Source organism: Salmo salar, chromosome ssa09 (assembly GCF_905237065.1).
Source record: "Salmo salar chromosome ssa09, Ssal_v3.1, whole genome shotgun sequence".
NCBI classification, from domain to species: Eukaryota; Metazoa; Chordata; class Actinopteri; order Salmoniformes; family Salmonidae; genus Salmo; species Salmo salar.
In genome coordinates this window covers 17509404-17797761 of record NC_059450.1, presented here as the reverse complement: position 1 = coordinate 17797761, position 288358 = coordinate 17509404, and the positions used below count along the sequence as shown (strand labels likewise).

Here is a 288358-nt window from a genome sequence, read left to right as displayed (position 1 = left end):
GGGCGCACACCGAACAGGAAGTGACATAGTGTGTTACATCCTCTACCAAGGTGGGCCACCAGTACTTCCCCCTCAGACCTCGCACTGTGCGTTCCACCCCATGGTGACCCGAGGAGGGTAGAGTGTGGGCCCATCGGATCAAGCGATCGCGAACACCCAGCGGAACGAACTTCCGACCCGCGGGACATTGAGGTGGAGTGGGTTCGAACCGACCCGCCCGCTCGATGTCCGCATCCACCTCCCACACCACCGGTGCCACCAGACAGGAAGCAGGGAGTATGGGAGTGGGATCGATGGACCGCTCCTCGGTGTCGTAGAGACGTGACAGTGCGTCGGCCTTCCGGTTCCGAGAACCCGGAATGTACGAAAGGGTGAACTGAAACCTCATAAAGAACATGGCCCACCTGGCTTGACGAGGATTAAGTCTCCTCGCTGCCCGGATGTACTCCAGGTTACGGTGGTCGGTCCAGATGAGAAAAGGATGACGTGCCCCCTCAAGCCAATGTCTCCACACTGTCAAAGCCTTGACCACGGCTAACAACTCCCTGTCCCCCACATCATAGTTGCGCTCCGCCGGGCTCAGCTTCTTAGAAAAGAATGCGCAGGGGCGGAGCTTCGGAGGAGCGCCCGAACGCTGCGAAAGCACAGGTCCACCCCAGCATCGGACGCGTCCACCTCCGCTATGAATGGCAAAGAGGGATCCGGATGCGCCAGCACCGGAGCGTTGGTAAACAGAACCTTCAGACGACGGAAGGCTCTGTCCGCCTCTGCCGACCACCGCAATTGCACCGGACCCCCCTTCATCAGTGAGGTAATGGGAGCTGCCACCTGGCCAAAACCCCGGATAAACCTCCGGTAATAATTGGCGAACCCCAAGAACCGCTGCACCTCCTTCACAGTGGTAGGGGTCGGCCAATTACGCACAGCCGTAACGCGGTCATCTTCCATCACCACCCCTGTGGTGGAAATGCGATATCCCAGAAAAGAAACGGCTTGTTGGAAGAACTCACATTTCTCAGCTTTGACGTATAGGTCATGCTCCAGCAGCCGCCCAAGCACTTTACGCACCAGAGCCACATGCGCGGCACGAGTGGCGGAGTAGATCAAGATGTCATCGATGTACACCACCACCCCCTGCCCGAGCATGTCCCTGAGAACCTCGTCCACAAAGGATTGGAAGACGGCGGGAGCATTCTTTAACCCATATGGCATGACGAGGTACTCATAATGGCCCGATGTGGTACTAAATGCGGTCTTCCACTCGTCTCCATCTCGGATACGCACCAGGTTATACACGCTGCTGAGATCTAGTTTGGTGAAAAAGCGCGCCCCGTGAAATGACTCCACGGCCGTAGCAATGAGAGGTAGTGGGTAACTGAACCCCACTGTGATAGAATTTAGACCTCTATAGTTAATGCACGGGCGCAGGCCTCCCCCCTTCTTCTTCACAAAAAAGAAACTCGAGGAGACGGGTGATTTAGATGACCGAATGTATCCCTGTCTCAAGGATTCAGTGACGTATGTCTCCATAGCCATTGTCTCCTCCTGCGACAGAGGGTACACGTGACTTTTAGGAAGGGCTGCGCCAGCCTGGAGGTTTATCACACAATCCCCCTCTCGATGGGGTGGTAATTGAGTCACCTTCGTTTTACTGAAGGCGATAGCCAAATCGGCATATTCAGAGGGGATGTGTACAGCGGAGACTTGGTCTGGACTCTCCACCGTGGTTGCACCGATGGAAACTCCTATACACCTACCTGAGCACTCCCTCGACCACCCCTTAAGAGCGCTCTGCCCCCATGAAATCTGAGGATTGTGAGAGGCTAGCCAGGGAAGTCCCAGCACCACCGGAAATGCCAGGGAATCAATAAGGAACAGGCTGATACGTTCCTCATGACCCCCCTGCGTTACCATGACCAGTGGCACTGTTTCCTCCCTCACTTGGCCAGACCCTAGTGGTCGACTATCTAACGCGTGCACGGGGAAGGGTTTGTCCAGTTTAACCAGGGGAATCCCTAACTTATCAGCAACACTTCGGTCCATGAAACTCCCAGCTGCGCCTGAATCGACTAGTGCCTTATACTGGGAGTGAGGGGAAAACTCAGGGAAGAAAACAGAGACATACATGTGGTCGACAGGGGGCTCTGGGTGAGGCTGGTGCTGACTCACCTGGGGGGTCGATGGAGTGCTCTGCCTGCCATCTGAGTTCCCGGGAGAACCTCTCCAGCACCGGTCCGCAGTGTGTCCTCTACGGCCACAGTGGGTGCAGGAGAGGCCCCCCCCTCCGGTCCTCCTAGCAGCAGTCCCTCCAAGCTCCATGGGCGTTGGAGCAGGAGGGATGGGAGGTGGAATGAATAGGCCCCGATCGGAACGTCCCCGGGCAGCTAGCAGGTTGTCCAGCCTGATGGACAAATCAATCAACTGGTCCAGCGTGGTGGTATGGTCCCGGCAAGCCAGCTCCCGGCGGACGTCCTCACGTAGACTACACCTGTTGTGGTCAATCAGGGCCCGCTCATTCCACCCCGATCCGGCGGCTAGAGTCCGGAACTCCAGAGCAAAGTCCTGAGCGCTCCTCGTCTCCTGCCTCAGATGAAATAATCGCTCGCCCGCCGCCTTGCCCTCCGGGGGATGATCGAATACCGCCCGGAAGCGGCGAGCGAACTCTGGGTAGTTGTCCTTCGCTGAGTCTGGGCCCTCCCAGACGGCGTTGGCCCATTCCAGGGCTCTACCCGTGAGGCACGAGACGAGGACGCTCACCCTCTCTTCATCGGAGGGAGAGGGCCGGACGGTCGCCAGGTACAGGTCCAACTGGAGCAAAAACCCCTTGCACCCAGCGGCCGTCCCATCGAACTCCCTGGGAGCCATTATCCGTATCCCGCTTGTACTGGGTTCGGTTGGATTCGGTAGGGGCGCAGGGTGATGAATTGGTCCTGGTGGGGGTGATGGAGCGACTCGCTCCCAGCTCTCCAGTCGGGTCAGCACTTGGTCCATGGCCGTGCCCAGTCGCTGGAGGAGGCTGGCATGTTGGGAGACTTGTTCCTCCATTGACAATGTTCCTGTCCCTGCTGACTCCATAATGGGTGTGGGATTCTGTCACGAGCGGAATGAACAGTTTAAGGAGTGAGTCAAGCGCAGGAGACTGAGGTCCGTGAGAACAAACTTGATTTAATAAATCCACGGGCAAGATTCATATACAGCTGGGAGCATAACAGTCAGAAAAAATGACTAAAAGAAGCTCCGCTCAAAAGGCAAACGGGCGCAGCCCGGCAACCCTAATGCCTATATAATAGAAGTAACACCACACGTAACAACGAACAATCCCGCACAAATCCTAGCTAAACACAGACAGACTAAATACCCCCCCACTAATGACAAACACAAAACAGGTGCAATCAAAAAACAGACATAACTAATAGACACTGAAACACAGATCAGTGGCAGCTAGTAGGCCGGCGACGACGACCGCCGAGCGCCGCTCGACCGAGGAGAGGCGCCACCTTCTGTGGATGTTGTGACAGTACAACACATCAGCTGTCTGTGACCAGGCAAAAAAAACTTTACAAACCAAACCTATCATATCCGCCAACCGCTACACATGGCCTACTTTGTTGTCACCATAATAACGTCATAGTCAACATAGCTACTAAAACTAACGCGTTTGTAAACCTGCTACAATCATGCAGTTCAGTGAGCAGCAAGAAGTTTAGCAGTTACACCGGCACTCTCTCTCTTTCTCTCTCTCTCTCTCTTAATTTGTTCAAAACTGTTCAACTATTGTCTTTCTCTTTGAGTCAACTACTCACAATAATGTATGCAGTGCAGTGCTAGCTAGCTGTAGTTTATGCTTTTAGTACTAGATTCATTCTCTGTTCCTTGGATTGGATGGGCAACATATCAGTTCATGCTGCAAGAGCTCTGATAGGTTGGAGGACATCGTCTGGAAATTGCCATAATTACTGTGTAAGTCTATGGAAGGGGGTAAGAACCATGAGCCTTCTAGGTTTTGTACTGAAGTCAATGTGCCCAGAGGAGGACGGAAACTAACGGTCCTCCGTCTACACCACGGTGCTACCCCACAGAGTGCTGTTGAGGCTACTGTAGATCATTATTGCAAAACAGTGTGTTTCAATCAATTATTTGACGTGAATATATTTAGTATCGTTTTATCTAAAAGGATAACATTTTTTACATTTCACTATATTTATTTTTATGAAATTCACTGAGGAGGATGGTCCTCCCCTTCCTCCTCTGAGCAGCCTCCACTAATACCCATTGATTCTTGAAGAATATATCTTATAAGCTTAGTTCCACTGTCGTACCCCATCAGAACCCGAAATACAGTATAAGCTTGTTTTACACAAATGTTTGTAAAATAGTAAATGTAAATAAACACTATATACAGTGGGGGGAGAAAGTATTTGATCCCCTGCTGATTTTGTATGTTTGCCCACTGACAAAGAAAAGATCAGTCTATAATTTTAATGTTAGGTTTATTTGAACAGTGAGAGACAGAATAACAACAAAAATATCCAGAAAAACGTATGTCAAAAATGTTATAAATTGATTTGCATTTTAATGAGGGAAATAAGTATTTGACCCCCTCTCAATCAGAAAGTTTTCTGGCTCCCAGGTGTCTTTTATACAGGTAACGAACGAGCTGAGATTAGGAGCACACTCTTAAAGGGAGTCCTAACCACAGCTTGTTACCTGTAAAAAAGACACCTGTCCACAGAAGCAAGCAATCAATCAATCAGATTCCAAACTCTCCACCATGGCCAAGACCAAAGAGCTCTCCAAGGATGTCAGGGAGAAGATTGTAGACCTACACAAGGCTGGAATGGGCTACAAGACCATCGCCAAGCTGCTTGGTGAGAAGGTGACAACATTTGGTGCAATTATTTGCAAATGGAAGAAACACAAAAGAACTGTCAATATCCCTCGGCCTGGGGCTCCATGCAAGATCTCACCTCGTGGAGTTGCAATGATCATGAGAACGGTAAGGAATCAGCCCAGAACTACACGGGAGGATTTTGCCAATGATCTCAAGGCAGCTGGGATCATAGTCACCAAGAACACAATTGGTAACACACTACGCCGTGAAGGACTGAAATCCTGCAGCGCCCGCAAGGTCCCCCTGCTCAAGAATACATATACAGGCCCGTCTGAAGTCTGCCAATGAACATCTGAATGACTCAGAGGACAACTGGTGAAAGTGTTGTGGTCAGATGAGACCAAAATGGAGCTCTTTGACATCAACTCAACTTGCCGTGTTTGGAGGAGGAGGAATGCTGCCTATGACCCCAACAACGCCATCTCCACCGTCAAACATGGAGGTGGAAACATTATGCTTTGGGGGTGTTTTTCTGCTAAGGGGACAGGACAACTTCACCGCATCAAAGGGACGATGGACAAGGCCATGTACCCTCAAATCTTGGGTGAAAACCTCCTTCCCTCAGCCAGGGCATTGAAAATGGGACGTGGATGGGTATTCCAGCATGACAATGACCCAAAACACACGGCCAAGGCAACAAAGGAGTGGCTCAAGAAGAAGCACATTAAGGTCCTGGAGTGGCCTAGCCAGTCTCCAGATCTTAATCCCATAGAAAATCTGTGGAGGGAGCTGAAGGTTCGAGTTGCCAAACGTCAGCCTCGAAACCTTAATGACTTGGAGAAGATCTGCAAAGAGGAGTGGGACAAAATCCCTCCTGAGATGTGTACAAACCTGGTGGCCAACTACAAGAAACATCTGACCTCTGTGATTGCCAACAAGGGTTTTGCCACCAAGTACTAAGTCATGTTTTGAGGAGGGGTCAAATACTTATTTCCCTCATTAAAATGCAAATCATTTTATAACATTTTTGACATGCGTTTTTCTGGATTTTTTTGTTGTTATTCTGTCTCTCACTGTTCAAATAAACCTACTATTAAAATTATAGACTGATCATTTCTTTGTAAGTTGGCAAACGTACAAAATAAGCAGGGGATCAAATACTTTTTCCCCCCACTGTAGCCTCAAAACATGGTTAAAACTATCATTTTGATATCATGGATGGTCAGTCCTTGCATTAATAGTTCTATCTATGATTTTGAGAGTGGTTACATTTCTCCTGCCCCATCCCTCACCTTTTTACAGAAACAGGGGCGGGGAGTGGGCTTTGTTATTGTTCTACTGCTGATTGCCGCTTTAAATCTAGACAAGAACGTTGTTAATGGCAGACTAGGTACAATTCAACCGCGGACAAAGACAATGGGGCCAGATTCAATATGAATAAGCCCCCAAACAGTCTGCGAAATCACATCTCTATCACTGGAAGGGGGCCCTGCAGAGGGGAGGAGGTAGTTAAACAGATACTAAAGAGTGGGCGATGCATTGTCTTGCCCTTCTTCAGTACCGTAAAGCCCTTTAGATTGGGCCGGTTAATTCTAAGATCCTGCGTAGCGTGGCTATTCCTCCATGGCTCTGCATTGGCCATAGAGGCTTCATTAACATAACTATAACACACACAGTGTGTGTGTGTGTGTGTGTGTGTGTGTGTGTGTGTGTTGTTTGTGTGTCTGTGCGTGCTGGTTCACACTGACTCTGATTACTCACACACTACAGATTATAACACTTTCTTATAATGACACTTGCCACAGAGTTCATGTACAAGTTATATGTCACAGATATATAAAAGACGGAAAATATTCTAAATATTTATGTACAGTTGAAGTCGGAAGTTTACATACACTTAGGTTAGAGTCATTAAAACTAGTTTTTCAACCACTCCACAAATTTCTTGTTAACAAACTGTAGTTTTGGCAAGTCGGTTAGGACATCTACTTTATGCATGACACAAGTAATGTTTCCAAAAATTGTTTACAGACAGATTATTTCACTTATAATTCACTGTATCGCAATTCCAGTGGGTCAGAAGTTTACATACACTAAGTTGACTGTGCCTTAAAACAGCTTGGAAAATTCCAGAAAATGTCATGGCTTTAGAAGCTTCTGATAGGCTAATTGACATCATTTGAGTCAATTGGAGTTGTACCTGTGGATGTATTTCAAGGCCTACCTTCAAACTCAGTGCCTCTTTGCTTGACATCATGGGAAAAATCAAAGAAATCAACCAAGACCTCAGAAAAAAAACTGTAGACCTCCACAAGTCTGGATCATCCTTGGGAGCAATTTCCAAACACCAGAAGGTACCATGTTCATCTGTACAAACAATAGTACGCAAGTATAAACATCATGGAACCACGCAGCCGTCATACCGCTCAGGAAGGAGCTCGGGAAGGAGACGAGTTCTGTCTCCTAGAGATTAACGTAATTTGGTGCGAAAAGTGCAAATCAATCCCAGAACAACAGCAAAGGACCTTCTGAAGATGCAGGAGGAAACAGGTACAAAAGTATCTATATCCACAGTAAAACAAGTCCTATATCGACATAACCTGAAAGTCCACTCAGCAAGGAAGAAACCACTGCTCCAAAACCACCATAAAAAAGCCAGACTACGGTTTGCAACTGCACATGGGGACAAAGATCGTACTTTTTGGAGAAATGTCCTCTGGTCTGATGAAATAAAAATAGAACTGTTCGGAGGAAAAAGGGGGAGGCTTGCAAGCGAAATAACACCATCCCAACCGTGAAGCACGGGGTGGCAGCATCATGTTGTGGGGGTGCTTTGCTGCAGGAGGGACTGGTGCACTTCACAAAATACATGGCATCATGAGGGAGGAAAATGATGTGGATATATTGAAGCAACATCTCAAGACATCAGTCAGGAAGTTAAAGCTTGGTCGCAAATGGGTCTTCCAAATGGACATTGACCCCAAGCATACTTACAAAGTTGTGGCAAAATGGCTTAAGGACAACAAAGTCAAGGTGTTGGAGAGGCCATCACAAAGCCCTGACCTCAATCCTGTTACATATCAGTGTGCAAAACAATGTAAAAAAAAAGAAGATAGATAAAACGTGTCTGTGCTCATCGGCCATTGGACATAAACATTACACAACAAGTTGGAAATCGCACATTCTACAATGAGTGTTTTGGAAGAAATCAGTGGCTAATTGCAAGCATTGCAAAGCAATCACTAGCCTGTGTGGTCCCAAGTCTGGGTTTAAGGGTCTCTTTTCCAAGCTTAAAAGCATAAACATTCAACATTGGTCAGTCCAGCATGACTTCTGCCGTGCTCAAAACAACAGGAAAGCCAGAACTGGAAAATCTCAGACTTTCAAGACAACTGGGAACTCGAAAAAAAAACAAGCTCCGACTGGGGAAAATACGTTTTGAATGATGTAATATGCCAGGGAGATATGTATACTGTAGTTTAAAAAAATAATATTAAGTGTATGTTGTGTAGTAAGCTGTTAGTAGCCATTGTGCCTCACCCTAATAATTTGGTCCCTTTTCCCCTCATCATTTCGCCTACTGTTCTGACTTGGTGGTGCACATTTAGCCTATAGCCTGTTTTAGAAAAATGTAATCATTGAATATTGTAAGAGCTTTCATTGTCTGCTTATATACCCCCTTTATTTTTCCTATGGTTCTGACTTGGTGTACAGGGAGAATACTGTAAGAACCGCCCATGTTCTGAATTGTGTCGCTGTACATTCCAAAGTTCTGAACAAATCATTATATTGACTATGTCCGTCCTAACTCGCTCATTAATTTAGGGCTCCCGAGTGGCGCAGCAGTCTAAGGCACTGTATCTCAGTGCTTAAGGCGTCACTACAGACACCCTGGTTTGAATCCAGGCTGGATCACAACTGGACGTGATTGGGTGTCCCATAGGGCGGTGCACAATTGGACCAGCGTCGTCTGGGTTTGGCCAGTGTAGGCTGTCATTGTAAATAAGAATTTGCCTAGTTAAGTAAAATAAATGTCTTAATTGAAATTACGGATTGCCTCTTATCCACTCGTCATCCCCTTATCCCATAGTTTGTACATCTCAATTGTCCGTAGAAACCACATTTGTTTAATTGTTTAAGCAAGTCAGCCATATCAGCTATGCTTTTTTAAAGGCAGTAAATGAGGCTGAATGAACTGTTTCGCTGCCAGACAAGTCTCCGCTGAAAGCCAGGCGTAGCAGTGGTAAGGTGTTGGGACTGCTGTTGGGACTCTGCTGTTGGGACAGCTTTATGTAGGCACTAACAGTTTGTGGGCACCGTTTATCACCATTATAGTGCAATTCATGTATTGTTTAGTGTTGTGTTGTGTAGTGGCTTTGCTGGCATGCATCCCCCCAAAAATTGGGGGAGTTTGCCCCACCAAGATTTACATGCTAAAATCGCCACTCGTAAGATGTGATCTATGAGCTAAGAGAGCTTCATAAGCTGTTTATTTGATTGTGTGGTTTGAATAGTGTGAGAAGATAACAACATATTTGGTGAAAATCACAACATAGGATACAAAATCAACACTAGCTCTTAAAGGGGAAGTAGCCTATTGTGTATAATTTTCAATTCCAGCATGATTTAATCTGCAGTTATTCTTCTGCTATTTATTCTGTTACCAATAATATTTACATGTTAATAGCAGCTTCTAATTACAATGATTGTGTCTCTGTCACGTTTACTCCCTCTCCGGCGCTCGAGGTCACCAGTCTGCTTATTATTACACACACCTGTCACCATCGTTACGCGCACCAGCGCCTCATCAGACTCACCTGGACTCCATCACCTTCCTGATTACCTTCCTTATATCTGTCACTCCCTTCGGTTCTTTCCTGAGGCATTATTGTTTCTGTTTATATGTTTCATGTCGCTACTCGTGTTTCTTGTTTTGTTCTATGTTCATTTATTTATTAAATTCACTCCCTGTACTTGCTTCCCGATTATTAACGTACACATTACAGTCTCATCTTTTAACTAAATGCAATCTATTAGCTAACAAAATGGCAGCGCCTCTTCCCCGTCAGGAGACTGAAATGATTTGGCATGGGCCCTACAGCTGCACCATCGAGAGCATTTTGATTGGCTGCATCACCGCTTGGTGTGGCAAATGCACCGCCCTAGACTGCAAAGAGCTACAAGGGGTGTTGCGGACAGCCCAGTACATCACTAGGGCCGAGCTCCCGCCATCCACACACACATAACCCACACACGCATACCAACACAACACAACACAGATACATACACATTACACAGACATGCACACTCATACTTTTACACTCATCATTTGCTGCTGCTACTCTGTTCTTTATTTTACTCTTATTATTATCTATCCTGATGCCTGGTTACTTTACCCTGCCTTCGTGTACATACTGTATCTACCTCAAATACCTCATACCTCTATATATACTGCTCAAAAAAATAAAGGGAACACTTAAACAACACATCCTAGATCTGAATGAAAGAAATAATCTTATTAAATACTTTTTTCTTTACATAGTTGAATGTGCTGACAACAAAATCACACAAAAATAATCAATGGAAATCCAATTTATCAACCCATGGAGGTCTGGATTTGGAGTCACACTCAAAATTAAAGTGGAAAACCACACTACAGGCTGATCCAACTTTGATGTAATGTCCTTAAAACAAGTCAAAATGAGGCTCAGTAGTGTGTGTGGCCTCCACGTGCCTGTATGATCTCCCTACAACGCCTGGGCATGCTCCTGATGAGGTGGCGGATGGTCTCCTGAGGGATCTCCTCCCAGACCTGGACTAAAGCATCCACCAACTCCTGGACAGTCGGTGGTGCAACGTGGCGTTGGTGGATGGAGCGAGACATGATGTCCCAGATGTGCTCAATTGGATTCAGGTCTGGGCAATGGGCGGGCCAGTCCATAGCATCAATGCCTTCCTCTTGCAGGAACTGCTGACACACTCCAGCCACATGAGGTCTAGCATTGTCTTGCATTAGGAGGAACCCAGGGCCAAACGCACCAGCATATGGTCTCACAAGGGGTCTGAGGATCTCATCTCGGTACCTAATGGCAGTCAGGCTACCTCTGGCGAGCACATGGAGGGCTGTGTTGCCCCCCAAAGAAATGCCACCCCACACCATGACTGACCCACTGCCAAACCGGTCATGCTGGAGGATGTTGCAGGCAGCAGAACGTTCTCCATGGCGTCTCCAGACTCTGTCACGTCTGTTATGTGCTCAGTGTGAACCTGCTTTCATCTGGGGAGAGCACAGGGCGCCAGTGGCGAATTTGCCAATCTTGGTGTTCTCTGGCAAATGCCAAACGTCCTGCACGGTGTTGGGCTGTAACCACAACCCCCACCTGTGGACGTCGGGCCCTCATACCACCCTCATGGAGTCTGTTTCTGACCGTTTGAGCAGACACATGCACATTTGTGGCCTGCTGGAGGTCATTTTGCAGGGCTCTGGCAGTGCTTCTTCTGCTCCTCCTTGCACAAAGGCGGAGGTAGCGGTCCTGTTGCTGGGTTGTTGCCCTCCTACGGCCTCCTCCACGTCTCCTGATGTACTGGCCTGTCTCCTGGTTGCGCCTCCATGCTCTGTACACTACGCTGACAGACACAGCAAACCTTTTTGCCACAGCTCGCATTGATGTGCCATCCTGGATGAGCTGCACTATCTGAGCCACTTGTGTGGGTTGTAGACTCCGTCTCATGCTACCACTAGAGTGAAAGCACCGCCAGCATTCAAAAGTGACCAAAACATCAGCCAGGAAGCATAGGAACTGAGAAGTGGTCTGTGGTCCCCACCTGCAGAACCACTCCTTTATTGGGGGTGTCTTGCTAATTGCCTATAATTTCCACCTGTTGTCTATGCCATTTGCACAACAACATGTGACATTTATTGTCAATCAGTGTTGCTTCCTAAGTGGACAGTTTGATTTCACAGAAGTGTGATTGACTTGGAGTTACATTGTGTTGTTTAAGTGTTCCCTTTATTTTGTTTGAGCAGTGTATATAGCTCCGTTCTTGCGTATTTTATTTTATTCCTCTTGTGTTACTATTTTAAAATGCTATTTTATTATTTTTAAACTCTGCATTTTGGGAAGGGCACATAAGCAAGCATTTCACGGTAAAGTCTACACCAGTTGTATTCGGTACATGTGACAAATAAAATTGTATTTGATTTTAAATGTAAGTAGGTATATCTAGCTGCCCAATAAGGCATTCTGATGGAATGAAATCTATTAGCTTCAAAAACAGAACCAAGATCTTTTCCCAACATTCACTCAATGTACTTTGGGTTTTTACAAAGTCCAGGACAAGCCATTCCATCATAAAGGTTTATCGGACAGCTAGATATACCTACTTACATTTTGGAAGCTAATAGATGGCATTTAGTTAAAATATTAGACATAATAATTAGAAGATACTATTAACATGTAAATATTATTGATAACAGAATAAATAGCATAAGAATAACTGCATAATAAATAATGCTGGAATTGAACATTCTCCACCCAATGTAGGCTACTTCCCCTTTAAGAGCTAGTATTGCTTTTGTAACCTAAGTATGTTGTCTTCTCAAACTATTCAAACCCCACAATTGAATAAACAGCTTATGAAGCTCTCTTAGCCTATAGATCACATATTTCAAAAAAATTATCTGAAGTAAAAACTCAGAATTTCTGTGCATTAATGACAATCGCTAATTCATATCCAAAAACAGCACACATTCTTTTTCCTCAAACCCAGACCACCTCTCCCGATGGTCTCAGTTCAGTTTGCTTCAGGGCTCTTTTGAGGGGTCTGAGTTCTTTTGGCGTGTTCACACTGCACAAAAAATTAAGCAAACTGCACTGAGTTCACAAAAATTGTCTGAAAGGGACCAAGTTTGAAAGCACCTTAATTAGGTGCATTCAGTGCATTCAGTGCATTTGGAAAGTATTCAGAACCCTTCGCTTTTTCCACATTTTGTTACGTTACAGCCTTATTCTAAAATGGATTAAAAACTTTTTTTCATCACTCTACACACAATACCCCATAATGACAAAACAAACAAAAAAAAAAATAATATATATATATATATATATATATATATATATTTTAGCAAATTTATTTTAAAAAAACAACAACTGAAATATCTGATAAGTATTCAGACCCTTAGCTATGCGACTCGAAATTGAGCTCAGGTGCATCCTGTTTCCACTGATCACCCTTGATATGTTTCTACAACTTGATTTGAGTTCACCTGTGGTAAATTCAATTGATTGGACATTATTTGGAAAGGTCCCACAGTTTACAGTGCATGTCAGAGCAAAAACTCTGACATTAGTTTTTTCCCACTCCTCTTTCTACCTTGAAGGCCAGCATCCCGAAGTCGCCTCTTCACTGTTGACGTTGAGACTGCTGTTTTGCTGGTACTATTTAATGAAGCTGCCAGTTGAAGACTTGTGAGGCGTCTGTTTCTCAAACTAGACATGATGCTCGAGATACTCAACTAGTCTAAAGAAGGCCAGTTTTATTGCTTCTTTAATAAGAACAACAGTTTTCAGCTGTGCTAACATAATTGCAAAAGGATTTTCTAATGATCAATTAGCCTTTAAAATGATAAACTTGGATTAGCTAACACAACGTGCCATTGGAACACAGGAGTGATGGTTGCTGATAATGGGCTATTCCATAAAATATTCCATTCAAAATCAGCCGTTTCCAGCTACAATAGTCATTAACAACATTAACAATGTCTACACTGTATTTCTCATCAATTTGATGTTATTTTAATGGACACAAATTGTGCTTTTCTTTCAAAAACAAGGACATTTCTAAGTGACTCCAAACTTTTGAACGGTAGTGTACATTTTCTCTGTGTGAGTCATGTGTGTGTTTCGGTGTGCTCCTCAAACACACATGCACAAACTTTATTCAGAAGAGAATCAAGTGGGTCAACAGGACCCCCTACCTTTGTTACAAGAGGGGGGCTCTGCAGGTTTCCTAGGCTTGGCCCATTCTCAAGGATCTTATAATTGGAGAAACCTTGAGAGACAACATAGGCGATTTATTCAGAACATATGGATTTTCCCATCGTTAGGCTGCCTGCCAAAATGGCTGTTGGAGACTTAGACTCCTAATTGGGTTCGGTCCTAATTAATGCCAGACACAATGGCTCTTATTTCACTCTCTATTAGTCACATACACTTTCTAATGGATGATTTGACTTTCAAACACAGACTATGTTCCACACTTATCAGGGAAGTCACTATTCAATGTACTGGTCATCCATCTGTGTCTATTCTAGTCTAGATATTGTACAGTATTTGGTGCAATACTTTCCTTTGCTTGTTTCGGATCACAATAAGAGCTCAAAGGCGACGACATCTCCCCTTCTGATGACAACGAGGTTCTTGCTCAGTCTGCATGTCTAAATGTGAGAGCCTGACTAAACCCTCTCCTTCATTCGTATTCATGTGTTTACAGAAGCGATGGGCCACACAGAGAGACAGAAGGGACTCAGAGCCACGGCTGTAACGGATGAAAGAGTAGCCACCCTCCATGTTTTTCAATAATCCCACTCTCTTTAACCCTGAATGAAAGTGTTTTACTTTCCTCACTGGCCCACGCCTTTAAAGACCTCTCCCTCCATTCAGGGTCTCTGTGAGCCTCCATTTTAGGGTTTAGAGACCCCTTCTGCCACCTCTTGGGGATCACGTCCCATGAAAGTGCTCCGGTGACCAGAAAATGAAGGCATTATCACAGGCATATGCTTGTAGCGACAGAGGATCAGGCCAGATTAGGCCCATCATGGCTCAATAAAGCACTAAGCTGAGGAGCAAACGCTGTCCTGTGTACCTTACAGCTCCACCACTCTCTCTCTGTCATTGTTAAACAGAATCAGTAGAGATGCTCTGTACACATCAGGGCTTTATCTGGACCTGTGGGTGATGGGGCACTGCAGAGGACACAGCATCAAAACCACAGAGAACAACAACAGAGATAGACTGGCAAGAGACTATTCATCTCCATCTCAAAACCCACTTTGTTTTGGAAGCTAGCTGTGGGATGGGTTCCCCAGTAGCCAACCAGCAATGTTATCAGAAAAAGACACTCCGTGTTTGATTCATTTGCTCACTTCAACTGTCTGCTAAAGAGTTTACAAGTTGTTTCACAGAGTTTCGATGAACAGCCAGGGTGGTGTTCTGTTAACAGGGAGTGCATCCTTTGTTATCACCGAGCATCAGCACAAACAGCACTGGGATTTATTCATTTACACAGCCTGAAACAATTGCATTATCTGAATGACAAAAACAAGACAAGGGCGCTATGGAAATCCCCTGGGTTGTTTATGAGTCACTAACTTTCCCTGCACGCTGTTCTTAAGGTTCCTTAATCTTTATGCGGCTGTGGCTGGGGAACATGTTGAAGGGACTGGAAGGAGAGCGTCCTCACCGCTCCCCGGGCCAGGGAGGGAGGCTGATTATGGGGGGATGAAAGGACCTGAATAGAGCTCAGTCAGCAGGCTGTCCCATACACAGCTCTGCTCCATGCTGCTAGGGCTTCATAAATTACACCACAACTACCACGGGGAGTGCAGGGGGGCTCGACGGGGGAGAAGGAGATAAAGGGAGAAAGGGAGAGAAAAGAGAGAGGGAAAGAGTGTTGTCAGAGACAGTAAGGGGACAAGCCCAGGTCCAGGAGAGGAGCAGACCCTTGTCAGGGGTGAGAAGGCCCAGTCCAGCAGCTCTCCATCAGGTGTCAGAGACCCCAATCACGGCCCCCTCCCTAGGCTGCTCACACACATAGCCTGGTTGACTATGTCTCAAAATGCCACAAGAAGGGATGGGTAGACTACATCTCCTAAATATACCTACTACAATGGTTTACTTTCTCTTAGGCATACATACACTGTCTGTGGTTGGTTATGCTACAAGGCCATTGGCAGAAGGGCATATAGTGCACATACAGTAGTCCTCCCTGCGACACAGTGCAATCTTCTCAACAGTCCATCCTGTGACTTCCTCTTCTTTGCCATGTGAATGATGTGACAATACCATCCCCAACACTTTATCCTGGGCATTCTAGTCTGTGAGTAGATTAGGGAAAAGATGAAGTCAGTGGCAGTATCGATCTAGAATCATCAGACAAGTCCAGGTACCTATCTCTCTATTCTAACAGGACATTTCTTCTGTCAGATAGGATCAAATGATCTCTCCATCTTTGTATTGGGTAAGCCATTTCTATCTATCAATCTATCCCCCTAACATACCCAAACACAACCTAACACAATCTCCTTCTTCACAAACACTTGTTTTCGGCTCTGATGAGCCCAGTGTGTCAGACTGCCATTGTGCCGGTCACACTTTTGAACAGTTGGCTGCTCACTGGTGCGTGGAGATGGCTTTGTGTCCCCAATCTGTACACTTCTGCCACAGTGCAGCCCTTCTGCCCCATCCCCCTCAGTGTTGTCCTGACTGATAACAAGGAGACCTGCCACCCAATAATCTCTCCCCCCAACGCCCAGGCATGACTCCTAGCTTTCATCAGCACCATTGTTTCAGCTCGTTACCTTCGCTTGTGCTCCCTCACCACGGCAACGCGTCCCCCACCCATCCTTTCCCATCTGTGGATAGGGGCTGCCATGTGTCCATTGAGACGCCACTGTATGTGGAGTACATGATGCGCTCCTATTGTCTGTGGTCAACACAGAGCTACTTACTGCAGACCCCGAGGTCACAGCACACAAAACACAAGTGTTGGTGGCCACTGTGCCTCCTCATTCACCAATGATTGACGGGATGTGGAGGGTGTGCCCGTGTGCGTGTGTGTGTCGTCCTCCTCAAGAGATGTGCAGGCCCATTCAAATCAAGTATGCTCCTTCTGTCTATCAACTCTTTGATGGCATCAGACAGGTTTGTGAAACACAATTGGATTTATTGGCTGATGGTTTGATGAACTTAAATGAATAAGTGCAATTTACTTCAATGGTCACATGCCTTGTCAGGACATTAAAGGACTGCAAGGTTTATTGTGCTGATTTGTTTGATCCAAGATACCCAAAGTGCTTGTGGTCTTGCGGTGAAATAAAACTAAAGAAAGTTATGGCCATGTGAGATATTCAGGCTTGTAATTGTAGTTACAGTTTCATTTTACAGAAAAGTTTGAACTCTATTTTATGATGATGTGTGTTTGTAATAACTGCTCCCAAATCACACACACACACCCACACCCACATCCACACCCACACCCACACCCAATCTAACACAGATGGGGCTCAGGTGGGAGATTAAGAATATCCATGAAATGCTCATTTGCATTCAGGCAGATCTGAATTATAATCATGAGATCAGCTCTGCCTGGGCATGTCACAGCCCTAGGAAATACCACAGATGTAACAGTTAAGGATTTACAGATAGTCAGGATATCCAACCTGGTCTCAGAGCATTTCGTATTGTTCTGTACATAAATCCGAGACATGCCATTTAATATGATATGTTCATTTTTGTTTGGTATGTATTCATTTGTGGAAGTCCATCACCCATTTTGTATGATATGTTACAAATTACAATGTTTTTACGAATTTGCAAAATGTACAACATGTTAAGAGTTTTCAAAATGTATGATATGTTATTAAATCTAGCTATGTGACTAACGTTAGCTAACTGGCTAAAGTTAGCTAGGGGTTAGGGTTAAGGTTAGGTTTAAGTTTAAAAGTTAGGTTAAAGGGTAAGGGGAAGGGTTAGCTAAAAGGGTTAAGGTTAAGGTTATGTGAAGGGTTAGCTGAAAGGGTTAAGGTTAGGGTTAGCTAACATGCTAAGTAGTTGCAAAGTAGCTAAAAAGTAGTAAGTAGTTGAAAAGTTGCTAATTAGCTAAAATGCTAAAGTTGTCTGTGATGAGATTTGAACTCGCAACCTTTGGGTTGCTAAATGTTAGCGTTATACGCCCGACCAACCATCCTACTTTAGTTTTTGCCTTAATTAACCATCCGTCTTATGTAACCATACCAAATGTACCAAATCATACTAATTTGAGTGTCCCGGATTTATATTTACTATGTTACGTCTATCAGGCTGACATATCCCCACGAAATCACACACCAATAACTGTATATGAACAAAGCCATGATCACGTGACACCATTCATTCCTATGTGAAGACTCATTTGAAGCCAAGGAAGTCAGTTAAGATGGTGTGACATAGCTCAGTGCTGCCCCCTCTCATTGAGTATCTCAAGTTGAAGGCCCACCGGGGTACTGCAGGCTGCCATTAGAAACTAAATTATCCTTATGACTTTTGTGTGCGATTTTAAAAATAATCGGTTCAAGGACATACATCTGGTGTAATAGAAACAATTATTGGTACCATGATTGTCTTCGATTTTTGTATTTATTTTACACAAAGATTGATCAGGAAGATTTACATTTTCCCATTCACAATAACGAGGGATCCTTTTTTCTGAAAACAATACCTGCTGTACCGTGGTAGGCCTTGAACTTCGTGGCTTCAATGAGAGGAGGGGGTAGTTGTTCTCCCCTGACACACATGCATGGGCATACATGCACCCACCCACTCACACTCCCACAGAAACCCAAACTCTCACTGGCCTCTCCACCTAAATAGGTCCTGTTCCACTCTGATAGCATAACAATGGAGAGGCCACGACCCTGTGGTTCATCAGCCTCCTGTTGTTTAACTAGTGGAACTGGAGTTATTGAACAGGGCCGAGGGGGATGGTGTTCCAGACCTCCCCTCTCTATAGGGCTGGATGGAACAAAGACAAGTCATTCCGTCTGTCACTGTTTCACTACCACGGAAATGCCAATAACATCATTGTCATGGCCCTTGGTGATAATGTCAGATCTGATTTATAGGATGGAGCTAACTTGCAGCTCTTTTTTCTGACTGTTGTGTTGTCTCATTAGGCCAAACAGGCACCTGCTCCTCATAGGATCCTACAGGCCGATGCCATATGGATGTGTGGCATTGCCGTGGCATGCAGGTTGTAGACTTAAAGCACTTTTGTCATTCATACTATTCTTTGTCTTTTCTTTTCCCGATGGAGAGACAGAGGCCCCTGAGTTTGGACTTACAGAACCTGCCCTGCTGAGTGTGGCATCAAATATCAATACACGTTTATGAGAGTCATAAACGCAGGGCTCAGAGAGTGAGGGAACAATGAAAAGAGAGACGCATAGACCTCACCTCCCAACTGTATTAGGAGGAAGGGAGGGTGGCGTAGAAGAGAGAGTTGTGGATTAAGGGATAAAGAGATTGAGAGAGGGAAGGAAACATCATAACGGCAGCAGACGGTAACAGATGTGCATCCACCTGTTGCCTGTGGGGCTGTAATACTGATATTCCTTCATCAGCAATGAATGATGCTGTCGATTGCTGATTTGCAATCTATATTTCATCATCCTCTTCAAGCCGACTTATAGCGTTCACTAATATGATCTTTACATTGATGAAGGCTGATTGATTTGTAAACCTTTTACTCAGCATAATATCAAACGTTTATATCCTAAGCAGAGTAAAAACTATTGTGCAACAACCTTTAGGGATCCACAGGGCAATGATGTGCTGTAGATTTTAATGCAGAACACACAGTACATAATAAAAGGCCTAAAAAGTAATTCTCTATTGACTGCACTTCAGTATATTTGGGGGACAGTAGGTTGAACGGGGACAGGCTCCGCTCCGGCCTTTAAAACATTAACCCTGTCCCCACAAAGACCCTGGGGGCTACGGGGTCGGGACGGGGTTCGGATGGGGAGCAAGTGGGCTGGGCACTGGTTAACCATTGCAGAGTCAGGGCTGGTAGGGCCCATGCCTTATTGTTTAGTTAGCAGCCTTGCCCAGACCCCTGTTAGCAGTGTAGAGACAGGTCCTGGCAGCTGGAGTGAGCCGATACAAAAGCCGTCAGTCCCAAAAGACTCTGATGGAGATGTATGGGTCTGGGGTGGGATAGGCTACATGTAGGATCCCAGGTTGTAAAGCCCAATGCGGGACAGATTGGACAGGGTGAGACTCCTTCTAGTCCTCCTCTTATGTTTCTCTGGTCTGTGACGGTGATGGACAGGACATGAGGCCTTCCAGAACAACAAACAGACATGGCCTCATTTCCACAATGTGGGCAAGGGCAGGCATAAAGGAGGTGCCAGCCCATTACGACCTGTGCTCTGCTATTTAGGCTAGGCTGGATGGAGGGGTCCTATCACTGCTGCACAGGGGCCACAGGGCCACTCTGGCAGGGGCCCCCAACCAGGACTGGGGGAACTCTGCTGTTTTGTTTTACAAAAAAGTGTCATAAAAAACTCTCCTTCATTGGTGCTCAATAAACTTAGCATCTGCAAACATTAGATTTCCTCTCTCCTGTTCTGCCATTGTTTCCATCAGTGACCCCATTCCAGCCATTCACTTTCAGTCTTTATCCCAGTTTTATTGGGCATCAGAGAAAGAGGAAACTCTTGTAAGATTGAACCATTCCCCCTCTACATGTCTTCTGCCTCCCACCATTTTAGTTGATCAAGTCTATGATCTCTTAAACAATCGCCTTCTGCTGAGCAGCTGGAAGGTTTTGAGGAGACTGCTAATAATAACAGAGCCTAAATGTAATTTTGTTATGGTAAACTGAGCAGATGGGATGGATTCACTAGCAAATCTGACTAGGGGTCACAGTGTATCTGTATAGAGAGTAAAAAGCAATGTTTTAGATAATGACTTTCATTGAAAATCAACAGTAAAATGAATTTGCATGTTTAAATGCACACACACTTAAATATACACATATTTTGTGCTATTATAAGAACTGACATACCATTAGATACACTTGGATTTGATATGGTGTCACAGTAAATTCACTACAGTTTTGTCAGTTCACATTCCTAAATTCACTAAACAGCCAACAGCAACAAACATCTCCCACAATCTTTTTCAGGAAAGTTGTCAGCATAATGCTGTGTATAAACATGTCAATCGAGAGACTGAAATATAATCCCATTAACTTTGAATGGCAAGTCTATTATAGTCTTGCATAATGTGTCTCGCCACGGAAAATCATCATCCCAGTGGAAACGGAGGAGATAAAAGGATTGGAGATGCCATGACATCTTTATGAATGTAATATGGCTGATGGGGCCATCAACTGATGAAAAAGTTTGAATCATCAACATTTCAACTTTATCCAATGAAAAATTACATTTAGCATAGCGTGACTGGTGCTTCAGAATGCACAATGTAATAATAATATGGATACTAATCTCTAAGGACAGGTCACATTACAGCATATTCAACTGTCAACCTCAACACCAAACATATAGTTCTCAAATCAAGACTAAAGTGGCAAAAACAGTGTTCCACTTCCACCCAGGGACATCCTGAGGACACGGTATAAGAGGATGAGAGAGAAGTTGCTGTGCAGTTGTCTCTCTGAGGCCTGTCAACCTAAAAAGTCTATTTTCAGAGTTACCTAAGAGGAAGGTTTTGGTTGGCGAATAGCCAAAGGGTGATTGTCGTTTCTGGTGGGATAGATGGATGAAATAAGTATCTCCAGTGCACAACTTGTTACAGTCAATAAAATGATGTACATATTTTCCACTGTGTATCCCCGAACAACAAAACGTTTTAACATTTTTATCGTTAGCTAGGTCATGTGTATTTTCTAAATTTCCAATGACTGACTCATTACTGTAGGCATGTTATAGCCAAAGATAGTCATCTATAAAGTTACATGGAATGAATATCATTGAGACCATTCTTTCAATCAAGGTCAACATTCCTTCTGAATAGGTGAGCTGTAGGATCTAACAAACTATACAGAGAGACCCTAGTTTCACCGTGAGGTCCCAGTTGTTGTGCTCTGTATGCAGCAGTGGGAGGGTGAACAACAGGTCTTTGAGGGGATCATTGATATACACATATTTTGTGAAAGTGAGTGTTAAAGAGTGGGAACGTACCATGTCTTTGTAATGCAAAGAGCACAGGGGGGCTAACCCTAGTTCTGCTCGACCCCTGACCCAGGGGCCTCTTTGATACTACAGGCTTCAGGACATGATCCCCTGAGGGGCCCCAGCGTGACGCGGCCCTGGGACTGGAGGGGAGCAGCGGAGCCTCGCCACCTCCACCAAAGGACCAGCGGGACCAAGGGCCACGCTTTTGTCTCCTAAGAAAATGAACATGGCTTTGGGCGGGGCCAGGGTAGGGTCACATACAGGGAGAACAGGGAGGACTCACTGAGATCAAAACAAATACAAAGAGAGCCAAAATGGATCAGATCACATTCACAATACCTCAGGATTTGGTTAGATACAGGCCAATAGTATAAAACATGATCCTCAATTGGGTAGGGTTTAGATATTAAAGAATATCCTGTAAATTATTGAATTTGTTCATTTCCTTTCAGACTGGATTCTCCTCTGCTCACATGCTGTCATCCACACTGTGGAATGTGGTGAGGTGGATGAGAAAGGTCACATTTACCTCAAGGGTTTCAGGACAATGAGGCACTGCAAACATTGGAAAGATTTCAGAGAGATTTGTGATAATTGCTTTCAGCTAGTATTTTATTATCAATTTCTCTCTGGTTATTTGGCTGTTCTCCGGTGCTGTCTTGTCTGTAATGAAAGTGATGTCTTCTATGCTTGCCATCAGATGACATGGATCTAGAGACTAACTTTATAAGAGCTGGTGTGCCCCCTAGTGGTGTCAATCAAACATGTAATCTGGTTATTTGAACTATTTCTATAATATTGCAATGTGCTGTGCAGTCCATCAACGTGGTCTCAGGGCAATTAGTATTATTCTGTACGTAAATATGTATCATACGTCTTACCTGATCGTACAATAGCATAAGAATTGGATGCTGTACCTTTGCTTAAGTCTTGGAGGACGTATAGTATTATGCGTGATTCTCTGAGACCAGGTTTCTTGTTGCATAAAACAACAAATTCTCCCCATAATTCTCATTGGCGGTTAGGGGTACTAATGGCAAAGGTTAAGATAATTTATTTAAAATGTTAGGAGAACTAAAACGACAAAGGTTAGGAGAATTTACGTAGCAGGTTAGGTGAAATGGGTTAAGTTTAGAATAAGATTAGCGGAAAGTTTAGCTAAAACGCTACAGTTGTCCCCGATGCGACTCGAATGCACAACCTTTGGATTGCTAGACGGTCGCAGATTACACTTTATTACTGTATTTCCAATATATAACTTTTGAAATGACCTTCATTTTAAAAACCACTATAACATACTGTGTGGGTCAGCTCAGTCATATGTTCGATTTCAAGGGAAGACGTCATGTTACCACAGCCAACCCCAACACTGCACACCATATTAGGGCACAGAGGGCCCTCTTAATATTAAGACTTAAAACAATCATTCCGGATGTGTTTTCTGAGAATCACTCATTTCAGCTCGCAGGATAATGCAGTGAGACACATTTGCCTACAGATTGGAGAGGAAGAGCGTTATGCAAGAGAGAGAGAGAGAGAGAGAGAGAGAGAGAGAGAGAGAGAGAGAGAGAGAGAGAGAGAGAGAGAGAGAGAGAGAGAGAGAGAGAGAGAGAGAGAGCTGAGGCTAGCTGGTCTAGTCTTTTGAAGTGGCAGCCACCTCACCACCGCCACCTCCCTATGGGATTCATATTACTATTCCCTGGGGCTTCTACCCATCCAGATGTTTGTTCAGTCTGCCCTCAGTTAACTTAGAAAAAGACTCTCAGTATGAATGAGGTCATGATTTTGTTTTGAAAGTAGGAAGATATTTATTAATAGATGTAACTAACAGATGTAACACTGGGTCCGAGAAGTGAGTTCCCTCAGGATGGCAAAATCTGAAGGATGTGAAGTCTAGTTAGTCCATATAAATAATGACAAGGTTTGTATGGTAGATTAGGGATTGATTGTCATAGGATATTTATGACTGACATATAGTAGTTATGACCGTTAAGGTAATTAATGCATCACTCATTCTTTGTTTGGGTTGCATTATTCATGAGTTTTTGTGTTATGTCTAAAGATACTATGCAAAAAGCCACCCAGGGGAGGAGATACATGTTTACATGACTCCGTAGGTAAACCTCGGAAACCCTCTACATTTCTTAATCTCTCCATCTCTCTCGTTTTCTCCATCTTTCGTCTCCATCTCTCCCCTATCTGCGAGTTTTTTAAATTTATTTATTTTATTTCACCATTATTTAACCAGGTAGGCTAGTTGAGAACAAGTTCTCATTTACAACTGCGACCTGGCCAAGATAAAGCAAAGCAGTGCAACAAAAACAACAACACAGAGTTACACATGGGAAGGTGAAGGTGTGCTCTCCATATATAATGGCGTCAGGGCGGCTAGAGGAGGGGGCCGAAGAGCCTGGAAGACAGGTGCGTTGTCAGACATTCATGAGTTTAAATGCACAAAGCGAGGCCAAGGAGAAAACCTCCTCCCCCACGGGAGCTAAGGCCACCACAAAACTACAAATCAGGACTAACTCAAAGATGTCAACAGAACAGTAAGCTAGAGCAGGTGGTAGATATTGCGCCTCAATTATATTTTTTTTCATCCCCCTAATAGTTTGGAGGGGAAGTATAAGGTAATCTGATCCTAGATCTGTGGTTAAGGGGTGACTACTGCCGGGAGCGTGATGGCAAAGCGGCAGGGATTCAGAGATAGTGTGCTTGTTACTGTGTTGCTAGACCTGTAGTGGTTCTAGATCTGTGTTTATCAACCTCCCCTCCATGGACCGGCACAGGCCCGGGTCTGTATTGGAGACATGATAGGAGGCAAAGGATGCTCGGCCGTAAAGCAGAGGATCACATTTCACATGTCCTTCTTCTAAAGGACACAAAGTCCATCAGCTCAACTTTTTTTCTATTCCAATTTTCTCCTCGAAATGTAATTTGCCTGAATTTCAACCCATGCCCTTAAAATGACCATTACTAATAGAACATCCAGACAAAACAAATTATATTATTTTCTGACTGCTGGTGTGGAGTAGAAGCAGATTACAGAATCCCACTCACTCTGCAGATAAATTGCCACATTATCGCCTTTCTTTCCAAATCTGCAGCTCTAAAGCTCATCAGCTTTGGAAGAGGAAGCAGATATGTCCCGGGGCACTGGAAGCCTGTTCTCTTTTCCTTCTTTTCCCCTCCCTCCTCAGTCGCTCTGAAACGTAATTTAAATCCGCCTGCCATTTATCCGTTGTGAGAAAGAGAGGAGGAGAGGAAGAGCTGGAAGGGCTCACGGCTGTATTAACTTTGTCCCTCCATTGTTAGCCTCCTGCATGGTGGGACAGATGTGCCAGACCTCCTTACTTTGGTTTTCTAGTAGGGAATATAACCAACATAGAGAGTCATCTCTGGGCCTGGCCAACTCTCTCATCACTGTGGCTCTGAGGAATATTTTTAAGTCAAGGACATCCGTTTTATGGGCTTTTTACAGGGATAACGAACAACACAGGCCATTTCAAGGCCCTCCTTAAAAAGGGAGAGCGTGTGAGCTGCCGCTTACATAAAAATAATATATTGACATATATTTTAACATTATGTACATGTATTTACGTATATATGTAAATAACCGATATCTAAATATATGTTTAAGCCTTATATGTATGTGGAAATACATTTTGACAGTATGCTGTGATATATTTTTCATAAATATATGTTGCCATGTACTGTATTTTAAGGAATGGAAAATTTTACTTTTTTACCTTAGCTTTTTGCCCTTAGCTAGGTTACATTAAAATGCATAAAATTACAAAGTTCTATTGCTAATTCAGCACTGAATTCTGTGGTAGACTTTGAGAAGTTTGAATGAATGAATCATGACTGACAACTGAAACAGTGCTTTCAATAATTGTTATTTTTTTTGCTCATATAACTTAGTCCATTGTTGAATTGTGGCATGGAAGTCCCTGGAAGGTCGCATCTGAAAAACAAAAGATAGTATACAAATGACCTTGGTGTTTAATATCTCTATTGGAAAAGAATGTCTTTGAACGTCAAATTGATACTTACCATGCAGATTCCTTCTCCTCCAGTGTCCATTTTCAGACTGACAAGTTGACAGTTACCCTGTGGATGATACAGAGACAGAGAGTCAGTGAAAACATTCCACACGAGACAAAGAATTAGGGGTTAATGTTCATGAACACGTTTTAATTTAATTGGGAACTAGCCATCTAAATGTTACAAAAGACTACATCCATTGGCTGGGGTCTGCCAATGGCAGCTGAGGCTCCAGACCAGAATAAAAAATAATCTATCTTGCTAGCTAGCCAGTTCTATCAGAGACACCCAGCCGTCACTAAAGCTAGCTAAGTTAGCTAGCTAGCGAGCAATACATTGCTTGGTAAGCCAACAACATTTAACAATAGTTTTTGAAATTAAATGATATGCAATAGATACATGACATTTAACTCTACTGAACTCTACCCTACTTACATTTTCAAAACAATGCTTACCTTAGTCACACTTCACCTTGGTGGCAAGCTAAAGAAGGAGCTAGCTTGCTTGCGGTGTTAGCGAGCTCTATAAAAACTTGCTTGCAGTTGAAGAAATGATCTTCTTCCTCTGTCAAACACCAGGTTAAAAACATATTTTAATTCATATTTTAGTTAATTTGCATTTCATTTTTTGGGGGGGTAAATACAGGTGAATATATTGATAAAAGTCACCTTGACCTAGAGAGATGTCAAGGGTGTGTCCGGAGGCAGGTGCTGGGCAGGAGATCAGAATGTCGTAAATAGGCGCACTTTAATTCCGGTCAAAAAATGACAGCACATAACAACATAAACGTGCCAAAAAACACAGAACTTAACAAAAGTATAGCGCCTGACAATACCCACATAACAAGAAACAATTACACACAAAGACATGGAGGGGAACAGAGGACTAAATACATGCAGTGTGATTATGGAATGAAAACCAGGTGTGTATGGAACAAGACAAAACAAATGGACATATGAGAAATGGAGCGGCGATGGCTAGAAAGCTGGTGACGTCGATCGCCGAACGCCGCCCGAACAAGGAGAGGAGCCGACTTCGGTGGAAGTCGTGACAAGAGATTTACACGGTTATCAAAACGTTGCGCCGGGGTAAGCCTACACAAAACACAGCCCTTATTTTAAGTGTTTCTAAAATCCCCTATTGGGAAAAACGAATGGTGGAAAAATTACTGAAACCATTTCCCTGTTTGACTGCTAGGTTTTATGGGCACTATGATGCATGCTTGTGGTACTCTACTCTAAATTGTAATGCTGCTCAGTCAGACATCTCAGAAAAATATATTTACATTTATTTAAAATTATATGTTGAGATACAGTGCATTCGAAAAGTATTCAGACCCCTTGACTTTTTCCACAATTTGTTACCTTACAGCCTTATTCTGAAATTGATTAAATAAAAATGTTCCTCATCAATCTACACATAATGACAAAGCGAAAACAGGTTTTTAGAAATGTTTGCGAATTTATTAAAAATAAAAACAGAAATACGTTATTTACAGAAGTATTCAGACCCATTGCTATGAGAATCGAAATTGAGCTCAGGTGCATCCTGTTTCCATTGATCATCCTTGAGATGTTTCTACAACTTGATTGGAGTTCATCTGTGGTAAATTCAATTGATTGGACATGATTTGGAAAGAAGCCCACCTGTCTATATAAGGTCCCACAGTTGACAGTGCATGTCAGAGCAAAAACCAAGCCATGAGGTCGAAGGAATTGTTCATAGAGCTCAGAGACAAGATTGTGTTGAGGCACAGATCTGGGTAAGGGTACCAAAACATTTCTGCAGCATTGAAGGTCCCCAAGATCACAGTGGCCTCCATCATTCTTAAATGGAAGACATTTGGAACCACCAAGACTCTTCCTAGAGCTGGATGCCCAGCCAAACTGAGCAATAGTGGGAGAAGGGCCTTAGTCAGGGAGGTGACCAAGAACAAACAAGATTCCCTGGTCTGATGAAACCAAGATTTAACTCTTTGGCCTGAATGCCAAACGTTACATCTGGAGGAAACCTGGCACCATCCCTATGGTGAAGCATGATGGTGGCAGCATCATGCTGTGGGGATGTATTGTAGTGGCAGGGACAGGGAGACTATTCAGGATTGATAGAAAGATGAACGGGAGCAAAGATCAGATAGATCCTTCATGAAAACCTGCTCCAGAGCGCTCAGGACCTCAGAATGGGGCAAAGGTTAATCTTCCAACAGGACAACGACCCTAAGGACACAGCCAAGACAACACAGGAGTGGCTTCGGGACAAGTCTCTGAATGTCCTTGAGTGGCCCAGTCAGAGCCCAGACTTGAACTCGATCGAACATCTCTGGAGAAACTTGAAAAAGCTGTGCAGCGATGCTCCCCATCCAACCTGACAGAGCTTGAGAGGATCTGCAGAGAAGAATGGGAGAAATTCCCCAAATGCAGGTGGGCCAAGCTTGTAGCGTCATACCCAAGAAGACTCGAGGCTGTAATCGCTGCCAAAGGTGCTTCAACAAAGTACTGAGTAAAGGGTCTGAATACTTATGTAAATGTGATATCTAAATTTGATATGTAATTATATATATATATATTAGCAAAAATGCAGTTATTTTTTTTTGCTTCGTCATTATGGGGTATTGTGTGTAGATTGATGAGGGGGAAAAAAACACTTTAATCCATTTTAAAATAAGACCGTAACGTAACAAAATGTTGAAAAGGTCAAGGGGTCTGAATACTTTCTGAATGCACTGTATGTTCTACTAGTTTTACTATGTTTCATAAGTGGAAGGTAGGCTATTCCTCAATAGCTCCAGAAATGATTTTCAACTACAACCCAATGATTCAACTTTTGCATGCAAAACGGATCTTTAGGAATCCAATGCTAAGATACCTGAGGTCAATAGAGACTCAACCTTTTCGGGGTAGAGAAGGTTGTGGCTGTGTATTTTATCCATATATTGTACAAACATATGTACATACAGTTACAGTACCAGTCAAAAGTTTGGACACACTTACAGTTACTCATTCAAGGGGTTTTTCTTAATTTTTTACTATTTTCTACATTGTAGAATAATAATGAAGACACCAAGAACCGTTGAAGATACATATGGTGCATATGACGTAACGATAGAAAAGTCTACGTGGTCTGAGAACCACTGATAATAGCACAAGGTGTTATTGTAGGCATTTAAAAGAATTGTAAATGCACATGGAGTGGTGTGGATGTGAATACCTAAGAATAGCTATTTAAGGAAAATAATGAATACCCCAACCAGTTCTGTGTGAGCTGAGTTTTCAGATCTATAACGTTATATCTAGGGGTTCTGTCCACCACCGCCCATCCATCTACAGGTAGTGAGCACTGACAGGAGAAGCCATTGAAATATTTGAGAGGGTAACAGCCCACGGACACTGATTTCCTCAATAGGAAACATATGTGTACCTCTCGGGCTGCTGCGCTGTGATCGTTTCTGCGGTGTGGACATGAATAACTAAAGATTTATAACGTTATATGGGGATTCTGTATGGAGATATGAAAGAAGAGAGTATTATTCCTGAATATGCTGTTAAATAGAACCCTAGTGAATATTTAAATCCCTGTATGAATAGAACACTGGTGTGCAGGAGGAATTTGTGATGTAACACAAATGTATAATGGGTTACTAGAGATAAAGTAACATAATATTGACTATAACTTGCACAGCCACATGTAGCCGTACGTAAGTGGTGTAAAAAGTATTCTGAGAAATGTTCAGAGTGGTCCCTTTATGGATCATTTGAGAAAGATAAGGTTAAAGCATCGTACTGGACTTGACTTACCCCTGACCAATAAAACTATAAACGCTTATGAGATGTCTTCCACCTTGGTAATACATTTTGAAATCAATCCCATACCCTGTTAAATAGACCCAATTATTTTCTGTATTCACCTACTCAACCGTTTAACATGCTAGGTAGAGACTGATTATGGACAGAGCATTCTACACAGGGACACTCAATGTCAGAGCATGACTTCGAGTGTCCCTGTGTAGAATTTCCACGACACTCCAACCTGTCCATCAACCTATAAACTTTCATTTGTAGGTGAGACTGTAGCAACATCATGATGGGTATAAGGCAAATTTGAGTATCAGGTAGCCTAACCTATTGATGTTACATTGAGCTGGGTGAATGGAATATGAATGATTATATGCTGTAATAGAAATAAAGGCATGCTCATAAAAAAAGATCCCACCCAGAGCTCTGGTCTGGTTCTGATGACTCATTCCTACACCATGGACACAGGAAACAGCAGAGGCTGAGATAAACAGGCTCCCTGTGACGTGTGTGTGTGTGTGTGTGTGTGTGTGTGTGTGTGTGTTAGTGTGAGTGCATGTGCGTTTTGTGTCTCTGTTTGTCTGCTTATCAGTCATATTTACTGTGCTCCCTGGTGGCCCTACTGCCTGCTCTGCAACACTCCCACTGTGCAGATTGTCAGTGTGACTCAGCTGCAGATCTGACTGTATGGAGAGAGATCAGAGCACGGAGGAGAGGATAGAGCCAAGCACAGAGATCAGAGCCGTACTAACTCTTCCACTGGGAAGGGGGCGCTGTGGAGCTCTGCCCACACCACCAATCCTAGCATTAAAGGGGAACTGCACCCGCTGATTTGGCCTCATTTTTTGGCTTGCTCCTCAAGCAATGCTGGCGGCCATGACAGAAGCCATAGTCAGTTGGCTTGGGGGTGTGGTTTGATGTGGGTGTTTCCTGGGTGTGTCCTTGCCACCACCAATACACATCAATCTGTCAGAACCTTGCCCACAGCTGTTCGCCCCCACTCAATCACAGCAGGGGGAAACAGGTTGAGTTCAATAACTCCTGCAGGTTGAGTTCAATAACTACAGGCAGATGGTGAGATGCCGGAGAAAGCTTTGAATAGGTCAGTAGCCGATAGCGTAATATGAGAAGAATGCAATTGTTGAATTAATGTAGATCATTCTAAAGTGTTTTGATACCTTTCAAATGCAGTAACAGGTCCATGTAGAATAAACAACCCTTTACATAACACCATCGAAGCAGTGTTCTGCTAATATAACAATGTTCACCTTTCATTTTTCATTGTCATTCCTAGCCAATACAGATACTGTGCCTATGAGTATTTTGTCTGGTGGTAATGCGGCGACCATGGTAACATGTCAGAGTGGCCATCCCTTCCTGTGAGGTGTCCCGTATACAACAGGAGTTGCCTGATCCTGGTGCAGAATACACAGTGTTTCCCCCTCCCCATATTGACTGATACCATTCAATTTAATAATAAAAAGAGACAATACACGTAAAAGTTTTCAAAATATATATTTTTACCCTTTTTTCATCATATCCACTTGGTAGTTACAGTCTTGTCCCATCGCTGCAACTCCCGTAAAGACTCTGGAGAGGCGAAGGTCGAGAGCCATGCGTCCTCCGAAACACAACCCCGCCAAGCCTCACTGCTTCTTGACACAATGCACACTTAACCCAGAAGCCAGCCTCACCAATGTGCTGGAGGAAACACTGTACAGCTGGCGACTGTGTCAGCATGCATGCACCTGGCTTGCCACAGGAGCCGCTAGTGCGCAATGGGGCAAGGACATCCCGGCCGGCCAAACCCTCCCCTAATCCAGACGACGCTCGGCCAATTTTGCGTCGCCTCATGGGTCTCCCGGTCACGGCCAGCTGTGACACAGCCCGGTATCGAACCAGGATCTGTAGTAACGCAGCTAGCACTGCGATGCAGTGGTTAAGACCACTCTGGAGGCCCCTGTCTAGCAACATTTTAATGCCGTAAGCCAGGTCTCTCACCATTCAGAGACATCAGTATCAAGCCCGTCTGTCAGTCTGGACTTTATCACATCATCTTGCAAGTCTACATGTGCTGGCTCCATACATGTTTCTATGAACACATACACACATAGCCCCTGTCGTATTACCAGTGGCAGTTATGATAGGTGATACTGACACACAAAAAGAGACCATGTTTAAGTTTGAACACGTCAGATAAAACCAGTGGTGCAAAAAGTACCTAACTGTCACTGGAATAAAATTAAAAAGTAAAGGTATAAATCATTTCAAATTCCTTATATTAAGCAAACCATTTTCTGTTTTTTTTTATTTATGGAAAGCCAGGGGCACACTCCAACACGTAATTCAGTCCCTCCAGGATTCTGTAATTCTGCGATCACATAATTCAATGCAAAATCAACCAATCAGCGCATATTATGCGAGAGCTAGCAATTTTCACCAATCCCCACACTTTTAGCGCATAAAAGGGTCCAATCAAAAGCGGGTTCATAATTTTGACCAATTACTACACTTTTACAGTGGAAAATGGCCCAATCAAATCAAATGTTATTAACAGTGAAATGCTTACTTACAAGCCCTTAAGCCCTTAACCAACAATGCAGTTTTAAGAAAATATCCCCCAAAAAGTGAGATAAGAATAACAAATAATTAAAGACCAGCTGTAAATAAGAAGATAGAAGGGCTATATATAGGGGGTATCGGTACAGAGTCAAGGTATCAATGTGCGGGGGCACCGGTGTCGAGGTAATTGAGGTAATATGTACATGTAGGTAGAGTTATTAAAGTGACTATGCATAGATAATAACAGAGAGTAGCAGCGGGGGGGCATTTCAAATAGTCTGGGTAGCCATTTGATTAGCTGTTCAGGAGTCTTATGGCTTGGGGGTAGAAGCTGTTTAGAAGCCTCTTGGACCTAGACTTGGCGCTCCGGTACCGCTTACCATGCGGTAGCAGAGAAAACAGTCTATGACTGGGGTGGCTGGAGTCTTTGACAATTTTTAGGGCCTTCATCTGACACCTCCTGGTGTAGAGGACCTGAATGGCAGGAAGTTTGTCCCCGGTGATGTACTGGGCAATACGCACTACTCTCTGTAGTGCCTTGCGGTCGGAGGCCGAGCAGTTGCCATACCAGGCAGTTATGCAACCAGTCATGATGCTCTCGATGGTGCAGCTGTAAAACCTTTTGAGGATCACATGTCAAAGTTTTTTCCCCTGGCCTGTCAGCGTATTCACGTGCGAAGATGATGGCTGATTGTTGGTGGCTGACAGGCAGTACAATGAACATAAATCAATCTCATTTGCCAACAAAAAGAACAGCTAAAGACCATGCGAAACAATTTCCAAATATTTTACATGAAAGTGGGGGGGAATTGTTTTGCACTCCGTGCAACTTTGTGCTTGAACACAAGAGAAAGTCGACAATCAACAGTCACTTCGAATCAGCAAAGTATATGAGAATGTCAGAACAGTTCACCATGACTGAAGTGGTAGCAAGGAAGACTGTGGCATGCGCTGAAAGAATCAACGTGAGTGGCGTTTTCCTCAAACTTTTACTCCGCTAACCTTGGCTTTAGTAGGGTGGTCGGCACTCTGCTCTCCCAGTCTGTCTTTGGAGAGCGCTACTCAAAGCACTGAGTACAATTTGTCAGTTTTTACGTTTTTTTGAAATGGTAATACTGTTTTAAAAGTACATATCAACCACAATACTCTATTTTTACATTTTCTGTTCTTTATCTCCCTTACGACCCTTTCATAAAAAATCACAATCTCAAGTATTTTGAAGACAACTTATGCGAAATAAATATCGATCCTCAAATTGAAAGCGATTGATCAGCTTAGAATCTCTTTTTTTTAAATGAGAGATAGTGTGAGTGGGAATGGGAGGTGGATCTCATGTTGATAGCAAGCCCCAAGCCTGATGGAGAGGAGAGGTGTGTGTGAGTGAATATGAGTGGATTATGACACAGGGTATATATTTTATCTAATTAATTGGTGCAATTGTTATTTTACCTCTCATTATGTTCAGAAAAAGAGCTGTGTTTGTTCAAAAAAAAGACACTGCCCAAAAGATCACTGTCTGTAATTGTTTTCATGGAAGATGAACTTGAGATATAATATGTCTTAATTGCAGCTTGGACCCCAGGAGTTTCTTTTGTCCTGGTTTAATCTTTTTTAGTACCAACAAAATATGCATTTTCTTTATGTTGGAACTTTTTATAGATTCCACCCCTTTTTTGTTCAGAAAAAGAGTTGTTTGTTCAGGAAAATAAACAAAATTGAGCACAAAATTGAGCATGTTTCTAATTGTTTTTTGTATTATGTATTCTGCTTTAAACCGTCCTAAAACGGAGCACATGTGACTTCTTATCGCTTTATATGAAATGAACGTGAAAAAAAACATCGCAAAATGTATCGCAGAATTTCAGAAATACTGCCGCAAAATCAAGCATTTTTGGCTGCAGAAATCACAAAAAAAGTCGCAAAGTCCTGGAGGGACTGATAATTTACAAACAAAGCATGTGTGTTTAGTTAGTCCTCGAGATCAGAGGCAGTAGGGATGACCAGGGATGTTCTCTGTTTAGTTAGTCCTCGAGATCAGAGGCAGGGGATGACCAGGGATGTTCTCTGTTTAGTTAGTCCTCGAGATCAGAGGCAGTAGGGATGACCAGGGATGTTCTCTGTTTAGTTAGTCCTCGAGATCAGAGGCAGGGGATGACCAGGGATGTTCTCTGTTTAGTTAGTCCTCGAGATCAGAGGCAGTAGGGATGACCAGGGATGTTCTCTGTTTAGTTAGTCCTCGAGATCAGAGGCAGTAGGGATGACCAGGGATGTTCTCTGTTTAGTTAGTCCTCGAGATCAGAGGCAGGGGATGACCAGGGATGTTCTCTGTTTAGTTAGTCCTCGAGATCAGAGGCAGTAGGGATGACCAGGGATGTTCTCTGTTTAGTTAGTCCTCGAGATCAGAGGCAGTAGGGATGACCAGGGATGTTCTCTGTTTAGTTAGTCCTCGAGATCAGAGGCAGGGGATGACCAGGGATGTTCTCTGTTTAGTTAGTCCTCGAGATCAGAGGCAGTAGGGATGACCAGGGATGTTCTCTTTTTAGTTAGTCCTCGAGATCAGAGGCAGTAGGGATGACCAGGGATGTTCTCTGTTTAGTTAGTCCTCGAGATCAGAGGCAGTAGGGATGACCAGGGATGTTCTCTGTTTAGTTAGTCCTCGAGATCAGAGGCAGGGGATGACCAGGGATGTTCTCTGTTTAGTTAGTCCTCGAGATCAGAGGCAGTAGGGATGACCAGGGATGTTCTCTGTTTAGTTAGTCCTCGAGATCAGAGGCAGGGGATGACCAGGGATGTTCTCTGTTTAGTTAGTCCTCGAGATCAGAGGCAGTAGGGATGACCAGGGATGTTCGGTTGATAAGTGCGTGAATTGGAGTAAAAAGTACAATATTTTCTTAAGGAATGTAGTGAAGTAAAAGTAAAAGTAGTCTAAAATATAAATAGTAAAGTAAAGTACAGATACCCCAAAAAACAACTTAAGTAGTTTTTCAAGTATTTTTACATATTAAGTACTTTACACCACTGGATAAAACCTACCCAATTATAGTCTCCCCATCAAACGACTGAGGCTGGCATCTGGCCCCCCCCAAAAAAACAGTTTTCTCAATCTGTAGAAATAAAGAGAGTTGAGGCAGAATTCACCAGTGACACATGGAATGAAAAAGGTGTTGCTAATACTGGACATTTCTGATGTACTGTATTATTAATAATCACATTCAGTCCCACTTTGTGGATGTGTTGAGCGCCAGATCTCTCTCCATTCAGAGATGTCAATATCAAGCCTGTCTGTCAGTCAGGACTCCATCACATCATCTTGCAAGTTTCCAAGTGCTGGCTCCATAGATGAACACATATACAGTCACTGTTCTATCACCAATGGCAGTTATGATAGGTGATATCTGACAAACCAGCATATACTATGTTGAAGTTAGAACAGGTCAGACTAAATCTACCTAATTCTGGTTTCCCCATCGATGACCGTTGGTGAGCAGACAAACAGTGAGGTCGGAGGTGAGGTCTTTGCCAGCAACCCAATGATGGGCACGGTAGCGTAGATCAGCTTCTGGCCCCTCATCAAAGATGCTGGTCGGTTACAAACGCACACACGCACACACACACACACACACACACACACACACACACACACACACACACACACACACACACACACACACACACACACACACACAGAGAGAGACAGAGAGCACTGAATACATTTTTAATGGTGGTTATGATTAGCCTAATGGAACCAACCTGTTCATTGCTTTCACCTTTCATAAAATGTGAAGTGAAGTAGAATGGCGAACACAGCGAACAGGCTGGTTACACCAGATTAGGTTATGCCCTGGACATTATATGCATCTAAGAAGTAGAAAATAATAAACAAATAATATCAGTTTACATAAATGATGTTTCACAATTGTGTTATCAAATGTATCATAGTAATGAAGTGGGTAAACTTATGTATTTGTACAAATGATGAGCCTGTGAAAGCTGTTGCCGCTGACCGGTGAAGATTGCTGGCCGGATACTTGCTGACTGTTCCATTCAGACTGCTCACAGCTAGGGCACGTCTGAATGATGCTGATGAGGGCCCCATGTTGGTCTTCAGCTGCAAACTCTCCAAAAACTGTAACAGCCATTCTTATGAGGAGGTGTTGACTGGGAGGGCTTGTGACACAGTGACATAATAGACAGACAAGTGGTAAATTGCCATTTGTTCTGAAGAAAGGACAAAGATATTTGCTAATGCACTTCACAACCAAAATGATGCTGCTTGGCTAGGGAATTAGCCTACTCATTTATCAAGACAGCTATTTTTTAATACGACTTTTCACATTTCAGATTACACACATTACGTGTCATTGTTGAAGAAGCAGTTTGTGTCATCAGGGCAGTAACTTGGTTCCCTATCAGAGGCCTCATGAGGGAGTGTCCTTTTGATAGACTCTGGCAACAACGGCGGTGTTATATGGGTACTTACTTTTATTCGGAATGAAGTGAATTTTGGAGGTCGCTAAAAAAATGATGCCCACCTTTGCTCCTTCTGGTAGGTCCCGGCATCCCTTCATGACCATTGGATCAGTCTGGCAAGCAACTGTGCACTTTGTCCAACAGAAAACAGGGGCAACGATTGTCATCATCCCTCAATTATAAACATACTGTAGCTCGAGAAATAATGTAATCTCGTTTGGAAGCTAATTATATGCTTTACAGGTGCAGACTGACTGGCTCCAGACTGGATTCAGGCCGGTCACTCCGTTACACTATGCAACCAACTGTAACATGTTTTGCTTTGGCCTTAGGTTGGTTTGAGTTTGTTGCTGCTAGTTTGTACACAATTGTAGTCAGACATGAGTTGGCCGGTACCACCATAGCTGCATCCAGGGGTGAATGTCGATTTCATTTCTTACCTATACGAGAAACCCAGGTGCGCGCACACATTTTTTGTTAATACTACAACAATTATAGAGTAGCCTACTCTGCTGACACTGACAAACAGATCAATAAATACGTTGTTGTCTGATCCATGTAATCGGACTACGAAAAGGGGAGACACAAATACAATATGACGTCCATCTAACCTGGAGGAGGAAATGATTGTCCAAAAACAAACATAAGTGGCACTGACCCAATGATAAAGACAGTGATTATGCACCTCACTGGGGATATGGCCGATGTTCTCTGCTGGTGCCAATAAGATATTTGGCTACAGTTTGCTCAATTAAGTTGAGAGTTTTGATAACTAAAAGACAGACTGGAGTCTTTTCATTGTCATCTCTTCACAGCAATAGCCATTTGCTTTCCAAACAGTTTTTCCGCAATTGTATTTTAAAATATTGCGATATGCCTGGCTGGGTCTCTTTTCACTGGCAGTCACATCTATTTGGTATTTCCTGTATGATCTGCCCAACTTGTGGGCCCTTCCGACTGTATGCTATGTGATTTAAAACAATCCACAGCCTCTTTCTTTAACAAGCTAATGATCCTCTGTGGCCAAGTTATGCTTTCTGGTGTAGTAGACTATTTTTAATAACTGTATTTGTTTCTGTATAGACAGGAGTAAGTTAATTAGGCTATATCATTTTTGCTAATTAAATTAAATTTACTTTAGGGAAAGCATTGCTTCACCTAGCCTTATGGACATGCCGCCTATGCCTTTTGATGTGGCATAAACATAACCAGTCATGATGCTTTCATCTGATTGTCAAGCAATCACTTAACAAAGGCGCTCCTGTAGGCTACCCGTGCACATTCGTCCACTCACAAAATAATTTCAGCATCCAAACCCCAACACTGTGCACCCGCAATTCGATGAATGGAAAGAGACATCTGTTACAAAACACCTGCATGTATTGTAACATTCTGCATTAGGCATTAGGCATTCTGCATTAGGCATTCTGCATTAGGCATTAGGCATTCTGCATTAGGCATTAGGCATTAGGCATTAGGCATTCTGCATTCTGCATTAGGCATTAGGCATTAGGCATTAGGCATTAGGCATTCTGCATTAGGCATTAGGCATTCTGCATTAGGCATTAGCCATTCTGCATTAGGCATTAGCCATTCTGCATTAGGCATTAGCCATTCTGCATTAGGCATTAGGCATTAGCCATTCTGCATTAGGCATTAGCCATTCTGCATTAGGCATTAGCCATTCTGCATTAGGCATTAGGCATTAGGCATTCTGCATTAGCCATTCTGCATTAGGCATTAGCCATTCTGCATTAGGCATTAGCCATTCTGCATTAGGCATTAGGCATTCTGCATTAGGCATTAGGCATTAGGCATTCTGCATTAGGCATTAGGCATTCTGTTTAGTTAGTCCTCGAGATCAGAGGCAGTAGGGATGACCAGGGATGTTCTCTGTTTAGTTAGTCCTCGAGATCAGAGGCAGTAGGGATGACCAGGGATGTTCTCTGTTTAGTTAGTCCTCGAGATCAGAGGCAGGGGATGACCAGGGATGTTCTCTGTTTAGTTAGTCCTCGAGATCAGAGGCAGTAGGGATGACCAGGGATGTTCTCTTTTTAGTTAGTCCTCGAGATCAGAGGCAGTAGGGATGACCAGGGATGTTCTCTGTTTAGTTAGTCCTCGAGATCAGAGGCAGTAGGGATGACCAGGGATGTTCTCTGTTTAGTTAGTCCTCGAGATCAGAGGCAGGGGATGACCAGGGATGTTCTCTGTTTAGTTAGTCCTCGAGATCAGAGGCAGTAGGGATGACCAGGGATGTTCTCTGTTTAGTTAGTCCTCGAGATCAGAGGCAGGGGATGACCAGGGATGTTCTCTGTTTAGTTAGTCCTCGAGATCAGAGGCAGTAGGGATGACCAGGGATGTTCGGTTGATAAGTGCGTGAATTGGAGTAAAAAGTACAATATTTTCTTAAGGAATGTAGTGAAGTAAAAGTAAAAGTAGTCTAAAATATAAATAGTAAAGTAAAGTACAGATACCCCAAAAAACAACTTAAGTAGTTTTTCAAGTATTTTTACATATTAAGTACTTTACACCACTGGATAAAACCTACCCAATTATAGTCTCCCCATCAAACGACTGAGGCTGGCATCTGGCCCCCCCCAAAAAAACAGTTTTCTCAATCTGTAGAAATAAAGAGAGTTGAGGCAGAATTCACCAGTGACACATGGAATGAAAAAGGTGTTGCTAATACTGGACATTTCTGATGTACTGTATTATTAATAATCACATTCAGTCCCACTTTGTGGATGTGTTGAGCGCCAGATCTCTCTCCATTCAGAGATGTCAATATCAAGCCTGTCTGTCAGTCAGGACTCCATCACATCATCTTGCAAGTTTCCAAGTGCTGGCTCCATAGATGAACACATATACAGTCACTGTTCTATCACCAATGGCAGTTATGATAGGTGATATCTGACAAACCAGCATATACTATGTTGAAGTTAGAACAGGTCAGACTAAATCTACCTAATTCTGGTTTCCCCATCGATGACCGTTGGTGAGCAGACAAACAGTGAGGTCGGAGGTGAGGTCTTTGCCAGCAACCCAATGATGGGCACGGTAGCGTAGATCAGCTTCTGGCCCCTCATCAAAGATGCTGGTCGGTTACAAACGCACACACGCACACACACACACACACACACACACACACACACACACACACACACACACACACACACACACACACACACACACACACACAAGAGAGAGACAGAGAGCACTGAATACATTTTTAATGGTGGTTATGATTAGCCTAATGGAACCAACCTGTTCATTGCTTTCACCTTTCATAAAATGTGAAGTGAAGTAGAATGGCGAACACAGCGAACAGGCTGGTTACACCAGATTAGGTTATGCCCTGGACATTATATGCATCTAAGAAGTAGAAAATAATAAACAAATAATATCAGTTTACATAAATGATGTTTCACAATTGTGTTATCAAATGTATCATAGTAATGAAGTGGGTAAACTTATGTATTTGTACAAATGATGAGCCTGTGAAAGCTGTTGCCGCTGACCGGTGAAGATTGCTGGCCGGATACTTGCTGACTGTTCCATTCAGACTGCTCACAGCTAGGGCACGTCTGAATGATGCTGATGAGGGCCCCATGTTGGTCTTCAGCTGCAAACTCTCCAAAAACTGTAACAGCCATTCTTATGAGGAGGTGTTGACTGGGAGGGCTTGTGACACAGTGACATAATAGACAGACAAGTGGTAAATTGCCATTTGTTCTGAAGAAAGGACAAAGATATTTGCTAATGCACTTCACAACCAAAATGATGCTGCTTGGCTAGGGAATTAGCCTACTCATTTATCAAGACAGCTATTTTTTAATACGACTTTTCACATTTCAGATTACACACATTACGTGTCATTGTTGAAGAAGCAGTTTGTGTCATCAGGGCAGTAACTTGGTTCCCTATCAGAGGCCTCATGAGGGAGTGTCCTTTTGATAGACTCTGGCAACAACGGCGGTGTTATATGGGTACTTACTTTTATTCGGAATGAAGTGAATTTTGGAGGTCGCTAAAAAAATGATGCCCACCTTTGCTCCTTCTGGTAGGTCCCGGCATCCCTTCATGACCATTGGATCAGTCTGGCAAGCAACTGTGCACTTTGTCCAACAGAAAACAGGGGCAACGATTGTCATCATCCCTCAATTATAAACATACTGTAGCTCGAGAAATAATGTAATCTCGTTTGGAAGCTAATTATATGCTTTACAGGTGCAGACTGACTGGCTCCAGACTGGATTCAGGCCGGTCACTCCGTTACACTATGCAACCAACTGTAACATGTTTTGCTTTGGCCTTAGGTTGGTTTGAGTTTGTTGCTGCTAGTTTGTACACAATTGTAGTCAGACATGAGTTGGCCGGTACCACCATAGCTGCATCCAGGGGTGAATGTCGATTTCATTTCTTACCTATACGAGAAACCCAGGTGCGCGCACACATTTTTTGTTAATACTACAACAATTATAGAGTAGCCTACTCTGCTGACACTGACAAACAGATCAATAAATACGTTGTTGTCTGATCCATGTAATCGGACTACGAAAAGGGGAGACACAAATACAATATGACGTCCATCTAACCTGGAGGAGGAAATGATTGTCCAAAAACAAACATAAGTGGCACTGACCCAATGATAAAGACAGTGATTATGCACCTCACTGGGGATATGGCCGATGTTCTCTGCTGGTGCCAATAAGATATTTGGCTACAGTTTGCTCAATTAAGTTGAGAGTTTTGATAACTAAAAGACAGACTGGAGTCTTTTCATTGTCATCTCTTCACAGCAATAGCCATTTGCTTTCCAAACAGTTTTTCCGCAATTGTATTTTAAAATATTGCGATATGCCTGGCTGGGTCTCTTTTCACTGGCAGTCACATCTATTTGGTATTTCCTGTATGATCTGCCCAACTTGTGGGCCCTTCCGACTGTATGCTATGTGATTTAAAACAATCCACAGCCTCTTTCTTTAACAAGCTAATGATCCTCTGTGGCCAAGTTATGCTTTCTGGTGTAGTAGACTATTTTTAATAACTGTATTTGTTTCTGTATAGACAGGAGTAAGTTAATTAGGCTATATCATTTTTGCTAATTAAATTAAATTTACTTTAGGGAAAGCATTGCTTCACCTAGCCTTATGGACATGCCGCCTATGCCTTTTGATGTGGCATAAACATAACCAGTCATGATGCTTTCATCTGATTGTCAAGCAATCACTTAACAAAGGCGCTCCTGTAGGCTACCCGTGCACATTCGTCCACTCACAAAATAATTTCAGCATCCAAACCCCAACACTGTGCACCCGCAATTCGATGAATGGAAAGAGACATCTGTTACAAAACACCTGCATGTATTGTAACATTCTGCATTAGGCATTAGGCATTCTGCATTAGGCATTCTGCATTAGGCATTAGGCATTCTGCATTAGGCATTAGGCATTAGGCATTAGGCATTCTGCATTCTGCATTAGGCATTAGGCATTAGGCATTAGGCATTAGGCATTCTGCATTAGGCATTAGGCATTCTGCATTAGGCATTAGCCATTCTGCATTAGGCATTAGCCATTCTGCATTAGGCATTAGCCATTCTGCATTAGGCATTAGGCATTAGCCATTCTGCATTAGGCATTAGCCATTCTGCATTAGGCATTAGCCATTCTGCATTAGGCATTAGGCATTAGGCATTCTGCATTAGCCATTCTGCATTAGGCATTAGCCATTCTGCATTAGGCATTAGCCATTCTGCATTAGGCATTAGGCATTCTGCATTAGGCATTAGGCATTAGGCATTCTGCATTAGGCATTAGGCATTCTGCATTAGGCATTAGGCATTCTGCATTAGGCATTAGGCATTCTGCATTAGGCATTCTGCATTAGGCATTAGGCATTCTGCATTAGGCATTAGGCATTCTGCATTAGGCATTAGCCATTCTGCATTAGGCATTAGCCATTCTGCATTAGGCATTAGCCATTCTGCATTAGGCATTAGGCATTAGCCATTCTGCATTAGGCATTAGCCATTCTGCATTAGGCATTAGCCATTCTGCATTAGGCATTAGGCATTAGGCATTCTGCATTAGGCATTAGCCATTCTGCATTAGGCATTAGGCATTAGCCATTCTGCATTAGGCATTAGCCATTCTGCATTAGGCATTAGCCATTCTGCATTAGGCATTAGGCATTAGGCATTAGGCATTCTGCATTAGCCATTCTGCATTAGGCATTAGCCATTCTGCATTAGGCATTAGGCATTAGGCATTCTGCATTAGGCATTAGGCATTCTGCATTAGGCATTAGGCATTAGGCATTCTGCATTAGGCATTAGGCATTAGGCATTCTGCATTAGGCATTAGGCATTCTGCATTAGGCATTAGGCATTCTGCATTAGGCATTCTGCATTAGGCATTAGGCATTCTGCATTAGGCATTAGGCATTCTGCATTAGGCATTAGCCATTCTGCATTAGGCATTAGCCATTCTGCATTAGCCATTCTGCATTAGGCATTAGGCATTAGCCATTCTGCATTAGGCATTAGCCATTCTGCATTAGGCATTAGCCATTCTGCATTAGGCATTAGGCATTAGGCATTCTGCATTAGGCATTAGCCATTCTGCATTAGGCATTAGGCATTAGCCATTCTGCATTAGGCATTAGCCATTCTGCATTAGGCATTAGCCATTCTGCATTAGGCATTAGGCATTAGGCATTCTGCATTAGGCATTAGCCATTCTGCATTAGGCATTAGCCATTCTGCATTAGGCATTAGCCATTCTGCATTAGGCATTAGGCATTAGGCATTCTGCATTAGGCATTAGGCATTAGGCATTAGGCATTAGGCATTCTGCATTAGGCATTAGGCATTAGGCATTCTGCATTAGGCATTAGGCATTCTGCATTAGGCATTAGGCATTAGGCATTAGGCATTCTGCATTAGGCATTAGGCATTAGCCATTCTGCATTAGGCATTAGGCATTAGGCATTCTGCATTCTGTATTAGGCATTCTGCATTCTGCATTAGGCATTAGCCATTCTGCATTAGGCATTAGGCATTCTGCATTAGGCATTAGGCATTAGGCATTAGGCATTAGCCATTCTGCATTAGGCATTAGGCATTCTGCTTTCGGCATTCTGCATTCTGCATTAGGCATTAGGCATTAGGCATTCTGCTTTCGGCATTCTGCATTAGGCATTAGGCATTCTGCTTTCGGCATTAGGCATTAGGCATTAGGCATTAGGCATTAGGCATTCTGCATTAGGCATTCTGCATTAGGCATTAGGCATTAGGCATTAGGCATTCTGCATTAGGCATTAGGCATTAGGCATTAGGCATTAAGGCATTAGGCATTAGCCATTCTGCATTAGGCATTAGGCATTAGCCATTCTGCATTAGGCATTCTGCTTTCGGCATTCTGCATTCTGCATTAGGCATTCTGCTTTCGGCATTCTGCATTAGGCATTAGGCATTAGGCATTCTGCTTTCGGCATTCTGCATTAGGCATTAGGCATTAGGCATTAGGCATTAGGCATTCTGCATTCTGCATTAGGCATTAGGCCTAGACTTGTACCCTGAATTGATGCATCTACTGTTGTCCATGCACGCCTCAGTCTCAGCCACTCATCTCTGCCTTGTCTGGAGCATCTCGGCCACTCATCTCCGCCTTGACAAAATGTGTGTTCTCATAAAACCACAGTGCAATTTGGAGCGTATAACACCCGGTTTCCAGTAAATTCACTAATGTTTCATGCGGCTGACATGGTAATGTAAAATAATGGTCTAATAGCCTTTCGTTTTTTGGGCATGTTGTGTTAATTATGATAGGCTGACATTTTACCGGTACAGTGTACCCCACTATTTCCTTTGCCAGGACGCCATACCGGACCAGGAGGTGAGGGCCCTGAGAGTGGTGGCAGAAAAATAACCACTCACTCAACGTCAACAAAACAAAGGAGCTGATCGTGGACTTCAGGAAACAACAGAGGGGCAAACTACCTGCCCTCCAGGATGCCTACAGCACCCGATGTCACAGGAAGGCCAAAAAGATAATCAAGGACATCAACCACCGAGCCACGGCCTGTTCACCCCGCTATCATCCAGAAGGCGAGGTCAGTACAGGTGCATCAAAGCTGGGACCAAGAGAAAGAAAAACAGTTTCTATCTCAAGGCCATCAGACTGTTAAATAGCCATCACCAGCCGGATTCCACCCGGTTACACAACCCTGCACCTGAGAGGCTGCTGCCATATATACATAGACATGGAATCACTGGCCACTTTAGTAATGGAACACTAGTCACTTTAATAATGTTTACATACTGCTTTACTCATCTCATATGTATATACTGTATTCTATTCTACTGTATTTTAGTCAATGCCACTCTGACATTTCTCTATATAATATTTATATATTTCTTCATTCCATTATTTTCCTTTTAAATTTGTGTGTATTGTTGTGAATTATTAGATACTACTGAGATGTTGGAGCTAGGAACACAAGCATTTCAATGCACCCGCAATAACATCTGCTAAATATGTGTGTGACCAATACAATTTGATTTGATTGATGTTTGGATGTGTGTCCTGATGTGAGGAAATGTTTAACTGTATGTGTGGATCTGCTGGCTCAATATGCTATGATGGTATGAGGTTAGCTGGTGTGTTGATATACTGGTGTGTTGATATACTGGTGTGTCAGCCTGGTCTCAGAGCACTTCCTTTTTTTTCTTCCATCCCGTCCCTAGGAGAGGTACGTCACTTGAGTCACTGAGTCACTGACGTGATCTTCCTGTGTGGGTTTGGCGCCCCCCTCTGGTTCGTGCCGTGGGGGAGATCTTCGTGGGCTATACTCGGCCTTGTCTCAGTGTAGTAAGTTGGTGGTTTGAAGATATCCCTCTAGTGGTGTGAGTGCTGTGCTTTGGCAAAGTGGGTGAGGTTACATCCTGCCTGGTTGGCCCTGTCCATGGGTATCGTTGGACGGGGCCACAGTGTCTCCCAAGCCCTCCTGTCTCAGCCTCCAGTATTTATGCTGCAACAGTTTATGTGTCGGGCGGCTAGGGTCAGTCTGTTATATCTGGAGTATTTCTCCTTTCTTATCCGGTGTCCTCTGTGGATTTAAGTATGCTCTCTCTAATTCTCTCTCTCCCTCTCCTTCCCCTCCCAGAGGACCTGAGCCCTGGGACCATGTCTCAGGACTACCTGGCCTGATGACTCCTTGCTGTCCCCAGTTCACCTGGTCATGCTGCTGCTCCAGTTTCAACTGTTCTGCCTGCAGCTATGGAACCCTGACCTGTTCACCGGACATGCTACTTTGTCGCAGACCTGCTGTTTTCGACTGTCTCTCTCTACCGCACTGTAATGCCCTGGCCATAGGGAGGGGTTTTTGTTCTTTATTTTTGGTTAGGCCACAGTGTTACATTGGGTGGGCGTTCTATGTTCATTTTTCTATGTTTTGGTATTTCTTTGTTTTGGGCCGTGTGTGGCTCCCAATCAGGCACACCTGAAGTTCGTTGTTGCTGATTGGGAGTCACACATAAGTAGCCTATTTTTCCTTTGGGTTTTGTGGGTGATTGTTTTCTGTTGTGTTCATTTGGGGACCAGACAGGACTGTTTGCAGTCGTTTCTTTTCGTGTGTTGTATAGAGTGTTTATGTTCATTAAAATCTTTAATGATGAATACACATCCTCCGCTGCACCTTGGTCTAATTCTAACGACAGGCGTTACACGCACCTGCTGTCTCTAACTCAATGCTCGGCTATGAAAAGCCAACTGACATTTACTCCTGAGGTGCTGACCTGTTGCACCCTCTACCACCACTGTGATTATTATTATTATTTGACCCTGCTGGTCATCTATGAACATTTGAACATCTTGGCCATGTGCTGTTATAATCTCAACCCGGCACAGCCAGAAGAGGACTGGCCACCCCTCATAGCCTGGTTCCTCTCTAAGTTTTTTCCTAGGTTCCTGCCTTTCTAGGGAGTTTTTCCTAGCCACTGTGCTTTTACAACAGCATTGCTTGCTGTTTGGGGTTTTAGGCTGGGTTTCTGTATAGCACTTTGTGACATTGGCTGATGTAAAAGGGCTTTATAAATACATTTGATTCATTGATTGATAGTTGCCTGTGCAGCCTGCTTGAAGCATGAATTGTAAAACCAGGAGCCGGAGGCATGGTCAATCTTCAGTCCCAAATGGCTGTGATCCTTTAAACGTGTTGGAGGCGTTGAAACAATGGCGCCCCATTCAATGAAGGGAAGCGAAGTGGGTGGAGGGGCGATTTTCACGTGGAGCTTGGAAAAAGAGGTGCATGAATTGTTGACATAATTCTAATCCAAAATCAACCTTAATTTACTTGTTGTGACTCCGGTCAATGGATTCATTGGGCTGAGTGTAAAGGTGGGGAGGTGAAGGAACATCCACACCAGGAGAACATATTCTCCTGGCCAGACTAGACGGTTACAGAACTCATAAAGGGATCAGCTAAACGTTGACAAGGCTGAAATTATTTGGAATTATTACCTGTTTAATAATTCAACATTTCAAACCAAGGGCACCAACCGGCTTAAAAAGAGTCGTAAAATGTAGAACCACTCTCTGAGAGGAAGGTTTGGAAAGTTCATGAGATGTGCTCAGCCAGGCATGTACAGTACTCCGCAAGGGGTAACCCAGGGTAACTTCTTTAATGGCTTATCTGATGTTAATGGTTCACTGTACATGTGTGTGTGGAGAGCGAGAGAGAGATTTTTAAAAGAGTATGTGAGTTTCCAGGCGTCTTACATCTCCCACAAGGCACTGCAGCAGAACAGCCGAGCCTTGGGGCGTCTCCAAGACACAGCTTGACTCCTCTGATGCACCCATACACAACAGACAGACACACACACCACTGTCACAGACAGGAAACACATGCCTGTGTTAAACACACACCACTGTCACATACAGGAAACACATGCCTGTGTTAAACAAACACCACTGTCACATACAGGAAACACATGCCTGTGTTAAACAAACACCACTGTCACATACAGGAAAGACATGCCTGTGTTAAACACACACCACTGTCACAGACAGAGAGCACATCCTTGAGTCGTATACCTAGGATTGAGACATGGAAACCACACGTGTGTCTCATCAGGGAGAGGGAGGGACAGTGAGGAGGGTGGCTGGGTCTTTGAAGACCCACCATGGCATCTGACAAGACATACACGCAGAGACACTGCTATATAAATATGTTCTTTCATGTTACTCTGTCAAATTACTTTGAAATGTACTCTAAAATCCTTCAGTCACACACGGCATATAGCTTAGCAAGGTGTTGTTCCAGCTCAGTAGCCTTGGGTCAAGGGTTTGTAAGAACTAATGTACTGCTGATACAGAGTAAACCTCAAAGTCCAGAGGCCCAAAAAACACCTTTATCATAAGGAGCAGTAAGGAAGGCCAGGGCGATGTGGAGCTAAAGGAGTTGTGTGGTTGGTTCCCCTGGTCTGATAGACTTACGAGGCCCATGATGCCTCCTGGCACAGATCACGTTCTCCTGCTCAACGGAGAATGAGTCCGTACCTCGTAAAAAAACACCCAGCGCTCCGCTTCCATAAACACCCCACACACTGTAAACGTGACGACTTCTGTCTTTTTTTACGACCTTGTAAAACACCAAGGTTTTATTCTCCTGGAGGACCTAATGTTTCCCAGGATCAAGAGCGGGCCCCACCATCTATACAGAGCCGTGGCGCAAAAGCAAGGAGGAACGGTATTTGGAGGGAATTTCTGTTTGGATGGAACTACAGGGTAGGTCTGGCGAGCACCGCTCAGTTTGAAAGTCTTTTTTTCAGCAGCGGCCTGTTGAGTGGAGCATAGGCCTTCGTGATGTTAGATGTCAGGTTGAATTAAGATTGCTTTGTGCAGCTTCCCATGGGCTGCACCACCCAGGCAGACAGGCAGATACTGCATTGTCCTCCACAGATAAAACATATCCTCCAATCCGTTGTTGTTTACTGTTAAAGGAATTTTCTATCCTAATGATAATAATTAACAATCAATAAGCCTTGACTAATTCCCAAGGTTTGTAAGACAATGGGTTAAGAATAATTAGGCAAGGACTCAGCTTTCTGCAAAAGGTCTTGTACAGTTTATTCAGAGAACGTTCTGAGGTCCAAATAACAAAGACATTTATTTTATAGTTCCCTCCCTGCTTACGCACACACCTCCACACCAACAGTAGAGAACTCCACCCCGCTTTAGGCGGCTGTATTTTTCCACAGTACACATACATTCCTTATCAACCTTGCCACCTGTCCTCTAATCTCCTGCCAACTAAGCCGTTCCCAGGCCGTTGTTTCTCTCCCTCACTTAGGGAGGCATCTTCTCCTGTTCCTTTCCCAAGGTCGTCTTATCAACTCTGCCTTGCTCATTTTGAAGTGGTAACAGTGTCTTACTCACACACAGTATTGGAATATAGTTTTTAACCCATTATTATAGCCTTATTTCGAATATATTTCAACAGGTTATAGGGTTTCTGAATGAAATCATTTAGTCAAACCTTTAATCATATAATTTCCATTACATTTACTCACTGTGAAAAGTGTTTTTTTCTCTCTCTCTGTAAACCATGCACATCCCATAACCATTCTGCTGACTTCTTGGTGACATAATACAGACCTGCAGGCTAGATAAACCTTATACTCACACATCTATCCACTTTTCCTTTATACATAGACGTTATTAAGTTACGTCAGTGTCTGGACTCTGTTACTCCTACTGACCCTGCTATGAGTTCCTGAGGTCAGAGGTTAGGGGGTAAGGGGTCAGTCTTATCAAACACAACGGGATCAACCTGTCCTTTATTACAGTGGTCTGTCACCAATCATGATGTTCAAAGTATCCAAGTGTTTCATGATCTGATGTTAGTTTCTCCACATGCACAGAGAAAGATGTGCACAGACACAGACATGCAGATGAACAAAGCCTTTAAGCATGAACGTGAAGAAACACACAAACATACAGCGCATGCGTATGAATGACATGAATCTACCGGCACACAGTGGTATTTTGTATCTGCAGTAAAGAGGACAGAGTTGAATTAAAGAAAGAAAGGGAGCAGGAGGATGAATCGGAGGCATGGCTAAAGTCTGGATCTGAGCTCATTCATCAAGGTGGAGCAGGCACCCAGAGGAAATTGGGTTAAGGGGAGAAAACAAATCAGAATTTCCTTCGAAGACCTGCCTGTCTAACTGCCGGGAGGGAGCTGCTCTGCTGAAACTTTGAAGAATTGTTTTTTTGTCTGTCTAGCAGGTAGTGTAGCAGCTCAACCCCAAGCCTATGAGAACAGAGTAGTAATCTTTCTAGACAGGGATTTCCACTGTGTTTTGTTCTCTGGACGCCTCACCAGAAGCTATACAGATGAAAGTGAGGAAATATTAGACAAAACGGTGGAATTACTTTGAGGCATATTTTACATCTGTCTGCATGCTGTTGTTGCTTTGTTGTGTCAGAGGTACAGATGATACGTCAGCGGAACAAAGCCAACAAGTGGCTCAACATTCCTCTTAAGGCTTTTCTGTAGGATCCTGAGTTTTTCCTTATCATACCCGAGGAGAAAAACTCCTGCCAATATTTTCCTGGTCAGACCATGTGATCAGCGAAAACTCCTGGCCCTGGCAGGTAGACATGATGATAATCTGTGATTGGCCGAATTGTGTTGATTACAGCAGCTTCCTGTGAGCCGATGGCTCACTGGATCTCCACAGAGATGGAGGAACATAAACATTGGAGATGGTGGATGTGTTTTGCTACCTTGAGAGAGCTGTGGAGGAAGAGGCTAAAGAGGAAGAGGCTAAACTGCTCCTCCATTACTTCACAACAAGACAGGAGATATATTCTACTCACAATCCAATCCAAGGGGTAAAGAGAATGTGGAGGAGAACGTACGTGCTACTGCATACTTCATACACAGTACCTCACACATCCTTGGCATTTGCACATCAGTGTGTACACACACACACCGAGAGAGAGAGAGAGAGAGAGAGAGAGAGAGAGGAGAGGTAGAGAGAGAGAGAGAGCGAGAGAGAGAGAGAGAGAGAGAGAGAGAGAGAGAGAGAGAGAGAGACAATAACCCTTCTCAACTCACTTTCATCATTGTCTGTACCTCTGATCCTGTGGAATCTTTGCATCTGTGATCCTGGGTTGAGGAGCAGCTCTAATTGGTGCAGGCTGGGGATGGATATGTTCTCTGGGGCTGAGGGGTCGACTGGGTCACCCTTTATTAGTGAGGGAGCGGGACCGTTTCTCGTCTTCCTGTTGTGCATCTCCCATCTCCATCGGATGGGGTTTCATCAGATGGGGCCACAGTGTCTCCTGACCCCTCCTGTCTCAGCCTCCAGACTTTATGCTGCAGTAGTTTATGTGTTGGGGGGCTAGGGTCAGTCTGTCACATCTGGAGTATTTCTCTTGTCTTTTCCGGTGTCCTGTGTGAATTGAAATATGCTCTCTCTAATTCTCTCTCTCTTTCTCTTTCTTTCTTTCTCTCTCTCGGAGGACCTGAGCCCTAGGACCATGCCTCAGGACTACCTGGCTTGATGACTCCTTGCTGTCCCCAGTTCACCTGGCCGTGCTGCTGCTCCAGTTCCAACTGTTCTGCCTGCAGCTATGGAACCATGACCTGTTCACCGGACGTGCTACCTGTCCCAGACCTGTTGTCCCAGACCTGCTGGAACCCTGACCTATTCACCGGACGTGCTACCTGTCCCAGACCTGCTGTTTTCAACTCTCTAGAGACAGCAGGAGTGGTAGAGATACTCTCAAAGATCGGCTATGAAAAAGCCAACTGACACTTACTCTTGTGTTGCTGACTTGTTGCACCCTCGACAACTACTATGATTATTATTATTTGACAATGCTGGTCATTTATGAACATTTGAACATCTAGGCCATGTGCTGTTATAATCTCCACCCGGCACAGCCAGAAGAGGACTGGCCACCCCTCATAGCCTGCTTCCTCTCTAGGTTTCTTCCTAGGTTTTGGCCTTTCTAGGGAGTTTTTCCTAGCCACCGTGCTTCTACACCTGCATTGCTTGCTGTTTGGTGTTTTAGGCTGGGTTTCTGTACAGCACTTTGAGATATCAGCTGATGTAAGAAGGGCTATATAAATAAATATGATTTGATTTGATTTGATCCACACAATCTCTTATCATCTACCATGACTGACAGCAGGGATCCAATGCATGTACATGCACATACATGTCTGCTTCATGTACTTGTAGTTAGTTACCAGGGCAGGAGCCATGCTTCGAAAGCTGCATTTCATGCAGAGTGACAATGAAAAGAGGCAGTTGAGGAAGCTGCACTGTATATGATTTTAAATGCATTGAGATCGGCTGCATAGTGCAGAGGCAATTACACCACATCCTACAGCAACCTGGTCTCAGAGCATTTCATATGAATCTGTACGTAAATATGATACACTCCATTTAGTATGATATGTTACATTTCATATGATATGTATTAATTTGTGGATGTCCATCATCCATTTCATATGATATGTTACAAATTACAATTCGTATGATATGTTGCAAATTTGCAGTATGTTATGAATTCCAATTTGTTGTGGCTAATGTTAGCTAGGTGGCTAACGGTAGCATTAGCTAGGCTAGGGGTTAGGGTTAAGGTTAGGGTTAGGAGTTAGGTTAAAGGGTTAAGGTTAGGGGAAGGGATGGCTTATTAAGGTTAGGTTTAGGAGAAGGGTAAGCTAACATGCTAAGTAGTTGAAAAGTAGCTAAAAGGTAGTAAGTACTAGTTGAAAAGTTGCTAATTAGCTAAAATGCTAAAGTTGTACGTGATGAGATTCGAACACGCAGCCAGGCTGCCCACAGAACAAAATTGTGTTATATCAGTATTTGTATCAGTAGGACAAGTACATTTAATTAGTCAATACCATCTTCTTGGGAACAACCAGAGCACTAGAGAAGTAGAAACACAGACCAAACCGACAGGGATCAAAGCTCTTTAAATTAAAGCAGACATATCTTCGGGATTTTTCATCAATATTTCAAGAATGCTTATTAGCTGTGTCACAGCCTCACTGAGCTGAGGAGCCAGAGTGATTCTTTAACATGGATTCTCTTTCTGCTCCTTACAATACTCTATTCTGAATATTTCATCAAACAGACAACAATTAAAGAGGTGCAATATTCATTTTCTCTAGAGCGAAAATTAATCTCTCCACTTTCCTTCCCTCTCCTCTACCCTCTTTTTCTCCCCTCTCCCTTCCCCTCTCTCCTCTTCCCTCTCTCCTCTTCTCTTCTTTTCTCTTCTCTCCTCTCAGAGATTTCAAAGAGCCACATAGGCTTGGAAGAGATAAGTTCTCCCTACCACTTACTGGACCTAATTATAAAGTGTTCCCAAACGCTCCTTTCACCTTGAACTGAAAGTGTACTTAGAGACAGGGCGACAGACTTGTACTTATTTGTGCAGTCAGAGAACTTTCAGCAAAGCCCATATGAGGGAATTTATTACATTTCCTCCACAAAATGTTAAGCAGCACTCACGACTCAAATTGTTGTCGGAAGAGGAAGAAAGAGGAGCCATGTGTGTCTGGCACAGAGTTCAAAAAACAGCCTAGGATTCAGGTGTTGGGTAGACAGTGACTGAAATGTAAGAATGAATTCCCCGGAACCTGTTTACAACATTCCTGCACGCTAAGGGAATAAGAGACATAGCTGAGCTGAACCCAGTGGATAACGTCACTAACAATGTTAGATATTTACCTATTCATGTTAAATTAAAACATCCCCCCCACCTCTCAGTCTGTCCTTTTTGAGGTGTGCTATTGTATGTTTTCCCCCAGGCGTCTTTAAGTGATGTTGGACAAGTTGTTTCCATCGGTCAATATTCATCACCTAAAAAGACCTTTCATGTCTCAACCTTCTGCTGCTACAGTATGATTATTTTACATGAAAGATAAGTGGCTAAAATAGTGCTTCCAACGCCAGTACATTTTCAGTTAACCTGTAGAAACGGCAAACATAACTGTCATGCTTCTAGCACAAGCAGCATCAGGCAGTCTCCCTTCACTGACTTGCCTGCCTGGAATAGATTGGAGCCTTACTGGCAAAAGTGCAGAGGTGGCTGAAAGTGACTAGTTCAATGATTCCATATAAAAGCTAAGCTCTGGAGTGCTGTGTGTTATTGGGGTGCAGTGCTAATGGTCTGTTGCTGTGCTGTGGAGTGGAGGGGCTGGAGAGTTGGAGATGTGTCCCAGCTAGCATATTCGGTTCCTTGGAAGTTGTGGGAACATACGTTTTTGGTTTCCGATTGGTTCTGGGAACAAAGCCATATGTTTCCTGACCAGTAAAATTGAACGTTTTTTTATGTTCTGAGAACAGAAGTGAAAATTTGTCCTGTCCTGGAAACTTACATTTGTAGGTTGCAGGGAGGTTCTGAGAACATTTTACTATTGTCCCCTGAATGTCTTCACACTGTTTTGCAATGAAGGTCTACAGTAGTCTCAACAACGCACTCTAGGCTAGCACCATTAGCTCTTTTGTCTAACTGTGTAGTGTGTTGTGTTATTTATTTTGTCTTCCCAGTCAAATCCTGCCCTGCCCCCAGTGGAAACATTGAGCTCCTCTCCAACACCATCCATCCATCCTGTTTTTTTGTGTGTTTTTTGGTACTTTTCACCCCTTTTTCTCCCTAATTTCGTGATATTCAATTGGTAGTTACAGTCTTGTCCCATCGCGGCAACTTCCGTACAGACTCAGGAGAGGCGAAAGTCGAGAGCCATGCGTCCTCCGAAACACGACTCTGCCTAGCCGTACTGCTTCTTGATACACTGCTCGCTTAACCCGGAAGCCAGCCACACCAATGTGTCGGAGGAAACACTATTCAACTGGCGACTGAGATCAGCGTGCGTGTGCCCTCGTGCCATAAGGAGTTGATAGAGCACGATGGGACAAGGACATCCTGGCCGGCCAAACCCTCCCCTAACCCGGACGACGCTGGGCCAATTGTGCGCCACCTCATGGGTCTATCGGTCGCAGCTGATGACACAGCCTGGGATTGAACACGGGTCTGTAGTGACGCCTCTAGCACTGCGATGCTCGGGAGGCGATGAGCCTGTGAACACCTCAACCCCTGTCCTGCACTGACGTCAAGCTTCTGAACACCTTAACTCATGCCTCATACAATCACTGATTCAATCACTGCTGTGATCCCTTCCCAACACTGTGTGGAGGCTACTGAGGGGAGGACGGCTCATAGTAATGTCTGGAACGGAGCTGAACACACTTAACAAGATAGAGGATAGAGACAGTTTTGTTGACGCTGAGAACAGAATTTTATATTTTTAAATAACATTCTTAGAATGTTCTTTGAATGTTACTAATGTTTTCTTGTGGTTTTGTTTTTATGCTTTTTTTGTTTTACTTTAAATAGAACCATGAGGAAACCTGTAAGAAACATTATGCTGAAGTACTGAAATTCCCACAGAAAAACATTGTTTCTTAACGTTCTATGAACGCTCTGAGAAAATGACTTTAAATAGAACCATGACGAAACATGTAGGAAACTTTATGCTGAAGTATTGAAATCCCCACAGATGAACGTTGTTAACGTTGTCTGAACCGTTTGAGAACATTGCCAATGTCAAATCAGGTGGAGAACGTTCCTAGAACAGTACCAAACATGAAATTAAATGTAACCATGTTTGAAGTAATGATATAGCAAGAAAATTATTTTGTCAAGTTCATTAAATTTGTTGAGAATGATTCCAAAGCCAGTAAAGAACAAGGCCTGCACACTGCTAAAGCTCCAAATTCACCTCTTTATTGACAATGTTTCGATCCAAAACGAATCTTCGTCAGGTCAAACAAATGTTCCAAAGCCAAGCAACTATCCTGCACCATTCCCAGAACGTTGTGGGAAGGTTGTATGCAAAATAACCATAGGACAACCACGCTCTCACCAAGCTCTAAGAAACATATGATTCTCAGAACGTTATGTGCTAGCTGGGGTCTCGGTGGTGGGTAAAATTGTCTAATAAAAGGCTCATTCTCTTTCCCCCTCTTTTTCAGTCCAACTCATCTATCAATGGAGACAATCACAAAGACAATGTCAGGCCGTTGTAGAGGGACCCAAGAGCCTCCACGGTCTTGGCTAGGAAAACAAATATTATGCCATAGCTGGAAAGAACATTATGTATACATTTATTATTGTTTTAACAAAAGATTGATTGTGTCGTGACCCTGCTTTCACATTAGGTCCAGTTAGGTGTTGTATTTGGACAAGGAGCAGCTTGGTACGGTGTGTGGATCACATGAATTTACTGTGTGCAGTGTGTAGAGTAGATCAGAGGCCAGGGCTCTATTCTGTCATTAAGATCTCAAGGGTCTGAATCCTATATAGAAAACATTCTGTGTGATAATTCAAGAACTGTATGTAGAAATGAGAGATGAGATTGTGTGTCTGGTACAATATGGTGGGGTGAAGGACTCTTAAATCAGGCTGGTTATTACTGTGGCGATGAGGAGCTATGGCCCTCTGATGGCTGTTTATGGGTCTGGGCCATGCATCTCAAACAGCCTTGACCATTTCATCAGCCCACACACTCCAGAAAAGGACTCTCACAGTCACTGGAGGGCTGTGGAACCTAATGACATGATGAGATAATGTGCAGCCGCTGTAATAGAATTATATAAAACATTTCATCCACACTCATAACTTACTTGAACTCTATACTGGACAACAGGCATACGCCCACATAATGGGACTGTATGAAATGACGGTCACACTTTATGTGGATAGTCCAGATTTTCCATCTGTAGACGCTCTACAGATGATCATACTATCAACAAACTATCTGTTGATAAAAACTGCTTCCTAAGGTTACTGGTAGGGTTATGTTTAGAATGAGGATTAAGGTAAGCGTTAACGTTAGGGTTAGGGCTAGGGTTAGGTTTCAAATCAAATCAAATGTTATTTGTCACATGCTTCATAAACAACAGGTGTAGGCACAACAGTGAAATGCTTAATTACAGGCCCTTCACAACAATTCAAAGAGAAATAAGACAAGGAATACACAATGTGTAATGATAACTTGGCTATATACACGGGGTAGCAGTACTGAGTCAATGTGCAGGGGTACGAGATAATTGAGGTAGATATGTACATATACAGTGCATTCGAAAAGTATTCAGGCCCAATTACTTTTTTTACATTTTGTTACGTTACAGCCTTATTCTAAAATAGATTTAATTGTTTTTTTACTCGTCAAACTACACACAATACCCCATAATGACAAAGAAAAAACTTTTTTTTTTACATTTTTGTGCATTTATAATAAAAAAACACAGAAACGTTACATTAACATAAGTATTCAGATCCTTTACTCAGTAGTTTGTTGAAGGTCCTTTGGCAGCAATTACAGCCTCGAGGTTTCTTGGGTATGACGCTACAAGCTTGAAACACCTGTTCTCCCATTCTTCTCTGCAGATTCTCTCAAGCTCTGTCAGGTTGGATGGGGAGCGTTGCTACACAGCTATTTTCAGGTCTCTCCAGAGATGTTAGATCAGGTTTAAGTCCAGGCTCTGGCTGGGCCACTCAAGGACATTCAGAGACTTGTCCCGAAGCCACTCCTGCGTTGTCTTGGCTCTGTGCTTAGGGTCGTTGTCCTGTTGGAAGGTGAACCTTTGCCCCAGTCTGAGGTCTTGAGCGCTCTGGAGCAGGTTTTCGTCAAGGATCTCTCTGTACTTTGCGCCGTTCATCTTTCCCTCGATCCTGACTAGTCTCCGAGTCTCTGCCGCTGAAAAACATCCCCACAGCATAATGCTGCCTCCACCATGCTTCACCATAGGGATGGTCCCAGGTTTCCTCCAGACGTGATGCTTGGCATTCAGGCCAAAGAGTTCAATCTTGATTTCATCAGATCAGGGAATCTTGTTTTTCATGGTCTGAGAGTCTTTAGGAGCCTTTTGCCAAACTCCAAGCAGGCTGTCGTGTGCCTTTTTCTGAGGAGTGGCTTCCGCCTGGCCACTCTACCATAATGGCCTGATTGCTGCACATCTCCACAAAGGAACTCTGGAGCTCTGTCAGAGTGACCATCACGTTTTTGGTCAACTCCCTGACTAAGGCCCTTCTCCCCCGATTGCTCAGTTTGGCCAGCTCTAGAAAAAGTCTTGGTGGTTCCAAAGTTCTTCCATTTAAGAATGATGGAGGCCATTGTGTTCTTGGGGACCTTTAATGCTGCAGAAATGTTTTGCTACCCTTCCCCAGATCTGTGCCTTGACACAATCCTGTCTCGGAGCAATTCCTTCAACCTCATGGCTTGGTTGTTGCTCCTACATGCACTGTCAACTGTGGGACATTATATAGACAGGTGTGTGCCTTCCAAATCATGTCCAATCATTTGAATTTACCACAGATGGACTCCAAGTTGTAGAAACATCTCAAGGATGATACATGGAAACAGAATGCACCTGAGCTCAATTTCGATACTCATAGCAAAGGGTCTGAATACCTATGTAAATAAATTTGCAAACATTTCTAAAAACCTGTTTTCACTTTGACATTATGGGGTATTGTGTGCAGGTTGCCGAGGATTTTTTATTTTATTTAATCCATTTTAGAATAATGCTGTAACTTAACAAAATGTGGAAACAGTCAAGGGTTCTGAATACTTTCCGAAGGCACTGTACGTGTGTTTTCTATCCCAGTTTGCTCCTCTCCCTGTAGGCTTTACATACACTCCCCACCCCTTGGCTGCAACCCTTCTAATTTAGTGTACCCTGCGTGCACAACCCATGTGGAATTCTGGGTCTCTGGCAGCGTTTGGAACTGCCGATCTGCGGTCAAGAACGCTGAGTTCATCTCAGCCTATGCTGCCCTTCAGTCCCTTGACTTTTTGGCCCTGACGGAGACATGGATCATGCCAGAGAACACTGCTACTCCAGCTGCCCTCTCTTCATCTAACTACGTTTTCTCTCATAGTCCGAGAGCGTCTGGCAGTCGTGGTGGTGGCACAAGGCTACTCATTTCTCCTAACTGGAGATTTTCTCTTTTCTCTCTCTCACCTGTCCATCTCCTCATTTGAATTCCGTATGCACTTGTCCACTCAAGCTTAACATTATTGTCATCTAACGCCTAACAGGTGCCCTTAGGTAGTTACTCAATGAGCTTGACACCTTGATAAGCTAATATCCTGACGATGGCTCACCACTCTTCATACTTGGCGACTTCAACCTTCCATTGTCGGACTTCGATTAATTTCTTTCCAACTCTTTCTTTCCCCTCCTTGCCTCTTTTGACCTCACTCTTTCCCAGTCCCCTCCCACTCACATGGCAGGCAATACTCTTGACCTCACCTTTATTAGAGGCTATTCGCCTACTAATCTCACTGCAACCCCCCTCCAAGTATCTGATCACTACTTTATTTCCTTTTCTGTCTCCATTTCCTCCAATCCTAGCCACCCAGCCCCTACCCAGATGTTCATGCGCCATCGCAATCTTTGCTCTCTCTCTCTCCCACTACTCTGTCCTCTTCTATGGGCAAAAATGGAGGAAACTAAACTTCCAGATGGACCTATCATACTTCCACTCCCTCCTCTCTCCCTTCTCTTTCCTCTGTATCTGCTGCTAAAGCCACTTTCTATCACTGTAAATTTCTAACCCTTCTGCTCCCTTTTTAATCCTCCACCCCCTCCCTCCTCTCTCTCTCTCTGTGAATGATGCTGTCAACCACTTCACTCAGCTTATTGAGTCCACTGATTCCACTCACACAGAACTAGCCTACACCTTGACCTCTATCTTCCCTCTCTCTCCCGATGAAATCCTGCGACTATGAGGTCGGGCCGCCCAACAACCTGCCTGCTCGACCCCAAGCTCCTCCCTTCTACAGACCATCTCTGGAGACATTCTCCCATTCCTCACTTCCCTTATCAACTCATCCCTGACCACTGGCTGCGTCCCCTCTGACTTCAAAATGTCACTACCCTCCTCATGAAACCAACACTCGACTCCTCTGACATCAAAAACTACAGACTGGTATCCCTTCTTTCTTTTCTTTCCAAAACACTTGAGCGTCTCTGACCAACTCTCTCGTTATCTCTCTCAGGACAATCTTCTTGACCCTAACCAGTCAGGCTTCAAGACGAGTCACTCAACCAAGACTGCACTGCCCTGTATCAAGCTCAACCTTGACAAGATGGAGCTGCTCTTCCCAGCAGGGAATGCCTGCCCGCTCAAAGACCTCTCCATCACGGTTGACAACTCCACAGTGTCCCCCTCCCAGAGTGTAAAGAACCTGCTCTGACTTTGCTGATAGCTACTTTACTGAGTAAAAATGTACTTACTGTGACTGCGATAGGTGGTTGTCCCACCTAACTATCTGAAGATGAAAGGACTGACTGCTAAATGACTAAAATGTAATGCAAAATGCTTGGAAAACAACAAGTGTAGACTAACAGTGAAATGCTTACTTTCGGACCCTTCCCAACAATGCAAAGAGAAAACATGTACTTATGCACACACACACACACACACACACACACACACACACACACACACACACACACACACACACACACACACACACACACACACACACACACACACACACACACACACACACACACACACACACGATGTCTCTGAACTCCTCTGGCTCTTAGATGTGGTTTTGCTGAGCAGCTGTTATAGTTTTATAGTGATGAAAGAGGGATGACAGTGGGATGGATGGATTGAAGATTGAAGAGGAGGAGTGGTGAGGGAGAGCAGACATTGGCCTAATGAGCCATCTGTAGTGGCCCTGTGTGTACACCATCATCAAACATCAAGCCAGCACGGATCACTTCACACCATCATCAAACATCAAGCCAGCACATCCACACACCAGTATAGCTCCACACACCAGTATAGCTCCACACACCAGTATAGCTCCACACACCAGTATAGCTCCACACACCAGTATAGCTACACCAGTATAGCTCCACACACCAGTATAGCTCCACACACCAGTATAGCTCCACACACCAGTATAGCTACACCAGTATAGCTCCACACACCAGTATAGCTCCACACACCAGTATAGCTCCACACACCAGTATAGCTCCACACATCAGTATAGCTCCACACACCAGTATAGCTCCACACACCAGTATAGCTCCACACACCAGTATAGCTCCACACACCAGTATAGCTCCACACATCAGTATACCTCCACACACCAGTATACCTCCACACACCAGTATAGCTCCACACACCAGTATACCTCCACACACCAGTATAGCTCCACACACCAGTATAGCTCCACACACCAGTACAGCTCCACACACCAGTATAGCTCCACACACCAGTATAGCTCCACACACCAGTATAGCTCCACACACCAGTATAGCACCACACACCAGTATAGCTCCACACACCAGTATAGCACCACACACCAGTATAGCTCCACACACCAGTATAGCTCCACACACCAGTATAGCTCCACACACCAGTACAGCTCCACACACCAGTATAGCTCCACACACCAGTATAGCTCCACATACCAGTATAGCTCCACACACCAGTATAGCTCCACACACCAGTATAGCTCCACATACCAGTATAGCTCCACATTCCAGTATAGCTACACACACCAGTATAGCTCCACACACCAGTATAGCTCCACACATCAGTATAGCTACACACATCAGTATAGCTCCACACACCAGTATAGCTCCACACACCAGTATAGCTACACACACCAGTATAGCTCCACATACCAGTATAGCTCCACACACCAGTATAGCTCCACATTCCAGTATAGCTCCACACACCAGTATAGCTCCACACACCAGTATAGCTCCACACACCAGTATAGCTCCACATACCAGTATAGCTCCACATTCCAGTATAGCTACACACACCAGTATAGCTCCACACACCAGTATAGCTCCACACATCAGTATAGCTACACACACCAGTATAGCTCCACACACCAGTATAGCTCCACACACCAGTATAGCTACACACATCAGTATAGCTCCACACACACCCAACCTGGTCTCATAGACTAGACGAAACAATTCACATGTAAATCCGGTACACTCAAATTAGTATAATATGTTACATTTGGTAAGGTTAGATAAGATAGATGGTTACTTAAGGCAAAAAACAAAGTAGGGTGGATGGTTGGTCAGGGTGGATGGGTAGGTGTATAACGCCAACTTCTAACAACCCAAAGGTTGTGTGTTTGAATTTCATCACGGACAACTTTAGCATTTTAGCTAATTAGCAACTTTTCAACTACTTCTAGCTACTTTGCAACTACTTAGCATACTAGCTAACCCTTCCCCTAACCCTTTAACCTAACTCCTAAACTTAACCCTAACCTTAACCCTAACCCCTAACCTAGCTAACGTTAGCCACCTAGCCAGAATTTGTAACATATCATACGTTTTGTAAATTCGTAACATATAGTATTTTTGCAAATTCATAACATATTGTGCGTTTGGAAAATTTGTAACATACAATACGACTTGAATTCATAACATATCATATGAAATGGGTGATGCATCCACAAATGACTACATACCATACAAAATGCAGCATATTATATGAATTGGAATGTCTCGGATTTAAGTACAGAATAATAGGAATCAATCAATCAATCAAATGTATTTACAAAGTCCTTTTACATCAGCCAATGTCACAAAGTGCTATACAGAAACCCAGCCTAAAACCCCAAACAGCAAGCAATGCAGATGTAGAAGCACAGTGGTTAGGAAAAACTCCCTAGAAAGGCAGGAACCTAGGAAGAAACCTAGAAAGGAACCAGCCTCTGAGGGGTGGCCAGTCCTCTTCTGGCTGTGCCAGGTTGAGATTACAACAGTACATGGCCAAGATGTTCAAACGTTCATAGATGACCAGCAGGGTCAAATAATGATAATCACAGTGGTTGTAGAGGGTGCAACAGGTCAGCACCTCAGGAGTAAATGTCAGTTGGCATTTCATAGCCGAGCATTGAGTTAGAGACAGCAGGTGCGGTAGAGAGAGACAGTTGAAAACAGCAGGTCTGCGACAAAGTAGCACATCCGGTGAACAGGTCAGTGTTCCGTAGCCGCAGGCAGAACAGTTGAAACTGGAGCAGCAGCATGACCGGATAAGACAGGAGAAATACTCCAGATATAACAGACTGACCCTAGCCCCCCGACACATAAACTGTAAATACTGGAGGTTGAGACAGGAGGGCTTGGGAGACACTGTGGCCCCGTCCAACGATACCCATGGACAGGGCCAACCAGGCAGGATGTAACCTCACCCCCTTTGCCAAAGCACAGCCCCCACACCACTAGAGGGATATCTTCAAACCACCAACTTACTACCCTGAGACAAGGCCGAGTATAGCCCACGAAGATCTCCCCCACGGCACGAATCCGAGGGGGGCGCCAAACCCACACAGGAAGATCACGTCAGTGACTCAGTGACTCAAGTGACGTACCTCTCCTAGGGACGGGATGGAAGAAAAAAAAGGAAGTGCTCTGAGACCAGGCTGACACACCAGTATATCAACACACCAGTATATCAACACACCAGCTAACCTCATACCATCATAGCACATTGAGCCAGCAGATCCACACATACAGTTAAAACTTCTTCAGGCTAGGGTCTATTTTTCTCCACTTCCTGTCTGACTGACGTGCCCAAAGTAAACTGCCTGTTACTCAGGCCCAGAAGCCAGGATATGCATATAATAATTGGTACCATTGGATAGAAAACACTTTGAAGTTTTAAGAAATGTTAAAATAATGTATGAGAATAATGTATGAGACTATAACACAATTGATATGGTAGGAGAAAATCCAAAGAAAAACCAACCAGAATTCTTTTGAGAGAGCACATGGAACGTATAGAGTCATATCGAATGGAACGTATAGAGTCATATCCAAATCCAGCTCCCAGATTACAATTCCTGTGGCTTCCACTAGATGTTAACAGTCTTGGTTCAAGGTTTCAGGCTTGTTTCTTCCCAAACGAGGAGGAATTTAGAGTTTTAGTACTGGGAGTCAGAGTTGGAAATCAGTCTGTGCGTGCTCGACGAAGAGGACGCGCACCTGCTAAATTTGCTTTTCTATTGAACATACTTCTTTCCGTATGAAATATTATAGTTTAATTACATTTTAGGGTACCTGAGGATTAAATAGAAACTTATTTTCTAAACTTAAGTTTAGCGGTAGCTTTTTGGATTCCTTTCTCTGCATGTTGAACGAGTGGATTACTCAAATCGATGGCACAAACTAAACTGACTTTTTGGGATATAAAGAAGGATTTTATCTAACAAAACGACCATGCATGTTGTAGCTGGGACCCTTTGGATTGCAAATCAGAGGAAGATTTTCAAAAAGTAAGGGAATATTTAATCGCTATTTGTGATTTTATGAAGCCTGTGATAGTTGAATAATATTTTGATGTGGGGCGCCGTCCTCAAATAATCACATGGCATGCTTTCGCTGTAAAGCCTATTGTAAATCGAACAATGCAGTTAGATGAACAAGACTTTAAGCTTTTAACCGATATAAGACACTTGTATGTACCTAAATGTTAAATATCCATAATTTGTATGATTATTTATTTGAACTGAACGCCCTCCAATTTCACTGGAAGTTGTCGACAGGTGTTTCGCTGGCTTAAACATTTTAAACATCAGGACACACATCCAAACATCAAATCACATTTTATTGGTCACACACATATTTAGCAGATGTTATTGCAGGTGCATTGAAATGCTTGTGTTCCTAGCTCCAACATCTCAGTAGTATCTAACAATTCACAACAATACACACAAATCTAAAAGTAAAATAATGGAATTAAGAACTATATAAATATTATATAGAGAAATGTCAGAGTAGCATTGACTAAAATACAGTAGAATAGAATACAGTATATACATATGAGATGAGTAAAGCAGTATGTCATCATTATTAAAGTAACTAGTGTTCCATTACTAAAGTGGCCAGTGATTCCATATCTATGTATATAGGGCAGCAGCCTCTCAGGTGTAGGGTTGTGTAACCGGGTGGAAGCCGGCTGTTTAACAGTCTGATGGCCTTGAGATAGAAGCTGTTTTTCAGTCTCTCGGTCCCAGCTTTGATGCACCTGTACTGACCTCGCCTTCTGGATGATAGCGGGGTGAACAGGCCGTGGCTCGGGTGGTTGATGTCCTTGATTATCTTTTTGGCCTTCCTGTGACATCGGGTGCTGTAGGCGTCCTGGAGGGCAGGTAGTTTGCCCCTCTGTTGTTTCCTGAAGTCCACGATCATTTCCTTATTTTGTTGACGTTGAGTGAGCGGTTATTTTTCTGCCACCACTCTCAGGGCCCTCACCTCCTCCCTGTAGGCTGTCTCGGCATTGTTGGTAATTATGCCTACTACTGTTGTGTCATCTGCAAACTTGATGATTGAGTTGGAGGCGTGCGTGGCCACGCAGTCATGTGTGAACAGACAGTACAGGAGGGGGCTGAGCACGCACACTTGTGGGGCCCCAGTGTTGAGGATCAGCGAAGTGGAGGTGTTGTTTCCTACCTCCACCACCTGGGGGGCGGCCCGTCAGGAAGTCCAGGACCCAGTTGCACAGGGCGGGGTTCAGACCTAGGGCCCCGAGCATAATGATGAGTGGTGTTGAATGCTGAGCTATTGTCAATGAACAACATTCTTACATAGGTATTCCTCTTGTCTAGATGGGATAGGGCAGTGTGCAGTGCGATGGCGATTGCATCGTCTGTGGATCTATTGGGGCGGTAAGCAAATTGAAGTGGGTCTAGGGTGTCAGGTAAGGTAGAAGTGATATGATCCTTAACTAGCCTCTCAAAGCACTTCATGGTGACAGAAGTGAGTGCTACGGGGCGAAAGTCATTTAGTTCAGTTACCTTTACTTTCTTGGGTACAGGAACAACGGTGGACATCTTGAAACAAGTGGGGACAGCAGATTGGGATAGGAAGAGATTGAATATGTCCGTAAACACTCCGTCTACATGCCTGCTTGTACATATTTACTCAACACATGCATACCCTCAGATTGTGCTCATTGTTCTCATTGGGTTCACAGTTGGAGAGGAAGCTTAAAAGGAAGATAATGAGAGGATATAATAGAATGACTGACAGAGATGATCATATGCAGAGAGAGATAGAGAGAGAGAGAGAGAGAGAGAGAGAGAGAGAGAGAGAGAGAGAGAGAGGAGAAAGAGAGAGCATAATGGAGAGAGTAGAGACATAATTGAACTTCGTGCTGTCAGTGAATTAGTAGAGCCATGAGTGTTAGAGCAGTGGAGATCATTCCTACATTGCAGTGTTTAACACACTCCAGAGGCCAGGGGTATACGACGGTCAATGGACTCTGACCATACATTAGTGTCTGAGGGTATATCATGGTGGTCAATCTATCTGTGTAAGAACACCACAGGGACAATGACATTGCATGCTGGTCAATTCAATCTATCACTTGTGGGTACACTCCTGTCAGTGGAGTCTGGGCTGTGGGGTGACTGGTTAGTGCAGAGTTTCTCTGTTCATTTGCTATACCACAATAGCTTATCATAGGTCAAATTTGTAGCAATAGTCGTTGTGCAGTTGGCAGTAATACCTATAACTACGTGGTATCTGTGATGAAAGGTGTTAAAACAACACACAGTCAGTTCTGCAAGAAATATGTGGATGCTGTCTATCAGCTCTCAATTCACAGGTGGAGAGAGAATTTAGTAGCTTCTTGGAGTAGCCGTCTGTGAATAGAACAGACATCATTTGCTGGAGCAAACCTCTGTCTCCCTGCACAGTCTAATCCCAATGCTTAATGGCATTGTTTTCAAAGTCCTCCTAGTAGTGCCAATAGCCATGCAGAATTGTCCATGGTGTATACAGAGATTCCAGAGCCCAACGCACAAAAGCTCCATAAACACTGGTATGTAATTCCAGACAATGTCTCAGAAAATAATTCTACAGTCGCTTTTCCTTCAGCTCTGGCCAGTAGGAGAACAAGTGGAGAGAAGTAGGAGGCAGGAAGCTGAGAAAGTTGATTTGTCAATGCTGGCTGTGAATGGAGACTCCATTGATTGAGGGATTATAATGATTATCAATCAGCGACCTGTTGTAATGCTATAGGCACCACCAGCACCATGTGATGCTATAGGCACCACCAGAACCATGTAATGCTATAGGCACCACCAGCACCATGTAATGCTATAGGCACCACCAGCACCATGTAATGCTATAGGCACCACCAGCACCATGTGATGCTATAGGCACCACCAGAACCATGTGATGCTATAGGCACCACCAGAACCATGTAAGGCTATAGGCACCACCAGCACGATGTAATGCTATAGGCACCACCAGCACCATGTAATGCTATAGACGCGACCAGAACCATGTAATGCTATAGGCACCACCAGAACCATGTAATGCTATAGGCACCACCAGAACCATGTGATGCTATAGGCACCACCAGAACCATGTAATGCTATAGGCACCACCAGAACCATGTGATGCTATAGGCACTACCAGCACCGTGTGATGCACAGGGCAAACCTGTTTTGGTGATTTCTGGTACAGTATATCATCAAAACAAATTAATCGCAGCACTCTTTTACCTGAACAGGTTTTACCTGAACTCTTTTCCCCTAATCATGAGTTTTTACTCACCAATGTAACAACACAGTGTGGTCAAAGACGTAGTAATTTAGCTGTAGTCACAATCTGATTACCTATAAGTGCAGACATTGTTATGTTTTTGGGTTATTACATATTTTGTTACATATTTCTGGATATCTTCTAAACTACCCACAATGCACTATTTCTCAACGTCTTATGAAGGATCTACTCTGTGCTACCGAGTTCGTATGCTAACTCAGTAGCTAGCTCAAGCTGGCTAACGTTAGCCACACCTCATGCTCTTCATGGACTATTGATACACCATCCAAAGTGGAAATAATAACTTCACCATGCTCAAAGGGATATTCAATGCCTGCTTTTTTTACCCATCTACCAATAGGTGCCCCTTGGCGAGGCATTGGAAAACCTCCCTGGTCTTTGTGGTTGAATCTGACTCAAGACATTTCAGCTTTTTAGGTTGAATTAATTTGTAAAAAATTCTAAAAACATAATTCCACTTTTACATTATGGGGTATTGTGTGTAGGCCAATGACCACATTTTTGTAATCAATTTTAATCCCACTTTGTAACACAACAAAATGTGGAAATAGTCAAGGGGTGTGAATACTTTCTCAAGGCACTGTATGTTGACCACTCACAAACTATTTCAACAACTACATCTATTTCTCACTCATTTAACCATTTAGAGAGTTTAAAAATGCTCTCAAACACAATTTAACCGGGCACGCTAGACTAGAGCCTCCATGGTGTCTGTGCAGCAGCCTGAACATTTGACGTCACTATAGTGAGTTATGGGTGATACGACAGAATGAGGGTAATTTACTGTCTGGCAAATGTGATTGTGTATGTTTTTAATCAGGCCATAACTGGCCATCACAGACAGACAGTAGAACCCAGTGTTTGTGGAAGTGGAGATGTAACTCGTTTGGCCATGTATCTAACTTAGGCTTTATGATTAAACACACATCCTAATTTAACGGCTCTTCCTCAAATTAACCGCTCGGCCGTGAAACAGCGTAAGGGCTCCTTAAAGAGGATGACATATTCAACGCATTGCTATTCATGGTTTTGTCCCATGCATTAAATTACGTTCCAAAGCCCTTCCAAAGCTGCTCCTGTGAAGAGTGGCTCCTCCACTGAAAAAATGTGTCCTACCCAGGATAAAAGCCTACCACACCACCGTCCACAAAGTAATTAAGGCTCAGGCATTAATAACTCTGGAGAGAGGGAGAAATTAAATGAAACATGGGCAGGATTTATGCCACACATTTCCACAGCTTTAGCAAGTCTGCTCAAACCCTCACACAGTCTACGTCTATTTTCAAATTGTTGCTCTTTTTTTTCTCCAGAAGTGCCCAGCTGGCTGGTTATTACTTGGAGGAAGGGCCCCAAACTTCCCTGATCAATAAAGTGCTAGGGGAGGAAAATAATTCATTCTTTCTTTATTTTCCAGGCTTTTTTTTAGGTTCCCTTCGGCCAGATCGATGCATTTCAATTTCACCTCTACGGCATCTCTGTCCAGAGCTATAAGGGCATTTCTGAGGTGGAGTCGAACCGGAGTGGAATACACTAATATTCCTGGAGTTAATCGATCAGGAATGGCATCCAACTCAGCATTAGCACAACAACACAGAGTACTGATGAGGGTTGGGAATTGGCTGGTGAATTGGTAGTCCAAAGCACCAAACCCAATGCTACACTGCATTTTTCCCTGGTCTTTGATCATGAAGCGGGAGGCTGGTCTGTACTCTAGTAGCTCATCAGGCCAGGGCCAGGAACCGCACGCCCAATCACAAACAACACAATTCTCCATCTTCACACTACACTGCAATATAAAGGACTCTATTGATTCCCCTAACTACCATTATACTGCCCTATTGCAACCCGCAATACTGTCATTACTGACAGTCTAATGACTGGAGTTGGCTAGTGTGACTTGAGTAGGACCTCCACACATATACACACACATATACACATACATACACACACACACACACACACACACACACACACACACACACACACACACACACACACACACACACACACACACACACACACACACACACACACTCTCTCTACAGTTAGGTTGTGTATTGGTCTTCAGGCTCTGTGGTCCGTCAGTAGAATAGAGTCCTCTCAATCTTGTCCTAGGGCACCATTAGCATTCTGTTGGCAGGCCGGGGGTATGGTGGGGGTGGGGTGGGGGGGTACACCAGAACTAATGGGTGCTGACATGCTGACAATGATGAGGGGGCAATGGCATTATGTGATAGGAGGTCTGGGCCTGCAGCCAGACTGATCTGCAGCGCGGCTCGCAGGTATACACACACTCACACGCACACACTCACACACTCTAACTGTACACACACACTCACACGCACGCACACTCTCACATACTCATACTGTACACACACACACACTCACCTTGTCTGTAACACATGCAGGGCATACAAAGTATGAAAAATTACAGATAAGCACATACATGGCATACTTGTCTGTCACACCCTCTTTGTCACACAGTGAACACACTATCATTCATTAAAGTACATTGGTGCAGAGCAACATACACCCCATTGCTCACAGATACTGTATGGGATAATTACAGTAAATCACATACCAGGCAGTTCATATCATCTCAGGCAGGGGTTAGCAGAACAGCCAGGGAGCTCACAATATCACGATATTTATGTGCCAATAGGATATGTATTATGATTCTAAATGTATTGCAATTCGATACACTTGGAGGTAAAAGTGTTCACAACATGTTAGCTCACCATTTAAAATGTTTAAAAAGAAGAATGAGAACTAGCTCTAGGTGACTCGTTTCACGGAACTAGGCGTATGTCGCGGGTCACTACTTCACACGAGAGCCATTTGAATGTAATCTTATTTATTTTTATCAAAATGCGTTTTTTTTTGTAGAAATGCCTTCTGAAACATGTGAACTTTCATGTGTTTTAATAACAAACATGCATGCCATCTGTAAATGTGAATAAAATTGTTAAATTACGAGCCTAGTTGGTTTAGCCACAGAAATAGTCAGCAACCTTTCCTATAGCCATGATTGGGATAATGAGATAATGAGACAATGAGTGGGCTGGACATGCCGAGAGATGAGTTTGGATTGGTTTGCCATGTAGCAAGCTTCTGTCTATTTGAGCTGGTCAGTATGTCGCAGCTTTAAAAAATATATATATTGCTCAGAATTTGTTCTTAACTAACTTGCCTAGTTAAATAAAGGTTAAATAAAATAAAATAAAAATAGTAAACTGTTGCTCTCCACTTTCTGGAGGACAGAGTTTTTAAATCAGTGGAATTAGAGTATGATAGCTAAGGAGACGGATAAAACACCTATCTCCAGATTACATCTTCAAACTAAGGGCAATCATGGCATCTGTGACAAGGAGAAGCGTCCAACCATGATGTATAAGGGTAAGATAGTCTACCTAGCTACATTTTCAGATATTACACATTTCAAATTTTGACAAAGTCGTTTTCATTTCAAGTTAAAGTGTACTCTTCGTATCTAGCTAGCTACATTTCTTAACAAAAGACTCCACTATGCAAGTAACCAAGTGACCGTGCGTTCGTAAATTCAATCTGGCCATCTACTCCGATTTCAGAGCACTCTCGTCTGAGTGTGCCAGAGAGCATATTAACTGATGAATTTACGAACGCTCAGCACCTGTTGAATATTACCGGTGTCAGTAAACGTTGGCAGAAAAGCGTAATTAAATTGTTGCCAGCAGCACAGATACAGTTACCAACTCTCTGGATAACATGAGAACAGCCTAACCAGCTCTGCTAGGGCGAGTAAAATGGTCAGAGTGGGGTGTTCTCTCATTTGTGTCTGGAAGTAGCTAGCAAGCTAGTCAACGTTAGCCAGTCAGCTTGGGTGCTTGACTACCGTTGTGAGGTCAGAACACTCGGATCAACCCTACTCATCGGCCAGAGCGTCCAGTGTGCGCTCTGAACGCTCCGAGAGCGAAACGCTCTGAATTTACGAACAGACAATCTGACAGCACAGCTGCAGTCACCAACGCTCTGGATAACATAACAGCCTAACCAGCTCTGCTAGGGAGAATAATGTTCAGTGAGCTGTTCTCTCATTTGTGTCTCGAAGTAGCTAGCAAGTTAGCCAGTTAGCTTGGGTGCTTGACTGTTGTTGTTAGTACAGAACGCTCGGCTCAACCCTTAAAGAGATGGATTGGGCTAAAGCTTAAGAGGGTGTGAACGTTGCTGAATGGGTGTAGACAAAGAAGAGCTCTCCAGTAGGTACCAAAACATTCAAAGGACATTTTCTCAAAAGTGAGGTTACAAATCTATCAACTTTCAAAGCAGAATTACTTTCCCATTGTTTCCTCAAATGCAGTGTATGATATACCATTTTGTAGCTATGTGTCTCCGCTTTTATCCAACATAAATTTCCAATTTTGCTACATAAGACTGAATCAAGGTGGTCGGTCACATTAGGATGATAACACCTGAATTTTGAAGCAGGTACAGCCAACTAGCACTAGCTAACGTGAACAACCAAGAAAAAAAACATACAAGTAAAGCCACAGTATCAATATAAAATTGGCAAAAATAATATTGTGATACTCTACTGTATCACCTTTTGCCCCCATCCATATTAGTAGGGTGTCTGGAAAAGCCACGTTGCCTGCCTATTATTTGCAGATACTCATCAAATTTGAACTGCATCAGAATCTCAAGTTTGAGCCAAAGAGCCCGTCTAAAAACGTCCATCAATTTGAGAAGACAGACAAAATAAGGAAGCAGATTCATCTATTTAATTAGAGAGCATCTGAGAGGCCTGCCGCTTGTCCATTCATTCATCTGGTGTCGCACTTAACAACAAGCAAAGCTATTTAATCCTGGTTAAAACACAAGGCCTTCACATCATCAGCAACATTTCCGTCCTCCCAGCAGTCTATTGGCGTTGTGTCACCACTCTAGAACTTTTCTCTGGACTGCAATTAAACAAAGCAGGGGGCCATACCACATTACTGATGAAATCATCAAACATGCTCTTCTCTAATTACCAATATGTCATTTTGTTCTGCCAGTTTAATGTTGGGGGGACATTAGTATCAGTGTGTGGACTGATGAGAGCACGGGCAGTGTGTGTGTGTGTGTGTGTGTGTGTGTGTGTGTGTGTGTGTGTGTGTGTGTGTGTGTGTGTGTGTGTGTGTGTGTGTGTGTATAGTATAGTATAATATTTATAATGTAATATCAAATTCATTCTGGTCGTCCTCCTAGCTGATATTTATTCTGCTAATGCATGAGGTTAAGAGCTGATCCTTTTCACATCCTTTACAAGCGGCTGCCATTCGATTATGAGGCCTTGCCAAGCCCACTTTTTGAAATTCACTGGCGGGTCATTTTTCTTCTTTATCGATCCATTGCTTCTGGTAGGGGGAACACATCAATATTAAGCCACCCATCAGCTCTCCATCTGGTCAATGGCCATGTGGGGGGAAAGTGACTTATCGGTAAGCTTCACCCTCTCTGTGACACCTGCCACTCTGACACCTCAGGTGGGGGTGTGGGGTGTGTGGACGGGACAACATGGAGGAGGGACACTTTCGCTAACTCAGGACAAAAATTGGACACCCGCGCATAGGGCTGTATCCTGATTTGAGATATGTGTCATGTGCGTAATCAAATATTCTGTGTAGATATTCAACAGGAAGAAACAGATGTGGATATACCACATGAATGTTGCAGCCAGTTGAATGTCACCTGGCAAATTCTTGTGTGTTCTTTGACTGCCGTGGCCTGTCCTCTGTTTTCTCCAATTCAACTGTTCCTTTCTCTGTCATGCCATTTCAGAGGCACACTCCCGTGTCCTCAGTTCTCCCTCCCATCTCCTGTTCCCTGCTCTCTATTCCCATTCCATAAATCATTTTAAGTGTGAGAGAATATCTCATCCGCGCCGCAGACAGAGATAGACTGCTCCACCCCTACGATGTAAGCAAAGCCCATGTTAGATTTGCATATGGAATCGTCCACGCTGTCAGATGTCGAGCCGTGCGTTCCAGTGTCTCAGTCAGGATCAGCAAGGAAGGGACTGTATCCTGTCTATTACATTACATAAAGCTACTAGACACAGATAGGACAAATAAGACCTTTAACAGTTCACAGGTTTACAGGTCATTGTGGAGAATTACAGAGCTCACCTGTAAAAATGGGTCCTGTTATCTGTAAAAAATGTGTCCTGTTATCTATCTCTATCAGGTACTGAAGACTAGTGCTGAATACCTACAGTGCTGAATACCATGCAGAACCAAACCAAACCCTTTCAAAACCCCCATTACAATCCCTAGTTGACGAGAACATGTGAACATCCAAACACAAAGCATCCCTGAGGTAGTCGTCCTGTAATCCACCCACCTAGCGGACTCCCTGAATGCTGCCTTATCATCCTGGCTAACTATGAAAGAGACTGTGTCATATCTGGGACAGGCATGTTCAGTAGAAGATTCCAAATGGCCCCCATTTATTAAATTATTTGAGACAGAATTAAGGGCTTTGTGCAGGTAACTGTGTGGGTTCTCTAACTCTGTGTTGTGTGTGTGTGTGTGTGTGTGTGTGTGTGTGTGTGTGTGTGTGTGTGTGTGTGTGTGTGTGTGTGTGTGTGTGTGTGTGTGTGTGTGTGTGTGTGTGTGTGTGTGGTGGTGGTGGTGGGGGGTCGTATATGTTGTATTGTATAGGCTACATGTAGAGACAGAGAGGGTAGGCCTATTTAGTATTGGGCCAGTGTGTACTTGTCACGCCCTGACCTGAGAGAGCCTTTTATCTCTGTTTAGTTAGGTCAATGTGTGATATGGGGTGGGCATTCTATGTATTTTATTTCTATGTTTTGGCCGGGTATGGTTTCCAATCAGAGGCAGCTGTCTATCATTGTCTCTGATTGGGAGCCATATTTAGGCAGCCTTTTCCCACCTGGTTTTTGTGGGTAGTTGTTTTCTGTTTTGTATTATGTGACCTGACAGAACTGTTGGCTTTCGTTTTGTTTCTTTTGTTAAAGTGTTTCGTATTATTAAATAATTATCATGAACACTCACCACGCTGCGCTTTGGTCCCCTCCTTTCGACAGCCGTAACAGAACTGTGTTACAGACAGGGAAAATAAGTAGTATTGGGCTAGTGCAGGACTCTCCAACCCTGTTCCTGGAGAGGTACCGTCCTGTAGGTTTTCACTCCAACTCTAATCTAGCGCACATGATTCTAATAATTAGCTGGTTGATAAGATTAATCAGGTTAGTTACAACTGGGGTTGGAGCGAAAACCTACACGAGGGTAGCTCTCCAGGAACAGGGTTGGAGAGCCCTTGGCCAATGTGTGCTGTGTTACAGACTGGGATAGTATTTAGTTGCTACAGTTGAAGTCGGAAGTTTACATACACTTAGGTTGGAGTCATTAAAAATTGTTTTTCAACCACTCCACAAATTTCTTGTTCACAAACTATAGTTTTGGCAAGTCAGTTAGGACATCTACTTTATGCATGACACAAGTCATTTTCCAACAATTGTTGACAGATTATTTCACTGAGAATTCACTGTATCACAATTCCAGTGGGTCAGAAGTTTACACACACTAAGTTGACTGTGCCTTTAAACAGCTTGGAAAATTCCAGAAAATTATGTAATGGCTTTAGAAACTTCTGATAGGCTAATCAACATCATTTGAGTCAATTGGAGGTGTACCTGTGGATGTATTTCTTACAATACAGTGGGGATCCTAACTGACCTAAAACAGGGAGTATATGTAAACTTCTGACCCACTGGGAATGTGATGAAAGAAATAAAAGCTGAAATAAATTATTCTCTCTACTATTATTCTGACATTTCACATTCTTACAATAAAGTGGTGATCCTAACTGACCTAAAACAGGGATTTTTTACTGGGATTAAATGTCAGGAATTGTGAAAAACTGAGTTTAAATGTATTTGGCTAAGGTGTATGTAAACTTCCGACTTCAACTGTATATGTTGAATTTTGTCCCAACTTTGTCCCATGTGCAGTTCCCACGGGGGACCAGTACGGAGAAAAAATGTATGAAATGTATGCATTCACTACTGTAAGTCGCTCTGAATAAGAGCGTCCGCTAAATGACTAAAATGTAAAAATGATGTTCACAGACAGAGCTGGTAGGCCTATTTAGTATTGGGCCAGTGTGAGTGTACTGAAAGTTGTGAGCAGCAGCAGGAGCAGCAGCTCGAGGCTAACAGATGGAATGCGTCCCATACCAGTCTGCTGGCTAATGAGTGGAGAGCAGCCAGAGAGCAGCCAGACAACGGCAGATGCTGAGCCTCCGGGACACTTCCTAAAAGCCTTTTTTGGAGCGCTACATTTTAATTCCAGCACATGGACACACTGTGAAAGAGGGATGGCTGATGTGGGATGAGGTGTTGGAGGTTCAATGAGAACAAATTGCATGTTTCCATGTTGCCATGTTTTTAACAAGGCTGACAAATATGCAGGCGCTTATCTATACAGGCTGGCTGTGCTGAACTGGGAAATTACATGCATTCCTTGAACAAAGTGGAACATTTTATCTGCTCAAAATACTCCCTAGAATGCTTTAAGTTGTGATTTATCACACTATTTAAGGCCAGGCACCAGAGGCTTATATTATATTGGCTGGATGTCGTTTGAGTGGTGGACCATTCTTGATACACACGGGAAACTGTTGAGCATGAAAAAACCCAGTAGCGCTGCAGTTCTTGACACACAAACCAGTGCGCCTGGCACCTACTACCATACCCCATTCAAAGGCACTTCAATCTTTTGTCTTGCCCATTCACCCTCTGAATGACACACATACACAATCCATGTCTCAATTGTTTCAAGCCTTAAAAACCCTTCTTTAACCTGTCTCCTCCCCTTCATCTACACTGATTGAAGTGGATATAACAAGTGACATCAATAAGGGATCATAGCTTTCACCTGGATTCACCTGGTCAGTCTATGTCATGGAAAAAGCAGTTGTTCTTAATGTTTTGTACACTCAGTGTACATTTGTTCTTTATTTATTATACTTGCGCATTCAACATTTCATGAATTTTAACCATGTTAAAATGGTCATACATCAGTCATTTCAAAGCTCATGATTTTGAATTACATGTAATTTAAAAGCGCATTTCATAGATCATTTAACAAACTGGACTATATGTAGTAACTTACTTTGAAGAGATGGTGATTGAGTCTAAATAGGTGTTTGGCGTTTGACAGTCTAAATTCAGTGTACTTGTCTTTTACTGCCATTTATCGAAAGTTACTCTTCCCACACGTCAACCCATTTTCCTCAGCTTCAAAAGCATTTGCCTTCAGCAAATTATGTGTGGTTATCCTTAGATATATTCTCGAGACTTGTCCAGAAGTATTGTTGATATGTTGTAGATTTATTTTCTAGATATCATTTTCTTTAAAAAAAAATGTGCCAAAAATGCATTTTACGAACATGGTTTTAGTATTTTACAGTCACCATCTGCTCTAAGTAAGTCCTGTCCTAGAGTGTCTTAACAAAATGAAACCAAAATATTTAGGGTGACTTAATCCAGTGTCCAGAAAAATGTGTTTGTGTGATATGCAAATATGTGCACATGCCATGAGATATCCCCTCATTTGCATATTTGAATACATATTTAAGATTTTTTATATACAAAAAAGTATTATATTTGTTTCTACATTCAACTGGTAATAGTTGATTGAGATATAATTAAGAGGGAAAAAATCCCTATTAGAGTGTGGTGTCTGGCCTTACATTTTAGTATTCAGGGAGAAACATCTTCATCTCCAAACATAATCTAAAATCACCATCGCAGATGCAATCTGCAATTTCCCCAACTGGCCTCTTCCCCTCTCTGAATAGAACCGGTGGGCACTCTCCTTCCATAAGATGAAGTTTGGCGTAGCATGCTGTTTCTGGGCATAAATCATACGCTTTATCCTTCCCCCAGCCTCAATAAAACTCCTCTAAATGTAAATGGGTTCACGCGCGGATGCCATTGCAGGCTTACTTTAAGAGAATAACCATATAAATCATGTTTGTTTAAGGGATACCGCGTAAAGAGCTTTCTCACTATTGTGATGATCAAACACACCACAGAGACGAGTGATCCTCATAACCTGCCCAGAAAAACACATACAGTTGAAGTTGGAAATTTACATACACTTAGGTTGGAGTCATTAAAAATTGTTTTTCAACCACTCCACAAATTTCTTGTTAACAAACTATAGTTTTGTCAAGTCGGTTAGGACATCTACTTTGTGCATGACACAAGTCATTTTTCCAACAATTGTTTACAGACAGATTATTTCACTTAGAATTCACTGTATCACAATTCCAGTGGGTCAGAAGTTAACATACACTAAGATGACTGTGCCTTTAAACAGCTTGGAAAATTGCAGAAAATTATGTCATGGCTTTAGAAGCTTCTGATAGGCTAATTGACATCCTTTGAGTCAATTGGAGGTGTACCTGTGGATGTATTTCAAGGCCTACCTTCAAACGCAGTGCCTCTTTGCTTGACATCATGGGAAAATCAAAAGAAATCAGCCAAGACCTCAGAAAAAATCATGTTGTGGGGGTGCTTTGCTGCAGGAGGGACTGGTGCACTTCACAAAATAGATGGCATCATGAGGGGGGGAAATTATGTGGATATATTGAGGCAACATCTCAAGACATCAGTCAGGAAGTTAAAGCTTGGTCGTAAATGGGTCTTCCAAATGGACAATGACCCAGAGCATACTTCCAAAGTTGTGGCAACATGGCTTAAGAACACCAAAGTCAAGGTATTGGAGTGGCCCTCACAAAGCCCTGACCTCAATCCCATAGAAAATGTGTGGGCAGAACTGAAAAGGTGTGTGTGAGCAAGGAGGCCTACAAACCTGACTCAGTTACACCAGCTCTGTCAGGAGGAATGGGCCAAAATTCACCCAACTTATTGTGGGAAGCTTGTGGAAGGCTACCTGAAACATTTGACCCAAGTTAAACAATTTAAAGGCAATGTTACCAAATACTAATTGAGTATATGTAAACTTCTGACCCACTGGGAATGTGATGAAAGAAATAAAATCTGAAATAAATCATTCTCTCTACTATTATTCTGACATTTCATATTCTTAAAATAAAGTGGTGATCCTAACTGACCTAAGACAGGGAATTTTTACTAGGATTAAATGTCAGGAATTGTGAAACTGAGTTTAAATGTATTTGGCTAAGGTGTATGTAAACTTTCGACTTCAACTGTAATTAGCAAGTGGATATTCTATCAGATACACAGAAACAAACACTGGCTGGGGAAACGTCTTTCAACTTGGTGGAATGAGAAGTGTTGGATCATAATGTTTTCAAGGGAGAGAGGGAGAGAGAGAAAGAGAGAGAGAAAGAGAGAGATATGATGCTAGCTGGTCTAGTCTTTTGAAGTGGCAGAAAGATGCCCAATATAGAATCAGACTCTGTGTGTGAGGGCTGGGGCAGAGGGGAAGTTGAATGATTAATACCATCTATTATAATGTTGAAATTGTGTTATAAGTAATGTTCTCTAAAACCATTTCTCACTAACCATTTCTCAGTAAAAGTAAGTGATTTTTCCCTCCAGTAAATGGGGGTACTTCTTAACAGATTTCTATTTCTGATTGATTTATCTATTTGATGATGTAACTCTGATCAGGAGTGGAGAAATAAAAACACTTAGCATTTTGCAAAGAGGCCTCAGCCTCCCCAGTTAGGTAACTGGTTCTCTGCTCAAAAAGTGGTTTGGCCTTTGTCTTTTTTAGGACAGAGGTACAGTACATTTCAAGCAGCTTTGTCTTGAGCTACAATGCTGCATGTTAATGTTGTGGGATTACAAAACAGTATAGTCGGATAAGGGGAATCACTGTTGGATACTCTTAAGGATACGCCCCTTTTTTTCTATTTTCGCCTAAAATGACATACCCAAATCTAACTGCCTGTAGCTCAGGCCCTGAAGTAAGGATATGCATATTCTTGGTACCATTTGAAAGGAAACACTTTGAACTTTGTGGAAATGTGAAAGGAATGTAGGAGAATATAACAAAATAGATCTGGTAAAAGATAATACAAAGAAAAAACCAACCGTACTTTTGTATTTTTTTTTGTACCATCATCTTTGAAATGCAAGAGAAAGGCCATAATGTATTATCCCAGCCCAGGTGCAATTTATATTTTGTCCACTAGATGGCAGCAGTGTATGTGCAAAGTGTTATACTGATCCAATGAACCATTGTATTTCTGTTAAAAATGTTGTATCAAGACTGCCCAAATGTGCCTAATATGTTTATTAATAACTTTGTTAAAAATTATGCACTCTCCTCAAACAATAGCATGGTATTCTTTCACTGTAATAGCTACTGTAAATTGGACAGTGCAGTTAGATGAACAAGAATTTAACATGGACAACATGCCAACATCGTCAGGATAGGCTAACAGCTCTCTGTATCCCAATAAACCATCCAGCAAACATGACTGCCCCATGTGGGTATTCGGTGGGCAATGTGGGCACAGGTTAGCCCATACCAAGACAACAACAGTCCGACACAGGCTAGACCACAACAATCCAACATCAACCAAACACAGGCTAGCCTAGCATGAGCTAGCCCACAACAGCCCAAGACTGGCTAGCTTACACTAGCCCAACACAAGCTAGCCCACACCAAGCCCACATCAGCCCAACACAGGCCTGCCCACACCAGCCCAATACATGGGGTGGAAGGTCACAAAGCTCAAATAATGAAATCACTTAAAATGAGACAGCAGTGAAGAGCTGGCAGAATTAAACATCCCGAAAAGGAGAAATAATATAGTGCTTGAATATTCGTCAAACCTCTGAATGTTAGCTAAAGTGGTCCGCTTGTCCACTCCTCAGAGAAAGCAGAATGTGAACAAAAGGGTATTTTTCATTAGGGAGAAAGTGTCTTCATTATCACAAAGGACCCTGGCTCTTTGTTTTCCTTTGTTCCCCTGCTTCCTCATCAGCTCTGCACTCCTCTACCTAATTAAGCTTGTTGCTGATGAAATGGCCTATCTGGGAGTGCTGATTAAGCCATCATAGAGGTGCTGCCTCGCCTCAGTGTCTGGGGAACGACGTGCTTCATTAACACGATTGGACCAGATGGTGGAGACTGCATGGGCAGGTCCAGTTCGGGTGCTGGGCAGGTCAGGTGCTTAGAGGTGATTGTCTGCTGCCTAGACCACACAGAAACACAACTTTTACCTCAAACTAGTTAAAGATGTGACTTGTTTTTTACTCCTTTTCTGATATTGTTCCCTGTCATCCTTTACCTTCTACTATGCTCTTTAAGGGGCATAGATCAAAACCTGCAAACCAAATGCAAACCACGGAGCTAATTTAAAACCCTGAGGCAACTTTCACATATTTTCTGAGAGAAGAAGCCCATCAAACATCCAAGGAATCTCATTATGAATGTCAGTCATTCAGCTAGATAACTCAGCAACCGACTACCATCTGGCCATAATGTCACCAGTTCACCATCAAGACTAACTTCAGAACACTCCTCCAAGTATCAAAGAAACACATTCATCAATCTGAAGTGGTAAACATGTGATGACAGGATCATGTCCTGTTAACGACCAGCTATCCTCAGTATCATCCTATCACAATGAAGTGCGAGCGCTCCTGCAATGAGGCGGTAGTCCCATCCAAGTGGTTGTGTTGGAGTAGTTGGCCAGGGTCAACAACCTGGTCTCTCAGCCAATAACCATTACAGTTGAAAAAAACAGTGAATCTGTGAAAGGTGTCCCCAACAGGGTCAGCCTGAAATGCTCTTAGTACCTCCCTAAATGTTTTAGGCCCCACATGTGGGTAAGTGAATGAGAGTTAAGTGGGTAGGTGATGAATGTTGCCTTTATGGTGCGGTTAGACTGTTTATGAGAGATATTAAAGTGAGCTGCACTTATAACGGTTAAGAACACTCAGTGTAATCCATCAATGTGTATTGAACACTTTATGGAGTCCGGACACTTTTAATATACTGTACTTCCTCTTTGCGACAATGAATCTTCAATACTTCAAAACTTTAGAGAGCACCACTCTTCCTACTTCCTTAATTGTTTTATTGCTTCTTTAATTTATTTGCAGATTTATGGAGTACAGTATTGATTTCCTACATTGTAATAGTTAAGGCATGTTGAGGAATTCTTCCTTTCAATGCTGCTTCACTACATGTGGATTGATAAAATCAAATAAAAGTTTATTAGGCGTGTACACATATTTGTAGATGTTATCGCAGGTGCAGCGAAATGCTTGTGTTTTTAGCTCCAACAGTGCAGTAATACCTAGCAATAAAACAAAACAATATACACATAATACAGAAAAATTAAGAAATTAAGAAATATCAGAACGAGCAATGTCAATGACCGGAAAATAAATATATACATATAATGGTGTGTAAAGAGAGTATGGACAGTATATGAATAGAAAAGGTGTGTACAGCAGTAGTTATATAGGATGAGCCTTGACTAGAATACAGTACAGTATATACAGTTGTAGTGGGAAGTTTACTTACACTTAGGTTTGAGTCATTAAAACTCATTTTTCAACCCCTCCACAAATTTCTTGTTAACAAACTATAGTTTTGGCAAGTCAGTTAGGACATCTACTTTGTGCATGACAAGTCATTTTTCCAACAATTGTTAACAGACAGATTATTTCACTTATAATTCACTGTATCACAATTCCAGTGGGACAGAAGTTAACATACACTAAGGTGACTGTGCCTTTAAACAGCTTGGAAAATTCCAGAAAATGATGTAATGGCTTTAGAAGCTTCTGATAGGCTAATCGACATAATTTGAGTCAATTGGAGGTGTACCTGCGGATGTATTTCAAGGCCTACCTTCAAACTCATACCTGTTGTATTCGGCACATGTGACAAATAACGTTTGATTTGATCTTCTCATCAACAGTCTACTGTAGGCAGGAGAAGGTGTTAGTTGGCTGCTCATGCCATCTCTGTCCCGTTATCTCCCATTTTCTCTGACCCGCTCTCTTTCTTTCTCTCTGCAACCCTTTTGACTTTCCACTCTCTCCTCATTTCTCAATGTGTATTTTTCTCCCTCTTTCTTTATCATACATTTCTCATCCTCTTTCCTGTCATGCTATTCATCATCTATACAGTAACTATGTGATTCTACATCTTTCTTCCTCCCGCTCTTCCTCTTTCGTTGGAGATAGATGAGTCTGACTATGTAGCCGTCCTCCACTCCTGCTGTCTGTTCTATTAGTGCTGAGAGAGACACAGAAACCCCTGTAAGCCAGGAAGGTTAAGCCCTGTCAAAGAGACTCCCAGACACAACACAGACTGGACACAACACAGAACACAGAATAGACTGACAGGCCATGTGAGGCGTACAAAACACACTGCAGCTGACCGTGCTAAAGTCAGGTTCACCTCGCTGCTTTTCTATTCTTCCATTCATCCCCTGCTCCCTAGCCATCCCCTTCAGTATGTGTCACCCCAAGAACAATTCACTTCCTCTCATTTTTCAAAGTCATCCCTCCCTCCTGTACATCCATCACTGTCCGCTCCCCTTCCTCTGAATAGATGCAATCTCTTTTTGCCCATAGTCAATCTGTTCGATTGTTCTTCAGTTCACTGCAACTCTGTCCCTACTTCATTCCAGAGCCTTATATCAACACGCCCCATCCTCTTTCTATCGCTCCATCTCTCTGCATCCATACTGTTCTTCTCTCCTTCCTTCTCTTACTCTCTTTCTAAATTTACCAGCAGCATTGATGGACTGTGTGTGCAAGCAAGTGTTTTTTGCATGAAAAAGTGTGTGTGTGTGTGTGTGTGTGTGTGTGTGTGTGTGTGTGTGTGTGTGTGTGTGTGTGTGTGTGTGTGTGTGTGTGTGTGTGTGTGTGTGTGTGTGTGTGTGTGTGTGTGTGTGTGTGTGTGTGCATGCTTCAGTGCATTTGTGAGTGTGTGTGCATGAGTTGTATTAGAGTACTGTGGCTAAGGCTGGTCCTATGAACATTGCTCTCTACCTGTATCAGCATTAAGCAGGCAGACCTGTGTCGGCCCCATGCTGAATGATGGTTAATAGGAATGACCCGCGCCCAAGGAGGAGAGAGGGATAAAGAAGGAGAGAGAAAGTGAGTGAGATGATGTGCAGGTGTTTTCCTCATTCCAAACCTTTTAGGCTGTCTTGGACAAAGCCATGTTTACAGAGTGACACTAAGTTTGGTATGAACGGTCATTTATAACCATAGTTGTACACTATACTGTTCAGGCTTGGGGAAGGTAATCTAATCATGAAAACACAATTGTGTTGTTTTCTAATAAATTCTTCTCCACACAGAGATACATCAATAGTGAGAAATAGACTAAGAGGACAGACCTCAGTGATTTACTGACAGATTACAGAGAATACAGATGGCTTGCAAATGTTACCTATTAATTCACATGCATAAATAATGAAGTCGGAAAGTACAAGTGTTATAATGAATATCAGGGACTATTCACCATGAGGGATTCTTACTAGTCACAGAGATTAATGACTCTACCTCTGGGTAGCCATAAAACTTCCTGACACATATTATCATGGCCAGGGGTCTAATTCTATTTTACTTTGCATTATTGTTGAGATCACTTCCCATAATTTGATAAGCACACACACTTTTCTAAGGGAAAACATTTTCAATCCATACCTTAAAAGCTGAGTTTTAAGCGCCCTTGGCGTCTTCCCTATTTTGTTGCATTACAACCTGTAATTTAAATAGATTTTTATTTGGATTTCAAGTAATGGACATACACAAAATTGTCCAAATTGGTGAAGTGAAATGAAAAAAATAACTTGTTTAAAGAAATTCAAAAAAATACAAAACTGAAACGTGGTGCGTGCATGTGTATTCACCCCCTTTGCTGTGAAGCCCCTAAATACGACCTGGTGCAACCAATTACCTTCAGAAGTCACATAATTAGTTAAATAAAGTCCACCTGTGTGCAATCTGTGTCACATGATCTGTCACATGATCTCAGTATATATACACACCTGTTCTGTAAGGCCCCAGAGTCTGCAACACCACTAAGCAAGGGGCACCACCAAGCAAGCGGCACCATGAAGACCAAGAAGCTCTCCAAACAGGTCAGGGACAAAGTTGTGGAGAAGTACAGATCAGGGTTGGGTTATAAAAAATATCCGAAACTTTGAACATCCCACGGAGCACCATTAAATCCATTATTAAAAAATGGAAAGAATATGGCACCACAACAAACCTGCCAAGAGAGGGCCACCAACCAAAACTCACGGAACAGGCAAGGAGGGCATTAAATCAGAGAGGCAACAAAAAGATATCCCTGAAGGAGCTGCAAAGCTCCACAGTGGAGATTGGAGTATCTGTCCATAGGACCACTTTAAGCCGTACACTCCACACAGCTTGGCTTTACGGAAGAGTGGCCAGAAAAAAGCCATTGCTTAAAGAAAAAAATAAGCAATCACGTTTGGTGTTCGCCAAAAGGCATGTGGGAGACCCTCCAAATATATGGAAGAAGGTACTCGGGGTGATGAGAGCTTTTTGGCCATCAAGGAAAACGCTATGTCTGGCGCAAACCCAACACCTCTCATTACCCCGAGAACCCTATCCCCACAGTGAAGCATGGTGGTGGCAGCATCATGCTGTGGGGATGTTTTTCATAGGCATGGACTGAGAAACTGGTCAGAATTGAAGGAATGATGGATGGCACTAAATACAGGGAAGTTCTTGAGGGAAACCTGTTTCAGTCTTCCAGAGATTTGAAACTGGGACGGAAGTTTACCTTCCAGCAGGACAATGACCCTAAGCATAGTGCTGAAGCAACACTCGAGTGGTTTAAGGGGAAACATTTAAAGAGAAACTGGTTAGAATTGAAGGAATGATGGATGGCGCTAAATACAGATAAATTCTTGAGGGAAACCTGTTTCAGTCTTCCAGAGACTTGAAACTGGGATGGAGGTTCACCTTCCAGCAGGACAATGACCCTAAGCATAGTGCTAAAGCAACAGTCGAGTGGTTTAAGGGGAAACATTTAAATGTCTTGGAATGGCCTAGTCAAAGCCCAGACCTCAATCCAATTGAGAATCTGTGGTATGACTTAAAGATTGCTGTACACCAGCGGAACCCATCCAACTTGAAGGAGCTGGAGCAGTTTTGCCTTTAAGAATGGGCAAAAATCCCAGTGGCTAAATGTGCCAAGCTTATAGAGACATACCCTAAGAGACATGCAGCTGTAATTGCTGCAAAAGGTGGCTCTACAAAGTATTGACTTTGGGGGGTGAATAGTTACGCACACTCAAGTTTTCTTATTTCTTGTTTGTTTCACAATAAAAAATATTTTGCATCTTCAAGTGGTAGGCATGTTGTGTAAATCAAATGATAAAACCTCCCAAAAATCTATTTTAATTCTAGGTTGTAAGGCAACAAAATAGGAAAAATGCCAAGGGGGGTGAATACTTTCGCAAGCCACTGTACTGTATACATTATGCCAGTAAGATGAAAGTGTGAAAGGGTGTGTGTGTGTGAAAGTAGCCATTACATCCATGTGAAGGAAAGACACGTTGGTAAGTAGAAAGACAGCCTTATGACCAAAGGGCAGAGCAAACCTCACACTTTTAAATATGCATTATTGCTTTGCCCACAGACCCTTCCTGCTGGATTGGTTCCTGGAATATTAGGCTGCTTTCTTCTCGCACTCAGATCATGCAAAAATATTACTTGAAGCAGTGCCAAGCCTATTGCAAGAGTGTGCATAGAGAACTTAAAGTGTGAGTAAATGTTGTTTCGGCATCAAATACACAGCCAATTCTAAAGGAACATTCATGACAAGACATAACATATATTTGTATGTCCTGTTGACAAAAAACACACTGTTTCCGCCTGTGCCAACCAGCCAGCCAGCCAGGCAGCCAGAGCTGCACATATGGGCCAGCTCAGCAGTCGGCAGTAGCTGGTAACAGAAACACAAAGCTTTCAGAGCCCTGTCGTCCTTTTCCATCTCCCCCAGAAATAGAGTTTATTACAGCCCGGGGCGAAGTTTCTCAGTTGGGCCTTCAGCCCAATGGCCGCCGGCAGGAAATCTCTCCTTGGATATTAATAGTTGTGGTTAGTGGGCCATTTAATTGAGAGAGGTAGTGAGTGGTAGGTGAAAAGGATGATGGAGAGGCTCCTGCCAAGCCACAGTGGATATGTGGGACTGCTGTACTGCATAAACGCACTCAATTTACTGGTCTGTCACTAGACTTGGGCAGTATACAGTATATACCGTATACAGGGGTATTTGGAAATTGCCACAGGATCATTTTTCAATAGCGTCAATACAGTTTTAATATGGTTGAAAATTTGTAGCTACTTTTTAAGTAAATACCTGAAGTGAACTTGAGCAATACTTTAGGAGATAAAGAAGATTGCATTCTTCATTTCACCTGTCACATAATTTTTCATTATGAAGCTTACCGGTAGTTCCCAGTCATGTGGTGTTTGTTTACAAGAGACCGGAGCCTTGTGAGTCACTCACTGTTGTTCAGCATGTGCCAGGTGATCTAATTAGAGTATGGAATTCACAACTAAATGTTTTCCAGCTAGATATCTTAGAACTATTAAGTTAACAGTCTAAAATGTGCTAAATGCGCTGCAGTTGTGCATTTGGTTTTCTAATTTAATAGTGACAGGTAGCTAGTGGTTAGAGATGCGAGCCAGCAACCGAAGGGTTGCCAGTTTGAATCCTAGGTCTGACTGGAGAAATCTGTCGGGAAATGAGCTGGCAACTGGAGGGTTGCTGGTATCAAATCCTAGATGCATTGCCTGCAGTTGTGCCCTTGAGCAAGGCACTTAACCACCCACAACAGCAGCTCTGCACACCTCTCCAAAAACCTGTATATGTATGTGTGTCTTTTGGAGGGGTTGGGTTAAAAGCGGAAGTAACATTTTGGTTGGACCTTGTGTGCAATTGACCAATAAAGTGATCTTCATCTCTTAATCTAGCTAAGTGGCTAGCTTCTTCCAAAATCAAGCTTCGCTTGGTAACAGCAGAGAATCCGCTCCTGGATCAATAGCCTTGCTGTCTAATATTTGTTTTGTGCGTGCAGCAAACTGTGAGTAGCATGTTTGAGTTACTTGTATAACGTTATGAGCTGGGATGTCAGTCCTGAAAAAAGTTTAGGTCAGAGACTGTATAAAATGTTCGCAATGTGCTTGTTAGCATTTAGTTAGCATTCTCTATGGGATTTTACATGTACATGGTAGCATTGGTAACCTTCGGATTAGAGTGGCGTTTTGAATTAGCGCCCCTTGTGTTCAGTGCCGGTATTACCGTATTTACAAGGTCGGTATGAAGGTACAGTATGACAATCTGAATACGGCCCAAGCCTGTCCTTGGGCTTACCATAAAACAGCTATTTTTATCAGACAGCAACACACGTTACTGCTCTATCAGTGGTGCCGGTCACTTTTGATTGGGAAGAGGCAGAGTATCATTTAAGGAAAACTCACACATCCTGTCTACAAAACGTTTAACTTTTTTAAAGCTACAGTATGAGACAGGCCAATGAGCGCAGATGTATGCAAATACAAAATTAATCAGCAATCAGTCCTCCCACATAACAACTGTGTGTCCTCTCCCCTGCAAGGCTACGTCAGTCCGTACTCCTTCTGCCACAGCGATTTTGACAGCCCTCTCTGTGCCAAGGAGGTGACCTCTGTCACTGTGCCAATGTGTGTACAACTTGTGAAATCTCCCCTAGCACATCTCCTTTCTCCCCTCTACCCTCTCCTCCCCATCCCCTTCCTCCCCTGATCTCCTGGTCTCTCTCTCTCTCTCTCTCTCTCTCTAAAGGCACAAGGAGAAAAAGGTCATCCCACTGCAGAGAGGACATGCATGACCGCCCATCTCCCAGACACCATGTCCAACAACGAGGTCACCAGCACCATGCAGCATCACAACCGCATCATGAATATTCATGGTTCTTGGGAAAGGTGGTGTCAGCTGTTTTCCCTGCAGTGGTTTTCCACAGTGGTTTTCCACAGTGGTTTTCCACAGTGGTTTCCTGGAGCGATGCATGGAACTTCAATGACATTGCAGGCCTGAACATCAATGACATTGCAGCCCTGAGATTTCTCTCTAAATCAATCGCTCTTATTCATCTGAACTGATCTATACACATCTTGCAATGAGGTCTTAGAGGAGATGGATTTAGAGCTTTCTGCTTTGATGACTGATGCAGAAAAATATAGGAAACTTGTCAAAATAAGGCGCGCATGCGGTATAGTGGATGAGATCCACCAAGGCTGGGCAAAAGAAAAAACTGGCTTGATAAACTTACTGAGCAAGTTTGACAGTAAATAATCGAGGAATCGCACCACTCACCACATTCAACCCCCTAGATCAGATTCCTTTGCTCTTTTATGGATTTGCGTTATTTCAGGGATTTCAGTGAGGTATTCTAATACAATGCATTCCTGTGCCAGCTTCCAATGTCCTTAAGGAATTGCTCCATCTTGGATCTAAAAGGAGGTATTTATGCTTGAAAAAATTAAAATGGAATAGCACTCACATACTGTGATTGATTGAGATAAACTGGGCATTTCATGCAAAGCAGCACTAAGCTTTTCAGATGTCCCTTGACCATCTGCTACAAAGCACTGCCTTTCATTCGGTACGAAAAGGGCATCCTTTGAATTTATGCACAACCAATGCATTCCCCTTCTTTCATAACTAACAGTCACACTTCGTTGTGATTTTTCCTCTACTCTGATGCGTTGTGAGCAGATCATTGTTCCTCCTGCATCATTTCATAATTGTTTCATAAAATTAACATTACTTCTACACAATTAGGTTGGATATTAAACTGTAGATACATTGTGGTACCGTATTCCTACGAGGTCGGCAAAACTCTCTCATAAACGACGGAATAAAGCCACGCTCTGTTATGCGGAAACATTCTGATTAAATGTACTTTTCCACTCAAGTGGCAAATGTCCCGTCACACTATAACCATGGAATTGAATGTAGAAAATAAGGTGCTTTAAATGTTGATTGAAAATGTTCTCTATTACCCCTGAAAATAACCTATTTGATCATACATTAGAAAACAGGGCCCACACTATGATTGACATTTAATAAAACAGCATAGACTACAACTAGAAGCTCTGTCCGTGGTCCTGAATGTAGACAACAACTAGGAACACTATCCATGGTCCTGAATGTAGACAACAACTAGGAACACTATCCATGGTCCTGAATGTAGACAACAACTAGGAACACTATCCATGGTCCTGAATGTAGACAACAACTAGGAACACTATCCATGGTCCTGAATGTAGACAACAACTAGGAACATTATCCATGGTCCTGAATCTCTTCCTTCAAGTTCAAGTTTCAACTTTATTGTCCCACACAGTGGTTTTGCAGCAAAGGAGCATAAAGAACAACATTGAACATATAAAATACACATGGATCACAATGACACAGAGTTAATGACACAGACCTTCTACAGTACATCTGCATTGCTTGCAGTTTGGGCTTTTAGGCTGGGTTTCTGTATAAGCACTTTGTGACATCTGTTGATGTAAAAAGGGATTTATAAATGCATTTCATTGATTGAGTTATAGTGAATACAATGAGCATAGGGCTAACAGCCATCAATACTAATATATACAGTAGGCCCACTAGTGATCGACATTAGCAGCAGCACAAAAGTATAGCAAAGTTGTCTAATAAGTAAAGTGCTCTCTGCACTCTTAGATTATCTCATCAACAACATATTTGTATTTATTTTACCAGGTAAGTTGACTGAGAACACATTCTCATTTACAGCAACGACCTGGGGAATAGTGACAGGGGAGAGGAGGGGGATGAATGAGACAATTGTAAGCTGGGGATGATTAGGTAGCCGTGATGGTATGAGGGCCAGATTGGGAATTTAGCCAGGACACCGGGGTTAACACCCCTACTCTTACGATAAGTGCAACGGGATCTTTAATGAGCTCAGAGTCAGGACACCCGTTTAACATCCCATCCGAAAGATGGCACCCTACACAGGGCAGTGTCCCCAATCACTGCCCTGGGGCATTGGGATATTTTTTAGACCAGAGGAAAGAGTGCCTCCCACTGGCCCTCCAACACCACTTCCAGCAGCATCTGGTCTCCCGTCCAGGGACTGACCAGGACCAACCCTGCTTAGCTTCAGAAGCAAGCCTGCAGTGGGATGAAGGGTGGTATGCTGCTGGCGTCATCAGTGTGCTGACAAAACTAAAATGACCTTCATCATCATCAACATATTACCATCATAATCCGCAACATCATCATCATCCCTAGCCTACCTCCTTCTCTTCCCTGTAATCAAAAGGGCAATGGACATAGGGGTGAAGGAGTGCTTGTACCTGTTAGTCTTGACAGTGGGGAATCTAAACTGGGAGCCAGAGGGTAGGACCTGGAACTCATGGTGTAGGGGGTGGGTACAGTCAGACAGGATGGATTCTGCCTTCCTCACCACTTGTCTGTTGTACTGGTCAGGCAGACTACTCCAGTGATCTTACTGACCACATCACTATTCTAGCTAGTGCATTGTTTGCTTTTACACCAAGGTTGCCGTACCAGCAAATCAAAGACAATGTTAAGACAGACTCTATGTACGACTTATAAAAGAGAGTAATCAAGGTCCTGTCTACCTGGAACTTTGCCAGTTTCCAGAGACAAAAAAAGTGTTGCTGGCCCTTCTTCCACAACATGTCACTGTTACACTCAAATTTCAATGTATTATCAATCATTGTGCCAAGATACTTGTAGTTGTCTACCGTGTCTACCACCTGGCCCTTGATGATAGTGTTCTGTGGGGTAGGGGGTTGATGCCTGAAATTAACAGGCATCAAATTCCCTGTGGCTCAGTTGGTAGAGCATGATATTTGCTACGCCAGCATGGTGTGTGCAACGCGAGGGTTGTGGGTTCAATTCCCACGGGGGGCCAGTATGAAAAAAATTAAAAATTACAAAAATGCATGAAATGAAATGTTTGAAATGTATGCATTCACTACTGTAAGTCGCTCTGGATAAGAGTGTCTGCTAAATGACTAAAATGTAACAGACATCTTTGGGTTTTGTCACATTCAGTTGTAAGAATGCACGGTCACACCAAAGTGGCTCAATCATTACCTGATTCATGGGTGCAATTATTCGGGTGGACTGTCTCCTTGCCTGGCTGAATTAGCTCTGACTGAGGGATAGTTCTAAATTCTACTGCATTGAGACCCTTCCTATTGTGGGACCAAGTATGGACATCCAGAAAGACTACTGAGATTGTGCCTGACACTCTATAGTAGGTAGTATATACACTGGATATACACAAACAGAGAGAGAGAGAGATTAGTCCTAGAATGCCCTGCAAATGGTCAAGTAGAGAATTAAAAAAAACATTGAAATTCATTAATTTACCAGTAATTTCTCAGTGTGAAAAATCAATTGCTCTGGATGTAGGCCTAGTGGTGGGGGAGACATAGGGTGGGAGAGTGAGGGTGGCTGGGAGCTGAGGTGGGCTACCCATCACAGAGCAGATAACTCTGGTTCTATTCATGGCCAGGCTCCATCTGTCCCATGGGATGCAGTCTCCTCCATAAAAGAAGGGTCATATCTGCTGCCTGCCTCCACAGATTTAGGGTCCACCAGCCTTAACCCTCATCCAGAGCATCTGGTGTCGGCACACACTCACACACTGGCACAACCACACGCAGGCACAAATGCACACAACCACGCACACACAGAGTGGAGTGGATCCACTGTATTCAATCATGCTCACACTAAACTGATGCACTTGAGTGACCCTGCGCTAAAAGGACATTATGTTCGCCCTTACACAGTCAATTTCAAGAACAAGACCGTGACCTTATGCAAGGGAAGTGTGCTGCTGGCTTGCTTGGCTCTTATGTTGTATTCCCAAGCACGTGATTTAATTTCTGCTATCAATGACATCCAGGGGTGAAAGTAGATATCATTTCTTACCCGTATGAGACACCCAAGTGTTTTTTTTATAGCCTAGGTGTAATCATAGAATTCCATATAGACTCCCTATTCATTTAAGATCTGATGTCTGTGGGCCTAGTAGCCTGGGCCTAGTAAAGATTTGTCATATCACTTTAACATACAAAACCTTTTAACATAGGCTGTGCGTGGGTTTCATGTTCAGGAAGCGCATTTTCACCGTAAAAATGCACCTTTATAATAAAGCATTTCATCCATCCTCGCATTTGCAGACGTATGTACGATAGCCTATTATTAGTAATGTGATGATTAGATAGTCATCATTTAGGCTACTAATATAACTCAATCACTGTTCGCAAAAAAAGACTGTTCAATGCAGCGCACAGCGGCGTAGGGAAGGCCTAGGCTATAGGCTTATCAGATACATTTCTTGTTGGCCTTTAATAAACACATTTCATGCAATTCTACTACACTTTATATGAATGGAGACATTAGCAGAATCTTTTTTAATGCAAAAAAATACTACTCTGCTGACACTGACAAACAGATCAATAAATACGTTGTTGTCTGATCCATGTAATCGGACTACGAAAAGGGGAGACACAAATACAATATGACGTCCATCTAACCTGGAGGAGGAAATGATTGTCCAAAAACAAACATAAACATTTATCACTGACCCAATGATAAAGACAGTGATTATGCACCTCACAGGGGATATGGCCGATGTTCTCTGCTGGTGCCAATAAGATATTTGACTACAGTTTGCTCAATTAAGTTGAGAGTTTTGATAACTAAAAGACAGACTGGAGTCTTTTCATTGTCATCTCTTCACAGCAATAGCCATTTGCTTTCCAAACAGTTTTTTCCGCAATTGTATTTTAAAATATTGCGATATGCCTGGCTGGGTCTCTTTTCACTGGCAGTCACATCAATTTGGTATTTCCTGTATGATCTGCCCAACTTGTGGGCCCTTCCGACTGTATGCTATGTGATTTAAAACAATCCACAGCCTCTTTTTCTTTAACAAGCTAATGATCCTCTGTGGCCAAGTTATGCTTTCTGGTGTAGTAGACTATTTTTAATAACTGTATTTGTTTCTGTATAGACAGGAGTAAGTTAATTAAACTACATAATTTTGGCAATTTAATTCAATTTACTTTAGGGAAGCTTATACAATCTAAAAATGTGTGTTTCAACAAGGGTTCTTCTAAGATCCTCAAAGTCCTTTGAAGAACCTTAGGGTTCTTGGCACTGAAAATTGCCCCCAAAATGTTCTTCCAAGAACCTCATAGGAGGTGGGGTTCATCGAGGAACCTCAATTGGTGAGGGTTCTTGCAGGAACCTAACTGCCCAACTGAAACATTTGGATTTGAATTTGAAAGGACAGCAGGTGCAGGCACAAAGATCTCCTCAATGTCAATGTCCAATATATGATCTAAAATGATATTGTTTTGTGACGATACCATCTATCTTTTCATATTTGTGCAAATCTTTCTAAAACAAAAAATTGACATAATTCAGTGGATATCAATCAACAGAGGTAAGAATATGTAGGCTATAAGAATATGTTGAAGGCTAGCTGTATTGGGAGCAGATGACTGAACTGCTCACTTTTATGTCTGTCTGCAGGTAAACAGACGAGGAGGCATACGAAGGTACATTTGAAGTCTGAAGTTTACATACACCTTAGCCAAATACATTTAAAACTATACATTTTTGTGCATGTTATACATTTTTGGGCATGTTGTATTAATTGTGATAGGCTCACGTTTTACCGGTACAGCGTTCCCCCACTATTTATTTCGTCCGGTTGCTGTCTCGGATCGTACCGCCTTACTTTCACCCCTGATGACATCAGACATCATAATAATTGACTAAAATGAGTTTCCCTCAAGAAGCTATCTATCCCAAAGCAGTGATCACTACAAGGAGATTTGATGGGGCCAAAAATTGCTTTGCTTTTGGATCATGAATTAGATTGCTAACAGTGTTATCAATCTATAAAACAGCCTCATCTCTCGTGTTCTGCCATCCGAGGCTTTGAGTCGGTGTGCGACTGCCAGTTCAGATTTTCCACTATTCAGACGGGAGCGTGTGTCAGCACAAAGCGGCAAATGAACTCTGAATTCAACGGCGTCGTAATAAGATTAGGACCGGGAAGTCAATCATTCAGAGGACCACTTTACATGTGAGCAGAGGCGAGCTCATCCATTTGTGCAAAAACATTGTCCGGGCCAAGAAAACACAAGGCACAGGAGCGCTGAATGAGAACATGAGAGCGCTGCGTAAACATTATTTCAGCTCTTATCATACATTTGCAGGTGTTATTTTGAAACTGTTCAGAAATGTTCCTAGAGAGATAAAACCAAAATTCTAAATCTAAAATCCATTGATTTATATTTTTATGACTTGGTTCAAAGTGTGACATTGATTTGAGGTAATTTAGGCTACCTTCCTGTGAACTCCTTTCTTTGTTTGAGTCATTGTCGTCAACATCATCATCATCATTATCATCATCACCACCACACCAAACCCATACATCTGTTTTAGTGACCCAGAAGCTAGCAATCTTCTAGCCTTTTCCCTTCCTAGTTTTTTCCTTCACTATCCCCCTTCTCGTCCTACCCTCTTCCCTCTCCTCTCCTTTCATCTCCTGTCATGGCCTTATCTCCCAGACCATTTTATCCTGGTGCTCTGGCCAGCTAGCCTCACATCGCCTGGGCCAGCATCCCAATCCTGTCAGCCTGGGATAGGAACAAAGGCCTCCTGTCCTGCCGCTGCCTCCGCTGGACCTCCAACCACAGTAGCCCTGCCACCCTGTCTTCCCTCCACCACCCCACCACCAGCCCTCCAATCCCCCCCAGGACTACTGGCTCAACCCTCACCTCCCCATGACCTCCAGGAGATGACATTTTACAGCTCATCCAAAACTCATTCTGAACTGCAGGATAGTCCCAGGTAAGTCAAACCGTAATATCAGGAGATACTTGTGTGTTAAATATTCATGCTCAGGTTACTTGTTTGCTTTCCCCATCCTTGTAAAATGCTGATTCAGGTTATGAATTTCAACATAAAGTTTGGGAGTGAAGTGTGCTGGGGGATTTATAATCCATCCCTTACATCACATGGTCATCATGACACATGTTCATTCAGAACAGATAGATACGTATACTGTAAATATAACTTTTTGGTCCTCAGAATATGAGTTCTGCCTCAACAACTGAAAATGTCTGCAGGTTTTTACCAGGGTAAATGCAGTGATCTATATCCACCTACTAATGATAATCAAAATCAACCTCTCTGATCCACCCAGAGAAACGCACCATGTCACCAAATCAATAGTCCCTCAGCTGTTATTTTCAATGTCCCTACCATGTTGCTATCTGTCATGAATGATTGAGCCAATTCATTCTGTATGCAAACACAGAGCCATTGGCTTCAACAGCCTCCACAGCCACATGGACTGGGGCAGCTTGGGTCCCGGCAGATTGGAAAACTTCAAAGAGTGGGGAAATCCACACTGTATCTTCAGTAACTCCATGTCTAATGGTCCACTCTATGGCACTCTTCTCACTGTGAGATGATTACAGCGACCACATCAATCCTCTCACACACACACACACACACACACACACACACACACACACACACACACACACACACACACACACACACACACACACACACACACACACACACACACACACACACACACACACACACACACGCGCACACACACACACACACACACACACCCAGACAGTGTGAAAGTTTAGCATCTTCTGTCAAAGTGGAACCTCGGAGAGGATGGATACACCACAACTTCCATAAAAACAGCTCTGATTTATTAGTGATTTTCTGCTTGATCTGTGTTTAATGTGGTGGACTGTGAGGTATCAGTGAAGCCCTTTCCAAAAGCAAATTACGCGCTTGGGCTGAGTCCTTTATGTGTTTGCAGAGTGGTGAATTTAAAACCCATTAATATTCTATTGGCCGTAGACTTGAGAGATATCTTTGCAATTCCTCTGTTTGGGTCCGGTCAACAATCCACTGTGCTGTCTTTGTGCTGCCCACGCTTCTATTGAATGAAATACATCTCAGTCAACTGTGGCTGTGGAGCAGAGTGTTTTGCTAATGGGATTGTTAGAATGCAACACACCTGACCAGTGCTGGATTGAGTATCAGACAGTATATACACGAGTAGGGTTGCAAAGCTACCGGTAATTTACTAAAGTTACCAGAATCTTCAGTCATTTGGTAATTAACAGGTATTCTATGGCAATCTATGGTAACTTTGGTAGTTTATAAAAATGTTGCTCAGTTAAAAAAAAAAGTATTTATATATAGTATCAAAAATAAATATCTGTGTCCATATTGTCCATGACTTCCTAGTGGATAGACCATATGGATCAAGAGAAAATAGCCTAATTAATAAAAAAAAAAGGCTCTTATCAACAATGGCATTATTTTCAATTAACTCTAAAACTCTTCCAACTATTGACTTTTTCACAAATGCCACCAGTTTGGCACCAAAACATTTACAACAAAAAAACATATTGACATAATAAAAAAACAAGTGTGTAAATAAAAATCTATAGGATATGTCATGCTGAAACATTCATATTAAACATCAATGGTATTCAATAAATGGATGGTTTATATGTAGGATACATTTTGTCATCATTTTTATTTTATTTTTTAAATCGTTTAATTTGATTAGTTTATATATTTAACGTGTGATAAGGCCACACAGAGGGCCAGAGATAATTACAGACACCTGTGATAATCTGACGTACCCAAAATGGCCACTAGATTAAACTGGAAAGTGATCTAAATTCTGGTAGTTTACTGGTCAACTTCGAAAGTTTTGCATCCCTTTGCAACCCTACACACAGGTGACACACTGAGGCCTTTGCGCCAGAGCAATGTTTGCACTGGTGTACATTGTACATCTTAAAATCTTGGCAACAAGTGACAAAGTTTTACATTTCAATGTTGCAACTCATAAAAATTCAGCTAATTTCTTAGGAAATCTTCCTCCTTGCCTTAAATGTGTGAGGTAAAAACCTATACGGAATTGGCTAGGAAACACCTGCTTTCATGACTGCAGAGCTGCAAAGGACAATGACTCACACACACACACACACACACACACACACACACACACACACACACACACACACACACACACACACACACACACACACACACACACACACACACACACACACACACACACCTTCATTCATTCTCTCTCACAAACACGCCATCACCAAGCCAGATGCTGTGAAGCTGAAGTAGGAGTGTAGTGTGTAGTGTGAGAGTCGTTGCGGTGCGGAAAACAGTTATTGGGGACACAGGGGGCATTCGCTAACGTTGCTTCTCAGTTGGGACGGTAGCCCGACTCCGGACGGGCGCGCTCTAAACTCGTGACGAAGCTTTCTTAAAGTGAACCATCCCGGCCAAGACCGCACACATCTTGCAGCGCCGACTGATATAGGTAGGCTACATACAGGCAGCTCAGGTAAGAGAGACTATCTTGTAATATTTATGTATAAAATAATTATCTGCAGTTTTCTTTTGATGCAGTAAACGATCTATTCAAACATTCAGAGGGTGTGGTGATGTGGTTGTTTAAACTATAGTGTATGGCCGGATGTTTGCGGTTCTAAGTGGTGTTCGAGGACAAAATCATTTATAACGCGTATCTATGCACAGGCGGACGTTTTTTTGCATGGAATTGTACATGAATATTTGATAGTGGTGTGGGCGAAAATCATTCTGAGAACTGTCTTACCAAGTATGGTAAATGGATGCGACCGGGTGTCGGTGACAGAGTGCACTCAAACAAATGACGGAGGAGTGACATGCAGGCCCAGGACCTTGAACTTGACCAATGGTCAGAGACAAATGGGAAGTCGGATAGATAGATTCAGCCCATGTGTAACTATACAAATGCAAATTATAAAATCAAAACTTTACACTTCATTGGAATGCATTTTTCATTATATTCCACTGGCCTGGTCTTTTGTCCTAGCCTTTAATGTACCATGACAATTGTCTATAGAGCAATAAGTAGGCTACTGTTGGTGCTCTTATGCAAACTTGACATATGCCACATAGCTTACCCCACCCACTGCTGTATAGCAAAATGCAAGTCTGAAATGTCTGAATATTCAAGCTTCAACAACTGTACTCAAGATCAAACTTTATAAATCATTTCATAGCCGAATATACCAGAGACACTTTGTCTATAGATGAGATACATGCACTTTGAGCAAAAGTCAAAGTTATCCGGTTTAGTGTAGCCAATAGCAGTCTGTGAGATGCTTTCATACCTCATTTAATCATAATTAATAAACTCTCCATGTGGACATTATGTGTGCATAGAGGTATAATTGCAGCGCATATGAATAATAATTGGAGCCTAGAGTGTATGCCTGTGTGTGTGTGCATCTCTCCCATGACTATACGCACGCGAGTGTCAATTGCAGTGTGGCACGGGCAGTGAGAGCAGCGACATCACGTTTCTGTTGAGTGCCCCTAAGCACCACCCGACTTCAGGGGCACATATGTACACGGTGCGAAAGTCGGCCACAGCCACAGACACTGACCAACACTCCTCTCCAGGACTTCATTTATGTCTGGTCGTCGAGTTTAATGTCTATAAATATCTCTCGTAGCTGAGGTGGAGCAATGAAGAGCGTTCGTGGGCGACACACACGAACAAGGTCCGCCGCATGTTAAGCTACTGTTGCATGTAGGTGGGGGAGCGCTGTCGCTGTCCCAGGTGCTGAAAGCGCTCGTCAGTCGATCTGCGGCAAGCCAACGAGACAGTGATGTGAATGATGAACAATAGCAAGGCAGTTAACATAGCTCTAGTCAGAGTAAATGGGATCTCACGTCCTCTAATGTTTAAAGGATGAAGAGATTTTTCCTGTCAACCGTGCCACTGCTAATTCTCTGCTGCATAGGTGTCTCTCACGTCTTTGCGGGTAAGTTAATGTTTATGTACTTAAAATATTAATTTTTCAGCAATTACTCAACCATGCATTCACGTATTTGCCTTGTAGTGGGAACTCTTAAGGTTAATGTGTGAGGGACTGCATTGGTATCCGTGCAAATAAAACAATGGGAAAAAGTGAATGTTTGTGCTAATTTGTTTGTAATTGGCATTTAGGCTATATTCTGTGCGATGAATGAGGAATCGTGTGTGTGTGTAAGAATCTGTATTGATACAATGCTCCAGACATTATACTGGTACTGATCTATACTGGTAAAGAAACACTCTAAATAGGCCATGGAACATGAGCAGTTATGTTTCCGGGTTTAAAGGCTAAACAAATGCTTTTGCAATAATTCAGCACCAGTTTTATTGCCTACGTTACGTTTCAGTACGTTTTATTACTGTAACCTAGTTATATTTACTACCATATCAGCAAGAATAACACTAGCCTTTGATCCAAGCAGTTGTCAAGTGCTTACATTCATAAGATTTAGCCTGATATGACGTTAAACTTGACTTAACCAAAACAGGTTTATAGATAACCAACAGTGTGTGTGTGTGTATGTTCCAAGTAAAGCTGACCTTTGCATTTAATTAAGTAGTACATGGTACAGGTACAACCCCAATGTCTCTGAAAATGAAATAGCATTAATAAGGCTTTTTGTAAAACTTAAAAATCTGTAATCACAAAATAATGGAGTAGGATAACAAATATATATTTCTTCTACACACATTTTCAAAGTAATATGTGATATCTATACAGCAGGGACCAAACTAACATCCATTAGGATCATGGCATTACAGTGAATGTACTATTGGCACAACTTGCTATAACATTTGTGGAGGAAAACAACCATTTCAAATTGTTCCTCAGAAGGCTGCTGAATGATCTATGCGTGAGGTGAGAGTGAACCCTGGGAATAGACTGAAGAGAACGCCAGTGGAATCTACACCCCGTAATGCACGTTCCCTAAACACTTGAGGGTTGTAGCTTTCACCGCTCATCGTGATGGAGCGCTACAAATCACACTGACACACTACCGCAATCAGAATTCACCGCCTCTACAGCGTTTACATTTCAGCTGGATTGCATCTCTCTCTCTCCCTCTCTCTCTCTCATAAATAAATACACACGGACACTTAGGACGTGTCTACACTTGACACCTACATGCGACATCTGCTATCAGAATACAAAAAACTCTTTGTGGTCTCACTGTGTTCAGATCTGGCTGACCGGGGGCAACGTCATCAACAGTCCTCCCACATGTCTCCAGAAAACGTGTGTTTTGAGACCGAGAGGCAACTTTTCATTATAACGTTGGAGGAAATACGCTCCTAGCATGTGGAGAACGTGTTTGCTGGCCTCATAAATGGTAGCCAGCTAGCTAATATTTAGAAAAATATTTTGGGTTTTTCTAGAGTTATGCTAACCTGTTTGCAATCCCTTTAGCATTGAGTGCTAGCTACAGAGATTAGCTGGCCAGTTAGCTACAGCCATCAGTTGTTGTGGTGTTATCATATTTTGCCTATTCCACTATTTGTAAAATGTTTACTGGCATTTGAATATAGCGTGGGAATAGGGAATCTGGACACTGTGGACACGGTGGACACATTTCTGTAGGTGTAGATGCATGACACGTTCGGAATTCCATGAACAGAACGCTATGATCAGAATACTAAAGCTGCATGAACTGTCACGTCTAGACACAGCCTTAGACATAGCCTAGACACAGACACACATGCACGCTTGCACGTAGGCAACACACACCCTTACCGTGTCAGCAAATCACGTTTCGCCAAAAGTGGGGTGCACATATGGGTTCTGTGGGCTCATAATTGTTTCACACATTCTGATTGTGCAGGGGTGATTGAATAAAACATTGATTAATGAGCCAGTCCTGCAGGCAGTGCAGAGAGAATGTTCTTCTAATCCCTCCTCCATCTACATCAACCTCCTTATAGCCACAGCAACATACACCTAGTGTATGATGTCATCTCACTAGACAGCACTGTCCTAGAGAGCTAACACACATACTGTAGCAATGCAGCCAGATCGTGGATCTAATGGTGTTCTTCAATCCACTGGACCTAGGGATATACAGTGTGTGCAGGCTTTTGTTCCAGCCCAGTACTAACACCCTGTGGTTGTCCAGGACGAGGTTGAAGAAGACTCAGACAATCAGAGAGACCATTAAACCTCTTCCATCTCCTTAGTGGAAGTGTTGACTGGAGAGAGTCAAGGGCACTTGTGGATGGATATTTGATTGAAGTAGACATTGCACTTATCTAAGGTACTCTTAAGAATGTGTTACTTCTGAAAAATCTTCAGAAAGCCAACAGAGGACACAGAAACGAAGGAAAGCATGACAAGTAATCAGAGGAGCGAAGCTAGGTCCTGAGTAGGATGGATAGATTGACAGAAGCATGTGGTGTGTGTTAACACGCTGTAAACTTTACATTTGTGATGTCCTTTAATGCGTTTCTGTTTATGGTGAGTCATGAAGTATCTGTCACCCTGGACGAGGAATGTAAAGCTAATGTTTCCATTTAAAATGTAAATGAACTTCAACACCATCTTAACGAGGTGGTAAATTCCACCAGCCAGTCCCTGCTCCTCGACAGACTCGCCATGAAACACAATAAATCCGTCAGTCAACCCATCAAATCTAACCAATCAATCAAGTAGTTAAACAGTAACCAATAGAAAAGCCCAGCGTATCCTTAGAGACCCTTTCAAGTTCTGATGAAAATGAGTAGCTGTTCTAAAAAAGCCTCGTTTTGTTTTTACTGTAAAACGCAGCATGACTATTACACTCCCACTATGAGGGTTCTAACGCTGGCCAACCAGAGGAGTCCACCCACTCCCCAACCCTGCCACAGATTCTCAGTAGCAGCAGTATATTAACTGTCAAGTCATCACACCATTCCACCCGTAGGAGTTACAGCACCCAGACAGAGGAGCCAAATGTCGTTAAATAGAGACTCATCAACTCCAGTCTACTGCCAAATCACTAGCTGGCTCAAAAGCTCTTTGTGGAATATTTACTGGGAGGTGGTGTCATCAGAAAAACACCTCATTACACAGTATGTTAAACAAACTAGAGGGAAATACACTGTGTTTCCTGGAGGTCTGTATTCATGGAACAACAGTGTTTCCTTGATGCCACCTTTTCTTTCTTCACTTTACTCTTCCGTTGTTCTCCTTTATGCCAAATAGACATTTTTCATCTGTTAGATTCTGTGGATCTTTTGAAATAATATGTGCTAACAAAAACAGCCCATAGCTACCTGTTTTGGATGTCATCTGGCTTAAGTGCTTTCTCTAAAGGCCTGGTTGTTATGTAGGCCAGCCACTTGTTGTTGGATGAATCATCCCAATTTCAAAAGAACAGTCTGTTTTGGATTTAGAGAGTTTACCCTGCAGACAGACACAACCAATGGAGCAGGAAACAGAACATGCATGGGGTTACACAGCAGGGTTACACATCTTCCACTTACCACATGTATGAGGTCTGCTCCGACCAGAACGGCAAAGAGAAATGAGTGTTTGGAAGCAGAACATTATGATTATAAGTACTGGAGTGTGTGCTTGTGTATGTTCATATGGGTTTGTATTACGTGCATGTGTGTGTGTGTGTGTGTGTGTGTGTGTTTGTGTGTCAGTGTGGTTTTGTGTGAGTGGAAACAGTTAAATAGTATTCATTCATTGGCTGGCTGTATTATTGAAGTGTTCAATGAGTTATTTGGCAGTAGATCTGTAGACAAAAGGAGAGAACAGACGAAGGCACAGAATTCTCTCAAAATGGCACATGCAGCTCAGCACACACATACATTACAGCCATTACCAGCACTAACACGCACTAATAAAGCCATGTTCCCCCTGTTAATCAAAAGAACAGCCTTAATGACAGGCTGATGGTATTTTCAAACACAGTAGAGACAAGGCAAAATGTCAGCGAGCATGAGCAGTGCTGCAGCACCAGCCAACAGCAGCTAAAGAGACAAGTGTAACCTTCCTCAGAATGAGTGTGGTTGGTTTCGCCTGAACTCAGACACTGTAGACAGAGGAGGGGCCTTAGACCAGATACACACAGGGCTCCTGATGCCCTGTTGCCTGCTCCTGCACATGACTCACAGCCCTAGAATGCACAGACTAAGACAAAGGACTAAGCCTTGTTTGCGTTCCAAACAGCATCTGTTCAACAACTTTTCACAGTGGAACTCATCTTAGCAGCTTATTTTCCAACCAGACCATGTGTGATTGATATAGTCAGTTGCTCACTTTTTGTCATACTCCATATCTACTCCACTTGTGATCTCTCAGAGAGCTGAGATCCATGGAAATGAATGTATGTGCTTGTCTGAGGGGCCTTGTTGCTGTCATTGAGAACACACATTAATCAAATCAAATCGTATGTATCACATGCCTCGGGAAACAACAGGTGTAGACTAACACTGAAATGCTTACTTACCAACAACGCAGAGAGAAAAAAAAAGAAAAACAGTCTGAAAAATAATAACAGAAGTAATAAATACACAATGAGAGACTAGATCCTGGCCATCAGGCCTGTGAGGTGGCACTGCCAACAGACTGACGTGTCCTTGCCATGTCTCTGACGCAGTCTGGAGTCTGCTCTGACACCATGAGTGGCAGGTGGGGAGGAGGATGGCAGGTGGTATTGGTGGGGGGCCAAGCTGTTGGGCGGTGGGGGTCCAATCTGCCATTTAGAGCCCATGAGTACAATATGATAATGGTGGGGTGGTTGCGCCAGAGACTGTTATGGTGCTGTATATGTTCCTGGCCCTAACACACACACACACACACACACACACACACACACACACACACACACACACACACACACACACACACACACACACACACACACACACACACACACACACACACACTGCCCTTGGCAGCTCAACAGAGCGTAAAAATACTGTTTTTATTTTCTCCTCTCTGTTAACATCCTAGGGGATAACTCAAATGGTGTGAGTTATGCTACAACTGGCTGTGGAGACACAGGTGTGCCTCCAGTAGTTTACCTGTAGCCCAGTCTCCCTCTCTCTCTCTCTCTCTCTCTCTCTCTCTCTCTCTCTCTCTCTCTCTCTCTCCCTCTCTCCCCCTCTCTCTCTCTCTCTCTCTCTCTCTCTCTCTCTCTCTCTCTCTCTCTCTCTCTGCCAGAGCTTTGCTTCACTAGTCCCAGTGCTAACCCGCTCTGCTGCTGCACAATCTAAAACTCTCATTCTCCCTAGTCCTCCTGACGTGGCGAGTGTGTGCATGAGACACACTGTCTCCTGGAGCTGTGGCCAAATCCAGTGTAAGAGCTGCAGGCCTGGTGATATTCAGGAGGGATAGAAGCTTGCCTCTCGCCACCACAGGCGCCTCTCAGAGAGGAACCGTCACGCTCACCAGGAGAGAGAGGGAAGGAAGGAAGAGGCACAGAGCAAGAGAAAACACCAACTGGGCACAGACGTCAATTCAACGTCTATTCCACATTGGCTCAACGTGGAATAGATGTGGAATAGACGTGGAAACAACATTGATTCAACCAGTGTGTGCCCAGTAGGCAAGAGAGGGAGTAAGGAGACCAAGAGTGTGAAAGTGAAAAAAGTGAGCGAAAAATGCAGAAAGAGTGAGAGAAGGAAAGTGAGAGAGAGAGAGAGAAAGCACCATAGAGAGCCATTGCCGACCTCTCTTTCTCTCTCCACCATCTCCCTCCCAGTGCCATCCTTCCAAGGAGGCAGCTAGGCATTACCGCACCAGCTGCTTCACTTCTCAACAGACTGGCTAACACTTTACAGGAAGAGAGGGATGAGAAAAAGAGAGAATGAAACAGGGATGGAGAGAAAGATGAGAGAAACAGAGCGAGAGAGTGGAGTAGGTAACAGGGAGAGAAAGGGATGAGTAGGATATAGGAGAAGGGGAGAATAGTGAAAAACCCCATCATATTTATGTGCTGTGTGTATAATGTGCCCAGCTCTGCTGGCATATTGATTGTGTAGATATTACCGTGGTTTCCTGGCCCGAGGAACTTGGATGGGAACTAGATTTCATTTGTAGTTAAGAGATGAGCAGTACGGCGGCTTGTCAAATAATCAACACTGCCACCCGTGCTCCTTTGCTTTTGAATTAGCTGCATTCTCAGATGCGATACTACACAACACAGCATTGATTTTCATACTCTGGCTTTTGACATTTAATTACACAAGTGAGGGGGAGAGTGAGTGGGTGAGAGAGGGAGAGTGAGAGGCTATTTCGGCGCTTGCGTCTTTGCCACTCTTTAGGCCAGCGGGTTGGAGAATTATTTTGGCAAAAGTAAATAACTAATGTCTCCTCAAAAGAGGAGAGCCCTGGAGGTATGTTTATCATGGAGCATGGAGAGGGAAAAGCCAGGGAAAAGACGCACACGCACACGCACACACACACACACACACTGTTCTCTGGGGCTTTGGCTTTGGGCAAGGGGCTGGAAACCACACTCCAGTGGTTCGCTTTCTGGGTTGTACATTTCCACAGTAAACTATAGACAGTACCATTTTCTATGTTAAACCAGGCCCTAATGAGCTCCTGGTTGGGTTGTACATTTCCACAGTAAACTATAGACAGTACCATTTTCTATGTTAAACCAGGCCCTAATGAGCTCCTGGTTGGGTTGTACATTTCCACAGTAAACTATAGACAGTACCATTTTCTATGTTAAACCAGGCCCTAATGAGCTCCTGGTTGTTTTGTACATTTCCACAGTAAACTATAGACAGTCCCATTTTCTATGTTAAACCAGGCCCTAATGAGCTCCTGGTTGGGTTGTACATTTCCACAGTAAACTATAGACAGTACCAGTTTCTATGTTAAACCAGGCCCTAATGAGCTCCTGGTTGGGTTGTACATTTCCACAGTAAACTATAGACAGTACCAGTTTCTATGTTAAACCAGGCCCTAATGAGCTCCTGGTTGGGATGAGTGGCAACCCTGATTAGAAGCACCTGCTGCTCACCGGTTGTTCTCTACAAATTCTGTTTTGAATTGAAATAAAACTGTACCTACACACCGAGGAGGGCGGTAAAGCTGAAACATCTGTGTACGCTATTCCTGATGCAGTAGAAAAAAAAATACAAGTGAATGGAATAATGAAGTAAGCTTTATGCAACATCTTTTTGAGTGCGAAACCAGTACACTTTGTTGTTTATGGATGTCAAAACTCTAAATGTAAGGTAAACCTGGACTGGATCTCTACCCATACAGTACTTGTTCTGCCAATCAAAACCAGAGAGTGCATAGTACAAACCGTGCTAACAGTAGGAAGTGAGTCATAGCGTGCTGTAGTGCAGAGGCTGTGGATTGATATGGAGGTGTTGGAGGGAGATGATGCAGAGATGATGAGGGGGTAGGGGTAGGGGGTGCCAAGCCTGAACTCTTTCCTTCTAGTGTCTGAAGTGGAGGAGGCAGTGAGCAGCTCCCACGGAAGTGTCAGTCAGCCGGAGCAGCGTTTACACTCAGGAGGACTAGGAGACTGTCTGCAGCCCACCTGTCAGGAGAGGCTCCACTGGAGAACATCCACACGACCAGATAGATCGGAGACAGGTAGAGATGACGAGCGAGAGCGTTTCAGAGATTTGAACGAGTCAGCTAGAGAATGAAAGAGAGAATGGCTGAACGAAAGCAGAGGGAAAGAGAGAGAGAGAGAGAGAGACTATAAGAAAGATGGAAAGAGGAAGAGAAAGCGTGAGCAAGAGAACAGGAAAATGTATTGTTTCTCTGCTTCCATCCAGGGACAATAAGCCGTGAAAAATAGAGTGAGGCTCGATAAAGGCTGTAATGAAACAGGTGATAGTGCATTCATAATTGAACATGGCATCGTGTTATGGCTCCCGGTCTCTCCCTGTACGCCTATCGCAGACATTAATTTTTCAACAGCTGCTTAAGATGCCAAATGAAACACATTAACTCTATTGTTCCAACTCTCCTTTAGGCTTTACTGCTGTTTCTTTAACTGTTGTGGGTGTGAGAATGACAACATGAATATATGCCTGCAAATCAGTGTGTGTGTCTGCATGAATATGTATATATTTATGTGTGTGTGTGTGTGTGTGTGTGTGTGTGTGTGTGTGTGTGTGTGTGTGTGTGTGTGTGTGTGTGTGTGTGTGTGTGTGTATTGCACAGTACAGTAAACCTGAGGAAGAGCAGGAATGACCTGAGAGCACAAAGGGAGAAGTGGTTGCCCTTGCAATCTCAATGACACGTTGGAGGGGTATTGAAAAGCTACTTGTGATTCCCCCAGCATGCTCGTTAGCGTCAGGCCAGGACGTGTTAATGAACATGTGCTAATTTATTGTCCAGCAGGGTCGGCTATCGCTTAGAGACAGCAACCCAAGGTTCACTTCATTTGTCTATTTATGGTCTCTCATTGCTAATGCCAGAGAGAAGCATCACATCACAGTATTGGCCCACTTTGATATTCTACTCCCCTCAGCCATTACTGCCAGCATGCAGACTATATGTCTGTCTGTCTGTCTGTGGGATATTTACCCATGAGATGAGAAGGGTGTCTTTGATTGCTGAGCAGTAAGTGCTCTATGAGCACAGAGGCATGAAAGGATGAAATGCTGCAGGACCAGACCGGGGTCTTAGATCAGGCAGAGGCAAAGCAACTCAGTAAGAAATCAGCCTGTGTTCAACACATAGAGCAGCTATACAGATATACAGTTCACAGGTTGAGGGAGGAGTGCTACTGTCTTTCCCAGGTCAGAGGGTCTGGTGGTGGGGGGGGGGACAAAAAGAGAGTAAGTGAAATAGAGAGAGAGGGGAAGAGCGAGAGACAGAGAGAGAACAGCTGGTCTGAGCTGAGAGAGAAGGGCCTGTGGAGGCCAGAGAAGAACGTTCATTAAATATTGATAGGCTTTATTGATCAAGGGCAGCTGGAGTACTGTGACAATGAGACTAAGCAGGAGACAGGGTTTGTGTGTGCGTGCTTGCAAGTTAGTAAAGGCTCTTAAAATGGCGAGGGGAAATAGTACGTGCAAACTGCAAGCCAACAGTTTGAGTGTTTTATTTGTTTGTTGTCTGTAGGCTGGACAAAATCTCATTTAATGTGCACTGTACAATTAGTTTACTAGCAAACACACAGAGACACCCATGCAAACATACTGCCTCACTCTTTATATACCCCCTCTCTCCTTGAAAGACTGCCGAGCTGTCACCCACTGAACACTGTCATGGTCATGACACGGCCCAGCACGCCACACACTACCTCCTGTCCCTCTGATGACTCCGCTAACAAAGATATGCTGGTGTCTGCTCCCTCTCTCTCACACACACACACACACACACACACACACACACACACACACACACACACACACACACACACACACACACACACACACACACACACACACACACACACACACACACACACACACACACACACACACACCAGGGACAGAGTCCTGACTCAAAGTCATCCCCATCTCTCATCGTGTGTGTGTGTGTGTGTGTGTGTGTGTGTGTGTGTGTGTGTGTGTGTGTGTGTGTGTGTGTGTGTGTGTGTGTGTGTGTGTGTGTGTGTGTGTGTGTGTGTGTGTGTGTGTGTGTGTGTATGTGTGTGACAGAGTTTATGGAGACATCTGTCTGCTGTTTCATTAGTCCTGACTCACACTTCACGTCATGGGGATATATGGGAGCTTCCCGTCATGGGGATATATGAGAGCTTCCCGTCATGGGGATATATGAGAGCTTCCCGTCATGGGGATATATGAGAGCTTCCCGTCATGGGGATATATGAGAGCTTCCCGTCATGGGGATATATGAGAGCTTCCCGTCATGGGGATATATGAGAGCTTCCCGTCATGGGGATATATGAGAGCTTCCCGTCATGGGGATATATGAGAGCTTCCCGTCATGGGGATATATGAGAGCTTCCCGTCATGGGGATATATGAGAGCTTCCCGTCATGGGGATATATGAGAGCTTCCCATCATGGGGATATATGAGAGCTTCCCGTCATGGCCACCGTCCGCCAAGGAGTACATCCCCAACAAAGCAACTGGGTGTGTGTCTCTGTCTCAGGCCTTTAATCAGCAAAACAATTACTAGGCCATGATTTACAATGGTTAGCTGAAGACAAGAGTGAGCGCTAACACGCTCAATAACTCATCTGAATACATCTGCAGCACTAAATAGATGTCGGAATAACGTAACATGATTATGAGTGTCCACTCTCGTTTATCTGTTCCCGTCCCTCCTGTGTCTCATCACACAAACCCATCAATCCTCAATGTCTCAGACTGTTTACCATACTGAAGTGTAGGTGTGGCACGGAGGGGCTAAGAGACAGGGCGCCCTGCCTCTGACAGTGAAGGAACATGGAAGATTGCATGTTCATTTACTCTGCAGACACTCCCCCATCGCATGAGTCATCACCACCAAAGCCCTCTGATCATTCAGGTAAGCCCTGATAATGATTCTCCCATTCACTATCTGGAATGTATGAATTTAAAGTGTCATTGAAGAACAGTTAGCATGTCCCTGCTCCAGCAGAGTTTGGATCTCTCATTCATCTGTGATCACAGCGTCATATGCTCACTTATTCGATTAAGTATGCCGCCAGGTGTAAACATCTGAATACAGTACACACACACACAACTAGCATGCACGCACACAAAACTGTAAATGTATTGCACAGCAACAAATCATTACTTGGAAGTGATGTAGCACAAGCCCTAATTAAACTGTCAGTGGTTTGCAGCACGCACAACATATAATTACAATGAATAATAAAAAGTAATCCAACTTTTTATACACTGGAGTGTACAAAACATTAAGAACACCTGCTCTTTCCATGTCATAGACTGACCAGGTGAATCCAGGTGAAAGCTATGATCCCCTAGATGAAGGGGAGGAGACTGGTTAAAACCTCTTGCATCTAGATGTTCCGCTAGCGGAACGCCTCGCCAAATATCCAATGGAAGAACGTGGCGCGAAATACAAATACCTCAAAAATGCTATAATTTACATTTTTCAACCATATGACTATTTTACACCATTTTAAAGACAAGACTCTCGTTAATCTAACCACATTGTCCGATTTCAAAAAGGCTTTACAGCGAAAGCAAAACATTCGATTATGTTAGGAGAGTACATAGCCAAAAACAATCACACAGCCATTTTCCATGCAAGCATATATGTCACATAAACCCAAAACACAGCTAAATTAAGCACTAACCTTTGATGATCTTCATCAGATGACACTCCTAGGACATTATGTTATACAATACATGCATGTTTTGTTCAATCAAGTTCATATTTATATCAAAAAACAGCTTTTTACAATAGCATGTGATGTTCAGAACTAGCATTCCCACCCAAAACTTCCGGTGAATTTACTAAATTACTCATCATAAACGTTGACAAAATACATAACAATTATTTTTAAGGATTATAGATACAGAACTCCTTTATGCAATCGCTATGTCAGATTTGAAAATAGCTTTTCGGCAAAAGCACATTTTGCAATATTCTGAGTACATAGCTCAGCCATCACGGCTAGCTATTCAGACACCCGCCAACTTCGGGGATCACTAAACTCAGAATTACTATTAGAAAAATTGTATTACCTTTGCTGATCTTCGTCAGAATGCACTCCCAGGACTGCTACTTCCAGAAGAAATGTTCTTTTTGTTCCAAATAATCCATAGTTATGTCCAAATACCTGCGTTTTGTTTGTGTGTTCAGGTCACTATCCAAAGGGTAACGCGCGAGCGCATTTCGAGACAAACAATTTCAAAATGTTCCATTACCGTACTTAGAAGCATGTCAAACGCTGTTTAAAATCAATTTTTATGGTATTTTTCTCGTAAAATAGCGATAATATTCTAACCGGACAATAGTGTATTCATTCAAAGGACAAAAGAAAAAATGGCGAGGTCTCGTGAATGCGCATTTCCAATCTCTTAGTCACCAGGCAGTCCACTGACAAACTGTGCTCCTGTACTCTGCTCAGAGACAGGAGATGCCTCAATCCGCATTCTGAAGGCTTTAGAGAGCCAATGGAAGCCTTAGAAAGTGCTACATAACCCCACAGGCACTGTAGTTTCGATAGAGAAGCAAAAGGAGAACTACAAATTCGCAGACAGGCCACTTCCTGCTTGGAATTTTCTCAGGTTTTTGCCTGCCATATGAGTTCTGTTATACTCACAGACACTATTCAAACAGTTTTAGAAACTTCAGAGTGTTTTCTATCCAAATATACTAATAATCTGCATATTCTCATTTCTGGGCAAGAGTAGTAACCAGTTTAAATCGGGTACGTTTTTTTATCCGGCTGTGAAAATACTCCCCCCTATCCCAGACAGGTTAAAGAAGGATTTTTAAGCCTTGAGGCATGAGATTGTGTATGTGTGCCATTCAGAGGATGAATGGGCAAGACAAAAGATTTCAGTGCCTTTGAACGGCGTATGGTAGTAGGTGCCAGGCGCATCAGTTTGAGTGTGTCAAGAACTGCAAAGCTGCTGGGTTTTTCATTCTCAACAGTTTCCCGTGTGTATCAAGAATGGTCCACCACCCAAAGGACATCCAGCCAACTTGACACAACTGTGGGAAGCACTGGAGTCAGCATGGACCAGCATCCTTGTGGAACGCTTTCAACATCTTTTAGAGTCCATGCCCCGACGAATTGAGGCTGTTCTAAGGACAAAAAGGGGTGCAACTCAATGTTAGGAAGGCATTCCTAATGTTTTGTACACTCAGTGTAAATGTACATTATTTTGAGTTGAGTGTAATTTCACTGAATATTCAACTGACTCTAAATGTGAACCTATTCAAAATTCAAAACTTAATTGCGGGGCCATTTAAAATTCAACCCCTACAAACCACTCCACTCTAAATTTGATTGCAGTTGTATTTCTTATGAGTCCTAATTATGCTGAATGGATGTGAATACTGAATCAGGCCACAGCTCTCCCTGGGTGTGTAATAGTGAACAGTGAAACCAGCAGTGGGGGGCTGCAGTGATCAGAGGCCTCCGTTTGTAGTAAGCATCAGGCTCCACAGTCTGATGGCCAATCTGTAGATCATACTGTCTAGAATAGTCAAGCTCTCCTGTGGAGTAGCTTATTAACCACTCTGTGATTGTACGGACTGTTTGAAGTACTATATTGAGTCCATGTAAATAATATATGTACCCATTACCATACCTACTGTATCCTACCCAGTACCCACTAGACAGCAAGATAGTAAACTTCATTTGCTTCATGTGTATCTTTTCTCTCTCCCTGTCTGTGTTTGCAGACAGCTTGGCGGCTCCTGTCAATGTGACCATCAAGGCTCTGAAGTCCAACTCTGCCGTGGTGACATGGGACATCCCCGAGGGGGACCTTGTCATTGGCTTTGCCATCACACAGCAGGTGAGAGCGAGGAGGAGCGCAGTGCGGGGGGGAGGAGACCAAGGCGCACACAAACACTCACACTCTCGCCAATAGGAGATCAAATAGAATCTGTCACCAATCGCTACTCACCGTCTCTCCATTGCGTCCCTGCATTGCTGGCCAGCGGCTTGTTTTGCGGAACCGTTGTGTCACGGGACGTTGTGTTGCCAGGACGATCCCGTCTGAGCGCCTGTCTCCTCGACAACAGCAGTGGAAGATGGCAGCTGTGTAAAGAGGGAAAGCAATAACATTTCCCACTTGCACACAGTCACTCTACCCTGCACAATGGTTAGGCTCCATTCTAGCCCATGAGCAGATGATTTCCTGGTCCCAGAAGCCCAGCTAAGAGCCCCGGTTCTGCCCATCTCCTGACTGCTGCTCCCTCTCTCCACTCCTCCACATAGTCTATTTCTGTCTACTATTACTGTACAGTATGTGATAACTGGGATTGAAGTTCACCAGGGCTCAATGTTGTGTGTGAGACTTCTACTCAACCTCAGTGGATAGTTTTGTGTTACACTGCTCACTAAACGCACCTCTGTGATGATGTGCCAACAGAAGAAGGACGTGCGCATGCTGCGCTTCATCCAGGAAGTGAACACCACCACCCGCTCCTGTGCATTATGGGACTTGGAGGAGGAGACCGACTACATTGTGCACGTGCAGTCCATCAGCATGAGTGGGCCCATGAGTCAGCACAGCGAACCCCTGCGCTTCCGCACGCCCAAGGAGTCTGAGACACAGGCCTCGAAGAGTAAAGGTAAAAAACTCTATAATCTCACACACAACTTTAGGATAAGACTGAAGCTAATACATACAGTATCTATGGAGGAAACAAAGTCCAAAGCACTTCTCCAGGTTCCCGTACCTTGCTGTAATACAGGTGCAGTGCCAAAAAAGGAAGAGGAAACCCTGTGCACAGCAGTATGTACACATACAGTGCCGAGAGTAAAGCTTGCAGTTGGACTGTTGACAACTTTTGACTGATTCCATAAAGGCCAATACAAATCAATGGGACACAAAGCGTGAAATTAAGTTTCACAACAGAATGCTCTTAAACATCAAGCGCTCTTAGAACAATTTATGAATATAACACCTTCAGGGTATAGTTTGTGGTATATTGATGTGCCTCTATGCATTCACCCCCAACTGCCCCTGCCCTGTGCTCTATCTACAGTAAGGGTAATGCATTTGTCAAAGTGGTGATGAGATATTCAGGGCAGCGTGATGCAAATCGATGTGCTTTTGGCTCGCACCCTTCCCTCACCCCCTCGCTCCTTTACTCCTCACAGACACTCACAGCCTGACTCCTTCACTCACAGCCTGACTCCTTCACTCACAGACACTCACAGCCTGACTCCTTCACTGACAGACACTCACACCCTGGCTCCTTCACTCACAGACTCCTCACAGACACTCACAGCCTGACTCCTTCACTCACAGACACTCACACCCTGGCTCCTTCACTCACTGACTCCTCACAGACACTCACACCCTGGCTCCTTCACTCACTGACTCCTCACAGACACTCACAGCCTTGCTCCTTCACTCACTGACTCCTCACAGACACTCACAGGAAGCAGAGGCAGGGAGCTTGTGGTTCTGGGAACATTTCACAGTCACAGTAGCAAAGGCTCTTTGGGCACACACACTAATCCCAGGTAATTTAGTTGGGATATTCTCAGGATTCTCGGCTAGGAGAAACTAGCACAAAGGGATACAGAATGCTACAAACAGCCTCAGACACATACAGACCTACAGTCCCTAGGCACAGACCAACCCAGAGCTAGATCCATATAGGTGGATGAGATGAGACGAGAACCTGTACAGCAGCGAAAGTGGTGTTAGTGTGTGAGTGATGGCTGGGCTGAGGTGAGATAAATGTGCGCGTCTCAGAGAAGTGTTTGTTTCCTTGTGTACAGCCAGGCAGCCACTGTGATAAATGGCTACAGTATTAAGGCATGACTCAGCGCCGGTCGCATAATGATGCAGCCTCCATATCCCTCTACATCAGTGGTATTCAAACTTTTTCATTGGGCATCCCATTTTTTTTCACAAGAATTTCACACAACCCCACCCTAAATATAATGACAGAACCTTAAAATCGGTACATTTCGATTTTTACAGCTACAAATAACCTTCAATTCATTACATGTATCTCTTATCAAAATGAAGAAACAAATAAATATATTTACTGAATAAAATTATATTTTTTGTAATTATCTTTTTCAAAAGTGTATTCACACCCCTTGACTTAGTTGTGTTACAACCTGAATTCAAAATGGATGAAATAGCAATTTTGTTTATCACCCATCTACACACAATACCCCATAATGATGAAGTGAAAACACGTTTTTAGACATTTTTGCTAATTTATTCAAAATTAAATATAGAAATAACTCTTTGACATAAGTATTCACACCACAATACTTTGTAGAAGCACCTTTGGCAGAGATTATAGCTGTGAGTCTTTCTGGGTAAATCTCTAAGAGCTTTCCACACCTGGATTGTGCAACATTTGCCCATTATTCTTTTCAAAATTCTTCAATCTCTGCCAAATTGGATGTTGATCATTGCTAGACAACCATTTTCAAGTCTTGCCATAGATTTTCAAGTAGATTTATGTCAAAACCGTAACTCAGCTACTCAGAAGCATTCACTGTCTTCTTGGTAAGCAACTCCAGTTAAGATTTGGCCTTGTGTTTTAGGTTATTGTCCTGCTGAAAGGTGAATTCGAATCCCAGTGTCTGGTGGAAAGCAGACTGAACTAGGTTATCCTGTAGGATTTTCCTGTGTTTAGCTCCATTCTGTACATTTTTTATCTAGAAAATCTCCCTAATCCTTAACGATTACAAGCATACCCATAACATGATGCAGCCACCGCTATGCATGAAAATATGGACAGTGGTACTCAGTAATGTGATGTATTGGATTTGTCCCAAACATAACACTTTGAATTCAGGACAAAAAGTGAAATCCTTTGCCACATTTTTTTCAGTATTAGTTTAGTGCCTTGTTGCAAACAGTTTTGGAATATTTTCACTCTGTCAATTAGGTTAGTATTGTGGAGTAGCTACAATGTTGTTGATCCATCCTCAGTTTTCTCCTATCACAGCCATTAAACTTTCTAACTGTTTTAAAGTCTCCATTGGCCTCAAGGTGAAATCCCTGAGCGGTTTCCCTCTCTGGCAACTGAGTTAGGAAGGTCGCCTGTATCTGTAGTGACTGGGTTTATTGATACCCATCCAAAGTGTAATTAATAACTTCACCATGCTCAAAGGGATATTCAATGTCTCCTTTTTTAACATTTGTATCTACCTTCCAATAGGTGCCCTTCTTTGTGAGGCATCGGAAAACCTCCCTGGTCTTTGTGGTTGAATCTGTGTTTGAAATTCACTGCTTGACTGTGGGACCTTACAGATTGTGTGGGGTGTAGAGATGAGGAAGTCATTCAAAAATCATGTTAAACACTATTATTGCACACATGCAACTTATTATGTGACTTTTTAAGCACATTATTTCTCTTTAATATATTTTGGCTTGCCATAAAAGGGTTAAATACTTATTGACTCAAGACATTTCTGCCTTTCATAATCAATTAATTTGTCCAAATTTTCACAAACATAATTCCACTTTAACAATATGTGTTACTGTGTGTAGGCCAGTGACAGAAAATCTCAATTTAATCCATTTAAAACCACAAACTGTGGAAAAAGTCAAGGGGTGTGAATTCATTCTGAAGGCACTGTATGTCCGCTGCAGAGTGACATGAGAGGATGAGAAAATGAGTTTTGATCAGTCAGGGAAATAAAAGTGCTGAAAACATGTTGGCTCACTATTTAAAAAGAAGATGGCGAACAAGCTACAGTATGAAAAATCCCAGAGTTTTGGCGGAGGCAGTGGCAAACCGTCATTCAGGGCAGAGCCCGACCTGTTTATCTAAACAGGACAAAACAAAAAGTGGACATTCATTTACTTATTTTCGCCTGTTTTGCATGTTATTTTGGCATTAATACGTGTCAGATATCAGTTTGCAAACAATGTAAAAAAATATATATAATAATTGAGTTAATAAAGCCACACAAATATGGCATGTTTTTTGCTTTCTTGAGTAAGGCAGCTCCAAAATGCAGGTGTTTCAGCCTGGCTCAGTGCTTTCTGTGGTGGAGGGGTGGAAAATACAGAGCGGTTGTTAATGTTCTCTAGTTGCGCCATGATTGGCTCAGTGTTCTGTCACTCATGGGGACACTACGTCACCGCAAAATCTACGTGGGGGAGACACTCTAGACCCAAAATGTTACAGACCTATATCTATCCTACCCTGCCTTTCTAAGGTCTTCGAAAGCCAAGTTAACAAACAGATCACCGACCATTTCGAATCCCACCGTACCTTCTCCGCTATGCAATTTGGTTTCCGAGCTGGTCATGGGTGCACCTCAGCCACACTCAAGGTCCTAAACGATATCATAACCGCCATCGATAAAAGACATTACTGTGCAGCCGTATTCATCGAACTGGCCAAGGCTTTCGACTCTGTCAATCACCACATTCTTATCGGCAGACTCAACAGCCTTGGTTTCTCTAATGACTGCCTCATCTGGTTCACCAACTACTTCTCAGATAGAGTTCAGTGTGTCAAATCGGAAGGCCTGTTGTCCGGACCTCTGGCAGTCTCTATGGGGGTGCCACCGGGTTCAATTCTCGGGCCGACTCTTTTCTCCGTATACATCAATGATGTCGCTCTTGTTGCTGGTGATTCTCTGATCCACCTCTACACAAACGACACCATTCTGTATACTTCTGGCCCTTCTTTGGACACTGTGTTAACTAACCTTCAGACGAGCTTCATTGCCATACAACTCTCCTTCCGTGGCCTCCAACTGCTCTTAAATGCAAGTAAAACTAAATGCATGCTCTTCAACCGATCGCTGCCCGCACCTGCCTGCCCGTCCAGCATCACTACTCTGGACGGTTCTGACTTAGAATATGTGGACAATTACAAATACCTAGGTGTCTGGTTAGACTGTAAACTCTCCTTCCAGACTCACATTAAGCATCTTCAATCCAAAATTAAATCTAGAATTGGCTTCCTATTTCGTAACAAAGCATCCTTCACTCATGCTGCCAAACATACCCTCGTAAAACTGACTATCCTACCGATCCTTGACTTCGGCGATGTCATTTACAAAATAGTCTCCAACACTCTACTCAGCAAATTGGATGCAGTCTATCACAGTGCCATCTGTTTTGTCATCAAAGCCCCATATACTACCCACCACTGCGACCTGTATGCTCTCGTTGGCTGGCCCTCGCTTCATATTCGTCGCCAAACCCACTGGCTCCAGGTCATCTATAAGTCTTTGCTAGTTAAAGCCCTGCCTTATCTCAGCTCACTGGTCACCATAGCAGCACCCACCCATAGCACGCGCTCCAGCAGGTATATTTCAAAAGTGCTGAACAAATAGTTATACTGACTACGTCCATCCTAGCTCGCTCATCAGTGACTTAATCGAAATTACAGATTGCTCGTCATTCCCTTGTGCCATAGTTTGTACATCTCAATTGTCAGTAGAAACCACATTTGTTTAAGAAAGTCAGCCATATCAGCTATGTTTTTTTAAAGGCAGTAAATTAAGCTGAATGAACTGTTTCGCTGCCAGACAAGGCTCCGCTGATAACTAGGTATATTAGTGGTAAGGATTCACTCCATGGTGCTGAAAAGAAAGCTCTGCTGTCGGGACAGCATTATGTAGGCCCTAACAGTTTGTGGGCACCGTTTGTCACCGTTATAGTGCAATTAATGTATTGTTTAGTGTTGTGTTGTGTAGTGGCTTTGCTGGCATGCATCTAAAACATTTTTTTTTATCACTAGGGGAAACCAGGAGATAAAGAGAGGAAACAAAGAAAGCCGTGATCAGACAAAATTTGAGATCCTGTCAGTTCAAAACAAAACACAATTATTCTGTATAACAGACAGACTGCTCTGACGTTCTCACACACACACACAATATTTCCCCTCATCAATCTACACACAATACCACATATAATGACAAAGCAAAAAACGTTTTTTAGATTTAAATATATATATATTTTATACTGAAATATCAAGTATTTAGACCCTTTACTCAGTACTTTGTTGAAGCGCCCTTGGCAGCAATGACAGACTCAAGTCTTCTTTGGTATGACGCTACAAGCTTGGCACACCTGTATTTGGGGAGTTTCTCACATTCTTCTCTGTAGATCCTCTCAAGCTCGGTCAGGTTGGATGGGGGGCGTCGCTACACAGGTCTCTCCAGAGATGTTTGATCTAGTTCAAGTCCGGGCTCTGGCTGGGCCACTCAAGGACATTGAGACTTGTCCCGAAGCCATTCCTGCGTTATCTTGGCTGTGTGCTTAGGGTCATTGTCCTGTCGGAAGGTGAACCTTCGCCCCTGTCTGAGGTCCCAAACACTCTGGAGCAGGTTTTCATCAAGGATCTCTGTACTTTGCGCCGTTCACCTTTCCCTTGATCCTGATCCCAGTCCCTGCCGCTGAAAAACATCCCCACAGCATGATGCTGCCACCACCATGCTTCACCATAGGGATGGTGCCAGGTTTCCTCCAGACGTGACGCTTGGCATTTAAGCCAAAGAGTTCAATTTTGGTTTCATCAAACCAGAGAATCTTGTTTCTCATGGTCAGAGTCCTTTAGGTGCCTTTTGGCAAACTCCAAGTGGGCTGTTATGTACCTTTTACTGAAGGGTGGTTTCTATCTGGCCACTCTACAATAAAGGTCTGATTGGTGGAGTGCTGCAGAGGTGGTTGTCCTTCTGGAAGGTTCTCCCATCTCCCCAGAGGAACTCTGGAGCTCTGTCAGAGTGACCATCGGGTTCTTGGCCACCTCCCTGATCAAGGCCAAGAACCCAATGGTCACTGATCGCCCGGCTCAGTTTGGAAGAGTCTTTGGTGGTTCCAAACTTCTTCCATTTAAGAATGATGGAGGCCAGCCTTCAATGCTGCAGACATTTTTTGGTACCCTTCCCAAGATCTGTGCCTCAACACAATCCTGTCTCGGAGCTCTACGGACAATTCCTTTGACCTCATGACTTGGTTTTTGCTCTGACATGCACTGTCAACTGAGGGACCTTATCAATGGAAACAGAATGCACCTGAGCTCAATTTCGAGTTTCACAGGAAAGGGTCTGAATACTTATGTAAATAAGGTATCTCTTTTTTTATTTTTCGATATGTCATTATGGGGTATTGTGTGTAGATTGATGAGGTAAAACATTTATTTAATCAATTTTAGAATTAGTCTGTAATGTAACAAAATGTGGAAAAAGTGAAAAGGTCTAAATACTTTTCAAATGCACTGTATGTGTTTGTCTCCCAAGACCATGGCTATAGAACCAGCATGTGGTCTGTGACCAAGACTCTAGATGATGGAGGTTTTATAGCTAGACCAGCGGGACAACTCCCTCCTGGATGTCTGCAAAACAGTGTTGCAGTAAAACAGGTGTATAACACTCCAAGACTATGTCTTTACTCACATAATCCTGCAGCTATACAGCATACAGTTTACCATGTCCCTGAATGCTCCCACCTGCAAACTTCCTCCTCTACAAACAGTACAGCCCCACCTCTCCCTGCAGAGGACTCAACCTGTCTCTAGGATTGGAGACTGTCTTTGACATTAGAACTGACCAATATTAGCCATATGGAGGACATCTGGCAGCGATGTCAGGAGCCTCTGGCTTTCCAGCTTGGATTGGTTAATGTCAAGGTACATAGACTCATCGATTGGCTGAATCAGTCATTGGGAGAACCTGCTGGAGCGTGGTGAAGCTACCCAGGTACATTAGAATTTCAGTGCCAATGCCTACTTCTGTTTGGTCTTTAAATGGGGGGCACTGGTGTGCTGAACTTTAGCCAGCTCCTCTACTGAATTCAGAAACATGTTGCTTTGTTTGAGTGGACCTTGAACACACACAAACATAAGCTGCACACACACACACACTTCTCTGATCTTTTTTGGCCCGTAGGACATTAATAATGATTATTGAGTTCTATTTAGGCCCAACTCAATCGATCGTGGCTGCTGTGATTAACTCTCTCTCTCCAACCCCTTCAGAGTGGGGATCCCCACTGACCCTATCTCAGGCTTATGTATTCTCTTCATGCCCAGCTTCTACTGAATCCTAAGACACCATCAGCCTCTCTCAGAAATAGTGGGCAAATTGAGGCATGTGCTGTGCGGTTCCCAGATAGCAGCGCTCTTCAATGACGAGATAATTGTGGAGGCTGTGCACAAGTTGTTAGGGTTGAGTCAGAATCACCTGGAATCATGAAAAACGTGGCCTGTTTAAAGCAGTGCTAGCTGACAGAAAGCCAGTGGTGAGTGGTGCCATCCTGGGACTGAAGAAGAATAGAGAGATCAGTCTACACAATAGGGGGTGTCAGGAGCAAATGGTTCTATCCAGCTGACACAGAGCAGACCTACTCCTGAGTATGTATAATTACAGTAGAGACCAGTGGAGGCTGCTGAGGGGAGAACGGCTCATATTAATGGCCGGAACGGAGCAAATAGAATGGCACCAAACACAAACGCATGCATTTGGTGTATTTGATACCATTCCACTGATTCCAGTCATTAACACGAGCCCGTTCTCCCCAATTAAGGTGCCACCAACCTCCTGTGGTAGAGACAAGGTCTACTGGACTGAAGTTCAGCCCGGCATATTCACTTAGCAGATGATGGCTTTCACCCCAACACTCCCCCATCATTAGACTGACCTGTCAGGAGAACCTGGGTTTAATAATCTGCCAGTTACCAATAATAACTCTGATGATAATGTTGCCATGGTGATGAACTGATTGTGCTGGTGTATTTGACACTCCAGACGAGGTGACCATGGAGGAAGTGGGAGCTCAGCTGAGGGCAGGGGAGTTCATCATTATCGTGGTGGTGCTGATCATGTGGGCAGGTGAGGGGTGGAATGTTTCAAAAGGTCAGAGTGCTACCCACACACTAGGGTTGCAAAATTCCAGTAAGTTTCCCCAAATTCCCAGGTTTTCCAGAAATCCTGGTTGCAGGAATCTGGATTTCCTGCTTATTCCCTTCTGATTCCGGGAACTTCTAACCAGGATTTCTTGAAAACATGGTAATTTGGGAAAAGTTACTGGAATTTTGCAACCCTACCACACACACACGCACACGCACACACACACACACACACACACACACACACACACACACACACACACACACACACACACACACACACACACACACACACACACACACACACACACCCTCATGAATGTAGAAAAAAAGGTATATTTAAACAAATATGGTCCACAATTTGTTGTAATTTGTCCATGCTAAATGATTTCCGTCGGCTTTTCACTGCGGTAATGTGGTTGTTATTTACGATCTTTCTGTGTATGCCCCTTTCTCCTCTCTCTGTCAGGTGTGATCGCTCTCTTCTGCCGTCAGTATGACATCATCAAAGACAACGAGCCCAACACCAACAAGGACAAAGCCAAGACCTCATCAGAGTGCAGTACTCCGGAGCACCCGACGGGGGGGCTGTTGCGCAGTAAGGTATAACCCCTTCTCCCCACTGAGTCCCCACCGTCAACGGGCAGGTGAATCGTCCCAGCGACTTAAAAACGTCCACTTTCACCAGCAGTTAACACTCCCATAACACCATTAGAGCTACGCCCACCACATAATAGAATATGCATTGATTTACTAGCATTTATGACAGCACTTCATCCCCCCCAAAAAACAATTAAAATGATAAACATGCATCTCAGGCAATAAGTTACAAGAATGCTATAAATCCAAAGCCTTTCAAATCAATGCATAGACAGCCCATACGCTGGCATGATTGTCCCATGTCCATTCACTCCTCTCCATCTCCCTCAACAACTGGCTGATGCCCTCTGCCAACTAAACCAATTGACACTAAAATGATCAAAATACCCCATCTCCCTTCCAGAGAAAAAGCATCATAACTCTCCCATTCTGTCCAGGCGCTCCATGCTCATACACTAGCAGAATTATACTTTATTCCAGGTTTAGAGACTGGCCTTCATCTTTTTCATCACTGCTGTTTCCCTTCTTCCCCTCCAGTTCCCCAAGAACAACAACAACAACAACCGGGCGCCATCTGTGAACATCATCGAGGTGTGACGGCCAGAACACTCTCTAATCCAAAGGATTGAGTGTATTCTAAACAGAGCAACCAAAGGGCCCTTTATGCCCATCTGCTTGTTAGGATGAGGCTGGGACTGTGGGTCATGGCCGGCCCTTTGGCATGGGGCCTGGGTGTGAACTGGGCCCTCAGGACTCCAGGGTCCAGGTCTCAGAGGAGAGGCTCTAGATGTGGTGGCAGGACTGTGGCTGTCACTGCTCTAATTATTGCCAGAAGGTCAAGGAGATAAGGGCCAAATGGGTTCAGCTATGAGTTGAGAGAGAGGAGATATGAACATGGCCAGGGGACTGCATATAACCAGGGCCAGAGACCCTCTCTCTCAGCTTGTTGTTAATGAACTGAAACACACTGTCCCGGCCCCTGTTCCCCATACTGCAACCAAGGCTTGAGCACTGTGCACCGTGTGAAAATTAACTCCCCCTACTGCATCTCCTCTCTGACAGTGTTTATTTATTTGCCTCCTATTATGCTCATTTGCTGTAAGGCACCTACTGTACTTTCCTTACTATTGTTTACCTCCTTTGACATATTATACCTCTTATTCAAACTATATATCACTGTATCAAAATCGGTTTCATTTTTTATCAATCTATTCACGACAACCTCTTATTGCTAAAGTACCAGTTTTATAGATCTCCTTCTGGCTAAACTCCCTGAAACCTCCTCTGAGATGTGTTTTCATTCGATCAGAGAGCTAGTTAGTTCCCCTCTCAGGGAATCCAGACAATACAAGGCTAATTTTGGAGGCCTTTCTGAAGCAAGCTGGTGGCTATGACGTCAGAGCAAGATCAAAAGGAGCACTCAAGTCGCCCGTACGGCAGAATTCTCCATTTATCTGGAGAATTAAAGCTTGTTAGCTCTGACAGCAGAAAAGAACGTTGTCATTTATAAACAAATATGGTCTCTACATTTATCATTGATTTACCTTAAATATAACATTTTCTTTTAAAGGTCCAATGCAGCCATTTTTTAAATCTCAATATCAAATCATCTCTGGGCAACAATTAAGTATGTTACTGTGTTTGTTTTCGATTAAAATGATCAAAAAGAAGAAAAAAATTGCTTCTTAGCAAAGAGCAATTTCTCAAGCAAGAATTATGCTAGGACCGTCTGGGAGTGGTCTGAGTGGGGAGGGGAAAACTGAAAACTAGCTGTTATTGGCAGAGAGGTTTGGAACTATCTTTCTTATTGGACTATTAATTTATCGCATGGTGATGTCACCATGGAAAGCCCAAAGCTCCATTCCACCAAAACGGCTGAAATTTCAGGCAGTCTTTTCAAACTGCTTTTACAATAAAAGGGCTTTATCCAAATTTTCACAATTACACAGTATTATTCCAATCTCAGTGTGCAAATATATATAAAACACATTGACTGCACAGGGCCTTTAAAGGGATAATCCACACCAAACGGCTAATTCATACAATTAACAGTGTTAAATAACACTAATATGTGAATATATTTGTTAACAAATGTTTTATTTTGTTGTTATAACAAGGTTGCTAGAAATATGTTAAAAGCATTGTGGAAATCTCTTGCAACAAAAACCACAATGCAATGCTCTTTCTGAACTGGCTGGCTAGCTAGCTAGAAAACATAGCTATACACAATAATACCAAAGTCAATATCAGCATGTGAAGTAGCTAGCTAGCTGTATAATCGCCTAAACAAACTACACTATCAATTTAGGAGTCTCTCACCGAGTTAAAATTGCAGTTCATCAACTTGCAATGAGTGAGTGCAGAAAGGGTACATTGCTATGGCAACAACAGCATTTTCCCACAGACACACAGGGAGCATAGAGATACATAGTAACAGCGTCTTTTTGAGGGCACTAAATCCACCATGGTTCGTTGGCCAAAGCATATGGGAAAATGAATGGCCTTTTTGTAGGGGTTCTGGAAAACATGGGCTTAGGAGATTTAGTTCTATGAGAATTTTGAAGCATTTATGTAATAAAAAAAAAAGCACATAATACACATAAAAGGCTTCATATTTCAAAAAGGTAATGTTAATTGACTAATACAATCGCATAGAACAAAACATAAGATCTCCTAAGCCTGTGTTAACCTCAGACCTTATTTTTGGCGTTTATCCCAAAACCCCATTCTTTCCCCATTCCTTTTCCCCATAGATAGGTTAGCTGAGAACGTCACAAAAACGATGTGCTTGCCTCCATGGGGCAGAAGTCACCATGTTGTTGTGATTCTGGATGGCCAGATTGCTAGCAAGAATGACAAGAAACTGCCATGTGGGGAATGGTAACTGGCTTGTTTCATCTTGTTCTTGATACCATGTCTTGTTTTGAGGTGTTTTGACTGATTTAATGTCAATGCTGATATGGCTAGCTAGCTAACCAACAACTGTAATGACGTATTTGAGGGACAAGTGCTCATTGTGAAAATGTATTTGTTTTCAATAAAACATTGGAGAGGAAATATAGCATACATGTTATCAACAATCCAAGTCAACCCGGTCTGTTTTGTCCCATAGTTGCAAAGCGTCCGTTTTGTTGCTAAACAACCAACCCGTCTATAGGAATGGCTAAATGAACCAGAGGTAACTAATTTCCTGTTTTTAGGACTAAAAGCTGGCGAGCTCTATGGAGATGGTACTTGAAGGAGAAACTGAGTTTAATCATTTGGTACACTGTTTAGATTGAGCACATCTAAGCGAAATATATACTTTTTCATGACGATATAAACAGATGAATGTGTTCCAGACAAGTATGCCATACCATCTATTGGCTGACTTGGCGATCTGGAGTGCAGGTAATTGTTTAAAAAGTGTCATAAAATGTGATAAGTGCGTTATCCCCCATCTCCGGTGACGAGAACCAAATAGCTATGCCGCATTCCTACATCTTTTCCTGATTTCACAGACAGACCACTTACAAGTTAAATCATGGGGAATTATTTTATTTTACCCACTGATAGAACATAGGCTTTCACCAAATTGACAGGAGTTTCATGAATTTGATTTCTGGTGGTGGATTATCCCTTTAAGTAAAAATAATATTTGACTTATTAGTAGATTTACTAAAATGCTACTGTTCAAATATTTTAAGCGTATAATTTCTCTTATCACCTACTTTTATTTGTGAACGTTCAAGAGAGTTTATAGACTCACCTTTAAGAGAGGCCTGACTCATGTGCATGGACTGGATGTGTCTCTGAGGAAGGGCTATACAGGCCTCCCCCATGACAGCAATAACAGCCCTGAGTGGAGCAGTGGAGCATCTCACACACCGGCAGGCCATGAAGCACCTGTCCACCTACACTCAACCTCCCAGCCACACTTAATGCAGGGGGACTTTAAAAGGTGATTAAATAAGTTTAAAGTCCTATTTTATGAGTATCCTTGTTTATGAAAAGACCTTTCTATGAAACACCTGCCACCCCCAACTTTCCCAGGTCTAATCAACGATGTGATCACAAGCTGTAGGGCTGGGAAGTGCCAGGGACCTCACAATACGATATTATCACGATACTTTGGTGCCGATACGATATGTATTGCCATTCTCACGATTCTATATGTATTCCAATTCGACTGTGATTTTATTACGATTCGATGTTCCGAACTTATTGCTCACCATATGTATGCCGCGGAGGAACAAAAGACAGCCATGAGAAAACAAGTTTTGATCAGTTATGGAAATAAAAGTGCTGAAAACAATTTGTCTCCCTATTTAAAAAGATGATGGAAAACAAGTTTTGCTGCAGGTACAGCCAACTAGCGCAAATATAATATTGCGATAGTCAAAACGATGCATCAAAAATAATATCCCGATATGTAACTGTATCGATTTTCCCCCCATCACTAATGAGCTCCATATGTTGGTTCTAAACTTTGACCCCTTTGATTCAGTCCCATCTGACATCATCATTAGTAGTCATCTTCACAGAAGGGCTTCCACTGAATCATCTTCAGTGTGAGAGTCCATCCTCCCCACCCCATGTACTGTATCACAGGCAGGTGTTGACATGCTGTATGAAGAGACTATGCTGTGGAGATTATCAAATGGGCCAGACAACCTCCTCCACATCCCCATGAAGGGGACATTTCTGTGGTAATGTGTTTTAGGTCTGATTAAAAAAAGCACTGCGTTAAACACCTAAATCTTCCATTTTGTTTGATAGCATGGGATGGTAAGGGTCAAATTTGTTCCACCTTTTCCATTTAGTATTTCCCTGCCACTTGGCCCATGGAGGCTGCAGTATGTTATGTTAAACATCTGTGGTCTGTCTGTATCCATTATGAGATGGTATAGGAGGAAAACTAGAATTTGATTTATTTTCTAAGGGACGGGCGAATGTAATGCTAAATAAAGAGCATGACAGATAAATGTGTACATACGTTTTCTCATCAGTTATGTGGTTTCTAGAAATGCTACATACAAGTATTATTATTTGAGAAATGTGTCAACCTTTTCACATTCTGTAAAGAGTGGTATTGGTCACAGAAATGTGTCTTCAGGCAAAGATTTGGAAGTCTCATGGGCAATGTAAATGTCACGTTATTGGAGAGACTGAACATTTGTTCATGACACTTTGCTTTCAATGTATTTCTAACATTCTATGGCTGTCCTATTTAACCTATATCCAACGTACAACAATCTTGTTAAAATGTGCATGTAGAGGAATAGAGAAAGGTAAATACACAGCCAAGGGAGGAGGCAGGAAGGTAGACTATTCTGTATTTTACTCTCATTGATTACTCCAGTTCTGTTATGACGCATCACATTGTGTCAGACTAGCCATTAATGAACTGTCACTGTCAAACACATCAAACAACCTTCTGTTACTCTCCACTTTCCCACTGCACGCAAGCACACACACACCGAAATAACACACCCAGTAATTCCGCCTGTACCTGTCGCGGTAACAGACCTCTCTGCAGGTGATTAACCTTGGCTGTGGGGGAGTGGCAGACTAATGACAGGCAGAGCACAGCGATGTATAAATAGGGGGGAGGGGGTTGACTGATGACTAATAAAATATAAGGTTTTTATCTTTCTCCTTACTTCGACCGTTAATGAGAAAGAAGGGAGCAGAACTCGGCTTCCATTTCTCCAATAAGCAGTGATTCGTGTCAGGGACAAGAGCAGGCTTTAAGCAGAGATGGAGGAAAGAGAGAGAAAAAAAGGAGGGAGACGGAGAAAGGAGGAGGCCCATCTGATGGATTAATACAGACATATGGTTGTTCGGAGGACATACTTGCTGGCGAGGTCTCCAAACGTTGTGCTGCTGCATTACCCCATCAGCACTTCTCACAAAAGTTTCTATGCTGAAGGTTGAAACCATCTGTCCTTAAGACTGTTGGAACTGGTAGCGCATTGCAATCGATAGATATCTGTTGACTCAGTAATGGATAACGATGATCATCTCCCTGGATGATTTCTTTGAACTGGGGCCTTGTCTGTTTGCAGTGTGCCAGCACTACATTTCTCAAAGGCACCCAAGCATTGCTTATTTCTCATTCACCTACCTCCTTGCAGTTTTTAAAATTGGCATTTTACTGTCTGCATTAGATTGGGCAACTCTAAACTTTCTGTTACGCTGAGATTAATAGTCAGGGCCAAACATAATAAATACAGTGCTCAAGTCTTATTAAAAATGGAATAAAGTTTTTCAATTAAGCGTACCATAACTTTTCATTATGGCACACCATTTACCCAATGTTGCCAATGTAAATACATTTTTTTATTATTCCGGTTTCAATAATATTAATGCATTTTAGGGCTAATGTACTGTAAAGCAAGTTGTTATGTTGCCAAGTTGTGGTCCAACCATGCTTTGAAGAGTCTATCGTTGCAGCTCTGCATTGATGCATTATCATCTGCTTGACTGGCTCTGGGAGCGGCTCCCTGCAGACGGAGGCTGGCTGTAAAAATGACTGTTGCTGCGTTATTTGAATAAACATCAGAGGCGGCTGGGACCAAGACACATCAAAAACTAACAGCCTTTTACTGTCACAGACAGGAGGGGGGCTTTGTGGAGGAGCTTAGCCTGACACTTGGCTCCCTGTCTCCAGTCTCAACATGCCCTCGTGTCATAGGAAGGATACAGTGGGATTGATCAGTCACCGCGCAAGGCCAACAGCAAAGCATAGAAATAATTATATTTCTATGGCCAACAGTTCTCTGTAACCTTTTGGTTTCTTTGGATCTTAGTCCCTTGGGAGATAGGGGCTCTTTAAAGTTGTAAAATAACTACTGTCAGATTTCCATATACAGGCAATTCTGATATTTTTTTTCTCACTAATTGGTCTTTTGACCAATCAGATCAGCTCTGAAAAAGATCTGATGTGAAAAGATCTGATATCATTGGTCAGAAGACCAATTAGTGGAAATACAAAAGAAAAAGAAAAAGTACAGTATTCAGATGGGCCTAATAGAGCGCAGCTGGAACTGACAGGGGAATTAGCTTTTTCTTTATACTTACTGTAAGAACAACATTCTACTTAGGTCTTGTGGGAACCCACACTTTTTAGAATGCTGAAAAATGATGTTTGCTTGCTTGGAAGGGTTAATTTGCTCTCTTCATAGGATGAAAAGTAGGGGATAGAACTTGAGGTTTAATCTAATGATAATATCAGGCAAGGAAAAAGACATACTAAATTGTCGTTTTTTTCAGTCCATTTAGTTTTACTTTGGTTCATTGTAATACAGCAAAGGGATGTACAAAGAGGCATGGTTAAGAAAATATGAAATTCTTTATCAATGCCATCATATTTATATTCCATGTATAAATGATACATGTCATTGCTTAAAGAGCAACTGCCCCTAAAAAAAAATTCTCATTTAAAAAACAGCCTATGATGCATCGATAAAAAACATTTATCTAATGTCAAAATTGACAAAAGTGTAAATAGGAACATTGCATCAGGAAGTCAGTCTCGTCCAAAACAGAGTTGTGTGAGACTTGAGGTTGTGACTGCATCACAACGTAAATAAAGGTTGGGTTTGTTTCAAGCCTGCCCACATGCCCACAGCACGCAGGTAATCATGAATTCGGAGTACAGCTGCACGCGACCCAATCGTATTGTCCGTGGCAAATTTGGGTTATAGCTATGGGGCTAGTTAGGGACCATCAGTAAATTACACAATACACAGTGCATTCGTATTCAGACCCCTTGACTTTTTCCACATCTTATGTTACAGCCATATTCTAAAATGTATTAAATTGTTAATTTCTTCCCCCTCAAACTACACACAATAATGACAAAGCAAAAACTGTTGTTTAGAAATGTTTGCAAAAGTATACAAAAATCGCTCCCCTCAAAATATCACATTTACATAAGTATTCAGACCCTTCACTCAGTACTTTGTTGAAGCACCTTTGGCAGTGATTACAGCCTCGAGTCTTCTTGGGTATTACGCTACAAGCTTGGCACACCTGTATTTGGGGAGATTCTCCCATTCTTCTCTGCAGAGCCTCTCAAGCTCTGTCAGGTTGGATGGGGAGCGTTGCTGCACAGCAATTTTCAGGTCTCTCCAGAGATGTTCAATTAGGTTCAAGTCCGGGCTCTGGCTGGACCACTCAAGGACATTCAGAGACTTGTCCCGAAGCCACTCCTGCATTGTCTTGGCTGTGTGCTTAGGGTCATTGTCCTGTTGGAAGGTGAACCTTCGCCCTAGTCTGAGCGCTTTGGAGCAGGTTTTCGTCAAGGATCTCTCTGTACTTTGCGCCGCACATCTTTGCCTCGATCCTAACTAGTCTCCTAGTCCCTGCTGCTGAAAAACATTCCCACAGCATGATGCTGCCACCACCATGCTTCACCGTAGGGATGGCGCCAGGTTTCCTCCAAATGTGACACTTGACATTCAGGCCAAAAGTTCCATCTTGGTTTCATCAGAGTCTTAGGTGTCTTTTGGCAAACTCCAAACAGACTGTCATGTCTTTTACCGAGGAGTGGCTTCCGTCTGGCCACTTTATCAAAATGGCCTGATTAGTGGACTGCTGCAGAGATGGTTGTCCTTCTGGAAGGTTCTCCCATCTCCACAGAGGAACTCTAGAGCTCTGTCAGAGTGACCATTGGGTTCTTGGTCACCTCCCTGACCAAGGCCCTTCTCCCCCGATTGTAGTCAGCTCTAGGAAGAGTCTTGGTGGTTCCAAACTTCGTCCATTTAAGAATGATGGAGCACACTGGGTTCATGGGGACCTTCAATGCTGCAGACATTTCTTAGTACCATTCCCCAGATCTGTGCCTCGACACAATCCTGTCTCGAAGCTCTACAGACAATTCCTTCAACCTCATGGCTTGGTTTTTGCTCTGACATGCACTGTTAACTATGGGACCTTATATAGACAGGTGTGTGCCTTTCCAAATCATGTCCAATCAATTGAATTTATCATCCGGTGGACTCCCATCAAGTTGTAGAAACATCTCAAGGATGTATATAAATTAGCGAACATTTCTAAAAATCTGTTTTCTCTTTGTCGTTATGGGGTATTGTGTGTAGATTTCTGAATATTTGTATTTATTTAATCCATTTTAGAATAATGCTGTAACGTAACAAATACGTGGAAAAAGTCAAGGGGTCTGAATACTTTCCCGAAGGCACAATGTTAAAATACAGTACCAGTCAAAAGTGTGGACATACCTACTCATTCAAGGGTTTTTCTTTATTTTACTATTTTCTACATTGTAGAATAATGGTGAAGACATCAAAACTATGAATTAACACATGGAATCATGTCGTAACCAAAAAGTGTTCAACAAATCAAAATATATTTTATATTCTTCAAAGTAGCCACCCTTTGCCTTGAGGACAGCTTTGCACACTCTTGGCATTCTCTCAACCAGCTTCACCTGGAATGCTTTTCCAACAGTTTTGAAGGAGTTCCCACATATGCTTGGCATTTTCTTGCTGCTATTCCTTCACTCTGTTGTCCAACTCATCCCAAACCATCTCAATTGGGTTGAGGTCGGGCGATTGTGGAGGCCAGGTCATCTGATGCAGCACTCCATCACTCTCCTTCTTGGTCAAATTGCCCTTTGGGTCATTGTCCTGTTGAAAAACAAATGATAGTCTCACTAAGCGCAAACCATATGGGATGGCGTATCGCTGCAGAATGGTGTGGTAGCCATGCTGGTTAATTGTGCCTTGAATTCTAAATAAATCAGTGTCACAAGCAAAGCACCCACACACCTCCTCCTCCATGCTTTACAGTGGGAACCACACATTCGGAGATCATCTGTTCACCTACTCTGCGTCTCACAAAGACACAGCGGTTGGAACCAACAATCACAAATTTGAAATAATCAGACCAAAAGGAAAGATTTCCACCAGTCTAATGTCCATTGCTCGTGTTTCTTGGCCAAAGCAAGTCTCTTCTTATTGGTGTCCTTTATTAGTGGTTTCTTTACAGCAATTTGACCATGAAGGCCTGATTCACACAACATCCTCTGAACAGTTGATGTTGAGATGTGTCTGTTACTTGAACTCTGTGAAGCATTTATTTGGGCTGCAATCTGAGGTGTAGTTAACTCTAATGAACTTATCCTCTGCAACAGAGGTAACTCTGGGTCTTCCTTTCCTGTGGCAGTCCTCATGAGAGCCAGTTTCATCATAGCGCTTGCTGGTTTTTGCAACTGCACTTGAAGAAACTTTCAAAACTTGAAATGTTCTGTATTGACTGACCTTCATGCCTTAGTAATGATGGACTGTCATTTCTCTCTTTGCTTATTTGAGCTGTTCTTGCCATAATATGGACTTGGTCTTTTACCAAATAGGGTTATCTTTGTATACCACCCCTACCTTGTCACAACACAATGGATTGGCTCAAACGCATTAAGGAAAGAAATCCAACAAATTAACAAGGCACACCTATTAATTGAAATGCATTCCAGGTGACTACCTCATTAAGCTGAGATGGCGCCGGAGCAGAAGGCAGACGTTCTACGTGCCCCCAACCGATTGTGTTTTTTTGTTCGTTTATCTGCGTTGTTTGTGACTTATTTTTGTACATAATGTTGCCGCTACCGTCTCTTATGACTGAAAATTCCTTCTAGACATCAAGACTGCAATTACTCACCATGGACTAGCAGAATAATTTTACTTCTTTCACGAGCCCGAGGTGGAGGATATACAGCTCCCTCGGGAACAGACCCCGACCCCATTGATCTGCGTGAAGAGGAGGCGGAGAAAGAGGCCGGAGGGCGGGCTGCCTTCTGAGGAGTCGGAGGCGATCAAATAAACCCCCATTCCCCTCAACTCTGCTAGCAAACATGCAATCTTTGGACAATAATATGGAGGAGTTATTGGGAAGATTAAACTACCAACGGGACATTAAAAACTAACATCTTATGCTTCACAGAGTCGTGGCTGAACGACGACAATATCAACATAGAGCTGGCTGGTTATACGATGTACCGGCAGGATAGAACAGTGGCGTCTGCTAAGACAAGGGGTGGCGGTCTATGTATTTTTGTAAAAAACAGCTGGAGCACGATACCTAAGGAAGTCTTGAGCTATTGCTCACCTGAGGTAGAGTTTCTCATGATAAGCTGCAGACCACATTACCTACCGAGAGAGTTTATCTATATTCTTTGTAGCTGTTTTACATACCACCACAGTCAGAGGCTTGCACCAAGATAGCATTAAATGAGCTGTATTCCGCCATAAGCAAACAAGAAAACGCTCACCCCGAGGCGGCGCTCCTAGTAGCTTGGGACTTTAATGCAGGGAAACTTAAATCTGTTTGACCAAATTTCTATCAGTATGTTAAATGTGCAACCAGAGGGAAAAGAACTCTGGACCATCTATACTCCACACACAGATATGCATACAAAGCTCTCCCTCACCCTCCATTTGGCAAATCTGACCATAATTCCATCCTCCTGATTCCTGCTTACAAGCTAAAATTAAAGCAGGAAGCACCAGTGACTAGATCAATAAAAAAAGTGGTCAGATGAAGCAGATGCTAAACTACAAGACTGTTTTGCTAGCACAGACTGGAATATGTTCCTGGATTCCTCCAATGTCATTGAGGAGTACACCACATCTGTCATTGGCTTCATGACGTCGTCCCCACAGTGACGGTACGTACATACCCCATCCCTAAGCCATGGATTACAGGCAGCATCCGCACTGAGACAAAGGCTAGAGCTGCCGCTTTCAAGGAGCGGGACTCTAACCCGGAAGCTAATTTAAAGAATCAGACGAACCATCAAACAGGCAAAGCGTCAATACAGGATTAAGATCGAGTCGTACTACACCAGCTCTGACGCTCGGATGTGGCAGGGCCTGCAAGCCATTACAGACTACAAAGGGAAGCACAGCCGAGATCTGCCCAGTGACACGAGCCACGAGGCAAATAATACTGAAACATACAAATAACACTGAAACATGCATGAGAGCACCAGCTGTACCGGAAGACTGTGTGATCACGCTCTCCGCAGCCGATGTGAGTAAGATCTTTAGATGGGTCAACATTCAGATGGATTACCAGGATGTGTACTGCGAGCATGCGCTGACCAACTAGCAAGTTTCTTCACTGACAGTTTCAACCGCTCCCTGTCCGAGTCTGTAATACCAACATGTTTTAAGCAGACCACCATAGTGCCTGTGCCCAAGAACACTAAGGTAACCTGCCTAAATGACTACCGGCCCGTAGCACTCACGTCTGTAGCCATGAAGTGCTTTGAAAGGCTGGCCATGGCTCACATCAACACCATCATCCCAGAAACCCTAGACCCGCTCCAATTTGCATACCGCCCCAACAGATCTACAGATGATGCAGTCTCTATTGCACTCCACACTGTCCTTTCCCACTTGGACAAAAGGAACACCTATGTGAAAATGCTATTCATTGACTACAGCTCAGCGTTCAACACCATAGTGCCCTCAAAGCTCATCAATAAGCTAAGGAACCTGGGACTAAACACCTCCCTCTGCAACTGGATCCTGGACTTCCTGACGGGCCGCCCCCAGGTGGTAAGGGTAGGTAACAACACATCCGCCACGCTGATCCTCAACACAGGGGCCCCTCAGGGTATGTGCTAAGCCTCCTCCTGTACTCCCTGTTCACTCATGACTCCTCGGCCAGGCACGACTCCAACACCATCATTAAATTAACAGTGGTAGGCCTGATCACCGACAACGAGACAGCATATAGGGAGGAGGTTAGAGACCTGGCCGTGTGGTGCCAGGACTACCACCTCTCCCTCAACGTGATCAAGACAAAAGGAGATGATTGTGGACTACAGGAAAAATAGGGCCGAGCACGCCCCCATTCTCATCGACGGGGCTGCAGTGGAGCAGGTTGAGAGCTTCAAGTTCCTTGGTGTCCACATCACCAACAAACTAACAAGGTCCAAGCACACCATGACAGTTGTGAAGCGGGCACGACAAAACCCATTCCCCCTCAGGAGACTGAAAAGATTTGGCATGGGTCCTCAGATCCTCAGAAAGGTTCTACAGCTGCACCATCGAGAACATCCTGACTGGTTGCATCACTGCCTGGTATGGCAACTGCTCGGCCTTTGACTGCAAGGCACTAGAGGATAGTGCGAACGGCCCAGTAAATCACTGGGGCCAAGCTTCCTGCCATCCAGGACCTCTATTCCAGGCGGTGTCAGAGGAAGGCCCTAAAAATTGTCAAAGACTCCAGCCACCCTAGTCATAGACTGTTCTCTCGGCTACCACATGGCAAGCTGTACCGGAGCGTCAAGTCTAGGTCCAAGAGGCTTCTAAACAGCTTCTACCCCCAAGCCATAAGACTCCTGAACATCTTGTCAAATGGCTACTCGCATTGCCCCCCCCCCCCCCCACCACACCACTGTCTGTTGTCATCTATGCATAGTCACTTTAATTAACTCTAACTACATGTACATACTACCTCAACTAACTGGCACCCCCCTGTATATATTGTTATTTTTTACTGCTGCTCTTTAATTACTTGTTACTTTTATCTCTTATTCTTATTTTTTGAAACTGCACTGTCGGTTAGGGGCTCGTAAGTAAGCATTTCACTGTTGTATTCGGCGCATGTGATTAATAAAATGTGATTTGATTGAGAGAATGCCAAGTGTGCAAAGCTGTCATCAAGGCAAAGGGTGGCTACTTTGAAGAATCTCAAATGTATTTTTATTTGTTTCACACTTTTTTGGTTACTACATGATTCCATGTGTTACTTCATAGTTATGTCGTCACTATTATTCTACAAATGTAGAAAATAGTAAAAATAAAGAAAAATCCTGGAATGAGTAGGTGTCAAAACTTTTGACTGGTACTGTAGCTCCAAATTTAAGACTCAAACCAAACTATAAATTGTATAAATGTATATACAAATATTGAAAGCATTTAATGAAAACTAAGAATGATCTCATTTTCATTGTGTAATTAATTGACGGTCCCTAACTAGCCCTGGAGATAGGCTATCCAAAGTCCAACCAATTTTGCCAGTTGCACACCAGCCAGCTGAAGCTAATTGGCTAACTAATTTGGCTAACTCTTCCCACCTCCGAACACACAAGACACCCACATCAAACCGCACCCAGAAACCAACTCACATTTGAATTCAGTCACAGCATCTAGCATTTCTTTATGAACCGAATCTAAAACAAGGCCAAATCAGAAAGTGCATGTTGCTCTTTAATGAGGGATTGCATGGTTCTACGATTATGCACAAGGTTACACAATTTCTATAATGTGGATTATGGTGTATGCTTACTTGTGTACGGTTAATAAAATAAAAGTGATTTAACATTTTTAAATAAAGTTAGTTTGCTCCTTTTCTCACAGCTGGATTCAAAATACTACAGTACCAATGGACCATGTCAAATATTTTTCTTCCAGGATTCCAACAATGGTAATTGAAAGGGATGAACTTGGGCTTAGTGTTCATATTTTAATGCATTTTTTATTTAACTAGGCAAGTCAGTTCAGAACAAATTCTTATTTACAATGACGACCTACCATATCCACATATGCCATTTAGCCGTTAGCAATAAGCTTAAATCAGAGGTTGAATTAGCGTATTATATGATTATGACAATCTAAAAGATAATAATTTACTTTAAGCAAGCTTAGATGGGGTAGTTCATATTGAAATGGTCATAGGTAGGCTGCCCTGCAATTCCGTCGTCTTTATTGTAAACTGCCTAAGTGCTCCATTTATTTTTTCTTATAAATGAAACCTCTATTTTATTAGCATCAGTGAGCCACATGCAATATCTCCTCAGTCATCGAGTGCACTCATATGGTATTCTGACTGGGCTTGACATTCATCCTTGTAAAAGTTCACTCAACAGGGTTTCAGGCAACTGCTTTTAATGTGAAATCAGAAACCTGTGCAAGAAATGTGCCAAGATTCACAATGTCAAAGAAAATAGGCCACACACACAACAGATCCCTACAAATCGGGTTTCTCACCAAATTCCCACACTAGATTATGTTTACAGATGTCTCTTCAACACAAGCATCAATACAAGGCCAATCCATATTGCTTCGCTGCACAGAATATAGATGATAAAGTAGAGAATTTTAAGAGTTGACCTAATCCATCTGACAAACTAACTCCCTTACTTCAGTTTGTTAGACAAGAAATCTAAGATGGAACAAAAACGTCAAGCAACCATAACATGACCTCAAATACTCAGGCATATGCTAACAAACAAATGACAGGCCATCAGAGGCAGTAAGTGAAGGGCATCTGGAACAATACCTATGGCACCACACCTTGGAAATGGTGTAGATCAGTAATGATTTGATTATCCCTTCAAATTGTTCCAACTGAACCAAGGATTATTTGTTTGTACTTCAACAGCAAGAATGCAACATGTATGGGGGAAGAAATTCAACTGTACAAATAAGAGTTTAGGCAGGGAAATGTGCACAGCATTCAAAAAACAGTTATTTAAAACACACACACATAAAAAAGAAGCCTGTGCAAACAAGGTGCCTAGCACAAACTAGGAGTGACAGTACAAAAAGGGAATAAGTGCAGCAATAGAGCAATTCAATTAGGAAATGGTGATCAGAGACAGGCAGGCAAAACGATTGGCTGTTACGTTATTTTTGTTCCCTTTTCTGTCATCAATGTTATGATTATACTGGAAGGTAAGCTGAAAGGAACATAATTGAAATTAAAGTATAACAAGAAAAGAGATTAATCACACGCAAATCCACAATATTACTGTCTCAGAGATCAAATTGAAAAAAATGAAAAGAAAAAAAAATCTCTGGGCTTCAAGACACTAACAATAAACACACAATCTTGAGCGAGGATAAATTAATTAATTTCACAAACAAAAAACAATAAGTGAAAGACATTCTTAAAAGATGAGAGCAGAAGTAGAGGATTAATTCAAGTTTTAACCGTGGTTCTAGGCTTATAATATAAGAGCTCAAATCTCACAGACACCTAATGACCTGAGTGATGTCATTTGCCAAATTTAAAAGTGTACTGCCCTATATGTTCCTCTGGAAGATGCTTTGTTGCTTGGGTTTACAGAACTGGACTTCTCTCAAAGATCTGTGGGAGATTGGCAAAGCGCTGGTGGTTCCTGTAGTTCTGGTTCTGCCATTCGTCCAGAGTGTAATTTGTTCTGTCATTTCCAAATCGTCTTTGGTAATTTCTGATGAAAAAAATTGAGAAAAAATAAATACAAATACATTAAAAAAAAAAAAAGTTTTAAAGTGAAATCAATACTCAGAAATGAGTATGTGACTGCATTAGAAAAGATGCAATCCATTCTCCAATTAAGACTGAAATGTCCTCTACAGAGGGCAGCAGTAGATAAACACACATGTAGATGCCTGTACCTGCGGGTGAGATCCGAGGGGTGCTGCCACTGCCTGCCGTTGGTGCCTGGTCCCTGTTCGGCCACATGGTTCATCAGGTTCAGCAGCTCAGTCATCACCCCTGGAGACAAACCCATACAGGTAGCACACACACACAACAAGCTGAACAAGTACTATGAAGAAGAAGAGGATACAGGACAGCAAGAATATACAGCATCAATGGCACAGAAAACCTGGGAATTATAATGCCATTTGAGGATCATTACAAGCATTATTCAGAAATCTAGAACAAGTGGCTTCAGATAAGTGTCTGCTAAATTACCATTATTATTTTTTAAATTAATAATATTAGATTAAGCTGGTGTTCATAACAAAAACGATGCAAAAGACAATTAAGAAAAAAAACCTAGCCAGTCAGTGAGCATGTCCTAATAACTGTATTTCTGCAAAAAAAGTCAAACTATCAATGAAAAATGGAAATCCAAGACAACTTCCTAGTGAAGGTGATTATCCTAGCCCAAGCAGCTCTTAAGATTTGTTACATGTGTGGTGTGGTACAGTACATGGCGACGGCTTAAGCGCCTACACCAGCAAAAAAATTAAAAAAATTAAAATAAAAAAGAGATGCCCAGAGCTTACCCATGATGTTGCACAATTGAAGTCAATAGGTCAATTTTAGTCAAAGTATGGTATATTTGGGCTTGAAGTGGGAAATCCAAAGTGGGAACTTTGTGGAAATCCGTGTCAATGACTTGCAAGTGCTTTCTGACTTGCGTGTCAGTTCCAGGGCTGGCTTTAGTTAATTTGGAACCACCTACAGTACCAGTCAAAAGTTTGGACACACCTACTCAGTCAAGGGTTTTTCTTTAAAATTGTACTATTTTCTACATTGTAGAATAATAGTGAAGCCATCAAAATGATGAAATAACACACATGGAATGATGTAGTAAACAAAAATGTTAATCTAAATATATTTTATATTCTTCAAAGTAGCCACCCAAATCAATCAAATAAATGCGTCAGAGTTCAAGTAACAGACATCAACTGTTCATAGGAGACTGTGTGATCAAATCAAATGTTATTAGTCACATGCGCCGAATACAACATGTGTAGACCTTAGTGAAATGCTTACTTACGAGCCCCTAACTGAAAGTGCAGTTTCAAAAAATACAGATAAGAATAAGAGATAAAAGTAACAAGTAATTAAAGAGCAGCAAGCAGTAAAAAAATAACAATATATAAAGGGGGGTGCCGGTACAGAGTCAATGTGCCGGGGCACCGGTTAGTTGAGGAAGTATGTACATGTAGGTAGAGTTAATTAAAGTGACTATACATAGATGACAACAGGCAGTGGTGTGGAGAGAGGGGCAATGCTAATAGTCTGGGTAGCCATTTGACTAGATGTTCAGGAGTCTTATGGCTTGAGGGTAGAAGCTGTTTAAAGGCCTCTTGGACATAGAGTCAGGCCTTCATGGTAGAATTGCTGCAAAGAAGCCACTACCAAAGGACACCAATAAGAAGAAGAGACTTGCTTGGGCCAAAAAACACAAGCAATGGACATTAGACTGGTGGAAACTTGTCCTTTGGTCTAGAGTCCAAATTGGAGATTTTTGGTTCCAACCGCCATGTCTTTGTGAGACGCGGTGTGGGTGAACGGATGATCTCCACATGTGTATTTCCCACCGTAAAGCATGGAGGAGGTGGTGTTATGGTGTGCGTGTGCTTTGCTGGTGGCACTGTTTGATTTATTTAGAATTCAAGGCACACTTAATCAGCATGGTTATCACAGCATTCTGCAGCGATACACCATCCCATCTGGTTTGGGCTTAACGGGACTATCAGTTGTTTTTCAACAGGACAATGACATCTCCAGGTTGTGTAAGGGCTATTTCACCAAGGAGAGTGATGGAGTGCTGCGTCCCACAATCCCCTGACCTCAACCAAATTGAGATGGTTTGGGATGAGTCAGACTGCAGAGTGAAGGAAAAGCAGCCAACAAGTGCTCAGCATATGTGGGAACTCATTCAAGACTGTTGGAAAAGGATTCCAGGTGAAGCTGGTTGAGAGAATGCCAAGAGCGTGCAAAGCTGTCAAGGAAAAGGGTGGCTATTTGAAGAATCTCAAATAGAAAATAAATTTTGATTTGTTTTTGGTTACTACATGATTCCATATGTGTTGTTTCATAGTCTTGATGTCTTCACTATTATTCTAGAGAAAAGAAAAACCCTTGCATGAGTAGGTGTTCTAAAACATTTGACCGGTAGTGTACATGTACCAATTGTTAAGTTCATGTTTTAAGTATCCCTATATTTCTGTTATTACGGGGCTATCACTCAGTCAAGAGTGCGCCTGCACAGGAAGTCTGTTCGTTGATGAACTTAGCCTAGAGTGCAATGGCTACCTTGTAGTGTGTTCATACGGTATTGTAAATTTTGTTAAACTGGAACCTTGTTGTTGTGTCATTTCGAGTTAACACAAATCACCTCGACTAACCTGTACCCCCGCACATTTACTCGGTACCGGGCCCCTGTACATAGCCTCGTTATTGTTATGTAATTCTTCTGTTAATATTTTCTTAACTAAATAAAATAAAAGTAACTATTTCTTGAACTAGGGGGCTGAGTCACTGGCATCTGGTGTACTTCCATGCCGTCCCTGGGAGGGGTGCGTCACTTGAGTGGGTTGAGTCACTGACGTGGTCTTCCTGTCTGGGTTGGCGCCCCCCCTTGGGCTGTGCCGTGGCGGAGATCTTTGTGGGCTATACTCGGCCTTGTCCCGGGATGGTATGTTGGTGGTTGGAGATATCCCTCCAGTGGTGTGGAGGCTGTGCTTTGGCAAAGTGGGTGGGGTTATATACTACCTGTTTGGCCCTGTCCGGGGGTTTCATCGGATGGGGCCACAGTGTCTCCTGACCCCTCCTGTCTCAGCCTCCAGTATTTATGCTGCAGTAGTTTATGTGTCGGGGGGCTAGGGTCAGTCTGTCACATCTGGAGTATTTCTCTTGTCTTTTCCGGTGTCCTGTGTGAATTTAAATATGCTCCCTCTAATTCTCTCTCTCTTTCTCGGGAGCCCTAGGACCATGCCTCAGGACTACCTGGCTTGATGACTCCTTGCTGTCCCCAGTTCACCTGGCCGTGCTGCTGCTCCAGTTCCAACTGCTCTGCCTGCAGCTATGGAACCCTGACCTGTTCACCGGACGTGCTACCTGTCCCAGACCTGCTGGAACCCTGACCTATTCACCGGATGTGCTACCTGTCCTAGACCTGCTGTTTTCAACTCTCTAGAGAAAGCAGGAGCGGTAGAGATACTCTCAAAGATCGGCTATGAAAAAGCCAACTGACACTTACTCTTGTGTTACTGACTTGTTGCACCCTCGACAACTACTATGATTATTATTATTATTTGACCATGCTGGTCATTTATGAACATTTGAACATCTAGGCCATGTGCTGTTATAATCTCCACCCGGCACAGCCAGAAGAGGACTGGCCACCCCTCATAGCCTGGTTCCTCTCTAGGTTTCTTCCTAGGTTATGGCCTTTCTAGGGAGTTTTTCCTAGCCACCGTGCTTCTACACCTGCATTGCTTGCTGTTTGGGGTTTTAGGCTGGGTTTCTGTACAGCACTTTGAGATATCAGCTGATGTAAGAAGGGCTATATAAATACATTTGATTTGAACTGCACTGTTGGTTAAGGGCTTGTAAGTAAGCATTGTGCATTCGGCGCATGTGACAAATCAAATTTGATAAGTCTTTGAATGTCCTTGAGTGGCCCAGCCAGAGCCCGGACTTGAACCCGATCAAACATTTCTGGAGAGACCTGAAAACAGCTGTGCAGCGACGCTCCCCATCCAACCTGACAGAACTTGAGAGGATCTGCAGAGACGAATGGGAGAAACTCCCCAAATACAAGTGTGCCAAGCTTGTAGCGTCATACCCAAGAATACTAGAGGTTGTAATTGCTGCCAAAGGAGCTTCAACAAAGTACTGAGTAAAGGGTCTGAATACTTACATAAATGTGCAATTTCCATATACACATACATATATACATACACATTATATATATATATATATATATATATATATATATCCTAATATTTCTAAATGACTGGACTTTCCCTTTATGCGCTGCACAGCAAAAATCATAGGTAGGTTAGGATTCAAGGTTATTAGGACTGGCATGAATTAAGTCCGACTTAGAACGGGATTTCACACAAAGCCTTACACATTATTACAGCCAACCACAGAGGATTCACGACAACATAAGATAAGGACTTGGTGTGGAAATGGGGTAAGGTTTTGGGGCGATACATAGACTTCAAGAGAACGAGAAATTAGTCTAAATAACTTATTTGTTGGGAAAACAAGAACATTTCACTAAATTCACCAATTGAAGCACCCGGTTAGCACCAGGCCCCCAACATCCCAAATAATGAGATACACCTCTTACCTTCTCCTGCACCAATGTTCTCCCTTATGTGTCTGGTGACTGAGTCCACATAGAGCCACTTCTCACGCTGCCAGTCCTCCTCCCTGTCATAGACCACCGGCCTGGAAAAGACATCCACCCAATTCAAACACTCAAGAAATCTATTCTGCTTCCTTCCACTCTCACAAGACCTGAGATCTGACAGAATTGAATAAGTAATGCTTTGACCATTCAAGTCATGCAAAAGCATTGATTAAATAAAGATGCATTTGTGAAGTGGTTGAGTGGGAGAATAACCAGACTGTCTGTCTACATTCAGAGAAGAAAAATAAACCAGTCTCTCTGGAAATAATACCAGTCAGCAGGGCCTGAAGCTCACTTTTTGGTCCAACAGCCACTATGGCGTAGATTTTAAAATGTACCCACCACTCAGATTTAGAATTACACCAACAAAAAGAAGGGATGAGCATCCTTTGTCATGTTTCTAAACCAATAATTGTATTACTAGTAAGATGTAAATGAGGTATAGTGTTTAATTTCATTTTTTGTGACCAAGTCTTTAAACCAAAATATCAGATGAGACAAATGTTCACCTGCCCCTTTCAGGGCGGGAGGTTACTGTGGTAATGCCAGTTGAGTCATGTTTGTGCCTGTGAGATTGAGTCTGACTAGTAGCCACGCCTTCTCTTCCCTAGCAGTTGAAACTCAAACATTGAAAAACAACCTAGCTTGTGAACAAAACAAAGTAAATAGCCATGAAACACAAGGACAGTCTCACTTCAGTCAACTATCGTTATGCCTATGCGTAGCGCTTCTAAAAATTCAACTTTCACTCAGCACTTCACATCAGCACAGCCCCCAACCAGGCAATGTTGCTGCGCGAGGTGGGATAGGCTATAGGATTAATAGTTCTTTGACTTTGTGCGATTCATTTACCAACTACGAAACAAAAAATGGCAGAAATATTACTGATGCATTTATTTTGCTATAAATCATACTATTTTAAGTCATAAATGCAAGTGAAATGCTAGCACTGTGGAGCCCTGACTACCCGCCAACAAGGCTGGTGAAATAGACATCTTACAGCCAATGCAAAAATCTGCCCGCATTTGGCAGGTGCTAATTTTAGGCCCTGCCAGTTAGGGAGGAAAATCATCAAATTGCTCCCTGTAAGAGATTTAGAAAACATCAAGGACTCTGAAATGTACCTTGGTGCAGTTTTCTGGACAGGTCTTGTATTGACCACTTTCTGGTCAGATGAAGTTGAAGCTGCCTGGACAGGTTTAATCTTCTTCACTTTCTGCCCAGGCGAAGGTTTATGGACAATTGTGTTCTTGATAATGTTCTGTCCAGGTGAAGGTTTCTGGACAGGTCTTGTTGTTGTCTTGACAACATTCTTCTCCGGAAAAGGTTTCTGCACAGATCTGATCTCAGACACTTTCTGCTCAGGCGGCATTGCGGGTTTTCTGCTGCTGCTCTGCTGCACGCTGGGAACCACCACCACTGACCTCACCTGGATACAGCAGAAAGGTCTTACAGCAATATGACCAGAGATATCCACACTAGCACTATACAGTCACAACCAAATCTAAGCTATCCTAACAGTTGATGCAGGCAAAACAAATACATTTCTAAATATGGCTATATGGACACAAAATACAGTAAAAATGTGTTAATGATGAAATATGATTAGTTAACTTGTTATGGATAGGGGGCAGTATTTTCACGGCCGGATAAAAAAACGTACCCGATTTAATCTGGTTATTACTCCTGCCCAGAAACTAGAATATGCATATAATTAGTAGCTTTGGATAGAAAATACTCCAAAGTTTCTAAAACTGTTTGAATGGTGTCTGTGAGTATAACAGAACTCAAATGGCAGGCCAAAACCTGAGAAGATTCTGTACAGGAAGTACCCTGTCTGACCATTTCTTGGCCTTCTTTGTCATCTCTATCCAAAACAGACGATCTCTGCTGTAACGTGACACGTTCTAAGGCTCCCATAGGCTCTCAGAAGGCGCCAGAACGTTGAATGATGACTCTGCAGTCTCTGGCTAAAAAACAGCGCATTTGGATAGTGGTCGATCTGAGTACAATGAGATGGGTGCGCGCGTGCACGTGAAGAGGCCATTTTACATTTTCAGTCTTTGAACGAAAACAACGACTCCCGGTCGGAATATTATCGCTATTTTACGAGAAAAATCGCATAAAAATAGATTTTAAACAGCGTTTGACATGCTTCGAAGTACGGTAATGGAATATTTTGAAATTGTTTGTCACGAAACGCGCCGGCGCGTCACCCTTATTTACCCTTCGGATAGTGTCTTGAACGCACGAACAAAACGCCGCTATTTGGATATAACTATGGATTATTTGGAACCAAACCAACATTTGTTGTTGAAGTAGAAGTCCTGGGAGTGCATTCTGACGAAGAACAGCAAAGGTAATCCAATTTTTCTTATAGTAAATCTGAGTTTGGTGAGTACCAAACTTGGTGGGTGTCAAAATAGCTAGCCTGTGATGGCCGGGCTATCTACTCAGAATATTGCAAAATGTGCTTTCACCAAAAAGCTATTTTAAAATCGGACACCGCGATTGCATAAAGGAGTTCTGTATCTATAATTCTTAAAATAATTGTTATGTTTTTTGTGAACGTTTATCGTGAGTAATTTAGTAAATTCACTGGAAGTGTTAGGTGGGAATGCTAGTTCTGAACGTCACATGCTAATGTAAAAAGCTGTTTTTTTATATAAATATGAACTTGATTGAACAAAACATGCATGTATTGTATAACATAATGTCCTAGGAGTGTCATCTGATGAAGATCATCAAAGGTTAGTGCTGCATTTAGCTGTGGTTTTGGTGACATATGCTAGCTTGAAAAATGGGTGTCTGATTATTTCTGGCTGGGTACTCTCCTGACATAATCTAATGTTTTGCTTTCGTTGTAAAGCCTTTTTGAAATCGGACAGTGCGGTTAGATAAAGAAGAGTGTTGTCTTTAAAATGGTGTAAAATAGTCATATGTTTGAAAAATGGAAGTTTTCGGATTTTCGAGGAGTTTGTATTTCGCGCCACGCCCTATCATTGGATATTGGAGCGGTGTTCCGCTAGCGGAACGTCTAGATGTAAGAGGTTAAATCACACAGCTACATTAAGAAAACAAAAAGTAGTAAGTGTTTGGACCGCTTACCTGGACTTGGAGAGGTAAGGTGTTCTCGTAGCTGGTGTCCACGGTTACCTCGTCGGCCAGGAGTGTGACCTGGCACTCCTGAACTGAATCAAGCCCACCTCCCCCCCCCTCCACCACATTTCCCTCACAACCAGCATTGAACTCCACTGGGGCAATGTGACACAATGAGGACTCCAGTATGGGGGCGCCGATACTCCAATCGCCCTCTGCCGTACCCTCCAAGCCCTCATCTGCACCCTCCACTGGGACCAGAGGTGCCCCATATAACCCATAAGCTAGATCCTCCGAAGTGAAAGAGTAGTGCAGCTGGCAAACAACAGCCTGGCCCCCATTGGGATCAGGGAACCCTGGAGGACATGGAGGCTCTCCCTCATCTGACACAGCCATCTGCAGCCTCTGCATCACCTCCCTCCCCCTAAACAAAAGGCTGGACGAGATGCGGGGCTGCAGGGGTGTCACAGCCTGAGACACGTCCTTTCCTGCTTTAAGTGCCTCAAGGTAGGACCTGGAGAAAAAACCCTCAATGCTCACAACCTCCTCTTCCTCCTGATGTTTTATCTCCTCATTGCCCTCTTTTTCCCTTTCTCCCACCATCTCCTCTCCTTTCCCCTCCTCCCTCTCTCCGACGTCATATCTCTCCCCTGAAACCTGGTCCTGTGTTGGACTATGAGTTAAGAAAGGTTTAGTTTGCTGGGTGTCGCTGTCACTGGGGTTACGGGTGCGGTCGTCGTAAAAACTGTTACAGCTATCGACAAAGGCTTCAATGCCCTCATCGCTCCCCTTGTCACTGGGGCTCAGGCACATGATGTCATCAACGTCAAAGTTAAAAACAGGACCAAGGTCCATCAAGACTTTCTCAGGCTCATGGCCTATGGTCTCAGACCAGGCCTCAGACTCGTTTGATACTGGGCCGCCTGGAGCTGCAGCACCACCGTGTCTACTTCCAGCCTCTACTGCTTGGCCACACTGGATATGATCAGAGTTTGGCACACATATCACAGCTTCTGATGTACCTTCATCTTTGACTGTATTTTCAACACTAGATGGCACTTTTTGGAGGTCAGTGGTAGGGGAGACAGTGGCTACATTTGGAAGGGTGTTAGATGAAACTACAACACAAGCCAGGTCTGGGGAGATTGCCTTAGGACTACTGCAGGGCTTTTTGTATGTAGTTTCATATGTGTCATCAAGGCAGGAGTCATCCAATCGCCTCTTGTGTCTTGTAGGGGCATTGTTGTTCACAATCTCTATTTTCAAGTTGCAGAATGGATTGGACGAATTCCATGACTGGTTAGTGCCGCTAGGACTAACCCTACCGTTTTCACAAGTTATCATTCTAGAATAAACAGAGAGTGGTCTCAAGTGCCCAAAACTCTTATCTCCTCTTGGTTTTGCACTACTTAGCCTATTAAATATTGTCTTCAGAGGCTGGTTAGGCCTCTCCATTGCCCCTGATAGTGGTCAACCAGCTGGGGCTAAACAGATACCAGGATCAGCAACTCTTCTAGAACGTTTCCTAAGGGTAGAAAAAAAAGATATCTACAACTATTTCACTTCAATTCCAATTCAGACCCTCCCTGAGCTACAGTTGTGAAGCAGGAAAGAATAACTAAGCACTTCTGGATCACAGATTTTTGGAATCCTTCAGAATAAGACTCACGTCCTGTACACTTGGTAAAAACAACAAAAACATAAAACGCAACATGTAAAGTGTTAGTCCCATGTTTCTGGAGCTGAAATTAAAGATCCCAGAAATGTTCCATCCGCACAAGAAGCTTTTTTCTCTCAAATTCTAAGCACAAATGTATTTACATCCCTGTTAGTGATTATTTCTCCTTTGTCAAGATAATCCATCAACCTGACAGGTGAGGCATATCAAGAAGCTGATTAAAATGCATGATCATTACACAGGTGCACCTTGTCCTGGGGACAATAAAAGGCCACTCTAAAATGTTTAGTTGTGTCACGCAACACATTGTCAGATGTTTCAAGTTGAGGGAGTGTGCAATTGGCATGCTGACTGCAGGAATATCCACCATAGCCAAAGAATTAGGGCTGACCCCAGCTAGTCGACTGGTCGATTGTTTGGTTGTTAGGCTATTGGTTGACCGAGATTGTTTTAGTCGAGTAGTAACATATATACACACACACATATATATACACATATATATTATATATATACACATACATATATATGTATATACATACATACATACATACATACATACATACATACATACATATATACACAGTGCCTTCGGAAAGTATTCCGACTCCTTGACTTTTCCCACATTGTTACGTTACAGCCTTAATCCAAAAAATAATAATTTTTAAACTTTGTCACCAATCTACACACAATACACCATAATGACAAAGCGAAAACAGGTTTAGAAATTTTGCAATTGCATTAAAAATAAAAACAGAAATACCTTATTTACATACCCTTTGCTATAAGACTCGAAATTGAGCTCAGGTATATCCGGTTTCCATTGATCATCCTTGAGATGTTTCCAATAGAAGTCGACCGATTAATCGGAATAGCCCATTCATTTGGGCCGATTTCAAGTTTTCATAACAATTGGAAATCGGTATTTTTGGACGCCGATTTGGCCGATTTTTAAAAATTTTATTATTATTATTTTTTATTATTATTATTTATTTTTTAGACCTTTACTTAACTAGGCAAGTCAGTTAAGAACACATTCTTATTTTCAATGACGGCTTAGGAGCGGTGGGTTAACTGCCTTGTTCAGGGGCAGAACGACAGATTTTTACCTTGTCAGCTCAGGGATTCAATCTTGCAACCTTACGGTTAACTAGTCCAACGCTCTAACCACCTGCTTTACGTTGCACTCCACGAGGAGCCTGCCTGTTACGCGAATGCAGTAAGAAGCCAAGGTAAGTTGCTAGCTAGCATTAAACTTATCTTATAAAAAACAATCAATCATAATCACTAGTTAACTACACATGGTTGATGATATTACTAGTTTATCTAGCCTGTCCTGCGTTGCATATAATCGCTTAGGTACACTTTGCTCCAACCATAAACATCAATGCCATTCTTAAAATCAATACACTGAAGTATATATTTTTAAACCTGCATATTTAGCTAAAAGAAATCCAGGTTAGCAGGCAATATTAACCAGATGAAATTGTGTCATTTTGCGTTCATTGCACGCAGTCAGGGTATATGCAACAGTTTGGGCTGCCTGGCTCGTTGCGAACTAATTTGCCAGAATTTTACATAATTATGACATAACACTGAAGGTTGTGCAATGTAACAGGTATAACGTTTTGTTTGAGATGATAGTTTCCGGATTCGACCATATTAATGACCTAAGGCTCGTATTTCTGTGTGTTATTATGTTATAATTAAGTCTATGATTTGATAGAGCAGTCTGACTGAGCGATGGTAGGCAGCAGCAGGCTCGTAAGCATTCATTCAAAATAGCACTTTACTGCGTTTTGCCAGCAGCCCTTCGCAATGCATTGCACTGTTTATGACTTCAAGCCTGTCAACTCCCAAGATTAGGCTGGTGTAACCGATGTGAAATGGCTAGCTAGTTAACCCGGGTGCGCGCTAATAGTGTTTCAAACGTCACTCGCTCTGAGAGTTGGAGTAGTTGTTCCCCTTCCTCTACATGGGTAACGCTGCTTTCGAGGGTGGCTGCTGTCGATGTGTTCCTGGTTCGAGCCCAGGTAGGAGCGAGGAGAGGGACAGAAGCTATACTGTTACACTGGCAATACTAAAGTGCCTATAAGAACATCCAATAGTCAAAGGTATATGAAATACAAATCGTATAGAGAGAAATAGTCCTATAGAGAGAAATAGTCCTATTCCTATAATAACTACAACCTAAAACATCTTACCTGGGAATATTGAAGACTCCTGTTAAAAGGAACCACCAGCTTTCATATGTTCTCATGTTCTGAGCAAGGAACTTAAACGTTAGCTTTTTTACATGGAGAAGAAAGTAAATGTGCAATATGTGCCAACACTTTGTTTTTGCATTATTTAAACCAAATTGAAAATTTTTCATTATTTATGAGGCTAAATTGATTTTATTTATATATTATATTAAGTTAAAATAAGTGTTCCTTCAGTATTGTTGTAATTGTCATTATTAAAAAAAAAAACGTTAAAAAAAAATAAAATAAAAAAATGGCTGATTAATCGGTATCGGCTTCTTTGGTCCTCCAATAATCGGTATCGGCATTGAAAAATCATAACCGGTCGACCTCTAGTTTCTAAAACTTGGAGTCCACCTTTGAGGTTGAAGGAATTGTCCATAGAGCTCCGAGACAGAATTGTGTCAAGGCACAGATCTGGGAAAGGGTACCAAAAAATGTCTGCAGCATTGAATGCCAAGCGTCACGTCTGGAGGAAACCTGGCACCATCCCTACGGTGAAGCATGGTGGTGGTAGCATCATGCTGTGGGGATGTTTTTCAGCGGCAGGGTCTGGGAGACTAGTCAGGATCGAGGCAAAGATGAACAGAGCAAAGTAGAGAAATCCTTGATGAAAACCTGCTCCAGATCACTCAGGACCTCAGACTGGGGCGAAGGTTCACCTTCCAACAGGACAACGACCCAAAGCACACAGCCAAGACAATGCAGGAGTGGCCCAGCCAGAGCCCGGACTTGAACCAGATCGAACATCTCTGGAGAGACCTGAAAATAGCTGAGCTTGAGAGGATCTGCAGAGAGGAATGGGAGAAACTCCCCAAATACAGGTGTGCCAAGCTTGTAGCGTAATACCCAAGAAGACTCGAGGCTGTAATCGCTGCCAAAGGTGCTTCAAGAAAGTACTGAATACTTATGTAAATGTGATATTTCCGTTTTTGTTAAAAAAAAATTAAAATGCACACAATTCTAAAAACCTGTGTTTTTTTCCCCTCCCCAATTTCGTGGTATCCAACTGTCTTGTCTCATCGCTGCAACACCCATACGGACTCGGGAGAGGCGAAGGTCGAAACACAAACCAACCAAGCCGCACTGCTTCTTTAGACAATGCACATCCAACCCGGAAGCCAGCCACACCAATGTGTCGGAGGAAACACCGTACACCTAGCGACCTGGTCAGCGTGCACTGCGCCCGGCCCGCCACAGGAGTTGCTAGTGCGCGATGAGACAAGGATATCACTGCCGGCCAAACCCTCCCTAACCCGGACGACGCTGGGCCAATTGTGCGCCGCCCTCTGGGCCTCCCGGTCGCAGCCGGATGCGACAGAGCCTGGGCTTGAACCCAGAATCTCTGGTGGCACAGCTAGCTGCGATGCAGTGCCTTAGACCACTGCGCCACCCGGGAGTCCCTAAAAACCAGTTTTTGCTTTGTCATTATGGGGTAGTGTGTAGACTGCTGAGGGGGGGGGTAGGTGTCCAAACTTTTGACTGGTACTGTATGTCACGGGTAGTAAATGTAGCGTTAATGCCCATCATTTGGTAAAAAAAATGTATGTTAATGCATGTATTAATTACAGTAATTGACCATTCTTACTCAGAGTTCAACATGCTACACTTGTGAGAAAGAAGTTCTGCTTTATTTCATAACCATCATTTACGAGATTAGTATATTTTTTCATTGTCTTTTGTTTGGAGTGCTCCATGTGAGGATGTGTTTGGTTTCTCTGTCCTGATAATGTTGAGGGAGCGCACATATAGAAGTACCGGTCCTGATGCGCGGAAATGTACGAAAGTGGATTTTTTTAACAGCCATTGCGAATGATATATTAAATCTATAGTTCCTCAAAGTAAGCTATTTGAAAGATCTTTCCATCGATATTCACCAATCCTCAGCGTGAAAGAGCAACGGAAGTTATAGGGCTACTGCTGCATTGGCCTATAGGCTACTTTGTTTTTTTAAATAACCTTACTTCAATTATTTAACTAGGCATGTCAGTTATTTTACAATGACTGCCTACCCCGGCCAAACCTTCCCCTAACCCGAACGACGCTGGGCCAATTGTGCGCCGCCCTACGGGACTCCCGATAACAGCCGGTTGTAATTCAGCCTGTGATCGAACCAGGATCTGTAGTGACGCCTCTAGCACTGAGATGCAGTGCCTTAGACCGCTGCGCCACTCGGGACATGCCTCATAAGATTAAATAAAACTTTCAGGTTTCAAACAATGAATGTTTTCAAAATGCATACTGCCTCCAGCAAACATTGTAAAGTAGTGGGTGATGCACTGATAGCCTGTGACCTACATTTGAATGGGAGGCGCTTCAATTATCAGTTGAGAAATAAAAATAGTTATTTTTAATCACGCACCAAAACTTATGCTCGGTTGGATTTAGTCTGAACAAAAATATAAATGTACAATTTCAAAGACTTTACTGAGTTACAGTTCATATAGGAAATCAGTCAATTTGAATAAATTCATTAGGCCATAATCTATGAATTTCACATGACTGGGAATAAAGATATGCATCTGTTAGTCACAAACACGAGTTTGGCCAGTCTGTGGCTTCAGGCTCATGCGATGGTGCCTGGAGAGCAGGCCAGCAGTGGAGAATACCCTCTCCGTACTTGCAATGGCACTGCGGATGCTAAACACCCTTCGGGCCACTCTTGCCAGGAATGCTGAGTTTTTTTGTATTTTTTATTATTCTATTGGTAGGCCTAAAAAAGGTTTTTAGGCAAAATAACCCCATCAAAACAATAAGCACCTTGGAAGAGTAATATCAGTAATATCAGGCCTATTGGACCAAAATCAATGATAGTCTATTGTATAGATAATAGAACGAAAATTAACTGAACTTTTAAGCGATCTGATTTTTTGTTTCTAAATAATTTGCAACAATGATACACTTAGCTAGCTACCCACCTCGTTCCTTTCTGTTAGCATGTAGTACACCATCATGTTTCGGGAGGCGTGTCTTTTCAGATTCCACAATGACTCTTTAGTTGTGGACACTACATCACCGCACTCCCTCTCTTGATCTTGTAAGTCACCTTGATTTTGCACCTGTGTGTTTTGTCAGTTTCTTTATGAAAATATTATGAAAAAAGCCTTTGGGTAACTCGCTCCACGCTTCAGTCAAATTGGTCACGCGCAATTCCTCGTTCCGCTCTCATACTCTGGGCCCAGTCTGATGACCTGGAGCATGCCGCACCACCCTAGGAAGCTTCTCCAGTTATAGATGCACTTCAGACCCTGTCCTAGCCCAAGATGTACTCTTAAGGAGCCGAACGTTACAGTTAGCCTAAGGACCTTGTGTTATTTTCAGAGGTAGACTGGCTCTGACAGCCAGAACACCATCTAAACGTGAATAGATTATCGATATGATACGGTTCTAGAAACACAAATGCACACTTACTGAATACTGTTAAACATGCAGTTGGCTAACCTCAAAAAATGACCATTATATTGATTTTACTACTAACGTTAGCTAGCCAACTTACTGTAGCTCGCTAGGAAATGCGATTCATCACGACACATCACACAAAAACATTTTAGAGCCAGACTAGCTAGCTCAAGTTGGAATATTTCGTCTCCTTCACTGTTATTTGAAGGTGCCATGCTTCAATAATGATCTTATTGTTTTACGTAAGTTAAAGTTGTAAAAGCATGTTAAACGTTGACAAAGACACTGACAGCTAGCTAACGACGTTAGCACGTCGCTTCCCCCTCATCAGAAAAATGTTTATCGGTCCAACAAAAGTTTGATAGTTGGTTGTGTGGTTTGATAGTTAGTTGTATAACTAGCTAACTGAACAGTAGCTAATGTTCATAAACTCACCACTTGTACTGTTGTCAAATCAGCCACTGCACAGCCAAAAACACTTGTCGTAATTGGCGCCTCAATTTAGCGGGGTGCCTGCGTGTAGCTGCATGCGCAAGGAAGATCAATGAGTTCACGTGACATCTTCACGTTAGAGGGTACATTTGACAGATGGACCAGAAATCTATCCTTATTTGGATACAATCGAAGTGAGGTTTGTGTACTAAAGGTTGACACGGTAACAGGGGTCCCACGGGATTCGGGCAGGAATGGGAGTCAAGTTCGGGACGGGACAGAGCCATATCGACAGTCCAGAGGAACTGGTTTACTCTCGCGCCTTGCTCCAGTTGTAGCCAGTCATTACTTTACCTCAGATGTACGTGGAGAAATACATAATAACACATGTCTATTGCCAAGTTTCAAAACAACTGGGAACTCTGAAATTACGAGGTTACATCATGACGTCAGTGATCTTCAGATCGGGAAGTCAGAGCTCTAGAAAGACCCCGAGTTGGATGACCGTTGAAGTCGATTTTTTTCCCAGTCGGAGCTCTAATTTTTCCAGAGTTCCCAGTTGTTTTCAACGCGCCAATTATTCATGATTTCACCCGGCTCTGGTAAATACAACGGCTGCCTTCTTTGATTACATCTCGTAATGTTGTTATTAGCTGTGTATAGGCAACTGTCTCGTGAGCTGTGAGCAGCACAGCAGCCAAACGGAGCAGTTGTTATGGCTACTCACAAGCAGAGCGGCTGGATCGCATTAGTGGAAACCATGACTGTTCTCAGGGCACATCTGCCGGTTTTGACTAGCAGAAGTGACTTTTCGTAGCAGGTTAGTAGAATTTACGTGGCAGGTTAGAATAAATAGGTTAAGGTTACGAAAACGGTCAGGGTTAGCTACAATTGTAACCGACGCGACTCGAACATAAACTAAGCAAAAAAAGAAACGTCACTTTTTCAGGACACTGTCTTTCAAAGATGATTCGTAAAATTCTAAATAACTTCACAGATCTTCATTGTAAAGTGTTTAAACACTGTTTTCCATGCTTGTTCAATGAACCATAAACAATTAATGAACATGCACCTGTGGAACGGTTGTTAATTAAGACACAAACAGCTTACATAGGGTATGCAATTAAGGTCACAGTTATGAAACCTTAGGACACCAAAGAGGCCTTTCTACTTACTCTGAAAAACACCAAAAGAAAGATGCCCAGGGTTCATCTGCGTGAACGCTGCAAGGAGGCATGAGAACTGCAGATGTGGCCAGGTCAATAAATTGAAATGTCCGTACTGTGAGATGCCTAAGACAGCGCTACAGGGAGACAGGACGGACAGCTGATTGTCCTCATAGTGGCCGACCACGTGTAACAACACCTCCACAGGATCGGTACATCCGAACATCACACCTGCGGGACAGGTACAGGATGGCAACAACAATTGCCCGAGTTACACCAGGAACACCCGAGTTACATCCCGAGTTACATCCCTCCATCAGTGATCAGACTGTCCGCAATAGGCTAAGAGAGGCTGTACTGAGGGCTTGTAGGCCTGTTGTAAGGCAGGTCCTCACCAGACATCACCGGCAACAACGTCGCCTATGGGCACAAACCCACAGTCGCTGGACCAGACAGGACTGACAAAAAGTGCTCTTCACTGACGAGTCGCGTTTTTGTCTCACCAGGGGTGATGGTCGGATTTGCGTTTATCGTCGAAGGAATGAGCGTTACACCGAGGCCTGTACTCTGGAGCGGGATCGATTTGGAGGTGGAGGGTCCGTCATGGTCTGGGGCGGTGTGTCACAGCATCATCGGACTGAGCTTGTTTTCATTGCAGGCAATCTCAACGCTGTGGTACTCTTCCTGCAGGCTCATCCTGACATGACCCTCCAGCATGACAATGCCACCAGCCATACTGCTCGTGATTTCCATCAAGACAGGAATGTCTGTGTTCTGCCATGGCCAGCGAAGAGCCCGGATCTCAATCCCATTGAGCACGTCTGGGACCTGTTGGATCGGAGGGTGAGGGCTAGGGCCATTCCCCCCCCCAACATCTCACAGCAAGAACTGGCAAATCTGGTGCAGTCCATGAGGAGGAGATGCACTGCAGTACTTAATGCAGCAGGTGGCCAGACCAGATACTGACTGTTACTTTTGATGTTGACCCCCCCCGAGTTTATCTGAGTTTATCTAGCGAGCTTGCTACAATCAGGCTTGGTTTCTAATGCGATGCTGCCGCAGAGCGGGGACAGACAGACTAGCAGCTAATGGAGGAAATTAGGAAATTCTGCGCTTAAAAATGAGGACGGGCCGAGAGTACATTTTATAGGGATGGGGCAGGAACGTTCCGGGTTTATATAACTGTTGCAGGATCAGGACCGTACGGGGGAACATTTGCCAGGACAAGACGCGGCATGAATTAATGTTAACCCCCGTGTCAACCTCTAGTGTGTAGACTAGATCTAATTTTAAACAACAGCCTCTCACAGTAACCAGTTTTCTATCCAACGGTTTTATGTGCGTAAAGGACAACAAGAAAAAATTATGTCGCGACAGGCCTGATGGAAACTGCTAATTTGTCGGTAAAGTTTCCAAATGTCGACAAAACAAAATACGTTAAACAAGGTGGGATTTTTTGTTTCGGTAAAATGTATTATGCTATAACCATCATATCAAAGTAAATGTGGTTTCCGTCACGCGACGTGTGGTCATCCCACTACGACTCGGGAAAACATGCAGTTTATTAGGCTACAGAGGAAATAAATTATGAACTTCACAGAGTGGTGAAAGTGCCATGTGATGAGCTTGGTGCTCCTTTCCAATAAATATCGAGGGTCTTATTCTGGTGACATGATGATCGATGGTTGCCTGCCGTTTGACAAATTAAAATAATCTCTTTTCTCCATAATAATCTCATCATGTAGGCTATACCCGCACTGTATCTGCCAGTTATTGGCTAGAGCGCAGGTGCCAATACAAGAGTGGGCACATTCACTAAATAACGCAATTGCTTTTGTGTCAAAACCATCAGTTGAGGTGAAAATGCAATGGAAACCCATTTCATTTGCATTTTTTATTTAGTACATGGGAATTTAACCCCAACATTTATTTTTATGTGCACAAGTCAATTTGATGGAAACATCTCTGGTGGGAAAATGTGCATATTTTATTTATGCTGATTTTCGAATATTCGCATGGAAATCTGTCGCCAATTGGATGGAAACCAAGCTACTTCGTTGGAAGAAAAATATATAAGCTGAATTATGGCGCCCTCTGCTGGCCCTTGGGGCTGCCTCTATTGCAGCCACTCGCAGGTCTACTGCTTACAGCCTACTGCTTACAGCCTACTGCTTACAGGCTACTGCTTACAGCCTACTGCTTACAGCCTACTGCAGTGACATTCATAGGATTAGGCTACATCTGTATCATTCATATTTCATCAAATTGGCCTGTCATGATTACTGTCATTCTCTGACATGTTACGTGTACTTGTAATAACAAAACAATTCAAATTCATACATTTTAGCTAAAAACCATTGTCTCAAAATTCATGTCATCACTGAAACTGCATTTAATTTCCCTTAGGAAAGCAATAGCCTTCCAACTGGGATCTATCATTCTATCATGCTGCAAATGGATAACCACACTTTCAGGAGACATCTGTGAGTTACCCACACCCAGTTTAACAACCTTACCATCCAGCTGAAGCAGCAGGGACCAAGCACATTAGCCTGGAGGTTGCCCTAAAGTTCCTCTGATCAAGAAAGTTCTGATGTTTGTATGGTACCTTGCCAATCAGAACAGTTTCCGGGAGATGTCAGCCAAATTTGATGTTTCCCAAGGAGCAGCCCACAGTGCCATCATGGAGGTCCTGACATTGGTATGCAAACTTGCACCTGTTTACATCACCTGGCCTACAGACTGCGAGAAGAGGTCAACATCTGGCTTTTCCACAGAGTCTGCCATAGACGACGTCATTGGAGCATTCGACGGCTGCCACATCAAGATCCAGAGGCCAAAGATAAGGTGCGATAACTAAATTAATCGGAAGTCATTCTATTCAGTTCTGCTCCAAACTAGATAATGGTGCCCAGGAAGCTGCAGACCTAGAGCAGAATGTTTGTGTGAGCTGTGGGAGGGTGGTCAGGGTGAGCAGACCTTCAGGCCTGGTCGCATAGACTAGATGTAACATAGTAAATGTACATCCAGAACACTTGAATGAGTATGATATGTTACGTTTGGTATGGTTACATAAGACAGAAGGTTAACTAAGGCAAAAATGAAAGTAGGGCAGTTGGTCTGGGTGGATGGGTAGGTGTATAACGCCAACATCTAGCAACCCAAAGGTTGTGTGTTCGAATCTCATCACAGACAATTTTAGCTAATTAGCAACTTTGCCACTACTTAATACGTTTTAGTTACTTTACAACTACTTAGCATGTTAGCTAACCCTTCCCCTAACCTTAACCCTTTTAGCTAACCTTTCCCCTAACTTTTACCATTTAACCTAACCTTAACCCTAACCCATAGCCTAGCTAATGTTAGCCAGCTAGCTGACTTTAGCTTTAGCCACCTAGCTAGCCACAACAAGTTGGAATTCGTAACATATTGTACGTTTGCAAATCGCAACATATTGTACAAATTGCAATTCGTAACATATTATACAAAATGGATGATGGACATCCACAAATTAATACATACCATACGAAACATAACATATCATACTAAATGGAGTGTCTCAGATTTATGTACAGAATAATATGAAATGCTCAGACCAGGTTGGGCAGAAACAAATCAGTAACTTTGTTATTTAACTTCAACGAATCACGACCTGGCATAGGATATCAACACTGAAGGGTTGGCTGTTATTTAAGTGATAGTTTTTATTGGTGTGCGGCCATCGACCTTTATACAGAGTGCCCAGAATTATCTGTGCCATGAGTTAAAAAATTATAGCTAATGACGTTCTAAATCCTGCCACAGACAGGTGCATATAACAAAATCAATGGTACCAAACCAAATATATGAATGTGTTTAAAGCAATCGAGGTAATGTATTCGTGATGAGTAAACAATCTAAAGCAAAAAGTGTGTAATTCCATTCAATATAATGTGCTGAAAATGCAAACTTGTGTAATATACAGTGGGGGAAAAAAGTATTTGATCCCCTGCTGATTTTGTACATTTTTGTACAAAGAAATGATCAGTCTATAATTTTAATAGTAGGTTTATTTGAACACTGAGAGACAGAATAACAACAAAAAAATCCAGAAAAACGCATGTCAGAAATGTTATAAATTGATTTGCATTTTAATGAGGGAAATAAGTATTTGACCCCTCTGCAAAACATGACTTAGTACTTGGTGGCAAAACCCTTGTTGGCAATCACAGAGGTCAGACTTTTCTTGTAGTTGGTCACCAGGTTTGCACACATCTCAGGAGGGATTTTGTCCCACTCCTCTTTGCAGATCTTCTCCAAGTCATTAAGGTTTCGAGGCTGACGTTTGGCAACTCGAACCTTCAGCTCCCTCCACAGATTTTCTATGGGATTAAGGTCTGGAGACTGGCTAGGCCACTCCAGGACCTTAATGTGCTTCTTCTTGAGCCACTCTTTTGTTGCCTTGGCCGTGTGTTTTGGGTCATTGTCATGCTGGAATACCCATCCACGACCCATTTTCAATGCCCTGGCTGAGGGAAGGAGGTTCTCACCCAAGATTTGACGGTACATGGCCCCGTCCATCGTCCCTTTGATGTGGTGAAGTTGTCCTGTCCCCTTAGCAGAAAAACACCCCCAAAGCATAATGTTTCCACCTCCATGTTTGACGGTGGAGATGGTGTTGTTGGGGTCATAGGCAGCATTCCTCCTCCTCCAAACACGGCGAGTTGAGTTGATGTCAAAGAGCTCCATTTTGGTCTCATCTGACCACAACACTTTCACCAGTTGTCCTCTGAGTCGTTCAGATGTTCATTGACAAACTTCAGACGGGCATGTATATGTATACTTGAGCAGGGGTCACCTTGCGGGCGCTGCAGGATTTCAGTCCTTCACGGCGTAGTGTGTTACCAATTGTTTTCTTGGTGACCATGGTCCCAGCTGCCTTGAGATCATTGACAAGATCCTCCCGTGTAGTTCTGGGCTGATTCCTCACCGTTCTCATGATCATTGCAACTCCACGAGGTGAGATCTTGCATGGAGCCCCAGGCCGAGGGATATTGACAGTTCTTTTGTGTTTCTTGCATTTGCGAATAATCGCACCAAATGTTGTCACCTTCTAACCAAGCTGCTTGGCGATGGTCTTGTAGCCCATTCCAGCCTTATGTAGGTCTACAATCTTGTCCCTGACATCCTTGGAGATCTCTTTGGTCTTGGCCATGGTGGAGAGTTTGGAATCTGATTGATTGATTGCTTCTGTGGACAGGTGTCTTTTTTACAGGTAACAAGCTGCGGTTAGGAGCACTCCCTTTAAGAGTGTGCTCCTAATCTCAGCTCGTTACCTGTATAAAAGACACCTGGGAGCCAGAAATCTTTCTGATTGAGAGGGGGTCAAATACTTATTTCCCCAATTAAAATGCAAATCAATTTAAAACATTTTTTACATGCGTTTTGTTCTGGATATTTTTGTTGTTATTCTGTCTCTCACTGTTCAAATAAACCTACCATTAAAATTATAGACTGATCCTTTCTTTGTCAGTGGGCAAACGTACAAAATCAGCAGGGGATCAAATACTTTTTCCCCCCCACTGTAGTAACACGTTTTGTGCACCACAGAGAAATTAACATTATATAACATACCTAACTAAATATTCTGAAAGTATTCCAACCTCTAGACTTTTTCCACATTTTGTTACGTTACAGCCTTATTCTATAATTTTTATAAAATAGCTTTTTTTTCTCATCAATCTACACTATAACCCATAATGACAAAGCAAAAACGTTTTTTTAGACATTTTTGCAAATTTGATTAAAAATAAAAAACAGATACCTTATTTACATAAGTATTCAGGCAGTTTGCTATGAGACTCGAAATTGAGCTCAGCTTCATCCTGTTTCCATTGATCATTCTTGAGATGTTTCTACAACTTGATTGGAGTCCACCTGTGGTAAATTCAATTGATTGGAGATGATTTGGAAAGGCACACACCTGTCTATATAAGATCCCACAGTTGACAGTGCATGTCAGAGCAAAAACCAAACCGTGAAGTTGAAGGAATTGCTCCGAGAAAGGATTGTGTCGAGTCACAGATATGGGGATGGATACCAAAACATTTCTGCAGCATTGAAGGTCCCCAAGAACACAGTGGCCTCCATTATTCTTAAATAGAAGATGTTTGGAACCACCCAGACTCTTCCTAGAGCTGGCCGTCCGGCCAACTGAGCAATCGGGGGAGAAGGGCCTTGGTCAGGGAGGTGACCAAGAACCTCATGATCACTCTGACAGAGCTCTAGAGTTCCTCTGTGGAGATGGGAAAACCTTCCAGAAGGACAACCATCTCTGCAGAACTCCACCAATCAGGCCTTTATGGTAGAGTAGCCAGACGGAAGCCACTCCTCAGTAAAAGGCACATGACAGCCGCTTGGAGTTTCCCAAAAGGCACCTAAAGACTCTCAGACCAGAGAACCTACTCTCAGACCATGAGAAACAAGATTCTCTGGGCTGATGAAACCAAGATTAAACTCTTTGGCCTGAATGCCAAGCGTCACGTCTGGAGGAAACCTGGCAGCATCCCTACGGTGACGCAATGGAGGTGGCAGCATCATGCTGTGGGGATGTTTTTCAGCGCCAGGGACTGGGAAACTAGTCAGGATCGAGGCGAAGATGAATGGAGCAAATTACAGAGAGATCCTTGATGAAAACCTGCTCCAGAGCACTCAGGACCTCAGACTGGGGGTGAAGGTTCACCTTCCAATAGGACAACGACCCTAAGCAGACAGCCAAGACAACACAGGAGTGGGTTCGGGACATGTCTCTGAATGTCCTTGAGTGGCCCAGCCAGAGCCCGAACTTGAACCCGATGAAACATCTCTGGAGAGACATGAAAATAGCTGTGCAGTAACACTCTCAATCCAACCTGACAGAGCTTGAAAGGATCTACAGAGAAGAATGGGAGAAACTCCCCAAATACAGGTGTGCCAAGCTTGTAGCGTCATACCCAAGAAGACTCGAGGATGTAATCGCAGCCAAAGGTGCTAAAACAAAGTACTGAGTAAAGGGTCTGAATACTTATAAAAATGTGATATTTCAGTTTATATTTTAATTAAAATTAGCAAAAATGTCAACTTTTATTTCCTTTGTCATTATGGGGTATTGTGTGTAGATTGATGAGGGGGGAAAAACTGTTTAATCAATTTTAGAATAAGGCTGTAATGTAACAAAATGTGGAAAAAGTCAAGGGGTCTGAATACTTCCCGAAGGCACTGTATGGTGATAGTAAATGTAGCACACTCATACATATTGTTGTTCCTACTTTAACAATGGAGAGTTAAAAATGCTCATAAACACAATCCATAGGGTCTATACAGCAGGCTGAACATTTTACTTCCTTAAAGGCAGTACCTTTAGCCCTAGATATTTGAGTTGGCTAACCTTAATAATCACAAAATGACAATTAGCTATATTGTTTTTAATGTTAGGGAGTGAATGTTATTTATAATAAGGGTTACATGGAGAAAATCGTACCTCTCTTTAGCAAAATATATTTTACCTAAACCCTCCCTAAACGCTAGAAAAAAATAAAAGTGACCCTCCCCTATACGCAAAATAATAATTAAAACATAGTAGATAGCACAGAACATCCTTACTGTTTACCCTCACTTCTTGGAGAGACCAGAGCCTTTGATATGTCATTTTTATTATCTGACCCTGCTGGTCATCTATGAACGTTTGAACATCTTGGCCATGTACTGTTATAATCTCAACCTGGCACAGCCAGAAGAGGACTGGCCACCCCTCAGAGCCTGGTTCCTTTCTAGGTTTCTTCCTAGGTTCCTGCCTTTCTAGGGAGTTTTTCCTAGCCACCGTGCTTCTACATCTGCATTGTTGGGGGTTTTAGGCTGGCTTTCTGTACAGCACTTTGTGACATCGACTGATGTAAAAAGGGCTTTATAAATAAATGTGATTTTAGAAACGGTTCTTAATCCTGTTACTAGCCTATTCAACCTCTCTTTCGTATTGTCTGAGATCCCCAAAGATTGGAAAGCTGCCGCGGTCATCCCCCTCTTCAAAGGGGAGACACTCTAGACCCAAACTGTTATAGACTAGAGGTCGACCGATTATGGTGTTTCAACGCCGATACCGATTATTGGAGGGCCAAAAAAGTCGCTACCGATTAATCGGCCAATTTTTATTATTATTATTCTTTTTTGTTTGTTTATTTATTTATTTGTAATAATGACAATTACAACAATCCTGAATGAACACTTATTTTAACTTAATATAATACATAAATAAAATCAATTTAGCCTCAAATAAATAATGAAACATGTTCAATTTGGTTTAAATAATGCAAAAACAAAGTGTTGGAGAAGAAAGTAAAAGTGCAATATGTGCCATGTAAGAAAGCTAACGTTTAAGTTCCTTGCTCAGAACATGAGAACATATGAAAGCTGGTGGTTCCTTTTAACATGAGTCTTCAATATTCCCAGGTAAGATGTTTTAGGTTGTAGTTATTATAGGAATAGGACTATTTCTCTCTATAGGACTATTTCTCTCTATACGACTTGTATTTCAGATACCTTTGACTATTGGATGTTCTTATAGGCACTTTAGAATTGCCAGTGTAACAGTATAGCTTCTGTCCCTCTCCTCGCTCCTACCTGGGCTCAAACCAGGAACACATCGACAACAGCCACCCTCGAAGCAGCGTTACCCATGCAGAGCAAGGGAAACAACTACTCCAAGTCTCAGAGCGAGTGACGTTTGAAACGCTATTAGCGCGCACCCGGCTAACTAGCTAGCCATTTCACATCGGTTACACCAGCCTCATCTTGTGAGTTGACAGGCTTGAAGTCATAAACAGCGCAATGCATTGCGAAGGGCTGTTTGAATGAATGCTTACGAGCTTGCTGGTGCCTACCATCGCTCAGTCAGACTGCTCTATCAAATCATAGACTTAATTATAACATAATAACACACAGAAATACGAGCCTTAGGTCATTAATATGGTTGAATCCGGAAACTATCATCTCGAAAACAAAACGTTATTCCTGTTACATTGCACAACCTTCAATGTTATGTAGGGCTGGGCGATATATCGATATAAAAAATATATCGATATATTTTTAAAATGTGATATGAAATTAGACCATTTCGCATATATCGATATAGTTCAAATTTACGCTTTGATCCTTGCTCCAAGCAAGCTGCAGACCCGGAGCTCTCTGCGCTGCTCCCCGCCCCTCCTCTTTCATGCACAGAGGGGCGAGGGGCAGGAACAGACACTTCAACAAACATGGAGGAAGCAACAGCGTCTGCGGAGCGTTTTGAGGAGGAATTGGTTAGTAAAAGAAAAAGCATTGGCTCAGTAATTTGGAGATGGTTCGGTTTCAAAGTATCAGATGAGCAACAAAATCACGTTATATGTAGGCAGTGCCATAAAAAAGTTACAGCCAGGGGTGGAAGCACTACAAATCTTTTTCACCACCTAAAACAGTGGCACAAACTGCAATACGAAGAGTGTGTGAAACTGCTCGCTGCAGAAGCCCCAGCCGCAAGCCGTCGACAACCCGAAAAAGCTCCAGCCCCAAAACAAAGCTCACTGCAAACTTCATTTTCCCGCAGTGTGCCTAATGTCTACCTCAAGACAGCATTACTGTTTATCAAAGTAAAAAAAGAGGGGGAAAATGTTTATTGAGTTGATAGTCTGTTTCTTGTGCAACTGGTTGAGGCTGTTCAGATAAGAAATTGAGTTAACAAAAAGCAAATGGTAATCTCAGGCTGATGTTTAAAAAACATTTTCTCAAACTGAGCACTTTATTTTGTTTTTTAGTTATATATAATTGCTGCCCTTACTAGGGTTTGTCATATTTTATTATTTTGTAATGTTCGTTATTTGCATCTGTGGATTTTTTAGAAAGGAGAAGAAATCTGTAATTTGATTTTAATAAGCCATTTAAAGTTGTCAAACTAAAAATAAGTTGACTTTTCTCATAAATATATATAATATTTATTTCAGAAAAAGATAGACCTATTTTATTTTATAGGCTATTTTTGTTTAAGATATTTTTTTATTTATTTAAATGTGCACCTTATGGAGCTTTGCTTTCAAAAAAGGTACTCCTGTTGTTATACAGTGTTTATGTTTACATGTTATTGTTATTTGAACAGCTGAGCATTTAATCTGAACCAGGTGAAGAGCCCTGTTTATTATTTATTCATTTGATTTTTCAACTGTTCACTGAAATAGCCGTTTTCAATAAAACTACTTGAGACATGTCATATCTGGCTTTGACTTTGACTGAACATTTGCTCTCACTTTGCGGAAAAAATATCGGGATATATATATCTTATATCGATATTCAGCCTAAATATATCGGGATATGACTTTTGGTCCATATCGCCCAGCCCTAATGTTATGTCATAATTACGTAACATTCTGGCAAATTAGTTCGCAACGAGCCAGGCAGCCCAAACTGTTGCATATACCCTGACTGCGTGCAATGAACGCAAAATGACACAATTTCATCTGGTTAATATTGCCTGCTAACCTGGATTTCTTTTAGCTAAATATGCAGGTTTAAAAATATATACTTCTGTGTATTGATTTTAAGAATGGCATTGATGTTTATGGTTAGGTACAGTTGTGCAACGATTGTGCTTTTTTCGCAAATGCGCTTTTGTTAAATCATCCCCCGTTTGGCGAAGTCGGCTGTCTTTGTTAGGAAGAAATAGTCTTCACAGTTCGCAACGAGCCAGGCGGCCCAAACTGCTTCATATACCCTGACTCTGTTTGCAAGAGAAGTGACACATTTTCCCTAGTTAAAAGAAATTCATGTTAGCAGGCAATATTAACTAAATATGCAGGTTTAAAAATATATACTTGTGTATTGATTTTAAGAAAGGCATTGATGTTTATGGTTGGAGCAACGTGTACCTAAGCGATTATATGCAACGCAGGACAGGCTAGATAACTACACATGGTTGATATTACTAGTTTAACTAGTGATTATGATTGATTGATTGTTTTTTATAAGATAAGTTTAATGCTAGCTAGCAACTTACCTTGGCTTCTTACTGCATTCGCGTAACAGGCAGGCTCCTCGTGAAGTGCAATGTAAAGCGTTGGACTAGTTAACCGTAAGGTTGCAAGATTGAATCCCTGAGCTGACAAGGTAAAAATCTGTCGTTCTGCCCCTGAACAAGGCAGTTAACCCACCGTTCCTAGGCCGTCATTGAAAATAAGAATGTGTTCTTAACTGACTTGCCTAGTTAAATAAAGGTCTTAAATGTTGTTGTTTTTTAAATCGGCCTAATCGGTGTCCAAAAATACCGATTTCCGATTGTTATGAAAACTTGAAATCGGCCCTAATTAATCAGCCATTCCGATTAATCGGTCGAGGCAGTAATATTATATTATACCTCTATTATAGACCTATATCCATCCTGCCCTGCCTTTCTCAAATCTTCGAAAGTCAAGTTAATCAACAGATCACCGACCATTTCGAATCCCACCGTACCTTCTCCACAATGCAATCTGGTTTCCGAGCTGGTCATGGGTGCACCTCAGCCACGCTCAAGGTCCTAAACGATATCATAACCGCCATCAATATAAGACAGTACTGTGCAGCCGTCTTCATCGACCTGGCCAAGGCTTTCGACTGTCAATCACCGCATTCTTATCGGCAGACTCAATAGCCTTGGCTTCTCAAATTCAGTGTGTCAAATCGGAGGGCCTGTTGTCCAGACCTCTGGCAGGCTCTATGGGGGTGCCACAGGGTTCGATTCTCGGGCCGACTCTTTTCTCTATATACAGTGGGCTCCAAAATTACTGGCACCCCTGACTGGCAATGCACAAACAATACAATTATAGAGAAACTCAAAATACCAATATTTGATAAATACTGTACTTTATTATTGTTTCAGCACAGGGCTGCGGGCCAGAAGGTTGGGCAGGTTCACAGATCACCTTGAACAAGAATAGGGGTGGAAAGATCTCCTTTACAGTAAAAGCGTTACATGAACCTATCATCAGTATTTGCAGGTCTGAGAAGAAATTGCCTTTTTATAAAACATTTAATGCAATTCTAAGTAATTTACATATTAGCAGAATATTTTTTAATACCACACAAATGACTGAAATTACAGGCTAAGAATAGACCGAGAGATAGGCCTGTGTTCATCTTATATTTCTCCAATGCCAAATCAGTGTGTCTTGTTTTTAACAAAACTGTCCCCGTTTACAAATGATTCAATCTGAGACATCAATAGGAATCTGAGCATGGTATTTAAAAAAATTAGGCCTACCTTTCCACCCCAGACAGTAGGCCTACCAACCTAGAAAAATTGAAGCTTTAACTACTGGCTACTCTTCTTCCTTGGCTTAACCAAACGAGAGAAGGTCACAAGTGTTTCCCTAAAAGCTGTCTGAGTTTAAACATCTTCTATTGTACAGATCGAGTTTTGATTTTAACTTAACAGCCCTTCACTGACATGGAGGTAGGCTATTTAAAGAGTGCACGGTGGGTGGAGGAATTGGCCGACAAATCTATGTATATAGCAGCCTATAGCTTAATTTCATCTGTCAAACAGGTAGGCCTAGCTCGTATTTCTTAAAGGAGGAAATAGGCTCCAAAACAAAGCCCTCGTTGTTATTAAAGTCTAATTAAAATGAAGATGGTTGAAATTCATTTGCCCTACTTTCAGCACCATGAGCTGTCCATTTTCGATTGATTGTACCACGACTGCTGGTTCAAGTTTCAGCACCACAATGCAAGTAACTATAATCTGGTTTATTGTGAGGTCAGTAACTCTGATAAATACATAATGGCAAAAAACTGTTTTTATTCAAATTAATTATAGTAGTAGCAAGCTATCAAATTTGACCTCTGGCCCTCATCTTCGCCCTCTCCTTCTCAAACTGAGCAGAACATAAGCTAGTCCGTGTGCGAGATATGGCATATTTTTGGACTAGGCCTAATCAAAAATTATTTTCAGAATTCTTTGACTCTCCTCCTGACCTGCCATTGTAGCACTACACCCAGCACAGCATTGGTTAGGCAGCACAAAAAAAGATTTGGATCAGCAAGATCAAAACAGGCTCAGGGTTGGAATATCCATTGCCGTGTGTAATGCAGCCTAGTTTTATTTACACCATCCCAGCAGCTATCTTACAAATATAACTTTGCTCTGTGCTTCTCCAAGCATGCAATTCGTAGCCTATGGATAATTTGATTGAGACCACACTAAATAGCCTATAGATGCATTTGATATTGCATGCCCAGCAGAGAACCAGAGATGAGGGGCTGCATTGGGCACACAGGTATATAGCCTAATACGCAACTCATTCTAAAACACAGAAATATTGAAATTACATCAATTACGTGACCCTTCCCTGGACTAATGTAAAAAAAAAAATATGAAACCCTCCCCTTGACAGAAATTGAAAAAGCATGACCCTCCCCCATGTACCGATTCTGTAAATTTCGATCCGTCCCTTAGGTACTAGAGTAGTGAGGTAGAAAACTACAGCTGGAAAATGCATTCATCACACCACGCATAGCTCTCACACTAACATTTTAAATCTTATTCACTTATCGAAAGTGACCTGCTTCAAAAATGACCTTAGCTAGTTAGCATCATTTACGTTTTCCAAGTTGGGGGAAAAGAAGTGAAATGTTAAAGCTAGTTAGCTACCGCGTTTGCACTTCGCCTCACCCTCCCATCAGAAAAATGTTTATCGATCTAACGCAATAGTTGGTTGTATGGGTTGATATTTTTTTTATTAACTAGCTGAATGGTGTCAAACATAGCTAGCTAGCCAACTCACCACTTTTGTCAACTCAGCCACTGCACGGCCCAAAAATAACTTTTGGGGCATAGCAGGTGCATGCTCGAGAAAGGTCAATGAGTTCAATCACGTTATGGATATCAGGTACATTTGACAAATGCACCAAAAATATTTTATTTGGATACCATCGAATTTGTTTAATATGGCGTTGGCCAATTGTTTTACCCACAAATAACATGCTTAATGCCAATGTTATGACTCATGAGTTACTTGAATGAACCACAGGTGGCCTATGAGACAAAGCTGAGCGGTAATAATTGCAACTGGTGCAGTGTGTAGATTATTAAAACAGACTCACATTGATATATACATTTTATTGAATTCAATAGGAGTAACATAATACCGGAAATGATTTAAATACATTTCAAACTAAGAAAAATGTCCGACATTAACACTGAAACTGGACCTCAAGTCCTCATACCCCATCCCCAAACTGATGAGTAAACTATCAAAATCTTTATTAGCACAAACAAGGTCATAGACAACATTACAGTGGTATATGTAAGAGTTTGATGTTATAACAATCCCCAACATGAAAGTATGTGCTTTGGAGAGGGATGAGTAGAGTGCAAAAATAGATCTAGCAATAGAATAAAAGATTAATCCATATACACACAACTCACACATTATATATGCAAGTCAATTTTGATCAAGCCTGTTTGCCCAATTATTAGAGCACAGAGGTGAGCCACCCGCACTCTTTAATCTTATATTTGGCATCAGGGCTGGAGTTCAGCTGGTGGCTTTCAATCCATCACCTGTGAAGTTTCCCCTCCATCCACAGGTCCATTAACATAGGGAACATAACAACCATGGCATTAGCCCTGACTCCACATCAAACACTGACCATAGAGGTGTTAACCTGTTTTATCCATTTTCTGCCTCTAAATGCTTCACTGTGCCTTCACCAAATGCTCACCAAATGATTGAAATAGATAGAGCTCTATTTCAGCTTATGTATACGGTAGATACATACTTAATTTGGTCCACACACAGTTCAAACATACCAGCAGATACATATACAGTGGGCAAATAGAAAAATAAAAAATGTATGCACAGTTGAATTTAACAAACACCAGATGACTGCATGTTTAACATTTAATTAAAAGAAACAAATGGTTACATTGCTTTGGTATGAGTTCTGGAGGCTCTCTGCTCAGGAAGGTCTCACCTGGTTGGTCAGCTAGATGCACCAACAGTCACATCCCTCAAGATGGCGCCACTGAGTGGACTTCCATGGAGAATCAGGTACACACTCCATGGCACTACTATTTCACAGACATCCCAGTCACTGCCTCAACTGCTTTCACTCAAATCCCTCCATCTTTCTCTCCCTTCCTCGATGCCTTGCGTCCGCAGTGGCTCCACCCTTAGAACCCAAACATATCGTCTTTCTCGGTGTTGTCTGCGTCCGTTTTGTCCCAGTTAGTTGGGGACAGGCACTCTTCGGTGTTGAAGTCCTGAGGGTTTACCCCAATGTCCAGGACCTGGGGGTTATTGCGAGACTCAGCGAGTCTAGACAGGGAGAAGTAAAGACATTTCACTTGTCACATTCATCAGGCAAAAGACACCATGTAACAAGATGGGATGTGAACACTCAATACATTGAAATGAATGGAGATGTGGTAGCATTAACATTGAAAAGCATTGCGCAGTAGTACAATTTAAATGGTCAAATGTGTGTATTGGCTACTAGCAAACATTGTTGAACATGACATTAAATATACTATACACAAATGTGTCAAATTTGAGTAAGTGTAACTGCAAATACTGTGTTGGTCTCATGTTACAGTATCCAGAACTGAACAGTAGAGGCATGTTGTGTGAAATAATCAAACAGTGAGGTATGGTCATCTAAGTAAGACAATCACTTCACACGACTACAGATCTCAGACCTGACACAAGACAATGTTTCAACACACGCCAGACACTTCACTGCTACCACAGTAACCACTTGGCTCACCATGTCATCACTCATTTAGTGATGTGGCAACAACGGTGAAATGGCTGATTATAAAGAAGAAAAAACACAAATCCGAGGCATGGACAAAATGAGAATAAATAACAAGTCAACACGTTAGCATTGAACCCTGCCTTGCATACACAGCACAGCCTTCCCAGCACTTTGCTGGTTTTCAGTAGGATCCTCTAGTCCAAACTTAAATTAGATGGGTACTTCTCGGTTTCAGCCCTTCGTTACCTCAGCATTGTCAATAGGGAAAATCAATAGGACAGGGTTCCGAGCTGTGGTAATGGAATACTCCTACATCGAGATATGCAACTACATGGTGGCAGTAATGTACACATCCACGCTCAGACAGATGGGCTGGGTGCGGTGAGGACAAGAGAGTGACAGAGGGGTCACAGTTTGGATGAGAGTGGTGAATGTAGTGGTGGTGACTGGGGGAAGTAATGGGGGGGGGGACGACACGGCACATCCAATGGATGACGTCATTACCTGAGTATGATTCAAAGCTATCCAGACTGCGGCTGAGGGGTGCAAAGGAAATGTAAAATGTCAGACAGCTGTTAGAACCTCATACCAGTACTAAAAGATTAGAGAATCATGTCCCCTATAGTCATAATGAGGAACTGCAGAGGATGTCCACCCATGCCCAAAGTTTGCAGTAACCTTTTACGCCAGAAGGTGTCACTGTAATCCCTCGAGTTAGAGCAATGGCTCATCAGTCCAAGGTCAGTATCAGTATTGAGAAAAAGCCCTGGGCTCAACTTTGCTACATATCATTGTTTAAAGGGATGTACAGGAAGAGGTTTACGTGACCATACAGCTGAACTTAAAATCACTCACGCAGAGAATGAAGGGAAGAAATGACAACTCTGTATGGGTTTTAGAACTAGTAAAACGCTAACATACAAGGATGGAGGTTTGACACAAACTGTTCTTGGATTCACAAGAAGTCCCGAAGGAGGAAAACCACTGTCTACATTACATGCGTCCTTTGACTTCCAGAGTTCTGCTACCCCATTCTACCACCCACAGCATGTTTGGAGGAACCCAAGCCCTACTGCCAATTAACTGACTTTTACTGAAAGCTCTTTCCTCAAACACAGAGGAAAAGTCTGACCTCACTCCACCCCATTCCCTAGGAAAAGAAAGGAAAGAACAAGCATTAACAACAACAAAATATACCCGATTATAAACTCCCTGCGTGTGGACAAACAGCCCAGTCTTGAGGAAGACTAAGGTCTCACAGACAGAATCTAATTTTTCTGTCATCACTGGGTCTTTTTAGAAAATCCATACTAAAGCGCTAGCTTGTTTGAGTCCAGTGAGAGAGACTTTCAAGTGGCAGCCTAAGTAATGAAAAACTCTCCAGACGCATATATCAGCAACAGGCATGGAACTAAAACAAAATGTAAAAGAGAAGTGAGTCTACAAGTACTGACATCAGCAGATCGTCCAGGTCATGTCTGGCTGGACATCGAGGTCAGTCCATATGACACTTTGTTTCACCATTGGCTCAACGCCTCCTCAAAGGCTTGCACCAGATCCTCTGCCTCCTCAAAGGCTTGCACCAGATCCTCTGCCTCCTCAAAGGCTTGCACCAGATCCTCTGCCTCCTCAAAGGCTTGCACCTCCTAAATGTCCCTCAATTAAGACAATCACTTCTTCAGAGTCCCCTCGTTAATCACAGCAGCAGATATTAACAGCTTAATGAGTAATTACTGTGTGCGCAGACAAATAATTATCTGATAACCGCGTTAGAATGGCTTGATTACCAGTCTATGAAGCAAACTGTCCCTACCTCCAGACAGACAAACAGAGGAGGCCACTGTCAGTTTCAACTGAGAAAATTAAAAGAGTCCTGGGGGAAATTAAAGCACTGACAAGACTGGAATTAGACTTACTTTGTGGTTGACATTAGAAAACAAATAAATATATTGGGAATTGTGATTCAGCTCCCCAAACTCCACAGTAGGCCTCAAAACCCTATCGGGGTTGATTGAAACAAAATGGCGTCCTTTGAGCTCTGCATGAGTTGGATTAGCTTAAAATGAGCCATTGAGTAATCCCAGTCTGTGCAAAAGCCCAAGGAATACACTGAAGGACATGTCCAGTCAACCTTGAACCTGCTAGTTCTGTGACCGAAAACCAACGCTCTGTATTTATCCCTCAACCACAACCATTCTTGTCTGCCAGATTCAATCTATCCCAACTTGAAAACTTACTGTTAAATCACTGCATGTGGGGGCCAAAAGAAAGAGGCTGAGAAAGCAGATGACGACTAAGTGTGGCGTTGGCGCCAGTAAACTGAAAACACAGCCTGTTTCTTAGATATAAGCACAACGAGCCAGGAGGGAGTGGCAGCATTTATGAGACGAGCCCTAACCACCGGCTATTTCCAGAGCAGTGTGTGTGTGTGTGTGTGTGTGTGTGTGTGTGTGTGTGTGTGTGTGTGGTGGTACTGCAGAGGGGGACTGGACGAGGTACAGTAACATCACCCACCTTGAGAAAGCTTCATCCAGACCATCCTCAAGCTCCTACCAGAAGAAAAAAACCAGACAAGGTCAGGGAAAGAAGACGATGTCAAAGTAATTTAAATACAGTTAAAAACATTTAGAAAAGGTTTACAGTAGGGACACTGCAGGAAGTGATCTCCAGTAAAGATAATGGCATCAAACGGCTCTTATGGTTTTACAGTAGCTTTAAAAGGAAGCTTTGGGTTATGAGCAGCTAAAGTTCACACACACCTCTATCAAATAAGTATAGACTTGCAGAGTAACAACCTCATACCCTCCCCTGTTATGGGGACCATCTAACAAGTATTGTCCTTTTCAATGCACCATTGTCCTGAGCTTAACTCAACCCATACATATACTCTAGTACAGTGTTTCCCAACCCTGGTCCTTGAGTACCCCCCTTACTGTACACATTTCTATTGCAACGCTGGACAAGCACACCCGATTCAACTTGTCAACTAATCAGCAAGGTCTCAATGAGTTGAATGAGGTGTGTTTGTCCAGGGATAAAACTAAACTGTGTACTGTTGGGGGTACTGGAGGACCAGGGTTGGGAAACACTGCTCTAGTATAAATACCCTGCCTTTGAATAAAGCGTGTATGCTAGGAGCTATTGCCAATACTGTATTGTTTCCATCTTACCCGTACAGTATACTGTAGCTGTTCCGTCCATTTTATCTAACCCATACAGCTAGTTGTAGCAAAACATATGCCCTCCAAGCCTTTGGTTTTGTCATCCATAAAGCATTGCCCCTCTTATCAAGCGTGTGCAGCTCCAATAGTACTATTATAGCCCCCATTCTCTTACCCATACAGTATTGTTGTTCTCTGTGGAGTGGTTGCGCACCATGAAGGGGTCCGGCTCGCTCTCCTTTGTCCCCGAGTGGACCAGCGCCACGTTCGCCCCCTCTGCCAAGTCTAGAAGGTTTCCTGTGGCCACTTCTGTAAAACAATGGAAAGCAAACATACCTAATGGAACTCAGACTGATTTCTAAACAGACTTACAAAAAAAGTATTACCTAAATGACATTACAAGATGTACAAGTGAGACGTCTACCAAGTAATTTATCATAGCATACTTGCGCCAATACTCATACACACAAAGGCCATTATGGGAATCATTAGGACCAAGCCCTCCTTATTACCCCTCCTAATTACCCCTCCCGCCTTGATTCTCTGGTCAGACTAACTGTCGCCGGTCCCTTGAGAAGAGAAGGTCAAATCTCAGTTCTCTAAACCTGTCTCAAAGTTGTACTTGGCTTCATTAAGCACCTCATATCCTTCTTTATCCTTAGAAGACCTTGGCCTTTTCTTAATTAGATTTGCTCAACTGTTGAGTCCCCTCTCCTCCGTCCTCTCTGTCCTCCTTTTGAAAAAGGTCAAAGGTAACCGAGAAGAGGGGATGTAGACAAACGCCCTTGTATGAAATGAGACTCCTTCTCCAATCGCGTGTCATCAGGCAAATTACAGGGTGGAATCCCCAAATAAATGTATAACATGATAAAAAAACTAAATGTAGCTAGTTGTGCAATACATTTGATAGATTAAAGCATAAGCAACATAACGTTTTTTTAAATGTTTGCATGCTTTGGAGTGTGGCTGGGGTCTGGGCATCGTCTGGCAGGCTTGCCCCAGGGAGTGAGTGGCAAACAGGAGTATCATGTTACAGGCCTCTAAGAAACTACATCTCCAAGTAGAGAGGACACGGAAGCATGTGCATAGAGATGCACACAAACACTAGTTTGTATGATGAGCAGGAAACTCAGTTTCAGCAACACGCCTTCCTGAGGCTCCCAGGTGGTGTATACTTACTGTGAGCACTTTGCATCTGTCAATACCACTTCATTATGGGTCTAACCCACACATCCCTGTGTGAGTCATAGCTCAAGTACTGCCAAAAATAAAGTGACAGGGCTGCAATCCCCTTACACCAAGCCCCTCTGTTACAAAAATATAATTTCCAGGTCAAGGGTTTTACCCTCCTCTCTAGAGAACCCAAATGGCCCTGATCCTGTGATCTCGAGCTGATCCAGTCCTGGCCCATGTTAACAGAGTCAGCTGAGGGATCCCACTCTGGCTGGCTGGGGTCCAACTGGCCAGAAGACGGGGACGCGTGGCTAAGCGGATGTTTTAAGGCTGCTCTGTATGTGTCACACAGTGACTGATCCCCATGATCCCAGAGGAGGGGAGAAGAGGGAGAACTCAGAGTGCCCGAGGTACTGTATGGTGTAGGGTCAGCGTCATTCCCTCTCAGGCTCTGGAATGCAGCTGTAACCCCCTTGGTTACTTTGTTGTTTTTTAGCACAGACTGTATTACTTATTATAAACTGGGTGGGTTGAGCCCTGAATGCTGATTGGCTGGCAGCCGTGGTATATCAGACCGCATACCGCGGGTATGACAAAACATTTGTTTTTACTGCTCTAATTATGTTGGTCACCAGTTTATAATAGCAATAAGGCACCTCTGGGATTTGTGGTATGTGGCCAATATACCACGGCTAAGGCCTGTATCCAGGCATTCTGCGTTGCGTCGTACATAAGAACAGCCCTTGGCCATGATATATTGGCCATATACCACACCCCCTCATGCCTTATTCCTTAAGTATGTACTGGTGTTGTTGCATGTGGGACATATTTGGGAGACTGAGCGGTTGCTAGGAAACTGTGCAACGCGAGTGAGGAACTCATGAAAAGACTCATGAAAACTACAAGCTATCAACATTTGCTAATTAGCCGTTTCAAGCAGTGTAAAGTTGTGTAACTCGCTCACCAGTGGAAATAAAAGTACTAAATATGACAAACATTTACTTGATCACCGTGAGGACAGTGAGGGATTTGTAGGTTGTACTTTCTCCGACAGAGAATCAACTGTCATCAACAGGCTGCTCTTAATCTCTCTCTCTACCGATATACTGAGAGACCGCATTACCACGGTTGTGGGTTGCCATTGGTTGTGGTAAAAGTGAGAGGAGTTAATAGTTCGAGTGGTCCCGTTTAAATGAAAGAGCACCATTTAGTTTGTGTTTTCACAAAAGGAACTGTGTCGAGCTGTTCCAGGGTGTTTTATTGGGACAGCCACAGGTCCGTTGACTAGTGTTTCCATTCGCGCGCTGCGCCTCAGGTCAGGCGCCAGTAAAGCTTGGAACGGATTCTTGGACACAGGACCTTGAGTTTATTTGGGACTGAGCAGTTTTCTTGTTTCTTTTATTGTGTTGAAGGGATCCACATTTTAAAGTATCTTTGAACACTCTGAAGATATAGATTATATATATAGCTCAAAAAAATAAAGGGAACACTTAAACAACACAATGTAACTCCAAGTCAATCACACTTCTGTGAAATCAAACTGTTCACTTAGGAAGCAACACTGATTGACAATACATTTCACATGCTGTTGTGCAAATGGAATAGACAACAGGTGGAAATTATAGGCAATTAGCAAGACACCCCCAATAAAGGAGTGGTTCTGCAGGTCGGGACCACAGACCACTTCTCAGTTCCTATGCTTCCTGGCTGATGTTTTGGTCACTTTTGAATGCTAGCGGTGCTTTCACTCTAGTGGTAGCATGAGACGGAGTCTACAACCCACACAAGTGGCTCAGGTAGTGCAGCTCATCCAGGATGGCACATCAATGCGAGCTGTGGCAAGAAGGTTTGCTGTGTCTGTCAGCGTAGTGTCCAGAGCATGGAGGCGCTACCAGGAGACAGGCCAGTACATCAGGAGACGTGGAGGAGGCCGTAGGAGGGCAACAACCCAGCAGCAGGACCGCTACCTCCGCCTTTGTGCAAGGAGGAGCAGGAGGAGCACTGCCAGAGCCCTGCAAAATGACCTCCAGCAGGCCACAAATGTGCATGTGTCTGCTCAAACGGTCAGAAACAGACTCCATGAGGGTGGTATGAGGGCCCGACGTCCACAGGTGGGGGTTGTGCTTACAGCCCAACACCGTGCAGGACGTTTGGCATTTGCCAGAGAACACCAAGATTGGCAAATTCGCCACTGGCGCCCTGTGCTCTTCACAGATGAAAGCAGGTTCACACTGAGCACGTGACAGTCTGGAGACTCCGTGGAGAACGTTCTGCTGCCTGCAACATCCTCCAGCATGACCGGTTTGGAGGTGGGTCAGTCATGGTGTGGGGTGGCATTTCTTTGGGGGGCCGCACAGCCCTCCATGTGCTCGCCAGAGGTAGCCTGACTGCCATTAGGTACCGAGATGAGATCCTCAGACCCCTTGTGAGACCATATGCTGGTGCGGTTGGCCCTGGGTTCCTCCTAATGCAAGACAATACTAGACCTCATGTGGCTGGAGTGTGTCAGCAGTTCCTGCAAGAAGAAGGCATTGATGCTATGGACTGGCCCGCCCGTTCCCCAGACCTGAATCCAATTGAGCACATCTGGGACATCATGTCTCGCTCCATCCACCAACGCCACGTTGCACCACAGACTGTCCAGGAGTTGGCGGATGCTTTAGTCCAGGTCTGGGAGGAGATCCCTCAGGAGACCATCCGCCACCTCATCAGGAGCATGCCCAGGCGTTGTAGGGAGGTCATACAAGCACGTGGAGGCCACACACACACTACTGAGCCTCATTTTGACTTGTTTTAAGGACATTACATCAAAGTTGGATTAGCCTGTAGTGTGGTTTTCCACTTTAATTTTGAGTGTGACTCCAAATCCAGACCTCCATGGGTTGATAAATTGGATTTCCATTGATTATTTTTGTGTGATTTTGTTGTCAGCACATTCAACTATGTAAAGATAAAAGTATTTAATAAGATTATTTCATTCATTCAGATCTAGGATGTGTTATTTTAGTGTTCCCTTTATTTTTTGAGCAGGATAGATAGATAGATATCTATCTTTGATTGATCTAGCGATTCAAAGGGGCTGATAATTGTTGGTGTATAACATGTTTTCCTTTTAATAATAATTCATAACGGTACATTGGTTGTTTGATTATTCTTTAGCATAACTCAAGGGATATCTAATTGGTGTGTATTTCAATACTGTGTGGGCATATTATATTTCCTAGTGGGTAAACTAATATATACAGTACCAGTCAAAAGGTTAGACATACCTACTCAATCCAGGGTTTTTCTTTAGTTTTACTATTTTACACTTTGTAGAATAAAGTGAAGACATCAACACTATGAAATAACACATATGGAATCATGTATTAACAAAAAAAGTGTTAAATCAAAATATATTTTAGATTCTTCAAAGTAGCCACCCTTTGCCTTGATGACAGCTTTGCACACTCTTGCCATTCTCTCAACCAGGTTCATGAGGTAGTCATCCGGAATGCATTTCAATTAACAGGTGTGCCTTGTTAAAAGTGAATTTGAGGAATTTCTTTCCTTCTTAATGCGTTTGAGCCAATCATTTGTGTTGTGACAAGGTAGGAGTGGTATACATTCTATTTGGTAAAAGACCAAGTCCATATTGTGGCAAGAACAGCTCAAATAAGCAAAGAGAAACAACAGTCCATCATTACTAAGACATGAAGGTCAGTCAATACAGAAAATGTCAAGAACTTTGAAAGTTTCTTCAAGTGCAGTCGCAAAAACCATCAAGCGCTATGATGAAACAGGCTCTCATGAGGAGCTCCACAGGAAAGGATGACACAGAGTTACCTCTGCAGCAGAGGATAAGTTCATTAGAGCTACCAGCCTCAGAAATTGAAGCCAAAATAAATGCGTAAGCGTTCAAGTAATAGACATCTCAACATCAACTGTTCAGAGAACACTGCATGAATCAGGCCTTCATGGTCAAATTGTAAAGAAACCACTACTAAAGGACACCAATAAGAAGAAGCATTGCTTCGGCCAAGAAACATGAGCAATGGACATTAGACCAACCGATGTGTCTTTGTAAGATGCAGAGTAGGTGAACGGATGATCTCCTCATGTGTGGTTTCCACCGTGAAGCATGGAAGTGGTGGTGTGATGGTGCTTTGCTGGTGACACTGTCAGTGATTTATTTAGAATTCAAGGCACAATTAACCAGCATGGCTACCACAGCATTCTTCAGCGATATGCCATCCCATCTGGTTTGCGCTTAATGGGTAGGAGGCCGTTTAAAATGGGCACACATTTTTTTCAAAAATCGCTGTAGCGCCCCCTATCCTAGGCGACCGTCAAGAGGTTAACACTTTTTGGGTTACTACATGATTCCATATGTGTTATTTTATAGTTTTGATGTCTTCACTATTATTCTACAATGTAGAAAATTGTAAAAAAATTAAAAAACATCCCTTGAATGAGTAGGTGTGTCCACACTTTTGACCGATACTGTACACACACACACACACACACACACACACCACTTTAGGGGTATATTCCCACTAGGTGGAGGCTCTGCACTATTTATGGTTGGCACCCCCAGTCCACACACTCATTTTCACATACTGCCTGCTTACACACTACATAGTTTATTATTGCCATACACCTAGATACTAGGTCCAAACGGATATGAACTCAGGTCCCTCAGAAGAGAGGGCAACACAGCACTTCAGGGTCTAAAGCTAAATATGCCTCACCAGCAGGATTTGAGGAAACGGTCACAGGGACTAGAATCTCTTGGCTTACAGAATTCCATGGACGAGGAACCAAACAGCCACAAAGAATGTAGATCCCTCAAGCTTTTCAAACAAACTGTTTCCTGTTGTTGGACTCAAGCTTACATGCCAGAGGTCACCTTTCTCCTTAACATTCCTCTGTGCCAAATATCTTTACAACAAAAAAGAAATAATCAGAGAGACAAGATTCTGAGAAAAACAGATCACCATTAGTTCTCAAGGAAGTATTGATCAAGCCGGTATCTACAGAAGAAAAAAGACAGTAACCAGCATGAGTGCTTGATGGTGGATTTAGGCTAAAATGGACTCCTAGACAAAGGAGCCTCAACAAGCACCAGATTATCATCATCATCATCATCATCACCTGCCCCTGGGCTATATGAATACATCTTTCCATCCCTGAGGCAGAGAGACGTTATGGTTGGTGACTCACCTCCTCCCTTCAGACTGCCCAGGCTGGCCGAGCTCTCCGACTGGCTACTACTGGCTCCTTCCCCATCCGATCCAGACTTCACACGCTTCTCCTTGTCTGTGGAGGAGAGAGATTGAAAGACCGAGGGAAAAGAGAGGGACAATCATCTAGAATATTCATGTCTAGCTGATCATGTTTGTAATGTCTGTAAACCATTGTTCATCATTCTCAGCAGATATCGGACACTTGACCAAACAACACTATGGGTGTGTTCGTAAATTCACTCTGGAGTGCCAGAGTGCGCTCAGGGCATTCATAAATTCAGAGCGTCTCAAATATTTGAGATTCTTCAGAGCGCACACTGTACGCTCAGGCCGATGAGTAGTGTTGATCCAAGTGTTCTGACCTCACAGCGGCAGTCAAGCGCTCAAGCCAACTGGCTACATTTGCTAGCTACTTCCAGACACAAATGAGAGAACCTTTCTGACCATTTTACTCACCCTAGCAGAGCAGGTTAGGCTGTTCTCATGTTATCCAGAGCGTTAGTGGCTAACTGTGCTGCTGGAAACAATTGAATTATGTTTTTTTTGCCAACGTTCACTAACGCCAGTAATATTCAACTAACACCGGTTCGTAAATTCAGCGGTTATTCTGCGCTCTGGCACACTCAGACGAGAGTGCGCTGAAATCGGAGTAAAATAGCCAGACTGAATTTACGAACGCACCTAAATATTTAGACATAAGGTGTTGAAGACGCCACAAGGACCAAAAGCTTCTGTAGCGGCTACACTTAAACATGCCAGTCAGTGGCCTTGGGCCAGGAGTTTAAATCGAGTAGAACCAAACAGTGGTCAGGTCTGTAGCTTCAGGAACCAGGCAGGCAGTTCCTCCTCTGCTTTAATTAGGAGCATCTGGGTCACGTGGATAAAGCCCGTCTCCTCTCCTAACATTCTTACCTGAACGGGAGCAAGGCTTAGGTTGCAGCGTGAGGACCTGACCCAAAGAGACAGAGCTTTCCTGGAGAATAATTGTTTCTCTGAATTTCAGTTGGTCTACAGCAGTGTTTCCCAACTCCAGTCCTCCAGTACCCCCAACACCACGCATTTGTGTTGTAGCCCCGGACAAACACACCTTATTCAACTTGTCAACTAATCATCAAGCCTTCAATGAGTCGAATCGGGTGAGTTTGTCTGGGGCTACAAACAAAAGTGTGTGCTGCTGTTGGGGGTACTCTAGGACCGGAGTTGGGAAACACTGGTCTACATTGTTCACATTAGGTGAGTCTCCACACACACACACACACCTCTCAGTATCCACTATGCTTATGCATTGCATGCATGTTTTCTTGCCCCTATGGTGAAAGGGAAGGTTCTTGCTCAAGCATACACACATACTTCTGATGCTCTCAAGCAAACCATACACAGTCTGTCTGCAGGACTGACCATACACAGTCTGTCTGCAGGACTGACCATACACAGTCTGTCTGCAGGACTGACCATACACAGTCTGTCTGCAGGACTGACCATACACAGTCTGTCTGCAGGACTGACCATACACAGTCTGTCTGCAGGACTGACCATACACAGTCTGTCTGCAGGACTGACCATACACAGTCTGTCTGCAGGACTGACCATACACAGTCTGTCTGCAGGACTGACCATACACAGTCTGTCTGCAGGACTGACCATACACAGTCTGTCTGCAGGACTGACCATACACAGTCTGTCTGCAGGACTGACCATACACAGTCTGTCTGCAGGACTGACCATACACAGTCTGTCTGCAGGACTGACCATACACAGTCTGTCTGCAGGACTGACCATACACAGTCTGTCTGCAGGACTGACCATACACAGTCTGTCTGCAGGACTGACCATACACAGTCTGTCTGCAGGACTGACCATACACAGTCTGTCTGCAGGACTGACCATACACAGTCTGTCTGCAGGACTGACCATACACAGTCTGTCTGCAGGACTGATCGTTCGTCAAAAGGCCTGGCTGCTGACCTACTGTAACTCATGCTTCCATTAACTTCTGTGGCGATTAAAAGCACATCTCAGCCTGTCCCTCAAGGACAATGGTTCCATTATGTCCCTTTTAGGATTCCTTAGACATTGTCCAGCGGAAGCATCAAAACATGCAGCTGCAGCGCCCCCCCCCCGTGAGAGCCAAGGTGGCTGAGTGGTGGTTGGGTTCCAAACTATTCCCGGGTGGCTGTGCCCCCTTTCCCCTCCGGTGGAAACTGCATGGGATAACCCCCAGACAGGGTGTGAGAGAATGCCATCAGGCATTGAAACACCCAACAATATTGAGAGGGTTCACACAGTCAAAATCAAAGCTATACTAGCTAGTTGTGTCTACTGTAAATACACTTCAAATGATTACTTCTCATGCATAGAGATGAGATCTTATAAGGATGTGGGTCACAGATGCAGTTTAGAGAAATATGGTGGGGTTGTGTGGTCGGTTGGGGCAGAGGGATGGATGCAGTGATGTACAGCAAAGAGACAACCACCCTGATGTTCCTACCCACAATCCTCCGGGGACATGTAACTCACGGAGCAGACTATGATTGTTAGTTCGCTCTCCTTCTGCCACAAGAAAAACACGACTACTCACTTTGATAGCTCCCCAAAGCGTCACTTCTTTCTACTCCACTCCCTCATTAGCCACATTGTATAGAACAAGACAAAAAGGCAGCCCAGGAAATCAGAGGGGTTAGCAGTCCTTATGGCTCTGAGTCTGTGAACTCTGACGGGGCAGCGAGCGAGCGAGAGAGAGGGAAAGCCTGCACTCCTAATTTTCAGATTTAATATTCATTTCTGAAATGCTGAACGGAACACAGAAAAGAGGAAACACTCCACTGCCTTGATCTCTGGAAAATAATACAATAAAATGGAAATGCATATGAATTAAAACACTACCAAAAGGCTCTGCCGTAAACAACCTGTCCAAAACCACAAAAACGGGGGAGTAAATGAAAGGGTGGGAGGTGTAAAGGAATGAATAGATAACCTCTCCTTCACTCTCAGTGAGACTGGATCAATTGAACAGGGACCCAGCTGTCACAGACAGGACTGAACTACCATTGTCACAGACTCTCTCCTTCCTCCCCTCTCCCTCCTCCTCCCCGACAGTGACAAACAGAAAGAGGGGAATGGGTGGAGGGTTTTGACATGAAAGCAGAAACTTTACAAGGATCTAGGTGCCAGACAGTCACAAAAAAACATCTAGCAACAAAAAAGAACTGTGCTTGTTGCAACAATCCTGATAATGAGCCATTGTTTTGTATCAAACGAGAACTGATTCTAAGGTGCTATGTTCAGAAGACAACCGTTAGAGAGGGTGCGTTATATGGAGGATTGAAGAGGGAGACATATACTGACACCCACATGTATAGTATACCCCCAGGAGTTCTCATTTACATACAAGTCATACATGCAGTAAATGACATATGTTCTGCTGACCTGTGAGAACCATACATGGGTGTGTGACAACCTTCCTTACACAGCACTTTGTCCGTCTTTACAGATGTCTGTCTTTACAGTAATCTCTGTGTGTGTGTTCAACAACAACAAAAAACGGTGTACTTAGTAAATAATTAAAATGTACTTGAATCTAAATATTTCCAGTCAGTTTTAAGGAGTAGACTTCATCTATTTGGTGACTTCCATCTCCCCCTTTTCTGCCCTCATGTTTTCACAGTAAAAACACCGGAAACACAGCAGATTGACAAGCCTTCTCACCTAGGCCTCAGGCTACAACTCACTGAGCTCCTGTCAATATCTATCTCAGCCTTTAATCAGAGTAATCTGCCCTAAATTAAGTGGGTTTACTGAACAAATCAAAGTTTCCCTTTCTGGCCTGGTTGTTCCCACAGAGGGACTGTTTTAATTAATGTGGACATTCCTGTTGAGGAGCTAACTGAAAGGTGGGAGCGGCCTAGCAGAGATCCACCATTTCACATGCCTCTGAGGGGCCAGGGCCAAGGCCGGGGAGGACAGGGGAATTTATGTTGCTACATTGTAGACGACTATGGTGGGATTGAGCAAACGCACTCCATCCTCCCTCATTCAGCTGCTGTACAGAACATATACATGCAGTGCATGGGAACAGGAGGGACTTAAAGGGATACTGCGAGATTGAGATTTAGGTCGTTTTTCTACTTACCCAGAGTCAGACATACAAATGGTATCCATGAATTTGTCTCTGCATGCAGTTTGGAGATTATTGAAGTTAGCGTATCGTTAGCCTAGCGTAATTGCTTGAAGTCTCCAGGTACATTAGCCAGCTCCTCTCAAAATCAGGGAAATAGACCTAACTACTTCGAAGCTGGGTGGATGGTCATTTGGCCATTATGGCATCTGAGCACACGGGCAGCGCCATTGAGACCGATACAATGTTGAAATGACCAACCACCCAGCTTTGGGGTAGTTGTGTCTATTTCCCTGATTTTGAGAGGAGATGGCCATTGTACCGAGAGACTTCCAGCAATTGCACTGAGCTAACAATATGCTAACTTCAATAATCTCCAAACTGCTCACAGAGACATACAAATGGTATCCATGGGTTGGTTTGACTCTGGGTCAGTGGAAAACCGACCTAAATCTCTAAGTTTCCCTTTAAGTGTGTACTGAGAGAGAACAGAGGCCGAGAGGCAACCGAGGGGAATAATGAAAGAGTAAGGGGGAGGTGAGAGAGCGAAGTAGGATAAGAACGGTTACACTCAAAGAATGAGACATTCGTCACACTTCTCCAGTCATCCGGGGTGACCACGCGTACCTTCTTTGGCGGCCTGCCAGAACTCAAACGCCACTCTGAAGGCTTGGGCCACTGTTAACGTCACTGCCTGGGCCTGAGGGGGAGAGAGAGAGAGCGAGAGGTAGAGGAAAATAAGCACAGTAAGTATGACATACAAGATGTTGGCTAAGTGTTTTAAGAGGGGAGAGGAAAAGCCATTGAAGACGGATAAGAGCAGAACTAGAGACTAACAGAGGGAGGGGTCGCCGGCCTCCAGAGGAAACTCCTCAACACTTAATAAGGGAACATTAACCCATGTGACCGTGTTGGTCCCTACTACTCAGTTCAACTTCTCCTTACTAGTTGTTTATGTAGCTGGGAGGAAGTGTGGCCGTTGGCCCAGAGCTAAATTAGCAAGGGGAAGGAAAGAGAGGGAGTGGCACACTCATTCACAAAGCCACCCCCTGGGAGAGATACTATTTGGAAGAGGGGCCACAGACACACCTCACCACTTTCCTCTTGGTGCAGAGGTAGGCGTGACACTCCAGGGTTTCATTCTGTTGGCTCTGGGCGATGTAGGCAAACACTTTGTCGTGCATCTTGTCTGCTGTGCAGTAGGATATCCTGAGAGGGAGTCACAGAGACAAACTAGTTTTAATTAAAAAAAAGTGTCCCTGCGGATTGGGCAGGGCTATCACGCAACTTCATCTTCACTAAGCCTTTAAGCCCACTACAATCAGATTTAGACACTTAAATCTTTCATTTCCACATTAAATAAACCCATCACATTTCACACACACACTAGCGTGCAGGCGGAGACCCAATCAAAAGATCCAGGCTTTGAATTTTAAGTTAAGGACATTGGTCTGTGGTTTGTCCCCAGTGTACCTCGGCTCCATTAGTTGTAGCCAAGACGACTGTGTGATCCCTACCGTGTCTGTCCGCCCAGCCCTGTGGCGTTTTAGTATTATTGGATCTTGCCTCAACTGCAGGTCTACTCTAACGTTGGAACATGCTCTGTTCTGCAAATGTTCTGAGGCATGACATCATATCACCCTGAGACCTGATTGACAGGTGGGTTGGGTAATGAATGACCGCAATCTGCCCTCCCTGTTCCTCTACACCAGCACCCTGCTGCTCAAACTCTGAACATCACTCTGCAGAGATCAAATGTCTAGTTAACTAATGACTCAGTGATATAAAAATGCAACGTGTAAAAAAAACATTTCTCTGCTATAAAAGCCAACAGCTGCACGGCGCGACATTGTGATTTACGACAGATGTTAAGAGTGAGAGCATTGTGAAATTGGGCGTCTAGGTAAATACATTTAATTTACTGCTCATCCATCTTCTCTAGCAGCTGCCTGGAGAGGAGGACCTCAGTGAATGACAATGTTTGCTTTAAATTTAACCAACATCATTACATTGAGTCACAGCTAAATAGTGTTGAAGATCACACAGCCTCTTCAGACTCAGAGAAAACGGTTGTGCTCCAGTGTGATGGAGAATTAAGCGACATGATTGTGATTTTGTCCTCAATGTTCCAACCCCTCCTCTGTTACTGTGAGAGTGATCCAACCCCTCCTCTGTTACTGTGAGAGTGATCCAACCCCCCTCCTCTGTTGCTGTGAGAGTGATCCAACCCCCCTCCTCTGTTACTGTGAGAGTGATCCAACCCCCCTCCTCTGTTGCTGTGAGAGTGATCCAACCCCCCTCCTCTGTTGCTGTGAGAGTGATCCAACCCCCCTCCTCTGTTACTGTGAGAGTGATCCAACCCCCCTCCTCTGTTACTGTGAGAGTGATCCAACCCCCCTCCTCTGTTACTGTGAGAGTGATCCAACCCCCTCCTCTGTTACTGTGAGAGTGATCCAACCCCCCTCCTCTGTTACTGTGAGAGTGATCCAACCCCCCTCCTCTGTTACTGTGAGAGTGATCCAACCCCCCTCCTCTGTTGCTGTGAGAGTGATCCAACCCCCCTCCTCTGTTACTGTGAGAGTGATCCAACCCCCCCTCCTCTGTTGCTGTGAGAGTGATCCAACCCCCCTCCTCTGTTGCTGTGAGAGTGATCCAACCCCCCTCCTCTGTTGCTGTGAGAGTGATCCAACCCCCTCCTCTGTTGCTGTGAGAGTGATCCAACCCCCCCTCCTCTGTTGCTGTGAGAGTGATCCAACCCCCTCCTCTGTTACTGTGAGAGTGATCCAACCCCCTCCTCTGTTACTGTGATCCAAGTTCTGGTCTTTTTATTTTAGCGTTATATAATTGGCAAGTCAGTTAAGAACAAATTCTTATTTTCAATGACGGCCTAGGAACAGTGGGTTAACCTGTTAGGGCTAGGGGGCAGTATTGACACGGCCGGATAAAAAACTTACCTGATTTAATCTGGTTACTACTCCTGCCCAGTAACTAGAATATGCATATAATTATTGGCTTTGGATAGAAAACACCCTGAAGTTTCTAAAACTGTTTGAATGGTGTCTGTGAGTATAACAGAACTCATATGGCAGGCAAAAACCTGAGAAGATTCCAAACAGGAAGCGCCCTCTCTGACAAGTTGTTGTTCATCTTGGCTCTTTTTATTGAAGACTGAGGATCTTTGCCGTAACGTGACATTTCCTACGGCTCCCATAGGCTCTCAGAACACAGGAAAAAGCTGAATGATATCGAGGCAGCCTCTGGCTGAAACACATTATCGCGTTTGGATAGTGGCCGATCAGAGTACTGAGACTCACGCTCGTGCACGAGGGCACGAGATGTATTTATTTTCTCTCTTTGTACATATACAGGCTTTCCCGGTCGGAATAGTATCGCTTTTTTACGAGAAAAATGGCATAAAAATTGATTTTAAACAGCGGTTGACATGCTTCGAAGTACGGTAATGGAATATTTAGTAATTTTTTGTCACGAAATGCGCCATGCTCGCCACCCTTATTTACCCTTTCGGATAGTGTCTTGAACGCACGAACAAAACGCCGCTGTTTGGATATAACAATGGATTATTTGGGACCAAACCAACATTTGTTATTGAAGTAGCAGTCCTGGGAGTGCATTCTGACGAAGAACACCAAAGGTAATCAAACTTTTCTAATAGTAAATCGGAGTTTGGTGAAGGCTAAACTTGCCGGGTGTCTAAATAGCTAGCCCTGTGATGCCGGGCTATCTACTGAGAATATTGCAAAATGTGCTTTCACCGAAAAGCTATTTTAAAATCGGACATATCGAGAACATAGAGGAGTTCTGTATCTATAATTCTTAAAATAATTGTTATGTTTTTTGTGAACGTTTATCGTGAGTAATTTAGTAAATTCACCGGCAGTGTTCGGTGGGAATGCTAGTCACATGCTAATGTAAAAAGCTGGTTTTTGATATAAATATGAACTTGATTGAACAAAACATACATGTATTGTATAACATAATGTCCTAAGATTGTCATCTGATGAAGATCAAAGGTTAGTGCTGCATTTAGCTGTGGTTTGGGTTTATGTGACATTATATGCTAGCTTGAAAAATGGGTGTCTGATTATTTCTGGCTGGGTACTCTGCTGACATAATCTAATGTTTTGCTTTCGTTGTAAAGCCTTTTTGAAATCGGACAGTGTGGTTAGATTAACGAGAGTCTTGTCTTTAAAATGGTGTAAAATAGTCATATGTTTGAAAAATTGAAGTTTTTGCATTTTTGAGGTATTTGAATAACACGCCACGGGATTACACTGGCTGTTGAGTAGGTGGGACGCAAGCGAACAGTGGGTCAACTACCTTGTTCAGGGGCAGAACAACAGATTTGTACCTTGTCAGCTCAGGGATTCGATCTTGCAACCTTTCGGTTAGTAGTCCAACACTAACCACTAGGCTACCTGCCACCCCATTCGTTTCATTTCGAGATGGAGTGCTGGGAAGCCTCCACTTCTCATAAATGTGGAATATTAAACAAGCGATTCAAGTTTGGCCTAAGCAAGTCACACTGTTTTTGAAAGGTGAAATTGAGGGTGTGTGTGCTATCTCGCATGCCTGTTTCTGAGCGCTCACACCCCAGGTTAAAGCTCAGACACACAGCTGTTGTTGTAGAGGCCTCCTGAGGGAGAGGACATTGATGGAAAACTCTATCCACCCCTCCACCCTTCTTCATCACCGCAAATCCCAACACTCTCAGTCTCAAAGTGATGGATGAGAGGGTTTGGAAGGGGGATTCTGGGGGAAAACAACTTTTGTTTTATTGCAAGTTGAAAATGAAGAACTTGGCCTGATAGAATTTCAAATTTGGGCACCCCTTCTCTGTCAGTGAGTGAGTGAGTGAGTGAGTGAGTGAGTGAGTGAGTGAGTGAGTGAGACTAACCTGTAAATGGATATGTTCTCGATCAGCTGGTTAGAGGCATAGTCATAGAGGATGATTCCTCGGGGGGACACTTTTAATGTCACTTTCTGGAGTTTCTTGCCGCTGGCTTTGGCCTAGAAGAAAGAGGGTGAGAGCGTGAGAGGCCGAATAGGTTAATGATACTTATGCAATCTCAAACCTGTGTGACTTTTGCCAGTGTGCAAGTATGTGCTAAAAGTACATCTCTAGTGAACAACAAATATATTGATTGTGGCCTGTGGAACGTTGTCCCACTCCTCTTCAATGGCTGGATATTGGCGGAAACTGGAACACACTGTCGTACACGTCGATTCAGAGCATTCCAAATATGCTCAATGGGTCACATGTCTGGTGAGTATGCAGGCCATGGAAGAATTGGGACATTTTCAGCTTCCAGGAATTGTGTACAGATCCTTGCGACATGGGGCCGTGCGTTATCATGCTGAAACATGAGGGGATGGCGGCGGATGAATGGCACGACAATGGCCCTCAGGAACTCATCACGGTGCATTAAAATTGCCAAAAATAAAATGCATGCGTGTTCGTTGTCCATACCTTAACCCCACCGCCACCATGGGGCACTCTGTTCACAACGTTGATGTCAGCAAACCCCTTGGCCACACAACGCCATACACGTGGTCTACAGTTGAGGCCAGTTGCACATATGGCAAAATTCTCAAAAATGACATTGGAGTTTGGCTTATGGTAGAGAAATAAACATTAAATACTGGCAACAGCTCTGGTGGACATTACTGCAGTCAGCATGCCAATTGCCACTCCCTCAAAACTTGACATCTGTGGCGTTGTGCTGAGTGACACAACTGCACATTTTAGGGTGGCCTTTTATTGTCCCCAGCACAAGGTGCATGATGTTAAATCAGCTTCTTGATATTCCCCACCTGACAGGTGGATGGATTATCTTGGCAAAGGAGAAATCATTACCAACAGGGATGTAAACAAATGCATGCACAAAATTGGAAAGAAATAAGTGTCAATCACCTCTGAAACTGTCCCGTGTGCCCTGGGTCCTATATACTCCCCCCAACTTAATGTCTGTGGGGCTGCCAGATTTAATAATACACCTTCCTGTTACTGTACAATACACCTGGCCAGAGCAACACTCGGATGCATCACGACTAATTGCATCTGGGTTAAATGGCTGTTGCAGAAGGTTGGCTTTCATGAAGGCGACAACTTAATGGGGAAGTAAATGGGACTGTTTTATACTGTGGTGGTACGGGTATCGGAATAGGTCACAATCCACTGTTTGGGAAAGTTGTCAAACGACCCTTTAAAAAAGGTCAGGGAATCTAAAAAGGGGAGGTTTGTGTTTTGGGGGGGATAGGGTGTAGAACGCCTGGGAAGGTCAAGTGTGTAGAAGGTCAAGTGTGTGTGGTGCTGACCGTGGACACGATCCTCTTGACGGCGGCTGCGGAGAGCTCCTCTCCTTTGGGCTGCTCCACCAGCGTGACGCCCAGGTACTTGAGCTGGAACAGCATGCCCTCCAGCAGGGTCTCTCGCGTGTCTGTCCAGTTCTCTGGCAGCTCTATAGAGAGGAGAGGGCACAGGTCAGAGGAGACCGGTACAGGGGACGGTACAGGTGACAGGTCAAACAGATGGCCCAACACTCTTCAATCTACACCATAGCTGAAAGGTGACAACAAAAGGCCATTGAACTGCACTATAATTTGTATGACCTTTTTGTTAGATTTTGGGGGGGGGGGGGGGGTAGTAGTAGAGAAGCAGACTGTCTCAGACCAAGGTCTATCATACAGCCTTTGTAAAGTCACCTTAAAATGTAAGTGTCTGCCAAACCAGTCATGTATCCAGGCATTGGGCAAATACAACAGGACAAGCTTGTCTTCTCCATTTGATAATCTTGGTCTGAACAGTAAGAATCAGTCATTTGTCAAAAGGCTGCTCTCCCTACATACACTGAGTGTACAAAACATTAGGAACAGTTGCTCTTTCCATGACAGACCAGGTGAATGAAGGTGAAAGCTATGATCCCTTAGTGATTTCACTTGTTTAATCCACTTCAAATCAGTGTAGATGAAGGGGTGGAAACAGGAAAAATATATATTTTTAAGCCTTAATACAATTGAGACATGGAGTGTGTATGTGTGCCATTCAGAGGGTGAATGGGCAAGACAAAAGATTTAAAAGTGCCTTTGAACGGGGTATGGTAGTAGGTGCCAAAAACTATTCAACAGTTTCTCGTGTGTATCAAGAACGGTCTACCACCCAAAGGACATCCAGCCAACTTGACAACTGTGGGAAGCATTGGAGTCAACATCGGCCAGCATCCCTGTCGAATGCTTTCGACACCTTGTAGAGTCCATGTTCTGGTGAACTGAGGCTGTTGAGGGGAAAAAGTGGGTGCAACTCAATATTAGGAAGGTGCTCCTAATGTTTGTACACACTGCGTATACTGTAGCTGTTCCCTTCAAAGCGGTTTTTTGAAATTCAATGTGTGCTCTTTCCAAAGAGCACAGGACCCGCTCCGCATAATTAATGACATTCAGTAAATCAAATATAACATAGTGAGTTGAATAGCCCTGCCATTTCATTTCTTTCATCTTTTATCTCCAGAATGCGCTGTGAGCAGTAAAAGAGCAATTTCTCTCTCGGTCTCTGTATAATGCCAGATAGCCAGAGGCATTTAGTCACAGCACAGAACAACAGTTAGTTACAGCAGAGATGGCGCAGAGCAGAACACAGGACTACTAGTACCCATACTCCCCCTCTCCCATGAGACCCGTCTCAGCCAAGGCCATGAGGGACCACCGCAATAGCCCAGCAATAGAGGGCCCCTCTGGCTTCACTACAGAGTAGCTGTGCAGGACTTAACAGGCTTCGTATTCACTAAATGCTTCTAAGCGCACCACGTTTAACTACACTTTGACTTAATATGCAGTCTTACAGGCCTAGTTCTGCAAGGCTGGATGGTACGCTGGATCTAAACTAGCCCAATTCATGTTTCAGAGACGAAAGTGGAATGACAGGGGTTGTTTTGCACAGCTTTCATTAGGACTTTGTTATCATCCTGCACTTCCTTCCTCAAATCAGTAACATGTTAACATGAAAAAGATATGTATCAGAAAAGAAATGGAAGAAAATTACAGTTGATAGTGACACAGTGTTCTCTGAGCAGAATTCACAAGCACCAGGGGTGCTCCATTCTGTCAGTTAGAGACAACCATGAAACATGGCCACGGTGGGTCTCTGGCGGTCAGCAATATTTCCTGTTGATCTTGAGGTCATCTGGCCAGAGAATCCTGCTTTTACAGCTGCCATGTTCTTACAGAGCCATTCAGCCAACTGGAAAAGGTCACTAGGTTAAAATCATGGTCAGATCTTCAAAGGTAAACCCAAGGATTGGAATCCATGTAGGCTATATTCTTCACTGCAAAAGGTTCAGATTGTTATGCTTTCTTCACCCTTATTGAGCCAAAGTCACATTTTTACTAGGGCTGTCCCCGGAAAAAAAAAAAAATCGTTGTCTATTCTTTCGACCAATAGATTGGTCTACATTTTGAAATGTGTATTTTTCCATATAAAGAAAAATCCTAGGTGTTTTAATTAGAGGTCGACCGATTATGGTTTTTCAACGCCGATACCGATTATTGGAGGACCAAAAAAAGCAGATGCCGATTAATCGGACGATTTTTATATTTTTAATAATGACAATTACAACACTACTGAATGAGGTCGGAAAGACTATTTGTTAATTTGACAAATCTTTTGAAATCACACTGGATGTATTATACTTTAGAATTGCATTGGGGAAAAAATTGCTTGGGTATTGAGTAGACTGATACCTAAGGTTTGGGGATCAATTAAATGGGGTAAAGCTGTACAGTGCAATATGAATGTCAATACAAACAAATAGGCTGACTGGGGAGGTGATTTCACAGTCCCGCGATAAGAGCGACAACGCTAATATTTGCGAAAGCACTTCACAGTTCTGTGGGTGTCAGAGTAGACATACCCCATTTCATTGCTTCACATTCCAACCTGGTTTAACATTATCTAAATATGGCATGATTCCACCAAATGTAACTTGATGCATCCCTTTTAAATAGGTACTTTTATTTTGAAGGCAAACCGCAAATTCCACTATTGTGCCTAATCCTAATCGTGGCTAGCTTCACAACATAACCCAGTCCGGTCGAGCCTCACTTTCCAGGTGAAGCTAGCTGGCTGCTTATAACGTTAGCTTTGGGCAACAGGGTTAAGTAGCTGGCTAGCTATTTATTTTTATGAACTGAAGTTCAATTTCAATAGGCAAACAATATTTACTCACAAGGATTCCTAAATCATTGCTAAGAATAATGAAAATGACTGCAGTGTCTACTGGTCATTGTTTTCAGGCTGGTTGTATTGGTGCTAGCTAGGTACCAAACTAAAGCTAGCTATCTACCCCAGAAATTGCGGTCGAACAAATAATGCTTTTTTTTTTACCAACGCGGCATTGTAAACACATTGTTCGTGGCCTTTGCAGAGTTTTTTTATACAGCTTTGACAGTGCTACTGGTAGTTGTGGTGGCGCTTGGCTTGCACGTGCAAATTCAGAACACACAACATTCTAAATTAGAACTGTTATTTGAAGTGACAAATTAAAAGCTTATTTAACGCATGAAATAGTGTTGTCTATTTCGCCAAATATCTCACTGTGTATATTTAGTTATTTTCAAGTCGGGTGTAACCGGTGTGAAATGGCTAGCTAGTTAGCGAGGTGGCGCTAATAGCGGTTCAATCGGTGACGTCACTCGCGCTGAGACCTATAAAGTAGTTGTTCCCCTTGCTCTAAAAGGGCCGCGGCTTTGGTGGAGCGATGGGTAACGATTCGAGGGTGGCTGTTGATGTGTACAGAGAGTCCCTGGTTCGAGCCCAGGTAGGGGCGATGAGAGGGACGGAAGTAAAAAAAAAGTGTTAAACGGGCACCATTTAAAAAAATCAGGAGATTATAATCTTCGTAATTATAGAAGTCTGGGCAGCGAGCTCGTTTGTCATTGATCTCTAGACCAGAAATATACGTTTATTTTTTCCCTACTTTCTCATTACGCAGACATAAGCACAGTTGACACCATCGAGGTGCGGATGTTTATTTCCCAGTTTCGTCCAACGAACAGATCGTAGTAGTAAAATAAAAAGGGATATATTTAATGGAGTTCTAAGCATCACTCCAGTCAAAACAGGCTCTGCAAACGTTCGATTCCATTCATTTGCTATGGGCTCGAGCTAGTGTTCCAGTTTAGCCAACGTTCTTTAGCTGTTTTTCAGCATTGGGTGAATTTTGACTCGTTCTATTGTCCAGCCTATAGCTAGCCAGAGCGAATTTACGAAAGCCCTCGGTTTTGGAGCAGTGGCTTCTTCCTTGCTGAGCGGCCTTTCAGGTTATGTCGATACAGGACTCGTTTTACTGTGGATATAGATACTTTTGTACCAGTTTCCTCCAGCATCTTCACAATGTCCTTTGCTGCTGTTCTGGGATTGATTTGCACTTTTTGCACCAAAGTACGTTCATCTCTAGGAGACAGAACGTCTCCTTCCTGAGCGGTATGACGGCTGCATGGTCCCATGGTGTTTATACTTGCGTACTATTGTTTGTGCAGATGTACACGGTACCTTCAGGCGTTTGGAAATTGCTCCCAAGAATGAACTAGACTTGTGGAGGTCAACATTTGTTATTAAATAATACTTGTATTAGTGTTGCGCCATTGTCTTTAACCATATACAATTTCAGTAGCACGTCAGTGATGGACTGCCATCGCCACGGCATCCACAATGGATTAGTCCACAGGTGCAAATCATACAGGTGTCTTGTTAACCATGGAAAAATGTTAGATTTGTTCTACTGCTCGACAAAGAAACAGCCTATCGACCAGTCGACTAAAATGGGGTCAGCCCTATATTCTAGCTATGTAAAATGCCTAAAGGTCTAGCTTGCTACTCAGAACAGAACACTGTCAAGGTAATGCCAATTTAACTTTTTTCATCACCAATAGCTTCCCCACTGAGACCACACTCACTCAAGGTCACTGATTTGAAAAGTGCAACAACGTGACTTTCCTTAACTGAACAAAATGTGTGAGCATAAATCTTCAAATTTCTAGTACACCCTGTTCTGAATGTGGGGGAGGAAACTAGAAACTAACATTTCAAAAAGGCAATCTATAATACCCATCTCTTTAGTCCCCACCCTTGGCGACCAGCCCTCAGTAAACACAGGCTTTGTCCTTTTCAACCTCCTCCATCCATATCTCCATTTTATGCTAACCTAACCTCATCATAAACCCAGCCTTTGCAGTCCAGCTAACCGTAACCAGGGCTTCTAAGTGACTAAGGGAGTTTAATGGTCTTAATGTGAACCTACACTTACCTTATAGGAGAGTCTGGTAAACGCCCATGATTGAAGTCAAGAGCCCACAACCACACAAATCTGACCGTGGGTCCTCCACTGATCCGACAATGCACTTTACACTAGGAACATAAAGAGACTATGTTCCTAGACTTTACAGCATGAAACCACTAAAAGCAAATTATGCTCCCTTATTAGGTTGCTAAGCAGACGGATATGGCTATTGTGGGAGTGATGCTTTCAGTTTTACAAGCAGAGGTATAGTCACTTAGGCTTATTAGTGTTTTATAGGTGAAATGCCAGTCGAGTCTCATATTCTGATAGGAATTTGACAGCTGATATGTGAACTTTAATGGTGGCAGGTATACTAGCAGTTAAGAGCGTTGTGCCAGTAACTGGAAGGTCACTGGTTCGAATCACCGAGCCAGTGAACTTCGAAGCACTTAACACTAATTGCTACAGTAAGTAGATCTGATTAAAATGTAAATGTTATTTTATACAGTAGGCTGAATTCACTGCACCGCTGCTCATTGGGCAAGGCAATGGCTATGGTTTTCAAGATGGGTAAAGCTACATTACAATTACGCATTGATCTGACCACAAGGGTCCTAAAAGCTAGTCCCTGAAAGGGCATCAAGCCGTCTGAAATTAAACATCCTCCTAAAGAAGACATTTTCCACCAGCTGTTTCTTCCTACTCAGGCAGCTGTCAGGTCAAAAAAAAAACAAAAAAAAACATGCAATGAAGACTCAACCAGTTGAGGTTCAGTTAAGACTTCTTTTTTTATTATCATCTCCACACGTGCGCTGTGTGGATCACTAAGACCATTTCCTAGTAGAGGCCATGGGGTTGACCAACAGTTCACTCTCCATACAGAACCTCAGTGGAATCCTTTTCTCATGGTCCCCTCCCCCCAGAACCATACATTTACATGGCTCTCTTCCTCCATCCCCCCCCACTCTCCGTACTTCTTATAGAAAACGGCAAGAGAAATCATCAAAATGACGTATCACAAAAATTAAAATAAATGTTCATGCCTAAAAGCAATGGCGTAATGGAGGGGCAATTTTCCACGTGTGCCAATTACTCCTGAAATAGCTACATTAAAGTACATCTACCCTTTGAAGCCAAACTTAATGTTCATGAGAGCGGGGTAGTGAGTGAGCCGGTGCTATTTTTATACACTAGCCTATACTCAGAGAGCTGCTTCGTATGGATAATTATCCCTTTCCATATTGTACCAGAGCTCCACATTCTCCTCGTGGTGATTAGTGCTCTCTTCTAAAGGCAGTCTACGCTGTCTGGTCAGCAGCAGTAAATGAGCAGAGCGCTCGAACACTGCTGCATGCTGGGAGGTCCATGCCGTTTGGCAGCAACACAGACGACCACAGCTGCTCCCAGAGCAGGGGCCATAAGAACAGTCGACTCGGTCCGTGATCTTCAAAGCCAAGCCTAGATAATGAAACAATAGATGTCGGTGTGTATATGTATGGAGGCTGCTCTCAGGCACTGGTGGGGTAGGTGTCTACTTCTGCTCCCATGGGACGACATTAAGAACAGGCCACATCAAACCTTAGTCTACACAGACAAGAGACAGAGGTGATGGGGGACTTGACCGAGGCATGTTGACTCCCCATTGACCAGGCAAAACAGAAAGAGAAGAAATTCCCCTAAAGAAACCCAGATACATTCCTGTGTGCAAATCTGAGGCGATACACCAGATGCTCCTCTGAAAAAATTCAATAAAAACTAGGCCCTACTTGAATTAGCATTACCAGGCACCACCATCATGAATTAACAATGAAACAGTTGCAGGAATACAAAATATAGAACCCTACTGAATGTACAGACATTCTCCAAACAGTAGGGTGGCAGGTAGCCTAGAGGTTAAGCGCGTTGGCCCAGTAACTGAAAGGTTCTCCAAGCCAGCAAGGTGGTAAAATCTGCAAGGCAGTTAACCCCAAACAACAACTGCTCCCCAGGCGCCGATTAAGGCAGTCCACCGCTGTGATTCTCTGAGTTTGGTTAAATGCTGAAGACACATTTCAGTTGAATGCATTCAGTTGTGCAACTGACTAGGTATCCCCCTTTCCCTTCCCAAATACTCAAGTCTACACTGCGTGTACAAAACATTAAGAACACCTTCCTAATATTGAATTGCACCTCCCCCCCTTTGCCCTCAGAACAGCCTCAATTCGTCTGGGCATGGACTTTTACAAGGTGTCAAAAGGGTTCCACAGTGATGCTGGCCCATGTTGACTCAAAAGCTTCCCACAGTTGTGTCAAGTTGGCTGGATGTCCTTTGGGTGGTAGACCATTCTTCATACACACGGGAAACTGTTGAACGTGAAAAGCACTACTGCAGTTCTTGACACTCAAACCGGTGCGCCTGGCACCTACTACCATACCCCGTTAAAAGGCACTTAAATCTTTTGTCTCCCTCTGAATGGCACACATACACAATCCATGTCTCAATTGTATCATCGCTTAAAAATACTTAACCAGTCTCCTCCCCTTCAACTACACTGATTGAAGTGGATTTAACAAGTAACATCAGTAAGGGATCATAGCTTTCACCTGGATTCACCTGGTCAGTCTACGTCATGGAAAGTTAACGTTTTGTACACTAAGCGCATATCATAGCTGTTAGAAGTCTGAACCAATTCCAGAGTGTCTCCAGTCACAGCAGAAATAGAGCTTGTCTGGTACCTGGATCGTGTGGAAGATGCTGGCGTTTTGGCAGCAGTTAGAGAAAACCAGTGAATGGCTCTGAATATCAAAACAGATGTGACAGCAGCTGCAAACAGTAGGCCTGTGTGTCAGTCAGTGGTTGATTGACTGTGTGGAAATTCCACCCATCGGAGGTCTCGCAGTACTAGTGGGAAGCATCAGTGATAAGTGCCCTTAGAGCTTCTGTAGCTGTAACACACCTTTGACGTGGGACCGTACAACAGGGCATAGATCGAGTGTTTAGAAGAGGAGCTCAGATTCATCTGCAGCAACACTGACTGCATCTGCCAATCCTCCTCCCAGTTCAGTCAGGTCATTTGTCCTCACATCGCTCCTGACCTCAGCTGCCACAGAGACTCCAAATGCACTGCTTCTGAACATCAATAACAGCATGACCCTGGGTTCATCCAAACACACAGCGGCCGTTCCCTCCCTTGTAGCATTGACCAATGGGCGTTAGGAGTTCAGAGGATCACTGCCGTACTCATACAGAGGAAATCCATTAGCCTGCCTTACAGTTCATTTAATATAATTGATGATACATTTTCTGAAGAGAAATTTGAAGAATACCAAATTCAGTATGGCACAGAGACCATCAACCTCTCCTGACGCAAAGCGATGCCACACTTTTTTTACAGTGGGATTGGAATCCAAAGCACTGTAGGCTTGACTCCATTGAAAGGACAGACGGTGGCAGTAGTTAAGCAGACACCGCAGGGTGCTGTGCCAACAGAGGAAATAAGGCTGGAGATTTAGAGATGGGAGACAAAGGGTCACGTCAGATCACGGCCGTCTCCTCCGTCAACAACCTGAAGTTACAGCAGATAAGGAGGAAAGGAATCCATCCCTCTAGTCTCAGCATAGGCTACACTCTGCCCTGGAACTAGAGAGGAGGGTGAGAGAGGGAAAGAAAGAAAGACTTACAGACAAATACTATTGCCATCAGCCATTAAGGAAATGCTTCCTTTGAAATCAATGAAAGCTGCTATACTGCCCATGTTGCGCTCACAACGTTGCATCCCATCCAATGGCAGTGTCCAAGCTCAAGAAATCGCCAACGATCACATCTCGATGGGTGATGCGCACGTTCATTCTTTCTTGTGAATTTAAATAATGAGAAATAAAGTTGATTTTGGTTGCATATGGCCTCAACTATACACCACTGGTTATTGTACTAAGATTTATGAAGTTAAGAAACTAACAAAAGCAAGTTGTGTAATTAGAGGATCATTTAGTACCACTAGCAACAATTTAATGAGTAGTTGTGAAAAACTGGACCAAAGCTATTGTACTAATATATATATATATATAAAAGTAAAAAATATATAAAAACAAAATCGATGAATATGGTACAGTAGGGGAAAAGATAGACGCTCTTCTCAGCTCTCAAAACAATGCGTGCTGTGTAGCAGGTAGAACTTCACACGGATGAGATCCTTTTAAAACGCAGAAATTCGGATAGATGCGCTCACGTCGCCCTCACTCAAGAACATTGAGACTTGTCCCGAAGCCACTCCTGCGTTGTCTTGGCTGTGTGCTTAGGGTCGTTGTCCTGTTGGAAGGTGACCCCGAGTGCTCTGGAGCAGGTTTTCATCAAGGATCTCTGTACTTTTCTCCGTTCATCTTTCCCTCGATCCTGACTAGTCTCCCAGTCCCCGCCGCTGAAAACATCCCCACAACATGACGCTGACACCACCACGCTTCACCGTAGAATCTTGTTTCTCATGGTCTGGGAGTCCAATAGATGCCTTTTGGCAAACTCCAAGAGGGCTGTCATGTGCCTTCTACTGAGGAGTGGCTTCCGTCTGGTTGTCCTTCTGGAAGATTCTCCATCTCCACAGAAAAAGTCTGGAGCGCTGTCAGAATGATCATTGGATTCTTGGTCACCTCCCTGACCAATACCCTTCTCCCCCGATTGCTCAGTTTGGCCGGGCGGCCAGCTCTAGGAAGTCTTGGTGGTTCCAAACTTTTAATTTAAAGAATAATGGAGGCCACTGTGTTCTTTGTGACCTTTAAATGCAGCAGACATTTTCTGGTACCCTTCCCCAGATCTGTGCCTCGGAGCTCTACGGACACCGTCAACTGTGGGATCATATAGACAGGTGTGTGCACCTTTCCAAATCATGTCCAGTCAATTGAATTTACCACAGGTGGACTCCAATCAAGCTGTAGAACCATCTCAAGGATGATCAATGGAAACAGGATGCACCAGAGCTCAATTTTGAGTCTCATAGCAAAGGGTCTAAATAGCTATGTAAATAAGGCATCTGTTTTGATTGTTAAAACATCTGAGCACCCGTTTTCGCTTTGTCATTATGGGGTATTGTGTGTAGATGGATGAAAAAGAAAAAAATTGCTGAGGATTTTTTAGAATAAGACTTTAACGTAACAAAGTGTGGAAAAAGTCAAAGGGTCTGAATACATTCCAAATGTAATGACCGTGGAAATGGGAACTGGCTCTCAGCGAATGCAGCGATAGTAAGACTCAGAGCAAGTGAATGACAGGCATTCAATGATAGGAGCATTAAGAGCATTAAATAACCCCCCCCCCCTCTCAGAGATCCACCTACTCTACACAACCCCATGTAGGCTATGTGGTGACAAGGCGGATCATGTCACTATGTCTTTAGTGAGTGTAGCAGAGGGTTAACCCACTCAACTTACACATGGGCAGAGACAAACATGTCACCTAAAGTAGCCTCTCAAGTTCTCCATCATTGCAACAACAAAGCCAAATCAAGTAACTGTAAAGCCACATGGACATGAGTTAAACCATTTTTTTAAAATCAGTTAGTCAATAATAGTCCGTTAGTTACACTTCCTCATTCCACTGAATGACTTCTGCTAGCTGTACTCTGCTGCTCCAGTTTACATACAAACAAAAACCTTCAGGTCAATTATTAACAACACCTGCATCTCCAGCAAGTCAAGCCTGCTGTATCAACAGTTTTGCCTTTGTAGAGCCTGAACAAGCTTCTGACAGTTGAGAGCTCCCTGCATAGTGTCTTGTTGAGCAGAACTGAATGCTGCCTGGCTGGCTGGTTGAAGATGAATGAATGACCCTGCATAGTTACTTGTCCATGCAGTAACTAAGCACTCTGATCCCCAGCAGAATGCAGGCCTGTCAAAGAGGCATTGTTTAGACTAGAGCAAGCCCAACGCGCTCCAGCAGGTATATTTCACTGGTCACCCCCAAAGCCAATTCCTCCTTTGGCCACCTTTCCTTCCAGTTCTCTGCTGCCAATGACTGGAACGAACTGCCAAAAATCACTGAAGCTGGAGACTCACATCTCTAAGCACCAGCTGTCAGAGCAGCTCACAGATCACAGTACCTGTACATAGCCCATCTAAATAGCCCATCCAACTACCTCATCCCCATACTGTATTTATGTTGCTCCTTTGCACCCCAGTATCTCTACTTGCACATTCATCTTTTGCACATCTATCACTCCAGTGTTTAATTGCTATATTGTAATTACTTTGCCACCATGGCCTATTTATTGCCTTACCTAATTTGCACACACTGTATATAGACCTTTTCTACTGTATGTTTGTTTATTCCATGTGTAACTCTGTTGTATGTGTCGAACTGCTTTGCTTCATCTTGGCCAGGTCACAGTTGTAAATGAGAACTTGTTCTCAAATAGCCTACCTGGTTAAATAATGGTGAAATAAATCAAATAAAAACACTTAGCCTTGCCCACCACCTACTCACACCACATGGAAATAAATCCACTCTTAATTCTAATTGTCCTCTACTCCTTGCACTCATATACAGTACCAGTCAAAAGTTGACGCCTACTCATTCAAGGGTTTTTCTTTCTTTTTTACATTGTAGAAAAATAGTGAAGACATCAAAACTATGAAATAACACATATGGAATCATTTAGTAACCAAAAAAAAGTGTTAAATCAAAATATATTTTAGATTCTTCAAAGTAGCCACCGTTTGCCTTGATTACATCTTTGCACACTCTTGGCATTCTCTCAACCAGCTTCACCTGGAATGCATTTCCAACAGTCTTGAAAGAGTTCCCACATATGCTGAGCACTTGTTGCCTGCTTTTCCTCCACACTGCGGTCCAACTTATCCCAAACCATCTCAATTGGGTTGAGGTCGGGTGATTGTGGAGGCCAGGTCATGTGATGCAGCACTCCATCACTCTCCTTCTTGGTCAAATAGCCTTTACACAGCCTGGAGGTGTGTTGGGTCATTGTCCTGTTGAAAAATGATAGTGGGACTAAGTGCAAACCAGATGGGATGGCGTATCGCTGCAGAATGCTGTGGTAGCCATGCTGGTTAAGTGTGCCTTGAATTCTAAATAAATAAAATCACAGACAGTGTCACTAGCAAAGCATCCCAACACCACCTCCATGCTTCATGGTGGGAACCACACATGCAGAGATCATCCGTTCACCTACTCTCCATCTCACAAAGACACGGTGGTTGGAACCAAAAATCTCACATTTGGACTCATCAGACCAAAAGGACATATTTCCACCGGTCTAAAATGTCCATTGCTCATGTTTCTTGGCCCAAGCAAGTCTCTTCTTCTTATTGGTGTCCTTTAGTAGTGGTTTCTTTGCAGTAATTCAACCATGAAGGCCTGATTAACAGTCTCCTCTTAACAGTTGATGTTGAGATGCGTCTGTTACTTGAACTTTGAAGCATGTATTTGAGCTGCAACTTTGACCCCGGGATGCTGGCCTTCCAAGCAGAGTTGCAAAGAAAGAGCCATATCTCAGACTGGCCAATAAAAAAGAAAAGATTTAGATGAGCAAAAGAACACAGACACTGGACAGAGGAACTCTGCCTAGAAGGCCAGCATCCCGGTGTCACCTCTTCACTGTTGAGACTGGTGTTTTGCGGTACTATTTAAAGTAGTGGGTCTGGCGACGAATATATAGCGAGGGCCAGCCGACTAGAGCATACAGGTCGCAGTGGTGGGTGGTATAAGGGGCTTTGGTGACAAAATGGATGGCACTGTGATAGACTGCATGCAGTTTGCTGAGTAGAGTGTTGGAGGCTATTTTGTAAATGACATCGCCGAAGTCAAGGATCGGTAGGACAGTCAGTTTTACGAGGGTAAGTTTGGCAGCATGAGTGAAGGAGGCTTTGTTTTGCGAAATAGGCTGATTCTAGATTTAATTTTAGTCAGGATAACAGTTTTCAGCTGTGCTAACAATTGCAAAGGGGTTTTCTAATAATCAAATTAGCCTTTTAAAATGATAAACTTTTATTAGTTAACACAACATGCCATTGGAACACAGGAGTGATGGTTGCTGATAATGGGCCTCTGTACGCCTATGTAGATATTCCATAAAGAAATCAGCCGTTTCCCGCTACAATAGTAATTTACAACATTAACAATGTCTACACTATGACATTTTGATATTATCACAAAAATGGACAAAAAAAAAAACGTAGCTTTTCTTTCAAAAATAAGGACATTTCTAAGTGACCCCAAACTTTTGAACGGTAGTGTATGTAAACTTTGTTTAAACTCCGCTGTCTGTATTCGGTCTCTAAATGTTGTCTCACTAGCAGCAACATATCACCAAGTAAAATTCTGAGTATGTGTAAATGTACTTGGCAAATAAAAAGGTGATTCTGAAACAGGTTTTAAAACGTGAAAGCTAAAAACTGCGTTCCCTTCGTAATGGAAGGCTTTGTATGGAAAACCAAGTTAAAGCCAACATTCAATGTTTTCTTGCTCATAAAAAAAAACAGGCTAGAACATCCTTAAATTTAAACAGCAGGAAACAAAAGCACCAACATCAACAAAACTCATCAGAAATGAAATCAGTGAATAATTATATTGGAGCAGTCGAACGTCTAAATTTGATACCATAACTTACTGACTTTAAGGACCAAAGAGCATAGAGGAAATATGATTTTCAAATGTAGACTACTCCATGACTGAATTGTGCATTGCAAATATTCAACCAAGACTGAACTTTTTAAATACCAATTCTTGCCTTAGCATTTACTGGTAGATATAACTTGGAACATCTTTCCTACCGCTACCGCTCTTCGCTCCAAGCAACAACCAGCTGTTTGAGTTGCGCCCTCTCTCTGCCCGACATTATCTATAGGCTATATGTGTGCAGCACGCTTGATAAATAAATCGACATAAGGAACAAACAGCATCGGGAATCAATCTGTTTTTTATCAATTATTCACTGAGTGTACAAAACATTAGAAACACCTGCTCTAATGCGAGTGTAGAATTTCGGTACACTCGCATTAACATCTGCATGTGACCAATAAAATTAGATTTCTTTCCATGACAGACTGACCAGGTGAAAACTATGAACTCCCCTGTTAAATTCACTTCAAATCAGTTTATATGAAGGGGAGAAGACCGGTTAAAGAAGGCTTTTTAAGCCTTAATACAATTTAGACATGAGTGTGTGGGTGTGTGTGTGTGTGTGTGTGTGTGTGTGTGTGTGTGTGTGTCAATCAGAAGGTGAATGGGAAAGACAAAATATTTAAGTGCCTTTGAACGGGGTATGGTAGTAGGTTCCAGGCGCACCGGTTTGAGTGTGTCAAGAACTGCAACGCTGCTGGATTTCACACGCTCAACGGTTTCCCGTGAGTATTAAGAATGGTCCACCACCCAAAGGACATCCAGCAAACTTGACAACAGTGGGAAGCATTGGAGTCAACATAAGCCAGCATCCCTGAGGAACGCTTGACACCTTGTAAAGTCCATGTCCCATCGAATTGACGCTGTTCTGGTGGCAAAAGAGGGTGCAACTCAATATTAGGACTGCGTTCTAGTGTATAGCCTAGATGAAAATAGCATTATTACAATATTCTTTTTCACTGCCCCAAGCCTGACGGGGATGATCTACTGGCCCGGAGGGTTTTCAAAACCACCCCTGTATGTCAAGATGACAGACGGGCATTGCCATTTATTTTGATCAATTGCACATTGTTTAAATAAATCATGATGATTGTGAACCCCCCAAAAAATGTGTTGCACTTCCAAGTCAAACGGTCGCAAATGCGACGTTTTGGTCACAGTATCGAACCCTGTTAACCTCTTAAATGTAATGGCAAAATGTAGATTTCCACCCAAATAGACATACCCAAAAGTAACTGCTATTCATGTGTAATTACATGATTCTGACATGCAAAATCTTCATATATTTGGAAAGACATCTGGGAGATTGAGGAAATTATCAGAAGGTAGGAGTTGCATACTACAGAATACACAAGATCAAGCACACACAATCTTTTATTGACAAGCTATAAATGAATTATTGATGACTAGAGCTGGAAATACATCAGATGGATTCCACAACATGTGAACAATATTAGAAACAAAAATGGGATTGATAGACCTAACAACTAGAAATGGGCAGATGTTTTAGTAAGTGGTGCCAGTTGTGGTGATGGGTCGTTTCCAAGTCTCCCTAAACCTCTCCAAAGTGGCATATGTCTGTAAATTAGATAATTCCAGTGCTATTACATATTTGCAATCCCTAAATGCTATTTGTTCAGTATAAAAATATCCTGGTGTTTTTTCAACCCCTTGAGTGGGGGGGGGGTCTTGATGGTTGGGAGGTTGCTTTGGGCCCCCAATTCAGCCATTTCCACCACCAGCTGCTCTCAGAAGGCCAACTAGGAGAGAGGGATTTGACCTTTTGCGTCGGCCATCTGCTTGTGGAGAATGAAAGCATTTACTGTAGCAATGTCCACAAAAACAAAGTCTTATACCACTTCCTGGTCTTGTGGAAGACCTAGTAGTAAGCTATCAGATAGGTCGACACCCCCCATGCTGGCATTGTAGTCCTTCATACAAACATTCTTCCTCACCCATGCCCCATTGGCATTTTTCAACCTCCTTGAGAAATGGTCATTATTGAATGCCTTATGCTGTGTGGTGAGCATTGTTACTTCCCTAGCGTCCTTCCATTTCACAAAAAGCAGCTTGTTAGTTCTGATCCAATGTATGGTCCCCCTCTCCCCTGTGTTTGTCATGTCATTTACCTTGGTCTTGGGGAAACCGATTCTGTTAGGACAAATGGTGCCACAAGCTCCTATTTTCTTTTTCAAGGAGGTTTATGGAAAGCATGGGACTAGTATAAAAATTGTCCACAAAGAGCTTGTACCCACTGCCAAGTAAGGGGAAGTCCATCAGCTGCACGACAGAGTCATAACTAAGGCCTTCCCAGTGGGTGTGATCGCATTGCCTTCATAGATGAAAAAGTTCCACATGTAGACAGAATCAGCTAGCACAAAGAGCTTGTAGCCCCATTTGGTCGGCTTATTTTTCATATATTGCTTCAAGCCAATTCGAGCCTTTGGAGGCAACCATGCGCTCATCTATAGATATATTTTGAGCAGGCTGAAAGTAAGTTTTGCATGCCTCCACCATGTCATGATAAAGGAGCTTGACTCTTGCAAGACGATCATACCCTGCAGTCCCCGTCTGGTCATTCTCCTGATCCTTTTGTGGGTCACTCATGTGAAAAGCACAGTTGATGGCCAAGAAACAGTTTTCACTCATGATGAGTGGGGAACTCAAACCGATAGAATGGGGACTTGCTCCAGTTGTCAATTAGTCTTGATACATTTACCAGTCCCAAGTAAATCACCAAGGAAATGTAGTTGAGCATGTCACCCATGGTGACAGGTTTCCAGGACATCTTCCTTCCCCCTGCTGCTTCTTGTCCCCATACTTGTTGGTATTTTTAATTAGTGTTCCCAGTACAGAGGTGGTAAAGTAGAAACAGCTGTAAGGGAGTGCATGTTTCATCACTAACCAACTGTGGGCCTTCAGGTCATTTGGGTTTAAACCTAAATTGTTCTGGCTCTTCATCTTCAAGGACCGTATGGCACCTGTTACAAGTGTCATCTCCCGCTGCCTCTCCCTCTTCTCTGTTGAGGCCTAGATCTCCTCCCTGCCCCTGCACCTCCAGATGAACTTACAGAGAGGGGAGTGGTGCCAGCGCCTGCAGTGGGGGTGGTTGAAGAGGAGTGGGGTCTCTGCGGAGTGGTGGATGTAGAACCATCAGACGGGGTGATTGCATAGCAGTGGGGGGGTGAAGACCTTGACCGGTGGGGGCGCTTGCTGGGGAGGGATGGCTCATGAAACCTCATCAAAATCCTCTGCATCCTCCACTCGGGCTGGTGATCAATAACTGTAGGTCACAGGCAGACAAATAAGATATCTTCATCTGTGGAGTCCCATCTTTTGGTGTGTATCAACGTATTCAGTGTTTATTTAATTTATGCTTCACAACGCTAACTGGCATGTAGGTGGCAGCCATCTTGAAATGAAGTCATTGGCTCAGCCTGCCCTTATAAATTCGTATGCCCATAAATGGTAGTAAGTCAAAGATTTGAAGGGTATGGGGACTTTACATTTAAGGAGGTTAAACGAGTAAAACTAGATATAAAAGTATGCAGAAAAGATAATAATATTTTTAAATAAGATCTTTGAGAACTAACAACCAACAGATTAAAAAGTCAGGCACAAATAAACATAAATAAATGGCATGGGGCCACCATTGATTTTGTTATGTTTGAGTCACTCAGCATACGAACACCGCATAAGCCATGGCAAAAATGTATAGAATTGCAGGAAATTTGCTTTCAAACAGCAACATTGTACCTGTGGCCAAGAGAAGGACATCTAAAAATGTTGGTCAGAGTCTGCGCCATTGGCCGCATGTAGACTGATCAAGAGCTTGGAACACAATCTACAGGTTTTCGGCAACTCCTGGATCTCTAATATAGACCTGTGGAAGAAAACCAACTAGAAGCCCGTTTCGAGCACCATCCAAGAGTGTAAGTGGAGATGGGTTGGTCACACAGTCCGGAGAACATTGCAAAACATGCCCTGGATTGGACTCAACAAAAAAAGCGAAGAAGAGGATGTCCAACAATGACCTGGCGCAGGTGTCTAGATGAAGAAAGCAACCCAAGACCTGTAATGTTGGAAAACTTTAGTACCAGGCCCCTATGTTCCTCCAGGAACCAAGAAAATAAAGTTAGTTAAGCAGTGCACTTCTGTCCTGATGTCAATGTTTGGTTTCTCAAGAATTGCCCTTCATAACTCATTGACTATTGTCTGGGGCCACCTGTGTCCACAAACTCTGCCTAATCAGTTGAAAACTATGAACTAACAAATAGCATCCAACTTGAGCAGATTCTGCCAAAAATGATCAACATGCTTTCTGAAATTAATGTCAGTCTGTATAAAATAATATTCTGTCAACAGCAGCAGTTACAGGCTTACAGATTTTATTTTAAAATGTAACCTTTAACTAGGCAAGTCAAATTCTTATTTACAATGGCAGTTGTTCCCCGGTAAGCTGTCTTGTTCAGGGGCAGAACGACAAATTTTTACCTTGTCAGCTCGGGGATTTGATCCAGCAACCTTTCGGTTACTGGCCCAATGCTCTAACCACTAGGCTACCTGCCACCCCAAAATAGAGTTGCCTGTAATGAGATTTGAACTCACAACCTTCGGGTTGCTAGACGTTGGTGTTATACACCCGACCAACCACCCTTCTTTAAAATGGTACAGGAGAAAGTACTAGATTGTTGCATAACACAGAGTAGTTATCAGCGTTTGATTTGGTGTGCTTCCAAAACAATTCCAGCTGACTGGAGGAAGGGATTTACAGATCAGATAAGACTCTAATCGCTGGCCTGTAAGTCCCAACAGTGAGACACGTGCTGATCAAATCCACTGGGAAAGTGAGTTAGAGGAGGAGGGGAATTGTCCCAGCCGTTAGGGATAAAACCAGTGGTCAGCTAGGGCCTGTGCTGTTAACATGTGCTCATCGTTGATTATGTAGACTATAATACAGTCACAGAACACATTACAGGGCTGTCCAGGCATGGGTCATCATGAGTTGGGCCAGTGATCTAACCAGGACTACCTCCAGGACCAGCACACAAAACAAATAGAATACTTCCTATGGCAATATCAGAACATGAGTGTAGCAAAGTCCTACCCCTTAGCCAAAGCTACCCAACGTCAATAGCAGAGATCGGCTCAGACTGGAAGGCAGGACAACTTTCCTTAATAACCTGCCTGTCTGCCAAAAACGCTTTGAGAGATTCCTCAGATTGCCTTTATGGCCCTGCTGACAGGTTAGACAACAGAAATAGCATTCAGGGCTAGACAGTGATGATAGGGCAATCTGGAGAGTCCAGAGGCTCACGTTCAGTAATGATGCATATGTACCATATGGGGATGTGTGAAACTAACTCCTCAGCCTGAAGTGCCCCCACTTGCGCCAGTGAATAGCTAGCCAACTGGTAAGACGCTTCAGGTCAGTCGTGTGTGCTAGCAAGGCAGAGGTCCCGAGTTCACACCAAGTACAAGTCAAATCATGAGGAAGTGGTACTTGCTAAGCAAACAGCATGAGATCCTTTACACATACAGCCCTTCGCACATTGTTCTTAGATTGAGTGCACTCAGAACAGAGAAAGAGAGAGGTAGGCAAAGTCTCAGTGCCACTGTTTCAGAGCTCCGAAAGCCAAACAGTCTACTGTATAGCCTAACACTTGCTTAACCATACTGGTATCACACACACAGACAAAAGTTTTTCTTTATATTGTAGAATAATAGTGAGAGATCAAAACTATGAAATAACACATGGAATCATTTAGTAACCCAAAAAGTGTAAAACAAAATCAAAATATATTTTATATTTGAGATTCTTCAAAGTAGCCACCCTTTGCCTTGATGACAGCTTTGCACACTCTTGGCATTCTCTCATCCAGCTTCATGAGGTAGTCACCTGGAATGCATTTCAATGAACAGGTCTGCCTTGTTCATTTGAGGAATTTCTTTCCTTTTTAATGCGTTTGAGCCAATCATTTGTGTTATGAAAAGGTAGGGGTGGTATACAGAAGATAGCCCTATTTGGTAAAAGACCAAGTCCATATTATGGCAAGAACAGCTTAAATAAGCAAAGAGAAACAACAGACCATCATTACTTTAAGACATGAAGGTCAGTCAATCTGGAAAAATAAGAAACTTTTAACATTTCTTCAAGTGCAGTTGCAAAAACCATCAAGCGCTCTGATGAAACTGGCTCTCATGAGGACCGCCACAGGAAAGACCCAGAGTTACCTCTGCTGCAGGGGAAAAGTTCATTAGAGTTAGCAACCTCAGAAATTGCAGCCCAATTAAATGCTTCCCAGAGTTCAAATAAACAGACATGTCAACAACTGTTTAGAGGCGACTGGTGAATCAGGCCTTCATGGTCAAATTACTGCAAAGAAACCACTACTAAAAGACACCAATAAGAATGGACTTGCTTGGGCAACAAGCAATGGACATTAGACCGTTGGGCATCTGTCCTTTGGTCTGATGAGTCGAAATTTGAGATTTCTGGTTCCAACCGCCGTGTCTTTGTGAGACGCAGAGTAGGTGAACAGATGATCTCCATATGTGTGGTTCCCACTGTGGAGCATGGAGGTGGTGTAATGGTGCTTTGCCGGTGACACTGTCAGTGATGTATTTAGAATTCAAGGCACACTTAACCAGCATGGCTACCACAGCGAAACACCATCCCATCTAGTTTGCTCTTAGTGGGACTATCATTTCTTTTTTAACAGGACAATGACCCAACACACTTCCAGGCTGTGTAAAGGCTATTTGACCAAGGAGGAGTGTGATGGAGTGCTGCATCAGATGACCCATTCTCCACAATCACCCGACCTCAACCCAATTGAGATGGTTTGGGATGAGTTGGACTGCAGAGTGAAGGAAAAGCAGGCAACAAGTGCTCAGCATATGTGGGAACTGCTTCAAGACTGTTGGAAAAGCATTGCAGGTGAAGCTGGTTGAGAGAATGCCAAGAGTGTGCAAAGATGTAACCAAGGCAAAGGGTGGCTACTTTGAAGAATCTAAAATATATTTTGATTTGTTTAACACTTTTCTGGTTACTACATGATTCCATGTGTTATTTCATAGTTTTGATGTCTTCACTATTATTCTACAATGTAGAAAATAGTAAAAATAAATTAAACCCTTGAATAAGTAGGTGTCCAAACTTTTGACTGGTACTGTATATATAATAAATGTTGTGTTGTTGTCACCTTTCGGTTACTGGCCCAATGCTAACCACTAGGCTACCTGCTCTTCAAAGCCAATAACAAAACAGAAAATGATTTAACAAAAAGACTCAACCCTGTGAGGGATAAGCCAAATCTGAAAAGAAAAAAAACTGTGACACAGCATTATCATGCAGTCCCATCCACACACAGTACGTGTGGCTCCATACGCAAACAGACTCCAGAGATAGTGGAGATGTAACAGGGCTATAAAATCACTGGGGACTTTACAACTCCATAAAGGAATCCTGTGAAAACAAATCTCCATTACAACCTGGCAGTGCTTTTTGAATGACTGTGCTGGGGACACAAGTCCACTGCACTGGCCAGAGGTAGATTGGGGGGGGGGGATAAAAAAACACTGGCCAGGACATAGCACAGGAAACTATAGCTCTAGTACACTACCTGGCCAAAAGTATGCGGACACCCCTTCCAATTAGTGGATTTGGCTATTTCAGCCACATCCATTGCTGACCAGATGTATATATTTTTTTTTTTTGCGGAAACAGCCATGCAATCTCCATAGACAAACATTGGCAGTAGAATGGCCTTACTGAAGAGCTCAGTAACTTTCAACGTGGCACTGTCATAGGATGCCGCATATCCAACAAGTCAGTTCGTCAAATTTCTGCCCTGCTAGAGCTGCCCCGGGAAACTATGTGCTGTTATTGTGAAGTGAAAACGTCTAGGAGCAACAATGGCTCAACCTCGAAGTGGTAGGACACACAACCTCACAGAACGAGTCTGCCGAGTGCTGAAGTGTGTAAAAATCGTCTGTCCTCAGCTGCAACACTCACTACCGAGGTCCAAACTGCCTCTGGAAGCAACGTCAGCACAAGAACTGTTCGTCAGGAGCTTCATGAAATGGGTTTCCATGGCCAAGCAGCCGCACATAAGCCTAAAATCACCAGGCGCTATGCCAAGCATTGGCTGGAGTGGAGTAAAACTCGCCGCGATTGGACTCTGGAGCAGTGGAAACTTCATGCTTCACCATGTGGCAGTCCGACGTACAAATCTGGGTTTGGCGTAAGCCAGGAGAATGCCACCTGCCCCAATGCCTAGTGCCAACTGTAAAGTTTGGTAAGGAGGAATAATGGTCTGGGGCTGTTTTTCCATGGTTCGGGCAAGGCACCCTGGGTTCCAGTGTAAGGAAATCTTAATGCTACAGTACACCATGACATTCTAGACGATTCCGTGCTTCCAACTTTGTGGCAACAGTTGGGGAAGGCCCTTTCCTGTTACAGCATGACAATGCCCCCGTGAATAAAGCGAGGTCCATACAGAAATGGTTTGTCGAGATCAGTGTTGAAGTACTTGACTGGCCTGCACAGAGCCCTGATCTCAACCTCATTGAACGCCAACTGCGAGCCACGCCTAAATCACCCAACATCAGCGCCCGAGCTCACTAATGCTTGTGGCTGAATGGAAGCAAGTCCCTGCAGCAATGTTCCAACATCTCGTGAAAAGCCTTCCGGAAGAGTGAATGGAGGCTGTTATAGCAGCAAAAGGGGGGGGGACCAACTTCATATTAATGCCCATGATTTTGGAATGAGATGTCCGACAAACTTTTGGCCATGTAGTGTATTTTATGTCCATTTTAAAAGACAGTCCCTGTACCAGTAGTAGGGCACCAAATGTAGAGCCTACAGACTTTTACTTCTCTATGGTTATATGGCTCTCCCCATGATGTCACCTATAATATCCTGGTCACACAGGCCACAATAACCAGTTGGCCACACTCTTCAACATAACACCATGATCATAACGTTTCAGCAACCACCAGAAAAAAAACTATCATGTCAGGTAAATGAACTAACTGAGCCATAACAAGCCAATGGTTTTTGGGCTTCACCTTGACCTCAGGTTACATTCACTTGGGGATTTCCCCAGGCCTCCATCTGTGCATGTCCTGGATCAACTGGTCAAGCTTCTAAATCCAGTATTTCCAATGTAGGAATGGCTTCAGGGAGGTAGCAGAGACAGGTCCTAGGCCTGCACTTAGGCAATGTGTTCGAAGCGCAGACAAACATAAAATATAGAATTGGAAAGAAAGTATTAAGAAAAGAAACCAAAACATGCCCTTTTCAGGCCAATACGAAAAATGTATTGGCCTGAAAAGATGGTAACTGTTGATGTCAAATATCATTTGACAAACGAAAGCAATTCAGACACATGGTGAGCTGTGCAGTGTAAGCCTTTGTCAGCAGCACTTTCAAAATCACAAGAGCTGTTTGAAGCCAGCGGGAAATGACATGGGTGCCACATTTTATTCTATGCTGAAGTCAGGCAGGGGATGGAAAACAAGAGACAACTGACTTGTGGTTTTAGAGGATGTTAGCTTGACTGCGCAATCTATGACAAAATGTGCTATTATTATAATAGACATTCTCCAGAATTGTTACAGGGATTGGAATTGTTTTTAGACCACATTTGTATTCCTTGCAACTATGAATGCCTTGAATTATGCTCAATGTGGTTAATGCTTTTTGTGACATTGTACAATTGCTGCAGATTTGAGAGGTCTCCCTTGAAAACGACACTTGATCTCAGTGGGATCAATAAATTATGAACAAATAAAGGCAAGGTTACCAAAAGGACAGAATGTGGGGGGGGAATGCTCTTTGCACTGATGCCAAAAAGAAATTAGCATGCATCTACAAGGCCAGGCCCAAAGCATGAGCGCCAAGAGTTGTCAGAATGTTTTCGTTAGAATCCCACACATCTAGCATAAATCATGTAGGGGTGGAGGACACTAACATTTAATCCAGGTGCATTTGGACTGGTAGGTGCTTTGCATGGACTCCAGACATCTCAATAACAAGGCCCTGAATACTTGTGTTTCGTGGTCTCAGCATTGAAAGCAGCATGCATCAGTTTCACTACGAAACGGACTGTCTTGCAGCAGTGGTTCTGTTTCCTGTTACGACAAGCTGAAACAAGTTGCTTTCTATCAACAGCTGACGGCAGCTACCTGTGTACTCTGATCTAGCCATGCTGTATTGAAATAACCACATGGAAACAAGAGGCAGTTATAATGAGTGGTTCAGTGTTATGACCATAAGCACTACCTGACCTTGCAGTGAAGAGAGTGTGTGTGGGTGAGAGGAAATGCAGGTCTAAACCAGAGGCCATCACAGGCCAGGGCCCACATGACACGTGTGTTGAGAGGTCAACAGAAAATATGAAGATGCAACGTTGCCATATATCTGTAACCATGGGTATTATCATCTTCCACGAGTCATCCCTGCCAGGAGAGATCGGGGACTGGGACCAGGCCTCTAGAAAGCCTCTTTATTCCCCAAGAGAATATGGACCAAAACAAAGAATTGATGGCTCAGCATGGCACATGTGGCATCATGCTGCCAATACTGCCAACGATGTCATTGTCTAGGAAGGAAGGCGATACAAGGGAGGGGGGCGGTCGCTCTGTGAAACCAAGGCTATGCCTCTCCTTTGACAAGCCATACTACAGTAGTGTGATCATGTGCACCCACCCGGGTGACTGCGCATCGCCGACATTGCATTGCTGTCTGTATGACAACCCACTGAAGCCAGAGATCAAAGCCATTGTGAGAATCCTGCAGCTTTGATCAACGCTGGGAGCACTACTTAGATGTTGACCCGTAATTGACATTCATTTTGTACAAAAACAATATAATAGTGCATTCGGAAAATATTCAGACCAGTTGTTACAGCCTTATTCTAAAATGTATTAAATTGTTTTCACCCCCCTCAAATCTACACCCCATAATGACAAAGCAAAAACAGGTAAAATACTTTGGCAAAAGTATGAAAAAAATTAAAAACTTCAATAGTACATTTACATACGTATTCAGACCCTTTACTCAGTACTTTGTTAAGCTCTGTCAGGTTGGATGGGGAGCGTCGCTGCACAGCTATTTTCAGGTCTCTCCAGAGATGTTTGATCGGGTTCAAGTCCGGGCTCTGGCTGATCCACTCAAGGACATTGAGACTTGTCCCGAAGCCACTCCTGCATTGTCTTGGCTGTGTGCTTAGGGTCGTTGTCTTGTTAGAAGGTGAACCTTCACCCCCAGTCTGAGGTACTAAGCGCTCTGGAGCAGGTTATCACGGATCTCTCTCTGTACTTTGCTCTGTTCATCTTTCCACTCGATCCTGACTAGTCCCCCAGTCCTTGCCGCTGAAAAACATGCCTACAGTGAAGCATGGTTGTGGCATGCTGTGGGGATGGTTTTCAGCGGCAGAGACTGGGAGACTAGTCAGGATTGAGGGAAAGGCGACCATGTTTCCTCCAGATGTGACCCTTGGCATTCAGGCCAAAGATTTCAATCTTGGTTTCATCAGACCAGAGAATCTTGTTTCTCATGGTCTGAGAGTCCTTTAGGTGCCTTGAGGCAAACTGCAACTGGCCTGTCATGTGCCTTTTACTGAGGAGTGGATTCCGTCTGGCCACTCTACCATAAAGGTCTGATCGGTGGAGTGCTGCAGAGATGTTTGTCCTTCTGGAAGGTTCCCCCATCTCCACAGAGGAACTCTGGAGTTCTGTCAAAGTGACCATCTGGTTCTTGGTCACCTCCCTGACCAAGGCCCTTCTCCCCCGATTGCTCAGTTTGGGCCAGCAGCCAGCTCTAGGAAGAGTCTTGGTGGTTCCAAACTTCTTCCATTTAAGAATGACGGAGGCCACTGTGTTCTTGGAAACCTTCAATGCTGCAGAAATTTGTTGGTACCCTTCCCCCAGATCTGTGCCTTGACACAATCCTGTCTCAGAGCTCTACGGACAATTCCTTCAACCTCATGGCTTGGCTTCTGCTTTGACATGCACTGTCAACTGTGGGACCTTATATAGACAGGTGGGCTTCTTTCCAAATTATGTCCAATCAATTGAATTTAAACACAGGTGGCCTCCAATCTAGTTGTAGAAACATCTCAAGGATGACCAACGGAAACAGGATGCACCTGAGCTCAATTTTGAGTGTCAATGTAAAGAGTCTGAATACTTACGTAAATAAGGTCTGTTTTTTATTTTATTTGTAAAAATGTCTAAAAACCAGCTTTTGCTTTGTCATTATGGGGTATTGTATGTAGATTGATGATGGAAAAAAGCAATTGAATACATTTTTGAATAATGCTGTAATGTTATAAAATGTGTAGAGTTAGGGGGTCTGAATACTTTCCAAATGCACTGTGTGTGTTATATATATATATAAAAATAAAAATAATATTTTTGTACACAATAGTAAATTACGGGTCAACATCTAAATATTGCTCCCAGCATTGATCAAAACAAAGTAGGGATGCACGATATATCGGTGAAGATATTGGAATCGGACCATATTAGCTAAAAATGCCAATATCGGTATCGGCCCGAAGTCTAGTTTATCGCTGATGTGCAAAAACGATGTCAAAGCTGACGTGCACACCTATATAAACGAAATGACGCCATGTAAAATGTTGCACTACACGTGCAACACAGCATTCTTAACCTAACCCACAATGTCCGCTGTGTGGATCGAGCAGTCAACAAGTCCAGCAGTCATTTGAAAGAGTAAGAAAATTTCAGCGAGACAACTCAAAAGACGAAATCCATTAACGGAAAGATAATGGAATTCATTGCCCTTGACAGTCAACCGTTCTCTGTCGTGGGTGATGTTGGCTTTTGCCGACTGGTAGAGCACCGGTACACACTACCAAGTGCGCTATTTTTCCAGATATTGCCCTACCGGAGTTACACAGTAAGTGTCACTGCCATTAGCTTCACGACTGACATTTGGACCAGCAATATCAGCCCCATGAGCATGCAGAGTCTGACAGCACAGTGGGTTGTCGAGGATTTCGTACTGAGGAAAGTCGTATTTCATGCTCATGAATGTGCTGGTTGTCATACCACTGCTGCCATTTAAATGGCATGTGAGAACATGTTTGAAACATGAACACACCAGCTAGCTCCATTCGAACAACTGACTGGAGAAATCAGCTCATCAACTGCGCCTGGAGCAGACGTGATACCCTCTGTCATGGCATTGAAACACCTGCTCAACAACACTGCCCACACAGGCTGTGAACCAGCAAGTCGGTGGCATTCTCTCTTTACTGTGTCGCCACCATGCTCGATGCTAGGTACAAGGACCGCTACTTCGATACAGACAAGAAACAGGGTTAATGTGAAATGTTACAGACACAGCTGGACAAGATGGAAACAGACACAGTGACAGTGCGCACGAGGATGAGAGGCCACGGACAGACAGAGCTGAAACTTCACTGCTTGATATGTATGATGAAATCCTGGTTGAGAATGAAACGACTGAACAAATGAACAGCAACACAGCAAGTCAGTGAAAGAAATAGGTTTTGATTATGTTTTACTGGTAATGGGGTCATACGTAAATGCCAACAGAATATATTTTTGGTCAGTGTTTGTAACCTTTAACTAGGCAAGTCCGTTAAGAACAAATTATTTACAATGACGGCCCACCCCGGCCAAACCCAGACGACGCGGGGCCAATTGTGCGCCGCCCCCCAAACACAACCGGATGTGATACAGCCTGGATTCGAAACAGGGACTGTAGTGACGCCTCTTGCACTGAGATGCAGTGCCTTAGACCGCTGCATCCATGTGTGTTAACTATTTAACTGTACTAGAATGCTTAAAAGGCCGCTAAAATGTTAAATATCGGTATCGTTTTTGGGGCAAGGAATATTTTGGATATCGGTATCGGCCAAAAATGTAATATCGGTGCATCACTACTCAGAATGCTTAAAGTCTTGATCTGACAGTTCTAGTCACGCCTGCCTCTTTTGAATGAGTGGAATCATGAACAGTGATTTGTTTGTTATGTTTGCCTACGTCCCCCGGATTCGCCTTTTTACTCCGTCCTCTCGCAGCACAGGCCGAGGGCATAGTCATAACCTTACGTAAAATGAACTACCCCAGCTTGGAGGCAGCTCAAGTAGGCAACTAGACGCTGCGGACAGTATGTTTGCGAGATGCCGGACAAAAGGCCATTTTAAAACCGCCCCGCGGCTCCTGCCGGGTCTACAGACATCCCCCAGACAAACAAAAACAGACTCTCGGAGGTTGAGTTCACAACAGGCAAATAGTCGCTTTTAGATATGTCAGTCAGTTGGCTAGCTGTCGGCAGAGAATTATATAGCAGTAACATTTAAGGCTCTGGCTAGTATTATTTAGCCAGCTAGAAAGATGAAGTACAAAGCTAAAGTTAAAACAGAGTCTACAGCAACAGGAGCAAAGTACTTGTTACATTTTGAATTTTTAGCAGGAAAATGGTCCAATTCACACACTTATCAAGAGAACATCACTGGTCATCCCTACTGCCTCTGATCTGGCGGACTCACTAAACACATGCTTTGTTTGTAAATGATGTCTGAGTGTTTGAGTGTGCCCCTGGCTATCTGTAAATACATTTGTTTTATATAAACAAGATAATGGTGGTGTCTGGTTAGGTTAATATAAGGAATTTTAAATGATTTACACTTTTGATACTCAAGTATATTTAAAACCCAAATAGTTTTACTCAAGTAGTATTGTACTGGGTGACTTTTACTTGAGTCATTTTCTATTAAAAAAGGTATCTTTACTTTTACTCAAGTATGACAATTGGGTAGTTTTTCCACCACTGGTACAGTGGTTCCCAAACTTCGGTAGTCCCTAGTTACCACAGCCACAAAGTTATGACTAAAACCCACCCATTTCTACAATGTATCTTTTTCAAATCTGATTTTAAACCTTAACCATAGTGCTAACCTTAAATTATGACCAAAACGCACATTTAATTTTTTTATGAATTTTTACAATAGGCTATTGTCCATTTTGACTTTGTGACTGTGGTAACTAATGACAACCCCAAACTTTGGGTCAGGCCCCATCTGGGGCCTCCTGAGAGAATCTGTACAAATTGTATCAAACAAGCTAGGAACCAAAAAAATATGATATGTAAAGAGTTGTTCATCATTACAAACTGACTGAACAGTCGCTGATGCTACTATGTCAGTGTGAATAATTTGTTATATGCCCCCCCCCCTCCCCCCTCCCCCTTCAGGGCTATAGCATTACAATTGTATAGCTAATAGGCTGTGTATTTGTAGATCGACTGATGTGAACGAACCTACAGCAGCCAATGTGACAATGGCTGGGCTGGAGTCATTTTTGCTGTTCTCTAAATAGCATGAAAAGTTTTTCAACTGCATTGAAATGCAGTAAATTAATCCCACCCCCTTACGGACCGCATGAAAACACTGGTTAGAGCCCTGATGAAGAGACTTTGAAAATCAAGATGATTCGCCTAATAAAATAAGTAATTATTTCAGCCAATTTACCAAGTGTTGATCCTATATGTGTTTAAAAGGTGTCACTTTGGTTGGTGTGTTTTTAGGCTACATAATGTTACCCAAAACTGAAACTAAATCGAGCCCCCTTTAAGACCCCCACCACCACTGCTTCACACATTTTTTTTTTTAGCACATAGCAACAGCGTGTTGCCAGGTTTGTTTTGAGTCACTTTCGCGGTCGGTGCTTTTCTTGCTCTCATACCTTTCAAGCCCTCAGCTTGCTCGAGTTCCAAAATCGAAGTGAATGTAGCAGGTATGCACCAGCGCGATAACAGGTACCCCCTGCTGATTCCAAGAGTATTCCATGATCGAGACCAGTCTAAAATAGCAGAACTATGCATACTAGTTCCACTCCACGGTGACGTGGCGGAATAGACGTTCTTCACGTCTGTGAAAAAACTACTTAACTCGTTTGTTACCTACCATTATATAAACCGAAAGAAAATGAACTCAAAATGAATACATGCACAACAATGGGATTGTGGAGTGACTGATTCATATAATAGTAAGATTAAAACGTCCGATACATTGTTGTTCCGAACTCACTTCACTCGCGCTAAATAGGGACGCTCGCTCGGTTGTTGCAAGCACATGCGCAGATCAAATACACCGCTGGAACGTCGATTGAGGTGTCCAAGTAATATTTGAAAGATTGTTCAGAAAACCAGGTGTTTTAACCAGCGTATGTTTACTTCAATGTTGACCTTATGACGATTAAGATAAGCAGAGTACGGTGTTTACATGACTATTACATAATCTGCCATCATCAGTTGAATATCAAATTATTAGTGTTTCGAAGTCAGATATTGAGCTTGCTAGTTAGTTACTACCAACAGCATCGTAACACCGGTACACCAAGTTGGCATGCATGGCCATTTTGACAACGCATTTGACGGTCTGTCAGGTTCCTGACAAGCCAACACGGGAGACACGCTCCCGGAGGGAAAAACTGTCACGTTTAAACACATTTCCTAACAAATTATCAATTGGCAGTCATGGAAAACGGCAATGGATAACATACATTCAGTCGTCTGTTAGCTACGATTCCCACGATCAAGTAGGTACTTAACTTTAGAGGGGGAAACGGAGTAACGTTAGTATATAACGTTAGCTAGGTTAATCCTAGATTATTAGCATTATTAGTAGCTACATAGAAAAGACTAATCATCAGCCATTTTCGCTAACCTTTTATCCACTTGCTAGCTAGTCAACTCGCTTCCAATACTTACTTTTATGTCTGCCTACACCCCATGACTGTTTAGCGAGACTGGGGCTCCGAATTATTGCCCTTCCAGCCGACTTCAAAGCGTCCATACCGTAATCCAAAATTGGGGCAAAGAGCCCAACAAGCTTCGGTTCTTGTCTCTCGAAGCACTTGTTTGTCACACACTCTCCCAAACTTTTCCAGCTGTTTTTTTTGTCTTCTACTTCAGAGACAGCCCAGAATAAATGGATTATGATGTTCATCCCCGCTCTGGGCGGTGTTATATGTAAATTAACCGGATAATGTATATGACGTGTATTTGTGGCATCGCACGAGCGAGGTCGCTGCCCTCGCGGCTTGCACAGGCGGTGCCTTCACAGTGACTGAAATGTATACATCTGAAATAATGTTCCTAGTTATTCTTTTAAACCGGATAGTTTGTCAAAATATCAACATGTTCCGTGGAACATAATTTAGGGGAAATATATAAATGTATGTGTTTTCATGGGTTAATATAATTTGCATAAACGAAGTGTGGTTAAATAATGAGGTTATGGGCATGATGAATATGTAGACTAGATTAATGAATTCCCAGTCGCCTTATATTATTTTGTTATCAATTATATTTATTTATTAAAGACTGAATTGACATGACTCCTGTCATGGAGAAAGATCATAGATGGGCTACAATATTTGTCATCAAGAGATGATGTGCACTGCACAGGTGATGGATTTCATCTCAATTTACACATTCATTTGATACATATTTCAAATCTTTAGATTTCTCTGAAGTTAGACATTTATTTAATATGCATTTCTACCCGGGTCCCTCTTCCCTCCCCTTGTGTAACCCAAGCCCCACAGCTGCTGATGAAAAAAACAGTCAAACCAGTTCCTCAGGGCAGTGTCAGTGGGCCTCTGCTCCATCACCATAGACCCCAGCTCACCTCAGCTGGTCCCTCCAGACTACTCTGTCCCTCCCTGGCATGCTCTGGGTGACATGTTCACCAGTCTGGAGTCAGAGCTATGTGGATAGGACTCATGGGTGTCACATTCACTCATACATCTCCCTCCCAGGCCATAACAAAAGCTCTTTCTTCTTCCCTAGATTCATGAAGGAAAGGTGACTGTTTTTCCTCAATATACATATTTAAATGTTGGTTGTAGTTAAATCTGAGTAATGAAACTGATTCCCACACATGAGTATATGATGACTGTTTCCATTTTTCTAATATCTTTCATCAACCAACATCCATAATGGATAACATCCTTAGATTGTACCTCAGCACAAGGTGAACTTTCCACATTGGATTTCCTTGAGTTTAAATCAACAGTCATTGTCTATTCACATTGTGCACTCAGGGGTTTGGAATGTAAAACATCTGGCACTTCCAGATTTCTAGGGGAGATGACATGCCACAGATATAGTAAGAGTACTAAAATGTATTGTTTTCCTACATGCATAAGCATAGCTGAGTTACAGTATGTACAGTACAGTACAAATGAGAAAGAGCTCATTTGACATGAATCAGACGCTACAGATCAAACAAAGCTTTACTTTGTATGAGCAATAAAACAACCATCTAATACCAAGGGACTCTGTTCACTCTGGTGATGACTAAACCAAATCAAAACCCAGATTCAATAGATATATCTCTTGCAATAACACATACATCTCCTTCAGATGTACAGTTTCATGATTTGCACTTATACCCATCATTTGATGAAAGCCTGGAATGTTCTAAAAGTTCTTTGGACTGCCAATAAATCTCAGCTCCAGAGCGAGACCCTGTTCAAAGTTTGAGTATAGCAGAAACACCTAGCAAAAAGATGAATGGAATTTATATTTTTCAGAATCAATGAATTTGGCAGAAAGAGACACAGTGGATCAGGACAGGTTCAGGTGAGTAGGTAGGCAGTCACTGAAGGCAGATATTTGATATGAGATGTTAATGTAGCCAAATCTTGCTCTGCTGGCAGGGGGAACAGTAAAATATAATTATTAATGTGTAATGGCATTCATGTATAATGTAGTTACTACTTAACTATAATTCATGCACATCCTGTTTGTTTAATATATACAGTTTGACAGTATAACTCTGCCATTGTCTTAATCTGTGGTGAGCAGCAAGTCTATCCACAAGAGTACTGGTTGGTCCCCTCATGGAGAAATAGACCTACCCTTCTTCCGTTGGGTCTGCCCACATTATTCACACCAATGGCCTCTACTATTTCACATCATTGGCCACACAGTAGATGATATCGATTTAATTGTTTCGCATTGCTCTCATTTCCAAAGGCAACATTTTATGACCAGAGCAACCGAGAGCGTATTTTTAATCTGGTAATTTCTTCTTTGACATATGTTTATTAGGTAGGCAGAGCGAAAGACAGAAATGTAATGCTGTCATTCCTCAACTTTATTTCCACAGTCTGGCCATAGCAGACAAAATAATCTAAACAAATCAAAATGCTGATGAGACTAAATTTACATTGCATAATGGCTTCATGCTTTGTTTAGTGCATACTTTGCCAGATTCAGATTGCTTGAAAAGACCCATTATAATCTACTGTGTCAAATCCGAACAGTGGATGTGCCAAATGGAGATGTTAACTTGGAACAAGTGCTATAACACACTCAGGATTAAATATGACACGCAATTAATTCTTAGAATGCTGCAGTTTTATTCCTGATAAGGTTCCTCTATGTGAAGTGGTCAAATATGCATGGTTTGAGGCCTCTATGCCTTACAGTGAGGAACACCCATGCAGATCAGGTGTATAGAAACAGCCGCAACAATACTCTCATAAAAGTATTTGCATATAAAGCATGTGAAGAAAGTCTTTGTAAAGTGCTTTAATGCATCATGTTAAAAGGGTTAATTTAGAGTATAATTTTGAAGAACTAGAAATGCAATGCACCCGATACTTGCCACACAAGCTTGTTTTCTATCATTGGAAGACTGTTGCTGGCAAAGGTACTCCCTTCTCTTCTCTTACATTTTCCCCAATACATATGAATGATCAAAATGAAAATATGCAGCCAGCCCATAATTTGTTTCCATTTAGAGTTCCATCACTTAGAAATCGTTGGCCTTGAGGTTGTTCTAAAGCCTCATCTATTTATCTGTGGCTCTCAGACAGCCAAAGATGTGGATAGAGAATACATAGAGGGGTCAGTGACAGAATAAAAGGGGTGGTGGGCTTAAGTGCCCAGACTGGTCTGAGGATTAAGGCCATCAATATATTAGCGTTGCGTCCTCCACTAATTACCTTCTTATGTCTACCAGGCCTTGCTAAACAGCCTATTGCACAGAGGCAGCTAGTTTATTAGCTGTGATTTAATGTGATTTGATTTAATCTCAGATGAGATTGTAAAAAAATGTACAAATAAAAACACACTGATGCACATTTAAGATAGAGAACCCTCTCAGCTGAACATGTGAGTTGAGGTTACAGAGGCTTTTGAACACTAAAGAGATGGACACTGCCTCCTAGTGGGGGTGAGATTACAGTAACATTTATTTGCCCTTTCAAACTTCACAGATCACTCTACTGCCTGATGTTTATGTACAGTTGAAGTCAGAAGTTTACATACACCTTAACCAAAGACATTTCAACTCAGTTTTTCACAATTCCTGACATTTAATCCCAGTAAAAATTCCCTGTCTTAGGAGTTAGGATCACCACTTTATTTTAAGAATGTGAAATGTCAGAATAATAGTAGAGAATGATTTATTTCAGATTTTATTTCTTTCATCACATTCCCAGTGGGTCAGAAGTTTACATAAACTCAATTAGTATTTGGTAGCATTGCCTTTAAATTGTTTGACTTGGGTCAAATGTTTTGGGTAGCCTTCCACAAGCTTCCCACAATAAGTTGGCTGAATTTTGGCCCATTCCTCCTGACAGAGCTGGTGTAACTGAGTCAGGTTTGTAGGCCTCCTTGCTTGCACACGCTTTTTCAGTTCTGCCCACACATTTTCTATAGGATTGAGGTCAGGGCTTTGTGATGGCCACTCCAATACCTTGACTTTGTTGTCCTTAAGCCATTTTGCCACAACTTTGGAAGTATGCTAGGTGTCATTGTCCATTTGGAAGACACATTTGCAACCAAGCTTTAACTTCCTGACTGATGTCTTGAGATGTTGCTTCAATATATCCACATAATTGTCTACCTCATGATGCCATCTATTTTGTGAAGTGCACCAGTCCCTCCTGCAGCAAAGCACCCCCACAACATGATGCTGCCACCCCCGTGCTTCACGGTTGGGATGGTGTTCTTCGGCTTGCAAGCCTCCCCCTTTTTCCTCCAAACATAACAATGGTCATTATGGCCAAACAGTTCTATTTTTGTTTCATCAGACCAGAGGACATTTCTACAAAAAGTGCAATCTTTGTCCCCATGTGCAGTTGCAAACCGTAGTCTGGCATTTTTAATGGCAGTTTTGGAGCAGTGGCTTCTTCCTCGCTGAGTGGCCTTTCAGGTTATGTCGATATAGGACTCGTTTTACTGTTGATATAGATTATTTTGTACCAGTTTCCTCCAGCATCTTCATAAGGTCCTTTGCTGTTGTTCTGGGATTGATTTGCACTTTTCGCACCAAAGTACATTCATCTCTAGGAGACAGAACGTGTCTCCTTCCTGAGCGGTATGACGGCTGCGTGGTCCCATGGTGTTTATACTTGTGTACTATTGTTTGTACAGATGAACGTGTTGCCTTCAGGCGTTTGGAAATTGCTCTCAAGGATGAACCAGACTTGTGGAGGTCTACAATTTGAGGTCTTGGCTGATTTCTTTTGATTTTCCCATGATGTCAAGCAAAGAGGCCTTGAAATACATCCACAAGTACACCTCCAATTGACTGAAATTATGTCAATTAGCCTATCAGAAGCTTCTAAAGCCATGACATCACTCAAGAAATGTGTGGAGTGGTTGAAAAATGTGTTTTAATGACTCCAACCTAAGTGTATGTAAACTTCCAACTTCAACTGTATGTCATAAAGGACAAGGAAAGAAACTCCAGACTGGGAAAATCTGCAAGAAAAGAATTTATTCCTTGTAAACCTCAAAGAGCGAGAGCGCAGCCAAGGTCAGACCTGGGGTGAAACAGAGCAGACTGCGGGCGGGCATAGAAAACAAAAACGTTTTATACTTTCAACATCAGTTGAGCCAATGACATAGGTAGCACTGAGCAAAACGTTTTCCATATACAGTTGGTCATAACCACACACACAAAATCACCATTTCAGATGACTGCAAAACCACAGACTCAAGCTATTCCTCCCTGCAGAATATAACAATACCAAAAAGAGGAGTAAGGAAACAACTGTAGACGGTTCTTAACACCCATGGCCCAGGCAGTTGCCAATACTGTAACATTCACACAATTAAAGTCCCTTTCTTTCAACTACGTAAACAGTCTACTACAAACAGGTGAGCAGTTTTCCCGCCTGCTTGACATACTTCAGATATTTGTCAAACACGTCAGCCAATGTATTTGCAGTACATTCCTGGATAGCACATATTACTAGAAAACAAGCAATCCTTTCTTGGCACATGGGCTGAAGTTTGAGTATTCAGCAATAAAAGGAGCCCGATGAAGAATTTTCTATGCAAAATTCAGTGGAAATAAATGATGTCTCTTGGTTGGCATTTCCAGAGTCTTGTTTCTTGTACACATTGCACAAAATCCATCAACAGTTTTCCCTGTCAAACAGGTTTTTTTCAACAGTGCAATTTAAGTCAAATCAATAAAAAACATATGCAGGGACAATAGTTCAACCAACAGAACCAGAGTTTACAGCAGAGAGATGTGTTACAGTTGGATGCAGGGGAGAGGCCATGCTGGGAGCCTGGGACCTGTTTGCAGTAGACTTCGTAGTGGCTAACATTACCATATCAACGCACTGTAAAGGAGTAACATGACCATGCTAGAACAGACAAAATGGCCATATCGTCAGAACTGTTGAGCAAGTAGATGGGCTATCTGTTCTGAACCTAAGGTTAGGATCCAGGTTAGGGGTAAAATTGTATTTGTGGTTGGAAAGCCCTGTACTTCAGTCCTTTCTGGCATTGCCAGATACTGACTCCCACCACTGAGGCCCTGTCTCAAGGCACTGTGATCATGACAATTTGTGAGACTATTCTGGGTTTAAAGAGAAGGCATATTATACATGAACTTCGCAATACTATCTTTGCTTAACACTCTTTTCGACAGGATCGTGGAAAGTTGGGGGCTTTGAGGGAAATAAATGTAATTTTGCAGTTGATACTCAACATTTAGGGGTTGTTGTGGATCATTTACTTTGACATCTCTTGTTATTGAAACAAATAACATCTTGGTACAGCTCTGTTCTCATCTCAAAGTGATTTTTCTAACTTTTTGTGAAACAAGTGAAAAAGGAGAGACCACACAATCCACTTTCTAACATAAAAAAAACAATACCATAAAACCCAAGAACAGCCAATGGAAGTTTCAATTTGGTCTCTGATATTCACAACTGAAAAATAATAATAATTGACAAAACAGGGCTAGAGTCCATGCCAATGTTGCTCTACATTCCTCTGGGCATACTGATGGTACCTTCTTACCTTAAAAATAAACTGATATCTGTGCTTAGCGATCAGAATTTATTACATAGAAATAAGGGTGAGCACTCCTGCTACCAGAGATCCACATCCCAGCTCTAAAAGAAATGAAATCGACACCGGAATTACCCAATCCCAAGGCCAGAGACCAAGTAACTGGTAGCAGGTGGAGTAGATGTGGGGGGGGGGGGCTGAAACGCCCTAGATAAGATACACGCCCAATTCTGTGAGATTTCACTAGACATTTACAAGAAGAAAAATAACTGGGAATTCCTAGTCGACATGATGTCTCAGACCTTTTTTTGTTTTAACTACAACAAATACAGTCACAATACAACATCCTTCAGACCCCCCCCCGCCAAAAAAAGTTCTCAGCTGCAAACGTGACAAGCAGATCTGGAGGTGGGCTCTAAAAAATCAAAACAGAAGAGGATGGAAGGAGCGTTCACTTTTTCAGGGGCTGGTAGACAGAGGCGTTGGGGTCCAGGCCAGAGGGACTGGTGTCCATGAACTTGGAGGAGTAGTGGGGGGCCACAGGAGTCATGTTGCTGCTGTCAGCTGTGTAGGATATGCTGGGCATGACAGCCATCACCTCAGCTATCTTCTGCTTTAGGTCCTTGATCTCCTGGTCCTTCTGCAGGATCTGACCTAAGAGACAGACACACCCAGGAAGAAACTTTCAGATTAGACATTCATAATGTCATGCAATCTATTCTACATGAATCACATTCAGTAGGAGATAGGTGGGACTGAGGCAGTATTGCAAAGGTGCTGGACCCAGGCTGAACACTGACCTTGTGCAATCTCCAGCTGTCTCTTAGCATCGCCCAGTGCTGAGAACAAGTCCAGTTTGATGCGGGTCTCTGCAGACAGGCTGTTCTCCAGGTGCTGGGTCTTATCCTGCATGGCCGACAGCGCTGACATCAGCACTTCTGTGTCCTTCTCATTCTCTTTATACTTGTGGAGCTCCTAAGAGAGGGAGGGAACATCAGTACAAGTGGCATTGTCTGTGTGCCAGTGTACAGCAGGTGTGCATGAGTCAACATTTTGCGTTACTTTAACCAAAACGGTTGTTGACGTCAAAAGGCCGCCAACAAAACATACCCGAGTCTTAACTAAACAGTGAGCCTCACCTGCACTTTCATCTCCAGCTCTCTGATCTGTTCTTCTTTGAGCTTGATATCCATGGTCAGCTTCTTACACTCAGTCTCCAGTTCCGTGATCCGCCTCCTCAGCGTATCTGTGCACTCCCCCCTGTGGAGCAGACAGAGAGCGGGATCGCACCTATACTAACAGCAGGGAATAGCTTGAAACTGGCTAACAACAACTGATAGCAGATTATTTATTTTTGGGGAACTCTGGAGCCTTTTACCTGGATGCTGCTGCTAGTGCGACGGCTCTAGCTGTGGTGGCCTCTTCCAGCTTTTTGCGTTTCTTCTCGTCTGAAAGCTGTTTCTCTGCATTGGTGCGGGCCTCCTGCTCAACCTTCAGCCTCTTCTCCAGTTGGCCCACGGCCTGTTTGTCCTTCTGCTTGGCCTGGACAGCGTTATGGAGCCTGCACACACACATCAGCCACAGACCATGTGAGCCAGCGGGACTCCATCCCACCCCAGAAGTGACTTTTTGTAGCAGCTTAGGAGGTTAGGATAATAAAGGGTTAACTAAAATTATAGAATTGTCCCCGACGCGACTCGAAAATATCTAGCTACAACCAAGCCTGCCCTGAGAACAGTCTTGGTTTCCACTAATGCGATTCTGCACCTAGGACACTCAGGAATCCCATTTGGTCAATAATGACTTAATTGGACAATTAAAGCAGCCAGATGCCTAAGTGCTCCCTCTGCTCCAGTCTGGACTGCTGTGATTTGAAGCCTGCCAGACTGAAGCTTTCACAAGCATGCACTGAGACGAGAAGTAGACTGGATCCTCATCCGTAACCTTCACTATTATTTATGATTTAAGAAAATCCATCCTGCCAGTCCTCCCCCACTCCTGAATGTCTTAACACAGAGTTATCACTACATTTCAAACTAGCTCTTCCTGACCCTGGACAAAGTCATTTCGACGAGGGCATTCCAAGCTAAACCCAGTGTTTTTAGCCTCTTGAGCTTACATGGGAAAAAAGCTGTATGATAACCCTTAAGACCTTTGGTCCCAGCTAGTTTTTCCTGACTACGTGACCTGACAAGGAAAAGCTCCTGGTCCTAGTCCCAGCAGGTGATCAGATCCAGTCATGTATGACCTTTGACCTGTGCCACTCACTTGTTCTGCAGCAGCTCGTTCTCTTGTCGCAGCTGGCCCAGCTCAGAGCGGATGGAGCGCTCAGCGCTGCTCAAGGAGCCGATCTGACTGCGCAAGTCCTGCTCCACCTGTCTGCTGGCCTGCAGGTCCGCCTTCAGCTTCTTCACATCCTGCTCCAGCCTGCAGGGTTGGAAGGTGGAAGGAAATAAATGGAGAAAGAAGGGATGATGAGGAAGAGAGAAGCGGATGGGAAAGGGAGGAGAGAGGAGTTAGACAATTTTATGGAGAAACACTAAGAAAATAAGATGTACTTTATTAGTCCATATGAGATGGACATTTCTCTTCTGCTTTCCCCCCCAACCCCTCTGACACACACACACACACACACAAAAGTATGGCCTTACTGAAGAGCTCAGTGACTTTCAACGTGGAACCGTCATAGGATGCCACCTTTCGAACAAGTGACTTCGTCAAATTTCTGCCCTGCTAGAGCTGGGATTCAAACTGGCAACCCTCCAGTTGCTGACCCGCTTCCCTCACCTCGACGCTACTGCCACCCGAGACATGTTTCTGCATAGTGCCTATAGTAGCTTGGTATCATCCACTGTTCCTTTATTTCTCCAGTCTTTGGTAAAGGTTTACCTTGGTTTCATCTGCTCATAATACTTTGTTTCAGTAGCGCAATCTTTGTACCTCTTAGCTCATTTCTAACCTGTCTTATGTTCTGCTGCTGCTGAATGGTTTGCATTTGGCTGTGACTGTTATTCTGCTGTCAAAGCCTCCTGCTGATGGTAGATTGTGCCTGTTGGCCATTTCACTGACAGATGTTTTAGGGTTCCGGTCATTTGTCAGTCGTTTTCCTTGGCCAATCACATCGTTGCCAAATGATTGTCACCGGTGGTTTCTCTTTTTCATGTTCCAAATTGTTGTTTTAACTGTAACCGTTTTCTTTACTACGGTTCTTGCTTTAAGTTCTCGCTTTCAGCTTCAAAATGGCTTGCTTTTCTTTAACCTACAGTTCTTTGGTTGGTTTACTTTTGCCTTTGGAGTCAGTCGTTTTTTAAACAAAGGCTAAAAAGACTAGACATCCACAGATTTATCATTATGAGTGTACAATCAATGCAAAAAGCAAACACTGACCAATAAGAAACATCTGCTAGCCAAGTGTCTATTCAGCCATATTTGTTAACAACAAAAACACAGTGTACCAATATCGTAAGCCAGGGAATCCACTAGTCAGAGACTGTGGCAAATGCAGGGTACATTTGAATGTGTATTACCCTGAACACCATGACAACTTGCCACACCAAATTTGACTTTCTTCTCACATTCTATACCCAGCTGAACAACTACAGACAAACAGGATGACACAGCCATCTTAAACTCAAGGTTCTCCTTTTCAGCCAGCATCATTTTGTGGCAAACTGATTTTAACAGTCCAAGTTTCTCACACCCCAGCCCACACAGTGGAAACAGCTCTACTTAGCGCCTATCTATCTGGAGCCTGCACTGCAGCAGGGTTAGTTTGAGGTGTCAGGGACTGGCTCCACACTCACATGACATCTGATAAGGGGAAGCATCCCATACAGCCATCATGTATCAGCAAGTCACTAATACTTTGAGAATATGAGAACTGTGACATCCAGGTGTGACATTCAACATGCTTTGGCTAGGCGAACCAAACGAGTGTGCTCGCATACTCCCTTAAAAAAGTCCTTCACTTGAAAAACAAGAAAGAAAATGGCAATAGTACAATAGTATTTTTCAAGTGAAAACATGTGCATGAAAACGAATGAATTAGTCTCTCATTGAACACTTCATTGAAGAATCCCTACTGTTGACCAATCACCGACGAAGGGGCATAGAATTTGGCTACCAACTTTAGATTGCCTTGATAAAAAAATGGCATGTGGACGAACAACCGAAGAAACCCTTGCCGAAGACCAAAACGTCACAAAATGTCATAATATATGCATGAACTGTTCCGGCTGGGAAGCATGTGGACGCCTTAATGAGTGAGTGTGTGTGAGTAGCCTCAAGCAAGCACAGCTGTTTGTGTATGGATGATGTGTTCTCTCTACTGTACTAGTGCTGTAGGCTTCTCTAATGGGTGCGTGTTAAACTCGCTTAGCCAGGTGCGTGTGCTGTACATACTGTGCTGTGTATATAATGTGCTCTTATCATAAGAGCACCTTCAGCCTGCTCAACCAGATGCATACAGTACGTGCATCTGCATATAAGTGCTCTTACCGTACGAGCGCCTCAGGCTTGCTCAGCTGATTGTTGGGGATGCAGTTGTCTGTTGGGTCCCTGTGGGAGCCCGCTGCTGGACCCTTCCCCACTGCACACTTCTGCTTCTTCCCAGAGGAAGAGGAGGAAGGGGCGGACAAGGGGACGCTGCCGTTGGTGGCGCTGTGTCCGCGGGGCGAGGAGTTAATTGCGGTGTTGCCACTAGTGTTCTTGTAGTTTTTCGAGGAGGAGGATGAGGAGGAGGAGCAGGAGGAAGAGGAGTTCTCCTCCTTCAGCAGCAGGTTCTCTGTGCTGCCCACCAGTTCGGTGGTCAGTCTCCTGTTGTTCATATGGTTCTCCATGTACTCCATCTCCTGGAGTTTACAGTCTACCGATGACGGCAGGATGCTATTGTGTTGCTTTTTGGCCTCGCGGCCCTCTTTCCATTTTTCTCTGTACTCCAGCTCCGGTAGCGGTGCTGGCGTCTTTTTACCGACAAGTGCTCCATTCTGTGAGACTGGGACGGAGTCCACCTCAGATATCCCTTTAGCTGCTGCAGCTGAATGGAGGATGAAAGTCAGAAAGGAGAGAGATTAAATACAGTTGAAGTCAGAAGTTTACATACACCTTAGCCAAATATACTGCTCAAAAAAATAAAGGGAACACTTAAACAACACATCCTAGATCTGAATGAAAGAAATAATCTTATTAAATACTTTTTTCTTTACATAGTTGAATGTGCTGACAACAAAATCACACAAAAATAATCAATGGAAATCCAATTTATCAACCCATGGAGGTCTGGATTTGGAGTCACACTCAAAATTAAAGTGGAAAACCACACTACAGGCTAATCCAACTTTGATGTAATGTCCTTAAAACAAGTCAAAATGAGGCTCAGTAGTGTGTGTGGCCTCCACGTGCCTGTATGACCTCCCTACAACGCCTGGGCATGCTCCTGATGAGGTGGCGGATGGTCTCCTGAGGGTTCTCCTCCCAGACCTGGACTAAAGCATCCGCCAACTCCTGGACAGTCTGTGGTGCAATGTGGCGTTGGTGGATGGAGCGAGACATGATGTACCAGATGTGCTCAATTGGATTCAGATCTGGGGAACGGGCGGGCCAGTCCATAGCATCAATGCCTTCCTCTTGCAGGAACTGCTGACACACTCCAGCCACATGAGGTCTAGCATTGTCTTGCATTAGGAGGAACCCAGGGCCAACCGCACCAGCATATGGTCTCACAAGGGGTCTGAGGATCTCATCTCGGTACCTAATGGCAGTCAGGCTACCTCTGGCGAGCACATGGAGGGCTGTGCGGCCCCCCAAAGAAATGCCACCCCACACCATGACTGACCCACCGCCAAACCGGTCATGCTGGAGGATGTTGCAGGCAGCAGAACGTTCTCCACGGCGTCTCCAGACTCTGTCACATGCTCAGTGTGAACCTGCTTTCATCTGTGAAGAGCACAGGGCGCCAGTGGCGAATTTGCCAATCTTGGTGTTCTCTGGCAAATGCCAAACGCCCTGCACGGTGTTGGGCTGTAAGCACAACCCCCACCTGTGGATGTCGGGCCCTCATACCACCCTCATGGAGTCTGTTTCTAACCGTTTGAGCAGACACATGCACATTTGTGGCCTGCTGGAGGTCATTTTGCAGGGCTCTGGCAGTGCTTCTCCTGCTCCTCCTTGCACAAAGGCGAAGGTAGCGGTCCTGCTGCTGGGTTGTTGCCCTCCTACGGCCTCCTCCACGTCTCCTGATGTACTGGCCTGTCTCCTGGTAGCGCCTCCATGCTCTGGACACTACACTGACAGACACAGCAAACCTTCTTGCCACAGCTCGCATTGATGTGCCATCCTGGATGAGCTGCACTACCTGAGCCACTTGTGTGGGTTGTAGACTCAGTTTCATGCTACCACTAGAGTGAAAGCACCGCCAGCATTCAAAAGTGACCAAAACATCAGCTAGGAAGCATAGGAACTGAGAAGTGGTCTGTGGTCCCCACCTGCAGAACCACTCCTTTATTGGGGGTGTCTTGCTAATTGCCTATAATTTCCACCTGTTGTCTATTCCATTTGCACAACAGCATGTGAAATTTATTGTTAATCAGTGTTGCTTCCTAAGTGGACAGTTTGATTTCACAGAAGTGTGATTGACTTAGAGTTACATTGTGTTGTTTAAGTGTTCCCTTTATTTTTTTGAGCAGTGTACATTTAAACTTAGTTTTTCACAATTCCTGAAATTTAATCCAAGTAAAAATTCCCTGTCTTAGGTCAGTTAGGATCACCACTTTATTGTAAGAATGTGAGATGTCAGAATAATAGTAGAGAGAAATAATTATTTCAGCTTTTATTTCTTTCATCACATTCCCAGTGGGTCAGAAGATTACATACACTCAATTAGTATTTGGTAGCATTGCCTTTAAATTGTTTAACTTGGGTCAAACGTTTTGGGTAGCCTTCCACAAGCTTCCCACAATAAGTTGGCTGAATTTTGGCCCATTCCTCCTGACAGAGCTGGTGTAACCGAGTCAGGTTTGTAGGCCTCTTTGCTCACACATGCTTTTTCAGTTCTGCCCACACATTTTCTACAGGATTGAGGTCAGGGCTTTGTGATGGCCACTCCAATACCTTGACTTTGTTGTCCTTAAGCCATTTTGCCACAACTTTGGAAGTATGCTAGGTGTCATTGTCCATTTGGAAGACACATTTGCAACCAAGCTTTAACTTCCTGACTGATGTCTTGAGATTTTGCTTCAATATATCCACATCATTTTCCTCCCTCATGACGCCATCTATTTTGTGAAGTGCACCAGTCCCTCCTGCAGCAAAGCACCCCCACAACATGATGCTGCCACCCCCGTGCTTCACGGTTGGGATGGTGTTCTTCGGCTTGCAAGCATCCCCCTTTTTCCTCCAAACATAACAATGGTCATTATGGCCAAACAGTTCTATTTTTGTTTCATCAGACCAGAAGACATTTCTCCAAAAAGTACGATCTTTGTACCCATGTGCAGTTGCAAACCGCAGTCTGGCTTTTTTATGGCGGTTTTGGAGCAATGGCTTCTTCCTTGCTGAGCGGCCTTTCAGGTTATGTCGATATAGGACTCGTTTTACTGTGGATACAGATACTTTTGTACCCGTTTCCTCCAGCATCTTCACAAGGTCCTTTGCTGTTGTTCTGGGATTGATTTGCACTTTTCACACCAAAGTATGTTCATCTCTAGGAGACAGAACGCATCTCCTTCCTGAGCGGTATGACGGCTGCGTGGTCCCATGGTGTTTATACTTGCGTACTATTGTTTGTACAGATGAACCTGGTACCTTCAGGTGTTTGGAAATTGCTCCCAAGGATGAACTAGACTTGTGGAGGTCTACCATTTTTTTCTGAGGTCTTGGCAGATTTCTTTTGATTTTCCCATGATGTCAAGCAAAGAGGCAGGGAGTTTGAAGGTAGGCCTTGAAATACATCCACACCTCCAATTGACTCAAATTATGTCAATTAGCCTATCAGAAGCTTCTAAAGCCATGACATCATTTTCTGAAATTTTCCAAGCTGTTTAAAGGCACAGTCAACTTAGCGTATATAAGCTTCTGACCCACTGGAATTGTGATACAGTGAATTATAAGTGAAATAATCAGTCTGTAAACAATTGTTGGAAAAATTACTTGTGTCATGCACAAAGTAGATGGCCTAACCGACTTGCCAAAAATATAGTTTGTTAACCTCTATGGGCTAGGTGGGATGCAAGCGTCCCACCCGTGGTGCACTCCATCAACAGCAGGTGCATTTCAAGAGCGGCAAATTTGAATCCAAATAAATGTCAAAATTCAAATTTTTCAAACATACAACTATTTTACACCCTTTGAAAGATAAACATCTCCTTAATCTAACCACGTTTTACGATTTCAAAAAGGTTTTACGGCAAAAGCATAAATTTAGAGTATGTTAGGACAGTACATTTACAAGAGTTGTGTGTAATGTTGTGCCAATTCAAAGACAGGCGTCACCAAAACCATAAAATCAGCTAAAATTATGCACTAACCTTTTACAATCTCCAACAGATGACACTCCTAGGACATTATGTTAGACAATGCATGCATTTTTAGTTCTATCAAGTTCATATTTATATCCAAAAACAGCGTTTTACTGTGGCGTTGATGTTCAGGAAATCGTTTCCCTCCAATAACCGGCATTCAAGTCAGCACCACAAATTAAATAATTAAAATTAGAAAACATTGGTAAAATATTATATTGTCATTTAAAGAATTATAGATTTACATCTCTTGAACGCAATCAACTTGCCAGATTTAAAAATAACCTTACTGGGAAATCACACTTTGCAATAATCTGAGCACTGCGCCCAGAAAAATACGCGTTGCGATACAGACTAGCCGCCATGTTGGGGAGATCTAAAATCGAAAATACTATGTAAATAATCCATTACCTTTGATTCTCTTCATCAGATGTCACTTCCAGGTATCACAGGTCCATAACGAATGTAGTTTTGTTCAAAAAAGCTCATCATTTATGTCCAAAAATCTCCGTCTTGTTAGCACATGATCTAAGCCCGCCGGACTTCACTTCATGAACGAGGGGAAAAAATATATTTACGTTCGTTCAAACATGTCAAACGTTGTATAGCATAAATCATTAGGGCCTTTTTACCAGAACATGAATAATATTCAAGGTGGACGAATGCATTCTCTTTTATAACGTATTGGAACGAGGGTACCCAACATGAACTCGCGCGCCAGGTGTCTAATGGGCCATCATCGTTCCATGGCTCTTGTTCGGTCAGATCTCCCTCCAGAAGACTCAAAACACTTTGTAAAGGCTGGTGACATCTAGTGGAAGCAATAGGAAGTGCCAAAATACTCCTCAGCCCCTGTGTTTTTCAATGGCATAGGTTTAAAGGTAATACAACACATCAGGTATCCACTTCCTGTCAGAATCTGTCTCAGGGTTTTGCCTGCCAAATGAGTTCTGTTATACTCACAGACACCATTCAAACAGTTTTAGAAACTTTAGAGTGTTTTCTATCCATATATAATAAGTATATGCATATTCTAGTTACTGGGTAGGATTAGTAACCAGATTAAATCGGGTACATTTTTTTTACCCAGACGTGCAAATGCTGCCCCCTAGCCCTAACAGGTTAACCTGTTAAAAAAATGTACCCGATTTAATCTGGTTACTAATCCTACCCAGTAACTAGAATATGCATATACTTATTATATATGGATAGAAAACACTCTAAAGTTTCTAAAACTGTTTGAATGGTGTCTGTGAGTATAACAGAACTCATTTGGCAGGCAAAACCCTGAGACATTTTCTGACAGGAAGTGGATACCTGATGTGTTGTATTGACTTTAAACCTATCCCATTGAAAAACACAGGGGCTGAGGAATATTTTGGCACTTCCTATTGCTTCCACTAGATGTCACCAGCCTTTACAAAGTGTTTTGAGTCTTCTGGAGGGAGATCTGACCGAACAAGAGCCATGGAACGATGATGTCCCATTAGACACCTGGCGCGGCAGTTCATGTTGGGTACCCTCGTTCCAATACGTTATAAAAGAGTATGCATTCGTCCACCTTGAATATTATTCATGTTCTGGTTAAAAAAGGCCCTAATGATTTATGCTATACAACGTTTGACATGTTTGAACGAACGGAAATATATTTTTTCCCCTCCTTCATGACGAAGTCCGGCTGGATTAGATCATGTGCTAACAAGACGGAGATTTTTGGACATAAATGATGAGCTTTTTTGAACAAAACTACATTCGTTATGGACCTGTGATACCTGGAAGTGACATCTGATGAAGAGAATCAAAGGTAATGGATTATTTACATAGTATTTTCGATTTTAGATCTCCCCAACATGACGTCTAGTCTGTATCGCAACGCGTATTTTTCTGGGCGCAGTGCTCAGATTATTGCAAAGTGTGATTTCCCAGTAAGGTTATTTTTAAATCTGGCAAGTTGATTGCGTTCAAGAGATGTAAATCTATAATTCTTTAAATGACAATATAATATTTTACCAATGTTTTCTAATTTTAATTAGTGACGCTGACTTGACTGCCGGTTATTGGAGGGAAACGATTTCCTCAACATCAATGCCATAGTAAAACGCTGTTTTTGGATATAAATATGAACTTGATAGAACTAAAAATGCATGCATTGTCTAACATAATGTCCTAGGAGTGTCATCTGATGGAGATTGTAAAAGGTTAGTGCATCATTTTAGCTGGTTTTATGGTTTTGGTGACCCTGTCTTTGACTTGACAAAACATTACACACAACTCTTGTAAATGTACTGTCCTAACATACTCTACATTTATGCTTTCGCCGTAAAACCTTTTTGAAATCGTAAAACGTGGTTAGATTAAGGAGATGTTTATCTTTCAAATGGTGTAAAATAGTTGTATTTTTGAAAAATTTGAATTTTGACATTTATTTGGATTCAAATTTGCCGCTCTTGAAATGCACCTGCTGTTGATGGAGTGCACCACGGGTGGCACGCTAGCGTCCCACCTAGCCCATAGAGGTTAACAAGAAATTTGTGGAGTGGTTGAAAAATGAGTTTAATGACTCCAACCTAAGTGTATGTAAACTTCCGACTTCAACTCTACATATTTATTAGGAATCGGACAATCACTTGGATCCTCACTTGAACCACATCCTTGTCTAATGGTATCTGGAGCATCTGTTGCAAGGCTCGCGTGCATCTCACCTTCCTCCGCTTCCCTCTCTTGTCTCTGTAGCATCTGTTGCTCTGGGGGCAGGGCCTGTTGCAGGAGCTGCATGTAGAACTCATTCTCCTTCTGCACCTCCTTCTGCTTTCTTAAGCGCATTTTATAGCTGACGTAGCTCTTGAAGCCAAAGCCCAGCGTCACCACCGGGTAGCCAATGCTACAGAGAGATCGATCGAGAACAAAGTTCAGACAACTCATCCTGCCTGATGTATCCAAGACAAACTGGTTCACAAGTTGAGACAAGCATAGGTACTATGAAAGAAAAGCCTTGAGATGAACATCACTGCCGTATGTAAAGCTAAAGGAATTACAGGTCCTAATATCCTGCATTACTACATAGCATGTATTATGCGCTGTTATCTAAATCCACTTAGAGGTCTTTAAGAGTACTTAGATTATAAATGGTGTGTATGACCTTACAGATCTGGGGCAGAAATATTGCCTAAACCCCATCTTAGAAGATCAGATTTTTCATAATTCTACACACTGAATGAAACCAGCATGTAATCTTGTTCTCTTTTTGGAGAGTGGAGTCTGAGCTTGGGGGATATCCAGCAGTCATTACTTGTACATTATGCCTAACAAGCAGAAATATTGTTTTCTGAGAGTCAATGGGGCAGAACAATCCCATCCCCTGTTTGGCCTGTGGGTCTAAGAAGGATTCTTCCTCACATATAGCCTACACTCACACCTGCCTCCAGAGCTTAGACAAAAACTTGACTTAAAAAGGAAAATTCCACCAATCTGGCCCAGATTTCTGTATTTTGAAAGCTACATATCTTTAAAACTTAATTGCTGACATGCAAAACATGTTGGGACTATATCAACAATGGACTAATGAAACAAGTACAAAAATATTGTTTTTGGGGTGGAGATTTCCTTTAACAACTTACCAATGTGCAGCAAATGGGCGACACAAGTCGACATGGAAGTTCTTCAGGTCTTTGAATCTGATGGCTGCCTCTATGTACACAAATAGTATCCAAAGAGACACTGTGGGGAGACAGACCCCTCTCTCTGTAAAAGCAAAAAAAAGGTGTGAGAACAGAAAATAGACTACTGGTCATGATAACCACACAACTACATGCATCAAGATACAGTGCCTTCAGAATGTATTCACATCCCTTGACTTTTTCCCCATTTTTTGTTGCATTACAGCCAGAATTGAAAATGGATTCAATTCAGATTTTTTTGTCACTGGCCTACACACAATACCCCATCATGTCAAAGTGGAATAAGGTTTTATACATTTTTACAAATTAATAAAAAATGAAAAGCTGAAATGTCTTGAGTCAATAAGTATTCAACCCCTTTGTTATGGGAAGCCTAAATAAGTTCAGAAGTAAAAAATTGCTTAACAAGTCACATAAGTTGCATGGACTAACTGTTTGCAATAATAGTGTTTTTCATGATTGTTGAACCTCATCTCTGCTGCTCTGTACCCCACACATACAGATAATTGTAAGGTCCCTCAGTCAGGCAGTGAATTTCAAACAAAGACCAGGGAGGTTTTCCCAATGCCTAGCAAATTAGGGCACCCATTGGTGCAGACATTGAATATCCCTTTGAGCATGGTGAAGTTATTAACACTTTGGATGCTGTATCGATACACACGTTCACTACAAAGACACAGCTGTCCTTTCTAACTCAGTTGCCGGAGAGACGGGAAACCGCTCAGGAATTTCACCATGAGGACAATGGTGACTTTAAAACAGTTAGAGTTTAATGGCTGTGATAGGAGAAAACTGAGGATGGATCAACATTGTAGTTACTCCACAATACTAACTAATTGACAGAGTGATTGTTAAGGACTGGGGAGGTTTTCAGGATTAAAAAAGAAACAATGAGCGAAGCACAGGCAAAATCCCACATGGTTCAGTCTGCTTTCCACCAAACACTGGGAGATGAATTCACCTTTCAGCAGGACAATAACCTATGGCCAAATCTACACTGAAGTTGCTTACCAAGAAGACAGTCAATGTTCCTGAATGGTTGAGTTAAAGTTTTGACCTAAATCTGCTTGAAAATCTATTGCCAGACCTGATAATGGTTGTCTATTAATGATTAATAACCAATTTGACAGAGCTTGAAGAATTTGGCAGATTTGGCAAATGTAGCACAATCCAGTTGTGGAAAGCGCTTCGAGATTTACCCAGAAAGACTCAAAGCTAAAATCGCTGCCAAAGGTGATTCTAACATGTATTGACAAATGTTAGAATTTCTTCCACTTTGACAGAGTATTTTGTGTAGATCATTGACAAAAAAAAGAAAATTACATCAATTTTAATCCCACTTTGTAACACAACAAAATGTGGGAAAAGTCAAGGGGTGTGAATACTTTCTGAAGGCATGGTACATGGTCATGATAACCATATGTCCACATGAAAAATATCCATGCAGACCTACTTCCTCCAAACATGAAACAAGGTTTTACATTGCGGTCAGCAAAGCAGCCTCCCACAAGAACACAAACATCACAACAGCAACAGGGTAGATCAGCTTTTCAGTGACAAGTACAAATTGAGACACAGACACACACAACCACAAAAGGACAGCTTTTCAGTGAGGCATACAAAAAAAACAAAGAGCTCTCCAGAGCTAACATGACTCAATGTGTGATTGTTGGCTGAGACAGCAAGTCAGCCCCCTTTACCATGTCTGATCCCACATAGTACATTCAAACAACACACTGGCTTTATGGAAAAGTCCCGGGCCAACTATAATTACATCAGCAGCAGAACAAACAGAATCAGTGGATAGAGAATAGATAGCCCCTGTCCATTGTCTCCTGGGCAGAAATAACCATAGGCACATTCACCAACACAGGGTAGGGATTAATGAATGTGTATTAAAGATGCACTATGCAGAAATCGCTCCACCATTTCCTGGCTGTAAAAATTCTAATAGTTCACCTAATTTCAATTGATGTGACAAAAAGGCAAGGATAGTGTAGAGAATCATTGTACCATCTAAACCGCTGTGAAATATATTTTCAATAACCAAAAATATTGTATTTTCAACTGTTTGAAGCTGGTGTACAAAACGTAAAGTAAAAAAGACAAAAAAACTCTACTTAAAAACGAGAAGCATTGAAATGGCACACAAAGAACAGATTTGCAGCTTCTTAGCCCTGCGTTCAATGAGAATGACATGCATAACACACATTTCTATGTGAATTTGGTGGGTCGCCCAAAAAGTTACATATTGCAGCTTTAATACTCCAATGACAAAATAATTGATTATTTCTCAATTATGCTTTAAGATTAAAATGTCAAATATGTCATTAATCCTTCCTCCAAATGACCCTTCTATGGATAACATTTTGTGGGGAAAACCCAAATCATGGTATTTTTTCGTTCTAGTTTCTTGAAGATTCACCCTCCTGTGAAACTCCTGTCACCAGTCCCATTTCTTTACAGCTAGGCTTAAATAGTGCAATACAGGGATCATACCAAAAGAGGTTGGTGGCACCTTAATTGGGGAGGACGGGCTCGTGGTAATGGCATCAAATATCAATCAAATCAAATGCCATTCCATTTAATCCGTTCCTCGGCAGCCTCCGCTGGATCATAACCACACACTAATTCAATAAGGTATTTTCCTTGTTAAAAGGCAGGTGAATAGGAGGAGAGCTTACCTGTATGCCACACGTACTGCACCCACACGTAGGTACTGGCAGCAAAGAACAGCCATTGCACGGGGATGAAGAGCAGGCATATGATGTCGGAGGTAAACGCCACACACACAAAGAACACTGAAAACGCCTGGAAGAGTAGAGACACGAGTTGGGTTAGTAGGAGCTCTGCAAAAAGGCAGAAAAACACATTGCTAGAAACAACCAGAGAGATGTGGGTCACATATTGTCCACATCACAATTTTTCATTGTGTGATGATTAAATTGGCAATTAAATGCAAAAACATATCTGCAAAAGACATCAAAGCCCAATCAATGACTTAGTAGAGTCACCTCTAGAGAATTGGAGGGGAATAACATTATGTAAATATTTTGAAAACATAGCCGCACTAGTGCAGGACTCAGATCTTGTTCTGCAGATGCTCCATAGACCTGCTCTCCTCGTCTATACCACAGATCGGTCAGGCCAGGACACAGCCAGACAAACTCACCAGCCCCTGGTATCTGAAGGAGTCATACACACTTCTGATGAACAGCCAGAAGGGCCACAGGTACTCAAACCTGAACTCGAGCACAAAGTCTGCCAGTAGCACCAGTGCCCACACCACCAGGAACTTCAGGTACAGGAAGGTACTGGAGAAGAAAGAAATGTATGAGTTTTAACATGTCCAATGCCACAACCAGCCACAGACTGTTCTCTATGCTACTGTCAGGCAACCAATACCAGAGCATCAGGACTTGGACCAACAGGCTCAGAGACAGCATCCATCTCCAAGCAATTAAGACTTAGCTAATCAATAGCAACTCAGACTGTATGGACTATTTGCATTGACTCTACCTGCACTGGCTATATGCACTCAAACGTCTACACACACACACACTACTTTTTTTTGTACTCTTAGTATTATGCATCCTGATGCTTAGTCACTTTACATCTGCCTACATGTACACATTACCTCTATTACCACATATCCCTTCACATTTATATGATAATGGTACTCCTTGTATATACAGTATAGCTTCATTCTTGTGTCTTTTATAGGCCTGACCCCATTTAGTCAACTGGTCGATTGTTTGGTCGACCAAGAATTCTTTAGGTCGAGCAGTATCCCACCCCAACAAAATCAATTGTCCATGGTGTACAAGACACCTGTCTAATTAAAGACGGTCTGAGTGGACTAATCCATTGTGGAGGCCGTGGGGTTGGCAGTCCATCGCTCACTTAAAATTAGGGAAGATTTGGGCCAAATTCGAGTTGGCTCAAATGGAATTCTCAAATTCGAGCTGGGTCAAGGGAAACCCGGGCCAACGCAGCCCAGTTTCACAACTGGTGCCAGCTCAATTAGAATTCGGGGTGGTGACGCAGTTACTATGCAACCACCAAGCTGACCATTGCTGGATGCTAACACAACGTTAGCTAGCTTGTCTGGGCTTGTTACTGTTAGCTAACAAATGGACAAGCAGTACTGCATTAGTCAGACATGACACAAATTACCACCATAGCTGGATCCTTCGTTCATTTTTGTACTACACAATAAAAACTTTTATGGGAAGTCAGCCCTCGAATGCTAGCTATCTACCGTTAGCTAGCAAATCAGAGTTAAAACAAGCTAGCTAGCTAACGTGAGCCAGCAGGAATGTCAGCTGGCCAGTCATATTGAAAGCTAGATCGTATCAAACTTGTTGCCTGGTTTGCTTGGTCGGCTCGCTAATAGCTAATGCCATGGTAAGCAAGGTAGGAATTAAGCTAGCCTGTTATGCTAGCAGTGATGCTAACTGTTTAGCTAGCTAACGTCAGCAAGCTAAATACATGGCTGGCACTGGCAGGACTATGAGGCGAAATAAATTCAACATCTTGCTAGCTAGCAACATTGGCGAAGCCAGCTGCAGTCACATATTGGCTGCCTAGCATGATTTCTCATTTCTGGGGGCAGTGGAAATTCAATTTGAGCAAGCCCACCAAGGCCATCCCAACCTGGGTTGACTTCAAAGTGCCAATGGAAACGGGGCTTAAGATATGTGCTACTCAAACTGTATATGGTTACATTACATAAGAACAAACGGTGCAACACTAATAAAAATATTTTAAACTCAGCAAAAAAAGAAACGTCCCCTCACTGTCAACTGTTTATTTTCAGCAAACTTAACATGTGTAAATATTTGTATGAACATAACAAGATTCAACAACAGACAAACTGAACAAGTTCAACAGACATGTGACTAACAGAAATTTAATAATGTGTTCCTGAACAAGGGGGGTGGGCGAAATCTAAAGTAACAGTCAATGCAGCTGGTGGCCACACCAGATACTAAGTACTGCAGTGCATCTCCTCCTCATAGACAGCACCAGATTTGTAAGGTCTTTCTGTGAGATGTTACCCCACTCTTCCATCAAGGCACCTGCAAGTTCCCAGACATTTCTGGGGGATATGGCTCTAGCCCTCACCCTCCGATCCAACAGGTCCCAGACGTGCTCAATGGGATAGAGATCCGGGCTCTTCGCTGGCCATGGCAGAACACTGACATTCCTGGCTTGCAGGAATTCATGCACAGAACGAGCAGTATGGCTGGTGGCATTGTCATGCTGGAGGGTGATGTCAGGATGAGCCTGCAGGAAGGGTACCACATGAGGGAGGAGGATGTCTTCCCTGTAACGCACAGCGCTGAGATTGCCTGCAATGACAACAAGCTCAGTCCAATGATGCTGTGACAAACCGCCTCAGACCATGACGGACCCTCCACCTCCAAATCGATCCCGCTCCAGAGTTACAAGGCCTCGGTGTAACGCTCATTCCTTAGACGATAAACGCGAATCCAACCATCACCCCTGGTGAGACAAAACCGTGACTCGTCAGTGAAGAGCACTTTTTGCTAGTCCTGTATGCTCCAGCGACGGTGGGTTTGTGCCCATAGGCGACGTTGTTGACGGTGATGTCTGGTGAGGACCTGCCTTACAAAAGGCCTGCAAGCCCTCAGTCCAGCCTCTCTCAGCCTATTGCGGACAGTCTGAGCACTGATGGAGGGATTGTACGTTCTTGGTGTAGCTCAGGCAGTTGTTGTTGCCATCCTGTACCTGTCCCGCAGGTGTGATGTTCGGATGTACCGATCCTGTGCAGGTGCTGTTACACGTGGTCTGCCACCGCGAGGACGATCAGCTGTCCGTCCTGTCTCCCTGTAGCTCTGTCTTAGGCGGCTCACAATACGGACATTGCAATTTATTGACCTGGCCACATCTGCAGTCCTCATGCCTCCTTGCAGCATGCCTAAGGCACGTTCACGCAGATGAGCAGGGACCCTGGGCATCTTTCTTTTGGTGTTTTTCAGAGTCAGTAGAAAGGCCTCTTTAGTGTCCTAAGCTTTCATAACTGTGACCTTAATTGCCTACCGTCTGTAAGCTGTTAGTGTCTTAACGACCATTCCACAGGCGCATGTTCATTGTTTATGGTTCATTGAACAAGCATGGGAAACAGTGTTTAAACCCTTTACAATGAAGATCTGTGAAGTTATTTGGATTTTTACGAATTATCTTTGAAAGAGTGTCCTGAAAAAGAAACGTTCCTTTTTTTGCTGAGTTTATAACGAATGCGCTTTCTCCCGCATTGGATAGTGATCGCTGTCCGCGGTTCTGAAACATTGTGCTGTTGAATTGCCGCCTTTTTCCTAAACCATGTTGCTATGTGCATAAAAGCCATGTTACCCAGCATATTGGTGTTGAGAACAATTCGGAGGCAGCAATGGAGTTACGAGATGAGAAAACAGCCCTTGCCTTCAATGTCTGAGAAAAGTGATGAGAGAGGAAACCAACTTAATTAGGTCTATAATCAACAGCCTAACTGTTAAATGTGCCTGGCTTTATAAAATCAGCCATATATACAGTTGAAGTCAGAAGTTGACATACACCTTAGCCAAATACATTTAAACTGTTATTCACAATTCCTGACATTTAATCCCAGTAAAAATTCCCTGTCTTAGGTCAGGATCACCACTTTATTTTAAGAATGTGAAATGTCAGAATAATATTAGAAAGAATTACTTATTTCAGATTTTATTTCTTTCATCACATTCCCAGTGGGTCAGAAGTTTACATACACTCAATTAGTATTTGGTAGCATTGCCTTTAAATTGTTTAACTTGGGTCAAATGTTTTGGGTAGCCTTCCATAAGCTTCCCACAATAAATTGGCTGAATTTTGGCCCATTCCTCCTGACAGAGCTGGTGTAACCGAGTCAGGTTTGTAGGCCTCTTTGCTCACACACACGCTTTTTCAGTTCTGCCCACACATTTTCTACAGGATTGAGGTCAGAGCTTTGTGATGGCCACTCCAATACCTTGACTTTGTTGTCCTTAACTTCTTTGGGATAGGGGGCAGAATTTTCATGTCCTGATAAAAAAATGTACCCGATTTAATCTGGTTACTACTCCAGCCCAGAAACTAGAATATGCATATAATTAGTAGATTTGGATAGAAAACACTCTAAAATTTCTAAAACTGTTTGAATGGTGTCTGAGTATAACAGAAGGCCAAAACCTGAGAAGATTCCATAAAGGAAGTGCCCTGTCTGACAATTTGTTGTCCTTCTGTTGCATCTCTATAAAAAATACAGCATCTGTGCTGTAACGTGACATTTTCTAAGGCTTCCATTGGCTCTCTAAAGCCGCCAGAAAGTGGAAAGGGCTGTCTGCTGTCTCTGGGCAAAGAACAGCAGCAGAATTTGTAAGTGGTCAGCCTGGGGACAGTGAGACTGAGATGCGCGGTCACGAGACTACTCAATTTTTTTCTTTCAGCCTTTGAATGAATACAACGTTGCCCCGTTGGAATATTATCGCTATTTTACGAGAAAAATCGCATAAAAAATGATTTTAAACAGCGTTTGACATGCTTCTAAGTACAGTAATGGAATATTTTGAATTTTATTGTCACGAAATGCGCTCGTGCGTCACCCTTTGGATAGTGACCTGAACGCACGAACAAAACGGAGCTATTTGAATATAACTATGGATTATTTGGAACCAAAACAACATTTGTTGTTGAAGTAGAAGTCCTGGGAGTGCATTCTGACAAAGAACAGCAAAGGTAATCCAATTTTTCTAATTGTAATTCTGAGTTTAGTGAGCCCCAAACTTGGTGGGTGTCAAAATAGCTAGCCGTGATGGCCGAGCTATGTACTCAGAATATTGCAAAATGTGCTTTCGCCGAAAAGCTATTTTAAAATCTGACATAGCGATTGCATAAACGAGTTCTGTATCTATAATTCTTTAAATAATTGTTATGTATTTTGTGAACGTTTATCATGAGTAATTTAGTAAATTCACCGGAAGTTTCAGTGGGTATGCTAGTTCTGAACGTCACATGCTAATGTAAAAAGCTGGTTTTTGATATATGAACTTGATTGAACAAAACATGCATGTATTGTATAACATAATGTCCTAGGAGTGTCATCTGATGAAGATCAAAGGTTAGTGCTGCATTTAGCTGTGGTTTGGGTTTATGTGACATATATGCTTGCTTGGAAAATGGCTGTGTGATTATTTGTGTCTATGTACTCTCCTAACATAATCTAATGTTTTGCCTTCGCTGTAAAGCCTTTTTTAAAATCGGACAATGTGGTTAGATTAACGAGTCTTATCTTTAAAATGGTGTAAAATAGTTGATTGTTTGAGAAAATTGAATTGTGATATTTTAGTTGGTTTTGTATTTCGCGCCGTGCGATGCCATTGGCTGTTGGCTAGGGGTTCCGCAGGCGGAACGGGGTTCCGCTAGCGGAACGTCTGTCCTCAACAGGTTAAGCTGTTTAGGATAGGGGGCAGTATTTTCACGGCCGGATAAAAAACGTACCCGATTTAATCTGGTTACTACTCCTTCCCAGAAACTAGAATATGCATATAATTGGTAGATTTGGATAGAAAACACTCTAAAATTTCTAAAACTGTTTGAATGGTGTCTGTGAGTATAACAGAACTCATATGGCAGGCCAAAACCTGAGAAGATTCTAAACAGGAAGTGCCATCTCTGACCATTTCTTGGCCTTCTATAGCCTCTTTATCCAAAACAGAGGATCTCTGCTGTAACGTGACATTTTCTAAGACTCCCATAGGCTCTCAGAAGGCGCCATAACGTTGAATGAGGACTCTGCAGTCCCTGGCTGAAAAACAGAAGCGCATTTGGATAGTGGTCGATCTGAGAACAATGAAACGGGTGCGCGCGTACACGTGAAGAGTCCATTTTACATTTTCAGTCTTTGAACGAAAACAAGGTGGCCCGGTGGAATATTATCGCTATTTAACGAGAAAAATCGCATAAAAAATGATTTTAAACTGCATTTGACATGCTTCGAAATACGGGCTATCTACTCAGAATATTTCAAAATGTGCTTTCACCGAAAAGCTATTTTCAAATCTGACATAGCGATTGCATAAAGGAGTTGTGTCTATAATTCTTAAAATAATTATGTTTTTTGTGAACGAGTAATTGAGTAATTTTGTAAATTCACCGGAAGTTTCAGTGGGTATGCTAGTTCTGAACGTCACATGCTAATGTAAAAAGCAGTTTCTTGATATAAATATGAACTTTATTGAACAAAACATGCATGTATTGTATAACATAATGTCCTAGGAGTGTCATCTGATGAAGATCAAAGGTTAGTGCTGCATTTAGCTGTGGTTTTGGTTTTTGTGACATATGCTAGCTTGAAAAATGGGTGTCTGATTATTTCTGGCTGGGTACTCTCCTGACATAATCTAATGTTTTGCTTTCGTTGTAAAGCCTTTTTGAAATCGGACAATGTGGTTAGATAAAGGAGAGTCTTGTCTTTAAAATGGTGTAAAATAGTCATACGTTTGAAAAATGGAAGTTCTTGGATTTTTGAGGAGTTTGTAATTCGCGCCACGCCCTATCATTGGATATTGGAGCGGTGTTCTGATATGTAAGAGGTTAAAGGTCCTCAATAATATCACCATTGCCCTTGTATCTAAGCAATGTTGTGCTGGTATCTTTATTGATTTGGCCAAAGATTTTGATACGGTAGACCATTCCATTCTTGTGGACCGGCTAAGGAGTATTGGTGTCTCTGAGGGGTCTTTGGGCTGGTTTGCTAACTACCTCTCTCAGAGTGCAGTGTATAAAGTCAAAAAAATCTGCTGTCTCAGCCACTGCCTGTCACCAAGGGAGTACCCCAAGGCTCGATCCTATGCCCCACGCTCTTCTCAATTTACAACAACATAGCTCAGGCAGTAGGAAGCTCTCTCATTCATTTATATGCAGATGATACAGTCTTATACTCAGCTGGCCCCTCCACGGATTTTGTGTTAAATGCTCTACAACAAAGCTTTTAGTGTCCAACAAGCTTTCTCTACCCTTAACCTTGTTCTGAACACCTCCAAAACAAAAGGTCATGTGGTTTGGGAAGAAGAATGCCCCTCCTCCCACAGGTGTGATTACTACCTCTGATGGTTTAGAGCTTGAGGTAGTCACCGCATACAAGTACTTGGGAGTATGGCTAGACCGTGCACTGGCCTTCTCTAAGCACATATCAAAGCTGCAGGCTAAAGTTAAATCTAGACTTGGTTTCCTCTATCATAAATCGCTCCCCTTTCACCCCAGCTGTCAAACTAACCCTGATTCAGATGACCATCCTACCCATGCTAGATTATGGAGACATCATTTATAGATCAGCAGGTAAGGATGCTCACGAGCGGCTAGATGTTCTTTACCATTCGGCCATCAGATTTGCCACCAATGCTCCTTATAGGACACATCACTGCACTCTATACTCCTCTATAAACTGGTCATCTCTGTATATCTGTCGCAAGATGATGCTTATTTATAAAACCCTCTTAGGCCTCACTCCCCCCTATCTGAGATATCTACTGCAGCCCTCATCTTCCACATACAACACCAGTTCTGCCAGTCACATTCTGTTAAAGGTCCCCAAAGCACACACATCCCTGGGTCACTCCTCTTTTCAGTTTGCTGCAGCTAGCGACTGGAACGAGCTGCAACAAACACTCAAACTGGACAGTTTTATCTCCATCTCTTCATTCAAAGACTCAATCATGGACACTCTTACTGACAGTTGTGGCTGCTTTGTGTGATGTATTGTTGTCTCTACCTTCTTGCCATTTGTGCTGTTGTCTGTGCCCAATAATGTTTGCACCATGTTGTTGTTATGTTGGGTTGCTACCATGCTGTGTTGTCATGTGTTGCTGCCTTGCTATGTTGTTGTCTTAGGTCTCTCTTTATGTAGTTATGTGTCTCTTGATGTGATGTGTGTTTTGTCCTAAATTTATATTATATTATTTTAATCCCATGCCCCTTTCCCCGTAGGAGGCCTTTTGGTAGGCCATCATTGTAAATAAGAATGTGTTCTTAACTGACTTGCCTAGTTAAATAAAAAGGTTAAATCAAATAAAAACTGATCGGGCAGGAGAAGCTGGTCCTCTCCTGAATGGCTCTCGCTGTAGGATTGTATGAATACACCGTTTTGAAGTCAAATGGTTTGGCTTACAGCAGAGTCGGGGAGCTCGGACCTAGGCGGAGAAGAAGATCAGAGTCTACCCAGACCTGAGTGCCGAACTGCTAAGGCGAGGGCCACCTACAATGAGGTGAGATCCCAACTACGCAAGCCAAATTTGAGATGCGGTTTCATTTGCCCGTAAAAATAAATCTTGACCTTCAAGAACAGCATAAATGTTCTCAACACTTTTGAGAATCACATCAAACCCAAAACATAAGGGGACGAGTCAACAGATATAACCCCATTATGACTGGCTTAATATTCAGGTATGCTATCCATCCACAATCACCCAGCCTAGTCTATGGCTATGATGCTGCCCTCAGCATAAGACAATGGGTGTTTCTCAAAATGCATACCACAGTGCCCCGAGCATGCAAATTGGAGCCAAGGAGGGTCGGAGTAGGAGTCCAAATCAAAGTATGCGAAACGGAGCATGGAGGGCACTTCTCAAATGCATACTCCGTTTGGACATATTTTAAAGCATGCATTGACGCACATTGTAATATTGTTCTACTATACATTTGGTATTGTAGATATGTAGTAGTGTAATGTTATATTATGTACTGTTTTATATTTTGTTTTATGTGTGATGTAAGTGCCTTGATGGGTTTGGACCCCAGAAAGAGTAGCTGCTGCCTTGGCAGCTCCTTAATAAATACAAATTCGGCAATTTTTCACAATAACGCCTTGCTATCTGGAGGGCGGCTTTTTGTGGGATTCGTACCCCTGCCAATATCATGGGTGTGAGAACCTTCCAACATTTGAAAGACATTAGCAGGCAACTCCCCTTTTCTATATTTACAACTTCAGTCAGCTATGCAAGCTTATGGAGTCCCATGAAATACCCAACTACCAAACCACCCAATGATGGGATTTATAAATAAATTATCTGGGCTCCCGAAAGAACTGATCTTTATAATATATAAACAACTTTTGGAAAGCACATATTCTGAGCTAGCCATTAAAAAAGTATGGTCCACAGATCTAAGTGAATCTGAACAACCCCTTAATTGGAACAGAATATGGAAAAATATCATCTTGGCATCCCGTAATCTGAACCATCCTTTTATATATTAAAAAATGTCAAGACTGTATTTAACACCAAGGAAACATTTTACAATGAAATTGGGCCCCAACTCCCAACTGTTCACCGTGTCCCCTAAATTAGGTAGGAACATTCTTTCATAGGACGTGGGAGTGCAGTGCAGTTCATTCATTCTGGGACAATTCATTCAGAAGTGCATGAATGTAAATATTACATTCTTTGCATCTACTATGTGTTAGTTAACGATGATAGCTCTTTGAAATCGCTCTATTAAATCAGAGACGATTACTGCTGGCAGGCAGCACTGCCGCAAAAATGATGTTGGCTCTTAGATGGCAATCACCTCACTCTCTCCCACTGTGCCAGTGGATACAGTTACTATAAGAAGTTACAACATAATTATCAACAGTGAGAATGAATGGTGCTAGTCAAGGAACAAATATACTTCACTCTGTAAAGACAAATTTCAGCTAAAGTTGGGCATTAGTTAAGATTATTATTTATAGTTACAGAGCTTAATGGCTATGATAGGAGAAAACTGAGGAGCGAGAAAGAGACTTCAGAAAGTATTCACACCACTTGACATTTTGTTGTTACAGCCAGAATTTAAAATGGATTCAATTGAGATTTATCACTGGTCTATACACAATACCCCATACTGTCAAAGCGGAATTGTGTTTTTCAAAATGTATACAACTGAATTAAAAATGAAAAGCTGAAATGTCTTGAGTCAATAAGTACTCAACACCTTTGTTATGGTAAGCCTAAATAATTTGGGAGTAAAAATGTGCTGAAAAGTCACATAAATTGCATGGAGTCGCTGTGTGCAATAATAGTGTAAGGCAGGGCTGCCCAACCCTCTTCCTGAAGATCTACCATCCTGTGGGTTTTCAGTCCAACCCTAATTTAACACACCTGAATCTACTAATTAGCTGCTCAACAAGACCTTAACTAGCTGAATCAGATATGCTAAATTAGGGTTGGACTGAAAACCTACAGGACAGTAGATCTCCAGGAAGAGGGTTGGGCAGCCCTGGTGTAAGGTCTCTCAGTCGAGCAGTACATTTCAAACAAACACAGATTCAACCACAAAGACCAGGGAGGTTCTCCAATGCCTCACAAAGGGCACCTATTGGTAGATGGGTCAAAAAAATTAAAAAGCAGACATTGAATATCCCTTTGAGCATGGTCAAGTTATTAATTACAATTTGGATGGTGTAGCAATACACCCATTCACTACAAAGATACAGGCGTCCTTCATAACTCAGTTGCCAGAGAGGTAGGAAACCACTCAGGGATTTCACAATGAGGCCGATGGTGACTTTAAAACAGTTACAGAGTTGAATGGCTGTGATAGAAAACTGAGGTTGGATTACCATTGTAGTTACTCCACAATTAAGGATGTTAACATTTGACCGGTCATGCTTATCGGTCTATAGGTTAATTTGTATAATTTTGTGTAATTAAATTGGCATATGTGTATTTTCGTTAGTCGTCATATATCTTATTTATTATAAGCGCACAGCACACAGAGCATTCCAGTGCATAGGCTTTAGCCTGCCGACCATTGACTTTCAGCACATCACCCACCACTTTGCAATGTGAGCTTGAGGCAATATAAATTGTTTGAAACCTGAATGTTTTCCTTCACTTCAAATAATGAGGCATGTCTTACCTTGCTTCAAAGTAGCCTTGTGAAAATCCTGCCATAGAAACTTGGAGGGAATTATTTTATGAAGACTTTCTCATGCCATTAACCAGCATTTCTCTCCTGTTCTATTGGTTTTCATATCAACTTTCTTTCGCTGTCCAGATACCAAAGGCACAATCCTAGTCATATTACCAACCCAACCCATCATAGAGGGGAATCTAATAGCGAAAACTAAGTTTCTAAGTGAGATTTTCATCTCTGTCACATATGGAACCACTTGCATTCGGTGCGCTGTTCAGAAAGGTGTTTTCTGCTAACTGCATTTTGGCACATTTTTGAAAAGAACGTTTTATTAACTACTAAATTACAAAGTTGGACGTTCAATAATAGGCTATAGCCTTTTGACTGTAAGACAATAGGCTTGCTATTGTTGCATGTTTCCATTAAGCTCTTAATGAAAAATGTACAGTCCTTGTATGCATGCATAGTATCAGAGAGGAAGAGGCAAAGCGAGAGGTTTCACTCTCGCCAAAATCTGCCCAAAATAAGCCCATTGCATTTTTAGGGGCTTATTTTGAGCCTAAGCTTATTGCCTGCCTTCCCACCTTGGGATGACTCCCATTGCAGGGCAGAAACATAAGCATCTCATCATTATATACAGATCTCTGATAGTATCTTTTTATCAGTTAATGAGGGTAATTTAGCAGGCAGCAAAATGTACCGAAATGTGCATCCCTATCCAGAATACTAACCTAATTGACAGACTGAAAATAAGGAAGCATTTACAGAATAAAAATACTCCAAAACATGCATCAAGGCACTAAAGTAATATTGCAAAAAATGTGGTAAAGCAACTAACTTTTTGTCCTGAATACAAAGTGTTATGTTTGTGGCAAATCAATACAACACATTACTGAGTACCACTCTCCATATTTTCTGAAAACCTGGTTAATCTTAGAAAACCACCAGACACCGATACATTCACTATTCAGCAGGACAATAACCTAAGGCCAAATCTACACTGTAGTTGCTTACCAAGAAGACAGTGAATGTTTCTGAGTGGCCGAGTTACAGTTTTGACTTAAATCTACTTGAAGATCTATGGCAAGACCTGAAAATGGTTGTCTAGCAAAGATCAACAGCCAATTTGATAGAGCTTGAAAAATGTTTAAAATAATAAAAATGGGCAAATGTTGCACAATCCAGGTGTGGAAATCTCTCAGAGACTTACCCAGAAAGACTCACAGCTGTAAACACTGCCAAAGGTGCTTCTACAAAGTATAGACTCAGGGGTGTGAATACTTATGTAAAATTAGATATTTTTTGCATTTTATTTTCAAAAAATTTGCTAACATTTCTACAAACAAGTTTTCACTTTGTCATTATGGGGTATTGTGTGTAGAAGGATGAGAAAAAAATATATTTAATCAATTTTGAATTCAGGCTGTAACAACAAAATGTGGACTAAGTCTAGGGGTATGAATACTTTCTGAAGGCACCGTTTGTGTGTGTGATCTCACAAACACAAAGATTTGTACAAAACATTAGGAATACCTTCCTAATTTTGAGTTGCACCCCTTTTGCCCATCAGAACAGACTTAATTCGTTAGAGCATGGTCTCGACAAGGTGTCGACAGCGTTCCACAGGGATGCTGGCCCATATTGACTTCAATGCTTCCCACAGTTATGTTAAGTTGGCTGGATGTCCTTTGAGTGGTGGACCATTCTTGATACACACGGGAAACTGTAGAGCGTGAAAAACCCAGCAGCGTTGCAGTTCTTGACACATTCAAACCAGTGCGCCTGGCACCTACTACCATACTCTGTTCAAAGGCACTTCAATATTTTGTCTTGCCCATCTGATTGGCACACATACACAATCCATGTCTCAATGATCTCAAGGCTTAAAAAAATTATTCTTTACCCTGCCTCTTTTACTCTAATATAATCATACGGATGTTTTTTATTTGTGAGTGGCAGACCACTGGTGAATATGAAGCGATTATATAAATTTGTATATTATACCTGTAACCCCCATGGGAAAAAAATACAAAATAAATAAACGTGGTCACAAACAAAGGAAAGCATAATTTTGTAATTTGGGTGAATTATCCCTTTAATGCACATCGACATTTTTGCTGTCTGAATTACAATGAGTGTTATCTGAATGACAGGGCGCAATCCAGGCCAGGTTTGTTTGACCAACTGAGTTGGCAGATAACCAGCCCTTTTGCAGATTAACTGCTGCTAACTGTTCCATAAGTACCCAGCCAAGCTAAGAGGCTAAATAACGCTGCTGCATCCAGTTGTAGTTAGTTAAAGTTACCTAGCTAACTGACTACTTCAGACCGCAATATGGGATAAATATCGTTATTTGAGATGCCTAATTGAAGCAGGTGTGTCAAAGCCAGCCCCATGCTATGGCTTGGGGCCTATCCCTGGCTAATAACCACCTAACGACGTTACACCAAAGAAAATGTATACAATTCCATTTAGCTAGCTAGCTAGCTATGCCGTAATGCTATTCTATCCACAACATAGCTAGCTAGCTAACAACTTCTTACCTAGCGGATTTACTTGAATGTGAGTGTCAGTGTGACATTTTACATTAGGAGAGACACAGTAGCTATCGTAAGATAGCTAGATACTAGTTGACAACCCAACCCTGCAATTAAGGAGTCTTAGAAGCAAGTACCCTTAAAGCAGTGAGAACCCATCACTATTAGCCTTCATATACCTGCCGTATATACCCTCGGTGATTCGGTTCCGTTTTAACGGCCGCCGGAGTTTGCTGCAGTCCGCATTGCGCCGCTTCATCCTCCTCCCCTTCGCGTTGGCTTTTGAATTCCTACTGTAATCTTATCCAGTTTTCTTGCGTGAGCGGACAATGATAATAAATTAAGTCCCTGTGAAATATAACACTGTTATTATTTTTTCTACTGGAAACAAAGAAATAAATAAAATACTATTCAAGAACCTCCTCTTTTCTCAAAGCGCATGCTAGCGCTATAATTTACGTCTGTCAGGTTGTGAGACAGTCGCTTTATCCAATCACTTTATTTGCTAAAACCTTTCATTTTTTGATTGATGCAAAGATGAGCCATTTATATTGCTCGTGTCCACCAGAGAGGTACGGCAGACAGCATCTCGAGGTGAGTCTCGCCATTTGACCAATTATATTATTTGTGGACAAATCAGGCATTTCTGATTGACCTATCGGTTAGCCCTGGGGCGGGCTTTCTTTCTACCGTGGAACCAATGAACACTCCGTACCGTGACGCTGAACGAGAGACACAGGCAACCTTGTTGGCAATGATTTGTGTAGACCTCAGGGGTGTAGTGCTGCCTTAGCTCCCTGACTTTTTTATTTGAGAATACACAGAGCTGTTAAAACTAATTTTTGGCAAATGTATTACGATAAATTCTAAATAAAGTATATCTAATTACCACTAAAATTCCATAAAAATGATAGAATGACAAACCAAATAAATATGTATAGCAACCTAGAAATAGGTAAATTGTGGTTTCTTCCATGTCTTCTCTGGGGCAAAAACGATGCGCTCGCTTCAATGAGGCAGCAGTCTAGGTGTTGTGATTCCGGATGGCCAGATAGCCATCTACAATGACAAGACACTGCCATCTGGGGAATCGTGACTCGTTTCAGCTAGTTTAATCTTGTTCTTGATACCATGTCTTGTTTTGAGGTGTTTTGACAGATTTCATGTGAATTCTAAAATTATCTAGCTAGCAAACCAACAGCTGTAACAATGTATTTGACAGACAAGTGCTCATTGTGCAAATGTATTTTTGTTTTCAGTAAAGATTGGAGACTAAATAAAGTTGTCAACAATCTAAGCAAACAGCGTCTGTTTTGCCCCATAGTTGCGGACACATCGGTTTTGTTGCTAAACAACCAAACCATCTATAAGCTACGTGTGTGCTGTGCGGACGCCCGTTGGAGGCTTGACAACTTTGGCCAATCAGAACGTTGAAAAAAATCTAAAATCACAGTGTGCCTGCCTTGATGTTCATAAAACTCCACGGCCCACCTCTTGGAAGTGAACGAAGCCAGAACGATATGTGTCCACTTGGTTACGGAGACACCATTCTACCTAGGACACCCAAACTAGAGTGGCCACCGCAAATCCCAAGGAACCTGAGCCTCTTTGGATGTTGCTGTAGCCCTGCTTGAGATATTTAGCCTACATTGGTTGAGTTGAAACGCAGGGCCCGTTCTAGCTTGGTATGTCAGGTTGGCAATTGGAAATGGGCCAAGTTGTTGATATTTCATTTAGGCAGTGGTGTAAAGTACTTATGGAAAAATAATTTTAAGTACTACTTAAGTCAATTTTGGGGGGGTATCTGTACTTTACTATTTATATTTAACTTAGAAATGATTTATGATCACTACTATTTTGTTACTTTACAGCCTTCTTCTAAAATTGATAAAATTGTTTTTCTCCCTCATCAGTCTACACACAATACCCCATAACGACAAAGCAAAAACTGGTTTTTAGAAATGTTAGAAAATGTATAAAAATTAGGTCGTTGTCCTGTTGGAAGGTGAACCTTCACCCCAGTCCGAGGTCCTGAGTATTCTGGAGCAGGTTTTCATCAAGGATCTCTCTGTACTTTGCTCTGTTCATCTTTCCCTCGATCCTGACTAGTCTCCCAGTCCCTACCTCTGATAAAATCCCCACAGCAAAATGCTGCCACCACCATGCTTCACCGCAGGGATGGTGCCAGGTTTCCTCCAAATGTGACGCTTGGCATTCAGGCCAAAGAGTTCAATCTTGGTTTAATCAGACCAGAAAATCTTGTTTCTCATGGTCTGAGATTCCTTTAGGTGGCTTTTGGCAAACTCCAAGTGGGCTGTCATGTGCCTTTTACTGATGAGTGGCTTCCGTCTGGCCACTCTACCATAAAGGCCTGATTGGTGTAGTGCTGCAGAGGGGGTTGTCCTGGAAATTCTCCCGTCTCCACAGAGGAACTCTGGAGCTCTGTCAGAATGACAATTGGGTGACCAAGGCCCTTCTCACCCGATTGCTTAGTTTGGCTGGGCAGCCAGCTCTAGGAAGAGTCTTGGTGGTTCCAAACTTCTTCCATTTAAGAATGATGGAGGCCACTGTGTTCTTGGGGACCTTCAATGCTGCAGACATTTTTTGTTGCCCTTCTCCAGATCTGTGCCTTGAAACAATCCTGTCTCAGAGTTCTAAGGACAATTCCTTCGACCTCATGTCTATAAAAATCTGTTTTCGCTTTGCCATTATGGGGTATTGTGTGTAGATTGATGAGGGAAAAAAAATATTTAATACATTTTAGAATAAGGCTGGAAAAAATAAAGCTGTGGAAAAAGTCAAGGGGTCTGAATACTTTCTGAATGCACTGTATCTTTGTGTATTCAAATTGCCGTAGAATAAAATGCAATTGTGTTCGTTGTCCGTAGTTTATGCCTGCCCATACCATAACGCCACCAAGGGGGACTCTGTTCACAGAGTTGACATCAGCAAACCGCTTGCCCACACAACGCCATACACGTGGTCTGCTTGGTCTAAAACGACGTTGGAGATGCTTTATGGTAGCGAAGTTAACGTTCAATTCTATGGCAACAGCTCTGGTTGACATTCCTGCAGTCGGCATGCCAATTACACACTTCCTCAACTTGAGACATCTGTGGCATTGTGTTGTGTGACAAAAGAGCACATTTTAGAGTGGCCTTTTATTGTCATCAGCACAAGGTGCAGAAAAAATGTGTCTGTTTTGCTTGTGTTGGTGTCCTGCAGTAGCTAGCTAAATTAGCCCTTTGCTAGGAATATGGAACCAAATACTAAACATTTGACTTCAGAAAGTATTCATACCCCTTAACTTATTCCAAATGTAGTTGTCTCACTCCTGAGTCAGTACTTTGTAGAAGCACCTTTGGCAGCGATTACAGCTGTGATTCTTTCTGGGTTTCTCAAAGCTTTCCACCCCTGGAATGTGCAACATTTGCCCATTTTTTTTTTTCTTTTCAAAATTCCTAAAGCTTTGTTCATCATTGCTAGACAACCATTTTCATGTCTTGCCATAGATTTTCAAGTAGATTTAAGTCAAAACTGTAACTCGGCCACTCAGGAACATTCAATGTCTTCTTGGTAAGCACCTCCCAGTGTCGTTTTTGCCTTGTGTTTTAGGTTATTGTCCTGCTAAAAGGTGAATTCATTTCCGGTGTCTGGTGGAAAGCAGACTGAACCAGGTTTTCCTCTAGGATTTTGCCTGTGCTTAGCTCCATCTCGTTTCTTTTTATCCTGAAAAATTCCCCAGTCCTTAATGATTACAATTATACCCATAACATGATGCAGTCACAACTATGCTTGAAAATATGGAGAGTGATACTCTGTAATGTGTTGCGTTGGATTTGCTCCAAACATAACACTTTGTATTCAGGACAAAAAGTGAATTGCTTTGCCACGTTTGTTTGCAGTTTTACTTTAGTGCCTTGTTGCAAACAGAATGCATGTTTTGGAATATTTGTATTCTGTACAGGCTACCTTCTATCAACTCTGTCAATTAGGTTAGCATTCGGAAGTAACTACAAGGTTGTTGAGCCATCCTCAGTTTTCTTTAAAGTCACCATTGGCCTTATGGTGAGATCCCTGAGCGGTTTCCTTCCTCTCCGGCAACTGAGTTAGGAAGGACGCCTGTATCTTTGTAGTGACTGGGTGTATTGATACACCACCCAAACTGTAATTAATAACTTCGCCATGCTCAAATGGATATTCAATGCCTGCTTTGTTTTACCCATCTACCAATAGGTGCCCTTCTTTGTGGTTGGGTTTTTATGATTAAATGCTGTTCAAATGTCCTATGAATAAAATGAAATGCCATGTGTGTCTGCTGTATATCACCTTATAGTGGGCCTACAATCCTCAAATGGAAATTGCCATTAAAGCTGGATGTAATCCAATCTGCTTTCTTATGCTTTAAGGAACTAGAAATGTTCATGCTGAAAATGTTGTGGTAATATTAGGTCAACTTAAATATAACATGTTCTTTTGAAATGTTCTGAGAACCACCAAGACAAGGTAAAATGTTTATTGTGTGAACATTAATGGACTATTATGTAAACCTAAATGTAATATGCTATAAATGTCATCAAACACACTTATTTGGAAATTGTGGGACTGTTCTGTGCAACCTCGTAAATAAAATATGTGAAAATCACAAGAACATTCTTGCAACATCCCAGACAACTCCCATAACTTAATTAAATGTTCATGGAATCTTTAAAGAACTTAGACCAAATGTTCTGTGAACATTTCTATTTTTTGTAATAATTTTTTATCCCCCTTTTTCATGATTACAATCTTGTCTCATCGCTGCAACTTGCCAAAGGGCTCGGGAGAGGTGAAGTTCGAGTCATGCATCCTCCGAAACATGACCCGCCAAGCCGTGCTTCTTAACACTCGCTCGTTTAACCCGGAAGCCAGCTGCACCAATGTGTCGGAGGAAATACAGTTAAACTGATGACCAGGGTCAGCCTGCAGGCGCCCAGCCCACCACAAGGAGTCGCTAGAGCGCGATAAGCCAAGTAAAGCCCCCTCGGCCAAACCCTCCCCTAACCCGGACGACGCTGGGCCTATTGTGCACCACCCTATGGGACTCCTGGTCACAGCCGGTTGTGACACAGGATTGAACCCCAGGCTGTAGTGACACCGCAACACTTCAATGCAGTGCCTTAGACCCCTGCGCCACTCTGGAGGCCCTGTCCACATTCTTATAACATTAAGTGAATGTCCTGTGCAACCTAACTTAAACATTGTATGAATGTCACCACATTCATATTTTGTGTTTTGGGAACCTCTCTCTTGTAATGTACCCACACTATTTCCACAACCTAATTACATAATCTGTGAACCTTTAAAGAACTCCGAAAGGCTGTTCTGTCAACATTCTTGCATCATCAAAGCAATTTTTTGTGTCCCCTGACACAAACATTATTTGAATGTCAGCACAACTGGACAGTTTTAGTGTTTTGGGAACCTATCTCTTGTCATATCCCCACACTGTTCCCACAACCTAAAGAAATGTTTTAGAAACTTTTTATGAACATAAATGTGTTCTGGGAACATTCTTGTAACATCAGGTGAATGTTTTTTGCACCCTAAAATAAACATTATATAATCATTTGCACAACTGGACAATCCGCATTGTCCCCACAATGTTCCTACCAGACTGTTCCCACGACCTAATGAAACATTCTGGGCACCTTTTAAATAACAGACAAAATGTGTTCTGGGAACGTTCTTGCAACATCAAGCGAATGTTTTATACAACATTGTATAATCATCGACACGACTGGACAGTTTTTGTGTTATGAGAAGATTTGCCGCAACCTAACGAATGTTCTGGGAACTTTCACAGCACCAATTTTGGTTTGCTGGGAACATATTTAGAAATATAAGGAGAACATTCTATGATATTTAAATAACATTTTGTTATCAAAAACATTTTGGGATGTTATCATTCTAATGTTGGATAAAACCCTAACTAGACATTAATGGCAATGTTCTGGGAATGTTCCCGGTTTGCTTGGTTTCAACATGGGTAGCGTCATTGTGTACAGTTAGTGGTCAATGATACACAAACTTTGTGTGTGACAACAAAAAACTGTGTGGGGCAACACAAGACAATGCAAAGGTAATAGGTGCTTATTGGGCAAGGCGATAGGTTCTCAGGCTCACAAGACTAGTGATACGCAATGTGTTTCCCATATTTCCTTTCCCTTCTGTGACATGTTATGTGTCTTTCCTCACAGAATTCCAGGATGTTAACGTTATGGTGATTCTGGGTTTGGGCTTTCTAGCCACATTGCTGGTGCGGTACAGTTTTAGTTGCTGAGGATTTACTTTCCAAACATGGATAGCCCAAACACCTGCAGCAGTGTTGACATTTACATAGATGACTTGTAAACATAAACAAAATAAAACAGAGGGTCCCCACCCCTGGGCAGACCCCCGGGTATAGTAGCTGCACTTCCTCGTCAACCGGACATTCTGGTTGTGCGTAGAAAGGGTTGCCCGGCGGCAGCAGAAACAATTCTGTTTTGGCACCGTTTGGTAATTTTTAGTTAGGCACGCCAATGGCTGCCCAATACGCATCGAGTCTCTGCTCTCGACTGCCGCCTCTGCTCTTTTTCCTACAGACGGGATTAATCCTAGTATTTATTTTTTATGTTTACATTGAACAAAATGTAGAAACAAAACAACATGCATTCACCAACTTACTAAAGTGAGTTGCGGAACAATTCTAATGTGCTGTTTTGGAGAGATGGTGGACAGGAGTAGAATTAGAGAGAAATAATAATTTTTATGACACCTAAAAATGTCTTACTAAAACATGCTTTGGGGATATCTTTGTTTTTAAGGGGCAATATGCATTTCAAACAACAACAAACGGTCTCCCAATACTGTTTTGGTAAACAGCTGAGGGATGAGGCTGGAGAATTGTAAACCACTCTCCAATTCATAGACAGAGATATAGATGCAAGCACTGAACATCCATGAAATCAAAATGATAGTTTTAACCATGTTGAGGCTATAGTGTTTACAATTACATTGTTTACAAACAATGGATTATTAACAAGCTTATATTTTAGGTTCTGATGGGTAAGACAGTTGAAAGTTCATCCCACTGGGCCCAGACGGACATATTCAATCGCTCCCTATCCCAGTCTCTTCTCCCCACATGCTTCAAGAATGCTACCATTGTTCCTGTACCAAAGAAGGTAAAGATAACTGAATTAAACTCACTTCTGTCATCATGAAGTGCTTTAAGAGACTAGTCAAGGATCATATCACCTCCACCTTACCAGCCACCCTAGACCCACTTCAGTTTGCATACCGCCCCAACAGGTCCGCAGATGACATAATCGCCATCACACTACCCTATCCCATCTGGCCAAAAGGAATACCTATGTAAGAATGCTGTTCATTGACTACAGCTCAGCATTCAACACCATAGTACCCTCCAAGCTCATCATCAAGCTGGAGGCCCTGGGTCTCAACCCCGCCCTGTGCAATTGGGTCCTGGACTTTCTGACGGGCCGCCCCCAGGTGGTGAAGTTAGGAAACAACATCTCCACTTCGCTGACCCTCAACACTGGGGCCCCACAAGGGTGTGTGCTCAGCCCCCTCCTGTACTCGCTGTTCACCCACGACTGCGTGGCCATGCACGCCTCCAACTCAATCATCATGTTTGCAGACGACACAACTGTAGTGGGCTTGATTACCAACAACGACGAGACAGCCTACAGGGAGGAGATGAGAGCACTCGGAGTGTGCTTTCAGGAAAACAACCTCTCACTCAACGTCAACAAAACAAAGGAGATGATCGTGGACTTCAGGAAACAGCAGAGGGAGCACCCCCCTATCCACATTGAAGGGACAGCAGTGGAGAAGGTGGAAAGTTAAGTTCCTCTGCGTACACATCACAGACAAACTGAAATGGTCCACTCGCACAGACAGTGTGGTGAAGAAGGCGCAACAGCGTCTCTTCAAACTCAGGAGGCTGAAGAAATTTGGCTTGTCACCCAAAACCCTCACAAACTTTTACAGATGCGCAATCGAGAGCATCCTGTCGGGCTGTATCAGTCTGGTACAGCAACTGCACCGCCCTCAACCGCAAGGCTCTCCAGAGGGTGGTGCGGTCTGCACAACGCATCACCAGTGGCAAACTACCTGCCCTCCATGACACCTACAGCACCCGATGTCACAGGAAGGCCAAAAAGATCATCAACCACCCGAGCCACTGCTAGTTGAGAGAGAGACAGAGAGAGAGACTGCCAACACTGGTTAGAAGTGATAAATGCTTTCTCTGGCTTGGACAGCGAGGTTGCAGGTGGACTTGTTGAGGCGGGTAAAGCCTCCCAAAGGCTTCCCACATAATGGCTAGCTGCATTGTACACAGTTTCAGTGGTCAGTAATACACCAACTTTTTGTGTGGGGCAACAAGACAATTCAGCTCTATTTATCAACATAAGGCATTAGGGGCTTATTGAGCAGGCTATAGGCTCACAAGACTAGTGATACACACTGTGTTTCCCCTATTTCCTTTCTGTGACATATTATGTGTCCCCTCTTTCCTCAAAGAATTCCAGGATGTTAACGTTATGGTGATGTATTATTGGGTTTTGACTTTCTGGCCACATTGCTGGTGCAGTACAGCTTCAGTGGCATAGGATTTATCCTCCTGGTGGCAGCCATGGCTGTCCAGTGGGTAATTATTCAGTACGGTGTTGAGTCTTTGTATCACAGAGGAAAGATCTGGATAAATATGAGAAGGTCAATAAATAAATCATAGTTGAAGTGTATGGGAAAGTTAGGCACTATCTAAAACAGGCATCATTTTATTTCATTATCTTTCTATTCATCTGGCATTGAGGCATTCTGTAGTTGGATCTAAACTAAACAGATTTCGTGGGAGATGGACTCATCTGAACATTTAGATACATTTTGAGATTTGAAAACATTTACCTAAAGGTCCCAGATTGTTTTACCTGCCAATTTGATTTATGTTAAAATGTCTATATTCATGTATTATATGTTGGAAACAGATATCATAGATATTGAACCCCTTTTCTGTGTTTGGGCCAGCTTGGTTGTTGCAGAGATGTGCACAGCATCCTCCCTCATTGCCATCGGTGCTGTCCTTGGGAATACCAATCCTGTCAATCTCCTCCGTATTGCCCTGCTGGAGGTCTCAGGGATTGTGCTCCATAGCTGGCTACTTCAGACATTCCTAAAGGTAAGCCTACAGCTGATAATTGTGTGTTTTTAGACTGTACACTAATGGTCCGTTGTCTGTTTAGGTGTGGCTTTTGAATACCATCATGCTGCTCCACATCTTTAGGGCCTTCTTTGGACTGATGTCATGGGTCCTGTACCGACGGGGATCCAAGCAACAGCACGAGAAAGAGAAAATAGACCGTTATCTGTAATGGGTAAGTATAACAATTGGATTTGCGTCTGCACTGATATCAAACATGGGATCCCGATACATTAAGGCAGCATTTCCCAAACTCGGTCCTCTGAACCCCAAAGGGTGTACGTTTTGGTTTTTGCCCTAACACTACACAGCTGATTCAAATGATCAAAGCTTGATGATTAGTTGAATATTTGAGTCAGCCGCGCAGCCCTTGGGTTCCCGAGGAGTTTGGAAAACGCTGCATTAAGGTATTGATAAACAAAGTTCATGAATTGCCCCTAAATGTTTTTGCAGACTATCTTATAAGAATAATATGTTAAGTCCTTATCTCATATTCCTACTTTGTCTTCCAGTCACTCATGCTTTTTGAGTGCCATGACACCTGCAGAGTCCTTCATGGTCTGCCTGGAATAATGGGGTGGACGGTTCAACTTTTCTTAGAGAGCGCTGACTGATGATCTTACAACGTAGGCGGTATTAAAATAACCTAGGTTTACAGGATCTGAAGGGAATAAAATAGCATTACATAAATCACTGTAGAACACATTCACGTGGGGTGTCCTTTGAATTAGGTTATGTATCTTATCAAGGGCTGTCCGATTTGTCACCTCAGGCACCAGGGAGTTTCTACAGTACAAATGTGTTATTGGACTCACTGGAGGATTGTGGGTTAAACCACAAACCTGTTCATTCTTGCTCAGGTTTTCCAAAATTGAATTTTTGGAGGCCACCACAGGACAAGAAATGCTTTGGTGACCAGGCCTTCTGGGAGGTAAGTAATCAATGATGAGTGAAATGCTCTGTTTGTATCAAACAGGTTTTTAAAAATCCATGCAGTTTTATATCAAGCAATACATTTGTGCCTCTTGAAGTTACGCTGTCTAACCAAAATCATTATTTGGCAGTTTCCCAACCAAGCGGTGCCAAATTGAGATGTTGGAAGATAAAAAGGAGACAAAGGTCTCCAGAGATGCAATGTATAATTTCAACCATACAATATTCCCATGAATCTCCAAAATCATTGTTTTTGTTATTTCTTAGTATGTGAAAACTGCACTGTAATATACCATTGTGATTGTTTTGTGTGAGTCAAACTTCAAATATTAGCCAAGAGAACAGAGAAATTGAACTGTGAGAGCTATGCATAAAGACTCATCTCACACTTGTTTTACATTTTCTATTTAATGCTGCCATAGTTGTTCAGGTTCAGTGATCTCACAGTTTGGTTACCATACAAGTACTGTAAATGTATAAGCATTGCAGTCAAATACATAGTCAAAGAACAGAGATGGTGGTCAGAGCATCGAAACCTCGGAATCAAATCCTTCCTTTAAACTACAACTTGAGTTATGAACCATCAGATTATGGTTCAGTAGAATGGCTTAATTACAGACCCCAAACCTCGACAATAGGAAAGACAAATTGCTCACATTCGAGGTTAAATTCTTATCAGTAAATGTATAGTAAGAAAATAGGCTATTTACAAGACTAACCCTCCCATAGATGTGTCATGTCCCCCCCCCCTCTGATGTATGCCCTGATCAGAAAGCAAAATATTTCTAAACATTATTAGTGCACAAATGTGTATTGTAAAAAAAAATAAAATAATAATAATCTGCTCATTTATTATTTTGCAAGGCTTCCAAGATAAATAATGGAAGGAGGTAAATTATTGTAACAGAATGGCTCCACACATTTGGAGTGAAGACACCTAGATCCCATTACAAGAATTCAAAAGGAAAGAACATTGAATTAAAAGATGAACTGCAAATGATGCTTTAGTAAAATGTACATTTGTACAGCAAGAACCAACCTACTTATAAATTAAACAAGTTAATCTAAAAAGCAAAAATATAAAGTCATTATATAAAGTGAATATTTTCTAACGCTTGAAAGACGGAAGGTTGTGTTTTGACAGGCCAAAGCGTACACTACTGTCTCATACAACAAGAGAACAGATTGTGTGACAGTTACCAGAAACCATTACTGCCACAAGTCTTCAGTGCGTCCAAACTTAAACACCAAGCCCCTGGAGGAAAAGATTGGGGGTTTATTTAGAGAAAAGAACTATCGTAAACATTGTGTTCTATAATACTAAGGTCAAACATAAATAAAACGTAATACTTACCCAAAGAAAATGAATGCATTTTGGAAGAAAACCGCAATACCAGGATACACAACAGGTTTCTCTGTAAACAGAAAAAATACCTTTATCATTCTTTACAATGTTTTGCACAGTGATGGTTCAATGTCGATGAGCTATTTGTTTGGGGTACATAACAACAAGCACATGCTGAGTGGGCATGCTGGACTTACTGGGCACTACGAAGCCTCCAAACAGGATCCACATGGAAGCGATGAGAGAGCCGAACGCCAGCATGAAGCCAATGAAGAGCCACACACGAGCTCCTGCAATCAGTGGTACAAAGAGTTGGGAGGGATTCATTCGTGTCTGAAGCTCCAAGTAAGTCAAAAACGGGGCCCCCAGAATTAGGTAAATCACGTTACTGCAGAGGTCAAAACAATACAAACATATACAGCAAGCAATGCCGCTCAGAGCTGAACTTATCTACATCAATCTGCATTTAGAGCCAAATCCTAACTTCCATTCTCTCATACACATACCTGTCTGCCCAATGCAACCTTCACTGTAGCTGTCCCCTCTCACCTGGCCATTCGAGACAGCATTGATCCTAGATAGGTACCAAAGACAAAAGTTGAAAGAGTTGAATGTATTTTCAAGGAAGATTTGAACAGACAGTTCCTGAATTAAAATGGGACTGACCCCAAACCTGTCTGACACATTCCCAACACAGCATGACTTACATGAGAAAAGCCACAGTAGCGATGACTCCACAGGTGTGATAGGCATGATGGAAGACTGCCTCATCTGGATATTTCACAGCTGCATCAATGATTATCCACCAACCAGTGAAAAACTGCAAGAATATGGGTTAAGATTTAGGCAATATGCCGCCGCCTTTTCCTCTTTACAGTGATCTAAAGTTTTCAAATGTAATAGCAGAGTAAAACCTACCAGGACTCCAGCAGCTATAGATGCCATAGTGTTTCGCCTCTCTCCCCAGTCCACATTGCACTCGCAGTCTCCGCACCGGACGCTGTCCAAAAACCCTGACATGGTTCTGAGCTGAAAAGTGAAGGGAAAAGGAGTAACAGACACATGCAGGGATGGAGTTGACTACTACAGCTAGGTAGCTAATTACAGTTCATGTATAATGCCTGCACAATGAATAAATGCACTTTTTCCATCAAGAAAATATCCTAAACTCTGATCAAGCAATTGGTAAAATGTTGCACAGAGACTAGTTTGTGAGATGACAGATGCCAGGCACCCACTCCACGCATACAGAGTAAAGGTCTTCAAAACAAATAAAATCCCAATAAAAGAAAAGGTTTCAGAGAGGATTCAAGACAGACGGGTGCATCTGACAATTGATGCAGTTGCGCAGAATAAAAACAAAATGGTGATTCAACTCAAGTTTAAAACAATTCACTAATACAGATTATTACCAAGTGCTAAAACAATAATCAACTAAAATATTCACAAGTTGGACCCATTCCGAAATCTATCCTTGGCTTTCCCACCCGACAGTAATAAATGTATTTATTTTAAAAAAATGGAGACCCGCTCCCAATGGACCTGTGGACAGTCATACTCGATCCGAAAAGGCCCGTGGAAAAACAGACCAGTGCCGGTTCGGATCCGAAGACCCTTTCAGATCCGAGAGTATAAAGAAACCGACTGGGCACCATCAATAAACGAGCAATATTGGCCAAACTATCCACAGTTACTTGTCCTTAACTGCCAATAACACATTACAAAAAACTGTTGCGTTTCGATGTGTAACAAATTCAAAACTTTATAGCCCATTGTTTTATTGGTTTTTACTTTCCTAAAATAATAATTGTCTACCTCAGTGTTCAGCTGTCAGAGATTCGGTCATTGCATGCATACAGACCTATCAGCCTAGGCATCCACTGTATGATACTAATATTTAAAATATAAAAAGTCCTAGCCATAGCTTAGGCCTAGCCCTAGAGAAACCAAGAGAATGATAAGACATGCCAGCGTCATGTTCCTGACACCAAAATGCATTCTGTCAAACATCCTTTCTGAATTTAAAAGTAATCCTCAAATGAATCATCTAGTTTTTCAAAAGTATCTGATTACAATATTTTTGCTGGTAACGTAACGGATTAGTTACCGTTTTTGTAATCCCTTACATGTAATCTGTTACTCCCCAACCCTGATTGTTAGATTAAAAGGAGTAACTCTGGTATGCCTAAAACATTCTTCCTCCCCTCAAATTCAACTGTCAGAGTCAGTTGGAACGCCAGTATGCACTGCCTTCATACTGTACTAGCTAAGCCTAGTAATAGCCATACCACACCAAAACTTCACAACAGTTTCTTAACTTTATTAGGGTAATATCAAAAGTAAGTTAAGTCATTGTTTATAGGGAAAATGCAAACAGGTTATTATATTGCGGCATTAAATTAAGTACTGCATCTAGCCCTCTGCTTTTTCCTTTTCATTGTTTGAGTGCAAGTAACCCTATAGTAGGCCTACCCGTAATTATATTATATTGCAGCAAAAACATTACAGTTGGACCTTAATTTGGCCAAAGAAAATACTCAACAGAATGAAACACACTTATTGCATATTTAAAGAACTGGTTAAACCTTCAGAAACGTTTTCAACAGGCTAGGCCTATAATTGCAGCAATTACCAAAGGCGGCAAGTTCCTACCATAGGCCTACCCAACAAACGACAGAAATAGGATAATGATATTAATTTCACAACAGGTCTTCTTTTAACCTATTTTAAAATAAATACAGAGCACAAAATAAAAACAGAATAAACTTAATTTAGAAAATGTCTCAACAAAATGAAAAACTATTTTTTGATATTTAAATAACTGGTTTAGATTTGTAAATAGGATTAAAATAATGACATACAATAAAAACGAAAATAAATACAAGTTCAAAATTGCATCAAACCTGAATAGCGGGTTGCACACAGTAAGTACACTTGGCCCAAATGACGTTATCCTCATCTTTGTCCACAACAATATTACAACTTTTCCCCAAGGAGGACATTCCCCTTTTCACTATACTCTTAATAAGTTGTATTGAGTCGCAATTGGCTTACACAGATAGGAAGCTTGCGCAGTTGGCATTACCTCACAAATTAAATGAACAGAGGAAGGATCCAAATCGGGTCCAGTCAGTAAATAACTTTTACCCAGACCAGTGCTATTTATATCAGACCCGAGACAAAAAATCAAAATGTAGGACCTGGACCTTCTCCCAGGCCGTTTCTCGGAATATCTGGTCTGTTGGACCCGTGAAGACCTCTAATAGAGAGACATAGTAATGACGTATTTTTGTAGGCACCAACTCTGCCATGGTTCGTTGCATGGAGAAAATTGGATAAACGCGAAACATAAAGTCTGCGGTAAACACAGGTTTCGGAGATCTTATACGTTTTGTTCTACGAGATAATATTCATCAGCTAACGTCACTTTGTGTGTATTTTGAATAATTTATAAAATCACATAAAGGCTATGACATTCATAAAGGGCATGTTAATTGACTGTTGTTAACCCAGATAACAAAACGTATAAAATCGCCTAAACCTGTGTTAACCTCAGACCTTTTTTGGCTGAACGAACCAGAGAACTCGTTTCCCGGATTTTAGGACTACAAGGACTTCATGGGACATGTAGTCTAGCTATATTTCCAACAGCTTAAAACTGCGACAGAGGAAACGATTGTTAAATTGGCAAGGGTCTGCTATCGATCCTTGGGCGGTCCCAACTCCGAGGTTAGGATTTAGGTAGGTACCGCACAAGGATCACGGCTCAGTATAACCGAGCTTTCAGTGCTAAGGATTCACCTATTTAACACCCCATACATGTTTTTACCCCTATCCGTGTGATAAGTCAGTTCGAGCGGAGTTAACAAAGAACAATGTTGACGCTCTCAAGCACGAAGAATCACCCGAACAAACGTTGTTTTCAGGAATCACACTAATTATGATAATTTACGTATATATCGATAGCTAATTATTGTTTCAAATAAATCAATACTGCGACATTCCCATGTGTTGGTTTGATCGCAGTCCATTGTTCAAAGCATTTCCTTCCTTGAAGGATCCTTTGTGTTGGGACGCAACGCACGACCCAGTAGCTCAAACTACAACATCTCAACGGCAATAACAAACACACATTAGAAATGATACTGTCACCTAATATTCAGAGTTAATTACCTTTTCTTTTTGGGGTTCGTTATGGAACCCCTAGACGCCGTTTATTAGCCTATACTTTGCTTCTGAGAGAGCTGAGACACGCGCCTGCTCAGTTCACTTTCCACGCCTCTTTGATGTTGGATGCGCCAATGCCATTATCAGTTGCGCATTTTTGTAGATCGGCACAATACTATACTCACCATAGATTGTTCCATGTTCATCAATTCAGTAGATTAAATACCATACTTAAACGTACGTTTTAATTGCACTATTTTATAATAATAGTAAAACATTTTAAAAAGACAATTCATAGAGCTATGTTCAGTCAGGATAATCACTATGGGCCAGTGGGCATACAGTGTAAGCTACTGTAACCAGTCACTGTCTGCATCTTTCTGGCATAGTAGAGGGGAAACCATTGGTTGGAGGATTGTTTCATGACTTTCCATTTCCATGAGACAGTCACATGAGAGATCACAAGTGTCATATGACTTGCATTTCTTTCTTTTTCTACCCTTTGGAAAAATATATATCATGACTAGAGCATCTGAATGTATAGCATGATTATGATATAACGTTTCTGACAATGTTTACATTCATCTTTATTAACATCAGGTTGTCAGTACATGGGAATGAAAGGTTAAAACAAATGCCTGATAATCACAACTTTTTGCATGTCATTTTCATAAAATACAGCTGTAGTACTTTCCATAATGGTATACCATTGTTTACAATAACAATAATATTCAGATATGGCTGAAATACTTAAGTTGCTAAAAAGCATATCAACTCTAGAAGGAGTGCCTTGGGAGTCCAGCCGTTTTCACTCATGCCCTGTGACTCAGAAACTGTCTCAAAAGTAATAAACAAAGGGAGGTGTTGGTGTCATGATGTGCAATCTCATTGCAAAAGATTGTCTTACCTCCAGTGTAGTAACCCCAGGCATAGGAGAACCTGCTGGTGACCTAGATTGCTCCCAGCACAGCTGCAGAAGTCTGAGAGGTAGAGGGGTGAGTGATTGGGTAACAGAAGAAAGGGGAAACAGAGTGAGGGAAGTAGGACAGAGAGCAATAGTCAATAAACTGTAAAATTGAGAAGATTCTGAATCATTTTGTTGCAACGCCAGTGAGATGTGGCCCTTATTGGTATGTGCTGTTGGGTGTGTAAAGAGGACAGATCAATGCAACAGACAGGGCTGTCAATTATCATCCAGAGAACATGGCATGACACTCCCACGTTGCTTACTTATGTGTATAGACATTATATGAATGGAAAAGGTGTGTACAGCCGTAGTTATATAGGATTAGTCTTGGCTAGAATACAGCATATACATATGAAGTGGGTAAAACAGTATGTACATTTTATTAAAGTGACCAGTGTTCAATGACTATGTAGATAGGGCATCAGTCTCTAAGGTGCAGGGTAGAGTACCGGGTGGTAGCCAGCTGGTACCAAATAAAATACAATTTTATTGGTCACATACAGTACACATGGTTAGCAGATGTTATTGTGAGTGTAGCGAAATGCTTGTGCTTCTAGTTCCGACAGAGCAGCAATATCTAACAAGTAATCTAACAATTCCACAACAACTACCTAATACACACAAATCTAAGTAAAGGATAAGGTACTGGACGGAGGTCGGCTAGTGGTGACTACTTAACAGTCTGATGGCCTGGAAATAGAAGCTGTTTTTCAGTCTCTCCGTCCCAGCTTTGATGCACCTGTACTGTCTTCTAGATGGTGGCTGGGTGATACATCATAATAAAAAGTAATACTTTTTAAAAGTTAAAATCCAAATCTTTATGACAAGGCCACAGAGATCCTATTGAATTAATAGGGATTCTACATGTAATTTGATGATTAAGCACGTGCATACATAGGATGTCCCGTACTGGGAAGAAATTACATCTACTTTCACCCCTGCTTATTATCAAAAAATGTCACTGTAATGATAAACCTTCCATTAGAAGTGTTAATATCTATCAGTATTAACACAGAAATAAGGTGAAAAGTGCACTGTGTGTGAGTTGACAAAATAATTATATTCAACTAGGTAGAGATGCTCTGTGAGGCAGTAGCATGCAAAATGTGAGACAGGTTTCTGAAAGTGTATGTGAAACCAATGTGTGTGACAGTATAAGTGATGTAACCTGGTAATGTTGGTTAATGTGGATACGTACTGGATAGACAAGAGCTGCAATGTTCTGGAACACAAGCCACTGAGGTTACACCTCTAGTGTGTTCTGGTGGGCCCTCTGGATGCAGTTGAGCACCTGCTGCTTGTCACTGTACATGGTAGGGTACTGCCCAGGAGGAGATACAAAGACAGATAAGTACCATATTTCTCTGAGCTCCTTCTTGTGCCAGAAATTAGGGATAGTATAGTATCTGTGTACAACAACTGCATAATCACTGTTACGCTTCGAACACACCGACAGCGTAATTGTGCAAAATAGTATGCAGCATCATCTGGATATGTATGCAACAGAAGTTCAACATTCACATTCTGCTACCATTTCTGTCAAGCCATCTGTGCATATGTTTGCTAAATCCAATGTATGCACCACACCGAACACACTGCCTCTGCAACGCAATGCTGCAAGGCAAACGCAGCGTTTCATTGGAAATTAATGTAATTCTGGTGTACCAAAATGCAATGACGCTGTCGGTGTGTTCGAAGTGTTATACCCTGACTACACCGCTGGCGTCACGTGCGCGAGCATTGCAAAATAAATGTAGAAATCTATATTATTCAATTATAGCACCCACACTGCTCGCGTGCTTCTGCGTTGCCATGTGCTAAATAGAAGACAGTTCTATTTGTGACGCAGATCCCGCTGCAAGTCCTGCCTCTCCCATCTCCTCATTGGTTTATAGAAGCAGATACCCACGTGCCATCTCCTCATTGGTTATACCCACGGGGGTGATTGAAAGACAAACTGTGTTGTCAGTTGTGGTAATAATATGAAAGTTTAGATGTCAATCACCATTAAGTTCAAAGAAGAAAAAGCCTGGAAGGAGGAGAGATGACTAGAAACGATTCAGTTGACCGTTTTATGTGTGGATTAATTGTCGGAGTAGAGGACCTTGTGCATTTCAGGTAAAATAACTCAATGTTTATATCCCAGGACAAATTAGCTAGCAACAGCAATCAAGCTAAATAGGACAAGTTAGCTAGCTAGCTAAATTGCCATAAATGTTTAATGCTTTTTGGCCTGTCCCCAAATTCATATAATTAGTTCTGAGTTTGTTTTGATATTTTAACCTGCGTGTCTTGATCACGTTTGTGGGGGCAGAAAATCAATTTGTGCACGATGGCGGCCGGTTTGGGTACAGTGTAATACCTGAGATAAGAGGAAACAAATGTACACATACCACATGCATCATCAGGTGTCCTGTATTTATACTGCACTAGCTAGTTCACTTCTATGCATTTTTCTTGAGTCCCAAGTACATTGCCCCATTCAAGTCTACTCATGTCTGGCTAAGGCAAGAAGTGACTGACTGACATTGCATGGAGCTCCCAATTAGAGCAGGATTGGAAATTGTTTTTTAAATTGTATATATTTAACTAGGCAAGTCAGTTAAGAACAAAGTCTTATTTACAATGACGGCCTACCCCTGCCAAACCCTAACAACGCTGGGCAAATTGTGCACTGCCCTATGGGACTCCCAATCACGGCCGGTTGTGATACAGCCTGGAATCGAACCAGGGTCTGTAGTGACACCTCTAGCACTGAAAGAGTGCCCTAGACCACTGTACCACTCGGGAGCATCAGATCATTAGGCTATGTTCCAGACGGTTTACAGGGTTAAAATATAGGTATCTGGCATTGCAGTGCAGTTATTCAATTTTCGCACCATTTGACAGTTACATTATTTACTTACCGTCACATCGTATTTCTTTCTGGCAGCTCCAACTTTATTACTGAGATAACTCAACATGATCCAGCTATAAAATTATGTAAATATGACATATCCGAAGCTTGATTGCACCAGCTCTAGAATTTCCATTACAAAAGAATACAGGAAAATCCCAACTAACCTCCGAGTGTAAACTGCGTTTGAGTGCTAGTCGGAACTACAGTACTCAGAAATATCCGACTTGTTAACTGGTTTAACGCGGCACGTGTATAACTACAACCAGAATGTCCCAGTCCCGACTAGTATGTGAACGCAACATTTTTATTTATTTAACTAGGCAAGTCAGTTATGAGCAAATTCTTATTTACAAAGACAGTGGAATCGGGGGCAGAACAACAGACTTTTAGCTTGTCATCTCGGGGATTTGATCTGGCCCAACGCTCTAACCTCTAGACTACCTGCCGCCCTGCTTATGCCGAGGCTAAATAAAGGTTGAATAAAAATAAATACATCAAAATGGTACATAGTATGCTGTTTTCTCGCGATACATTACTTTCTCGTTGTGTTTAGTACGCTCCATATGTTTTATACAGTCTACTGATCTATACTACTATATGGTTTGCTTGCCAGTAAACACAGACAAAATAATGTTTTACTGCAACTCCAGTGTATTGAAGGTTTACAAAATCACCTGTTCAACTCACTTCGTCGTCCTGTGGAAAGAGCGTAGAATATGCGCAGTGTCTGTTGCAAACTGACCCTCGTGAACAAGCGGAACTTTTTCAACTGGGAGGGGGAAGGTGAGGGCAGGGTGGAATTTTCCAGAACGACACTCGATGACGTAGGCATTTTGTGTGGCTAGTTGTTTGGTCAAGCAACAGACAGATATATTTCAGCCGTTGATACTTAGCTAGCTAGTTTAAAACTCGACGTTTTCATCTAAATTGAATCCTAAATTTAATCATTTGCCAGGTTTCTCTACGAATATTACATTGAAACATTTACATTTCATATCGAAATTGATTGAATTTCATTACATTATCTAGTTTACTAGCAGAATCCGATTTCTAGCGCCGCGGCCGAGTTGACTGAATTCAATAAATTCGCATTACGGTAAGTCGCATGCGGGTAAGCTACAATTAGACTATGAAATACTGTAAAGACCATACAGGTAATTATTTGATAAAACGTTATATCCTGCCCAACCACATTCAGAAATTGACGTAATTTCAACAACGTCTAGCTAACTACTAGCAAGGTACAGTAGTTATAGCTAACATTCTTCCTATATGGAATTTTCCACAGTTGTACTAGCTAGTCCTACTCCCAACAGTTGTCAGTATAGTTACGCAATTTTGTCAGAGGTATCAAATCATTGTTATGCAATTTCAGGCAGATCCTATTTAAAAACATTGATGAGACGTTACACAAGACGCATGTTTATGGTAATTCATGTTAGATATCTAACAATTGTACACAATTTTGTTAAATAGGCTAACTCCTTCCAATAACATAAATTGGATAGTCATTTACTTTTATTTTATGTTTTTATTATAGATGCACACCAAGAAGACCGATGGGAAGGATTCACATGTTCAAATGGCCCAGCCCCCTCTGAGTGAAGGGATAAGTTTGATCTTTGATCAGGATGCCCAATCCAGCTCTTCCAGTTCTCGTTACGCATCTAGAAGTAGTCATACCAGTAGCCAGTCCTCTGGCTCTAGACGACAAGTTAAGCGAAATAATGCTCGTAGGAGACGTCACAGGTCCTCCACCAGTTCTTCGTCCTCCAGATCATCCCACTCATCCAACAGCAGCCCTCGGACCCGTCCCAGGTCCCGATCACACCCGCGCTGCCACAGAGCCTCCTCCAGCTCACGCTGCTGCCGTGAACATCGACAGGCCCATGGACATAGGCGCCACCGCTCACCATCACGCTGTTACAGGGCCCACTTACGCTCCTACAGCCCTTCTTCTTCCCCAGAGAGGCCGCACCGCCACAGTTCCCGGTCCAGATCAGCCAGCTGGAGCAGGGTTCATAGGGGGTTTGTGGGCAGGTACAAGTGCAGGTTTTCTGGATCACCCAACAGAAGCCACAAGACCTACACGAGCCGCTCCACATCTTCAGGACGCTCAGTCGTCAGCCTCAGTATAGAGGGTAAGGCTTTTATATATATATATATATATATACATACACACACACACACACACACTTACTTTTCATTTTTGCTAGAAGTTAATAGACTTATAATCAGCATTAGACCTCTTTGTGTTGCTGTAAATATGTCCTGTTTTCTTTCCTCAGAAAAGGGGGAACTCAGGACTATGAAAGCCAATGCCACCCAGGCACTGGGGATGGAGCAACTGGACCTTCCTGAGAGTGTGAAGCCCATGGAGGAGCAGCAACTGAAAACCAGACTAGCCACACCAGAACCAGAGGAACGGGTGAGACCAGAGCCACTCCCTCAAAAGAGTCTATCACAGGTGGGTGTTCAGGGAGATTTGATAATGTTGAACATACCGTCTATGAACATGACACACACAGAAGAAGCCTAGCAATTGAAATTGCTCAAAGTTCAGCTGTTGACGTCATAACCGTACTACCTAGGCCATTTTAAAACACAGTCTGGAGATCTTTCCCTACCATGTAGTCTGAACTTCAGGACTTCTGATTCTGTCTTCTGTGAAACTGCTTGTCTGTTAACTTTGCACCTGTCAGAGAACACACTTGCTCTGTTTGTATTTATTCCTGTTTTTGTAGATCACATGACAGTGGTCTTCTCTCCACGGCCCCTCGGATTAGGAGAATAAGAGGGCAGTCATGTGACTTGGGTGATGTCATTGCGTTTGTGTGAAAAGGTTATCTGATTAATCTTGTCATGCTCACAATGCCAATGCAAGTCCAGTAGCAGGAATGGATTGTTTTGTCCAGCAATGGTACATTTAAATTATCTCACTGACTTCATGGCTTACCAATTCAGTTTGTAATTTCCCAATTCATCACCTATGCTACTTTCTCACACAGATGGATAGATACAATTAAAACATACTGACAATACTCCACATTGATAGAAATACATTTTTAGAACTCTGAATATGTGTGTTTACTTACAGTTGAAATGGGAACATTGTTATTTAGCAGAGTCTCCCTCCCACTCTCTGAAGAAGCGCAGGCGTTTGGACTGCGTTATTGTGACTATTCCTGACAAGAGAACTTTAAACAGATGGCCAACTCCCTTCGTCCGTATGCCAAAGATAAGTTGGTAATACACAAGTGGTGTTCAGGATGGGGTTTGGAAAACTGCACCATCATGCCACTCAAAGGATTTTTCTTTCTATAGTGTTTTGTTTGTTCTTAAAGCTACCCTTGTAAAAATCACATAATGAACAGATGCCTAGCTTTGACATCAATGAAGCAAGGGTGCATGGGAACTGCAGTTTGTTGAAACTATAGACAAGTGAGCTATTGCTCATCTAGGAGAATGTATTTGTGTTGATGGGGAGACCTGAAAACAGCTGATCTGATTTTTACTCGATTGTTTTCTCTTTGCAGCAGAACAGTGACATAGAGCCTGAGGATGCACCAAGCCCTAATATGTCTCCCAAGAAAAAGATGATCTCATTCAGTATTCATGTAAGTGATGCAAGTATTTAGTTTAGCAGAAAACATGTATTTGACAATGCCTAGAATTTTCCTTGACGTATTTGGGCGCCACACTTAAATTCTATTGGATTCTGTGTTTCTTTTTCATTTGTTCACACAGAATTCAGTGGCCAAGCCCACAGCCATTGTTGCTTCCACCACATCAAAGGTAGCACACAGAGTGGAGAACTACACAGCGAGCAGGAACCCCTTTGGTCACTGGGTCCCAGTCAGAAAAACGTTCCAATCCTCCTTTTCTCGCACTTTGCTCCAACACTAACTTGCCACATCACGCTAATGTGTTAAGAGTACATGGACAATGTAAATACTGTATATCATTTCTACAGGGGAGGTTTCGGCGATCTGATCTTATGGTCGATGATTTCTTTCAGATTTAATTTGAGTTAACTGGGAAGAACAGAATATTTCAGATGGGGTTACTTTTTTGGTGTCTGATGCTGATTAGTGATTCAATAAAGACACTTGAAATTAAATTCCTTGTTCATTGACTTTACTGTGTCCTCTCAGTCATTACCAATACGGGAATTACTTAATGTTTGACATTGGTCCCACAGGCAAAACATTTTAGTGGTCCCCTTGGCGGTGGAGAGAAATTTGCAACTTTGAAGCACTGTTTCTGCAATTCAACACATTTACCCATGGGGCAGAGAGAGCATTTTGGATTTTTTAAATACATTTCATGCGATTCAACTAATTTTGCTGTGGGGTGGAGAGAACTTGGCAGTTTTAACGATACTTCCCTGCAGTTATACAGTCGTGGACAAAAGTTTTGAGAATGACACAAATATTAATTTTCAGTCTGCTGCCTCAGTTTGTATGATGGCAATTTGCATATACTCCAGAATGTTATGAAGAGTGATCAGATTAATTGCAAAGTCACTCTGCCATGCAAATGAACTGAATCCCCCAAAAAACATTTCCACTGAATTTCAGCCCTGCCACAAAAGAACCAGCTGACATGTCAGTGATTCTCTCGTTAACACAGGTGTGAGTGTTGACGAGGACAAGGCTGGAGATCACTCTGTCATGCTGATTGAGTTCGAATAACAGACTGGAAGCTTCAAAAGGTGGGTGGTGCTTGGAATTATTTTTCTTCCTCTCAATCATGGTTACCTGCAAGGAAACACGTGCCGTCATCATTGCACAAAAAGGGCTTCAAAGGCAAGGATATTGCTGCCAGTAAGATTGCACCTAAGTCAACCATTTATCAGATCATCAAGAACTTCAAGGAGAGCGGTTCAATTGTTGTGAAGAAGGCTTCAGGGCGCCCAAGAAAGTCCCGCAAGCGCCAGGACCGTCTCCTAAAGTTGATTCAGCTGCGGGATCGGGGCACCACCAGTACAGAGCTTGCTCAGGAATGGCAGCAGGCAGGTGTGAGTGCATCTGCATGCACAGTGAGGTGAAGACTTGGAGGATGGCCTGGTGTCGAAGGGCAGCAAAGAAGCCACTTCTCTCCAGGAAAACATCAGGGACAGACTGATATTCTGCAAAAGTTACAGGGATTGGACTGCTGAGGCCTGGGGTAAAGTCATTTTCTCTGATGAATCCCCTTTCCGATTGTTTGGGGCATCTGGAAAAAAGTTTTTCCGGAGAAGACAAGGTGAGCCCTACCATCAGTCCTGTGTCATGCCAACAGTAAAGCAGCCTGAGACCGTTCATGTGTGGGGTTGCTTCTCAGACAAGGGAGTGGGCTCACTCAATTTTTCCTAAGAACACAGCCATGAATAAAGAATGGTACCAACACATCCTCCGAGAGCAACTTCTCCCAACCATCCAGGAACAGTTTGGTGACGAACAATACCTTTTCCAGCATGATTGAGCATCTTGCCATATGGCAAAAGTGATAACTAAGTGGCTCGGGGAACAAAACATAGATATTTTGGGTCCATGGCCAGGAAACTCCCCAGACCTTGGATCCCATTGAGAACTTGTGGACAAACAACAAACTCCAAGCATTGCTTATGCAAGAATGGGCTGCCATCAGTCAGGATGTGGCCCAGAAGTTAATTGACAGCATGCCAGGGCGGATTGCAGAGGTCTTGAAAAGATGGGTCAACACTGCAAATATTGACTCTGCATCAACTTCATGTAATTGTCAAAAGCCTTTGACACTTATGAAATGCTTGTAATTATACTTCAGTATTCCATAGTAACATCTGACAAAAATATCTAAAGACACTGAAGCAGCAAACTTTGGTCATTCTCAACTTTTGGCCACAACTGTACACATTTTGCAGTGGGATGGCCAACATTTTCCAGTAAAATTGCATGACTAAAACCTCAGCAAAAACATCAACTAATTACAGATTTTGAGTTCTTATATTCATTCTGACTTTTAAGGAAGCGATACTGGCTTTGTTCCTATGGTGTCTCATGGGGGACAAACATCGGTAACTGCCACCGAACCACACCCTCAAGACTGAAATCTTGTTTTTCATAACGAGTAACATGGAAATAGATTTGGTGCGTTCAGTTGCTCTTTAAAATGAATTTCCTGCAATTCTACACATGCCATGTTCATATATTGAGTGAATAACAAAAACAATGGGGGGGGTCCCCTGGATGTCAGGGCCCCTGGGCACGTGCCCAGTCTGTAATTCGGCCATGATTACCGCAGGGTTAAGATAGCTGGCTAGACTAACCTAGCAGTCAATAGAATGGGGTAATTGAGTGTCGGTGACTGAAATAACGAGGACACTGCTGATGAACTACCACATTTTTTAAATTGCACGTTGTGTATTCTACTGTCCTAACTATAACCCTAAGGTGAGACCAATGACGTATATAAACCATGGATTGCTGATGCTATGTATTGGCCAATGAGAGGCTTTGAAGCCACCGGTGTGCCATACTGGCACTCAGAAAAGCAGTCCTCCACACAGGGATGAATGGAATTTAATTTCATGTAATTACTGTACATGTATTTTTGTTGTACTAGAGATGGTAATATTAGTCAATTAAAATAATTATACTTGTATACATTTTTATATCTTTTCATTTGTAAGTTTAGGTAACATAATATAATTTAAACATATGCATTAAGGCAGGGTGGTCAAACTCATTCCATGGACTGCCTGGTTTTTGTTTTTTCCTTTCAATTAAGAACCAGGTGAGGGGAATTCTTTACTAATTAGTGACCTTAATCAATCAAGTACAAGGGAGGAGCGAAAACCTGCAGACACTCGGCCCTCCGTGGAATGAGTTTGACACGTGCATTAAGGTGTCTAATAGAATAAACATGGCAAAAAGAAATGTAGGCCTTAATAAATGCTTTTCTAGAGCTTCCTAAATTGTTTTTACAATGGTGGGGCAGTGCCAAGGAGGTGCTGTGGCTTCAAAACAGTGCCCCCTGTCAGTCATTTAGTGTTCATATAAATCTTTGGTTAAGACCCTGTCTGACTTCCTTAGGGTTGGGGGCCCTAAGCGACTTATGCCTAGAAACGGCACTGGCTGTGTGCATACTGCAATATGACATCATTTTAAAGTATAGCAGAATCTAATCAAGGTTTCCTCCAGTATGAATAGTGTCTTGATGTGCTCCTGCTGTTATATTAGTCAGCTGTACTGCAAACGTTGACCACATAGTGTCATAGTTTCACCACTGAAGAGTGCTGCAGAACTTGTGAATCCTAAACACTAAGAAATGAGTGACACTGACAAAGCTAGTTTAGTGATGGAATTGCGTTTGGTGGTTAAAGCTGCAATCAGCAGTAGAAACAATAACGAAGTGTTTTCCCCGCCATTGTTTAGGTAAAAAACCGAGGGATGGGGCTGGAAAAATGTACCACTCTCAAATTAATAGACAGCTGTGGCTGTAAGGACTGACCATCCATGATATCAAAATGATAGTTTTAACCATATTTTTAGGCTGTACAGTATTTGTTTACATTTACTTTGTTTACAAACATTGGAGTAAAACAAGCTTATATTTTGGGTTCTGATGGAGCATGACAGTTGAACTAAGCTCATGAGGCATTTATAAGTTATATTTGTCAAGAATCAATGGGTACATATTATTCATTTGTAAGTAAAAAAAAAAAAATTAATGTAGCAACTGCTGATTGCCCCTTTAAAGCCAAGCTAGTTTTAGTAATTGATTGGGGGACAATTGCTATGTTAGTGATTTGAGGTCTGAATTAGACCCCCTGTACAAAAACAACTTGCATAGCTTAGCTTGTTATATCACCTACCTGCAGCAGTTGAGCAACATGGCCACCTCATGTTGTGGTTTTAATGAATGATTTACTCAGGCTCAGATTTCATAGTGTAAAAAACTTACATCATCCAGAAGTCACGGCCACACTCATAGAGCAGTGTTTGTGAAGGTGGTTTTGGCAAGTGGCAAGTGAGCTGAAAGCTCTTTGTTCAAGTAGAGAACTCAGACGTGCGCTAAATGTCTGTGCTTTTTTGAACATGTTCTCTCCTGAGTTACCTGAGCTAACCCAAAGTGTCATTATGGCTTGTGAAACTTGCTCGTAGTCAGATACTTTCCTTCAGATGCATCTTACCTGAGACTCAGTAAGCCTATTATTATGACAAGATCTTGGCGTATGTGTAAAATGAACTTATACATTTACCATCAACTGTGATTTTCAATGTTTATCAATCAATTGGGAAGTAATACATTAAACCACAATCCCATGGCTTGAGATTTAAATCTGATATTCCCATGTCATGCCACACAATCAAAGATGCCACACTTCAATAGAGTACATCCTTAGCAACAGTCTTCCTGTCTCTATGAAATGCAAGTATAATCACATTCACCACACCTTTGATGTCAATATCAATGGCATTGAGAATTGTCGCAAACAGATGGGGAGAAGGAAAGGCAGGTCTGCTTTGTCATCCTTGTGTGTCTAGAAGTTTCATCACACACAATGATTTTCTTATATCATTACTTTTATAAGCATTCATTTCTGCATCACTAGCAAGTGCTCAGACAGGAGTAATGTAATCAGTCACACCTCAGGACAGATTTTCTCCCTCCTGTCTTCTTACATGACATGAGAGTATTTTCCTCTCTCCTCTGCTTGTATGATCTGGCCACAAGGGAGCTGCAGTCTCTAAATCAGGAACATTCTCTGGCAATAACACAAAAGAGTCTTGACACATCTTTAGGAGAGAAAAAACCTAGTGTTTACAGAGGGCATAAAGGATTCCATTGTGTGTGGAACACAGAATGCCTTTTCAGTTTGGCCTGAGAAAAATGCTACAAGTCATCCCTCGCAGGCAAACTTTATTTGATGTTTAATTTCTCCTAATACCAGGGATACCAAGCATCTATTTGGGTGAATCACATGAATTAGATTGTCATTAACAATTGAGTTATCTATCGCTGTGTAACAGGTTTCCAATTTATACACGCTCTCATCTAATTAATCTCCAAAGAGAATAATTGACAACAACAGCCGTTTGGCTAACCTGTCACACTCTCTTCTCATTGTACTGAGGGAAAAGTTATTTCATGTGGTCTCTCTGATGAAAAGACATGAAACGGTAGCGCTGTTGGTCAACGCCTATCCATCAGGCACATGATTGTGGATAGGCCCAATAGTGAACAGGGAGAGGAAATATCTATACATTAATGGTGCTGCCCATTTAGGAACACTAAAGATAACTGCCAAAGTTGTCCCTCCGTGAAGCAAAATGTCAAAGCACCATCATCGTCATATAATCTAAACTGTAAGCTGATCGTTAATGTTTTGTAGTGTTTCTTTCCTTTACATCATCTTCAGACAAAATCCTCAGGCTGATCAGCCAATCCAAAACAAACAACCCTCACCTTAGAGCCAAACCAGACCGGGTCCCTACAACTCTGCAAAGGAGAGAAATGTCAAAGATGTGATTTGTATACCCCCCCCCACCCACACTCCGTCATCTACCAGGAAATCATAAACAACTTGTCACCATTTTCTTGCATGCTAGCCTTTGAAACCCCCCTTTCCCAGTCTTATTTACATACCCCATGAGGCTCATTCAGAACACATTCATTAATGCAGATGAAACATTACTCAAGATGTCTGATTCAAATTAGGAGGATCAAACCCCTTTCAATGCGTTTGTTGGACCCCCACATCGTGTTTTCTATTAACCCATAGAGGGCACATTGATTCAGAATATGGGAGAAAATTAAATCAGGGGGGGGAATGGGTGAGGATAGCATGGGAATCTGTTTACGGTCTTTGATCTCATCTTAGGTCACAAGCCTCTCCTAGCTCATATCATTCTGCTTGGGGGCAGTCGGCTTAACAGAGATGTGGTCGATAACGATTAAATTGCTTAACTCCTCGTGCACTTACTAACACATTCTTCTGCTGGCATAACAAACACACTAGAGCCTTAAGGAGAATAATAGTGTTCTATTCTCACGCTCATGACAAGCCCCCCCATCCAGCCCAGACCGCACGCAACAAACCAAGGCCAACACTTACACATCTGCTAGATAACAAAAACGTTTAAGATGTTTTATTTAAAGAAAATGCATGGTCATACATACGATACAAACACTGACAGAAAGGCAGGAATAGCATTATAAGATCATTCAGGTTGCACTTAACCATTCCCACTGAGCAAAAGCATTATAGTAACAATACAGAAACACATATTTAAACATAAAATGCCTCTAAAGAAATGTCAGCGTCAAAATACAAACTTGATCCTAGAGACGTAAGCATAGGGAAAACAATTTGGGTTTCTATGTACATGACCAGTCCTGTAACCATTGAATAATTATGGGCTTCAATTACAACAAAGCAGAGGAAATGGAAGTGTCCATTACAATGACCAGTCCAGTTAGACTGCTGTGCCTCTCTCCAGATTCTGCTTGATCTCAGCTGTGTATTTGCCATAGAACCGCTCTGCCTTCTTGTTGAACTTGGCGTTCCTCTCGTTGATGTAGTCAATGTCTGCGTCATCGTTGTAGGCCCTGCGCCGGCTGTATTTGGCCCGCTTCTCGATCCTGTGAAGAACAGCAAAGGATCAGTGTCAAGAAACCAAAAGGACACACAAACAACTTACAAACAAAAAGGACAACAATCATAGTACAAAAACCTCATTCAGTTCCTTAAAATCCAATCTCTCCAGAATGACTCACCAGCACACAAAAGCAACAATCCCTAAACAAAGACTGTACACGTTCATATGCCAAAGCACCAATGAACAACCTTACTCTTCTACTCGAACACACAGGCACATACGGAGTCAATTCGCTAACTCACAGCCTTTAGTTAGTGTCTTCTAAGCAGAGATGTGCATCATGCCCTGGCAGCCCAGTCTCATCTCTCACAGGAGCATCACTAACACAAGGCCGCCCTAAATATAGCTGGGTGCTGAGAGAGGAGAGAATGAGGTCTAATGTAACCCAGGGACACTAGGGCAAGGAATATGCTGGTCAGGTGTGTGGGACTTGAGGACTTGACCTCAGGGGTTAAAGCAACAAAAAATAATGACAAACTGAAGTCAATTTCAGATTGACTGGGGCCAAGTTAGCCTCCCATTTCATGTCAGAAAGTAATGACCATCATGCTTTTAGGGAAAGAGGATCATTTTGTACAGTATGACTTCGACCAGTTCCAGTCCCTTTGCTTAGTTGGCCCGGGGTCCTCCACAAGATCATTTTTATGTAGGAGAACTGAGAAGCTCAGTTCTGGTGACTTTTTAAAATGACATTCTACTCCAAAATGAAATAAACTGACTCCATCTAAAATACAATTTCCACCTCCAGAAAAGAGCCCAATAACATATTGATAAACATTATGTAAAAAATATGTCAACATATTGGAACAGGCATATAGCCAATAAGCATCATCACCTGTATGCCGACTGATGCAGCATAGTGGCTATAACATGTACATAGGCTGAAGCATGGGGTTTGTCCATCTGCAGTTACCACATTGCAGTGGTGTAAAGTACTTAAGTAATACTTTAAAGTATTTTTACTTAAGTCGTTTTTGGGGGTATCTGTACTTTACTATTTATGTTTTGACAACTTTTACTTCACTACATTCCAAAAGAAAATAATGTACTTTAACTTCATACATTTTCTAACACCCAAAAGTACATTTTGAATGCTTAGCAGGACAGGAAAAAGGTCAAATTACTGCACTTATCAAGAGAACATCCCTGGTCATCCCTACTGCCTCTGGTCTGACAGACTCACTAAACAGAGAACATCCCTGGTCATCCCTACTGCCTCAGATCTGGCAGACTCACTAAACACACATGCTTTGTTTGTAAATTATGTCTGAGTGTTGGAGTGTGCGTAATATAGGGAATGTTTAATTATTTATACTTTTACTTTCAATTTTAGCAATCACATTTACTTTTGATACTTAAGTATATTTCAAACCAAATACCTTTACTCAAGTAGTATTTTACTGGGTGACTTTCACTTGAGTCAGTTTCTATTAAGGTATCTACACTGTCACTCAATATGACAATTGGGTACGTTTTCCCACCGCTGCCACATTGGACATAACATCCTGATTATTATGAATCATTATTTTATTGACCTTATAAGATGCCATTGGCCCTTTAAGAGCTCTGTTGCACAGCTGCACCTATACCATGCTTGAAACTCCAGTTGTAAGTGCATTGGGAAAACAATGCCTCTCGCGCCATGACAACG

At 42.8% G+C, this 288358-nt stretch overlaps 7 protein-coding genes, 1 long non-coding RNA gene and 1 pseudogene across 28 annotated transcripts in view; 3 read left to right on the top strand and 6 right to left on the bottom strand.

The window, feature by feature from the left end:
• Nucleotides 1-25669: 25669 nt before the first annotated feature.
• LOC106610911 (uncharacterized) lies at nt 25670-26783 on the bottom strand. Its single transcript, XR_001330021.2, has 4 exons — nt 26504-26783; nt 26291-26399; nt 25845-25901; nt 25670-25755 (listed from the first exon to the last, which is right to left on the bottom strand). It is a non-coding gene; the product is annotated as an uncharacterized lncRNA (long non-coding RNA).
• A 71993-nt stretch (nt 26784-98776) lies between these two features.
• On the top strand, nt 98777-127289 carry LOC106610891 (fibronectin type III domain-containing protein 5). 2 transcript variants are annotated; one of them, XM_014210554.2, is made up of 6 exons: nt 98777-99291; nt 112594-112709; nt 113289-113490; nt 121610-121693; nt 122180-122357; nt 122848-127289. In XM_014210554.2, exons 1-5 carry the CDS (start codon nt 99219-99221, stop codon nt 122317-122319), a joined length of 615 nt encoding a protein of 204 aa, XP_014066029.1. In that variant the 5' UTR covers nt 98777-99218; the 3' UTR covers nt 122320-122357; nt 122848-127289. The 2 variants fall into 2 exon arrangements, with proteins under 2 accessions (XP_014066029.1, XP_014066026.1); XM_014210551.2 differs by having other exon boundaries at nt 98778-99291; nt 122180-122313.
• A 9592-nt stretch (nt 127290-136881) lies between these two features.
• On the bottom strand, nt 136882-154479 carry LOC106610892 (uncharacterized). The gene is made up of 6 exons (XM_014210556.2): nt 154043-154479; nt 146300-147815; nt 144316-144620; nt 143129-143229; nt 138702-138801; nt 136882-138514 (listed from the first exon to the last, which is right to left on the bottom strand). Exons 2-6 carry the CDS (start codon nt 147743-147745, stop codon nt 138385-138387), a joined length of 2082 nt encoding a protein of 693 aa, XP_014066031.1. The 5' UTR covers nt 147746-147815; nt 154043-154479; the 3' UTR covers nt 136882-138384.
• Nucleotides 154480-169327: 14848 nt separating this feature from the next.
• On the bottom strand, nt 169328-221626 carry arhb (low density lipoprotein receptor adapter protein 1-B). 5 transcript variants are annotated; one of them, XM_045723247.1, is made up of 10 exons: nt 221326-221626; nt 190992-191134; nt 189571-189683; nt 185750-185864; nt 185283-185355; nt 180519-180614; nt 174319-174479; nt 173497-173531; nt 171487-171518; nt 169328-170543 (listed from the first exon to the last, which is right to left on the bottom strand). In XM_045723247.1, exons 1-10 carry the CDS (start codon nt 221561-221563, stop codon nt 170497-170499), a joined length of 1053 nt encoding a protein of 350 aa, XP_045579203.1. In that variant the 5' UTR covers nt 221564-221626; the 3' UTR covers nt 169328-170496.
• Nucleotides 221627-226334: 4708 nt separating this feature from the next.
• On the bottom strand, nt 226335-257005 carry LOC106610893 (macoilin-2). The gene is made up of 11 exons (XM_014210557.2): nt 256704-257005; nt 243249-243390; nt 242761-242887; nt 240017-240140; nt 239102-239280; nt 232384-232921; nt 230155-230313; nt 229265-229447; nt 229026-229146; nt 228687-228861; nt 226335-228540 (listed from the first exon to the last, which is right to left on the bottom strand). Exons 1-11 carry the CDS (start codon nt 256781-256783, stop codon nt 228338-228340), a joined length of 2031 nt encoding a protein of 676 aa, XP_014066032.2. The 5' UTR covers nt 256784-257005; the 3' UTR covers nt 226335-228337.
• Nucleotides 257006-264890: 7885 nt separating this feature from the next.
• On the top strand, nt 264891-265986 carry LOC106610896 (ammonium transporter Rh type B-like; annotated as a pseudogene).
• A 1107-nt stretch (nt 265987-267093) lies between these two features.
• Nucleotides 267094-276775, bottom strand: LOC106610895 (transmembrane protein 50A). 3 transcript variants are annotated; one of them, XM_014210560.2, is made up of 9 exons: nt 276757-276775; nt 274382-274504; nt 273124-273196; nt 268968-269078; nt 268757-268869; nt 268556-268623; nt 268247-268339; nt 268059-268119; nt 267094-267959 (listed from the first exon to the last, which is right to left on the bottom strand). In XM_014210560.2, the coding sequence occupies exons 3-9, from the start codon at nt 273145-273147 to the stop codon at nt 267914-267916; spliced, it is 516 nt and encodes a 171-aa protein (XP_014066035.1). In that variant the 5' UTR covers nt 273148-273196; nt 274382-274504; nt 276757-276775; the 3' UTR covers nt 267094-267913. The 3 variants fall into 3 exon arrangements, with proteins under 3 accessions (XP_014066035.1, XP_014066036.1, XP_014066037.1); XM_014210561.2 differs by lacking the exon at nt 276757-276775 and adding an exon at nt 276090-276104; XM_014210562.2 differs by lacking the exons at nt 273124-273196; nt 274382-274504; nt 276757-276775 and adding an exon at nt 272223-272460.
• Nucleotides 276776-276870: 95 nt separating this feature from the next.
• On the top strand, nt 276871-280202 carry rsrp1 (arginine/serine-rich protein 1). Of its 13 annotated transcripts, none has more exons than XR_006770952.1 (6): nt 277487-277510; nt 277623-278223; nt 278371-278549; nt 278827-279002; nt 279208-279699; nt 279830-280202. XR_006770952.1 is itself a non-coding variant. In XM_014210558.2 (5 exons), the coding sequence occupies exons 2-5, from the start codon at nt 277623-277625 to the stop codon at nt 279986-279988; spliced, it is 1020 nt and encodes a 339-aa protein (XP_014066033.2). In that variant the 5' UTR covers nt 276871-277178; the 3' UTR covers nt 279989-280202. The 13 variants fall into 13 exon arrangements, 2 of the variants coding, with proteins under 2 accessions (XP_014066033.2, XP_045579390.1); XR_006770951.1 differs by having other exon boundaries at nt 279205-279699; XR_006770950.1 differs by having other exon boundaries at nt 279180-279699.
• A 5979-nt stretch (nt 280203-286181) lies between these two features.
• LOC106610898 (pre-mRNA-splicing factor syf2) overlaps nt 286182-288358 on the bottom strand; it is a 14415-nt gene continuing 12238 nt past the window's right edge. For both annotated transcript variants that reach the window (XM_014210565.2, XM_014210567.2), the window contains one exon: nt 286182-286690. In XM_014210565.2, the coding sequence (XP_014066040.1) occupies nt 286525-286690 (166 nt within the window). In that variant the 3' untranslated portion in view covers nt 286182-286524. The remainder of the gene's footprint in view (nt 286691-288358) is intronic.

Bases quoted from the DNA above. Each gene is read 5' to 3' on its own strand.
- LOC106610891 (XM_014210551.2), top strand. From the start codon at position 99,219: ATGAAGAGATTTTTCCTGTCAACCGTGCCACTGCTAATTCTCTGCTGC. The intron at 99,292-112,593 runs GTAAGTTAATGT...CTGTGTTTGCAG, and splicing joins TGTCTCTCACGTCTTTGCGG to ACAGCTTGGCGGCTCCTGTC. The intron at 121,694-122,179 runs GTGAGGGGTGGA...TCTCTCTGTCAG, and splicing joins GGTGCTGATCATGTGGGCAG to GTGTGATCGCTCTCTTCTGC.
- LOC106610892 (XM_014210556.2), bottom strand. From the start codon at position 147,745: ATGGAGAGGCCTAACCAGCCTCTGAAGACAATATTTAATAGGCTAAGT. The intron at 143,230-144,315 runs GTACATTTCAGA...TGTCTTTTCCAG, and splicing joins GTCCAGAAAACTGCACCAAG to GCCGGTGGTCTATGACAGGG. The intron at 138,515-138,701 runs GTACAGGCATCT...TTTTTTCATCAG, and splicing joins CCCTCGGATCTCACCCGCAG to AAATTACCAAAGACGATTTG.
- arhb (XM_014210437.2), bottom strand. From the start codon at position 221,563: ATGAACATCATAATCCATTTATTCTGGGCTGTCTCTGAAGTAGAAGAC. The intron at 185,865-189,570 runs GTTAGTCTCACT...ACTCCCTCTCAG, and splicing joins GAGAACATATCCATTTACAG to GATATCCTACTGCACAGCAG. The intron at 185,356-185,749 runs GTGAGGTGTGTC...TCTCCCCCTCAG, and splicing joins TCTGCACCAAGAGGAAAGTG to GCCCAGGCAGTGACGTTAAC.
- LOC106610893 (XM_014210557.2), bottom strand. From the start codon at position 256,783: ATGAAGCGGCGCAATGCGGACTGCAGCAAACTCCGGCGGCCGTTAAAA. The intron at 232,922-239,101 runs GTGAGATGCACG...TCCTCCATTCAG, and splicing joins AGAGAGGGAAGCGGAGGAAG to CTGCAGCAGCTAAAGGGATA. The intron at 228,541-228,686 runs GTCAGTGTTCAG...TCTGTCTCTTAG, and splicing joins ACAGCTGGAGATTGCACAAG to GTCAGATCCTGCAGAAGGAC.
- LOC106610895 (XM_014210560.2), bottom strand. From the start codon at position 273,147: ATGCCTGGGGTTACTACACTGGAG. The intron at 268,624-268,756 runs GTAAGTCATGCT...GTACCTATCTAG, and splicing joins GCTACTGTGGCTTTTCTCAT to GATCAATGCTGTCTCGAATG. The intron at 268,340-268,555 runs GTATGTGTATGA...CACTGATTGCAG, and splicing joins AGGTTGCATTGGGCAGACAG to GAGCTCGTGTGTGGCTCTTC.
- rsrp1 (XM_045723434.1), top strand. The intron at 278,550-279,618 runs GTGGGTGTTCAG...TTCTCTTTGCAG, and splicing joins CTCAAAAGAGTCTATCACAG to CAGAACAGTGACATAGAGCC. The intron at 279,700-279,829 runs GTAAGTGATGCA...TTGTTCACACAG, and splicing joins TGATCTCATTCAGTATTCAT to AATTCAGTGGCCAAGCCCAC.